Source organism: Equus przewalskii, chromosome 26, assembly GCF_037783145.1.
Source record: "Equus przewalskii isolate Varuska chromosome 26, EquPr2, whole genome shotgun sequence".
In the NCBI taxonomy this organism is placed as follows: domain Eukaryota; kingdom Metazoa; phylum Chordata; class Mammalia; order Perissodactyla; family Equidae; genus Equus; species Equus przewalskii.
In genome coordinates, this window is record NC_091856.1 from 15,446,833 (window position 1) to 15,704,972 (window position 258,140).

Genomic DNA, 258,140 nt, shown 5'->3' on the forward strand with positions numbered 1-258,140 from the left:
CAGAAAGGGCTTTCTTAGCTTTTAGAGAATAGAAAACAAACAGCAATTCAATGTACTCCTTTCTAGGCTGGCAGAACTCTAAAAAGGAAAAGAAGCATAGATTGTACCCTAGTGTGCACAAGCCTTAGATGGCACACTGTGTTGGCCATACCATAGTGTTGGTCAACATTTATAAACTGAAATATTTTAGGAATAAACAAAGCCGCATACTCATCTTGAGAAAAGTCAGATCTGGCAGCCCTGGGCCTATCATCCTGTGTCGCACGATAACTGTCAGATGGAGAGTAGTGGCTGCCCCTCTGGAGGGGCATGCTCTTTCTAGTTGACCTGTCTTCACCATCTTCTGTTGCTTCCAGAACTTGAGGTGGAGTGGCAAGATGCCATTTTTGTTGTGGGTGTGCAACTATTTTGCTTCTACTACAATAATAGGTATTTGAAGTATTTCTAATGTGTTTGTCCATTGTCTGTTGTATTCTTTTTCCTTTGTCCCGAGGGCATTTTAATTATTTATGTTACTTTCCTGGCTTCTATTGGCATTTGAGTTTGAGACCTCTGATTTTGATGCTTCCACTGTCACAGCCAGGAATGTTATTCACGGTTATGTATTGCAGATCTTATCATCTCCTTCTCCTCCTCCTTCTCTCCTTTTCATACAAGAAGGAAAGATGGATGTTGAAACATATTGAACATCTCCCAAGCCCCTAGTTGAAAACTACTGCTTCAAAGTGTGGTTTAGGTTCTAGGCATCGTTTTCATTTAAGTTATCTTACAAGTACCCAGTTAGTTAAGGTGATTGTGTCCACCCTACAGATAAGATGAATGGGATGCAGCAAGTTTAAATAACTTATCCTAGTCAGAAGTAATTTAGAATTCGAGTCTGGGTCACATGTCACATAGGGAGGAACACGGGTCAGCTAAAATACGCGGGTCTGTTAGAAAGCCATTTAGCAATGGATGAACTGAACATAGAGTGAATTCTTTTTTTCGCTGCACCAAGAAGACATCTACCATTTCCATCATCCTTTTCCTTATATAATCAGCTCTTCTTGAACTCCTCTCCACTGCATTTGGAAAGAAGATAGTACAGAATTAACTCTCAGAAACAGCTACTAAACCAACACACTCCTGCTACGTGCTTGGGTTCCCAGAAGTCTAGAAAGACCGGGCCAGTACTTCTGCCCTTCAGAGGAGGGCTTGTAGAATTTTCCACAGAATTTGCTGCTAAGCAGCTTGCCCAGCCCAAGGGCAGGGAGGGTACAAGCTGATGGCTCACAGAAGTCTGTTTATTCCCAACTAGAATTAAGCTCTATTAAAATCCAGAAAATGGCCAAGTTCACAAGAAATAGACATCATTTTTGTTTTGCAGAGAGAGTGCTGTCGGTAAGCAGGGCAAGATTCTAGTCCTGGAAAAAAGCTCCTGGTCAAGTATTTTCTAGAAAAGAGCAATCCAGGCTTTCCCTTTGCCCTTGACTGGCTTCTTTGTTTCCCTGACATGTACTCACATGTATTTTCCTAGACTCATGTCTGACCTCATTGTTGGAATCATGAAGCTCCAAAACTGTCTGGGTGGAGTCTCTCAGAAGTCAGGGTTGTGATTTTTTTTTTTTTTAATGTATCCAGGGGTGGAATCCTGAGAGTGGGTGAGGAATTTAAAATCTTGAAAAATCAGCAGGAAAAAAAGAGTGGGGAAGAAAGAAGTAAAGAGGGAAAGGAAGAAAAGAAAGCTGGTGAGAGGAAAAGGGAGAGGGGAAAAGCAAAAGAGGGCAAAGTGAAAAAAAATTTAAAAAGATAAATGGAAGAAGGAGGATGAGAAGGGAATTGTATGCAGAGAGGATAAAGGACTTACAAGTAGGACTGTTATTATGCAGAGAGGAGTGAATTCTCTTTAGTGCTCTAAGAGCTTGCTCTTTAAGGTCTTACAGACATTGGCATCCCCTGGGAGCTTGGTTGACATGCAGAACTTCAGGCTCCATCCCAGATTCACTGAATAAGCATCTGTATGCCAAGATCCCCCCGGGGATTCATATGCATATTGATGTTTGAGAGGCCCTGCTCTAGATAGGCTTCTATCAGAGAGCTGTCTGTGGAACAGTGGACCAGGAGCGTGGGCATCAGCTTGGCCTGGGAATTAGGAGAAATGCACATTCTCAGACCCAACCCCAGATCTACCAAGAATCTCTGAGGGTGGGGCCCAGATGTATACATTTTCACAAGCCCTCCAGGCGATTCTGATGCATGCTCAAGTTTGAGAAGCACTGGGCTAGAAAGTTTTTTAACAACCGGATTATGTTGGTCTGGTGTATCATGTCTTCAACACCATGATGATGCAGGAGTATTTTTCAAAATGTTTAACACCCTGAGTGACTTGGATGCTGATCAATCAGAATGGACAACAGCTGTGCATCTGCTCAGCTGGGTTCTCGGCTAGGTATTAACCCTTTCAGTTGCTGGATTTGGGGGAAATCCAGGGTGTTCTGGGGAAGGATTGGGTCAGCCTCAATGAGGTTGGACATGGGAGTCACGCTGGGGGCAGAGGCTACTTATCAGCCATTATATATTCCAATAATTTCACAATTGGTTAAACTGGCCATTTCTGCATGGAACAGCTAAAGATTAGTCTTGTGATATTGATGAAAAATGCAACAACTGCTCTTCCAGACATCAAGTGGACAGCGGCAACATTCAGAAGTGAGTTATTTACCAGAAAAACATGTTTATTCAAAATAAACAGGCATGGGGCTGGCCTCGTGGCTGAGTGGTTGGGTTAGCGCACTCCGCTGCAGGCGGCCGGCCCAGTGTTTCCTTGGTTCGAATCCTGGGTGAGGACATGGTACTGCTCATCAAGCCATGCTGAGGCAGCGTCCCACATGCCACAACTAGAAGGACCCACAACGAAGAATATACAACTATGTACCGGGGGGGCTTTGGGGAGAAAAAGGAAAAAAATTTAAAAAATAAAAAAATAAATAAACAGGCATATTTGCTTGGAGTTTCAGTGCTGAGATGGGAGTTGATAACCTTCAGTGATCTCTTTACCACTAGGAAGCCAAACTCTTCTAGGTCCCTGGGCCAATGGCTAGCCTCAGGGACAGAGCAGGAGGGAGCTCTGTTAGTTGAAAGGCACTCGGCCCTGGCTCAAGGTTATGCGGCAGGAGTCATGATGGCGGCTAGTGTGACTAGTGCATATCTTGGATAGTGTGGAGAAAAAGACAGGCCAGTGGTCAAGGACTCAGAGAATGATTAAGACAGACAGGACCGTTCTCACTCTTCACCTAACGCCTGCAACTTCAGGGAAGTGAAAGAAATTATATTCGCCTAAAACTGTGTCAAGGGCAAAGTGTCCACAAAAGTGAGTTATTTAGTATTACAGGAATTACTACCATCACAGGGTGATTTCTGCCAGCATGGGGCAAACTCATGCCTCCGGCTTTTGTGGACCTTTTCTCCAGTGCCCTGCTGTGAGATATGTGGAAATGGTGGTAACGGTGGGGAGAGACGTGTACATCATTATCCCAAACTTCTTAGATCTGATCCTAAAAGTCCTTGGATTTTCCTTCAGGCCTGGAAAGAAATCGAAGTCAGGGAAATGCCTGTCCCTCTGTAGAAAGGCACTTGGAATGAGGGAGATGTTACATGTGAGTCCATTTAGAAACTGAGCTGCTTGAGCCAGCAAACTTGTTCGGTGAAAACAGAAATGGACCTCAGTGTGCCCTTGGATAAACTGAGGCACAGGGAATCACTAAAAGAGAATACCTAGGAAAAGAATTTACTAAAACCCTGTCATTGCTTCTTTCCTATTGCAAGATGCCTTTGCTTTCTTTACATCAGAGAACACTAGAGTCTGTTTCCTTTCCATGTCACCCTCTCTGAGTCCCACAGGAGGCTACAGTCTCTCTTAATAATAGCCTCCAATGCTTCTTGTAAAAATCTATAGTTAATTACGTATTTCTGATTACTTTCACTACAAAAACATTTGAAAATACTAAAAACTAGAAAGTAGAAAAATAACTGAGATACTATTATCCCCAGATTGTATTCCACCACTGTTTGTATTTTGATGTTACACACACACACATACACACACACACATTCATATGCGTATAGGTTCTGGCACCAATTCCAATGTGGTGGTGATGGGCGGTCCCCCCTACACCAACAAGCAATTCTCAGGACACCAGCTGGGTGTCTGACAGTTCAACTCAATTCTGACACTATCCACCTGGAGATAGCATCAGATTCCACAGGTTAAGGGCTCAGTCCTAAAAATCTCCCCCCACCCCCCTTCAGACACCCGTCACAAGCAGCTTATCTGTACTTCTGATCAACTGATGATCCCAAGACCCCTCCTCAGGTTCGATTAATGTGCTAGAGTGGCTCACAAAACTCAGAGAAACATTTTACTTACTAGGTTACCAGTTTATTACAAAAGGATATAACTCAGGAACACCCAGATGGAAGAGATTCATGGGGAAAGGATGCAGAGCTCCCACGCCTTCTCCAGACACGCCACTATCTCCCAGCACCTCCACATGTTCACTAACCCGGAAGCTCTCCGAACCCTGTCCTTTCTGGGTTGCTATGGAGGCTTCATTACTTAGTTATGATTGATTAAACCACTGGCCATTGGCAACGAATTCAACCTCCAGCCCCTCTCTCCTCCCTGGAGGTTGGGGGTGGGACTGAAAGCTCCAACCTTCCAATCACATGTTTGGTTTCCCAGGCAACAAGCCCCCATCCTTAAGTTACCTAAGGGCTCTCCAAAAGTCACTGTTAACATAACAAAAGACTCCTTGATCACTCTTATCACAGAAAATTCCAACGGTTTTAAGAGTCGAAGACCAAATATGTATTTCTTACTATAAATCGCAATATCACAGTATGTGTAATTTAGTTTAACTGAATTGCCATTAATTACTATATGGTTTGGGATTCTTCTCTCCCCCTTAATGTTGTCAGGGGCATTTTCCTGTTATCTAATATACTCGGACTGCATGATTTTTAATTGTTGCATTCCATTTCATCATTTGGGTCACTGTGTGTTTTTTTTTGAAGAAGAAGATTAGCCCTGAGCTAACTACTGCCAATCCTCCTCTCTTGCTGAGGAAGACTGGCCGTGAGCTAACATCCATGCCCATCTTCCTCTAGTTTACAGGTGGGACGCCCACCACAGCATGGCTTGCCAAGTGGTGACATGTCTGCGCCCAGGATCCTCACCGGCAAACCCCCGGCGGCGAGAAGCGGAAAGTGCGAACTTAACTGCTGCGCCACTGGGCAGGCCCCTGGGTCACTGTGTTTTAATTAACTTTTTTCTTATTTATGTTTTTTACAACCTTACAATCATAAAACTACACTGTGATGAGCATCTTTCTAATAAATCATTGTGGAAACTCTTATTTAGAGTAATTTTCTAGGAATATAACTATTTCTAGTAATTTTTGATATGTGATGCCAAACTTCCTTCTTGAGTGCTACGCCAATTTACATACACCAGCAGTCCATGAGCTTGCTCATCTCACCATACAATCACTAGTATCATTATTGATGACAACACAAATGATCCATAATCAATCTATAAATCAAAATTGAGGTGAGTTCATTATGAGCCAGGTCTGAAGACTATAGCCCCGAGCCCTTCCTGGGGAAGAAAGGGCACCAAAGAAGTGGGGTGTACAGAGTGGTTATATACCATCTTAGAACAAAGAGCAGACATCACATATGACAGGAATATCTCTTTTACTAGTGTCACAAGATGCTTAGCTGACACAGCAGATCAGCAGGTCAGTGGTCACAAGGTGAGCACAGCAGGTCCTTAATTAATCCTTAGTTTCCAGGAAGAGATGCCCATCCTTAAAGAAACGTTGATATGGGGGGAAGTTATATCCCTTCCTTTATGGGCATCATTCTTGTCCTTGGGACATAGTAAATATTTAAAGCAGATGTACAATGCACGCTCAACAGGCCACGTGAGGCCCTTTTGGAAAAACAAGGTCAGGCCAAATTAGTTTTAAACCAAATGGTTTCCTCATATACTCTAAAATATCCTATTGCTTTTCATTTATTTCTCATTAATTTTTATAACTTTAATTATTTTTTGTTAAATTGATAGGAAAGATGGTATATTATTTTAATTCTAAGTGTATTTCCTTGATTGCTAATGTGGTTGGACATATTTCTATTTTTTTATATAAAGGTATTTAGTATTTAGTGATTTTTTTTAATAGGAGGTCCGTTTGATTTCTGATTTATAAGAAGCTCTTTATATTTTAATTTTTTTAGTATTAATGATTTTTTTAGGTATAAAAATTAATTCTTTTTAGTCAAGTCTATTGGTCTTTTGTCATTTTTTCTTCTTTTTTTAATTTTTAAATTTTTTTTAAAGATTGGCACCTGAGCTAACAACTGTTGCCAATCTTTATTTTTCTGCTTTTTCTCCCTAAATCCCCCCAGTACATAGTTGTATATTTTTAGTTGTGGGTCCTTCTAGTTGTGGCATGTGGGATGCCACCTCAGCATGGCCTGATGAGCGGTGCCATGTCTGCGCCCAGGATCCAAACCAGCGAAACCCCGGGCCGCCGAAGCAGAGCATGTGAACTTAACTATTTGGTCACGGGGCCAGCCCCTTTTGTCATTTTTTTCATTAGTTATATGCTTGAAAAGATACTCTCTTTTTGTGGTTATTTATGTACTCATATTTTTCCTAATAACAAAAAGTAATTTTAGTTTTTACATTAAACTTTTTTTGTAATGATTAAAATACTTATTGTAACAACCTAGGACAATCAAAATACATAAGGGATAAAGGACGTACCCACACCCTCAACAAATAAAATATTATATGTACTCCTCCCTTGTTGTATCTATGTACATTTTACTCTTTAATACTTTCGCTATTTATTTTGTTGTTGAGGGACGAGATGAGAATATATGTACATTTTCCCCAAGTCAATTTACCAAATGTCAATCTCTCTCCATTGCTTTGTGATGTTTCCTATATAACCTATTGAGATCATATCTAATAGGGCATGTTTAAGCATTTCTATTTTTCCCCAGAGATTTGTGTATTTATTCTTGCATCGGACCCACATTTTTTATTACACATTTAATTAATATATAAAAGCCCATATTACTTGTCACTGCAAACTTTTCTTAGCTCTGAAAAAAATCAGTGCTGGTAAAGTTATATAAAAAATAATTTTTGCATGTGAAAGACAATAGAGTATTCATATCTGACATACGGAAATGTAAATTGTGTGAAAGCTGAATGTTTGAACATTGGATCCCCCTATGTAGGGCAGGTTTGAGATGAGGTGTAAGAAAACTAAGACTGGATAAGTAGAGTCGGGTCAGATTATGGAAGGACTTTAAAGAAAGGAGTTTAAGGTTAATAAGCAATGAAGAAGGAGCATTAAGGGTTCTTGAGCAGTAACAGTGATGAAGGAAAGCCATGCTTTAGGAGGGATTAGTATGATAATGCCATGCAGACTAGGGGTGGAGACACTGCTTCAAAGAAGCATTTTGGGAATTATAGAAATTCATCTGTGATGGAATGAGGAATTTTATAAGAGCACCACTGGAGCAGAAGGCAATGCGTCCTCTATGTGTAAAATAGAAATGATGGCGTTGACTCAACAACTATTTGTCAAGTTTCTATATACTCTAGGTTTATAAGGGACAGGAAAGGCTCAGAGAATGCCACCGTTATGAGCCTTACACCCTGAAGAAACAATAATACCACTGATCAAAATGGGAACATTTTCTTCTGCCGCGTGGACTGCTGGATACCTCGTTTCCACTCAACTCACCATAACTAACCTCCAAGAGACTCTGTCCTCGTCACTTTCTCTACACTAACTCCCACAGGGAATTCAAACATTCCTATGGTTTTTTTGTCCATCAGTCTTCAGGTGGGGATTCTAGTTGTGAATATTCTACACGTGCTCTGACTTACAGATGGTCTTAGCTTTGCTCTACTCTCTCCAAGTCCCAGGAAGGACGAGCTAACGTGGGCCCTTCACACTGGCGGTCCCTAGCATCAGTTTATGTAGAACGACGAAAAGGGTCAAACTTCTTTCATCCTTCATCTAGGTCTTGGAGAGAGTCCTTGAGGATGGTTCAGCACATCTCATCAGGGTATAAAGTGGTCAGCATTTCGGTTCCAAATTTTTGGCTAATTACAGGGTGACCTCCATCAAGCTCAAAACATGGTTACAGGTCTCAGTTGTCTCATCTGTAAAATGATAGGCATAGATTAATGTTAAAAGTTCTTTACAGTTTTAATGTTTTGGCAAGAAAAAAGTCACTGTGATAAATTTAGGAAAGTTGCTTCATTGGAGCAGACTACCATCGGAAGGGATAGGAGGAGGTAGGATGGCATTGTTAAGGGGATCTACAAGTGTATATTGCTTGTAGAGAGAATTTATGATGTGTTCCCTATAGGAACCATTCATTTAAAAATGTTATATGAGGCTGGCCCTGTGGCCAAGTGGTTAAGTTTGTGTGCTCCGCTTCCGTGGCCCAGGGTTTCGCTGGTTTGAATCCTGGGCGTGGACATGGCACCGCTCATCAAGCCATGCTGAGGTGGCGTCCCACATGCCACAACTAGAAGGACCCACAACTAAGAATACATAGCTATGTGCCGGGGGGCTTTGGGGAGAAAAAGGAAATAAATAAAATCTTTAAAAAAGTGTATATATGTACCATAGTTATTAACAAAATAAATAATTGAAAAGTGTTTTCTCAATTGACATAAAAATATAATAATACTTGTGGGGGAAAGTGTTTGAAGCTGGAATATATAGCCTCATACTTCTAAAGTTTCCAAATTACTGTGCTAGAGTATTTGAGGTGGAAATCACAAGTTAAATTGTTAAAATTAGGTGTGTGATTAGAGACAGGAAGCATGGGGTAGACCCAATATTCCTAGGGCGTAAGGAAGCGAAGAGATTGCTTGTTATTATGAGGAGATGTGTTGGGGAGACCATTTCCTCTATTATAAATAATTTGAGATAAAAATCGATTGATCAGTCGGTATGCGTGAAAACTAGTTGTTCTAACTAGTCGAAGAAATGAGAAGCAACAAGAAATTGTGGCTTACAAATAAAAAGGGGAATAACTCAGATTGCGCATGCAATCACACACAGCCAATTCTGTAGCTAGTAACTGTCTTGTGTCACAATGGTGTGGTTTGGTGATGTTATGCCATCTTTTGGGAAAAAACTTAACAATAGCAGAAAAGGCAGATTTTCTCAGTGTGACATAATTTTAAGGTGTTTGTTTATTTTTTCTTCAGGTATTTCAAAAATGGTTTGAAAAATAACATGTGTCATATCATTTTAATTAAAAGAGTAATAAATATTCTGAAGAGAATTTGGAGGCATAGGAAAGTACAAATAAGAGAAAGTAACTCATAATCCAAACAGAGAAAAACTATTGTTCGACTCTCAATGTATTGACTTTTAGCTTTTCCTGCACACACACAGATATTTACTAAATTGGCAGTATGCTGTAAACAGATTACTTAAATATGCTTTAAAAACATTTTTAAACCAAGAAACAACATCTTTTAATAACTCATTTATTTTCTCCGTCCTGAGTGCTGGTGGTAGAGCTCTAAGAACTTTGCCCTCCTGGAGCTGGGAGGAATTTAGAGAGCCCTTGGTCATCTCTGGTCATTTTTCAATGAGAAACTCAAAACTAAGTGAAATTAGGAGACTAATCCGAGGGACACCTGATCCAGTGCCTTTTCCTCTTCCCAAGGCCACTCCTCTGCATACCAATGAGAAGACTTTACTGTAAAAAGCTTATTCTCTCGTGAACTATAACTCCCCAAGAGCAGTCTTCTGGGAGGACCTTTTAGCTTCGATAAAACCACTTGCCAGGGATGGAGCCGCACTTATTACAACTGGTCTGGGTGTGAGCTGCCCATTTCTGCAAATTATTCTTTACTAGTCTTTAGAGCAGAACTGCTTGTGTCTCCTAGATGATGGATCAGTAAACTTTTTCTTTAAAGGGACAAATAGTCACACAAAAGCAGCCATAGACAATAAGTAGACAAATGAATGTGGCTGCATTTCGATAAAACTTTATAGTCAAAAACAGGTACTGGGTGGATCTGGCCCACAGGCCTTAGTTTGATGGCCTACATCCTAGATTCAAATACAGTTACTCAAGGAGAACAAAAATACCTAAACAGATATGAATAAATAAATATATGAATCACTATGTATCTAGTTGGACACATGGGTTCATCAAAAGATGATGTAATCATTTCTGGGTACCTTTGAACCACTTTAATTGAGGTGAGTTCCATGTGATCCTGTGAATAAGAGGGAGACACATGAGACGGCTCTGCCATTTTAGAACCATTTGAATTGCAACCACTTTTATTTTATGTCTCCTTGCTTATTAACCAGTCTTTAAAATTTTCATGTTAAGTAAATTTGATTTAAGGGGCTACATGGTTTCATGGAAAAAACTGAACTCTGACTATGTTACTGAATACCTGTGTGACAGTGAGAAAGCCACTAAATCTCTCTATGAATAAGTATTTTCATGTAAAGGTGTGTGTCTCGAGCCATGCTTCTTTGGTACACTGGTGTTCCTGAGTTGAACTGAGCTGTTCTACTGCTAAAGTGCAGCAATTGTGGTCTTTTCCTCCATTTCAGAGGATGCCAATAAACTGAAGAGAATTTCAGTTCTCTTTCATAATTTTTTCTTTACTCTTTGGCCCGCATAATCTGCTTGCTGATCCTGTACTTTTTAACACTGATGTCCACTGCTACTTGACCATCACAAAATTAGCAGGAATCCATGGACCTCAGCCCGGTCCATGGCCCAGATATTCAGCCTTCTCACCCCTCTCTCTGCGCTTTCACACCTGTTATTCTGAGCCCCCTGCTTTGCCTTGTTTAGGCTCCTTGTCTTGCTCCTTGAGTTTGATCCCTAAAAAAAAAACATTCGAATTGCCTCTCTAGAAAAGTCTCTGCTTTTGCCTTCAGGCTCCACTTTACTTCTACCCCCACCTAATCCAGCCCCAGCTCTCATCACCTACTCCACCAATAGCCCCCATGGCGTCAGCCTGATCTGTAGCGGGACATGGCCTGCCCCAGAATCTACAATTAGTTGCTATGTAGTTTAAAATGTCAGTAGTTCACATTGTTCATCAGAGGGCACCTTGACCTCTGATTGCTCCAAACCTAAACACGTTTGAGAACTGCCGATCTTTGAAATGGGGCTAAGACGACTTGGCTTGCCTACCGCACTGAGTTGTTGTGAGAATCAAATGAGATTATATATGGAAACTGGCTTTGAAAGCTTTGAAGTGCTCCACAAATCCATGAGATTGTTATTGTCATTCACTTAACACAGAGCAAATAGTCTCTGGGCATCTATGTGAAGGCATAAAGATGAATGACATAGTTAGGACATTTAGAAGTTAAATAGAACCTAGGTCTTAAATTTACTGAAATAGAGTTTCTCCTTGGCATGTTTGGGCAAAATCCTCTTTTGGGTTTTGATAATGCGATTTCACTATAGAAGCAAACAACTCAAGGAGAGGATTCAGAGTGTATTGCTCTTTAATAGACGTATCTTCTTTCTCCCTCTCCATCCCATCCTTGCTTCCTGTCTTTTTTTTGTCTCGAACTATGCTTTTGTACATGCAATATAGCAAACAAAAGGAGTGTTTTGGGGCATAGAAGAGGTAGATTTCAGTGTGCGTGAGTCCGTTTGTCTAGAAGCTGCTGGATGGTCAGGTATATAGTTCAATCACTTGTGACTCCCTAGACCTTTCCCACTGTCATTCTTTTCAATGACACTCATTGGGACGTGTGATCTAATCTGAGAACTCTGCCACAAGTGCTGCATGTACTGCAGGATGAAGGAAAGGCACACAGTCTACAATTCCCACTTTGCCCAATATGAACAATTCTGGGATAAGGACACCTTGTAAGAGCCTTTCCTTGGCACTGGAGTTGGTAGGTAATCAGCCAGCCTTGTCACTTTAAAACAGTTTGGTGCTGGATCAAAATATTTTGCACCCCTTTCCCTCTATCCCTTCCCCAGATGCCTTCCTTCCTCTCCGCCACCCTCCTCTCCCAAGAGATAAGGCAAAACATGGAGAAAAGTCAATGCAGGCAGGCCTAGGAGATTATATTACCACTTTCAAAAATGTAAAACAACATGAATTGAAGATTTCAAAATAGAACACAAGTCTTTATTTAATTAGGCTATTTAGGGAGGGCATGGGAGCAGGTTAGGAGTAACTGGGAGTAGAGAAAGATGAGAATTTGGAGAGCAGAGTCTCAGAGAAGGGTCTTCTGACCCACCCTGGGGAATTTTCTCTCGAAAAGGACAGGATTTCACACACAATGTTTATAAGATGTTGGGAATATGAACAGTGCTGTGTGGCAAGCACTATGCTAGATTGTCGCAACAATGGATGTGTGGGAAAAGGGATTTTTGACCCTTAGTAGAGCATATAAGTCAGTGTGATGGGCACAGGTCAACTTCAGGGGCATAGATACCTTGTGGTAGGAAAGGAAATGGTAGCAAGTTCTCAAAGGATCTTCACAATGTTTATTCCAGAGATGTCTCATTTTAAGGAACCAGTGCCAAAGAGAAAAAGAATGGCAGATATTACTTGTTTGGGAAAACTGTAAGACAATCTCAGGACCTCCAGATGGCTGAGAACACATCAGGGAGGGGTGAGCTGGAGCTTCTGCAACAGCAATGGATGCTCAGTAGGAAAAACATCTACAATATACAGGTGCCACGGTCAGGTCCAAATTTCATGTGCTTCCAAAAATAGAGAAGGTGGACCCAGCACATCTTCAGAGGTGGCTTTGTTGCTTAATGACACCAGGTTAAATTCCTTCTCTTATGTTGGCTGGATAGAGTGAGACCAGATTTATCATCTTCCTTCTGAGTCAGTGCTATTGGCAGGGAGTTAACCCTTGCAGATAGTCAGGGGAAATCCAAAGAGGAAGAAAAAGCAAAGGAAATTGTGCCCTTGGTCCACATGTCCTCCCTCCCTACTTGGGAAGTAAAAGCTTCCCCTTCTGCTTTATCCAGCAGTTTGAAAAGCTGGTGGAGAAAACAGCTAAGCTGGAGACTGTGGAAATTCACAATATGTACGAAGAGTCTTGGGACTTGCCAGCTTCTGAGGGAGAGGTGGTATCTGGCAATGGGGACAGGGAAGTGGGACTTCTGGAGAAAAGAAGTATTAAAAGGAGAGTATAGAGAAGGGAAGGTTTAGACTGGGTCTCTCTACTCTATTAGGAACAGCTATGAGGGGATATCATGAAGGTCTGGGTATGGCAGCCTTACACTTTATTGTGGAGAGTGAAGGGACCAGAGAGCTACATGAAGAGGCATTCTCACCTCTTACCACTAAATCTGTTAGGTTTTGATTTTATCACCTTTGAGAAAAAATTGCTGACTCTTTTTTGGATCATGTGTATGTGTTCCTGTATGTTTTTCCTCAAGAGGGGGTGTAGTCAAGATCTTCAATAGCAATGGGAGGAGAATATTTCCCCAAGTCAATGTCATATAGTTTTACTGTAAAGAGTGCATGATAAGTGAATCTAACCAGCAAAGATCCCTAAATAGAGAAGACATTTAAAGGGTTGAAGATGAGGAACCTATCGCCTGGTTGAGTGAAGATGCCAAGGATCTAGCTTAGGGCATGCCTTGGCCATTTCCACATGCCCTCCACTCTTTGACGTGGACAACTGATTCTTTCTTGCTCTTAAATAAAGTCATATGCAAGTGTACCTTCAAGCTCCATTTTTCAATCACGTTACTGCACCTAGAAAGCCACCACTCTCTGGGATATAATAGTGATGTCCAGTACATTCTCGTACCCTTTTATTATACTGCAGAGAGAGTATGAAGAGGATGATTGTTGTCCAGTGTTGCAATTTATCTGCTCTTCTTGAGAATGCAGTTAGAGAGAATCTAAACAGGGAAGAGGTACATACTCCCTGGAGGAAGTGCTAGTCGCAGTGGCCAAGATTCTGTTCTTCACTCTCTTCCTAATGGTGTCACTCTGGGTAAGTCCCTCACTCCTGAGCTTCATTTTTAAAATCTGAAAATCAAGAGAGTTGCTGGCCTCTAAGGACCTTAACTTTACTAACGCCCTTTCCCCTTCCAGTTACAACAATGCTGCAGAGTTGTGCTCTCAAGGAGACTGACTAGTTGTGATGGTGCCCACACAAGCTGATTTGGGAAAGGCGCATTTCCTGGGAGAGAGGTATAGCAAGTTGAAGATCAGCACAAAAGGAGAAAAGGAAAAAATGATCATATCATCAATCCAAAGACAAAGTCAGAGTGTAAGGGTGTAGTCCAGAGACTGCTGCCAAAAAGACAGGCCCTCCAGTGCATGTTTATGTGAATCACCAGGGAATCTGATGACAAGGCTGATAGTGGGTGGAGAAGGCAGTTTGAGTGTGCGAAAGGGAATGACTATTATAAGAGGTATCTTAGGGGGAAGGAATCTGGACGTAGCCAACTCCTTTTTCCCATTGTCTCCACTCAGCTATTAGGAAAACCAACAGAATTAAGGGGAGAGTCAGGATCTATGAGCATTCCACAAGGAATCACACAAACAAAAACAATGATGCTTAGGAAAGAGCCTTTCTCAAATCAAAGTTCAGGGTTTCAAAGAACTCATATGTTTTTTCCTTTATCTTGATGTTTATTTTTTATTAGAAATAGCAGAGTTTAGAGAACACAGAGACTCAATAAGGCTTTTCATAGATCTAGAAATTACCTCTAGAGACTTGGGCCAGTAATTCACCTAAGCCTGTAAGTTTTCATATGCCAAATACTGTATGGTACAATGCCAGGAACTGAAGATTTCATCTGATCATTTCTTATTGAATCCAACATACTACAACAGTAAGATATACCATTACGATGCCAATTAGAACATGCCATGACATTGTAAGATGCATGCCCATTTCAGAGATGTTAAAATATGAAAAATATATATATTTTGGGTGACTGAAACATGTTAAATATCTTAACTCTGTTGAATATTGTGGTTTCCATGCAAGTCTAACTTTAACTTCTAGCTAGACAGTGTTCTATCTGGGGATGTGGTCAGGTGACTCTGGACAAGGTTTTATTAATGCTCAAGACCTTATTCCAGTACCTGGGCCAGAATGCTGAACACCAAGTGTCTAGAATTGAGTGGGGAGAGTCACTGGTGTGTTGGTAGCAGGGGTGCTGAGTGGTAGGGTACAGACAAATGGACTGTCTTAGTAAATTGACAGCATGGTACAAAAATGAGTGCTCTTCAACTCCAGTTCCAAGCGCTTGACAGTACAGTTATCTCAATATTGTCCCTTCATTAGTGGCAGAGGTTTGGGGACATCAAGGCATCAAACCCATAAGACCCACAGAATGTCTCATTCACCTGTCTAGAGCATCAGAACGTTGCGTTGGGGCTAATGTTGCCTGTACTTTCCTCTGAAGGGTTCGGTTTTCAATATTGGCGTTAAGTTCCTCCAGTCTAGCTTGGTTGAATGGACAGAAATATGGAGTTAGGAAATGGGAGAGTAGGGGTTACAATCTCATAGACTGTTAGTCTGGCAGCGGAACTCACAAACAAATGTACTTAACTGAGAAAAATGGACTGATTCAGTAATTGTGTGAGTACCTGCTTATTTGGAGGCTCTTTAATCCTCACAAGTAGGAGTAGGTCCTATTATTGCTTCTATTATGCAGATGAAGAAAGTGAGGCATTTGGACAAGTGAGGGGAGGGCCAGGATTTGAATATGGGTGGTTGAATTGCAGAGCTTGTGTTTTTAATCACTGCACCCATAAATAAGAAATAAATCTTACCATTAAGGAGATTCAAACACATAAATTAGCCATGATATAAAGAGAAAAGTGCTTTAATAGAGGTGTGCACAAAGTGCTATCGAGCCCAGAGGATGAAGTAATTACGTTCAGAGATGTTACATTTTAATAAGAAAACTGAGCATGAGAGTGAGTCAGCTACATTGTCTTTTTAAGGAGGGACACATCTTATCATTCTATAATTTCAGACCATGGGTTTCCTGGGTACCATGTATTTGCCTATTTGTGGGTTGAAGAGCAATGCATTCACTCCAAATCTTATGGATATCAAAAAAAAAATTAAAATAAAAGGTTCATTGCTAATAGCCAATAAACGTGATGTAAACACTTTTACTTGAAGAAAATCTCAAACACACACAAAAGTAGAGAGGATAGTACAACGAACTAAGCGTCCCTCACACAGCTTTAGCTATTATCAACATTGTGCTCTGCTTGATTCAGCTATATCTGCCTCCCCCTACATCCAACAATTTTTTTTCCTCTGGAACATTTGAAAGCAAATCCAAGCATCTATATAATTTCACTACTAAATACTTCAGTGTGACTATCTAACACACCAAACCTTAAAAAAATAATCAAAATACCATGATCTCAATCAACAAAATCAACACTAATTCCAAACATTCATCAAATACCCAGTCTGGGGCTAATTTTCCTGATTAATAAACATGATTTTGATGGAAGAACTTTTATATTTTTGTGTGTAGAATAGAGGTAGACAGTTTCCCCTCTCAGTTCTATTCTGAGCTATTTGCGAAGACACAAACCTTTCTGAGGGGCAATTTAGGTCGTTAGGAAATAAAAACAAAATGAACAGTTTTTATAGATCACACATAGAGCAAAACTTTATTTGTAAGGTTAAAGCCACAAAGTAGATTGAAAAACAAACCCTTGGCAATGATGGAAATGAAACAGGATGTGCCAAGGTCAGTACCACTGAGGAGGTGGGCTGCCCAAACTCCACCCACATCGAGGAGCCTGACAGTCATTTTGCACAGGAAAGCCGAGCAGGTAACTCCTGAGTGTGGTTTCACTCTTTTTCTTGGACCAAAGTAATCTGTCAATATCAAGTCTTCCAAAACCTCATCAGTACATCAATAGGTAGTTATGCGCTAAACTCTTCTCAGCATCCTCTGAATCTATCCAGACTTCAAGGTAACTATCATCATTTTTATCCTTCAGATTTCTTCTGTCTTTGATTTTGGGAAGGGAAATTATGAAAACAGAATTGAAAAATTCTGTTGTTTTCCTCTGAGAAAGAAATTATACGTATATATAGATAAGCCATATATGTATATATGTTGTCACGCATTGCTTAATGATGGGGATACATTTTGAGAAATGCACCATTAGGCAATTTTGTTGTGCAAACATCATAGAGTGTACTTACACAAACCTAGATGGCAGCCTACTACACACCTAGGCTCTATGGTAGTAATCTCATGGGACCACCATTGAATATGTGGTCCATTGTTGACTGCAATGTTATGCAGTGCATGATTGTATATATGTACACACAAACATTATCTCAAATATCTTATTTTTATGATACAATATTCCTGGGGACACCCCTAGATGTTTTTTTGTTATATTGTATGAAAGCTTTTTTCCCCCACCAGTCTATTATTTCATTCATTCCTTAGTTTTTGTTTTGTTTTGTTTTTTTTTGGTGAGGAAGATTGGCCCTGAGCTAACATCTGTTGCCAATCTTCTTCTTTTTGCTTGAGGAAGATTGTCCCTGAGCTAATATCTGTGCCAATCTCCCCCTGTTTTGTATGTGGGACACTGCCACAGCATGGCTTGATGAGCAGTAGGTCTGTGCCCGGGATCTGAACCCATGAACCCTGGGGCACCGAAGCAAAGTGCACAAACTTAACCACTACACCACCGGGCCGGCCCCTGTTCTTAGTTTTTATAAAGTTTAGCAATATACATAAAAGGAGTCAAGTTAGTAAATTAAAGTGTGCTATATATCGGAAGGTAAATTAAAAGAAAACCAGGTAGAACTGTTCGGAACGGTTTACAAGTTTTTAACTACCAGAGTCGGGGACAAGCACATCAGTAGGAATCGGTCGAGTTTAATGTCCCATTCTTGTTTGCCCTGTGTGCACTTCACTGCTGGTTGTCTGGGTACTAGATCCTCAAAGTACAGGAAGGGTATTAAAACTGTGTTAAAATCTAAAGCACATTAAGTAAACATAGTGTGAAGCAAAACTTCCAGGTAGCTTCCCTTTGGGGGAAGCTCCTGGGTGTGGTTTGGAAGGAGTTTATGATAGCAGACCAGAGGTTCAACTAGACCAGTTCAGCTAGATGGGAAGTTCAGCTAGACCAGACCACAAAGACTGACCCTGCTCTACGAGGAGGAGAAAGATGACTGTAACTTGGGTAGATGTGCTTTTCCTTCAGTTTACTACAGAACTAGCAAAATATTAGTATAATGATACACATGAGATCAAGAATACAAACGAGTGGAAGTGCCTTCCTGCTGCCTCTCTCGTCCCAGTTGGTGCAGTTATCAAAGTGCGATTATCTCGACAGCCCGTGCAGTGAGGAATCAACCAGAGCTGCTGCCTATTCTACTCTTTACTTTGGTGGGAGACACCTTAGCACTCAAGAGTCTACCCTAGTAAAGTATAAGCATATTCTTACATGCTGCGCCATGGTGACAGGCTTCTGGGTTCCATTTCTGTATTTTTGGGTCTACTCAGGTTTCAAGTGTAGCAAACAGTGGCTTAAGACCGAGATCATGAACTATTTTGATAGGGATACAAAGTTTGTGGGGTGTGTGTGTGTGTGTGTGCACGCGCGTTTAGGAGAGCTGGATATATCTCACTTGTTGCTTCTCCTTCTGAATCTTAATACATCTCTCTCACACACACACAAATACACTCGCTCGCGGAGTATATTTATTCTGGAGTTGGATATCCCCATTGGTTTGTCTGTTCTAATCACTGGCATTGTTGACTAGAAGGAATCTCAGAATGAGGGAGGGCAGAGCTCACTCTCCCTGTGTCCTATATAAATTGACCTTTGGGTGGTGGCAGGGGGGGTTAGAACAAAGTCAACACCATCTGAAAACTCAAGAACAAACAGTAGAAAGAACAGTGTGGAGTAGTGATTAAAATGGTGGGGTTAGGCCAGAATTGGGAGCAGGGGAAAGTAGTCACAGGTAGAGGAAATAACTTGTGTGAAGGCCTCAGGATGAGAACACAGATATTCAGAGAACTGAGAGCCAGTCATCATGAGGTCTTCTCAAAGTTGCAATTATGACTTACGGAACATTTTGGGCTGTCCTTTAACATAGCCTGGAGTTATTTGGTGGGACTCTTACAAAAACCAAGGCTACTTTGTGATTAGTAACACTTTCTTTTGCAAACATCAGAAACATAGACTGTAATAATAGATGACCATAGTTATAAAGCTTACTTGGGGTTGAAAATGCAGCCATATTCTAGCTAAGGTTCATTCTCTAGAAAGTGGGCTGTGGCTGACTACTCTGAACCCCAGCCTTGAACTTTTGGTGTTGGGCAGTAATTTCTAGATCTTGTAGGCATTGCTTCTCTGTACCTCAGTTTTCTGAAGTGTGAAGAGGAAGCTTTGCAGAATTAGCTGAGATGGGTTGAGGAGGGGCTGAGAAGACAGAGGGACACCAACATTTATTTAGCCATGCTAAATGTTAGGCATCCACATAATCTTCAATTCTCATAACTTTATGAGACAATGTAGGAGAAAATACAATGTAAATTACAAAGCAGAATACAAACGATAAGGTGTGCACAAAAGAGTTTGGGAATATTTCCCCTTTGACTCTATGTTTCACAGATTCTCAATATAGCTCTTCTGAAGAATGTGGTATAATTGAGAAGAGCACGCAGGCAGTTTTGGCTGCTTTTTTTGCAGTCTTCACCTTCATCCATTCTTTCAGGTTTTTCTAGTTGGCAGGTTCGCACTCTTTACAACCCTTGCTGTTCGGATACCCGCTGACTTACAGAAGCATAAACTTGCTTGAGCACTCTGCTGGGAAAGTAAAAGAAGAAGTGGACGTAATGAAAAGAGGAATCAATGATTCAGAAGGGCGAGGATCAGATGTGTAATTAGACAGGTTGGGACTTACCAGGGTGGAGCGAACCCACTAGAAAATGGTTTCTATTGAGGTGTGGGTGTGACCAGCACTTCCTCTGAAGAGAAGGGGCAGCGTCTGCACTGTATCTCTTAGAGACACCCAAACAGATCGACGTGTGCCTCTTTAAAGTAGCTTGGCTTCGTTCACAAAACTTCACAGCTGAAATATTCAGCTGAGGATCATCTACTATATTAAGTGGCTTTGCCTCCTGGTCACTGCAGCTCAGAACATGTAGCTGCAGTGCCAGTGGAGGACCTGAGGCCCTTACAACATCCTTGCCGCTTTTCATTATTTTCAAAACAGTCCTTTTCTTTCAGTTTCCATCCAAGTCTACATTTTGGGCCCAGGTTACTTTGAATGGCTGGTTTGTAAGATAATTAGGGGAAAAAGTGAATGTTGAATTGCTGTCACTGCCTTCGGGTCAGAGTTAGGAGGAAATCATGAGTAATTAGGTATAATCCCTTCACAAATATGAATATTGCTGCTACTCTGTTGGTTGTTAAGGAAGCAAAGAGAGTAATTCTGATGCAACTTGGCTGGCAAATTTGAGACATTGTGTCACCTGGAACACACAGCGCAAGGATACACTGTAAAGACACACTGATAGTTTCAATAGTTAATTTGTTAAGTTCTTTAATCTGATCATCAGCAAATATTTTCCTCCTGTGTATACAAGTGGCTCAAAATTTCTTGATATTTCCTCTTGGTGACAGTTTCCATGTTTATATTAATCATCTTGATCTGAACTCTTCTCTAAAGATTCCTGAAGAAGTGTTTAAACAAAACTATACGAAGGCAAGATCTTTACATGTATACAATACATGCCAATGCATATGCCAATTACTTAGGGGAAACAGAAGGATGACGTATGCATTAATGTGGGCCTTTTGCTTCATTTTCATCAATTTAAAATTACTTTTTATGAATATGAAAGTATATTTATGAACATAAAAGTAATATATTTTCATTGAAAGTAAGTCAGAAATAAAGGGAAAATTTGGATAAGAGATAAAAATCACCCATAGATCCACATCTTAGGGAAAATCATTATTAACAGTTTGGCAAAGCTCTCTCTATGCGTGTGCATATTCTAGGTAATTGAGAAGACACTATAGACACATTTTACATACTGTTTCCCACTGAACATTATGCCATAATCATTTTTTCATGTTATTAAAACTCTTTGTAAATGTAACATTTAATGGCTTCATAATATTTAATTCTATAAATATATCATGAATTTCATAACCAATTCCAGGATTTTTAGTCATGGAAGTTGTTGATTTTTTAACATTAAAAATGCTGTGATTGGACTATAATTAGTTTTTGGGTGGTGAACATGACGTAATCTACACAGAATTCGAATTATATTATGATGTACATCCAAAAGCTATATAATGTTATAACCCAGTGTTACTGCAATTAAAAAAAATTAAATTAAAAAAATAAAATAAAAAAAAGCCACCATTATCACACTTTAAAAAAGTCCTGTGATAATTATCTTTCTGCATAAATATTTGCCTCTAAGTCAGAGTTCTTTTTATGGGGTTGCTTCTCAGGCAAGGAATTACTGAAGTAAAAGGTATGAATGCATATTTTTAAAGTTTTTGATACATGTTGCCAAATGTTTTGAAGAAAGGTTGTACTAGTTTACATTCTCTACAGAGGTTCATGAAAATTATTTTATCTAATAGCCAACTGCACGTTTTCACTAAAACAAACATGGCCACCACCATCACCAAAAACTGCCAATTTGGAAGGCAAAAATTCACCTCATTTAAATTTGCATTTCTTTTATGCTTAGTGAGACTGCTCATTTTCTGTCTGTATTTCTGTAGTGAATTGATTTTCAATCTCTGCCGAAACAAAGTCTTTTCTTATGGCTTTCTATTAAATCATAGCATTTTAGAATATTCTTCTTCTGTCATGTATGTTTTTGCTTGTTTTAAAATTCAGTTTATGTTAATTTTTGACTTGTGAGAGAAGTTTCCACAATTTTGTAATCAAATGTATTTATTTCTTTTGTAGGTTCTCTATAATTTCATTTTTAACATTGTTTTAAAATAATTTTACAGTTATTTAAATTGTATAATTCAGTGGTTTTTCGTATATTCACAAAGCTGTGCAGCTATCACCACTACTTAATTGCAGACCTACTTAATTTCATCATCCCAAAAAACCATCCCGCCCCATCAGCATTACTCCTCCTTCTTTCCCCACCCACTTGCAGTCCCTAGAGATCTGCCTGTTCTGAGCATTTCACTTAAATGGAATCATAGAATATATGGCTTTTTGCATCTGGCTTCTTTCACTTAGCACAATGTTTTCAAGGTTCCCAGGATTAATGCCAGTCTTTTTTTTTTTTTATCTCGTGCTATGTTTGGTTTTTGCCACATCTTTTGTCTTTTCTGAGAAGCCACAGGAACTCAAAATTTATTTGGCCATAATACACTCTAACTCACTGGCTTCATTTGTTCCTCAGCTTCCACGGCTTCTTTCTTTTTACAAAGATTTTTAAAATTTTTTTCCTTTTTCTCCCCAAAGCCCCCCAGTACATAGTTGTATACTCTTCGTGTGGGTCCTTCTAGTTGTGGCATGTGGGATGCTGCCTCAGCATGGTTTGATGAGCAGTGCCATGTCCGCGCCCAGGATTCGAACCAACGAAACACTGGGCCGCCTGCAGCGGAGCGCGCGAACTTAACCACTCAGCCACAGGGCCAGCCGCAGCTTCCACTGCTTCTTACATCAGAGCATTAAGCATAATGGGTATTAGTTCGAAAAAGAAAAGCTTTACTATAGTAGAGAAGTATCTTTCTAGTTTGTGTTTTAGAGATTATATTAAGAATAGATTTTAAACGTTGCCGAAACGTTTTCTTACATCTATTGAAATGATCACATGGTTTTTAGTACTTGACATTCCTGTGATATAGGGTAGGAATAACTTTACTATGGTTGGACAATTTTTTCATTCTTGTGGCGAAAACCATATTCCACTGGACCGTCATGTACTGTTGAATTTGTTTTTATCTATTGCTGTTAATTATTTTATGTTTGCTACATGGATATTCCAAAGTGAAGTAGTGTTCGAATACAGTGAAAAAAAGCACATTTAGAGGCAGACATATCTGAGTTTTAATTCAAATGCCAATACTTATAAATCTGTGACCACAGGCATTTTCCCTTCTCATTTGTATTACGTATTATTTTTGTAGATTTTTAACCATGTGAGTATGGAAAATTTCATATCTTGATATTTTCCTCACTTTTGATTTTTATGCTTTTTTTGGTGAGGAAGAATGATCCTGAGCTAACATTTGTTGCCAATCATCCTCTTTTTTTTTTTTCTCCCCAAAGCCCCAGTACATAGTTGTATATCCTAGTTGTAAGTCCTTCTAGTTCTTCGATGTGGGATGCTGCCACAACATGACTTGATGAGTGGTGTGTAGGTCTATGCCCTGGATCCGAACTGGGGAACCCCAGACACCGAAGCAGAGCAGGTGAACTTAACCACTCGGCCACCAGGCCAGCCCTGATGTTTTCCTCATTAAACTTACACCGCATGCATTTTCCATGTTATTGCATTATCTTTGAGGGTTGTACAACATGTGATTCAGAAATGTGCTCAAGGTAGCATAGTTTAGACTTCCTTATTGTTGGGCCTTTCATTCATGTCCACATTTTCACAGATAACAATAATGCTATGATGAACTTTATTATGCCTAAAACTTGCTTTATATTAACTCAAAGCATACAAAACTACTTTTAAAGATACATATTGTTGAAGTGCTTTCTAAAATTATTACACCAATTAACATTTTCACTGACAATGTATCAGATTTCCTATTTCATCCCACATTTGCCAGCATTGTTTATTAACGTTAAGAATAAGTCACTGCTAGGGGCCAGCCTGATGGCTCAGTGGTTAAGTTCACACGCTCTGCTTTGGCGGCCCGGGGTTCACTGGTTTGGATCCCAGGTGCAGACCTACACACTGTTTATCAAGTCAGGCTGTGGCAGGCATCCCACATATGAAAAAATAGAGGAAGATGGGCACAGATGTTAGCTCAGGGCCAGTCTTCCTCAGCAAAAAGAGGAGATGCAAATGTTAGCTCAGAGCTAAGCTTCCTCAAAAAAAAAAAAAAGTCACTGCTAATCTGATAAATAAAATGGTTTCTCACTTTTGTTTGAATTTGCATACTGTATTTGGGAGGTTGAACACTTTCTCACACACATAAGAATTTGTTGCATTTCTTTGGTGAGTTGTCTGTGTTCTTGAATTCCATAATTTATTTTCAATTTATATAATAAAGACATTATAATAAAAACATTATTCCTTGGTCTGACATAAAAATGTGTCTTTATACTTTGATTATGATTTTTTTTTTTTTTTTTTTTGGTGAGGAAGATTGGCCCTGAGCTAATATCTGTTGCCAATCTTCCTCTTTTTGCTTGAGGAAGATTGTCACTGAGCTATCATCTGTGCCCGTCTTCCTCTATTTTGTATGTGGCACACTGCCACAGCATGGCCTGATTAGTGGTGTGTAGGTCCATGCCTGGGCTCCAAACCCGCAAACCCCGGGCTGCCTAAGCAAAGCATGCAAACTTAACTACTACACCACCGGGCTGGCCCCTGATTACGATTTTTTGAATGACACCCAGAACTTTCTATTTACTTATGCTACCAAATCTGCCCATCATTTCCACTATGATTTTTCTATAACTTGTAGGTTTAAAAGGTTTCTTTAAGCCTTCAAATTCTTGAAAAAAATTAAGTCTAAAAACCATTTTCACGCTTTTAATATGGATTTTTAACTTCTCAATCCACCTAGAATTCATTTTCATGCAATGAGAATACAAATCAAAAGAATTTCAAACTTTTACAAATTGTCTAATTCCAGTCACTGAATACTTCTGTCTCTCACTTTCTAACATTTTTTAACAAAAATTCCACTGATTATTGATCACTTATGAGTTTTTAACTAGAATATTTGAATTTCTATGTATAGAGTAGCATACTGATGCTTTTGTGATTCTTGATTCAGCATTTAATTATTCTAGCTTTTTACTATGATTTTTTAGTAAAGATGGTGCTTTTCATTATTTTTCTTTAAAATATTTTAATTTTTAATTTTTTCCCCCCATTGGGACATATTATATAATAGATTTTCTTTTTCTTCTTCTTCTTTTTTTTTTTGGTGAGAAAGATTGGCCCTGAGCTAACATCTTTTGTCAATCTTCCTCTTTTTTTTCCCCCCCAAAGCTCCAATGTTGTTGTATATCCTAGTTGTAAGTCATTCCAGTTCTTCTCTGTGGGATGCTGCTGCAGCATTGCCTAATGAGAGGTGTGTGGGTCCACACCCAGGATCTGAACCTGCGAGCCCCGGGCCACTGAAGCAGAGTGTATGAACTTAATCACTCAGCCACGGGGCTGGACCCTCCATTTTTTTTTTCTTAATGAACATTAGAACAAATAACTTGGTCATGCTCCAAAAAAAAAAATCCAATATGGCAAGTATGATTGAAATTACATTACACCTACAGTTTTATTTGGGAAAAATCAACATCTTTAAGACATGTTGTTCTCTCATCCAGGAAATGGCATGATTCTTATTATTTGAGCATTTATAAATGTTTATAGATATAATTTTATAGTGTTCTTGCTTGAGATCCTGCACATTTCTTATTTATATAATAGATACATACATGTACATAAATACATATATATGTATAAGTATATATATATACGTATATATACTGATATTGTGAATACGATATATATATTACTGATATTGTGACTAAGTTATTGTATATTATATTATCTTGGTATATTATAAAGTAGTTAAATATATAATACAAATATAGTAATTATTATATATATTACTGATATTGTGAATAGGATCTTTTCCACTGTGTGTTCTGTTTATAAATGACATCCAGGAAAGCTCTTTATTTTTGATATTTATCCTGTAACCATCCAGTTTACTGGACTCAGTGTTTCTAATGGATTTTCCCACCTTTGGGTTTTCATCTTACAAGGGATATCATCGAATCTTCTGCCAAAACGAAAACTGTGACTCTTAATTTTCTCATATTTCTATCTTTTATTTATTTTACAAATTTCTGTATTATTGCTTTGTCTAGAACTCACAGAATAACGTTCAAGATCAATGGGGGTAGTCTTTTTACTTTGTTTTTAATTTTAAAAGGAAGCATTTAATGGTTCACTGTAGGACTAGTTATGGTTTGTTTGAAACAGATATACTTTAGTATACTGATAAAAACATTTACTTCTTTTTTTAGAAATTTAAGATTTCACTGTGAATATATCTAGTACTGAAATTTTAAAAATAACACTTTCAACTACATGTAGTATTATTACTCTGTGACTCATATTTGTAGATAAGTAGGCTCTCATATCATTTGCAAATCTCACTCATACGGAGCTTTACTCCCTTGTACTGTCTGTATAACACAACGAATGTGACTTAGTCTGGAATATAGGTCTTTTAGTCTATTCAAAGTAACCCAACACAAATTCTACTTAGTAGGTACACTCAGAACTGAATTTTGTTTTCAATTGCAGTAGCTTTCCATAGCTTAAACTTTCTGGTACCATCTTTCCTTTTATTACTCGGATTTCGAGATTCACTTTGTAGTTTTATGATTACAAATGACAAAGACCAACATAGTTTGGAAGTTGATGGGCTATAAATAAACTAAATAAAAGGCGTACTCATAAGCATGTAAGGTTGGTCCAAAAGGGTGAATATCAGAGGAAGAGGAATCAATGGCTGTGGAAAGGGCAGGACAGTGAAGAGAACCATAGGACAATCAAGATCTTTTTCATTGTCCCTGCATTTCTTCATAGTGTTACAAGGCACCCTATGCCCTATGTGGGAGTAGTTCTCCTAGAGGAGAAAGATGAGTTGATTGTGATTTTCCCATTTTAAACAAAATCTAGTGTTTGGCTTTATTTTCCAGAAGTCTGGGGAAGTTTTTATCCTGGGAGAAGTATAGTGACGGAGTTAGGTGATGCAGTGGGGACTGAAGGGCAGCTTAGCTCCGGCTTGGGCAGCCTCAATTCTTTTTCGCAGCTGGGCCCAGAAGCACAGTTCTGGGGAACTTTTCCCATTTGTCTTTTTCCTTCCCTTTCCTTGTCCTCCTATTCATATCTCTCTCCCAAACCAGTGAGTTGTAGACCCAGAAATGGGCTCTCTGTTAATCTTCCCATTCTCGCATTTCTTATTCCAGCTGTGAGAAGGAAGGGGCACACTTTATTCTGTGAACCATAGTCATTATGCTTTCCCCCCCATCCACTTGAGCTGATGCCTAAGGCTTTCCAAATATTGGGAAAGGAATTAGCCAGGCTGCCCTCAGCACCAGGATAGCATTCTGTGTGGAGGGTGGTAGGTCCAATAGTTACTCTCTGATTAAATAAAAGGAAACCTTTATTGTTACACATACTGCAAAGAAGATGGAACTAGAATGAAGGGGTCTTCTTCACTGTAACTTCTTGGTGTACTCCATGTGATCCTGTATTGCTCCAGTAGCATAGATGAAAGATCATTAATCCTCTTCATTACTCCCTGGTCACGTCGCAAAACGGCACTGTCCAGCAAAATATTATTTAGTAGCAAAATATATTTTAATTGAAAAATCATTTTAAGTAACTGAATAAAAATGGGTACAGGGAACTTTCCCAACAGACAGCAGAGTATGTACATTTTGTGAGAGTGGAGCAGCATCTATTTAATATATTTTTATATAGAAAATACAGGCATATTTAAAAATGGAAACATGTAAGAAAGTATGTCCCAAGGAATAACAAAATATAACACAAAATCGAAAGGTAAACCCAAAATAACAAGTTTACTAAAGAAAACAAGACCCAGCACCGTGTTGGAATTTCTTTGCGTAAGTTCCAGGATGCCCAGGACTACCAGGAAGAGATGATCCTGTTTTTGGGAGAGCTGGTTGGTTGTGCAGTGCTTAAAACCCAGTCCTCCTTTTCCTGGAACAAAAAAACAAAGAGATTCAACAGAAAAGACTGAATTGAAGAGTTAACAGCTCTTTGGGGCTGATTCAAACAGGATTGAAAGTCCCACACATCTGGGAATTATCTGTGACTTATTTGCACAAATGGGAGTCATTCTTGAGAGAACTAAGAGGCATGGTGAACAGGTACTAACTTAGGAAAAGATCTGAGAATCAGCAGACCTGAGTTGCAGTCCTGGCTCTGTCTTTAGTTTCCTGTCTGACAATCCTCTCATCTGTAAAATGAGGAGTCTGGACTTCTTGAACCTGAAGGTCTCTTAACAGCGTTAACAGTCTCTGTTTTTCACTTATGGCATTTGTTGAAGATCAGTTTTCTGAAGATGCTCATAGATGAGAGGAAACACCATCTCTTTCTTAAGGACTGAACTGTCAGGAATACTACCAGGTCAGTCTTATTCATCGGTAGAGAAGGTTACAGGTAGAGGGATTTACTGCATGCCACAAGGTATTTCTCCACCAGTTATCACTGATGCCTGAAAATTGCTCTATCAACAAGTATTTATTGAGTATCAACTTTCGTGCCTGTACTAAGTACGGGGGATAACAATCTTTAAAGCACTCAATCTCGTGGGAGTGAAGGAAATAAAAAATTATTCGTAAACACTTCTTGTTTCGATTTCTCAGACAAGCCCACCCCCACTTCAGGGAATTATCCTCCACTTTTCCTTCTTCTGGGAATTACCAGCCTCCTCTCCCCTGTGCCCAAAGGTAACGTAAAGGTTTTGACAAAATGACCCTTCATGTTGGTACAACATAACCCAACCTAGGACCACACTTGACTGATCCATGGTGGGCCCTTGAATCAATCTAGGCTAGTCAGTTCCTCTCCTGGAGTGGATCAGCACACTCTTGGTGGATACTGTAGTGCGACCTGTAAAAGGTGGGAGCTGTAAGGAGTTCTGTTCTATGTGAGCTGAACAGCAGAGAAAACCACTCTGCAGCAAGAGAGAGGATGGAGCACATGCTGGAGAGAGGAGGTGAGATGGGAGGGGGAGAGGCTTCAGGTGGCTTTCAAGTCCTCAGTTTGGCCCTCCTGATGCTCAGTTACGCCATATCTTTGGGTTCCATGCAAGGTCGCTCTATTGTGATAAGAAACTCCTTTCTTTGCTTAAGGTAGTTAGAGATGCAATAAGAGAGTCCTAATTAATACAAGTCTCCTGGAAAAATTGATCACAGTATAAGGAGTAGGGGGCCGGCCCAGTCCTCTGGGTTGAAAGTGACCTTTCCTTGAATGTGGGATATGCCTCTCAGCTTAACTTGCCGTAATTTTTTTGATTCCTTTATCAAAATTTTGCATAAAAACATTGACATTCTGTTTTCTTTATTAATAGACAGTATTTTCACATAAGCTAATAACTACCCTTCCCCTGGTGAAGAAAGAGCTCCTACCGTATATTAGGGAACCACACAAGCTTTGGGTCTCCTTTTCTTATCTCTAAGATGAAGGAATTGAAATACAAAGACTAAAATTATAAGAATGTTATAAATACTTCCCGTGCCTTTTTGAGTCATTGTCATTCTTATTCCCTTATCTTTTCTTTCTCACTCTCTCTCTTTTCTTTTCCTTTTTCTCTTTTTTCCCAGAAATCCATTCCAGTCTGAATCTCATTTTCTTAAATACTTTCAACTCTGCTCTTAGGTAAAACTATCATCTTTACCTTAAATGCTTCCAAATATACTTGCATAATCCAAATTTGCTCCTTGGTGTTCAGTTTATTTTTTTAATCTCTGCAGAGATGGCAAATACTTGAGGTGACAAGAGGACATTCACTGGCACAAGACAGATTTTTTTGTTAATTGAGTTTGCATTTAAATAGATTGTTTGTCTTTGAAAGTTGACTTTGACATTCTAATCAAAATGAATGAAAGGAAATGGAAAAATAAGAGTTGTTTTCTGTTAACTGAATTTCCTACTTTTTAACGTGAATATGGAAGTATCCATTTGTTTTTAGTGATTCCTATAAGATGGAAGTAAATGTACATAATCAAATCTAAGTGATGTAATACACTGATGTATATTGAAAATCTTAAAATGGAGCTGGTAATATTCCAACATTGCAATATTTGTGAGGATAATGTTTTAATATTCGAAATATTTTATCATGGTACAATGCAATACGCCTGACATTTCCTGAGGTTTAAAGAAGTTTAAATCTTGAGAAAGAAGAACAAAGCTGGAGGCACCACACTCCCTGATTTCAAACGATATTACAAAGCTATGGTAATCAAAACAGTATGGTATTGGCATAAAAACAAACACAAAGATCAATGAAACAGAATAGAGAGCCCAGAAATAAGCCCATACATATATGGTCAATTAATTTATGACAAAGGACTCCAGAATATACATTAGGGAAAGGATAGTATCTTCAATACATGGTGCTGGGAAAACTGGACAGCCATGAACAAAAAAATGAAACTGGACCACTATCTTACACTATACACAAAAATTAACTCAAAAGAGAGTAAAGACTTGAATATAAGACCTGAAACCACAAAACTCTTGGAAGAAAACAAACGCGATAAGGTCCTTGACATCAGTCTTGACGATGATTTTTTGGATTTGACACCAAAAGCAAAGGAAATAAAAGCAAAAATCAACAAGGGGGCCAGGTCAAACTAAAAACCTCCTGCACAGCAAATGAAACCATCAACAAAATGAAAAGATAACCTATGAAATGGGAGAAAATATTTGCAAGTCATATAACTGATAAGGGGTTAATATCGAGAACATACAAAGAACTCATACAACTTAATAGCAAAAAACAATCTGATTAAAAAATGAGCAGAGGGGCGCCGGCCTGGTGGTGCAACGATTAAGTGCAAATGTTCTGCTTCGGCAGCCCGGGGTTCGCCGGTTCGGATCCTGGGTGCGGACACGGCACCACTTGGCATGCCATGCTGTGGCAGGCATCCCACATATAAAGTAGAGGAAGATGGGCACAGATGTTAGCTCAGGGCCAGTCTTCCTCAGCAAAAAGAGGAGGATTGGCAGCAGTTAGCTCAGGGCTAATCTTCCTCAAAAAAAAAAAAAATGAGCAGAGGATCTGAATAGACATTTTTCCAAAGAAGACATAGAGATGGCCAACAGACACAAGAAAAGATGCTCAACATCACCAATCATCAGAGAAATGCAAATCAAAACCTCAGTTAGATATCACCTCACACCTGTTAGAATGGCTATTTTTCAAAATGACAAGAAGTGACAAGAAGTAACAAGAGTTGGTGAGGATGTGGGAAAAAAGGAACCCTTGTGCACCGTTGGTGGGAATGTAAATTGGTGTAGGCACTAAGGAATACAGTATGGAGGTTCCTCAAACAATTAAAAATAGAACTACCATATAATATAGCAATTCTACTTCTGAGTATTTACCCAAAGAAAATGAAGATACTAACTCAAAAAGATATATGCATCCCATGATCATTGCAGCATTGTTTGCAATAGTCAAGTTGGAAACAACCTATGTATCCATCCACGAATGAATGAATAAAGAAAATATGGTATATATATAATGGAATATTATTCAGTCATGAAAAGGAATGAAATCTTGCCATTTGTGACAATATGGATGGACCTTGAGGGCATTATGCCAAGTAAAATAAGCCAGATAGAGAAAGACAAATACCGTATAATCTCACTTATATGTGAGAAAATCTAAAAAAAAAACCCCCCAAACCCCCAAAAACCAAACCCATAGATACAGAGGACAGATTGGTGGTTGCCAGAGGTGTTGAGTAGGGGGTGGGCGAAATGGGTGAAAGGAATCAAAAGGTACAAACTTCCTTTTATAAAATACATAAGTCATGGGAATGTAATGTACAGCATGGTGACTATAGTTAATAAGACTGTATTACATATTTCAAAGTTGCTAAGAGAGTAAATCTGAAAAATTCTCATGACAAGGAAAACAAATTTTGTGACGATGTATGATGATGGATGTTAACTAGACTTATTGTGGTGATCATTTTGCAACACATATATACAAATATTGAATCATTATGTTGTACACCTGAAGCTAATATAATTTTGTGCGTTGATTATACCTTGATTTAAAAAAAAATTTAAATTATTTCAAAAATATTTTCCTCTTGACTTATTTTTGTGATAATCTTTTCTCAACTATGATATTTGTCTGGTTAGAAATTAGAAACTAATTGACAAAGATATTTCTACATAAATTTTCTTGAAGTCAATGAAATAATGAATGTATAGACATTAAAAGATGTGAAACAAAATTTTTTACTTTAAGTATTTCTTATCAATTTCAATATTATTTTTTATGGTAATAAGGAATGCAAATGAACATCAATAAAATGTATTGACTTTATTATTTATTTTACATCCTTGCATATGAAGGATGCAATCTTCCATTCAAGAAGGCAGTTAACTTGTTTAATAAACCTTTTTTCTTTTTTCTTTTTGTGGCAATATATGGAAGGCTTCGTGACTTTGCGTGTCATCCTTGCTAATCTTTCCTATATTGTTCTAATTTTAGTGTATGTGCTGCTGAAGTAAGCACAAGATTATGTATTTTTGAGATATCATTGTTTTATTTGTCAATCCTTAACTAATATTTCTTTGTGTTGGCTTGAGTTCAGATTTAGAGAGTATATCTCAAAATGGATATTTATGGATACAAAATGCTTACACTCAAACTAGAGATACCATCTCACTCTTGGGACAACTGAGCTAGAATTTCAATTTCTGTATGCTATAAATGAACATCAGTTTTTGGTTGACTTACCTGGAACAGTCATGTCCTGTCCAAGATGAGAGACAATGGCATCGGTTTGGTCTTACACATTTTCCACCATTTAAGCAGGGAGACTGGCAAACAGCTAGGATGGAAAATTCATACATTTACTTAATTAATATTTAGCAATTCTGAAGATGTCCACGAAGGCATGTAGAATAAGATTTGACTCCGCTTTCTGCTCCAGCCACCACCATTTCTCATAGACTGTTTGCATTATGCATTTCTGCCACTTGGCTTGACCTCTTGTTGCTATGTAGCACGACCTTCCTTTTCCCATCCAAGCTAGTCAAATTTCAGATTTAAGTCCCCAGATTAAGTGCTACCTACATATTGAAATCTTTGCTGATAACTCCAAGTCCACTGATTTTTCTCTTCTTTAATCTTTTTGTTTGTGCAACTAATTTGACACATTCTGTTTTGAACTGTAAATTTTTAATATGCTCAATTAGATTGTAAATCTCTTGAGGGAAATAGCACTGAACTCTATGAATGATTGAGCCATTACATCAGACATCAGCTCTTACAATAATAAGTCAGGCACACAGATTGTCTAAAATAACAGATGATCCAAAAGGCTTTGTGTTTGCTGGGAAACACATTTCATGGCTTTTACCAGCTTTAACTGGGATTACAGAACCTAGAGTAGAGTTAAAAATTAACCACAGATGAAACCCTGAGGGAACACCCAAAGATTTACTATATAGACATCTTTCTCACAATCCAGTCTCACGACCAAATTCTTCACGTACAAGAATCTACTTATTAAAAAACCTAAGGATGCTGGAAACAGATGAATTTCTAACACCAGCAAGTTCAACATATCAAAGAGAAAGAAGAACTCCCTGTAGGAAGAAAATAAAATGTCTGTTGAGAGGAAGCTGAAAATGAGAAACATTGCAGTCTCATTATTTCAGCCTCATTATAGCTCAGAAAGGTAGGCTTCCCCAGATGAAAAGCTCATCTTTGGTGAGTTATAAATAAATGTCACTTCTTTAATCACTCATTCATAAAATATGCGGAAAGTGCCAGCAAGTACCAGGCACTTGATAAGCACTGGGTGGGAAGATAGGAGACAAGAAGTAAAACGCCAGTTTCTGCCCTTGTGGAGCTCGCTTGGAGAGTTAAGATTAAGTAAGTAAGCCACAGAATGCATGTATTTACACTATGACAAAAAGAAAATTATGAAACAAGCCAGGATTAAAAATAGCCAAAATAAATCCCAATAATCTAAAATCAACTCTCCATAGATTCTCCTTGCTAATATAAAAAAACATGATTCTTTTTCAGGAGCATGATGATGATCTTTTCAGGTGCCTGACCATACTAACAACCTAATCATTATTTTTGCTTCCCTGTCTAAAAGCTTAACAGCCTCCTCCTTTCCTATAATATGGGTGCCCCCATGAGTCCCATTCTGGGTCACCTTCTCATACTATGTGTCTTCTTCACAGCCTTATTGTTTTCCCATGAATGTTTTCCGCTGATGATTTACATATCTTCACCTTCAATCTGGATGTATCTTCCGAGAACTTAAAGCATCAATCAACTGCCTATCCGACCTCTCCCTTGTAGGTTCCACAAGCCCCTCAGTCTCAGCATGTCCATACTTAACTCCTTACCCATACCTTCAAACCTGCTCCTCTTGGGTTCTCTATCTCAGTAAATGCAGTACTTTCTACCCAGGGGCCCAAACTGGAAATACCAGTCTTGACTCTTCTCAGACCTTTACTCCCACAATACATCTATAACCGAGTAGTGTTGATTCACCTCCTGAACTTCTCTCAAATCCATCTTGTTTGGTTATCGTTTCTCCAGACTTCATTGCCTCTTGCCATTTCTGCTTCAATAACTTCCTAACTAATCTCCCTATCGTAAATCTTGCTTTCTGCCATCTTCCATGCTGCTGCCAAAATCATGTTTCTCAAAGAAAATTTGATCACATGATTTTCCTGCTTAAAACTCTTCAATGGCTTCTGTTGCTCACGAGACATAATCCAGCATCTTGAACTTGGTTTGTGATGCAGTTCCTAATCTGGCTCTGCTCATCTTTACAGCTTCATTTCCAGTCACCGCCCTACATTTTCTCTATGGATGTCCTCAGCTATACTTTGCTGAACACATTTGTGTTATACTTTCATGCTGTTGGCTAGAATGATCTCAGAGTGACTCTTCTTGCTATTCCTCTGATTCTGTGCTTGTGAAGCCTTTTCTGAATGTCTACACTTGACTAGTTTATCCATATGGCTCTAAATAATTGTGTGATGTCTATAGAAATGGAATGTTAGAAAACAGATTATTGTGGTATAGAGCAAGTTTGGAGATAAAAGGAAACTTACGCTGGGTCTTGGAGGTTGGGTGAGGTTTGAATAGGCAGAGGAAAGAGGAAGACCATGAGAAAAGGCTGAGAGGTGGGAGGGAGAGGGGCTGCAATGAGGAAGCCATCACTGCAGGGGACAGTGTGCGACTGGTAGGATGGGAAGTAAGGTTTATCAGGTGTGCCGAAGCCAGTCTATGCAGCACCTTGGAAGTCAGAAGAATTTGGGCTAGACATGGAGACAACAGGCAACCATTTTAGGTTCTTAAGGCAAAGACATACCAAAAGTAGTATGTAATGATGTTATTTTGGAAATGGAGATGGGAAGGTCAAGTAGTAGATGCTGGCAATGACTCAAAGAAGAGATCTTTGACGAACTAGTGACACTGAGATAGAGGAGGATGCAAGAGATACTGTGCAGGAAGGAACAAAAAGAGTGCTGATCTGACAATCTCAGGCGAAGGAGAGGGAGAGTCAAGGATGTCTGCATCTAGAAGAATGTTGCCACCACCTGCAAAAATAAGATGCCTGGAAAAGGGCAAGGCTGGTTTGCAGGTGAGTGCAATTTGGCATGCGTGAGAAATGTAGGTAAATATCAAAGTTAATTTGTTATAAAGAAATACTATATAGATTGCTTTAAGAGTTTCATATAAAAGCTTCAAATTTAGGCTCTGGTACATTTACCTTTTCTACATTCATGGATGGCCCACTTTTGGTTTTAGGTAGGGTGACTGCATGTCGGATTTTGCCTGTGACAGGACCTTTCACTCCCATTTCCCTGGTTTACTTACGAATAGTGTCCCTTTCACTCTCAAAAAGGTCCTAGTTTGGAAGCTAAATTATATGGTCACCCCAGCCTTAGAGCTCATGACAAGCTCTGGTGTCCGCAATTCTGTTCTATTTTAAATTTTACCACACTGGAAAGGTGGTATAAATATTGTTTATAGGAACGATGGTGGAGTGTTGGAGTTCATACTAAATAAATATAGCAAGTTCTATTCTTTTAAGAGTTGCCTAAAAATTAGGGCATTACAAAGGTAAAAATCTGTCATTTTTTAACTGATCAATTTATTAGACGTTTACTGAAAAACCTATCATACGCAGGCACTATGTTAGCTACTGGGGATAAAAATATCACAAAGAAACATCCTTGCCCTCAAGTGGCACATAATCTGGTGAGGGTGGGGATAGATTGATAATCAAGCAATTAAACAGATATCAAAGTATAGTGGGATAAATGCTACATTTGATATCTCAAAGGGTCGCTATCAGCAAGGGTTGCTAATGGGACATGTTTGTCACCAATCAATCAACAACAGTTTGTTACTGTTGTCCAAGATAAGGAACCATCTCTTTGAAGAGTTTTCTCACTTTAACCTAAATTGTATTTATTTAGAGCCTTGTTCTTTCTAAATAGTCACCACGAATTTTATAATTTAGCTTCGTAGAGTTTAAAATGAATATTCTTCTGAACCTCTGCATGATGTTTTCTCTACATTCTGCAAAATAGAACAGAAGACATGCAGAAGGCTGACAACTGCATCAACTTTGATGCTCTTCTTTGGCACATGACCCTGAAAGGTGCCTTTGAGGCAGCCATACAGGTCAGTGTTGAGATGACCATTCAAGGGACCACCTGGAGAAATTCTTGAGACACTTTGGTAACATTTTGTTTCACTGCCACCTCTGAATCTGAGTTACACTCATCAATGTCCTCTAGGGCTTCATTGAGCCAAGTCACTAAGAAAACAAACCATGAGAGGAGGCCTACCTGTGTGACAGCGAGACCCCGTCCAACCAGGTGGGCAGTCACACTGATAAGGGGCCACACAGCGACCGCCATTCAGACAGGGAAGAATGCATATTGCTAGAAAGGAGATTGAAAAGGATTCGATCAAAATACATACACACTCAGTTCACGTGTTCTAAGAACATTTTTCAAGAGGAGTAAAACCTTGTGTGACCCACTAGATAACCTTCCTGCATGTGTTCTGTTTATTAATGAGCATCACTGGAAAAACACAATCAGGAAAGTAAGCCTGGACCCTCAGGCTGATGTAATGGTCCTAATGCCAAATGCACTCTTCCGGGAAGGACACACCGTAATCAATGTCTGTTAAGTGCTTTGCTTTCTCTTCACAAAATAAGCAGAATGTCCCCCATTTATTATTGTTTCAAATCTCCATTACAAATTACATAAAATGCTCTAAGAGGGTTTGGCTGCCTCAAGGCTCTCTTCTTGCCTTGAATTAAATGTGAGAATGGGAGTCGGATGGGCTATCCTGTAGGCTCGTGTTGGCAACGCATTAGTATTAATGGGACAACTTACCCTTCATTTCCTTGGAGCTGAGGCCTGATGGTGTCTGAATCAGGCCTCCCCTATGACCTTGATGGCAATCATTCCTCCTACTAGAATCTCTGAGATCTTTAAAGAAGCATAGTGTGTTTAAAAGGAGTGAGATTGTCTTTTGGCTTGCTACTCAAAGTGCAGTTCTCGACCCAAAAGCATTGTCGTCATCTAGGAGTTGGCTAGAAATATAGACTCTCAGGTCCCAACCCAGATCTACTGAATCAACATTTGCATTTAGCAACATCTCCCAGATGGTCTGTACGCACACGAAAGCTTGGGAAGCCTTGGTCTAACACAGGAGGGCAGGCATATGCTCAGCCAGCTAAGCCAGGCCTGTTGTCGGGGTCCCCGAGTCTTCACACTCTCAGCATTAGAGCAGGACGAAAATGGGAGCCCAAGTGGGAAGGAATAATTAGGGAGAAGAGGAAGGAAAAATGCAATTTTTCTTCTTTCTTAATCACTGTGAGAATGCTTGCTTTGGTAATAGCAGCCTAAATTTATTTCCATCTTATATTTTCCTTTCTAGATTAGTTGAAGCAGAGTCATGAGCCACATAACAACATTTTGGTCAATGAGGACCTGCATATACGATGGTATATGCCCATATACTGTCCCATAAGTCCCATAAGATTAGTACCATATAGCCTAGGTGTGTAATAGGCTATATCGTCTAGGTTTGTGTAAGTACACTCTATGATGTTTGCACAACAAAGAAATCACCAAATGATGCATTTCTCAGAATGCATTCCTGTCGTTAAGTGATGCATGACTGTAGTTAGACTTTAAAAAGTTTGAGAATCTCTTATAAAATGTCTGGCCTTAGAAAAAACTGATATAGACCAATGGCCATCACATTAATGATTCGATGTGGTTTACATACACCACTCCCAACGAAACATGAAATCATTCTATTCTCATAAATATTTTTTAAGATATTGAAACAAAGTGTAGCTGAGACATTTAAAAAGAATTTAAAACATTTATTTATTTAGTTACTTTCTCCTGAAGTTCAAATTCAAACGTACTTTTGTGAGAATCAAAATTCTATATTAATTTACCAAGCGTTGTGTCGATATAGGAGGGACAACTTTCCTTATTTTCCTAATTGGAAGAACTACACTTAATGAAAAAGAGTGAATGGTGGGCTATAAATATTACCTGTAAAGTACAATGTTATGTAATGCCATGAATTTATACCAACTGCAGCAGTGAGTGGCGTAGTACATAAATGGACTGGAGATAAGGGAAGATGAAGGCTGGGAAATCCTCTATTACAAGCTCCTTCCTAAGAAAAGTCTTGGAAATTTTTGCCAGGAGGTATGTGAAGATGGCTTTGGATGGATCTTGATAACTGTATTTTCAAGGTCACTGATATTCTAGATCTTCTGCAACTAATTGACATATTCAGATGGGCCCTAGGTGCTCTGTCTGGTCTGCTACAGTAGCTAAGCAAATGAATTCCTGCCGCCAGTAAAGCCAGTTCCTAGTAACTCCCCTGAGTTGGCAGCTTCCAGGCAAATGATAGGACTCAAAGTAAGATTTAGGACAGACTCACGTTCTTCACAGAGGCGCCCCATCCAGCCGTCTGGACAAGAACAAGCATTTGGGCGTTGGCAGACACCTCCATTCTGACACGGGAATCGACAGACAGCTGGAAAAGAAGCAGGAGGGGTCGTAAATCTAGGGAATTTGCGAAGGGTGGCTGTCAGAAAATAGGGTTGCTCATTTACATTTCATAATATTTCCTTGTGTCAAGCTTTAAGGAGGGGAAACAAAACTGAATCTCAAGATTCAGTTGGGGATGAACCTGAGGGGCTCAGGAGAGGCATAAACAAGCTTGGGTAGTTCTAAGAACGTGGCTATGGAAGTTTTAGTAATTTGGGGATTCAGGGCAGGAGGGGACAAGACAGTTGATATAAAGATGGTCTCTTTTGATCTACACCAGGGGAAATGTCCCTTCCAGAAGATTTGAAAATGCCCTTCCAAAGGTGGCCTTTGATGGCTGGTAGCTCTTGGGTGCTGCCACTGCGCCTCAGTATGTTCAAACAAACAAGTGTAGAAACAAGCAAACACACAGCCCTCAATGGACTTCTGACTTGGAGTGAAACCTGGGCTATTCCTTAAGGATGCCGCCTCCTCAGCAGCCCTCTCAAGATGGGGTTGCACATTCTCTAACATCCCATGTTTGGCGATCTCATTTCTCCTAGTTGCTTCTAGACAATTAATCTCCTTTCTCCTGCAATCACCCTTGCCTCTTTTGAGGCTCATGCGGCTCATTCATTGATTTCCTCAATTCTCTCTGCTCCACAAGTCATTAAAGACTTTGGCCTTTCCACCCCAAATCCAAATCTGACCGTTAGCCACATGGCCATGTGGACAACCCATCCAACAACTTGATTATTCGTTTAGTTCCTTGGTTACGTCTGTCTTGTTCACTAACATAGTTCGTGACTTTCAGTAAATATTTGTAGAATGAATGGAATAATTATTATGATTGGTAAAAAAAAAATCCTATATTTTTAGAAAAGTTTAAGTTTTAGAAGGACATACCAGGAAGCCTCATTATCTACCTCTTTCTAATTTGTAGAATTTTAAGCCCAGAACTGTTTTCTCCCCCCAAGATTTTATTGAACGCACACACACACAAAATTCATCCTAGGGTTTGCGAGTTCAATCTAGCAAGTGAAGAGACAGCTGTGCTCATGTGAAAATGGAGTTCTTGTCACCAGCCCTGAGTATGGCCAGGGAGACCATGGGGTGGGCTCCTGTTCCCTGAGGCCGCCCAGTACCTCTTATCTCATACGCAGTCCACTGGCTGGGCTGCCCTGTCTATGATGGGGCTCAGGGGTCTGCCCAAGATGGGTGAGTGGAACTGGAATCTGTGATGAAACACTTGAGTGTCCAGGAGGTGTCCTCATGGCCCAGACATGACATAGCTCTCCTTAGCAGCCGGAGAACACTCCCCAGATTTGGAGAGGACACTTGCCCAAGGAGCCATGATTGACTCAGGAAGGGGTTGAGTACTCGCCAGAGTTCTGTGTGCAAGCTTTCAAAACTCAAACGCATAAAGTTTATGAAAATGACACAGATGTTAAAAGAAAATTTAAGGCTAAGGAAAAATAAAATAGCATGCATACAGTTGTTGACTTCCATATATATTTCCCTACAGCTTCACTAAGAAAGAACCGTTCAAATATTTCCTTACCTCTGCAAATAGGAGGTGATGTCCAGGTTCCATTCTCTAGGCAAACACTCCTTAGGGAACCCTCCAACATGTATCCACTGTAACACGAGTAAGTGATCATGTCCCCATACTGATAATGCACACCTCGAGCAATCGCATTTTCTACGTGAGTTGGTGGACCACATGAGATTTCTACAGGAAAACAAAAGAATAATTTAGCCTATGCTACCAACCCAGCCAGTGGATGTCTCATCTCTAAGACTGAATTAGTTTAAAGAGCAAGATAAATACATAAAGATAACCTTTTCACCTATATAATATCTAAATGATACTGGCAACTAAAAGCATAATCTGCTGCTGTCTAGAAAAATTAGACGTGCAAGATCAAAGGTTTTGTCTCCTGATTCAAATGTTGAAGGTGAGCTATTTTATACTCAAGGCAAGAAGTCTGTAGGAGATCAAGAATGAGCTCTGGTACCTTGCCAGAGAGGTGGCTGTAAGGGAAGTTCAATGCAGCATGCTTATCAAATGAGGAGAAGCATGGGGGTTATTTGCAGTTTATGTTTCTAGAGTAGAGATCATTAACTGCAGTCCTGCATATTCCATCACGGCTGTTTTATCAGTGCCTAGAACAGTGCCTGGCATGCAATGGGCTCTTGATACATATTTGAAAAACGAGTAAATGAATGAATATTGTTTCTAGCCTATAGATACTCAATTTACACACCTAGATGAGGTTTAGGGAATTCAGGGTTTCACATTAATTTCCCTCTTTTCAAGGCTGTAAAGCAGTGACTTTCTACTTTGGAATGTGTGAGACTGACTGATAATCATCTCTTTTGAAAGTGACATATACTGTATATTTTAACAAAATTTTTATAACTAATTTGCTTCCAGAACTTTAGGAGAAGCCTTGAGATAACTAGAGTTATTCTGAGGCTCACAACACAAGGACTGGATTGGAGTCAGGACTCAGCAGTATCCAGTTTGTACAAGCCTAACTTTTGGATGAATCTTCATGAACTGACTTCTAAAAGGTCACTTAGTGGTCATAATACTATTTAAAATTTTTCACAGGGGATGATCAATTTGTATCATCTTTTCAAATTTTCTTCAAAGGTGGATAAAATATTAATTCAATTAATCAATATTAATAAATTAAAACATCAATTCAAGTTGGATATCAAAGACGCATTGATTGTCTTGTGTTATCAGAAACTGGGAAGAAATAAATGAGAAAATACTATCCCTTTGCTCAGGCAAAAAGGGAAAGATAGACAAAGAATATTGTAAAACAACTTAAAAAGAGCTGTATTAGAGCCCTGGATACCATCCTGTAGAAAAATTAAGTAACTTGAATTAGTTAAATTGAACATAAATTACTAATGTAATGTATTACTATTACTAAATTGAATGTAACTAATTATGGTTAGGACTGTCAGGGTATGAATTGCAGTGAAAGTGGCATTTGGACCAGGCTATAAAGCTTGAATGGATCAGAGGGGAAGAGTTTCTAGGTTGGGGGAACAGAACGTAGAAAGACCACGGAGAGCTGATGGTTGGTTTGTAGAAGTGGTTATCAAAGCATGGACTTCAAACCACTGATGTGGGAATCACCTTATTAAAAATGCAGATTTCTGGGGTTTCTAGCTTATAAGTCTGCATCTAACATACTCTCCCTGCGTCATTCTCAGGCACACTAAATTTTAATCATTGATTTGCAGGCAAACATATCAGGATGAGGTGAAAAGAATGAGGGAAGTGGCTGCTCTGGTTCCTCAGGCAAGATATTTGTTCTAAGCCAAAGACTTCCTGTCTAATAGAAAATACAAAAGAGGCATTGAGGAAAACAAACAATAGTGGGAACTGCTTCTCTCCTCTCCAAGGCAACTGCTGATCCTCTTAAGAATATCGAGGAATAATTAAGCACGCACTGAAGGAGCGTTTGTAGTAAGAGCATGTCTGTCTCTCCTTGCTCTTTCTTCAGCGCCCTGAGTAGCGTCTCAAGGAACCAAGGCCAATGTGAAGAATCAGGCCACTTGGGCTGCTTGAGTTCAGGCTGGCGGCTTTAAACCAGCCTAGAGGCTCAAAGCTGATACATTCTTAGTTCTCGCCATTTCCCTAGAGGTAGATTTCATAAGGATCGGGGACCCAAATCCCAGCTAAAATTACAGAACACTCTTTCCTGGAGTAAAATAAAAATCCTAATGCTACAGTAGGCTGCTAGTTGAAAATTCAGGGACTTGGTGTATCTCTTCTTGTAAGGAGATATTGCTATTATACATCAATTCATTTATTCTTCAAAACAAACTGACAATATAGATATTATTGGCGCTACTAACACATGAGAGCTCTAAGGTTCAGAGAAGTTAGGGCACTAGCATATGTTCAGAGTTAGAAAGTTTTGAAGATAGAATTCAAATCCAGGTCTGCTCTGATTCCAGAATCCCCGTGGTCTTCATATGCACATTTCTTATCTCACTAATTGGAAAGCAAGTGGAGGCCATTGTAGGCAGACTTGATTCTTATACTATGTAGCTCTGTGCCTTGCATCTGGCTAGACTCAATGAATATTTGTTCACTGATTGCTGTAGAGGGATTATCTTGGATTACAAGGAAGCCTGGAGGGCAGGATGTTGGGCAGGGGAGATGTTTTAAGTGTAGAAAGTGTGCATTACGAGATGTCAAGTGGGTGAGCCCTGTGGCCCAGTGGTTAAGTTCCCATGCTCCTCTTCGGCTGCCCGGGGTCCGCAGGTTCGCATACTGGATGCGCGCACCTAGCACCGCTCATCAAGCCATGCTGAGGCGGGGTCCCGTACAGCAGAACCAGAAGGACCTACAACTAGAATATACAACTATGTACTTGGTGGCTTTGGGGAGAAGGAAGAAGAAGGAGGAGAAAGAGAAGGAGGAGAAGAAAAAAAAGAGATGTCAAGAGTTATCACAAGGCAGCAAGAGATGCTGTCAGATCACATGTTGTGTATCAACAGGGTGCTAGCCCAGAGCTTCTCAAATTGTGGTTCCAGGACCAGCAGTATCGCCATCAGCAACACCTAGGAACTTGTTAGAAACGCTAATTCTCAGGCCTTACCTGAGCCCTCCAGTCTGACGGAATCAGAAACTCTGGGGATGGGGCTCAGTATGTGTTTTTAACAAGCCCTCTAGGTAGTTCTGATGCAGGCTCAAGTTTAAGAACCACTGTGAACAATTTTTTATTGCCTCCATAGCCTATTAAAGGATAGTTTATGGACTCTGACAACGTGGAGAAAAAATACGTATTTTAGGTTTAATGTCTTGCTTGCTCTTAGAAGAGCACATTTTGAAAATCTGTTCAGTGAATCTTGGTCAGGTAGGTTTCAGCCTAGTTCTGGAAGACTTTTTTCTTTTTATGTTTGGAATTCAAGGGTTTTTTTTGAATTTTTACAATTATCAACGCACAAGCTGATACGCATGATAAGGCAGAGATGTAAACATCTATAACTAAGTTCCATTAAAAATAATCTCACAAGGATGAGAAAACATTCTGCACCAATGAAATTAACTCGATTCCACCGGCTGACTTACTTTCACATTTGGCACTTGTCTGAGTCCACGTCTCATCAGGGTTGCAGGTAATGACGCCTTGGCCCTGGAGTAGAAAGCCTTCCCTACACTTGATCGACACGTTCTGATCAACATAAAACTCCTTTTCAGAAAGCAGAGCGTTCTCGGGGATCACAAAAGGGACAGGGCATGGATTTGCTGTTAAAAAGAAAAGAAAATGCTTACCGATATTTTCCCTCTTTTCTTAATTTCTTTCTTTGAAGGCAGAGTATGAGCCCTGTAGGAGCTGGGTTCTCAGGGACGGTAATATGAGGCTTAAAAATATAGACCTTCAGACATTAAACGCAGACTTGCTTTGCATTCACATGAAATTATTTGTAAGGATAAAATTAGACAAGATCTGAAAACACGAATGCATGGTCCTTAACCTCCTGGGTGGCAAATTAAATTGTTGTCTGAAGTTATGGCCCACAACATTATTTTAGATTGTTTTTGATCAGCACTGGGGAAACAAAAGGTACGCTAGAAATCAAGGAGTTTGTCAAATATTCCCTTAATATTTGAAAATATTAAGAACATAGAGAAAGTGCTTCTTACTGTCGCTTCACTTTCTTTTACTGAAATCCTTCAGCAGGATGACCCAGAAGGTCATCAGACATTTCTAAGTGAGTTGAATACGACTTCAGACCCACGTTCCTATAAATAGGCTATTAGAACTTAAATTGTTGAGTTTGCCAGGCTTATTGATAAAAATTGATTCATTTCTGAAGGAAAAACAGGAAATGATGATAGTGCAAGGATTTCTTGCTGCAAGTGTGTGACACACATATCAACACCTATTTCTAGCAGTTTCAAGTTTTCTGATTTTCAATGGGCGCTAATCAATCTGTGAGTGAGGTAGGCGTCTGATGAATTCTAAAGGCTCAGTTACTGCCTTATGACACGTACGTTGCACAGTAACCAGAGCTCTCTCAATTTATACTTTGTGAATGTTTTCAGTCCAGTGGTTATAACTAATTATCTTTATTTACTATACTTATATATACTTTATTAATATCACACATTAAACATATTTTCTTTCTTCACCCCTTTCATATCCCCAATCAAATCCATTATACATTTACACCAAAAGGTTTTCATTAAGTCACATTTCCTCTTAGTACCTTGGACTTGCAATCATCCAAGGAATCTGATAAAAGCCGATTCTCAGACAGGATATTTTAGATAACACAAGTAGATTTTTAAAACACCCCATAGTATTTGGTCTGGATATGCACAGATCGCTTCCTCAGGGCCAAGCACACTGATCAGTGGAGTTTTCTCTATGTTTTAGACATTTGGGAAACAAATCATGGAACGGAGTCTGATTAAAACCTCTCCTAAAGTCAACACACACGTTTGCAGAGAGGAACTGGCTGGCTCCAAGTTCCATTTTCAGTGCAGTACGCCTCAGGAGCGCCTTCAAGGCTGTAGCCTCGGCTGCAGGAATACACCACGCTGGGTCCTGCGGTAGTGTTTTCGATTTCCGCTTTCCCGTTCAGAAACCCAAGTGGAGATTCACACTTGCTCTCTAAAAAGAAAAATAAAAGCCTCATATTAAATGCTTCTCCCAATCCTCTTTCCTTCTTCTGCTACAATTGCTAAAGGTACTCAAGGCATCATAGAAAATATTACATCCTACTCATGTGTGAGGCACAATGATACCCATTGAAGGAGAAAAAAAATCCCAGCATGCCGAGTTTTGGATTAAGACAAGCAGACAATTAAACATTAGTATTTTGCCTTATTGACTCTAGCTGTCTTTATGTATGTTGCCACCTTTCGTTGTTAATAATGCTGGGGGTATGGATGAGCAAGTGGGTAAAATAAAGGAATTTTCATTTGTTAAGTTGCTACCATGGCCAAGAACTTTCCAGACATTATCAAATTTATTTCTTACAACTAGAGTTGGCCAGATAAAATACAGAATGTCCAGTTAAACTACAGTAGCAGATAAACAACAAATAAACTTTCAGAATAAATATGGCCCAGATATTGCATGGGGCACATTTATATTAAAAATTATTTTTAATCTGAAATTTAAATTTAACTGGGTATTCTTTTTTTGGTTTGTCTTTTGGTTAAATCTAGTCACCTTACAACAATTCTGAGATTATCTCATTTCACAGTTGAAGGAAAGTGAGGCTAAGAGAGGTTAAATAATTTGGTCAAGGTCATATTGCTTGTAAGGAGAGATTAAAGATAAAATTATTGGATGGTAAAATATAATAGGAAAATATAAAGGACAGGAAACCACGAACCTGGGGGCAAATTCAGATAAAGGACACATTATATGGTCTAGGGGTATACAGACCCCATAAACTGATGGGTAATTTTAGTGTAATTATAAAGAATGATTTTGCACCAGTGAGAAATGTTATTCATAGGAATGTGCTAGGAGGAAAGCAGGATCACCCTTTCAAAAATCATAAAAGAGTGAGTATGTCTTAATTTTATGATGTTTGTGTGGGTAGAGAAGGCAGTTCAGACCACTGATCCTCAACTTTGGCTGCACATTAGAGTCCCTGGGAAGCTCTTACGCTTAGGGCCCTATCGCAGACCAAATGTATCAGAATCTCTGTGGTGTGGACTTAGCTTTTGGCGTTTTCTTAAAAGCTCCCCAAATGATTCTAATGCTCACTCAGAGTTGAGAGCCACTGGATTAGATGCTAACTGACTTCTTTGGGCTTCTTTCAGTCTGGTGAGTATCACATGTCTTAGGACCATGGTTCTTAACCTTGGCTGTAACTTGCAATCACCTGAAAGTTTGAAAAATGAATTGATGTGGGGTCCCCACCTTCAGAGATTCTGACTTAACCGATATAGGGTTCAGATTGGGCAAGAGATTTTTCAGAGTTCCCCAGGATATTCCAATGTGTGGAAGACTGAAAACCATAGGGTTGAGGCAGTGCTTCTTAAACTGTAATGGGCATAGGAATCATCTAGTGATCTTGTTAAAATGCAAATTTGATTCAGTAGGATTGGGGTGTGGCCTGAGACTCTGCATTCCTAACAAGATCCCAGGTACTACTGATGCTGCTGGTCTACGGGCCACTTTGAGAAGCACAGGTCTAGGGAATCCTCCTGACTTGAACAGGCTTCCTTGAAACCTGATTGATACAGATATTGATATATTTAATAATTTAGTAAATTATATAAGGATTGTATAAATCAGGCTGCTCAGTATGAGCACTTTTTCCCCCCAGGAATATCTGTCTTATTTTATGCCTAGGAAAAAAAGCACATAATAAAAAATATCAAAATATCAACAGTTTTTATCCCTGAGTGGTGGGATTAAGACTATTATTTTCTTTCTTGCCTATTGGTGTTTTCTAATTTTCTGCAAAGAACTTGTATTACACATTTAATAATTTAGAAAGAAAAGAAAAGCACAGAGAATAGCAGAATTCATATAGAGCTTTTTATTTCTATTTTGCATTGCAGAGATAGGAATATACAAACCATTGTCATTGGAGTTTGAATTAAATCTGCCACAAAGCTGAAACAATCCAGACACGTTTCCTCTTCATTCCCCACTCCCCTCTCCTGCACACACATTCACACACTTTTTGTTCATGAACAGCTGAGATAAAAAATGCTATTATCAGGAAACCTCAGTGATGCCTTTCTGTGACTCAAGAGATTACTCAATATGTTTTTCTATATAATATTTATATAGGTTTTTGAGAACTAAAAACACCCACATTCTCCATTGGAGTTTCAGCCATATAACATTCCTTAAAAGACATAAGATTCCTGTGCACACAAAAGCTGCTCGTTAATCTACCCCAGAAGATATGGTTGAAACAACAGTGAACGAAGCTTCAAGTACATCAAGTCTCAGGGCCAGCTCGCCCGTGAACTTAATTTATGATATTGGGCAAGTCACTCACTTCACCTCTCCTGGTCCCTATTTACTCATTTGTCAATCAAAGGGGCTGGACTATATCATCTAAGGGGCCTCTTCCAGTTTGAAAATTTAATGGCTCCCCCAGGAATATTAAGAGAATAAGAAAATTTAAAAGCTTGCCACTTTGATTGGTTTGTAACTATTCTAACTAAATACATTGTCTTTTGACAGAGGAATCACATGGACCATATGTTGGGAATAAAGTCATGTGTGTTAATCTACATCTTGCTAAACCAACTTGGCTGTTATAAAATGAGTTAATGCAAAACTCCACAAAAAATGTGAGCATTCATTTATTTGACAGATGTGCCAATATCACTTTAAGATGATGTCAGTATTAGCCAGTACTGTCACCAAAAAGCAACAGCTCTAAGCCTTCTAATTTATAATTATTTGAGGGAAAAGGAACCCCACGAAAAAGAAGGCAAATAAACTCAATAATTAACCAGCTTCTAAACAAAATGCTTGCAATTCCCGGGTCAGTAATCTTATGCTCTACTCCAATTTAATCATTAATCTCTACTACAGTTTTTGACCCTTTTATTGGTTTGGTGCCCTTGAGCAAAAACCCATTAAAGGGTCTCATGCAGTTTATGGAGTCAATTTTTTTTTTTTAATTACAAACCGGATTTCTAAAGAAAATGGACTTATACTGTTATTTTGTGTCCTCAGCATCATTTTCGGGACTGCTAAGTGCCATTTAACTTACTTTTGCACGTGGCTACCCCTCCACTCCACTGGCTGTTCTCCTGGCAGGTGCGTTCTCCGTTTCCCTGTGAATCAACGAAGAAAGGTCATTGACAGGATCTTAACTATAATGAAAAGATAATAAGGGAATGCAAAGTCATTTCAGCTATGAACTTGAATCTCTCAGCATTAGAATGCTACATAAATTCACTAAATAAATATAGTTTAAGGGGTAGCTTTACACTTTCAAAAATGTTTCATCAAATTACTTCAAAATTTACACTCTGGCTAATTAGTGTAATGAAGGTACAAATTTTGTTTCACTTTCTATTTAAATGACAACTAATTATAACCAATAGCAAAGAATGATGAAGAACATGTTTGAAACGTCAGAAGTATATTTGCTTGGCATATTTTGAATTGAATTTATTTTTCAATACCTGAGGGGTACAGCGAAGAATATGAATTGTTTTTTCTACACTCGCGAACAAGAAACATGTCAAGATAGCTCATTGGTATGAAGATGGAATGTTTTGACAATGCAACATATCCGTTAAAAATAAACTTCCCTAATAAGAGCCAGAGCATGTAAAATTTTAAATATTTTGGGTAAAAATCTTTCTAAAATTTACTTCCCTGTCTTCTGAAATAGAGTAAAATGCATATAACTTACTTGAAAAATTATTTATAATTATTATTTTGAATATACTTTTTGTATATTTTTAACTATCCCACAGCTCTTGGCAGCTCTATACATAGGCTGTTTGCCCCCTACAGTTATCACAGGCTTACATAGACTAAGACTACTGTTCTTGGATTTTTGGACATGATTTTTTACGCGTCCTTGCTTCCTCCTTCTTTGTTGTTCATCTTTTACCATAATCATCAGTGTTCCTAAGGATACCCCTTTTCCATGCTTTAAATTCCTAATCTACTATGGAATAATAAGTTAAATTTTATAATATTATGTGTTAAAAAAAGACTAGGTTCTTAGTACTGTTTTAAGAGGCTTGACTCTAAGGCAAGTATATGAACTCCAGCACGTGGATTTTGTCACATGTTTTTTCATTGCTCAGAGCCCTTTGGCTATCTTACTGTCTTGAAGCTGTGTTCTAAATTAGAAAGAAGTCTGAAAAGGAGCTATCATGTCTACTTTGTTTTGCTTTGTTTTGTTTTGTTTCTTTTTGAGGAAAATTAGCCCTGAGCTAACATCTGCTGCCAATCGTCCTATTTTTGCTGAGGGAGATTGGCTCTTAGTGAACATCCGTGTCCATCTTCCTCTACTTTATATGTGCGATGCCTGCTACAGTGTGGCTTGATAAGTGGTGCATAGGTGGGTACCCGGGATCTGAACTGGCGAACCCCGGGCCGCCAAATCGGAATGTGTGAACAACTGCCGTGCCACCGGGCTGGCCCTTACTTTGGTTTTTATCTGATTTACTGATGTCATCCTTATTGTTCTATTCAAAGGTATTTCTATTCAAAGATCTTCTATTCAAAGGTCTTTAAATGATCAGATTAATTACTGACAAATCTTTACCTGCAAGAATTTCATTGACTTTGATGAAAGGATACCGTCCTGACTTTCAAAAAAATATTCATTCTATAAAATTAAATGTTTCTTAAAAATATGTACTCATTACTTTCTTCTTATTGAAAAAGCAATAAGTGTTCATTATAGAGAGGTTGGAAAATGTAAAAGAAAAACAAAGTTTTCCAGGATTCTTCCTCCAGAGATAAACGCTGTTAACATTTGTTGTACTTTCTACGCTTATATACTTATGTATGCACAGGAAAATATACTATTCTAGTTTGTGAATTTTTTTTTATTAATTTCGAGGAAGGATATGGCAAACCATAAAAGCCAGCTCTCTAACTATTCGGGTTTTCCCAGAGTGGACTATACTCCTATAGTTAATTTTAGTAAATAGTTTAGTACTTTTTCTGTTACTATTTTTTCTTGTTGCCTTTCCTCTCATGTTTTGAAAGATAAATATTCTGTTTTGACTATGCGAATTTTTATTCCAATAAAAACTCAGATAAATCTATTTTCTATAACTGTTGATGTGAAAAAATCAAATATCATCTCATGGCTCTCTCCTCAGTAAGTTGCAAATTTCATCATGCATTTCCATCTTTCTTTTTCTCTCTCTGTCCCTTTACACATCTTGGGTTTTTCTCTCTCTCTTTTTTTGGGGGGGGGGAAGATTAGCCATGAGCTAACATCCGTGCCCATCTTCCTCCACTTTACATGTGGGATGCCTGCCACAGCCTGATAAGCAGTGTGTAGGTCGTACCTGGGGTCTCAACAAGTGAACCCCAGGCTGCCAAACTGGAACGTGCCAACTTAACTGCTGCACCCCCAGGCCAGCCCCTACACATCTTGTTTTTGGTGAGTTAAACTGGAGTTTTAGGTCCAGATTAGCTTTAGGTTACTATGTTTGACATAATGTATCTGCTTAATCAACAATTCGGTTAGACAGTTATATTAAGTTCTAGAATAATAGCAACCACTCTATTTCTCATTAGCAGTGATTTCGTAACATGCCTATCTCATTTTTGAGTTCTTTATTTTGATTTATTCCTCAGTTGCCTGTAGGAATTTTTATTTCAAGATTGCATGTGTTGTAAAGTTTTTGATATTTAGATGACTCAAAAATGTTGTGTACCTTACATATAAATGAAAACTTATTCATATAGTACAAGAATTTAACATGATTTACATTAGTTGTTCTAATTGCTTTGTCTGATTTTGGTAATAAAACGAACATTGGAAGTGATGCTAATAACTCCCCTATATTGAACTCAGACAATGGATAAAGGACCAAGCTCACCACTGTTTTTCTCTTATCTCCAGCCCTTGCAGTAACTTCACAAATGTGGTTACTGCATTTCTACTATAGACAGGATGAAACAGGCTCAGAAAGGTTTGGCAGGTTCCCCAACATCTTCCATTCAGCAAGAGGACAGAGCCTGTGACAGAGGTCTGACAGGACCAAGTGCCTGCTCTTAACCACTTTCCCAGCCATTGACCTTTTGCATCTGAGGTACTTGTTAAAAATGCAGATTCTTGGCCTAGGAACATACACTCCTTTTTACAACTTCTCAGATGATTCTCAAGCAAGTGGTTCATAAACCACTCTTTGAGAAACACTGGGAAACATCTCAGAGCAGTGGTTCCCAGTCCTGGCTGAACATGAGAATCACCTGGGAGCTTTTAAAAAGCTACTGCTGCCCTAGACTCAACCAACAGAGATACTGAATTAATTAGTCTTGGGTGAGAAACAGGCATTTGCATTTTTTAAAACACTGTCTTGCAGAAAAATTCAAAGACATGAAAACTACAACAGTAGAAAGGACAGTATAACGACTCCCATGCAGCCAACACTCAGATTACACAATTAACTTAAGGCCAACCTTGTTTCGCCTAAGGCCCACTCCTTTCCCATGAACCTGCGTTATTGTGAAGCAAATCCTAGAAATCAAATTACTTAATAGTAAGTATTTCAATAGGAATGTCTAAAAGATAGGGGTTCTTAAAAATTATAACCACAATAACATTATCACACCTTAATGATTCCTGAATATTAATGAAATGTTGAGTTAGTGTTCAAATTTCCAATTGTTGCATAAATGTTATATTTTATCTTGTTACAGTTTACTTGAATCTGGAACAAAGTAAGGTCCACAGGGTTTATTTATCTCTTATGTACCTCTTTAAATCTACAGATTCCTTCTCAGTTTCCTTCCCTCTTACCCTGTCAATTTATTTGTTTCAGAAACCAGAAAACTGGGTCATTTGTTTTGTAGATATTTCCACACACGGAATTTTGCCGATTACCTCACTATGGTGTCACTTAGAGTGTTCCTTTGCCTCTGATACTGGTTGTTGGCTTTAGAGGCTTGACTAGATTCAAATTCAGTTTTTCTTGTTTTTGGCAAGACTTTTTCATAATGGTGTGTTTTCCCACCAGGAGACATATAACGTCTGGTTGCCTCTATTTTTTCTGACACCAGTAGCCATGATGACAACTTAAATCCATTAATTCTTAAGAGTTGCAAATTCTGAGATTTAAATTCTATCGTTTATTGACTGGAATACTTCTATAAAGGGAAACTTCCTTTCATCTACTATTCGGTTATCCAATCATCCAGTTTCTTCCTCTTTCGTTGTCTGTTTTCAAAATAATGAATTTGTTCTTGAGTATCCTCTAATAGTTACCAACTAATTTTCTTTTAATATCATGATGAGTCTACTGTCACTCATGACATATTTGATGTGTTTCAGTTATTACTCTTATTGATGCTAAAACGGTCTCATCTTGGCCCTTGGGGGCCTCATCCAGTTGGCCCCTGAGTCTTTTTAACACGTAGCCTTTGCTAGGTTGCCTGCTATCTCATTTGACAAGCTTTTCAAGGCTAATCTTTTACATTTCTTGTCCCAGACCTGGCATCCCTTATTTCTACAAGTAACTGGACATCAATATATTTTTTAAGTTTCTCTGGTAATTCTAAAATGTAGCTTGGAGCGAGAACAGTTGCTATGGCACCTCTCTCAATTTTGTAGTTAGTTAACATTAATTTAAAAAAATTGTAAGGTAAATTATCTACTTCCTCAAACTTAATGACCCATCAGTTTGCTATACGTTTACATTTTATACCACTTTTCTTCTTAATAAATTGCAACACTAGTACTTTCACATGAAGAGCAACTGGGTTTCCAAAACAGAAAAACTCTCCAGTTGCAATCAACCATTACATTATTATCCTTCCTTTTCTTTTTTTTTTTTTAACTCTTTTAAGCAGTTAAAACAACATCCATATAAGCCCAGTTCCAGCTTTCATGGACCTCTTTATGACAATTCTTTGACTGCATGGTCAGAAAATAACAGAAGGCACTATACAAATTTAACAGATCACTGGCAATGAATAATTCTGCAAAACGTACATTTAAATACCACTACACCAACAAAAACAGCAGAGAAGGGTTTCCTGAAAAACCAGATGACAACGTTATACAATGTAAAACAGGCCTCTTAAATTTCAAGTTTGATGATATGATCATGCTTTCAGCAAAACTGACTGCAGCCTTCCCACCAAAGTAATAGGGGGACCTAGGCGCTGCTGATGGAGTTTTAATATTACAAAGCAGGAGTGGTCATGAGACCTAACTTAGTATTTGGTTAGAACTGCGATGAGGAATTTTCAGGCCAGATCTGCCATGTGGGAACCTGGCATCTCAATCAGGAACTTGTCAAGGTATTTGAGCCCATTGCTGGAGGCAATCCTAGCTTTGCATACCTAAATCCTTACGGTCACCTCCATACGGTGACAGATGGGCTGCCTTGTTGCAGAGTATGATTAACAGGAGGCAGAAACACAGGTTTAAATGGGCAATTGAAGTCACAGTACCAGTCTTGTGGTTGGTATACTAATTTCCTCCTCCTTTACCATGGCTTTAATTTTTTTAATTCAAGACTTATTTTGCCTTTTAAAATTATAAATCACCTTAAATATTTATTGTAAAGTGTTAGGATAAGATAATAAAGTATAAAAAAATCTTTTAGAACCAAAATCAGTGAAAGAAATCAGTGCTAATAATGAAAATGTTCCCAAGTAGATCAGAAAAACAAATTAATTCTGGTTAAAAGTTTGTTCACTTACTTCTAATTCATAGCCAGGTTCACACTGATAAATAACTGTGCTTTCAAAAGTGTATTCACTGCCAACCACAAATCCATGCTCTGGACTTTCAGGTTCCCCACAAGAAACTGGACTGCAGGATTCATCAGAAAATGGTGGCTCCCAGGTGCCATCAGGCTAAATAACAAATAACAAATTATGTTACATTTAGGAGTTAATACGTATGAATGAAGAAGTTTGCAAATACTGACTGTATGGCAGAATAATCTCCAAAATAATAATCAAGAAGATCTAGAATTTGGTCTTTCTGCTACTTTTTATCTGCAGCCTTAAAAAACACGTTATTTATTAGACGGCCTTAATGGTCATCTCTAAACAATTTTAGACACTTTTTAAACACAAAAGCCAAGCTTTTTGTTCCTAATAGAATCCATTAAAAAAATCAAGGACTCCAAGAAACATGTTTTCATTATGATGGATGAGGACTGGATGGTTGGTACAAATATTCCATGACATAACAACGCACCCATATATTTCACATAATTCTACAGTTTAATTTAATGTTTATGAGAAATAGCAACTTATAGGCATACCACTCAAAGTTTAAAAACTTGCCTTCCTTTTCTCCATTCCAACACGAATACTTGAAAACATTCTAGTATGTATTTTGGAACCGCTCAAGTACTTAAAAAAAAAAAAATATATATATATATATATATATACTTATATATATATACACACATACACTCTTTTGAGCATCTATGGGTGGACCATATGACTTATGACTAATTTGTCATGAATATCTTGTTATAGATATGTCAACATTTTATCTAATGAATATCCTGTTATAGATATTTTAACATTTTATCTAATGAATATCTTGTTATAGATATTTTAACATTTTATCTAAATGTTTTTTCACCTACACTTGGCACTTTCTTAGTTTAAAAATGAGAATATTGGAAAGAAAGATATATTTGATTATATTTCTACCAAAAAACTTCTCAAATCCTTTGATATGATTGGAAACTTGGGGCATTTTTTCTTTTCAGGACAGCAAGATACTGCTTGTGTGGGGACATATACATTTATATATACAATACATATAAATGAATTACACTTACACATTCTAATTAAGATAGGGAGTCTTACCTGACATGTTGATGTGTTAACCCCCTCATTGGTATACCCTTCTGCACATGACACAGAAACTTGCTTATTCACACTGAAATCATCCCCGTGAATGAGTAGATGTGTTATGTTTGCTGGCAGAGGACATTTTCTGGGACTGCAGGAGATTGTCTCAGGGAACCAAAGACCATCTTTCTGACAGGTGAATGTATCTATATCTGTATCCATCATATAACCCTCCAGACACCTGCAATGGAAAAGCCAAAATGAGCGCCTTAAAGTGAGTACAATATAATTGATGCTCTGTTCTTGGATTTAAGAAGCTGTTAAAACGCTCAGTAGACACTTTATGTGATACATAAAATGGATTCAAACATCAGGTAGATGGCATTGCCATGCCAAAACACCAACACAGCAATGATAACCAGATCGATCTTTAGTTATCCACATTAAAGATTAGCCAAGACAAGTTGCTTTAAATGTTGTTATTATTTGCCTTCATTGTGGATAATATCACTATTGAATTCATTTATTCTAAAAACAGATGACAGTTCAAGAAATTCTAGACAAAGTCATAAAAAGACTTAGATACCAGTAAGAATATAACACAATTAATATTTATTGGGTATCTACTTTGTGCCAAACACTGTTCTAGGCCTTTTAAATAGGGTATTTCTTTTAATCCTAATTATTAGCTATTATCATGTAACAGTAGCATGGGTGTTCAAACTCAAGTTCAATCTGGCTCTAAAACTCTCTGTGATTTTTAAAATTTGCATTTATTTGCTCAGCAAATATTTACATAGCACTTATTAAATTCCAGTCACTGTTCTAAGTGCTCTACAAATGTTAACTCATTAAATTCTCATGTGAACCCTATGCATAGGTACTATTATTACCTTTATTCCCATTTGCAGATAATGAAACCGACATCAAAGAGATTAAATAATTTCCCCAAGAAGTGACAGCTGAGATTCCTACCTAGGGAATATGGCTCTAGAATCCAGCTTTTGCCACCATACTACACTGCCTTTTTAATTAAGCCACTTAATTAACTAACATTTATTAGGTGGACATATTTTTTAATTTCACAAATTATAGACTAGGTAGAAGTCCCAGGTTTTGCAAGCTTGGAATGATCTGTTTATCTGCTATTAAGTGAAGATCTGAAAGAAGAAGTAATCAACAGACAATAAGGAATAACAAACAGAGAAGTCTTGAGAAGCAGGCGATATGTGACTTCTCAGGATATCTGACACACCAACATCCACATAAAAACTTGAAAATGCATATCAAAAGCAAGGAATCATTTTTGTTTTTCTTCTCAGCGCATGAGCCACTACTCTTTAGCTTTCTTATTGACAATCTTCCCCTGGGTCTACTTCTTATTGAAATTAAGAGAAAATGAAAGTAGGATTAAAATGTCCACAACAGACATGCTTAAGAAGAGTTGTTGAATTATTAATAAACTCTAAGAAGCCAACCTGTGAAGGATAACCCATAATTCCTTTGCAGATGTTAATAAAATCTAAATTGACTTAGAGAGTTGAGATATCTTTGAACATTTCAGGGATTTATTCCAACAAAAACTTAATTTAAAAATTAATTCCATTATTTTCTCATCCTTTTAAATAATGCATTTTAGCTAGAAAACTTTTCCAGCAAAAATCACCTTTGTGCATTAAATGCTTAATTTGTTCAGATAGCACAGGTTGGAAGTCCCCTTAAGACTATCACCCTATTTTTATTGATTAATGAAAGTGGTCTTTTGACCTGAATTCTTCAGCTTTTCCCTTATTTCCTCAACATCTGCACGTATGAATATAACCATAAAGTGATATCACAAAGAAATTTACCAGCATGACCTTTGAAAAACAGCCTTGTGATTTAAGAGATGTTAAAGCTAGCTAGAGGATCTTGCTGGTTCATGAAGCTCAATGGAATATGACAATCATGATACTTATATTAAGAATTACAACCTGAAAATGTAGAATTTTATCTTTATAGTCAATGGGTTTCTATATAAGTATGGGTAGAATAAAGCCAAGTGTTAAAAGCTTTAGGTTTTGGAGAGCAGTCTTGAGGTGGTATTTTCTTCCTAATGAGCTAAATTTTTGATCTATGACTTTTCATTTTACAACCCTCCTGCCTGCACCTCTTGGAGACTGAAGAGCCATGGTCTTACCTGAGTTTCACTTTACTTTCATAGGTGTATGCCTCTCCAGTTGCCACTGCATTGGCAACAGACGGTGGGGGTCCACAGGACACTGGCTCACAGACGGGATGAGGCTGGCTCCACATCCCTTTCTCCATACAAATCAGATCTGAACTGCCTTGTATGACATACCCAGGTCTGCAGTTGTAAGTGATCACATTTTCCTCTAAAGAGCCGCTCTCAGTGATGAATGCATTTGGTATCACTGGGAGAGAACCACAAGAAGCGTGTTCACAGCGTGGGAAGCCAGAGCTCCACTGGCCATTGGCTTCACAGGTGATTTCAGAAAGTCCCAGGAGCTTGAAACCCTTGAAGCACTGAATCTGGGCTGCTGTTCCACAACCAAAATCTGTCCCATTGACAGCTCCATTTTGAATTACTGGTGTGGAACACCTGCAAGGCAGGCAGGACGGTGGGCTGCCACTCCAGGAGCCATTGGAGAGACACTTTCTTGAAGGACTTCCATGGAGCTTATAACCAGAAAAGCATTGATACTGTATCTGGCCCCCATGAGAAAAGGAAAAGCCATTAGGGAAGCCATGAGCAAGATCTTCAGGGGGTCCACAGTTGACTGGTTTACAGAGAGGAACCTCCGCATCCCATGTCCCATCCGACTGACAGGTGAGTTTTGGAGCACCATACAAGACATAGCCCTCCTGACAGTGGAACACTACTTCCTTCCCCAAACCATAGTCTAGGCCATCCATCACTCCATTTGCCACCTGTGGTGGGCTGGCACATCTGACAGGCACGCAGATGGGAGTGGTTCCACTCCAAGTTCCATTGGCAAGACAAACACGACTCCTGGCTCCCTCAAGTAAGAACCCTACCTTGCAAGTGTACTCAATCTCTTTTTGGAATGTATACTCATCTCCTTTCACCTGGCCATTGGCTGAGATTGGGGGTGAACCACAGTCCACAGGAATGCAAATTGGCTCATCCCCATCCCAATTTTTATTTCCTTGGCATGTTCTCCTCTCAGTGCCATTCAACACATACCCAGGATTACACTCATAGTACAGCACGCTCAGGTATGTGTAGTTACTTCCTTTGATGGAGCCATTCATAACCGGATTTGGTTTTTTGCATGAAATGGCCTCACAGCGTGGAGAAGTACCACTCCACTCTCTGTTTTGGAGACAAAGTCTTATGTCAGAGCCCACCAGAATGTGTCCCGGTTTGCAGCTATATTGTGCAGCGCTGCCCATGGTAGTCTCTGTAAAATGCAAAAAGCCATTTTCAGGAGCAACAGGCAAGTCACATTCGATTGAAATGCAAGATGGTGCACTGCCATTCCATGTTCCATCTTCCTGGCAGATCAGTACAGGGTTTCCCAAAAGTTCATATCCTGGATTACAGGTGTATGAAACCATGGTGCCATATAGAAAGTTTGCTGAATGTGTAGCAGGAGATCCCTTTGTGTTTTTCCAAGTTTTAGCCACTGCTCCCAGATGACGAGGAGGGTGAGGAGTCACATATGGAACTTCCATCACATCTTCTTCCTGGTCAAAATATCCCTGACCGTCTTTGACCTTAGTACAGTCTCCAAAATCAATGTGAGGAGGGAGCCCACAGTCTATGGGTACACAAGTTGGGATGGAGCTGGACCATCCTGACTCTTCACAGGTCTGCATGGCATGACCAGCTACCTGGAATCCAGGGATGCAGCTGTAGATGATCATGGCACCATAGCTGTAATCTGCACCTTCTACAAAACCATTTTCAATGGGTTGTGGAGGATTACAATGGATGGCGTTGCAAGATGGGACATCCACATCCCAATTACCTGTCTCCAAACAAGTCAAGGCTTTGGGACCTTCAAGCCTAAAGCCTCGGTCACAAGAGTATGTAATGGTTTGCCCATAGTGTAGGTTTGTGTAAGTGAATTTGCCATTCAAAATCTTCTTGGGCTTTGGGCACTCAATGGGTTTACATGTTGGTTTTCCTCCAAGCCAGTGACCATTTTCTCCACAAAGGGTGGTAGTATTTCCCACCAACTCAAAGCCTGGCTTGCAGGTATAGAGAGCTGTGCTGAGATAAGCAAGACCTTGCACATCAATGATGCCATTGAGGATTTCTTCAGGTTGGGGGCATTCTACTGGAACACATTCTGGCAGTGGAGAGCTCCAGGTACCATCAGCTTGGCAGAAAGTGGTAGGATCTCCTCTTAGGAAAAACCCATCCACACAAGAATACTTGACAGTACTTCCAAAATGAAGAGCAGAAGAAGGAGCAGGAACACCAAAGGAAATCAGGGGAGGTGGGAGACACAGAACCATCTTACAAATAGGAAATGAATCATTCCATTGCTGGGATGGCAAACATTTCAGGACAGAGGGGCCCTGTAGAGCATGCCCTTCTTTACAGGAAAACATCACCACTCCTACCTCAGTAGTCAACTCCTTCAACACGAGCTGGTTTTCCAGGAGGGGTGGCTCTGGGCACTTGGTGGGCACACACTTTTGGTTTGGCTTCTTATTCCATTTGCCAGATTTCTGGCATGTCCAAGAATTGTCGCCAACAAGCTCATAACCCTCATTACAGAAAAACTGAACCTTGGACCCTACTTCAAAATTTTCTCCTTTCATGTTGCCATTCTGGATTGGAGGAGGTTTTCCACAGTTGAGAGGGATGCATGACAGAGGAGATTCACTGTGCCAGTGGCGATTGGCTTGGCAGACAAATACAGGACTTCCAACTGACTTATAGCCTGGATTACACTGATACCTCACTTCACTCTCAAAGATCCTGCCAGTTGCGTGCTGCATAATAGGGAGAAAACAATTAAGTACAATTTATGTAACAGATAATATGATTAACTAAATACATTAAATAGTAAAAAAGAGACTAAAATGTCTACATTAAAATGAATCAACTTAGACATAAGCAAATGAGGACTTACGTTTTTTCCAGTAAGTCCACTCTATGTTTTTCAATAAGTGAACAAAACAAGAGGTCAATTAAGTAATCTTACTGCAGAAATGTTGACCACAGTGCTGAGGCCATAATACGTAAAAGATCAAAAGTCTCTAAATTGATTGATGAATTGATAGAGTGATACAGAAAATTAGAAATTACTTGGTAAATTCAAAAAAATCTTGCTGACCAAAGTCATGCCATAGTTTGTTGTTTTAATAACATAAAGGGAAACACACACGAACATACATTTATTTGTTAATGTTGTTTTATAGTACAAAAAGCACACAAAATATTTTTCATGGATATGGTCCTAGGAGTTTTATCAGAGTTTTGTGTTCATTCTTAACATACTTGAAAAAAATTATGCTATAAAATAAGGATGGGAAATAAAAAGCAGTATTTTATCTTTAAACAAAAGTTTAATCTTCATGATCTCAAAATTCAAATAAATAAGTGATTCATATAATAAAAGGTCACTTTTAGGCGGTACAAAAAGTGAATTAGTTATGAAAACTAAAAAGATTACTATGGTTCTTTGTTAGTGATAATGGTAAAGTCTAGCTTCTGTGTTGTAGTGACTTCTCAGTAATTTGAACATAATTATTTGTTTTGTTTACTTATTTATTGCTTGGGGACCCCACATGCATGTAAGCATGATGTCATCACAGACTTGATCTGTATTATTAATTACTAGATCTCCAATGCTTATCTGGCGCCTAATAAGAGCTTCAGAAATATCCGTTAAATTAATGAATGAAGAAAGCCTCCTTACATAAACCATATACCATCTTCCGATAGAAAGCTAACATATCTGAGCAAAAGTCTTAAATAAAAGGCGTTTACTATTATTTTGTTGTTGTTAAATAGAAAAGAGAAAAGGTACTATATATGTGTGGGTTTTTATAAAGTGTTTAATTAGAATATTATTTATTTAAAATGGCCCTTGATTTGGAGGAATAGATCCTCATTCTCGTTTTCTTGATGCTTTTAATGAGAAGACGCGTGTTAGCGTGAAAGCAGGGCATGAGGGTCTGACGTAACACTTTGTCCATCAGGGCGACATTGCCTTTAAGCTCACTCAAAGAAGCTCACAAAAACTGCATCATAGTGAGTGGATGGTTTACCTCATCTTTTCTCTAAAAAGTAGAAACAGTCATATTTCTCTAGGTTTCATTGAGACCTTGATTTCTATAAAATAAAACATACATCTATCTTGGAATAACTTTTTTGATAATGCAAAGTGGTATTTTATTAAAATTGGCTTATTCCAACTTCATGGTTAGGGCTAAGATATTGCTACAAAGGGCTTCGAGTGTCTATATGCTAGCAGAAAGTAGAAAGCTAATATATTAAAAGGATTCATAATGTCTATCAAATTTTCTCCAATGTTCACTACCTATAGATTTAGCTACTTCTGTTTTTCAACAACTAATCTGTTTACTGCCTCTGCTTCTGAATCCCCCGTTAGCCACAATGGGCTGGCCCTGTAATGAAAGCCATGGATCACTTGCTAATTAGTCTCTTACCTCCAGAAAGGCATTCTCTACCTTAGGTGGTTCATTGCAAGATACAGGGTGGCATGTGGGTGTGGGGCTACTCCACTGTCCTGTGGCTTCGCAGGTACTCTTCTTCTCTCCTTTGACGTAGAACCCTTTGTTGCAGCTATAAGCTACCATGGCCCCAAAACTGTAGTTTGATCCACTTGCATAGCCATTCATGATGCTTGGTGGCTCTCCACAGCGCACGGGGATGCACTGGATGGACAAGGGGGAAGGGTTCCATTGCCCACCTCTCATACATTCTATCTTGGCTGAGGTGTTCAGTACAAAACCTTCCATGCATTTGAAGCTTACAACTGAGCCTGCTGCAAATTTGGCTTTGCTCACAGATTCTAAGATGCTGTAGGAAACAGATGGAGGTTTTTCACAGAAATGAGCTATACAACGGGGCACGGCCTGACCTTCTGGGGGAACCCACTTGCCCTGGGCATTGCAGATGAGCTGGGAATTGTCTGCCAGGCTGTAACCATCTGAGCAGTAGTAGAATGCAATGTCTCCAAATAACCGATGGGCGGTCTCTGGAGAGGCATGTTCCACGTTGGGGGGCTCATCACAGGAGACGGCCAGACACTGCTGGTTACTTCCACTCCACTCGCCACTGGCCAGGCATTCAATGGTGTCAGGACCAGCAAGGGTGTAGCTACGAGATTGGAAGGAAAGAAACAATAACTAAGGATAATATCTGAGAAAAGGTGTTTGCATCTTCACATTCTGTTTTTATTATTTTATCTGTCCAATAACGATTTTACTTTTACTCTTTAAAACAATACTTACTGTTTGAATATTGCACTTATTGATCAAATGACTTTCATTTGAGATATAGAAATACATCTTGATATTAATATTAATGCTTGTTCAGAAAGGGAAGTGGCCCTAAGATTTTTGCTATTTAAGGAACTCTAAAAATTGTTACACATTTCCTTAAGAAGAAAAAGTGAGGAGCAAGTTATAATTTTGTTTGACTCAATTCAAAATTGGAACTTCAACTGTCTTTAGATGGTTTTAGTTGGTTGATTTTATCCCTAGTCTTTGAAACAATCTCTGATGAGCCACATGTAGCCTACGTATAGTTCATAGTTATGCACTTACATATATTCAATGAACTTTAAAGCAGTGATTATAATTTTGTCTCTGATGTTTCCTAAACCCTTAACCATGTGGTTAGCGTTAAAAGCTGTGTTCTGCACATGGGTCTTCTCTTCAACCAGTATGAATAAATTCTGCTTAATAACTCTTAGTCTTTCTTTATGCACAAGGTGTTTTCCAATATATGATAGACTGAGGACGTAAAAAAATCTTAAATTACTCTCAAATGCTCTTTCAATGAAGCAGAACAAAATACTAGGATATGCAGTATTAGCATAATGACATTTTAGTCATTCTTATTTTCATTCTCACTTTCCTGCTGAAGAGAGATGACAGAGTTTTAAAGGAATGTCTAACAACTAATGAGTTCGTCATTTTGATATTAAGGAACCGTAAGGGGACTAAAATAATTTGGCACCTAACTTAATCCTTATTAGACATATTAATTTATTCATTTCACAGATGAGTGAACGATGGTTCAGACAGGCTAAGAAACTTGCCTAGAGTCACACAGCTGCAAGCAGCAGAATTAGGATCTGAATTTGGTTTATGGGATTCCAACACTTATACTTTTTCCATGACATTGCTCTGTCTTTCTTCCTCTCTCTTTTTACAATGAGGTAGGTTAAACCACAATTTGTGGGTGTCCTGTGGGAACAGTATTGCAGTGTCACGAGTACAAATTATTTGACCCACACTTAAGCAATGATTCTTCAGTCATTAGTTAGTAAACATTTCTCCTGAGGTCCCTTTTAGTTTTTTATAAGAATTAGCTATTTTGGAGGGGTTGGAATTCCTTCACCCTCACTGGCAAGACTTATGAAATCTATAGGAGACAGAGAGGTCAAGGAAAAAAATGATAGAGCATCAGCAGAAATGTGTGCATTCACCCTACCTGTGGTCATATATGATGCTACGGACAGAAGTGGTCTCAGAACGAATATGCCGAGATATTTCTACAGCTGAGCACAGTCTCCAGTTAGGGTCTGCTGCAGTTCAGTGTTGGGGATAAATTCAGTTCTTTGTATAAGAACCTGAACTTGATAAATTTTTAGACAACTTCTGTCTTGGAGAATCCAGGAAGGTATACAAAGATAATGATAAAAGCATAATTTTATTATTAAAAAACTCATTATCCCAGGTCTGAGTGCCCAGATTCTACTACTCATGTGTCACGTGTGCTCTGGATGGAAGTTCCATTTGGAGAGGCTCCTGATGTTTAAATTTTTATGGCACACTTCAGATGCTTTTATAGCACACATTGAACCACGCATCATTATCGTCATGAGTCCCTTGATGTTGCCAGCATATTTCACTGGTTGAACTTCACAGACATCACCTGAGACATCCCTGATTTATTAGGATCCATTGTACCATCTATAAAATACTTCCTTTATTTCATGGGACCATCTGCTTAGAGGCAGAAGCATCTGTCTCCAGAACCTTCCTTTTTCCTCAAAGTCTCTTGAAGACACAAAAATGGTGTTTTGTAATTTGGCAGCACTTTGTTAGGCCTCTGACCCATGATCTTCTGGAAAATCTCCACCACTGCTCCTCCCTAATGGAAAAATCATGGCAAAGCTCTTCTGGAGTGTAATGGAAGATTACCATCAAATACATATATTTTGAACAAATGAATTTAAAGAGTGTATTTTGGATACTATCCATATTTCTTAGAACCTACACTATCCCTTTCTCTTACCTAAAATCTTGACTTTTCTTTAAGTGTATCAATCAACATTTAGTCCTTCACTAAATAATTCTTAAGGGCCATACTCTGTGCTAGAGTCACTTCCTTAGGGCAGGATGCAATGCCAATGTATTTAGCTGTTTACATGTCTGTGTCCACCCCCGACCCCACCCACCCCCACTACCTGGTGCAGTATAGGCCCCTTCACACAGTGGTTGCTTACAGTAGAAATGATTGATCCTAACCAAAGAATGAGAAGAGGAGGAAAGGCTTCCCAGATAAAATGGCTTTTGAGGGGAGTCTTGAGAGTGGAAAAGGAATCATTCAAGGCAGAAAAGTAACATGAGCAAAGGAGTATGGGGCGTTCTGGGAACTTGCGAACAGTTAGGAATGGCCTATGAACACCTGGCAAAGGAAGTGATGATCACCAGGATCTTGTGTACTTTTGACAGGTGGTGACAGTTGATGGGTGAAGATGTGACGGGCACAGATTACCTGGAAATGGTTTCCGAAAGTTCCTTTGACAAAGACTCTCATAAGATTTTAGCAGACAAAATGTCGCTAGGACAGAAACTATTTAAGCGGTTTATTAACTGGATGACCCAAAGAGTATTGATTAATAGAAATAAGCTAGTTGGGAGTTTCACATCTTGTAAATGCCACAAAACTCTGTCCTTAGTCCAAATGTCCATCAGTTTGTAGGCAATACATAACTGTAGGGTAGGGAATAAGGTTTTTCACAGGCCAGTTCACTGTTTACAATCTTACAAGGTAATAGTTAACAAAGATAAAATGGAAGGTCCTGCACATAGATAATTTAAAAAATTGTGTAAATTAAAAAAAATGGCTTAGTGGCAGCCAGTGTGAAGGAGTTTCACTGAATGTAAGTGGAATGAGTCAATGGTGACATCCTTAGAAGAATTATTGCGTTTCTAGAAACTCATTTGTCTAGGAAAAGAAGAGGAGAAATGAAATAAATACTTATCTTTTAAATACGACGTGGCAGTTCCTAGATTTGGCGTTTTTATTCTGTGGTAATTACATTCTAATTTGATGTGCCAGTGTGTGTTCAGTTCTGGGTACCACAATTCCAACTGGGCTATAGACCTATTGGAATAGGCTCACAGGAGAGTGACTGGGATTGAACAGACTTGGGATCGTGTCCACTTATGAGAAAGAGAAGTGCAGACTTGAGGTTGAGCTGGCTAGAACGTCTGTCTCTACATCTTCACTTCCAAAGCTGCAAGCTTGACGTCCTAGCCAGAGGGAGGATCATTTCTCAGTCATAGAAACATGTGAAAGGGGTGAGATCCCTTGCTGAAGCCTCTCAATTATCTCTAATGATCCATTTTTAGGAGAATCTTGGGACCAGGCAATCAGTACTTGAATGGCTGGCATTTTGGAGGTGCCAAGAAATTTACACTGAGTGGCTTCAAGAAACGGAACTAAATCTGTGTCTTAGATTAGATAACATATCCAATGTGGATGGGGATAAAGGTTTATTAAAAATAACTATCTTCTAGGGGCTGGCCCCGTGGCCGAGTGGTTAAGTTCGCGCGCTCTGCTGCAGGCGGCCCAGTGTTTCGTCGGTTCGAATCCTGGGCGCGGACATGGCACTGCTCGTCAGACCACGCTGAGGCAGCGTCCCACATGCCACAACTAGAGGAACCCACAACGAAGAATACACAACTATGTACCGGGGGGCTTTGGGGAGAAAAAAGGAAAAAATAAAATCTTTAAAAAAAAAAATAAATAAATAACTATCTTCTAAAATATATCAGTTAGTCTTCTAAGATACTAAAGAAGGATATATTTTCTGAATGACAAAAAAAGAGGAATTAATTGCTAGCTATTGCCTACATAGAACTGTAACTGGTCTCTGATCAAATTGTTGCACCACTTCATTATGTTAGAAGTCTGAATGTGTGTTAAAATTTCTGGGAGACATATTTCGCCTGCTTACTTTTTAAAAGAATTATTTTTAAAAAGATAAAGTTTTGTACATGTGATGACGTATGTCTTATAAATGTTGGCTACCAAAGCAGGAAAAATTGGAACTGGCACATATCTAAAACGCTGGAATATTTAATTTTATTCTGTGCGACATTTTTTATTCTCATTCAAGAAACGTTGGGGACACTCTTGCAGACTGTCGTTTAAAATCAGGCTATACAAATTATAAAACAAATCGTTTTACTCCATAATTTCAAGGAAAAATGATCCATCGATATTACAGTGATGCCATAGAAGGCCACCTTTTAGGAGAAATTGGCTGTAATACAGTAGCATATTTTTGGAATAATAATGACAAACGCTTTGAAAATGGGCAGAGGAATCTTCAGATGCTATTTCCAGTGATTTGATTCACACACTGAGGGGAAGCCTGTTAATGAGCATGTGCCTGGGAAGTTTTATGAGAGGCTCCCAAGTGGGTTATTAGCTCTTCTCTTTTTAGAAGAAGAACCTTACAAGAGCCTTAAAAGAGCAACATATTTAACGAGCTGCAATCTAATAAGAGCAATGGAAAGCATAAATCTGCATCAGTAATTATTTCTGTTTTCAATTAAAAACGATGATCAACAATTTTATCTTAGTAAATTCAGCAATGCATTTAAAAGTCTATATTTGAGAGGAATCAAAAGGGAAACATTCTAATAGGATTTTAGGATGCCAATGACCCTTCTCTCTCTGAGCTTCTCACCAAGAGTCTACACACAGGGATGAAAAGAAAAATGGGAAACAAGTGACCACTTTGTTAATTTGGGTAAACGGCTGATGTTTACCCCAGGGCAATGTTTTGATAAAAGGTGAATTTGGAAAGCCAAGTTTAGGGCAGGAGGCAGAAATGAGGCTCCTTGCTTCTTTCCTTCTCTGCCATTCATCTTACTACTCCAGTCTCCTAAAGTATCTGTTCTTTCATCCTAAACTTGAGACTGGATCTTTCCCCCTTAATTCAAGGAAAGGCTGGTACAAAGCACAACATCAGTAAAGGAAGAAAAAACAATGAGACCGAAGCAAGACTGCACGTATGTGCATGTAATTAGCAGGCCTGGGTGGCCTAAACAGTGTGCAGAACAGTGACCGGTGTCAGGCAGTCTCAAGGGAGAAGAGAGAGTTGAGAGGGTTAGAGAGGGAAATAGGCCCTAACCCTCTTATCAGGCCAACAGCATCTTAGGAAGTGGAAGAAGAGAGCAGGACAGGCCCCATTACACAAAAGCCATGACTTGAACACAGTGCTGCCATCCTTGCATAGAACAACACAGTGCATGCTGACCTACGCCCATCAATCACCTAGGGGAAGAGATCGAAAAGGACGAAAAGAGAGAGAGAAGGGGGCCAATTGACTTCCAGTTCTGGCTACAAGAAAGTCTGAAAACCCTCCCTATATAAAACTTGATGAAATATAACAAAAATGATTTTAAATGCGTAGCTGAGCTGACAAGAAAAGAAATCTCCACGTGCTAGAAATGAAGAGGAAATTAAAAAGTGAAAAGTAAGCCTGTAAACGAATGCTGTGGTTGTCCCTGGATTGGACAGGGAAGGGAAGAAGAGAGGATGGGACATACTGCCTTGGAGTTCGAATAGAGAGCAACAGCAGAGTTTCTGGCACGACCCTAGTCCTAGCAGGTCATTCACAGGATATTCGCTAGAAACATTCCACCTAGAGGCTCGGTGGGATGACAAGTGAGATCTATTTGCTGGGCAATTTCTTTGCCTGTTTGTTTTTTTGTTGTAGGAATATTGGCACTGACCTAACATCTGCACCAATCTTCCTCTGTTATATGTGGGATGCTGCCACAGCATGGCTAGATGAGTGGTGCCAGGTCTGCACCTGGGATCTGGGCCTGTGAACCCCTGGCCACCAAAGTGGAGAGCGCGAACTTAACCACTACGCCACCGGGCTGGCCCCAGGAAGAAATTTTTAAATGAGTCACTCCACAGGCGAGAGATGGGGCCATCAAAAGCTAATTCTTGCACTGACATTTTATTATTAAAGATTTCTTTTTCACTTAAGAAGGTGTTAAGATTTGGGATTTCTGTCAGCTGTTTATACAAGTGTTTGACGCTCAAGAGCTATTTGCAAGGAAATATTGTCGCCACCTGCTGGCAGTCCTGTATTAGTAGGACGGTCTTCCATGAGGCGAAACGAATTTCAACTTCCGTGCTATTATAGAAAGTGTGTCCTCTTATCTGTGCTGGAATCATCATAATAATGGCAAAGTCTGCCGATTTATTGAGTCGTTTTCCAGCTAGTCTATCATTACGTCATTTTATTCCTCACAATATCCATATGAAGCATGAACCTTTAATGAACTCATTTTATGTAGGAAGACAATCAAAGCACTGAGAGGTTATACCATTTTCCCAAGGCCACACAGTTAATGATGGACAGAGCTGAGACACAAATCCAGAAAATGGTAACCCCTCTGCTGTTGCTGCTTCCAATTGTGTGAAGAGCAACTCGGGTAAATCTGTAGCATGAAAGCACTATTACTGGTGAGGATATTTATTGAGGAAGCATGGGGAAAAAAGCAATGACATGCCAGTCAGATGACCTGGGATTAAATCACCCCTCAATTCTTTATTGCCTGCCGGAGACCCTAAGCAGATCACCATCCCAGAGTGAGCTCTCCTTTCTCCGTAACTCACAGGGTTTCCATGAGAAGCAAATGAGATAACGAGTGTGAAAGCAATTTGCAATCTGCTCCCTGGTTCTACAAATTTTATCTCTGAATTAAAAGAGATTATTAAAAATGTAGAAATCTGAACTTTATTATCCTTTTTCCTGCAGATGTGTCATCTTTCGTTGTGACTTAAGTCTTGCCTTTGGTTTTGAAGAGGATAAATCTACAAATGCTTATTTTGATGTGTTTTTTTGCATCTTTAATTAAAGTATAAAGATATTTTCCATTGAACTGCCCAATGTCCATTATGCAAGGCTTAATTTGATAAGCTACTCTAATTCCAGGAAAACATTGCTCCCCTAGGAGAATATGCTCCCTTTCTGCCATCAGAAAGCAAGAGCATAAAGCTCTCTTTGGCTCTGGCTGCTGGGAAATTTAATTGAGTGTTCAGAGAAGCCCATGTCTGCAGTCAGGGAACATCCACTCCCAATGTTTCTTCCCTTCCTAGGCTCTACTCACCCTTCTTTGCAAGTGTAAGTAACAGTGTTCCCAAAAGTGAAGTTACTCCCGGTGATGACAGCATCTTTGATGGCTGGCGGCTCTCCACAGAAGACAAGATGACAGGTAGGTGGCGCTCTGTCCCAGCTGCCTGACGCCGAGCATTCAATGACGGAAGGGCCCTGTAAGCTACAGGAAGAAAGATGCCACCTCTTTCATTGGCTATTTATTTACTGCTATGGAGATGAGATAGGAAAGACTCAGAAGCGCCTAGGGGACACGAGGAATTCTAATACGTAAAAGTAAAGTTTCTTCCTATTTTCTTGCTTTATATAAAAACAAGGGAAATCTGAGCAGGCTATAGACCATTTAAAACCATGAATATGATAAAAAAACATAACAACTCGGTGCAAAACACAATGCTTAATGTGCTCATTGGTGGTGTTGTAGGGCACTTCAAACCTTGCAAATAGCAGATTACTTGGAGGAGAAGGAATTACGAGACTGGTTAGGACCCAGTGACAAAGGAGACAGATACCCAAGAAGTCAGGATAACTGAGGTCCAAGGGTGTCCGTCGTCCTTGCCACGAGCTTGGGATCTGAAGTGTGTGGCTCATGACTCTGACCTTTGGTCTTCTTTTGATTTCACAACCTCAAATCCTACATCATGGCTTATCCACCTTCACTTGCCAACCTGATTCTGATTGTCTGTATTACTCACTCTGCTTCTGTTCACTTCATCTGTTTCACTTCAGATCCTGTTGGCCAAGTTTCTGATCACAGCCTGACTCTCTCTGCTGTCCTTTCTGTTTGAACACACACACACACCTTTCATCAAATTAATCTTGTACGGTATTAAGGACCCAGGCCCTTACCTTGGTAAATTTTTTATAACATCTCATGTAATGCTGAGTGTAAGCTTGGTAAGTTGTTTACCAAAAAATCCAGGCATTGTGTTATGCCTCACAAACACTTTTGCTTTCATGCTTAATGTCTGAATGTTTATAGCAATTGAACTAGGACTCTCAGAGTCAAAGTTAGATGGAATAGTTCCCTGGGCATTTACTATGAGCTAGGCTTCAGGAAGCATACAAATTTGAGAATATCTTTTACATTTAGAAACTTGTATTTAAAGTCAGTCAGTCACATGCAAATGAAACCTACTGAGTAAAAAAATGAGTAACAGTATTGTAACAAGCGTGGCTGGTGTCTGTGAACTTTACCTGTATCCACTCTCACACGAATACGATGCAGTAGAAAGGTATGTAAGCCCACTCAAAATATATTTCCCATTATTTATGTTTTCGGGGCTAGAACACTTGACTAGTTCACACACAGGAGGAGAGTGGCTCCAAGAACCACTGGCAAGACAGGATGACTCTTTATCACCATCCAGAGTATATCCTTTATCACACCTAGAGAAGATAAAGGAAAATTAGAGAATATAATTTGCTTTATTTTGCATAATTTCATCTGTGCCAAAACCTCCAAAAATATTGTGAATATACTCATATAGGAAGAGTTCTTTTTTTCCTACTGAAATAATGCTTTATAATTATTCTTCTTCAGGGTTGAATACTGTACTTCTCTCCCATAAGGCCCTTGCTGAGCGAGAAGTAGAAGGATAGGCTTAAGGATTTGGCTTGCCCCTGGTGTGTGTCATGGATTAGTAGCTGCAAACAAAATTCTTGGTTGGAGAGTGGTCTGGTCTAGTATAAGTCCCTGAAATATTGGGTTTGGAGTTAAAGCTCCAACTTATAAGCAAGACTATTTATTAGCTTGCAGGGCCGTCCTGCATGACATCCATTCTTAGAGCATCTCAAGGAGGTGCTGGTGGCAATAGTTGGGTTCTGGTCAGGGGATTTAAGGATTCTAGATATGATGACCATTAGATTATTGGATTAGAATTCTTTACACTACACATGATTCAATTAATTTCACAGCAATTTAAAAACATCCTCTGGGATTATTCTTCACCCTTTCTTCCAGTATTATATCACCACCAGTGTGTCGTCAAAAACTTCTACAAACTAGTTCTGGTCTTAGATACTTACCTATATACTACTTTACTGCCATAGGTAAATGTTGATCCATCAATGCCACCATTTTCTGGAAAAGCTGGTGCACCACAGGAAACAGCTTAAAGGAGGAAAAACAAAAAGCATTGCTTTTCTTAGCTAATGAGTGCAAAAATTTCTAAAACCCTAGGGGGCAGTTCTCGGTTTTCCTGTCATGTTTAAATATGAGCCTAATAGTTGGGCTTTAAATACAAAGAATATTGATACAACACTCGACATTTCTATACCTTAAATTCTAGGATGGCCAAACCCCACGAACATGGGGAATTTACTAAACACACCTTCACAATATGGCATCAGATGACTCCATTCTCCAGACTCTAAACATGTGATTTTGGTTTCTCCCATCAGCTGGTGTCCTTCTTCACATGAAAATGTGACTTCAGCACCCACTGTATAAATCTCACCAGAAGAGTGGCCGTTTTCTGGATTTCCTGGAGGCTTACATTTTACAGGTTCTTGAAAGAGAGAAATAGTTTTTGTGAGACAATAAATAGCTTTCACACAACCATGCAAGGTCTCACTACACTTAAGATACCAAGTTAAACCCTGAGGAAGAATCCTCTGAAGGGAGATGCATGAAGCGCAGCGACATGTTGGACAATTAGACAGGAACATATATATGTACCTTTCTTTCTTTATTATTATTTTTTTGTGTGTGAGGAAGATCGGCCCTGTGCTAACATCTGTTGCCAATCTCCCTCTTTTTTCTTTTGTTTTGTCCCCAAAGCCCCAGTACATAGTTGTATATTCTAGTCGTGGGTCCTTCTTAGTTGTCTGTGTGGGACGCCACCACAGCAGGGCCTGATGAGTGGTGCTAGGTTGGTGCTCAGGATCCGAACCGGTGAACCCTGGGACACTGAAGTGAAGCGTGCAAACTTAACCACTATACCACTGGGCCAGGCCCCAAGAAAATATATTTAATAGAGATTTAAACAACAATATTTTGAAACAGCAATGAGTAACAAAAATATACAAAATTTATCTGGCCAAAAAGGGAGTTGTTTATTGGGGAAGCAGTGGTGGTGCCAAGGCCTGGCTGAGAAGGGGTTCAGCCCCTTTTATTCCTCTGGACTTCACACCCACTTTTTAAGAGCAAATGACTTTCTTTCAACCTAATGTAAAGGCTGTACTAAAACACATTTAGGAGAAGTTCTTGGCCACTCGTTCCAAAAAGACTACAGATTAGAAGCCCTTCCTATGTGCACACTTGGGGTTGGCCACCCCTTCTAGAAAGGGAAATAAGTTCAAGGGAGATTTCCGGGTTAGAGTTGAACAAGAGGAGTCAATAAATACTTGAATTCTTAAAAAGGGAAGATACATTGATTCAATCTTTCTGAAGATCATTTTGGCTGCATAAGTCAAGGACTTTAAATGAAATACTCTCAAAAAGTAAATGCAATTATGACTTAATTTTGAGAATTCCTCTTTACTTTCTGTCTTATTGTTTTCTGATAGTTGCTTTCTCACAATAAATGTAGAAAGACGTTGATGGGTTGAGAGATGAGCCAGTATTATCAAAATTATCACAAAATACAGAGAGGTGGTAAGGCAAGATCTCAATTTTTTTTCAATGATATAATTCTGTGTGGCCGAGGCAGGGCAAAGATACTGACAGCAAAGATGTGATGAAGCATCTTCTTTGCTCTGACTGAGGCGCTAGAGGTCATTGATTATATTTCTAAATCCATGCTACTATTCTCGTACTGTGTAGACGTTTCTTCAGCATTCTTGTGATATAGTTGGCTCTCAGTTTTGCTTTTCCAGAAACTGGGAAGTTGGGTGAGGCATGATGCTAATTTAAAGCACCTTTAGCTGTTACTTACATGTCTTTTTAGAGAGAGTTTATCTTTTCCATCTCCCCTTTGAAGTTGAAAATATTGTATTATTTTTAAGTAACACATATTTGAAATATACACTTGAATAAAAATATTGAAATAGACTTCCCAGTTATACATATACAGGTTACCTGCACAGTTTTTCCCATCTCCTGTGTAGGGTGGGATACATGAGCAAACATAGGATCCATTTGTATTCAAGCAGGAAGCATGCTCGCTACAATCTGACCCAACAGCACATTCGTCAACATCTGAAAAGAAGGCAGTTTACACACAGTAAAGTTGATTGAGTTTTCCTATGTATCAAACATTTGTTTTTACTTTTAAATCATTACATATCATCTAATGTATAACTTATATATAGTTATATACATTTTTATATATAACCATATAAATTGTTTTATAATATAGAGTTATATATATTTTATAGTTATATTTATTTTACATATATATTTATATATAACAATATATATTTTTATAAACCTAATATTATATATAAATATATTTTTATAAAATTTATATATATTTTTATAAAATTTAAATATAACAGTCATAATCACATTGCAGATATACAATAAAATCTATTATTTCCACAGTTTATAGGTGGGTAAGTAGAAGAACTGAGATAGAGAAAGATACTCTTACTACTGAGTCTGATAAAAATTTAAAACATTTTTGGCACTTCTGTGGACAGCTGCTTTCTCACTATGGCTTGCCCAGAGCTCACTTGGATGAGATGAAGTTAACAAAGGAATGTCACAAGAGAGCCTCAGGAATTTGGGACGACTGTCTCCCATGGAGCTAGAATAAACACACACAGTATTTGCCAAGATTGATCTCACCAAGGCACGATGGTGAAATGCCATTCCAGCTCCCATTATCTGTACAGAACATCCTTGAATCACCCAACAAATAGTAGCCATTGTTGCACTGGTAGGTCACTGTGCTGCCAGCATGGAAGTCCTCAGCTGAATAAAAGCCATTCTCCAAAGGGGGTGGCACCCCACAGCTAATGCCTGTAATGTGACCAAGAAGAACACAACTGCATTAGGAGCAAAATGCTCAAAAGATATTTTGTTGAAACTAGCAGTTGAGTTAAGCATGAACTTTTCGCTGCACGCAAACATTAGATTGAAAGTGCTCTAGGGGTGGCAGCAGGCTATAGCCATATCTGTGCCCTGGGCATCTAGCATATTGTCTGGCTCATAGTAGGTATGCAATTCATTCATTTACAAAAAGTATTTATGGAGGTCCTGCTACCTGCCAGACACTCTCCTAGGTGCTGAGGTTACAGTAATGAACCAAACAGACAAAATTCCTGCCTTATGAAGCCTACTATCTAGTGGAAGTAGAGAGACAAGAAACAGATAAATGTATACAACATGTCAGGTGGGAACACATGCTATGGAGAAACTCCCCTCATCACCCTATCTACAATAGCAGTCTTGCTTCCACCCAGCCCTCTCACTTTGTTTTTCCCTACTCTGCTTTATTTTTCTTTATAGGCCTTACTTCTGGCCCTTGCTGTTAATATTTACTGTAAATAAATAATATTATATTTTCTTGTTATTTCCTGCCTTTCCTTCTACAGTGTAAACTCCATAAAAAGACAGACTATTTTTCCCATCTGCTGCATCTCCAGAACTTAGATCAGTGTTGAGCACATACTAGGTACTTTAAAAAATGTTGAATAAATGAATGAACGGATGCACCCAAGTCAAAAGATCTCTTCCTGTTTTTTCACACCAAGCAATGACCCATCTCCCTTTGGGCTTCAGCCCCTATGTCTGTTTTTCCTTCCCATCCTGTTCCTTGTGCCACCTGGCATACAATCACAGGTGAGGGTCTCTTTGGATCTTCATTGCCCACCTCTTTCGTGGTGCCCAACATAGTTCATTGCACAAAGGAAGTATTCAATGAATATTTACTACTATTAAGTATCTAGCTTTTATCTAGCATTCCTGAAAAGTGTTCTTATGATGCCAACGTTTTTCAAGAGCTACTGAAATGCCTTCAACAACAGCAGCTCACGTTCACAGTGAGGGAGTGGTTGTGTCCACTGTCCTTGATTCAGACAGTACTGCACAGGGTTCCCGACCATCTGGAAGCCTGGATCACAGAATAGACTGATTTTGGAGCCTGGTTTTAAGTTTGCTGATGCAGTTCGGAGATGAGGTACCGATCCTTCTAAAGGTGGGCAATCTGAGGGCAAAGAACACAGGTACAGAGCTTGTCAGCAACATAGTGGTGGCTTCACCAGGTCAAGAGTTTCAACTCGTATGTTGTAGCAGCATGTGAGAGACACTGTACTGATCTTAAAACAGGGCAACACGTAACCAGATCACTTGCAAGAAACCTTACTAGAAAAAACTATTTGAGTCAACAACCTTCTCTCTTTCAGCAGAAATCTGCTGAGTATTTTTTAAGGCAAAAAATAGTATTTTATGAATATTAATGAAATATTCTTGTAAGTTATCAAAAACCGTGAATTCTAGGACAGCTTTAGAGACTTGTTGAAATATATTGGATTTTATGAGGCAGTCTTGATCACTCAGGGTTGGATTATTCAGTGTGCGGGTTGTAATGTCCACTGTTGTTCTCCTTGTGCCACTTGCCCCTAGGTGGCTGCTAGAAAGTCCAGAGCTCAGAGAGTATCCCATCACAAAAAGGAGGCTAGGACTTTGGTGGACATTTAAAACCTTAACCATATCCCTCCTCTAATCTTATTTTCCTTATTTTACCTTTTTCCTAGTTTCCTCCACAATTAATTTGTACCCCATTATACAGAACGTACTTCAGTATTAAAAAAAAAAAAACAAATCCTTTGGTTGAAGGCAGGGTCAAAATGAATTACTAGTTAAACATCACACTGATAGACACACACTATTTGGCCAATAGAGAATTTCAAATTGTGTCCTTTTGCCAGAAAACCCCAGAGTAGCTAAGAGATAGCAGAAGCTATGGAAGACGGAAACTCTAACCAGAACAGAATATGCTCTTGGAATCGATCTTCACTTTCCCCACAATTCCCGACAGGAAATCAGGCCAGGCTAACACATTTCCTTTATTAAGTTCCTCTGGGCATGAGGTAGCCAGCGATTTCACCTGAAATTTTAAAAACACATCTTTAGATAAACCTTACTTGTTTAGGGAAGACAGAGTTATTATATCTTAATTTAGTCCTATTGAAAACATTTGCAGATGGAGTGGGGCGTGGAGGGAAGTAGGGTTTTGCATGATATGATTTCAGGGGCAGCAGGAAAGTTGTCTTTCCTCTCTCCTCCACCTCCACCATTTACTTTCCCAAATATTTCATTCTTGCCAGAAATTCTGAAATTCTACGCGTACAATTTGTCTAAAGCTTTGCAGGTTGCTAAGGTATTGTACAGGTTCCCCTTCTCCACTCTCCTGTCTTCTATCTCTGATCTAGAGTTGAGGAAACTGAGGTTTGGACAAGTTCTGCCACTATAATAGTAAGAGAAGACATTTACCAAGACTTTACTATGTGCCAAAAAAATGCCATGATCGTACATGCAGTATTTTGTTCAATCCTGCCAAAACTCCTCTATGCAGTTCTGTTTGTTTATTCTTCATAGAAAAGAAAACTGAAGCTTAGAGAGATGGAGTAATATGCTCAAAATCATCACCATGAATTCATGGTAGAACTGAGATCTTAACTGAGGCTGTGGGACTCCAGACTGTCTACCTACGAGCTCATCTGTTACTCTCTGTACGATCTCGTGCCAGCCTAAATTTCTGCATCTTTAGTCAGAGGGATTTGCAGTATTATTCTCTGATTCTTTCCGGCTCCAAAATGACAAAATTTTATAAATTAGTCATGTCCAGTAAAATTTAAAAACAGCAGTAGGAAACTGAAAAGGAGATTCATTGAAAATTACTATAGATAACCTCTGCCTGATTTAGCCTATGACCATAACATCAAATGATATTGGTGGTAAATTCTGAAAACCCAGAGGTTGCAATAAGATAGAGCGTCATTAGGCTGTTCACATTTTCACTAGGTTTGTACCTTTGTATCTCATTACTGTCATACACTGAAAATGGAATTGACCTGCTGTGGAGACAGGACATAGTCCCAGAGGTTGAGCTGGCTTATGGAGCCCACAAAAGACTCAGCTGGGTTGAATCCCTCTCCTTTTTTGTCTTGTTCTTGCCCAAGAACTAATGCTCCACCACCTAAAGAGAGAAGGAGAGAAACAAGGAGGAAAACTGGCCTGATTGTCTGTTATTCCTAAAATGCTAACTAGATGAAAAAGCATAGCCAATATAAATGCATCAGGGAAAATTATGGAAAAGCTAAATTATCTATAGTTACTGTATGTTTTATCAATAAGGACAAACTCAATGTTTCATATCGCAACTTAAAAAATGGTTGGAGAGGATTTAAAATATTATTGGATTTATAAATATTTAACTATAAAACTACATATATATATATATATAAATATATATATATATATATATATATACTATTTTATATGAAAAAATAGCTAAGTCCTATTTTGCCTACTTTCTTCCAGGAAATTACCCTCTATGACAGATCCCATATAGCTGCTCTTCATTTTTTTATTCTTAAGCCTACAATGCTCAAATTTCTATCACCAATTCTAAGGAAGCTTCCAAAGTTGCCAGTGGCCACCTAATTGCCAAATCCAATGGAAACTCTTCAATATTCACCTCTGGTGACTTCTCTGTGTCATATGTTTCCATCGATCATTTCATTCTATTAAGCTGTCCTTCCTTGTGTACTGGATGGTCTGTGCTTGCCCCTCAGAGCTCCTCCCACCCTTCTCCAACTGTACTTTGTACCCCCAAAGTTTGACACCTATGGACTGTACCGCCTGGATGCCTTGTTCCTTTGGTTTCTGTTTGTGCCTGGCTAACAGAAAGACCATCAGGAGGTAAGAAAGTAGGATAAGAGGGAAGTTTAATTTCCTAGATACCTTCCTGACAGGCAACAGACTTTCAGTGGTTGCTTTCTTCTATTTAATATCATTGCTCCTGCTGAGTGATTTCTCTCCATCATTATAGGTTTGCCTGAATTCTGGCAACAACTCCCATCCCTTGTCACTTCAGGCCCATCCCTGGTGGCTTTCCACTGTTGCTAGTCATGAGGTGTTTTACTATCATACTGTGGTTCTCTTAACCCTGCCCACACCTTTGAAAATACTTCCTTCATTAAACTCTCTTTAGTTACCCCCTTGTGTGCCACCTGTTTCCTGCCAGGAGGCTGATGGATTCCACTTGGTTTCCATGACAGCATCCTCTCCTGGTTCTCCTTGAGCCTTTCTGCTCAGTCAGTCTCTCCTCTGCCTGCCTCTTAGATGCTGTTGTGCCTAGGATTCCACCCTGGCCTCTTCTCTTTTTCCTTCAACTAGTCTCCCCATCTGATCTCATTCACCTGCCAATCCACGTCTGTAGCATGATTTTCCAAACTACATCTTCTTCTTATAAAATTAATAATTAAAGATTAATACATGCACATGGAAGGAAATTTGAAAAAAAATAAAGTATAAAGAATTCCTTTCACCCAGAAATAATCACTGAACAGTTTTGTGTACTTCCTTGTAGGTTTCGTTTTAATTTTTATTATTTTTTTAGTATATGTGTATGTGTGTGTGAGAGAGATTTTAAAACACACAACTCAGGATCATACTATATATGATGTTTGGATCTTACTTTTCTTCTTGAATATGTTGTCATTTCATGAGTTTGAACAGCTATTTTATTTTATCATGAATGTACAACAATCCATAATTTATTTAATTAACTAACTAAACCACCACTTCTTATTGGATATTGGAGTTGTTTCCAAGTTTGGTACCAAAATAACACTGAGATAAATATACTGATGCATAACTATTTGTTCAGATCATTGGTTATTTCCTTTAGATTGATTCCTGGTAGTTGAATTGTCAGTTACATGCAAAGGGTTCCTCTAAGGCCCTTGATGAAAGTTTCTAAATTGTATCCCAGAAAGGCTGTATCAATTTTAGCACCTGCCAGCACTCTTCAAGAGTGTTCATTATGCTGAATCCTTGCCAAATCCTACCTTATCAATAAAAACAAATTTGTCAATTTAATATAAAGTGATATCCATCTTTGTTCTTAGCTGCATGTATTCCTGTAATTAGAATTCCAACAGAGACTTCAAACTCAATATGTCTAAAACCAAATACAGCATCTTTCCCCACTTCTAACCCCTACTCTGATAATTGTGCTTTCCCTAGAATTCCTATCTCAGCCAACAGACTCTTTAACAAATCTGATCGCCCAAACTAAAGCCAGTCATTCACTAAGATCTGTTGATTGGAGCTCTGCAAGATTTATGGACTCTAATTCATTCCTACTGCTGTGGGAAGACAACCATCGCCTTGGTGGCTGCTATTACATCTTCCTTGTTCTATTTTCCTATTCTTTTAACCTACTTTTCACTCCTCCATCAGAGTTTACTTTTTTTTTAAAAGATAGAAATGCTCTTTTTCTTACCGTAAACAAAATATATGTTCACTATGAAAATACCAGAAAGGAATAAAGAAGAAAATAAAAGCCACCTGCAATCCCAACGCCCAGAGAAGAGACAGCTGAAAACAAGAATACTCTAAATTAAACACAAAAAGGAACCACCACCCCATGTCACCTGAAAATGCCACTTCCTGCTGAAACACATCTAATGTTTCCTTATTTACTACAGGGAACTGGCAACCTTTCCTCCTCATATGACATATATCATAGAAGAGTCTAGATAGAGCAAGGTTATTGCCAGGCATAATGCTGAGAACCTGGGTTGCCTAATACTTTTGCATTCCTTGTAACTAAAACTCTCTGAATACTTTTTAAAAAGTATTTTTAGAAGGGAGTTTGAGTTCTACTGGGAAAAGCGCATAAAAAACGGATAGCCATACATAGTGCTCCAGCTTGTATACTGGATATACTTGTAAACTGTGTACACTAATCAGAAAACAAAACCTACAGCCTAAAACAAAACACATGAGTGATTAATCTCCTTGGAAGGCCGTTTAGTAACCACGCATTGTTAGTTCAACATGCTTCTTAGTATTCTCAGTACAGATCCCCAAAGGCATTTCTTGTACAGAGAGTCACACAGCTCACCTAGGAAAAAGTTTCTAGTAATTCACAGTCCAGATAATCAGGAGGTAGTAAAGAGAGAGATAACTATTGATCTCTATCTAAAACTGAAGACAACAAAGCTAGCAGGCTTGATTTTCATCTAAGCACCATGACCTCTAGCATCTAATAGAATTATATTTCTTTTGCTAAAGCATACCAGGTATGGCCGAACCAACAGAAAGGCCCACACCGCCGTCAGATAATTTCCCATCGATATAGACTTTCCAGGCTCCATCAGCACTTGTCCAAGTGATTGCAATATGATGCCAGCTTCCATCATTCACGGCTGGACAGTCTGTTATCTTTTCCTTGCCATTCACGTAAAGAACCCAGCTGTGGAAAGATTCAAGGGGATATAGTCATCAGTCACATGTTGTAATCCCATCTGTGGGGCATATTACTATTTGTCTTCTTTTCCTGTTTTTGTGGGAAAATCACTTTGTGTAAACACATTACTTTTTTTCTCCATTTGGTCATATTTCATAGAAGCATATTTAATTTTCTAATGAAACTTTATTGTAGCTCATTGAAAATTGGTCTGTGTTTCTTAAACACTGGGGGGGGGGGGGTAGGAAAAAGTCTTAGGATGAGCCTAGAGAAGACAGTCCAATTTGAGATAATTCACTAACTGCTTACTTTGGAAAGAGTGAGTCAAGAATGGAAGGAATGAGAGTTGTGCAAATGTCAGACTGGTTTTCTTCCTCTAGAATGCATGTTCCTAAGACCAGGAACAATCTCCAGAAGTCTCACAGAAAGTAAGTCTGTCTCTCGGTTGCCAAAGCTGTCACAAGACAGAGGAAGCATGTCAATCCAAAGAAAAGAATAATTGGAACTAAACAAAGGTGGCCAACCACAAGAGGGTTCCAACAACCATATCACTTAGGGAAATGTCAAAGATAATAAACAGTTTAAAGGGAACTATCTTCAGAAGCAAATGGAGAAAAAGAATAGGGAAAATTGATAAGGAAGATAAGAATTCATTGAATTCCTTTCCCAGCATCTTCTCAGCCTCTATTTGAAGATATTTATGAAAAAAAATTCTTTTTTTATAATATTGTTTCCCCTCTGCATTTCCCTATTTTCCTCCCCCTATTCAAGCAGGCAACAGGTTCTCTCTTTATATATATTTTGCCTCAGTATAGGTTTTCGCAAATGTCTTGGATTTTGTATCTGAAAGTTTGAGGCCACTAGGAAGATGGTTTGAGGATGGGGAGATCTCCACCAGAATAGTGAGAGTCCCAGGGACTGAGGAGAGGGAAGAGAGCAAAATGGGTCTCTGAGGCCTGTAACCCGCTCAGTAGCAGATTTGGGCAAATTTGAGAGGAAAAGGCCATGTGGTGCACCACAGAATCTATCTAGATTGAAGGCATAAACCCTCAGGCTTGCCAAGGATTCCGCAGGCGGCAAAGAGCAGTGGTTCCGAAGGGACCACAGAGGCTGAGCAGCGGACAGCTCAGGGATAAGCAATGGGACAGATGACCAACGATGGAAGTCCTGTCTAAGTCTGTGGATCTTTAGCAAAACTCTGTGGTTTGTAGGTAATTTGAGAGAATCTAAGGCAGGAAAAGCACTCAGTAGTGAAAGAAAACAGAGAAACAACTGAGATTGACTCCTCTGACAGCCCAGAGGGATGGGGCCCTGTAGTTGGAATTAATTGAGCCAAAAAGAAATAAAGAAATGTCATCCTGCACACCTAGGTTTGTAGACTGATTCTTATTCAATACATGTGTCTCCCACGTGTCAATGAAATCCTTTGACCCTGGAGGCCCTGAGATGCAAAAGAAGGAGCACCAGTCTTCAGAGTCAGAGTTTGAGACTTAGTTCTGCCACTCCTAGAGTGTGAGATTTTGGGCAAATCATTTAGTTTTCTTTTTTAGAAACTTTGTTTTACTATATGTAAAATGGGCACTAGTTCCTCAGGTGATTGTGAAAATCAAATGAAGTACTTAGAAAATACTAGTACTTAGTAAAATACCAAGAAAATTACTTAATAAACAGCAAAACACAATACATGCATAAGGTATTATCACTAAAACTAGGCCTTCTCAGAAAACATGTCATGATGCCCTATTTGATTATTGTCACCCTGCTGTCCTGCTGGAGCACCTGATTCCCCTGCTCTCCCACCCCCACCCCCAATGTCAACTCTAATGTGGTGCCTGACACTTCTGCTTACCCATTATAATCAGTCAGGAGGAAGGTATTGTCGCTGCCCTTCTCAAGTGCATAGGAGATTGGTGTTCCATAGTTGGTGGTGTCAGAGGATTTCATCCAGAATGTGCAGGTCACAGCACAGAGAGATGGAAGCACACCATCTAGCATGACGTAACCATAGATACCAGAAACTTCAAAATCCAGGTTAAAACCCGTAGACTGTTCTGCAACGAATAAGAAAAGTGTGCAGACCATGGCACTTGTGAGGCATTTTTCAACGGTCTAAGGTAAGCAGCAGGTAAGCAGTACTATTCTCAAAGAAGCTCATTTCAGGAAATATGAGGATCTGAGGACCAGTCTAAAAATTAAATACATATTATGTACAAAGTATATAATACATTCTTCTAAATAAAATAATCAATGAGTATCTAAGATAGGAAAAGTACTTGGTAGTGAAACAAAGCAGAGAAACATGGAGTAGCTGGAGGGAGAGGTGGGACTGGGAAGTTATTAAGGATGGGAGACTCTAAAGAAAATCTGTTTGCTGATGGAATGACTCAGCAGAGCAGAGAAACTGATGTTGCAGGAGAGAAGGAGGAGTAACTGCAAGGGCAACATTCCATCCCTACTCAGGCCTCTGGCTCTTCCCTATTTCAGGAGCAATTCAGCTCTGCCCCAATTCTGCATACCCCACTGAATAAAAAAAAACCTCTACAGCTTAACTAAGACTCCAGCACCCTGAGAAAGCAGGTTAACAATGATTCTCACACATGCCCATGAACTCTGACCTTCTAAACCAAGTGGCTTTTCAAGGGTCCTTTCTAAACATGGAGAAGCCAGCCCTGCTGGTTTAGAGGTTAAGATTCAGCACTCTCGCTGCTGTGGCATGAGTTTGTTTCCCGGTCAGGCAACCACACCACCCGTCTGTTGGCTGTCATACAGTGGTGGCTGCAAGTTGCTGTGATGCTGAAAGCTATGCCACTGGCATTTCAAATGTCAACAGGGTCATCCACAGTAGACAGGTTTCAGTGGAGCTTCCAGACTAAGACAGACTAGGAAGAAGGATCTGGCCACTTACTTCCAAAAAAAAAAAAAAACTGGCCACAAAAACCCTACAAATAGCAGCAGAGCATTGTCTGATAGAGCGCTGAAAAGTGAAAGGATGGTGCAAAAGGACCAGGTGGGGTTCCGCTCTGCTGTCCACAGGGTCCCTAGGAGTTCTGCTAAATTCAATTTTCTCCATTTCCCCCTTATATCTCTAAGCTTCAATTTCCTTACTTGCGCTCTTGGGGATATTAAAAATATCACCTAATCTATTGAATGGCTGTCAAGATTAAATAAGCAAAAAAGCTTGGCACAGTTTCTGGTATGTGGGTAGTCTTTGGGGCAGGTAAAAATGGACATTGCTATTATCACACTAGTTTAAATATGGTTATTAATACCATTGAGATCATATATACCTGTTTCACATCTGCTGCCTGAAAATCCTGGCCGACATTTACAACTGTATGAGTTTAACTCATCCACACAGGTGGCCTGATTTCTACACGGGTTAGACTGACATTCGTTGATGTTCAGTTCACAGCGTGGCCCTGTGAAGCCTGCTGCACACTGGCACCTGGAAGAATGCAGAATGTTGTAACAATTAGAACGGTTGAAGAAAGGCATCAGAAGAAGTTGCCCATTTATGAAAACGTTGTCTCAAAAGACTTTGAAAATGGAAATGCTGAAACATATTTTCCACAAGGAAACAGTGCTTTAGCTGTTAGTTACTTATTTTAGTTCATCTAATATTAAACTTATTTAAGACAACATATATTAGAAATGCTGTAGTAGCAAAAATAGAGTAGAAAGTAGTTCTGGTCAAGGTAAAGTATTATTCACACATTGGGAATGTCTCTCCCCAGAGAAGTCCTGGGAAAAAATATAAAAAGTTCACATGTTGTTTTAAAGGCTTTATATATATTAATCCAATCTTTATAACAATGAAGTAATACTATTATTCTTCCCATTTTACAGATGAGTAAACTGTGACTAAGAGAGGTTAAGTAATTTGCTTAAGACCTCTTGTTACTAAGTGGTGGGGTAGGATTTTGAACCCAACCTCGCACTTTGTTCTTAATCAGTATGCCATACAGTCTCTGTGGTATGCAACAAACAATTTATACCCATAAGGATGGAAAATATATCTGATAATGTCAAATGTGACAAGGGTGTTGCAAATAGGAAATCTTATATAGTGAGTAGAGCTACAATTTGGCCATGTCAAGGGACGTTGAGGATTTTGCATTCCCAGACCCTGTATATCCATTTCTTGTTATGTACTCTAGGAGATCACTGCACAGGTGCACAAGGACAATGTAGCAAATCTTCACAACAGCAACATTCTACATGTTTATGGAGAGGAGAATGGGAAAATAAACCACGGTATAATCAAGCAATGGAATACTAATCAGCAGTTGAAATGAATAAACTAGAGCCAAATGTATCAACCTTGGTAACACATAATGTTGAGTGGGAAAAAAGCAAATTGCAAAGGATATATATAGTATGATACTCCTTATGCAACATGTAAAACTATACTATATACTGTTTATGGAATCATGCATGCAGTAAAACATAAATCCGGAATGAGAAAACTATGTGCCAACTTCAGGATAGTGGTTGCCACTGAGGAAGAATGTGTGTGTGTGTGTGTGCACGCGCGCGTGTGTGAGGGAATCCAAATCTATCTTTAGAACTTATTTCTTTGAAACAAATGATGTGAATCAAATATGGCAAAATGCTAAGTTTGATAATAACAGCGATGAGTACATGACTTTTATTAGTCTTTTCAATTTTCTGCATGTCTGAAATATCTTTTTAGTTAAAAACGACCTGTCCAATAAATGGCAGCTAATATAGTTACCAGCACGTTTATATGAGAACCTCTTTGATGCTGGCCTAAAAGTGACTAATAGGAATAAATGGTGCTTTGGTTTAAAAGAAAATCTCATTTGGAATTGGAGGGGATCTTTACTGAGTTCTCTGAGTTTGATGGTAAATCTCTTTTGGCTAGAATTTCGATCATCTTTATCCTCCCATGTTCATTATAGCACTCCAATATCTTTGTCTACGAAACAGTTCACTTTGGTGACAACTTACATTCCTTTTGAATAAGGGGAGTTTACCTTCATCTTTCTACGAGTTAGGATTTAGAGAAATTTGGTATTCATCAATTATTTTGGGAACTCTTGTTATTCATCTGGACACTTCTCATTGCCCATGGTTGGGTGCTATATGCTAGAATATGTAAAGAGCCTATGACACAATGATGCTATACTGATAAGACCTCATTTCCTATATTGAGGGTGAAAGTCTTGTTGGAGAACGGTCATGGAAGGGGGCTGAACCAGAAGGAGGCTGGGAAGTATTGCAACTGGGGTAGACTTTTTTTCTTTTAACTTTTGTAGATTTATTGAGCCAATAGCATATTGAGGATAATAAAGTTTGCTAAGATGTTTCAGGCAAGACCAGTCTGTCTTCTCCAATGCAGGAGCCACAGATCCTACAGGGAGAAGGGGATGGGATAGGGCAGGCTTGACACTGATGACAGAGACTGTTGGTTTTCAAATCATATCCTACTGGCACGCTAAGAGCTGCCTTCTGAAAGCAAAGTCTTTCTCCCACCAAACACTACTGTTTTCAACCACAAAAACTTAGCTTTTATTATTTTGTTTACACTCATGTTAGATTTCTTTTGACGCAAACCAAACTAAACTAAAAAAAAAAAAAAAAAGTTTGAAAATTGGGGCTGGCCCCGTGGCCGAGTGGTTAAGTCTTGTGCGCTCCGCTGCAGGCGGCCCAGTGTTTCGTTGGTTCGAATCCTGGGCGCGGACATGGCACTGCTCATCAAGCCACGCTGAGGCAGCGTCCCACATGCTACAACTAGGGGGACCCACAACGAAGAATATGCAACTGTGTACTGGGGGGCTTTGGGGAGAAAAAGGAAAAAATTAAATCTTTAAAAAAAAAAAAAGTTTGAAAATTATGAACCCAGAATGTAGATTGGTACTATGAAAGTACGACTGCACAATTCCTTTTGATTTTAGCTAGTGAGAAAACTTCAGCTAGAATATAAGACATTTAAAAATATGAGTTTTGTCTAGTGCTTCTGCGTAATTGTATTTCCTATCATCTTTCATGACTTCCCAAAGACACAACAGTGGTTCCCAAACTTGGCTGTGCTTCAGAATCATTGGGGAACTTGAAATATACAGCTTGCCTATTTCAAAATTACAGACTCTACCCCAGACTTAGCGAATCAGAATCCCAGGTGGTGGGGAGATTCTACTGTAGCCTATCCTTGGGACAGCATTTGGGAATGACTGACTTGGGACTCAAAATAATATACCACAAAGACTGCAGGATGACTAAATAGTTAAGAAAATAAAAATAGCATAAAGAACCAGGCTTAGTCTTTTACCTGAAGCTATTGGCACCATCTTTACAGGTAGCTCCATTTCTACATGGTTGACTGAGACACTCATCCACGTTTTTTTCACACCGGGTACCCAAAAATCCAGGTGGGCATTTGCACAAGAATCCCCCAACCTGGTCTTCACAGACTGCATTATTTAAGCATGGACTTGACTGGCATTCATTGACTTCTGTTTCACAGTGCAGGCCTGCGGATGGTGAGGAAGAGCAAGAGTCCAAATGTTAACCCCTTGGGAAAACTGTGATCAAAGTGCTGACTTCTTGGAGGATGCTGCTTCTAAAGGACTGGAGTGGAGGCTGCAGAGCCACTGGCCTATCAAACTGGTTTAAGATCCATCCTGTAACGAGTGCTGGCTTTTGCAAGTCATTTTAGGACTCTGCATTTTTGATAATCTGCTCTTTTTATCTCACCTCTTGGTAACGGACATCTAGTTGAGATAATGTTAAAAAATAAAACTAGTAAATTTAGCTCAAAGTTTTCCAGTTTCTTCAACCTTGCCTCTTTTCTTCACTGGCCATTTTCTTTCTTGGATTTCCTCCTTATCAATTAAGTACACTTTTTTTTAAGCCATATTATTTTGCATCCACTTGCAATAAGATCTTACATGATTTATATCCCAGGCCATTCTTGAATGTTTGTCTTATCATATAAGCTCTTGTTTTCTCTCTCTTTCTTTTTCTGTCTGTCTCTCTCTCTCCACACACACACACAAACATATTATTTTTTTGAACTGTTTGAGAGTACACTGCAGACCTAATGCCCTTTCACTCCTAAATACTTCAGTGTGAATTTCTTTAAAAATAAGGACTTTCTCTTATTTAATTGTGGCATAGTTATAGAATCAGAAATTAGTGTTAACATACATAATGTTAGTAAATGTAATGATTTGTAGTGCTTTACAAAACTTTAAGAAAATGTAGGAAGAATGGAAACCTCTTACCTGCATATCCTTTCACACAGGTGCAGCGATAGCCCGCCAGGCCATCGATGCAGGTTCCTTTATTTAAACAAGGACTGGAGCTACACTCATTTATATTTTCTTCACATAGTTGACCTACAAAGAATCACAGACTATTTGAGCTGGAGAAAACCTGAAAGGAATCTCAGACTAATAGTTTTCAGGCAAGTTGTTCAGTGTAAGAGCAGAACAACTGGAAACCATGGCTAAGGTGTTTGTGAAAAATTTTTTTTTGCCAAATATATTGAAATAAAATGTTTTCTTCCATTCTTCGAACTGCAAAAATTGTCTAGCAAGCAATCTGACATTTTCAGCATGCAGTTGAAAGTGACAACCACGAATATTTAACCATTTTTTTAATTAAGAAAAGTGCGATTTTGTCTAAAAAATTTTATCATATTGTCTGCGAGCTTGTTCTCCCTTTTGTTTAATTTATTCTTTAAGTCTTTAAATATGACTTATTTATCTACTAGTTGAAGATCTGTACCCTTAAACAACATATTCCCACTACCCCTACCCTCCAGCCTCTGGTATCCACCATTCTACTCCCTGTTTCTATGAGTTTGGAGTTTTTAGGTTTCACATATAAATGAGATCGTACAGTAGATGTCTTTCTGTGTCTGACTTACCTCTCACTTACCATAACCCCTCAAGTTTCATACATGTTGTTGCGAATGGTAGGATTTCCTTCTTTGTTATGGCAGAATAATATTGCATTATATGTATGTATGTGTATACATATCATATTTTATTTATCTATTAACTCTTTGATGTACACTTAGGTTGTTTATTTTGACTAATGTAAATAATGCTGCAATGAACAAGAGGGGTGCACACGTCCTTTCTAGTCCGTGTTTTCATTTGCTTTGGATAAATACCCAGCAGTGGAATTGCTGGATAATATGGTAGTTCTATTTTTAATTTTTTAAGGAACCTCCATACTATTTTCCATACTGGCTGTGTCAATTTACATTCCCACCAACAGTGCACAAGGTTTCCCTTTTCTCCATGCCCTTGCCAACACTGTTTTCTCTTGTCTTTTTGAGAATAGCCATTTTAATAGGTGTGAGGTGATATCTCATGGTGTTTTTGATTTTCAGTAATGAAATATGAATGATCCCAAGGTTTCTATTATACGAACAAGAAACTCCCCTTACCTGTGTAACCCGATGGGCATTCACAAACGAATTCCCCAACTCCATCTTTACAAATTCCACTGTTCAGGCACGGCAGTGAGCTGCATTCATCAATGTCTATCTCACACTTTAAGCCTAAAAGGCAAACCAAACACTGAGGAACAACCAAAGAGAAGGATTCACAGCAACAGAACAGTAATCATTTACAGGTAATTATCCCAATAATCTGAATTTACAGGGAGTGGTGGTGGTGAAGGAAAGGGCAATATTTGTTAAGCGCCACCATCCAGTTAAATATTTAAAGAATGTACTGCCTCTTTCTAAACAGATTTAAGATTTCCTTACAAGGATACATAAAAGATAGCAAAGGATCCCAAGTTAGAAGCAGGGGGAGAAAGGGAAACCCAGAAGCATAAAATGGAGCCAGAAATTAGTTTAATTTCAAAGTGATAAATATAAAGTCATATATATTTGCTCCCAGGGCCATTTGGCTGAGGGGTGGGGTGGGGCTAAAGCGTGCCAGAGCTCAGCTCATACACCAGGTGTCCTAGAATGGGGCTGCGTCTTCCCACAGGGTGCACACAGACTATCTAGGGGCCAGCTCCGCCGGAAACCCACATTCTTCGTCTATACCGCGGGGTCTCAAATGCGGCCTCTGGGCCAACAGCATCAGCCATCGCCTGGGAACGCGAGAGAAACGCAAATTCTCAGACCTTCCCTAGAGCTCCTACTGAATCAGAAATTCTGGGGTTGTGGTCCAGCAATCTCTGTTTTAAGAAGCCCTCCAGGTGATCTTCATGCATATCAAAATTTGAGAACCATTATCCTTTATTAAGCTCTTTCTCGACCACCACTCGTTTATAAAATTTTAGGACAACATCCATTATTTCTTATGAAATGTCAGGACAAAAATTTTTATAAAAATTGAAACACATAGACACACACATGAGCAAGCTGAAATAAGTAGAATGCTAGTATTCTTGAGAGTCCTGGCTATGTTTTGTTTTCCAACTGTCCTTTTGCTTATTTTGTGATGAATTCTTTTATTCAAATACCATTTTTTCTCATTAAAAACATTTTCTGTTGGTTGCACAAAATTCGAAAAAAATGCAGAAGCAGCCTTTCTAGAAGAAAACAGGGAATTATTTTTAATAAATTGCAATTTTAAGATAGAGTTCACTTCTCAGAAATTATATCTCTGGACTGAACTGGAATGTAAACCGAATTGCAAGAAAACATAAATTCTTACATAATTCCTACATAATCAAGTCCAAAGCCATATTGTTTTTCTAAGCAAAGCTTCCAGAAAACAAAGCAACAAATCATAGCTATTCACATAGCCATTCCACTAAGTGCGAAGCAAATGAGAGACACTGGTGTTTGTTCAAAAATGTTTATGCTGGACAATCTGTTCTATGTTAAGTGTCATGCATTTAATTTGTGTTAGAACGAAACCCCAGACACGGCCTCCGGAAGTGTATTCCAATTTAAACTGTGAATTACGATGTGACTTTTTCATAGAGAAAATGATCATTTTTCTTTCAAAATATGCAAAGAGAATTGTCATTTGTAAGATATGTATACTTTTTTCACCTATTGGTTTATCTTGTTCAACCAATTTTGTGTGCCTTGATACAGTCTAATGTCTCTTACAGGGTTTATTCCAAAACTTGATAGTGCAAGTCACAATGATTTCTTATGAAAAATACATTAAAATTTGCCTTCCTCCTCGTTACCTGTATATCCACGTGGACAGAGACAAACGTAACCACGCCCCAGTTGTTGGCAGGTTCCACTATTGTGGCAGGGGTTTAAGAAACATTCATGGAAAACCTACCAGTGGCAGAAAAGAAATTGATCAGAGACAAAACACTCTATTCATTTCAAAGCAATCCTGACTAGGGAGTTCGGAGATCTGCAATAGTAGACAGCTGGTTCCTGTTTCCTTGAGTTGGCTGGACTGCTGCCTGCATGACGTTGGTGTCTGCCATATATGGGCACAAATGATATATATTATTCTTGAGTGGTGTTCTGGTAAACCCAAGCAGTGTTTCTAATGCTGACTGCATGGCAGACTCCATTTGAGATATTTTTAAAGTATACTAAGGACAGGGCCCCAACTCAGACCAACTGGGGAGTTGGATCTGTGCATCATTTCTAAAAGTTGGCCAGCGGATTCTAATCATTCTTCAGGGTTGATAGTCACTGCTATAGAGGTTCTTACAAATTTCTGTGTCCACTAGGCTCAGTTTCAAATATGCCTTACGAAGCTCTTACAAGTTAGTATCTTTGGACGAGGCTGTAGGAAGTTGAAATAAGACATATAACCTCATTATCCTTCTTAAAAATACTTAAAGCCAAGGAATTTATCATGATATTGCACAAGGTGAATTCAGAGTAATGACTGAATCTACCAAAATAATTGGTCTTTACTAGTCTTTAAAAAAAAGGAAAACAATTATTTGAGCTATGTTCATGAGTTATGTCTCTTAATTTTTTTAAACTCACACCTTATTCCAATAAATGATTTTTTTCCTGGCAAAAAAATTTAAATAAGGGCCTGGTCCCATGGCCAAGTGGTTAAAGTTCTGCATGTTCTGCTTCAGTGGCCTGGGTTCATGGGCTCCAATCCTGGGTTCTGATCCCAGGTGCAGACCTACTCCACTCACCAGCCATGCTGTGGCGATGTCCCATATACAAAAAGTAGAGGAAGATTGGCACAGACGTTAGCTCAGGGCTAATCTTCTTCAAGCAAAAAAAGAGGAAGATTAGCAATGGATGTTAGCTCAAGGGGAATCTTCCTCAGCAAAAAGTAAAAATAAAAATAAATTAAATACTTTTCATGAAAGTTGAGTAACTCTTCCTGCCAATCAGGAAAGGCATTTGGCTAAACCAAATGCCCTTATTCAAATAATGGGTATGCTTATTATTATTATTAGTGAATCAAAAGGCTCCCCACATCTACACATTTTCTATGCCAGACATTCCTGGGAAAAACTCCCATTTTTGGTACTTTGAACTCCTAATGCTACATTTTTTGAAAGTTCTTATCACAAGTAAATACAATTATTCATTGATAATATTCATGAGTCTTGATTACTTAACTGCTCTGGTAGTTTTCCTCTGTGTGACATGCATAATGACAAATTGTCTTCCAAATATTCCACTAGATAAAATTTTATACTTAGAAAATGGACTTGCCTGACTGCTGACTTCATACTTCTTTTTGATATTCCCAGTAGAAGCAAGTGGCACTATACTTTCCTCTGCTGCTGAGAAAGTTGAACTAAAACCTAATAAAATTAATAGGGAAACATTAGAAAAATATATTAGTGTGGTAGATATTGCCAATAGCAGACCCTATCTAAATACTATGGTCAAGATTCTGGTTCACAGAGTGGGTAAAGCCACATATATTTTGTTTTAGTAATACTAAAAAAAGAAAGCATAGAGATGGATGGGAAATGTCTTTAAATCCTAGACTCTTAGAAAGAAAATTGGAAGTTATCAAGTTCAGCATTCCCAAAACAAAAATCTTTGAGACATTGTCATCAAAAAAGGCGTCAAAAGGACAATTTAACAAGTCTAGACACTCAAATCCACTGAAAACAGTAATATTCAGAATTGAAGCTACCACAGAGATAAGCAAAAGTCTCCAACTTGGGATTATGTAAGAAATGAAGTGTAACATCTTACTGGAACAATCTGTGATGGATCTGGCACCAGTGATGGTTGTAGTTCCATAAAAGGGACATGATAAGCAGAAGGATTTCCCTGGATTGGGTTGGTAGTAGTCTTGAGGACAAGGATAACAGGGCATTAACCCAGAACGAGAAAATTCTCCCACTGGACAAGGTACTGCAAAGGTAAACACAAATCATTTGTGCATATGAAGCAACATACTCTACATTTACAAGAAAAGCATTAACCTTTGGTTGTAAGAAAGCTACTGAATTGCTAATATATTCTCTTGCACATATTTAATACCTATACCATTTTATCACCCAGACAAAAATGGTGTTATTTCCTTCCTGTCTTTAACAACATACATTAACTCAATAAAAATGAGAATTGCCCATATAACATTGTATTCTTCTTTTTCCACTTAACATTGTATCATAAGGATTTCCCAAATTACTCTCCAAATTGTTAAATAATATTGTTTTTAATAAATAAAATATATATTAACTTCCCACTGACAGAACATAATCGATCTTACATTTCCTCCACTATTGGACATTTAGGTCATTTCCATTTGTTTGTTATTATAAATTATGCTGACATGAAATTTTCTACATAAACCTGTGTAAATTAGCACTTATTATTTCCTTGGGATAACAGCTGAATTTTAGTAGTTGAATAGTTAGATCTAAAGACAGGAAAAATTTGAGGCCATTAATACATAATGCCAAATCATTAAAAGAAATAAAAGTTCTGATTTACAGTCCTATCAGCAGTATATGAAATTGCTCTTCTTACTGCATACTCATCAGCATTGATAATGATTATTTAAATGTTTTTCAATTTGAAGGTGAAAATAGAATTGCACTAGTTTTTAAATTTGCATTTTAATGATAAACAAAGTTGCTTTTTTTTCATGTCTATCAGAAATTTTTATTTCTCCTGTATTTGTCTATTACTTATTGGGCAGGTTCTTTCTTTTTACTTTTAAACCATTTAATGTCATTTTGTGTGAGACATGCTTTTTGTAAACAACACCCAGTTGAACATTGTCATTTAACCTAATCTGAAGGTGTCTTGCCAATAATTGATGGAATATTAACCAAATAAGAAAATAGCTTCAAACTTAACATAAGCCAGGATCTTCTTCAACGAATTTTGGTTGTATTTGGTAGAGGGACATTGGGGTAGACAACCTATGACTAACTCCTTGGGCTGGGGTTTTAGATTGTGACCTAAAGATGAATTCAGGTGGAGTGTACTCTTTCCTTGTGTGAACTGGTGTCATCTGTGTGAGCCCTGAAGCTATTATAAATTGAGAAAACTAATAAAACTATGAAGACAGAACATAAGGATGTAGTTACTCAGGATATCAGCATACTTATCATTTAGGTTTTGGATTCTTGATAATAAAAATTAGTAAAGCAGAAATAATTACCAACATGGTTGAAAAATTTAGAGATGCACTTGAGGCTCCAGGGAGCAGATACTCCAAGTAGTGCATCTTTTTTTTATTGGTATGACAACAAACATTAAATAAACAATAAAGCATCTGTGGTCATCTCAAAATGTTTAGATCAAAGTTCTTATGCAGAAACAGCCAGCCAAATCTTTTGCGAAAGAGTTCTTTTACAACCCGAACTGACAAAAAGTCAGGAGTTGAATCAAGAGATGGTAGAAGATATCATAGCTACTAACGCTTATTTAGAAAAAAATATTTCTTGTAGCTACATTTGTTATATTCATGAAAAGTTTTAAACTATAAGTATCTTTGTTTCACCAAGCATATATTAATCTGCTCTTTGTCACTAGATCTCAGAGTTATAGACAGGTCTTTGCACAAACATATTTATAAACTTGTTGCTTTCAAAATGAGTTTTCTGAATCTCGAGTTTCCAAAAAAAATGATTGCTCATTTGGAAAAGATACCGTCTAAACAGCTAATAAAAGTAGTTAATTGAAAGCATGAATCTTCCACTGGTAAAGGTATAAATCTTCTGTCTGAGAGAATATCTATGAGTGTGTATGATATGGCAAAGATATAAATTCTGTCATGGAAACCGAAGATGCTATAATGAATTAAACTGTTTTTTACATATAAGCTTTTTCAGCACAATCTTACCCTCAAAAAGAAAAAAATGACTACGCCCCTAAAAACTGACAGAATGTCAAAAATTACGCTAAGATATAATAGCAAAAACTTAAGATTAAAAATCATTAAGCTGGTTGGCTTCTCAAAACAGCCAACACGTTGTTGTGATGTGTATACTTCACTTTTTGGCATAGAAAGTGTAAAATAACTTTTCACGTGAAAATTAGTTTAAATTACAATCCAAGGGCAGACAATCGTCATCAGAAATATGCTTTCCAGGAATGGGCAATCAGCATTTAATGCATTATTTATACATGCACTAAATATATATATGGAATAAATATATATATAGCATGTGAATGCATAAACAGACACACATAATAATAGCACTATCTAGTACATAATAAGTATTACACACGCACACATGCATACATATTCAATCCTAATGGACTCATTTCATAAGAAAATAGAGGAGAAAGTTTCATTTTGAATCTTGGCCAAAGAAAATTGGTTTCTGAGTCAAGAAAAATGGGACAAAATCCTTATAACTTCTTCTATTGTAGAGCGAGAGGGAGAAAGAAAGAAATCTAAGTATGTCAAAAGTGATATTAAAATAGAATTAAAAATGGTGCATAGAAATGACCAGGGAAAAATGTAATCCCACATATCTGTTCCTTGATGGTGTTAACACATACAGCCCTGGAGCCAAGTGGATTTCGCCCTTCAAATGGGTTTCCCAAGACAAAGTCAGGGATCACAGTCTTTCATCCTGAGTCTCCTTTTAACTTGATCCTTGAGGGTCAGGGTAAGAAATGTTGTCATCCTCGTCCAAAAATAATCTTTCCTAATCCTATGGGACCACATGTGAAGAACACCATCACCAAAAAATCATTGTGAGATTTATTCTTCAGATACAAATAATTTTAAAAAAATGAAAAATTTCACACTCTTGAGTTTTTAACCATACACCCAAGAATGTTCAATATCCTAAGTAGTGATAAAAAATGAAATGTATAAAGCATATAATATTACTTTAATACAGTATTCTACTTAAATATAATTGCTGTGCCAATTAATGATATTTTAAGTTCAACATGTTAAAGAATGCAAAAAATAACAAACTGTACATGCTCATAAAAATAAATCAATACAAAAAAAAGAAAACAAGAAAGAGAGAAAGGAAAAGAAAGAAGTTTAAAACTAAGAAAAGAATATATAAGGGACTGTTTTAGAACTCAAACACACTTAAGTTTAAAGTGAAATGGTATTTATCCAGCACCACAGGAAAGAGTGTTGAGTTCTGTTATTCCCAACTCTCACTCGTGGCAAGCAGAATGTGGTTAAACTTGTGCTAGGAATATCAGGACAAATGGGGCAGTTACCAGAAATTTAGAGACTTTCTGGGAAGCATAATTGCTTAATTGCAATAATTTCATATTAGACAAGCCTCAAGGCTTATTTGGAAAGCTAAAGGAAAAAAAATTGTCAAATATGAATTTGTCTCCCCGTAAAAATTCTAGCTGCTTTTTGTGGTTGGAGGGAGAAAGAGAAAAAAGCAGAGAGAGACAGAATCTTTTACTGCAGACTTTCTCCCAAAATTAGTTTGTGTATTGACAAAAATAAGAGTCTTTCGTAGACCTATTTCAACCATAATGTCAAGCCGTGTTGGATTTTTACTTTAAAAAATCCAAAGCTGGTATTACACAACAGACATAGTTTATGAGTTTCAATTAGGTTCCAGTTAAATTCTCTTCTCGGCTCTTTAGTGAAACATGAGGTCTATGAATGCTACTTGCCCAATTCCTTAGGTCCAAAAGACTTTCATCTACTGTGATCCTACTAGACTGAGATAATTTAAACAGACAGAGTATATAAAAGCCTGTAATTCACAGTATGTTTTCCCTGTTTTCTCCCTGCAGCCCTTAACTTATGAAGACTACATCTCCCAAGATACAGTGCTGCACACTCCCCTCCCATACCACACAAAAGTATCTTACGAAGCTGTTTTCTAAGAATGCGTCTCTACCTGGATGTGGATGTATATATGATTGGAGTGTAGTGAGGGTGGGAGGGGTGTGTGTGTGTGTGTGTGTGTGTGTGTGTGCGCGCGCGTGCACTTATAGCTTGAGAGAAATGGGGAACCAGCAGATTGGTTTCTTAAAAACAACACTCTTTCAATAAGGAAACAGCTTTTAAAATTTCAGATTGCCATGGATCTTAGGTTTTTAAATAAAGGTATAGAGAATGGAGAGGATACATAATTTTTTGAAAAGTTATCTTTCAGCGAGGCATGCTTGTTCTGTTCCCAGCAATGTAGCACGGGTAGGCCAACTACTTTTTATTTTTAATCCAGTTCTGTTGACTTTGCAAAAGGGTTGCAGTTTTTTGGAGTTTTGGGCAGCAGGCTGACCTTGACTGTTCGTCCTAGTTTCACTGTCATTCTAAGATTTTATGTCTTATTTTTGTTTACATCTTCCGGTTTTTACAGTGCTGCAAAACTGTACTTGGTAGGGATGTTGGAAACATTTGAAAATTGTAACTCAAATCTTTTTATTTCTATGTAAACCAGTGGTTCTCAACATGTGGTCCCTGGAGCAGTAGAATCAGCATCACGTGAGAGATACTTAGTTAGAAATGCAAATTCTCAGGTCCCACACCAGAACCACTGAATTAAAAACTCTGTGTTTTAACAAGCCCTCCACGCTGACATCTGAGAACCCAAACTAGTGGCTCTCCACTCTTCCTGTCACTTTAGAATCACCTGGAGGAACTAAAGAAGAAAACCAAGGCCCAGACAAGTTAAATCAGAATGTCTATGGGTGGAGATTGGGCTTCCGGTTTTTACAAAATACTGACGCAAATGTGAAGATGATTCTAATGTGTAGCGAGAGTGGATAACCACTGATCCAAATCTTCAAACTGTAGGGAATGAAACGTCGTAATTCACAGAAGGTGTTTTTAGAGTTTCAAGGAACCTTAGACAGGATTTCATTTTATAAATGAGGAAACTAAGTTCCTGGTTGAGATGGATTTCTACCATATCACGAAGTTTATTAATGTTGGGACCTGGGACCAAGTCTTGTACTTTTGTGTTCCAAATAACACATGCACAGTGTTTATATCGCTAGTGTTTATACTTCAGTATTGACTGGCTGAATAAAAGGCAGCTCTCCATAAAGAGACAGTTATTTACATTCTTTGCATACAGTAGACATATGGTTTTACTGAAAATATTTCACTGCTCCATGCACAGAACCTAGTAGGTTTGGAGAAATATCAGTGTCTAAGGGTTTGATAACCTCCACAAGCAGCAATGTCCACGGCTCCTCTTTTCACAGTTGAAGTGTTTTCTGGGCAGAAGAGGCAGCTCCGGGAACCAAATGCTGGCTGATAACTACCCAGCGGACACGATTCACAGGTTTCAAGACCATTTGATGAGTAGGTGCCTTGTTTACACTGAGCTGAAAAGAAAAACGTAATATAGTTAATAATGATGACATTAGCTGTACAAAATGAGCACCGTGTAGGATAGGCGCTCATTTTAGGGTATTCCAATTTATTTAGGACAGAATGAAGGACATGAAGAACTCAAAGAATACACATTATATTTTAAATTTCCCCACGCTTCTATACATGAATAAGTTTTAGACTCATTTCTAGTAATGTCTGTTATCACTTAGCACTTAGTGTTTGACACATAGAAAGTATCAATAAATCGTTCTTGAGTGAAGTTAGAAATAGGCATTTCAGAAAGGCTGTACACAGGGAGCTTGTTCTTGTTCTAGTTCTCGTCTTGTACACTGTTCTCTTGAGTGACCAAAACAAAACCCCAAATAGGGCTCAAGCCTCATATCTACGCTGTCACTCTTGTTGCTCTAAATAAGAACGGGCCCTCCTGTCTGCCCCTACCTACAGACACCATTTCATTTGAGGGCTGGTGGAGTAGAAAGTAAAAGTAGTCTTAGCATCAGACCCAGAGAGGTTAAGCAACTTCCTAAAATTCACAGCAACGGTTTTGCAGCAGAGCCCACAAAGGACGAGGGCCAAATTCTCAGACTCCCAGCGCACCATCCTTTCCTTCTGCCCTTGTCCTCCAAATGACTCTCATGTTCAGCATTGCTAACAATTTTTAATGCACTTCCAATCACCTAGAACTGCTCTCGGGTTTGTTTTTTTGCCATTAAGCATCTACACCTGCATTTGCAACAACAGCAGGAAGTCACAATTTTGAAATTCCTTCTTTTAGGTATGTCTTACTCTAAGCTTAATTATGAAAGAAAATGTTTCCATCAGGAACGCTCATTGAGAACAACAGTAAAAATATTTTGAAACCATTGAATATTTTAGTAGCAAGAATAAGTGCCTATGCGCCTGTAGTTATTCATTCCAAGTAAATGGAGTTTGATTTCATCACACCAAATATTATTCTAAGAAAAACAATCTAATGATTGCTAAGAGTCATGAAAGTCCTTTCCACCGACTGATGTGAGATTCAACCAAAAATCCAGGCTAATTGATGACTGTGGAGTGGAGTTACTGACAGTGGGGTTTGACTTAGGGCAGTGCAATGTTTCCAAAAGGGAAGATAAATGGACTTCTTATAGTGGGGAAACATTCAGGTAATATTTTATAGTTAAAAGAAGGAAAAAATAAATTAATGAAATAACTTTCAGTAATGGTCTTACTTCATCCTATCTGCCACTTAGATTTCACAACTGGAAACATAATTGAGGCTTCTTCGGGGCAAAATGTGCAAGAAGTGTCTACCTTTACACTCAGAGCTGCTTCTTGAATGGAGATACTCCGTGTAAGTCCCAGGCGGACAGAGTTTGCACTCGAGTTGCCCTTCTTCATCTTGATAGGATCCCATCAAGCAGCTTTCACAGACAGAATGCTCCAGGGAATAAGAGGTTCCCAAAGGGCAATTGACTGAAGAGAAAGCAAACAGGAAACACTGAATGCAGGAAACTTTCAAGGGAAGCAACGGAACACACTCAGTTCTCTTTTTCTAAGGCGTGAAAGCAATAAAGCATGCTTCCAGGCCCTATTGTTTATGGGTTAGAATCTGCTGCCAGAAATTTACTCACAAGCCAAACCTTCCAGAAATGCATTCCTAGAAACTAACAATAGTGGAAATTTTTTTTTTTTTTGAGAAAATGCAAATTCTCGTTGACCAAGCTTAGGGCTTATATGACGGGGGCTTTAAAGTGTGAGTTAAACCTATGATAAATCAGATTACCCTGGGAAACACACAGCTAACCAAGAAAAGGCTGCTGGAAGAAAAGGATAAAACAATGAACATTTAGGTTAATTTGAGGCTTTAACATATTAAAAATGGTGGGGGCTAGCCTCGTGGCCAAATGGTTAGGTTTGTACCCTCCGCTTCGGCGGCCCAGGGTTTTGCTGGTTCAGATCCTGGGCGCTGACGTGGCACCGCTCGTCAGGCCATGCTGAGGTGGTATCCCACGTGCCACAACTAGAGGGACCCACAACTAAAACATACGACTATGTACTGGGGGGATTTGGGGAGAAAAAGCAAAAAGAAAAAGATTGGCAACAATTGTTAGTTTAGGTGCAAATCTTAAAAAAAAAAAAAAGTTTTCTTAGGGACTGGCCCTCTGGCTGAGCGGTTAAGTTCCTGCACTCCACTTTGGCAGCCCACAGTTTCACTGGTTCAGATCCTGGGCGCGGACATGGCGCCGCTCATCAGGACATGCTGAGGTGGTGTCCCACATGCCACAACCAGAAGCACTCCCAACTAGAATACACAACTATGTACCGGGCGGCTTTAGGGAGAAGAAGAAGGAAAAAAAAAAAAAAAAAGATTGGCAACAGTTGTTAGCTCAGGAGCCAACCTTTTAAAACAAAAAACGTTTTCTTAGCTCTTCCTCTGAATGGTTCCCCTTATGAAACTGACCGCTTTGTCTACTCCAGCATCATTTCTAGAAACCAAAACAGGCAAAGGTGATGAGCCTAAAACAGGTGAGTTAAGTAGACCCCTGTCTCTGCTTGCAGGAATTACTGCCCACAGGCATCTTCAGAACTACGGGTGTTGGGGAAACAGGCCAATTTTAGGACCCTCCTTCCTTGGAGGTTTGGTCCACTATTTGGCAGGCTTGGAGTGGCTCAGAAATTCTGAGACCAAAGTGGGACGTTAAACCCACTGAAAAGGCTGCTAGCAAAGATAGTATCCTTATAGAGGGGATGCTTGAAATTAGCACCTACGTGAGTCTGAGATGTTAAAGAGTGGAAGGATTACCTGGGAACTTACTAAAAGTGCAGATTTCAAGCCCCCGCCCCCAAAATGTCAGATGCATTAGTTCTGGGATGGGGCCTGAGTCAAGATGCATTTTAACAAATACTTCAGGTGATGCTGACAAAGGTAGTCTGAAGACCACACTGAGAAATGCAGAATGTCTATCAAGGTGACTCCTGATTTTTACTCACAAAGCCGGGAGGAAACAAGAGCAGGCTTGGAATGACAATTTTAATGTGCTTTTGCTGGCTGAGTTCATCACACTATGAAAAACCCAACTGAGCTCTGGAAATAGCAATAAGAACAGTTGAGGAAGGTTTTCTGACCAGGACGCAAGATCTTATGCCTACAGACAGACTAACACAAGACTCATGCCATTTGGTTCAGTTGAGTGTAGAGAGTCTGGCTAGAGGAGATTCCACTATCTATAAACGATGACTTATTTGGAAACAGGCTGGAACTGACCCAGTTTGTGGCAGTCTAAAATAGGAGTTAAAAGTTAAGGGGCTAGGGGGAAGGAGAAAGGGGAGTGATTGCTTGATGGGTATGGGGTCTCCTTCGGGGGTGATGAAAATGTTTTGGAACTATGATAAAGGCGATGGTTGAACAACACTTTGAACGTGCTAAATGCCACTGAACTGTACCCTTTAAAATGCTTAATTTTATGCCATGTGAATATGGCATTGGCTTCCTGAGTGGGAATCTTAGTGACATCACCTAACTGTCTTAATGGGTTAGATTCACTGGATAAATTTTTAGTCTCTCTGGCCCCAGTTTTCTCATCTATAAAAAGTGCTTAATGATAGTGGTGCCTCACCGAGTTGCCAAACAGGATTAAAAACAAGAAGTGCTCAGCCAGCATACAGAAATGGTCAAAAAGTATTAGCTATTATTGGAGATGCTGCTGAAAGCTGTGAGGTCTAAAGATGTATAAATAAAACTAAGATTTGAGTCCTTCACCTAAAATAGTTTTCTTGTCCTGACCAAAAGTGGCTACTTAGATTCTTGAGACAAAGTAGTAATAATAATAACCACATAACAGTAGCAAAATGTCTGTTTCTCTTTAATACTCCTTTATAGTTGTAAAACGGCTCTACCCATCTCATTTGACACAATAGGCCCCAAATATTTTTGATTTCACGGAAAACTCTTACCACACATACGCCCTCTCAGCACTGAGCCTGGTCTGCAAAAGAGGAAAGCCTTTTCTGTTTCTAAGGAATTGCTGTCGGCTACAAGCATTTCAGATGCAAGCTGAAAGGAATACATGGGCTCCTTATTGAGGGTCCTTTTTAGTCGATTTGTGATAGTTTCCAGTGTCTTAATGAGTCGTTGCTGATTTTCCAATTCAAGGGTATCATTTCTTTCCTCGGGTAATGGCACACTAGCTGAGATAAAAACAAGACAAAAAAAAAAAAAACCATAACACACACACACGGTGTTTCAGGAAGCCATTTGTAGTTAGTTTTTACCAAAAAGAAATAGCATATTAAAAATTTTTACAGAAAAATAAGCTCAAACTTAACTACTACTTACTGAGCAACCAGCACATGGATAATATTAAGAACGATGCAATTTGCTTTAATCCCTCTCTTGTATGCTGGATCTACACCATCTTTTTGCAGAGTTCTTCACTATAGCATATTAAATTCCTGTAAATTCTTGCTTTTTAAAAACATGCCTTAGTTCATCATGCCGAGATGAGAACAAAGCAGGGTGCTTATTGCTATGAGAACCATAAAATACATCTATGATATTAAATTGTAAAAAATGACAAGACAGGTAATGGTGTGCCCCCTAATTTTCACTTCCAGGGTCATTTCCCGATTATCACAACCAATGGAAGATTTGAAACATAGGTTTCCGACCAAGAATTTCACATCATATTGTTTTTACAAATAGAAAGTCTATCCTTACCTGTGATGTTAAAAATTAACTTGATTTTGTGGTCAGATAACGGGGCATTTCTTTTGCTCCGTGAAGATCTGGCTTTGCCAGCGCCCGTGGGTGTTTCTCGCACAGCATCCAAGAAGTCATCGTAAGAGTAATCCAGTCTGTTAGCTGTGCCCCAACCACCCGGTCCTGAACAGTCGGGGCAGAGAAACAAATGACTCTACAGGTGTATTTTTATCAGCTTTTAGGTTCCATTGTTAAGCCACAAGTCAAATTGCCTTGATCACTGCTTAATTGCCCATAATGTACCTCGTACACGGTTTCATCTATAATCTTCTATTGTAATTTTTAGGCAGTTCATATTACATGTAGATTACCAATGAATTACATTAAAAGTAGAAAGACCCAATTAAATGAAATGTCATTTCCCTCCCCCAAAAAAGAACTCCATTCTTCTCATTAGTAGTCCTCTACTACAAAAAACTGTGTTCAATAATTATTACTATATTTTGAATTCCATCAATAAAAATTTTGTGTAAAAAAAAGTAGAAAAGTCTCTGTGGAGCTACATAGGCAGTTAAATTATTCAATCTTTGATTTAATAGTTAATTATCTTTGCTTCAGAGATAAAGAGAACTCTATTAATCAACTCCTATTTCCCTTCAGGGTTTGCTCCTTTTTTTTTTTAATATCATCTTTATAAAAATGCACACAAGCAGATTTTCTTTTGTGAAGATTATTCAAGATATCTGCCTATCTATATCATATTTTACAGGTGGGGTAATTTCTGAACGAAGCATATAAGTTAAATTTTTACATATGTATATATAAAGCAAGCATGCTGGAGGCAACATGGATGTGTGCGATTCTTTAGATGACCTTGATATCATTGTGATCAACTGCCTGGTTTCAGATTGTGGCTTCTCAATGTACACGGTATGGCTGTACGATCTTAGTTAAGTTACTTTCATCCCTCTAAACCTCAGTTTCTTCATTTATAAATTGAGATAATTATTCTAAACTCATAGGTTTGTTTGTGGAATAACAGAAACAAGTTTTGCAAACCATCTAGCTCAGTATTTGACTCATCCTGAACATCAGGAAATGATACTAATATTGGTCAGAACACACTTGTTGCATATTTATATGCTTTAAACATCAAATTCTATTTATACGGGCCTGTCCACCTAAGTAAGTTGTTTTTTGAGAGGTTTTTTTTGCTTAATTTATGTTTCTGGCCATTACAATTTGCTGGGATCAATATTTTTATCACTTGAATGTTTTTCCCACATGCATTATGTAGCTATTATAGAAAAAAACCCCAGATGAGTAAAAAGAAAGATATAAAAAATTATCTACAATTTCACCACATGGAAATAACTATCATAACATTTTAGGCAAGTTTTTTTTCTATGAATTTATAAACATACACACACATATATATATACATTTATGCATACATACATATATGTATAACTGGAATAAAAGTAAACATACAACACTTTTAACAAAACAAGATTATACTATGCATATATTATTTGGTAATCTTTTTCCAAATTTTCTCAACAATATATTATGGTATTTCTACGTCAAACAGTTTAATAATATTCTTTTCTACGGCTATACCACAAACTAATCAGGTTTCTATTTTTAGACTTTTAGGTTATTTCAAAGTTTTAGAACATCCTTGTATATACAATATTTCATAAAATGTAAGACACCATCAATGAGAAGACACATCCCAATTTCAGAGATGTCCAAATGAAAAACGTGCATCTTAGAATTTATGAAATGTAGTATATCTTTGCACATTGGCATGATTTTTATCTCAAGAAATATTCTTAGAAGTGGAACTTCTTGGTCTGAGCATTTTTAATCTTTTCGATACGCATCACCAAATGCCCTCCAATTTTTCCTCTGCAAACAATACATGAGTATGATTTTTTTCCCTACCCCCTTGCCAACTTTGGGTAGTATGATTGTTATTGGAATTTGTTAATCTGACAGGTCAAAAATAGCATCTCATTTGAGTTTTAATTTGAATTACATGATTATTATGAGGTCAAACCATCTTAATATATTTATTGGCCTTTTGTTTTTCATACATTATGACTTGCCAAGGTGTTGTAAATATTACACTGATCTTGTTACTCCCTATTGTAAAGACATTCAAGGAGGAAGGCTTGTTTCTTAGGATCACTTGTACCATACGCCCATGTCTGAATCTAGAAAACGGCCATGATCAGATGACAAATACCTCCCATCTCAAAGCTTTATAATGACAACTGACTCCCTCTATGTGAAGCTTTGTATCTGCGTGACCTCCTTCAACAATCTGGGAGGGGAAACCTGGGTCATGTGTGATAGAGAGGGATAGTTATTCCAGATGTGCCACTGCCAACTCCACTTTATATTATTCTATCTACAACTCTACTGTCCATTATCGCCACTGAGAAGTTGTACATAATAGTTAAAAATGGAAAAAAACTCGAATTCTACCAAAAGGAAATTGTTTACATAAATTATGGCAAATTGATTGATGAAATAATATGTGGCCATTAAAATTGTACTGCAGTACAATATTTAATGACATAAAAATGTCATTAAATAGTACGAGCATATATATACACACACTCATCCAGTTATATCTATATTAATATATTAACAGAAATTATTTCTGGGATTGTAGGTTATCTTGATTTCATTCTTTGTTTTTAGCATTTTTCAAATTTTTGCAATAAACATATATGCACAAATAATGTTTTTAAAATTTAAAAAGTCTAAAGCAACAGTCAGGATCACTCAATGCTGAATCACTAAATATATTACAAATATGATTAGCGTCTGAAATGAAAAGGATGTCTGCTGTTGTGTGAATTAATACTATCTCAAATAACCTTCTAAGCACTTTACTTATACTTGTACTTACTCATTTAGTCCTTACAATAGCCCTAGGAGTTCAGCACTCTTTTATACCCATTTTATAGGAAGAAACTGAGGCACAGAGTAGTTTAATAACTTGTTCAAGACCACACAGCTAGTAGGTGGTGAAGCCAAGATTTGGACCTAAGTAGTTGGACATAGAGTCCATGTGCTGCTTAGCCATGACACTATTTCATTATCACTATTATTTTTTTAAACATTATTCTGGAAGTTCTGGACAGTTCTATAAGAATGAAATAAAAATAAGTATAATTACTAGAAAGGACGATGATTTTGCTCATCAAGAGACACAATTGAACTCTCCCAGAAATATTAAGGCAGTAAGCTAAATGGCCAGATAAACCAGCAAAAAAAATCACATACCATACTTTAGAATAACTGTATTAAAAGTTATATGTTAATTATATCTCAATGAAGAAAACATCAAAATTCCACTTGACGGTGTGTTAGACTTGAATAGATTGAGTCTTAATGTACTCTGGGTGAGGAATCTGAATATTTAACATGTGAAACTGTTTTAAATTAATTGCAATCTAAATTGAATGCCATATAAAAATTACTGTTAGTACTTTATAGCTACTACCATTCTCTAAGATATCATATCAATATTTGAATTTTAGAATCATAATTAGTTTTGATGTAGTTTTAGTGACTTAGTTTTCTTAGTTTTATCATCCTGAAGAGTTTTGGATAATATTTTGAAATAATTTATTTGATACCCCAAATTTAATATATCCATAACGATTATTAGGCACAGAATTGAATTATCCAGTCATCCTCTAAGATGATGCATAAAATAATAAAAGTTCATTTTTCTAGTTTGCCCCGCTCTTCTGGAATTAGTTTCTTATTTTTCAGATCAGTCTTGCAAACTACTGACACTAAAGAATTTAATTACCAATTGCAAAGCCATTTTCATATTCATAATTATATTCGAGGCAATATTTTTTGGTCAGGTCCTCCAGTCTGCAGTCAATGTCATCAGCATCACTACAAAATGATGGGACCTGCATATGAAAAATGAAGAGGACAAAATGTAATTCACATCTGTATGCTTTGGATAAGCCCTTGGCCACCCTGGCCTTCACATCTCCATCAGCAGGAGGTAGGGGAGGGTCCCAGAGCTCTGCCTGTTCTTGAAAAGGCTCCTGACCCTCCTCCACCCCTCCCCTACTACCTCTCACTGCCTGTGGACCTCCAAGATCAGTCTCATGCTTTTTCTCTCTGTTTATGTCACTTACCACGAGAAGCCCAGGACTCCTGGGATATCTCTTGTCTCTGAACTTTCACTCCATGGGGCTCTTTGGATTCCTTTTCTCTATCTCCTACCCCTCTCCAACTCCCCAAAACCTTCCTCTAGGCCCTTGAAGCTCAGTCAGTAATCAGCAAATATCCCATTATGTTTTTTTTTTTACCTCCTCTCTATATGTTCCCTTCACCTTTGCTCTCAATGAAACCTGACTTTCCAGTTTTCTCAAGTGTGGGCGTGGAGGCGAAGAAGTGTCCTCCTCACTCTTCATTGCTGTTTCCAGATCATGCTTCCTTGCACCTCCTTAAACCCTCACAGTTTTGAAGCTCCTGCCATCAACTATACCACTCATTGCCTCTCCTTGTGGCCATCATCTGCAGCCTTTTCCCACTCTGAGACACCCCTCATTCCAAGAACATTTAGTAACTATCCCTGTTATAATTCTTGGTGATTTCTATATCCACCCAGCTCATCCTTCCATCACCTTGGCTTCTCACTTCCTTTTCCTCTTCTCCTGTCTTCCAGCCTTACTTTGTCACTTACTCTCATGGTCATACCCTTAGACCTCATCATTACCAGTAACCACACCCTCTCTTACTTCCAGGAATCCAACAATGCTAGATTTCCTCAGAATTTATAATCCATTGACCCTCCCACCTCTTCACTGCCCCTCCGCTGTCTTCACTTTCTTATTCACCCATCTTAGACTCTATGGTTCATCACCACGAATTACTCCCTTGCATGTGCCCTCCCCAGTTTGTTTGTCTGGAGAACCCTTATCCTCAGTTAAATTAATCGCTCTGCTTTCTCCACACTTGCATCCACATGGTCAATTACAGCTGGAGAGCCAACACAACCTTGCTTACTGCCAATCCTACTACATTCCTCTAGTATATCAATTTATGCTCTCCCAGAAAATTATTTTACAGCATCTTTTCTTTCTCAAACCTCCAACAACTCCTCCCTGTCCTTACTCTAGGCTGATCATTCTGCATCTTTTTCACTGATAAAGCAGTCAGGAAAGATTCTTTTTTCACATACGTCCACACCATGTGTACCCACTTTTGTATATGTGTTCCTGTATACTCTGCCTCCTCGACTCCTCTTTCTCGCACATCCTACATCAAATCTACTACTACTAAATCTACTTCTAGAATCTATCCAAAATCTAAGCTACCCACTCTGTTAGGGATATAAATATGTATATGACATATATCCTGCCTTCAAGATGCTCAACACAGTTAAATACATTGCTTTGCCTTCCTGTAATCACTGAAAGAGTCCTAAAGAAAAATGCATGAAAAGGAAAATTCTTTAAATGTTCGATTATCTCATCATAAAAGAAATACAGCCCACAGTGGCATTTTTATCATACTTTAAATAAGAAACCAAACATTCTCAAACCACATGGACCCTAAGCTTCTCTGACTTTCTGGCTTAGAGTGTTTTTAAAAATTCAAAACATTTTAATACAGATTTACTTATAATTCACTCCAGAAGTCCAAAACTGAAGAGTAATGCTAAATATTAGGAGCAAGTTTGGATCACAAAGAAGAGAGAAATCATCAGGACAAGGAATTTCTGTTGCAGGTGACCCAGGGAGGCTATGAAAAGTTCAATAGCATCCTTTAAAATATGACTAACAATGAAGGAATACTATTGACATACCATTTTCCCCAGGGTAGTCTCAAATGCTTCAGAAAACTTCTTCAACAGATCTGTGTCATCACAACGAGTTGCTTTGTACAACATCTCAAAGGACTTGAAACCATGATTTGCAAAACGTTTTACTGGAAAATGTGGGAAAAACAATTTCAATTGGCTAGTGTTTTCAAAACAAAGACTTAACTTTCAATGGAATAACTAAAACTTAGTATTTTAATTCTAACATGATTTGTGGGATTGTTATAAAAACAAGAGATGACGGTTAAGAAAGGTTTCTAGGCATTAACTGACCATCATAAATCATGAGCCAAGCAGCCCTGTACCCAGTTACCCAGTGATGAATTCTTTACCTTCCAATAGTATGAGAAAGTGAGCATTTAAGAGAAAAGGAGAGATGATAATTGTTTTCATTATAGTCGTGGGAATTTTTGAAAAATCCTGGCTGGGTCAAAGATATTATATTTTGTATTCATATAAATTTATAACATTTTCATTTATATTATATTTTCAACCAAGAGACACTGAAAAATTTCTGAATATTGTGTGAAATTATATTTCTTGAAAGCGTAATTTCACAGAGACAAATTTCTCCTTGGATCAGAAGCTGGTACAGTAGGCTCAGCAAGATGTCCCAAAATATTCAGAGATAATGCCTCCTAATGGCATGACCATTAAAATCCCACCATCTAAATCTGTGAGGTGAGTTACTCTATTTACTTTCCAAATTTGAAAAAAAATAGCTGTAGTAACTGGGCTTTACTCTTTTTTCAAGACATTGGCATTTAAACTCTACCTTAGGTACTGGATCAAAGATTCACTCCAGAGAGTATTTATTAACACTAGACTCGGCTATATAAAATATTGGCTTATTTTTATAACAATATGTATTTAAGATTAAAGGGTAGCTCTAAGTCTAAATCACATCTAAAGAGAATGTGACTGATCGCTTTCATTCCATCAGATATGTTGGCTCTTTAAATATAAGCTCTTATGCAGACTATGAGACTATACTTGCAGTTCAAGTTTACAGATTAAGAACAACATGCTGACAAGTCTCTTCATATATTTCTAGTAAATAACAATGAAAGGGCCCCGATAGTTTTGCCTTAAATTGAATCTTGTCCTATAGCAATTTAATCAATAACAAGACTCTGCTGGGCTGATATTTTAAATTGAGGGATGAAGATTTCTCTTAACCCAAAAACATTTCAAATGCATGGCACCATTTTCCACTCACCAAAACCAATCCCTATAGTAAGCCAATTTTCCTCTTCAATGCTTAGAAATGTGCACACATAGGCAGACGCATATTCACACATACTAAAGGAGTCCAGAAATAAAGTAAAACCTACTAGCACAGTCTGGCCATTCAGTGGAATATGGTGGTTTCCAGATGCCATCTTCATAAGCACAATAATACTTCTCAGTAGACCCTTCTGTGAAATCATAGCCCTCCAAGCAACTTAATGTGCAGTTAACTCCAGCACTATCCTGAGTGCATACAAAATCCCCATTTACAGGTGTGAATGGAACTTCACAGGGAGAACCTGTGCAAAAAAATTACGTTATTCATATAAAGTGGTATAAGAAACATAAATTAAATTCCAGGAGTTGAAAGCTGAACTTTGAAACGGATTCCTCCTGTCCACCACTATTCCTAGAAAAATTTTCACCCTAAATCCCAGTGTGGGATTGTAGCAATGTCTGCTGTTTGATTCCTAGGTGGGCATAGTGGAAAAGCTATAACTATGCGTAATTAGAGGTTGCGCATATTTTATGAAAATCTAAAAGTATTTCTGATTTTGAGTTGTTATTTTGGGCATTCCTTTAATAAAAATGAAAACTAGGCAACATCCAGCAAATACATTTTCAGAATGTGTCTCCTCAAGCATTCAAAATAGGATCATGACGATACACCTTGTAACTCTGGAGAAAATGTTAACAAATTGTTCATTAAAGACTAGACTGGAAGAAAATATTTCTGTCTATCATGAAGTGAAGTAATAATTGGAAACTTAAATAAAATCTGTTAGTACTCTAACTTTAAAAATCTACTCCTCAGGTGTTGGCCCGGCAGCATAGTGGTTAAGTTCACATGCTCTGCTTTGGCAGCCCGAGGTTTGCAGGTTCGGATCCCAGGCACGGACATAGCACCACTTATCAAGCCATGCTGTGGCAGGCGTCTCACACATAAAATAGAGGAAGATGGGCACGGATGTTAGCTCAGGGCTAATCTTCCTCAGCAGAAAGAGGAGGATTGGTGGCGTACGTTAGCTCAGGGCTAATCTTTCTCAAAAATATAAATGTACAAATAAATTTTTTAAAAAATTTAAAAAATATCTACTCCTCATAGCCTATTTTCGTTCACAAAATAGGGTGCAATAGCAATTACATATATAAATATCAACTAGATTTTGGAGGCTTGTGAAGTGAATACCTTTTATGACAATGTGGATGTCACATGTTCTGTAATTGCCTGAGGGGTCAGTGGCTGTATAGCGCACTACAGTCTCCCCGTGAGGGAAAAGGTCTCCTGGTGTATGACTTCTGGTGATGACCAATACAGCCCCTAGAAAGGAAAGAAGGAATCCAATTTGGGGTCATTGGTCTGCAGTCACTTTATTTGATCTGAATTTTCATTTTCTATTTATACAAACCAGCTGGACACTCTATTTATGTCGATTTGGCCATTCATAGAAAATAAAAGATGTAATATTTATATTATAACATAGAAACAGTAGACTCAAAAACCTCTTTCAATTAAGGCATTTAATTAAATTAACTAATTTTAATTTATTAAATGATTTTACTTGAATAGATAAGCCTATTGGAACATTGGAAATTTAATTAAGAAATCTATTTAACTTGCATTTTTATTTTTGTTTACTGGGTTTTAGTAAAACCTTTAAAATGAACTTCAATTGTATTTGCACTTTTTTTCTGCTTTCCTATGAACTTTTATAATTTGGGGGGAAAATGTTTAAGAAATGAGCATGAATACATGAAGTGCACTAGAGATAGCAATAAAACGCATAGTTTATGCATTCAGAACAGTGTAAGCTTAGAGACTCAACAAATTTATTAGAACATCTTCAAGTACAAGACCTAGCACAGGTTTAATAAATGTCCACTGAAAACTGAGTGAAGGGGCCAGCCCGGTGGTGTAGCGGTTAAGTGTGCACTTTCCACTTTGGTGGCCCTGGGTTCACCGGTTCGGATCCCGGGTGTGGACATGGCACCACTTGGCAAAAGCCATGCTGTGGTAGGCATCCCACATATAAAGTAGAGGAAGATGGGCATGGATGTGAGCTCAGGGCCAGTCTTCCTCAGCAAAAATAGGAGGATTGGCAGCAGATGTTAGCTCAGGGCTAATCTTCCTCAAAAAAAGAAAAGAAAAGAAAAGAAAACTGAGTGAAGAGAAACTCCATGGATAGGTAAGATTAATAATGTTACATTATATATAATTATCCTAGTATTAAAACATATTAACTTATATAATGATCCGTTCTACTTAGATAGATGTGATTTACTTTTCATTTCTCTTTTATCCCTTTTAAAAGCTCTTTCAAATAAAACATAATTCAGTGTTACCATGCTGACAACAAAATTTCTGCATCCCCACCTGAGTTGTCTGAGAACTGAGGCTCATCCCAGGTTACAGCATGCTCCTTCTCTGAGACCTGGATTGGAGGCGGGGATCTGCACCAGTCTATGCTGGGTGGTTCCACATCTAAAGAACATGAAATCAGAGAAAGAAGTCACCACTGATATTCCAAATTGAGGCAGTTTGCAAGAGAGAATTGAAGTCTACTTGTCCGGCAGGCAAGCTTGACTTTGTTAAACACAAGGCTGGCCCCGGGGCCCCTTTGAGGGTGAGGTATGTTTTATCCCTGATCTCAACATCAAAAGAAAAAGCGAATTCTTTCTATACTCTCTTCTGCCTGTTGAAGAAGAAATATGAGGTTACTAAAATCACCATGAGCACAGCAGTGTGAAAGGCAACTCTGGATGCAGTGGGCATTTAATTTGTGATTTCTGCCTCCAATAGTTGAGCTGATCTACCTGGAAGTGAAGAGAATCTTTCCAGACAAGCAGAAGGCGTGAAATGACCAAACCAGTCACTCCCATGATCCTCCTCTTATCTGAAGGGTCCAGCTAGGGCTGATAGATGGTTAAATGGAAGGACCAATGGACAGAGATTTGAGTCATGTGGCAGAATATGCAAGACGTAAGTGAGGATGTGCTCTTACTGGAAGGCCAGGAGGTTACGTCCAAAGGTGGAACACTGGAGTCAAAGGTTTCTAAGGTTGATAGATTCCAGGTATAGACAAAGAATAGGGTGTGGACATGGGGATAGAGGGCTCCAGTAGAGAGGGGGTGAAAGCCACAGTAGAAATTAAAGAACTGTGAGTCTGCGTTGCTGAGCGTTGTAATCCACATCGAAGGAGGGATTTGAGGTGGCCTAGGTGAGCCAGGTTTCAAGCTCTGACTGAATGTGGTGGAATTTTTAGGATGTCAGTAAAGGACAATAAAGAAAGTGTATAGGAGGTAGTTTTCATATAATTATTGATTTTACACCTTTGAAATATTCTCATATCCATAATCACATGCCTTTGAGGGAGACTAGACAAACATTATTTTTCTAGTCTTATAGGTGAGGAATCTCAGACGAGGCAAACTTAGGGGACTTGACCGAGGTCATTAGGCTAGTAAACTATAGCCACAGGCATTAAAAAAGCTGCACCTATGAGCATATATTTAGAGTCCTATTTTAAGCTATGTCTTATGAATAAATGTTCAACTTTTCTCTTTTCCTCATGCTTGTCATTTCATTAGTACAGTACCTTTAATTGACCATTTTTCTGGACTGTAAACTCTGTTCATCAGTGATGGAGCCTCCTTTGCTCACAGTTAGGTCTCCACTCATTGCACAAGACCTGGCCCATAAGAGGTGCTCAGAAAAAGTTGTTGAATAAACAAAAGAACAGAGGAATGCTCATAGGAGGTCAGTGCACTTTGCTAAATCAAGTCAATTCACTGTTAAATTGACAAACTGGCAGTATTTACTATTTTTGCAAGAGAAATTGCAAATGGGTATTTCCTAAATTTTCTAAACTTACCTGATTTTAGCCAAACATTTTATTTTTCCTTTTTCTCCCAAAGCTCCCTGGCACATAGTTGTGTATTTTCAGTTGTGGTCCTTCTAATTGTGGCATGTGGGACGCCACCTCAGCATGGCCTGATGAGCGGTGCCATGTCTGCACCCAGGATTCGAACCAGCAAAACCCTGGGCCGCTGAAGCAGAGTGGCAAAATTAACCACTGGGCCAGGGGGGGCCAGCCCCTTAGCCAAACATTTTAAAGTTGAATTGCAGGTACAAGAGAGCAGTAAGACTAGGTAAAATATTGTCAAAAGAATTGGAGGTACCAGCAGATGCTTTGTCTCCAAAAGAGAGGAAAAGTCCGTTTCAAAGTGAGCGAGGCAGCATTCTCTGGAATGCTAAGCAAAAGCATTCTTGCTTCCTCTCATTTATCAGTAAGACACCAACACCCTGTCATCTGAGGAAAACAAGAAAATGTAGGCTTTGGAAAATCTTCCGTCTCTGTCTCTCGCTCCCCTCCTATTCTCCCCCTCTCCCTTTCTCGCTCCTTCTCCAGCTCATTCTTCTTCCCCATTCCCTCTGTCTCTTTCATAATTTGAAAACTCAGCTAGACACTTGAGTACACATTTTACATTTCACCATGCTGACTCTTCATTGTGAAAAATTAAAACTTGGCAAACTCTTGAACCACATTTCCGTGTTTAAAATCACCATAGAAAACAAATCCAACATATGTTTCATGTGACTGGGGAAGTCATATTTAAAACAACACTGAGAAAGCAATTAAGAAAACTAAGCACTGCGAGATGAATGAGAGTGATTTTCACTTGAGTTTTTTTATCTACTTTTACCAAAACTTATAATTTCTAGGGTCAGGAGCCAGTTTGATATACATAAGTTATTTCAAGGAGTCACGGAAAATTCTTAAAATAAAATAAATTTAATGTGTTGAATTTTAAAATAAATATATTAAAATATAGCTGAGACAAATATAGCAAAATGTCAATATGTTTACATAGAGCTTAATGTGTGTCAGACTCTAGATCAAGTGGTTTATATATCTGAGCTAATTAAAACCCTCACAACAACTCTATGAGGTAATACATTTATTCATTCTATTTTTGGATGAAGAATCTGAGGCACAGAGAGGTGACTCATCACATTGCCTTTAAGTGGTAGGGCTAGATATGGACTCAAGCAGATTGGGTTCAGAGACTGTGTTCCTGACCACTACAGACAGCTAAATATTCTATTTCTCCACATATTACACTTGATGGTGGGTATTTGTTATCTGTTGACTACCTACTGAATTGACTGAAAGCACAAAGACCAATTGGGAGATGCAGTGAACCAGGCCAAAAAAAAAAGACTGATCTACAGCAGTGGTTGTGAAGATGGAGAGATTGGGACAGATTCCAGAGATACTATGTAGATGAAACCAGTAGAACCTGATAACTTAGTGGATGTTGGTGATAGAAGGAAAGCAGTCGAGGATGACTTCCAGATTTTTGCTTGGTAGCTAGGGGGTTGGTTGTGCCATTTTCTGAGCTAAGAAATATATTAGGTTTAAGTGAGTTTGAAATGCCCATAGGACATTTGCATGGTCCAGTAGGCAGTTTTATACATTAGTTTGAATTTCAGAAAAGAGATCTAAGCTGGAGATAGAAAATCTGATAGTTGTCAGTTAATAAAATCACCAGGAAAACTATAGAGAGAGAAAGAGAAGAGAGACAGTGCTGGAACCCTGGGGATGATTCACATTTGACAGTTGGTCTGAGGAAGAGAAGCCTAAGAGATAAAGAAGGATAAATGAGAAAAATGGGGGGAAACCAAGAAAGACTGGTATTGGAGAAGCTAGGGAAGGAGATGGTTTTGATAAAGAGAATGTGGTTAATAATGTAAAATCTAAGGAAAGATTATGTAAAATGAGGACTAGAAAGTACAGTAGGAGTGTCTCTAGAGAACATCAGCGACCTCGATGAAAGCAGTTTATAGTCATGCATCGCTTAACAAGGGGGCTGAGAAATGCATCATTATTAGGTGATTTTGTTGTTGTGTGAACACCACAGAGTGTACCTACACAAACCTAGATGGTATAGCTGATCACACACCTAGGCTAATGGTACTAATCTTATGGGACCACTGTTGCATATGCGGTCTGTCACTGACCGAAACGTTGTTATGCGGGGCTTGACTGTATATGAGTGAAGGAGACAGAAGCCAGGCTTGAGCGACTTCGAAAATAAATGGCAGTTAAGTCAAAAGAGATGGCAATCATTGTGAGCTTTTCAAAAGGCTCATGTGGGAAGAAATCAAAGAGATACAATGATAGTTAAAGAGTATGTAAGTTTCAAAGGAGGGGCTTGAGTAGTTTTCAATGCCAGTAGGAAGAACCAGTGGGAAGAGCTGTTGAAGAAAGGAGAAACAAAGCCTTTGGAGCACTGGATTACTTTCACAAACCAACCCAAGTAATTTGAAGACTTACCAATAACTTTGATATGGAAAGTGCAGCTGGCTTGGTTACTGGACAGGTCAGTTGCTGTGTATGTGATAGCAACATCTCCAATGGGGAAAAGGTAAGGTGGAGTGAAAGCTGGATGAACGTGGATTGACACCTTTTGAAGACAAATATTTTGAAAGTTAAAGTTAAAATCAATAGCACATTTATTCTTTTTTGATTTACATATTATCAGTAAAGTGAAGTTAAAAATGACAAAATATTTCGTAGATAGCAAAAAGGAAAAAAAATTAGGCACAGACTTCTGGTGTATTTCTTTCCAGACTATTCTATTTACATAGTTTATAGCATTGGCATACATATGAAATGTTCTTTGTTTTTTAAAAGTAATATTTTAAAACATTTTTTATGTATTACATAGTCTTTAGAACTTAAGATGACTTTTAAATGTCTCCATAACGTTCTGTAGAATAAATACATGGTCATTTCTTTAAAAAAAAATCTATTGAAGGACAGTTAAATTGGTCCCAAATTTTACTATTGTAAACAGCACTGGGATAAAGTTTTGCACAGAGAATTTAAAAATATTTTTATTATGTCTTCATCATAAATTTCAATGAACAGAATTATTGATCTCAAAGTCATTAACATTTTATTGATATATAATACAAAATTGCTTTCCCCAAGCATGGTAATAATTCGCATTCCCATTGTCAGTATTTGATAGTGTCAATGTCAAAGTTCTCAAAGTTCTCTGATCTGTATTAAATATCAGTACTTTTTGGTAAGTCAAAAATATGGCACCAGGTCATTGTTTTAATTTGTAGTTTCCTGATATCTTATGCTAAGATATATTTTCTTTTTTGAACTGTATGTTTGCCTTCTTAGTTCATTTGAAAATTATGATGTGATAAGAATAAATTTATATTAATATATTATGTAATAAACATTTTAACCTTTGACTAGTTTGAAGCATTTTTCTCTAGTTTGCTATTTGTCTTTTAATTTAGGAATTTAAAAAAATACAAATTAAAAAATACTTTTGTTCTCAAATACATTCGTCTTTTCCATTGTATTTAAAAAGATATTTCAACACACAGGTGCTACATTTAGTGTGAATTCTCATTAGATCCTGAAATACATCCTGTACTTTTCTTAGCGTTTGATGATGATGATCATGATGACAATGACAATGCACGCTGTCATGGACTTTTTCATGGAAAGTGGAAATCGTACATGAGGGACCACCCAACACGGACATCATCTATAGTATGTTTAGCCCAAAAAGTCACATTTGCACTTTTAAAATCTGATTTAAAAGTTACCTTGTTTTTAGTTATCTAAAGACAAATATCATGATCTCACTTATGCATGGAATCTAAAAATAAAAAAATAGAAAAACAAAAAACCCAAACTCATGGATATAGAGAACAGACTGGTGATTGCCAGAGGTGGGAGCAGGGTGTTCATAATGGGCAAAGGTGGTCAAAAGGTACAAAGCTCCAGTTACACAATAAATAAGACCTAGGGATATAACATACAGCATGGTGACTATTGTTAAGAACATATTTTTTAAAAAGTTACATTGATTGTAAGTATGTTCAACACAATTATCAAAACAGTGATATATTTTTGGTGTTGTGTGCCCCATATATCCCTCCGCATATTCTGGCTGGCACAACTTATACATATTTACATGCAGGTGTGCAAACAATATACCACTTAAGGGCATCTTTATGTATATTAATGCTAACGGTATAAATTTAAGAGGAAGTTAAATTCCTAAATTAATTCCTTTTCCAGTATCTGATGGATAATTATCTCAAGCTATTGTATATGTAATATTAATATACTATGTTCTGAGTAATTCTGGTTGTAGAAAAGTTGAATAAGAAACACTGAAGTTATCTCCTTCAGATTGGCCAATAAGCAATCATTTGGGGCTCACTCATATTTTAAAAGATATGTTCATAAATAGGAATTAAGATTGCTTGCACATCTTTCTTTCTTAAAAGATCTTCAGAACCTAATAAAGCAAAGAATTATTAGTCAAGCAATCTTGGTGGAGACAAAATACAACAAATCCATGGAATGAAAAGTTTCCATCTTAGAAATTTTCATCTGGGATTTATAATTAAAAACTCAAGGCTGATCATTCTTTTATCAAGTGAGGAATTAATATCTATGAGTAGGGTATATAGAGAGAGTACTATCATTAGAGTACAGCCATGCACCGCCTAACAACGTTTTGGTCAACAACGGACCACATATATGAAAGTGGTCCCATAAAATTAGTACCATATAGCCTAGGTGTATAGTACTATACTGTCTAGGCTTGTGTAAATACACTCTATGATGTTTGCACAAAGATGAAATTGCCTAATGATGCATTTCCCAGAATGTATCCCCATTAAGTGATGCATGACTGTGTTAGTAAATCTTCAATATCACACATATTCAGAATCCATCTGAAAAAGTATGCAAATATTTGCACAAACCTTACCTTTTCCCCAGAGTTGTCTTTAGCTGTTGGAATTTGCCAGGTGATATTAGCAGAGTCTTGCTGTTCCTGAGTCTTAGCCTCTATGTCCTTAGGACAGCTGATTTGAGGAGCCTCCACATCTGACTCAGAAAATAAGCAAATCAATTGATATCTTGATACATAATTCTAAAGCATTTAAGAAGGAGGTAAAAACATATGAATACTGTGTCTCACTTTTTACATCCCAAATCTTGATTGATTTGGAATGTGCAACTGCCTTCAGGATAATTTATCTCAGCATGGTTTACAAGGTCCTTCCTGAACTGATACCTGCTGGCCTCTCAGCCTCATCTCTTACATTATCCCCTACGGGAATTCACTCTTCACATTGAGTACTCTCAGTCCTCTGAAAGCTCCATGGTCTTTCTTGAACCTGGATCTTTGTTCATGTTCCTTTATTTGCCTGAATCAATGCCCTCTTCCCCCTTTATCTAGACAACTCATATTTGTCCTTTAACTCTCAGCTTAGACACAAGCTCCTCAGGAATCTTTCTCTGATCCCCGTGGTCCATTTTAGGTGCTCATTCCACAAGTTCCCACAGCCCTCTGCCCTTCCTAACCATAAAACTCAACACATCATTTTGAAATTGAAATTTCTCCTTGAATAGAATTTAAGTTCTTTGAACACCAGGGCATCTCTTGTCCCATTGTATTATATAGTTCCTGGCATATAATAGGAGCTTGATAAATATTTTTTGAATAAAATAAAGAAATAAACAGAAAAAAAGAATGTTGACTGTGGCAAGAAGGAATTACACTTGAAAACAAGGCAGTCAAGTAGAATTAATTAGTAGTGCTAAAATGTACTGTCAAAACAAACAACAAATTAAAGCCAATGATATCTTTTGCAGTGTGAAACTTTGTAGCACAGATACTGAATTAGATGTGGCAACGTTACACATATCCACATCAGTCATTGTAGAACTAATTTTTTAAGATATAATAAATCCCATTGAGAACATATTAGGTCTGTAACTTGTAGCTGAATATACCCAAACTGATACCATTTGTGTCTCATATCTTCTTGTTTCTTTAAAATTTTATTCAATTTATATATTTTTTTTCTTGGAGGGGCTTACACTTGGACAATTTTTCCTCGCAAAGATGCATTAGCATATTGACTGAGAATCTAAAAAAAATTTGATTTTCTGTTCACACTTGAATAATAGCTTGACTGGATTTGGAATTTAAAATTTATATCTATTTTCTCTCTGTATTCTCAACATTGCAACATTTCCTTCTGGCATTTAGAGTTGTAAATAATAAGTGTAATGAGTCTGATTCTTGTTTCTTTTGTGCAATTTCCCTTTCCTCACTAGAAACTTTAGGTTTTTTCATTAACCTTGGACCTCATAAATTTCACCAGGAGTAGTGAAAGTATGCCTGTCCAATACTGTCTATTTTTTATCTAAAAGTGCAAGCCTTTCTGTGGCTCATGGAAACTTTGCTCTACTGGCAGGAAAATTCTTGTCCTCCATCCTTTTCCTCTCTCCTTCTGGAACTCCTTATTAAATGGACATTGGAGTGTCTCTACCTATTGTTGGTATCTCTTAACTTCCATTTTTCAGTTTTTTTGGTTGGGATGTTCAAACTCCTTGCTTATCAGTTCTCTATTCTGAGGGAACTCTCAATTTGGTTCTTCAAATCACTAATATTGTTTTCAGTAACATCCATTCCACTTTTTTGCCCTTCTTTGAGTGATATTTATGATATTTTTACTTTTAAGAACTCTTTCCTGTTTTCAACACCTCCTTTTTCATGGCAGTCTGCTCTTGCTGCAAGGAAGATGGCGACATTCTCCTGTGAATATCAATGGAAGGAAGGTTTCAAGGTGCTGATAACTTATTTTCAGTCGATTTAGTGTCACCTGCTTTATATGGCCCAGAAATTCCTCAAGGATTTTTATCTCCTAATGGAAAACTTTCCTGATTTCCAGCTCTAACATATATATATTTTTAAATGTATGCTTTTTTTGGTGAGGAAGATTGTCCCTGAGCTAACATCTGTTGCCAACCTTCCTCTTTTGTTTTTTTCTCCCCAAAGCCCCAGTAGATAGTTGTATATCCAGTTATAAGTCCTTCTAGTTCTTCTATGTGGGATGCCACCACAGCATGGCTTGATGAGTGGTATGTAGGTCTACACCCAGCATCCAAACTGGTGAACTCCGGGCTGCTGAAGCGGAATGTGTGAACTTAACTACTGTGCCACCAGGCTGGCCCCTAGCTCTAATATTATCTCCATTTTTCTATTTCTTCTATCATTGTCTAGCACATTGTGATTGGATTTTGTAAACTCACCACTTTGAAACAGAAATCTTCACAGCATATTTTCGGGTAACATCTACCATTTTATCATGCATTTGCAGCAAAAGTTGCAAAAAGGGACAGCCCCATGCTGCACCAATACGTCAAAAGATAAGAATTTCATTTTTAACCTGATCAACGTAGAGGACCTACCTTTACAAACAGCTGTCTGAACTCTGGCACTCCATTTTCCAGAGGTGGTACATCTCACTTCGTCTCTGACTCCAGACAAAATGAATCCTTGGCGGCAACTTAGCTGACAAACCATCCCAGGTTTGGCTGGCTGCTTGCCACAGTTGGGGGGGGATATGATGACACCTTTGGGCTTCTGAAAGGTGGAACAGTGGCGCTCTATCATAGGGAAACGAGAGAAGGTTATTTGCGTTCCCACAAACTGCAAATGCCACAGATTTTCTTTACCCAAGAAGAATACAATTGTGCTGCCTTGGCATTGATATGTCACTAAACGATATCTTTATATGACACCAAACATATGACATATTGTAAATAATGCTAAACCATATCCCTTTAGTTACCTCATGTTATTTTGCCAGTGTATCAAAACCTTGAAATACGTCTAACTGATATTTTAATTAATGACAACTGTGACTTTTATCTTTTGCTTGGAGCACCTTCCTTCAGTTTCCAGAATATTCCTTTATGACTCTGAAGTAAAATAGTAAATTGGATTCCATCTTTCACGGATTAAGCAACATATTCAGCAATCCGTCTCCATTTTATGAATTTTTTGGTACCATCTTTAAACAAGTATATTATGTGAAAAGTTTTTATACCTTCCCTAAGATCGCTGTGTTATAATTAGAGTCTTGAACCTTAATGTTTGTTATCTTCAGCATAAATGAAGAATAGCATATGAATTAGGCAGAATGCAGATAGAATGGAAAATCAAGATTAGGATTTAATGCAGAGTGTGTGCGCACGCATGCGCATGAACCCATATAAACGTTTGTTTGTTGTAGTAGCGACTGTGCTGGCAGCACTGGTAGCATCATTAGTCTGTAGTCCTCGTGTAATAATCGCTAACACTTATTCAGTACCTAGTACGTGCAAGGCATTATTCTGAGTGCTTTCCATGTATTGACTCTCTTAATCCTACGCATTAAGGAGTCATGTTGTTATACCCATTACAAACAAGAGTGCTGAGGCATAACTATGGCAAAGTTACCCATAGTTAACTTTCTTGAGGTCACCCAGCAGGTAGGTGGCAGAGTCCATGGGCTCCTAAACACTCCACCTTCATGCTTCCTCCCTGAAATGATTTCCTTCAAACCTCTGTGCCAGTGAAAGCAATTTTTCTTGAGAAATTGGTGTTTCTTTATTTTTGCACAGTATGTACCACGTGACTGCCTAGACTTCCTGTTCTGCTTTATCAAGAGGAAAATCAGAGCCAAATTTGTGGTTCGAATATAATGAGTATGTGGACTCAGTATCTTTTATTTAGGGATGATTCTTTATAAATTAAGAAAATTATCCTTTTGGCTGTCATAATTGTTGAAGATTTTATTTCCTGCTAATATTCTCTTTTTTATTGTTTGCTTATGGTATTTTGGGTGAACATGTCTTTAATTTTTATATAGTCTAATCTACTGATCTTATTTCCATTGCTTTTATACTAAAGTTCTGAGACTGGTTAACATTCACTTACATATTTTAATTATAATTTTATCTAATTTTTAATGGATTTAAAATTTAAAATCTATGAAGACTTTATGTTAGTGTCTGGTGTGAATTAAAGACATACAAAAATTTCATTTGTTTCATTTTGTTTTTCCCAAGGAGCTAGCCAATTTTCCTATATTATGAGCTGAATAAATCTTTTCTTCTCAACTGATCTGTAATGCTTTCTTAACAATACATGAAACTAAAAGTTTCAAGATCTATTCAGTCCCCTTGATGTGTCTGGCAATCTTTGCAAACTCTTCATTTTTGCAGCTTTCGTATATATTTTAAAACCCAGTAGAGTTACTTTCTCCTTACTATTACTACTCCTCCCTTTCGATCTTATTTTAGTGATTTTGCCTGCCTGTTCTTCCAGATGAACCCTGGAATCACTCACTAATTCCAAAAACGGGGCAAAAAAGAAAATCTCTTTTAGGCTATTGAATGAGGCTGCTTTTTACCTATCCATATATTGGGAGAGAACTTACATTTTGATTGTTTCATAAAAATATCGAAGTGTTCTTTTTGTCTCTCAGTAACATTTTGTAGTTTGTGTAATACAGGTCCCAAACATTTCTGTTTAAGGTTATTCTTGCATATTTTATATTTTCTATAGATCTTTTGAATGTGATTTTCACTATATATTCTGTTTATAATTGTATGTAGAAAAGTTGTCTATTTGCTATTTTTATGACTTGAATGAGCTCTCATTCTTTTAGTAGATTCATTCAATTTTGGGGATAGACACATAGTTTACAAATGATGATGATTTTGAATCCCAATAGCTCTAATCTTGTGATTTACTATAAGAGCTAAAGTTTAAAGAACAATAGGAAACAATATGGATGATTGTGAGCATCCCTTTCTTTTTCCAGATTTAATAAGATTGTCTATATTCTTTGCATAAGTGACTGTAGGTTTAAGGTGAACATTTTTTGATTATGTCAGTAATCAATATGAGTTTCTTAGAATTTTACTGAAAATGCTTTAAATGATAATAAATGCATTTTTATCTTATATGTAGTAATCATATGAATTTTTCCTGTTTATTATAATAAAATAATTTATTATGTTGATAGAGTACCTAATTTTAAACCCTTGTCACATTCCTAGAATGAACTCATTCTTGTGGATGTGGATTGCTAGTATATTTGCTGTCATAGTTTTCTATCTGTTTTTGATAATAGCTGTCAGGTGAGCAACAAAATAATAATAGTTTGATAATATGAACTGATTAGCTTTCCATTTTCAGAGCCAAATTATATGGTATGAAAATTTCTTTTCTTAAAAGTTTGAAAGAATTTTCCCTCATAGATCCTTCAGTTATTTTTGGAGAAGTAATTAATACTCTCATAACATTTTCCATTTCTTTATAAGTAATTATACATTTGCATTTCTACTTTTTTCTTGATTCATTTAAGAATTCCCATTTTCTTAGAAAATCATACATAATATCAGGAATTTTAAATTTGTTTGTTTGTGGGGTTTTTTTTTCCCTGAGGAAGATTTGCCCTGAGCTAACATCTGTGCCAGTCTTCCGCTGTTCTGTATGTGAGTGGCTGCCAATGAGTGGTATAGGTCTGTGTCTGGGAACTGAACCCACGTCTCTGAAGCAGAGTATGCCGAACTTAAGCTTTAGGCCATGGGGCCAGCTCCTCAAGAGTTTTAAATTTATGCGCACAAATTTATGTACAGTGTTTTATTATTCTTTTAACAACCTCAGACCTCTATATACTTTGGTATAGCTCCTTATAAAAATTCCATTTTTACATTTTTCTTACTTATATTTTAAAATCTATTTTATTACTTTATTCAAAGATTTCCCTCTTATCCATTCTACTGCATCTCATCTCCCTTTATAGTTCATTTTCCTTTACTTAATTATTATTAAGCACTTCTTTCAACTCTCCTTGGAATTACTTTTTTCCTAACTTTTGAACTTAATCTTTAGTTACTTTCATTCTTTCTGTTTAATAATGAAAAGAATTACCACTATGAAATTATATCAGTGAATAATTTAGCCCACATCACTTAACTTTGGTTCTAGGAGTTTCTCGATTTCATTGTTTAAAAATTGCATTTTTTAATTTCTCATCTGTCCATTTAATTAATTTCCTTTACCTCTCTTTGTATTGGAGTCTTTACATTTTGGGGTTTTTGTCTAGTTCCATATTTCAGAAAATGTTAAAAACAATGTTAATAACATTGGTGCTGTTATATGTATTTTAAATAACCTTTCTTTTTTGCTGTTGGCTTTTTAATAGCACAGACAATTCATTTGAAGTACAGAAACTTAAACCTTTATATATTCAAATCTATTGTTCTTTTCATTCTTAGGAAGTTCTTCTCCATTAAAAATTTGGATTGCCTTTTTATTTTTAGAAAGTTCTCCTCCACTAAAAATTCTTATTTTCCCATATAGTTCATTCTTTAATTTGCCTAATTTAATTAATTTAACTTAATTTAGTGATTTTTTTGTGTGTATGTGAGGTGAGAGTCAAAACTGACTAATTTTTAGATAAACTTTTCCCTCATTGGTTTCTGAAATTTCCTTTATTGAATATTACATTCTTCTATAAACCAATGTTTGTTTAGCCAGTTTGCAGTTATATGCAGTTCTATTGTTCTGTGCATCCCTGTACCATTAATGTGCTATTTTAATTACTATCAGTTCACGATCTGTCTTATGATAGTGAGAATAAGTTCTCCCTCATTGTACCTCATGTTCAAAATTTTTCAGTTTTGCACTTTATCCTTTTAAACACTTTCTATTCATTTCTGTCAATATATATATATATTTTTTTTTGCTGAGGTAGATTCACCGTAAGTGAACATCCATGCCAATCTTCCTCTATTTTTTAGTATGTTGGCCACCAGCACAGCATGGCCTCTAACAGAGTGGTGTAGGTCCAAGCTGGGGAACCAAACCAAGGCCACTGAAGTGCAGTGCACTGAACTTAAGCACTAGGCCACTGGGGCTGGCCCCTCCATCAATTTTTTAAAATGGGAATTTTCATAGTAATTATGGTTATTGTCATAATTTGGAAGCTACAAATTCTGTAGCTCCTCAGAATCCTCAGAATTGAGTAGTTCCTCAATAAATTGTAAATAAGGATGCAATTCCCTTTGATGGTTATAATTCAAATCCCCCAAGATTTGCATCCATTTAAGTCAGTACAGAGACGTGCACAATAATTTTAAAGAAAATTTAGGACAGAATAACACCACAGTAACTTTATTAAATGTATTACCACTTTTAACGAAAGACTGGGTCCCTCACAAGAGGAATTGGTCCATATAGAACTAGGGAAAGAAATGATTCTCAGGAGTAAACACTAGTTTTTACATAGAAATTCTAGCCTGAGAAGACAGCTGTCCCAGCTAAAGAGACTTATTATTCCATTGTTAAAGCACCTTTTTTATGGTGACAGATCCATCACCTTCATGTCATTTAACTCCCTGAAATATCTGAAGAAGCTAACTCCCTTTCTTCTTGTTTTATGCTAAGTGTGTTTATGGTTTGGGTGCCCTTCTAGCTTCTGCCTACAGGGAAATACAACGCTTGTCAGGCCTATGTCTTTCAGTACTCATAATAGTAGGTATCTCATTGTTAATGAACTGAATCTTTGTTTACTAATAAATTTCATTTCTCCTGTCCAAGAGAGATTTAATCTCTTCTCAGTATGATAATATCAGTTTTTCTGAGCCTATACAGTGAGGGTCAACTCTTGGACTGTTAACGAATCCCCCAGGAAGTCCAACATCCTTCCTGGCAACACCCTCCCTTATTACCAGCCATGGATCCAATACTAGATTATACTAGAGTAAACCTGTAAGTCAATTTGGAAGGAGTTGACATACATATAGTATCTAGTTTTCCCAACTTGTGTCCTGGCACATCTCAATTTATTGCCTACACATAGTTCTTCTTCCTTTGGGAGTTGGTTATTTAATTGCATACCTGCTAGTGCTCCCAGGTATACTGTATCCAACACACAGTAAGGATCCACTAAATGGTAGTTCTCATAATCTCATCATCATCATTATTACTACCATTATTTGTAGCTACAGTGTATAAGAAGCAGCAAACTGGAAAAACTACTGAGTTTATTCATTCTGGACCGAATTTCAGTAGTAAGATGTCATAACTGTCAGTGGAGGACAAGGCAGAAAATCCTCTGATGAAATAGAATTTTAGGGTCCATCTTAAGACTCGTTGGTTCATAATTTTGTCCTTTCATCAACAAGGCAAAAGTAAATTGTGTTTCAATGGAATACTACTCAGCCATAAAAAAAGACAAAATTGGCCCATTCGCAGCAACGTGGATGGACCTCGAGGGTATTATGTTAAGTGAAATAAGCCAGTCAGAGAAAGACGAACTCTATATGACTCCACTCATAGGTGGAAGTTAATATATTGACAAGGAGATCTGATCGGTGGTTACTAGGGAAAAGGGGGATGGGGGAAGGGCACAAAGGGGGAAGTGGTGTACCCACAGCATAACTAACAATAATGTACAACTGAAATCTCACAAGGTTGTAATCTATCATAACATTAATAAAAAAAAAAAGTAAATTGTGTTTAACAAAGCAGGGGAATTACATAGCATTTGCTTTTTAAGAAATCCATGCAAATTGGCCCCAGTTAAAAAAATCATTACCATTTGAAGCTATAAACTTCAGTGACTTGGAAAATTGGCTTCTGGCATAAAAGTCTTTTTCCCAGTTGAAAGGAATAAAACAACATATTTGTTTCTGTATCTATATCTCTGTGCATCTGAATATGTGGATATGTATTTATATTAATTATGAATCAAGTTTTAGTTCTAGATCTTCACAGAAAAGAGAATAAATCAGAGAGCAAGAGAAATGAATCACCGAAGGCACCATGCCTTCCAGAACTTACCCACACACCGGGGTTCTAGACCATCCCACTGGGCATTTCCTTGACAAGTAAGCTTAGCACTTCCTTCTAGTCTGTACCCTTCATCACAGGTAACCAAACATGTGGTCTTGTAGGACATTTCCCCTGCAGAACAGCTTATGCGACCATGTTTGGGTTGGCGGAGACGAGGGCATGTTCTTACTATATAAAACGAAAACAGATCACATTTTACTAAATAAGGACAAAAAATGATAAGTTTAATAAGACCTACACATAACAAGCAAGAAGAGGTCCTTTTCTTAAAATGGCAAATAGCAAATAACACACCATTATTTTTTGAGTTAGTATGGGACAATCCAAAGACTGTGTTTTATCAAATGCATTGCCCAAGCAGTATCACTGTGTTCAGCCGTCTGCCCATAGGTGGGAAGCTGAAACTGTCTAAGGAGTCTGGCCATAAATGGATGATGATGCTTGTAGAGGGGGTGCTTGACAAAGGGAGGTATCTGCAGTCCTCAGCTGGGCCTTTGCTGTCATTTTCCAGGCTACATTCCAAGAAAAGGAAGGGATCTTTTCCAGAATAGAGATTTCAGGTTCATGATCAACTCAGTTCTCAGATTCCATGGGCATATCCTGGGCCTTTTAATGATCCCAACCTTTGCCAAGCTGCCCCACATCTGCCATCTTAAATTCCAATATCCTACTTTCTGACCATCACTCTGGTTCTTTTAGCTTTACACTCCTTTGTTCCCAGACACTTCCTGTAAATCCTAGCTCATAATGCTCATCTTGACTTATGCATTAACATCGTTTTGTTTGTTTTTTGCTGCTGTGGCAGACTGATGGTTGCACACCCATTAACACCCTTCCCAGTTTTGGTCAGCCTAGTAATATGAACAACTAGAAGAAAACAACTCCCCATCTCCATTGCAATGAATGACAGTCAAGGAGATATAAGCTGCAGCTGTTTGGGACTCCTAGAAAGATTTTTAATGGGGACTATTTCAACTGAGAGAGTACTTTTTGCCTTCCCCTCTTCCTCCTTTGTTTGTCCTAAAATACAAACATGAGGGATGGCACCCCAGTATATTATAGTATAAGTATAGGATACCATAGGATAAATATCATGCAATAAGATGGTAGAGCAAAAAAACAAAAAAGTTTGAGTCTCTGATGACAATGGAGCTATCACACCAGCTTTGGGTTACCAACTTCTGTCCTTTTAGATGGGAGAAAAAGAAGATAAGCACTTAATTATAAGTGCTTAAGACACTGCTAGTATTTGGGCCTTTGATACCACTTGCTATACGCAATTCTTAACTCTCTGTCCAGCCTCTATTCACTTTTCCTTTGCTAATTTTCTAGAGAAAGATCTTTTCCCTCTTTTGGCTCATGGCATTTGTGTATGCTCCAACCCTGCTCAGGGGCAGAGCATTTAACTTAGGATCACATTCCCCTAGTCTGACAAGTGACTGAGAAGTCATCAGGTACAACTGATGACACAGTTCCTTTCTCTATCAGCTCTGAAATCACCATGAGAGCATCCAGGGGGATATTTACTAAGCTTTGGATGCTAGAAATGCCCCTGCACCTCAGCTAGCCTCAACATCACCAGCAGTGGAAGTGCCATGGGTGCCCAGAGAGTCCTGCATTTCCCCAGTGCTTCCACTTCTGATTTTCCAGGCTCAACACTATATCAGAGAGCTACAAGAGGCATTCAGACTTCTCCTGCTTCTGTAGGTTCCTAAACAATGTCTGTGCTCTGAGTTCTCCTAGGAGGAGTCTCTCACCACCCAGCCCACCAAAATCCCGTAATGTGTCTTAGAGTTCATCTCAATCAATCCCATAATGCCCTATATTCCTGTTCGTGACAATCTCTTGGAAAGCCCAATGCTCCAAAGTCATCCATCGCCTACCAGGGTCATCCCCATAGAGCTCTGATCCAAATTTAACTCAAACTCTTGCACCTGCCCTCTGGAATACATGATCAGTATTAAATAAATCCCCTCATATCCTAAACTTCCCTTTGGAACTTTGCCTTTGCTTTCTTATCCTAATCAAAATCTTATTGTCTCTCAAAGACATGGCCTGGAAGTGAAAGGGGTATCTTCTTTGCTCCTTATTGCCTTCCCAGATGTCATTCTCTTTCCCTTCTTCCTAAAAACCCCCTCAAAATATCATATTATACACCCAACATCCTTTTTCCCCTTAATTGTCGGCTGACCTCCGGGCCACTGCTCATTCTCTGAAGATTTTATTCTCTCTCTCTCAAACACACACACACACACACACACACACGTCGGTGATTTCATTATCAGTGAAGATGATCATTTCAATTTCCTGGCGTCATATTCTTCACCTCCTCTTCTCCAATGACCATTCCTTCAGGCTACCTCAGCCTCCCCTCCATTGCTTTATCTTCTAGACCTCGCCATCACCAATCCAAACATTCCACTGTCTGACAACAACCTCTTATCTTCCCGAATCACTCCCTCAAGTGCCTCAAACTCCATCAAAGTCTTTACCTTACTGGGGCCTCCAATCTGTTGTGTGTCCTTCTTTAGGGAAAATCATCTCTAAAGAGATTATACAACACTTCTTTTCTTCCAGTTCTAGTTTAGATCTGCTCCAATTAGGATTTCTAATTGGAGGAGAGTAAAGGAGAAAGGAAAGAGAAAGAACAAGGAGAGGGGAGAAGAAAGGGAGAGGAAGGGAGGGGGAAGAGAGGTAGAAGAGAAGAAGAGGAGGGGAGAGAAACGGGAAACTCAAAGGGCAGGGGAGGGGAAGGGCAAGGCAGAGGCAGTTGTGGGGGCTGCACAGATGAACGGAAGTGCACCCTTTCAGTCAGATGGTACATATATCCCTGTTGGAAACAGAGATACAGAGAGGAAAAGAGAGTGGATTCCTGTTGAATATGCCAAAGGATGGACATATATACTCATTTTAGTAGCTTACAGATATAATCCTACAAGCATAAAGCATTGTACAAAAAACCAAAAACAACTCTACAAAAAAACAAAGTTCAGTTTGCTCTCAGAAAGCACTTCTACAATCCTAAAGACCAGAAGACAACACGGCAATCTCTAAAGAGTTTTGAACAAAATCATTTGGGACTCAAGAATTTTCTTGGGACTCTGGGTAAGATGTATTTTTCTTTCCTCTACTTTTCTGCATTTGCCAAGGTTTCCCATCAAGCTTTTATTTATGATAAAAGCTTAACTTTAAAATAATAGGAAAGGAAATTGGGGCAAAATATTCAGCACATATTCTACTGAAGTCACTGTTTGATAGAATCTATTCTGAGGAACACATTTAAATTATATTAGTTGGCAAAGCATAAATATTGGGTGCTTTAAATATATGTTTAGGATTGATTACTCCTTAAAGAAAATTCAAGAATTAGATGAGAGATTAAACCACAAGCCCTAGCATTTCAATTCCTGGGATGTTTTGGATCAAAGTCCAATATAAATGATAAATGAGTGGGAATACTTTGCTTTCCACATTTTTATTTTTATTGAGTGTGTCCATCATGTAAACAGAATTTTTATTGAGTGTGTCCATCATGCATAACACAATGCCAAGTGCCAGGAGGGATTAAAAGGTGAATAAGATAAATTCCTATGATCAAGATGTATGAGGTCTGGAAAACCATATTAAACAACTGCTTTTAGATTCAATAAACTGCTGAAATCATTCCAGCTTTCCAACCCAAGACGAAATAGATTTGCAACATCTCTCAAGAGTACTGATAGCAAATTAGAGTTGATGTTTCATACACATGCAAATTATTCTGCTTCTCAAATGTTGGTCTTAATAAACTTTCATTGCTCCTCTGGGAAAACAAAGCAAATGCAATAATTCCTATTTAGTCCTTAAACATTTTACACTCCTTTTCAATCAGGAATGACCATTTATTATCATTTTTAATAGGAAGGTGCTTATCTATTAGTTTCACCTTAAAATTTCTTTTTTATCTCAACAAGATGAAAAATTCTGCAGGAAAAGCTTCTTGACTTACATTCACGTTAAAGCAATCCCTAAATATTTATCTAGTCTTTTTAGAAAACAGCAACGTAGTCTTTTAAGAGAGCAGTCTACTGTGTAGAAGACAATGTGGTAAGATACTCTGGTTCTCATTTTAAAGACTAATTAGATTTTCCCCTAGATGCACACTTCTTGTCAATCTCCAAATTGTGATAGCATCTATACTGAAAATAAAATAAATTTAATGTTTTCTCTCCAGGGTAATTTTTCCAAAAATAGTCATAATCTGGTTGTATTTGTGGGGGGAGATGAGTTCAGAGTCTGCTTATGCCGCCATCTTGATGAGATCTCCCCAAAATAAATCTGATGTTAAATGTAGGGTTCTTGTTGTTTGAACCATTTTCTCAGGAAAAATACTATCGTAAAATTTAACTTACTCTGATGCTGGAGTTTAGCTAGTTATCATTGAGAAACCACAAAAGAATCCTTACTAGTTTAGAAAGAAATGCAAAATTCAGATAAAATTGAAAATAAGTATAAGTGCTTTATGAAAAGTACAATATGACGACTAAGAATCAAGACTACTAATTATTCAACATTACAAAACATTAGTGATAACATGAAATTTGTAAAAGGCTTTATTTACATTTTACACTGATCTTTCATTTCTCTCTCAACTTTAGAAAGATTTTCCAGACAAAAATAACTAAAATTATTCTCTGCCCCTATAATTAGATTTAAATTAGATCTGTTAAATACTACTTTCTTCATACTACCCCACCGAAAACAGAAGCGAATCCTTATGAAATTGCCATATTCCATTGAATCCCAGAATGCCCAATTGTAAGGCACATCATTATTTCATGTGCCACTAATAAAGAAACAATAGTATCTATGGAAAGGTTTAATGCCACTGATTTTAAGGTGCACCTCAGTTTTAGAGATTTTAACATGTGGGGAAAAAGTGTTTTAGAATTAATGAAATACAGTATACGTTTCACGGCCAGCCCTTGTGGTCTAGTGGTTAAGATTTGGTGCTCTTACCACTACAGCCGGAGTTCATTTCCCGGTCAGGGAACCACATCACCCATCTGTCAGTTGTCATACTGTGGTGTCTGCATGTTGCTGTGATGTTGAAAGCTATGCCACTGGTATTTCAAACACTGGCAGGGTCATCCATGGTGGACAGGTTTCAGCAGAGCTTCTAGAATAAGACTTCCTAGGAAGAAGGACCTGGCTACCCACTTCTGAAAACAATTGGCCATGAAAACCCTATGAATGGCAGCAGAGCACTGTGGGATATAGCGCTGGAAGGTGAGAGGATGGCGCAAAAAGACCAGGCAGGGTTCCGCTCTGCTGTCCACAGGGTCACTAGGAGTCAGAATCGACTCCATAGCACTAACAAAAATATGTTTCACAGAACAATATCTCAACTAACTAAATCCATTAATGATAAGCTAGAGGACGGGGCCTGAGAAAGTGTCTTCATTTAGGACAAGTTTGCACGCTAGTAAATTAGGTAGTAGCTTTGGGGATGAAATTGAAGGAATCTTAGGAAGATCCACAGTCCTGTAACATCTCTTACTTTGATTAAAATTATTTTATTTATATTGGACTATCAACTGAAAGTACATAAAAGAGAACAAGCCTGCTTTTTAAAAATGTGAATGCATAATGGGAAGTGACACAAGCAGACTATCGATATACCTATTTATTAATGCACTTATCAATATATGTATTTGTTAAATTCAAGTTCTCAATCACTCATGAGAGCTATAACCAAGGATTGAGGGGGAAAATACATTATGTGCTCATAATGAACTCACAGGCTAGCAGAGGTGACAGAAAAGACAACTTTAAAAAGTGAGTGTGGTGGTTTATATTGTAACAAGTTCATTAAGTTGGGAAGCATGTTGACAGAATCTCTTTTTATGGGCGAGGTTACAGTTGGTCAAAAGAAGAACTTGCATTAGATTTTGGAAGGCGGAAGTGAAGCAGTGATCATTGTAGTCAGACTCAGCAATGGACAAATACAGACATGCCCAGTGGGTTCCAGCTTGTCTTTGCTCGCCTTCCTTGCACATACCCACTGCTGACCCTGTTGACAACAGGTGGCTTCAAGCTCACTGCCAGGTTTTTGGCTGTAGAGCCATGGGGTGTGGTTACACAGAGGGGATGCTCCTCTTAGACCTATCAACATGTTTCTCCTTTGTGGTTCCACTTCAGTGGCTGAGTGGGCTTGGTTTCTCAGATGGAGTCTGTAGTAACTCTTCTGATGTTCCATCTTCTTTCTGGACTTTCCATTCGCAGCTCATTCCAAGATTGTGTAAAGTCCAATTCCAAAGTCTCTTATCCCATAACACGCATGGTAACCATGCTTCCCCGACTGACCCTGACCCTGACACAGCGTAGGATGCGAAGGTTGGGATGTAGATTATGAAATTGGGGAGAGGCTGGGGCCGGACCTTATCCTAAAGGGGCTGTCCACCTGCTTTTCTCACTATTCTTTGGAAGGCCAATAAGTCGAAGGGTACAATGGAATGTTTTCTACCCTCTGCCATGAGGTGGAAGAAGGGGCAGAAAGTTTACACAGAGTTTATAACTATTGACTTTACAGGAATAGATCTAAGAAGTTTTCTATGAGTAACTTCTTTAGTAATAGGCTTTTTACCACTGAGATTACATTACTGCAAATGTCTGTCCTTTGTCTTCCCACGTAAACAGTAGCTTATCTGAGTTTAGAAATCCAGAGTCTAAGTCTTTTTTTTCGGAATCCTGGAAACAATTCTTATCTTCTAATAGTTAGAATGGCTAACAAAGGGCTCAAGGCTAGACTGATTCTCTTTCCTTTGTAGGTAATGTTATTTATTTCTAACCGTGAAACAGGCACAATTTCCTACTTTTCCAGGGCATTTAGAAATTTCACTAAGATTATTTCCAGACACAGATGTGTTTTTAATATTTTTTTCTGGCACTCAGTAAGTGATTTCAAACTGAATATCAAAGATTTTAGTTGTGTATATTTTCAGGATTTCAGCTTGGGGATATATTCTTTGATCTTCTATTAGTGCTTGTCCTCCACTCCATTCTCTCTTGGGATTCCTAATATTGAAAAAAGACTATTTCCTATGACTATTCTCATGTCACTTTATTCTCTCATAATTTGTTTTAATCTTTGAAAGTTTGCTCTATTTTCAGAAAAAATTTCTTGAGTTTTCTAATCTATTAATTTGGCTTTTAACCATGTCTAGTCATTGTGTCAGCAATCGTTCTTTTCCCTAAGAAATCTTTTTGCGCTCAGATTTCTCTCATTTCTTGGATCCTGGTCTTATTTTAGCAATGTAATTGCCCTTGAATCTCAGTGATTTTGTTTTTTTCCGTTTTCTTTCTGATCTCCTTTGTTCAATTTACTTATTCTTTCTCTTTTTGTAAATATAGATAAGAGTCTGGAATGGGACCTGATGTAAGCAAATTCATATTTATAGACAGGTTCAGTATTGGTAGCTGATAAATACAAACAGTGGATGTCACTTGGGGTTCACCATGGACCTTGGAGTGGTGAGTAGGTGGGCTTCCCTAGGGGTGTGGGAGCCAAGAGAATTCTAAAAGACTGAGCTGAGTGACTTGGGGTCTTGAGGAAGTCAAATCCTCAGCAAAGCATATTGCCAAAGGATGCCTAGGGGACGTGGTCAGGGCAAGGTTGCCAGATTTAGCAAAAAAAAAAAAAAAAAGAAAAAAGCAAATTAGGATAGCTAGTTAAATTTGAATTTCAGAAAATCAACAAATAATTTTTATTATAAGTAGGTCCCAAATCTTATATGGGACTTATACTAAAAAATTATTTGTTGCTTATCTAAACTTCCTATTTAACTGGGCATCCTGTATTTCATCTGGCTGCCCTAGGTAGGCAGTAAACACTGTATTCAGAAGCTTCGTGGGCAGGCATTCTCAAGTCCTTTTCCTTGTTCCCTTCTTCCTTTTTCTTAGTAATCTTCCCTTCCAACCCTACTTGTGAAACCTTAGGAAGTTGCTGTGCAACAGTTGTAAGCAGGAGGAAAGTAAGTCTTAGAGATGGCAAGAGAGGAGGTAAACTGAGGTATCATTCTGTTTGTTGTTTCTCTGTATTTGATGGGGGTGCCTGAGGTTCTACCTGAGGTACTGTCTCCTTTTTTATTGGCCTGACCAGGCTCCTTGAGATCTCACTTTAGCACACTGCCACTTTCTATAGCACGTTGTCTCTTCCAAGTGAAGGCTGAAGACGTACCAGTTGGTTAACTGCTCTTATAGCAGAATACTGGTGTGGTTCCCTAAGTTCTGCAGTCCCAGTCAGCATCAAAGCCCCCACTCTGACCATTCTCACACTCTCCCTGGCACCCTGCCTCTGGCTGCTGGAAATCTGAGGATTGGGGTCACCTGTCCACTCATTTCCCAGGCAGGCCCTTCCTTTGCTTGGTCATAAAAGGCGCATAAAGGGCATCGTTTATGATGATGTGGTCAATTGAACTTAGTAGTTCTGACTTCAAACTTCCTATAATTTTTTCTCTTTCTGTGGTCTGTGGTCTATGAAATGAAAAGAAACTAAGAATTTACTGCTCCATTAGAATTTAAATCAAGGAAATCAAGCAAGACAATCAATAAACAACGTGAACTGGCAGTTTGCATACCTCTGCAGGAGCTCTCTGAACCAGACCACAAACCATTGGGTAGACACAAGAGGATGCTGCTTCCCACGAGGTCAAATCCAGGGTGACATCGGACTCCACAGGCTGCATTAAAGTGGTTGTTGCAAGTGTTTTGGATAAAATAACCGTTTTCAGGAGGCTTCAGGGCAGGGCAGTGAACAACTAACATTTACAGAAATAAGATAAAAAAGTAAAGTTAGCCTTTGTCTATAAAGCATCTTCCATTTTTCTCTTTTTTAAGAGGACATTTTATACATAGAGCTAAATTACTCACAGTATCCCTATTTACTGCATTTGAAATTCTAAGAGCATATCTGGAAGAAGAAGCCTTACATCTCACTCCTATTAGGTATTTATTCCCAATTAAATTTTAAATACAGACTAAATATCATTTTTTAAGCCCTAAATTCTTCTAATTTTGATATCTTTGTGGATACATTTTCTAGCTCTTGACCTCCACATGTTATTAGCTATTTTCATTCTTAATTAAGGTGGCATGAGATAAAGAACCATTAAGGCCAGCATATTGTGCTACAAATCCCAGCAGCCACAGCTTTTTATACACGTTATGGGCTAATTAAACATTTTTAGTTTTGTGGTGGGGAAGATTGGCCCTGAGCTAACATCTGTGGCAATCTTCCTCTATTTTGTATGTGGGATGCCACCACAGCATGGCTTGGTGAGTCTTTTGTGGGTCTGTGCTGGGGATCTCAACCAGCAAACCCTAGGCCACTAAAGCAGAGCATGAGAACTTAACCACTACATCACTGGGCTGGCCCATAAACATTTTCAGTTTTTGATATGAATAATATTGAGACACTTTACTCATAAACAATTTTCTTTAAATGGATTTAACTATCACCAGGGCCCAAACTAGCTTATTTGTTATTCAAATTTGTTGTTAAATTTGTGCCTTTTTTTCTTTTAGATTCTTTTCAGATCTTTTCCAAGTACTAAATCTTTCTGGTTTCATAGTTAAACTACTCCTGGGGTCTCAGATCTTCTTTCTCCAGAGCAAGATATGAAGAAATGTTATGTAATAAAAGCAAAGGATTCCCCCCAAAGATGATTAGGGAAAGGAATCTTAAAGATCATTCTAAATGAACTGGATGAAAACACTGGCGTTATTTCCCTAACAGAGATCAGCTTTTATATTTCCTATCTGCCAGCGGTGGGAGACTTACCTTCACACGTCTGGCCGGATGCTCGATATCCCTCCTTGCAGACACAGTCTTCAGGGGACGTACTTCCAGGTCGAGAGGTGTGATTTTCATCAGGACATGGAAGACAAGTGCTGATTCCTCCTGGCGAACCTTCTGATTTGTATGTCCCTGATGGGCAAGCTGTGGGCAGAGAGTGACTCAGGGAAGTCCATCTTATGTGGTACATCAATTGAGAGTTAACATTTTTGAAACTAATTAGGGGGAAAATCCAAACAACAGCTTTTTAAAGAAATAATAGTAAAATTCAAGCAAAGAGAGAAACCAAGATTTTTTTCTTCAAAAGAGTGATGCAGTTTGTTATTTGCAGGTTGTACAATGGCCTATTATGTCCCACAATTAGTTACAATCACAACACAATGCAGCATGATATGTCTGGGCTTATTTGTGGCAAAATTCAAAGTAGCAATGTATGCTATGGGACTAAAAGGAATCAATGATACTTGACACAAAAAAAATCTTGATAAACATGCTATACGCCATACTCCACCGCCCCCCACCTGGCCAGCTCCCCTCCCCCACGGCACCCCCAGCACCCTCTCCCAGCAGAAGAGAGGAACTGTAGATACTCAAAAAGCACTTAGCCCATTGTTTCTGTTCAAAGCACTCGACAAAGGGTAGGAAAAGTGAAGGGCTTAAGGGAAATAATCCAACTGATGGGAAATAGGCCCTTTGAAGAAAAAAGAATTAAAGACCCTGCTTTTCTCAGGCTCAAGAAAAAAAAGATTAAAAGCAGGATTTAATTGACCTTGCTTCCTATCTTCCCTCTGCACTGACAGTGTGGCTTTGAGTTTGTACTTACTGTCTCTGCAGTTACACATCTGTAAAGTAACCCCAAATTAAAAATTCAATATTAGAGAAATTGTGGCAGAAAGGGATTTGCAGTCTGAGTTAAGCCAATTAAATGTCGTAGAGTCCCAGCCTGCATGTAGAAACCAAATAATGTACACTTATGTGATGATATTTTATACAAATTATCTCCTTTAATCCTCATAGTATTAATAAGTACTAATAAGTATTATCAATAAATGCATTAATTATACTCATATTATTATATCCATTGTAAAATGAGAAAATGGAGACAGATTCAACTACTTGACTAAAATTACTAAGCTAGCAGGTGACAGAACTAGAATTTTTTTAGTACTTAACATTGGTTTATTACCTCTTTATGTCGAAAATTCAAATTACAATTATCTTGTTGTAAGTTAGTAAGTCAAATATTTTTAAATGGTAGCACATTCCTTTCTTCTTCCTGTTGTCATTGTCTATACCTATTTCTGGGTAGATAAGCTCTGGCTTATTCATTTATTTTTCAAAAAGACTTCATTCTTTTTTTTAGATCAGTTTGAGGTTTGCAACAAAGTTGAGAGGGAGGTTAGAGCTAGAATTTTAAAGCAAATTTATATATATAGCATTCACTATGCCCCAGGGACTGTTCTGTGTATTTTATAAATATTAGCTTTTCAATTTCCTTAAAAACCTATGAAGTAAATAATTTTATTAATCCTATTTTATAGGTGAGAAAACTAAGGCACTAAGAGGTTAAATAACTTGGTAAAGTTACACAGTGAGTAAGTGGCAGAGCTGGGAGTCGAACCAAGATAATTTGGATCCAGAAGCCAAGTTCTTTACCACCACATGTGCTGTGTCTCAAATCCAGGTCTCTTGGATGCTAAAGTCCTTGTTTTCATCATTATAATATGCTAAAAATGTAAACAATCATTATTAAGAGACAAGATGCATAATATAATGTAATTGTTAGAAAAAACAACATCTTCTAAAATTCTTGATTATATTTAAAAACATTTTCCCATGCTATGTGGTAGAAAGTTCTAGATCTGGATAGATCTGTGACAATTTAAGAATGAGAGAAACATTTTAAAAATAGTTATAATGATATGTGACTTATAAAAAATACTTCAGGATAAAGAAAGGGAACATTGCTTCAAAGCATCGTATTACTAAATAGTGAATCATTATTGAATTATTCATATTACTGAATATTTCTGTCTACAAAAATTTCAGTAAATATTTGCACAGATCCTCAAGAACATGCAAAACAACATGATGTCCTTTAAACAGAAGTCAGCAGCTGGGTAAGGGAAAATGATTAAGATAAACAGAGATGGAAAAGAAAATATAAATTATAACGGTAAAATTAAAATTGTTACTGGAGGCAGTAAAAAGAAAACTCCAGAACAGAACTGAGTAGACACAGGAGAAGTAATAGTTGTGCTATTCATGCAAGAATATATTCTTTACTTAAAGCTTTAGCACAAAAAACTCATCAAGTTTCAGGCAAAATTAATAAAAATTGATTCACATCCAGGATGAAGGAAAAGCATTACAAGCATCTGGGAAAGAAAAACAAGATACTTATAAATGGGAAAATTGAACTGATATTTCATTTCTCTTGTGCAAAATCAAATGCCAGGAGAAAGAATGGAGTAAGATATACAGCTATATGGAAAAAATATTATGAACCCAAAATTCTATATCTCAGCAAGCTATGGGTAAATATGAGGGAAGAGAAAGACCTTCAAGGATGTGTGTGGCTTCCGGAAATAAAGATATATTTCATTGACTGAGGAAGAAATCTAAATAAAGAACTCAAGAATGGGAAAAAATTGCATCCAATAAATTGCTTGGGATTAGGAAAGAGGTGGAACATATAGTATGCTGCTAAATATCTTGCTAAAATAATTGTGAAAATGAAAACAAATATCAACTAAAGTCCCTTCTTATAAAGAAAAAATATATGCTCTATGGAAGAAAATAATCATCTTTGCACAATATGAAGAAGAAAAGTTTAAAATATGAGAGAAACCAGGAGATGGGTGGAAAGAGGAAGAAGGTGCATTTCTCATTTCTTTTCATTTACCCCAATATGATAAAACTAAAAGAAAAATACAGGTTCAAATTTGCATATAAAAAATACACCTAACTATACACAGAAAAAAATGTATAACCTCCAAATCAGTAGATTGGGAAAAAAAGATAGAAAAATATAGGAAATAAAAGAAACAGCAAGAAAGAATTTAAAACAGAACAGCACAAACTAAAGTTATGGAAGTAAAACCAAACATATCAGCCATTATAAATAGTAATAATGGGTTAATTTAACCCTGTTGATAAGATATAAACCACAAATAAGTTAGATATACAGGTTAAAATAACTGGATGTACAAAATATGTTAAATATTTCAAAAATCTTCACAAAGCAAACAAATTCCTATCTTAAGGAGAAACAGAAGTTTAATATGTAAAGAGCTTTTTCTAATACATGAAAAGATATGAATACTCCAGTAGAAAAGCTGACAAAGAACAAGAACTACAAATTTACTGAAGAAGAAATGTAAACGACCAAAAATCAAAGGATAAACTGTTTAGCCTCATTCATAATAAAGAAATGCGAATTAGTGGCTACCTTTTAACTTGGCAAATTTTTAAAAGGATGTTAATACCCATTGCCAGCAGGCACGTGGGGAAACAGGTTCTCTCCTACTCTGCAGGGCAATCTGAGGGTAGACATCAAAAGCCCCAAAGGGAGTTTTCCCTTTGATAGAGCGTTTCATTTCTAAGAATTTGTCCCAAATAAAAGCAAGCAAAAATGTATGTATAATTGTTATGCATCATTACACAGCATTGGAGACAACACAATCATCTAGAGATGGGGAGTTAGTTAAATTCTTATGATACATCCATCCAATGGAATATTAACCATAAAAATATAATTTTTGATATGGAAAGTCACTCAAATTATGTAGCTGGCGTACAAAAAGCATGTTTCAAAGACTATACGTGTTGTCTGATCCTCTTTGGCTAATAAATACATATATGAGACAAAGGAAATGATCTTTAAGGATATGCATACATGGTACACATTCATGGCAGAATTACGAGGTTTGAAGGTTTATTTTTGCTGATCTACATTTTCTAGTTTTGCTACACTGAATAGGTATTACTTGTGTAAAAACAATTAAAAGTATATAAAAATTACATATAAAAGAGTCATCGTCTCAAATCCTCTATTTCATCTCACTCTTATTGGTTCTCTACTCTCAGACATCATTTTGATTCCTACTTCTCTCTCTATCTCCTTCAATATCCAAATGAAAATCATGTTGTTTGGATTTTAAACAACTCCTTAAAAATCCTCTGCATTTCCTCCCCTCCCCTCCATCAGCTCCTATCTTAGATATGAACGTGACATCTCTCATCCAGGTTTTTAGCAAAGTCCTCTTTCTACTCCCTCAACCTTCATCTCTACCCTTCAGTCCATTTTAGATGTTGCTGCCTGAACATTTTCCTAAAATATAAATTTGATCAAATCGCTTTCTACCTAAAAACTGCACCAACAGGATGAGGCTCTCTCTCTTCACTCTGACATAGAAAGACATCTTTGATCTGTCTGTAACCTTCCCGCCTGTCAGCTAATGAACCTGTGAATTTCACTTCCTTGTTAGAACCTGCTTCAGAATCAAGTAGAGCCTGGTTTTGCACTGCACCTCCCTATCTCAATCTACTGGATTTAGGAGTTTGAGAAATTTACTTAATTTCTCTGAGACTTGGTTTCTTTGTGTGTAATATTAGTGGTACATCCCTTATAAATTTGTTATGATTAATTGAAATAATGTAAATAGAGCGACAATGACTGGCATGTAGTTGGCGTTCAGTAAATGTTAGAATAATGTCCCCAACTCTTAATTTTCTTGCCAATCAAAGAGAGAATTTCTTTTATAAGTTTGTTGTGCCCAGTAGATGCTCTGGTGCTTGGTAAATATTACTTCCCTTTCTTTCCCTTTCCAACTTCCACTCAGCTTCTGCCTTTGCATAGCCTTTCCTTTCTCTGAGTGAACCTCCAGCATCCTTCAAGACTAGCTCGTTTTTCAAAGCTTCTCCAACTTTTTCAGACAGTTTTCATCGCCTTCATTTCTGTGCCTCCAGACTACATTACCCTTCCCTCTGCTCTGGCACATATTACACTGTGTGTGATATATGCACTTGTCTCTTTCTCTCAGTGGGTAACATGTTTTTGTGAATTCAGTCTCCCAGTTATCTGACTCTGCCACTGCCCATCCCATTGCCTGACCCAGCAGTCACTCAACCAAAGAAAGGCAAGAAAAAACAAGCTCTGCTGGAAAGTAGAGGGTGTGTTTAGTGTGGAGGGAAGACTCAAGGGAGAGAGACTAACAGTAGGATGAAGTGAAAGGACATCAGACTTGGAGTCAAGACAACTGAGTTGCAATCTTGGCTCTTCCACTAATAAGTGATGGGGTCACCGGCAAGTGACTTTCTTTTCCTACAAAATACAGAAGTTACAATTAATCATGTCTATGACCTTTCCAGTGCTAACATCTGATGATTCTATAAATAGAAGAGTACTGAAAAGTAAGTTAAAGAAATCTTCCATATGACCAGTCAGATTCTGTCTACGGATTTTATAATTTATTTTAAAAATAATATAGTATAAAAAGGAACCAACCTTGCACTATACCCTCCAAAACATTTTGAGTAATCAAGAGTTTATAACACTGGAAAACAGTGTTTTGGATAAAAATATCCAAAAGCGCATTTGGAAATGTATTGTGAAATTCAAATGATAATGGAAAACAGACTTCAGGAGAACTATTTAAAGGCATTGCACAATTCTAGTGGGAGAGGTGTAATCAACTTCTTTGATTCCCAAGGGGGAAAATTCCTCATCTAAAACCAAGAAAAAGTTGAAAAGATGAAATAAACTTTGGTTTGAACAAGTTTCACAAGTGATGGTAAGGGCTGGGGTATTTTTTTTCTTTTTAATACGAAATATCTCCCCCCTGGAAATGTACCAAATATTATTTCCTAATTGCTCTTTTTGTTGTTGATAAAATAAGCACTTTCTCTTTTCAGAAACATCTTGGCGGTTATCAGCTACTATTACTGGAAGTGTGACTCTTGAAGTTATCATGTTGTGCTAACATTAGATTCTTCTTTAGCTGATAATGCAATTCTTTGAAATAAAATAAAACATCAACCAGTTTGGAATTTGTAAAATACAAAGAAGTCTCCATTCTCTCTAATCTATCTTATCCCCTAAGCATCAATTCCTTAGATAAGTACTTTAGTTAATATTGATAATATATATTATACAGTAACTTAACATTTTATAAAACTCCTCCTTATACATAATCTGATTAATTTTTTGAAAATCTCTATAAATATGAAGAGCCTCTGTCCCTTGAACAATTCCTCTTTAAAAGTTAATGAGTCTCTTTAAAGAATATAGTTTTAGGGCATTGCATCAGCTAGATTCAGGCTGTGCACTACACAACTCCAAGGGTGCCAATTCATGTGAATTACAATGTTGCCAGGAATTGCGCAACTCAAAGTCCCAGTTTCTGTTATACGTAGGTAGAGAACCCCGCAAGAATCTGGGCCCCCAGAGAAAGGCTCGCTATTATTACAATATTATGCTTCTTCTCAACTTTATGCATTTGTTTTGAATAAGGAATCTGTTCCTACAAATAGTGGTGCTAGGATTTTGAGCACAGGATCCCTTGCACTAGAAGAGAACCAGTTTTCCCCATGCGCAGCCAACATTTACACAAATACAACACAAGGACCAATGCATGCATACAAGGGATTTTCTTTCTATCAGACAGCCCAGATTCTTTTTTGATCAATGAATTAGGTGAGGAGACTTTTAACTGCCCTGGATTCTGCACATCTGAATCTGTGTGAAATGAATTAGCATCCTGCCAATCTCCCTGGTATTGATTAGCTCATTTGGCTGGAAGACAGACTACTTGGACAAAATTGTGAATTTGAGCAAGTCTGTGGTGCCATAGCAGCAAATGGCACCCAAGCTGCAGGATGCCATGTTGCAAATTTAAGCATCTGCTCAGACTAGAAAGGCAATTACTGATGGATTAGGACAAGTCTATCAAAAACCAAAGCCAAAACCCTCAAAATTGTCATATGTTAAGAATTAATATATGTGTACACACATGTATATGCACATAGAATCACACATAAATACAACCTGGCTGAGTAAAGAATATTAAGGCAAAGTCTTTTTTCATTGAAAACTCTATATTCTTAAGGTGTCCACTGTCTGGATAAGAAATGTGAGATCATCCTGAGTTTTGTAATTAAACCTTTGCACATGTGGACTGTGACAGATGGAAATTACATTTTGTGTGGTGAATATGGTGTAATCTATACATAAATCGAAATATAACGATGTACCCCTGAAATTTATCTAATGTTATAAAACAATGTTACCTCAATAAAAATAAATAAATAAAATAAATGAAAAAGAATCCCTTCCTCCCAAAAAATAAAATAAAAATAAAGATCATTAAAAAAAGGCCCAAAAGCTTTGTGGGCATGCACTTTTAGGAAAGGCCTCTGGAGATTTTAGGATTATCTTTAACCTTATTTATTCTTTCCAAAATTGCTAACAACTCAGAATTGTATAAAGACAAAAATAAAATTTATCATAAGCTAAACCACTCTGGCTTAACTATTTTTTTAATGTTTGATATTCAGATTGATCCCAATTTTTTACAATGATAAACAAGTTTTCTATAATCATCTCATTCCCTTATATCTTTCTTCCACTTAAAAAATTTTTCTTAGGCAAAATAACATTAACTTTTCAAACTCATTAGCCTATTGTCTATTACTTTATATTCCCATTTTCAGGAATAAAAGTACATATCTTATTGTACTCTCCTTAGGACTCGGTATTAACTGTTTTTAAAATTATCAATTAACCATTATTTAGATGTGAAATCCTGTGAACTTCAGTGCAACAGAGTTTCAACTTGAACCTAGCATGGATCTATCCCTGAGATTCAGACATGTGTAGGCCTAACAGAAGTCTATTTGCTTGAAGAACTTGAGAACCTTCCAGGAGAAAACTTCATCCTAGCCATAACATTCAAAATATTACAACCCAGGATGGCATATCATTGATCGATGAGAAGAGACATTAGCTATAGCATCAAGCAGATTTCTGCATGCCCACTTATGTGCCTGATGCTACCTCTCTAGGTGCTGGATTGTGGGATAAGCCAGTGAGCCTGGAAAATGGGTCAGATCATTAAAAGGGCAATCAAGGGACTTGGGGCAGCAGATTTTTACCAACCAGTACATAAGTATTTCAATATTTTAACAACTTTTACAACTGTACTGCATATCTGCTGAATATTAGGCAGTCTTAAGCAATGAGAGAATGGCACACATTGGACCTAATAACACTTGACCTTAGCAGTCAGAAAGGAAGAAAGATTCTGAGTATAGTTTGGTGTTTGTGATCAAATCTGTTTCCCTTTGGGTCCTATAAAGAGTGGTAAGTTATGACTAAAGTCTCAGGCCATAGTTGCCTTTGATCCTTTTCTTTCCCCATCTTTTCTACCTCACTTCAATAAGACTTGAAGGCCTTTGGGGGTTTGGAAATGTGGATTATATCAGTTGCTGTTGTCCATGCTCATTATTGCTACACTAATTTAGGACCTTATTATTTTATGACCTGATTGATTCTGTAATCTCTAACCATACATCTCTTCTTCTAGGTTACTTCAGATTCAGTGATTTCTGGCCACAGATGCCAAATTAATATTCCTATAACACAGCTTTGATCATACCATTTTCCTGCGCAAAACTCTTTAATGGCTTGTAGTTGCCAATTAACCCAAGGCTATCTCTGTAGATTGGAATTCAAGTCCCAGTATAATTCTGTCCCTACTCTTTACCTTCCTTGCCCTGAATCCCACTAGTTCTACAGATTTAGCCTACTTTCCCATCCATACAAGCTACCTCCAGTCCCCATCACAAGTCTGTACTTTCCATTCTCCACAACAGTATCCTCATTTCTAACTGTCCTAATCCTTTAAAACCCAGTTCAATTCCTATTACCTCCACAACTAAAAGTAAATACTTTTTGAACAGCTATGGTATTTTGTATATCATATATGTCACTTCATTTTTATTTTCATTCAATCTCAGTTGATTAGAACTAGATTAATCATAATTCTTGGTTCATGACACACATTCTGACTTCTTTATAGTAATTATAGCTCTATTTCATAACAAGCTAGTTTAAGACAAGTACTGTGCAAGAACCATATCTTCCAAAGGACGTAAAAGATTTTAGACAAATAGTTCAAAAGGTCAAGGGACAGATTTAAATGATTTCCTTCTGCAGTTTCCATAAAACCTGATTCAGAATGATCCATTCTGCCTGGCGCCCATTCTGATGATCTGTGTGGTCTAATCTACTGCACCTTGAAGTATGCCACTCAACTAGCAATTTCTTTTGCTTATTCCCATATTAAAATGTTTGGATTATTTTCTGAATAATCTGTGTGTAAATAAAATTGCAAACATTTTACTTTGGCAATTGCAATGCTTTCAACACATTAAATTTCACCATGTCACCACCTTTCTCCCACTTCATCCATTAAAGTAGGGTGTGGTGCAGAGGATCAAGTGAGAATCCCCAGATGAGAATTCTGCTAATTCTTACTGGCTCTGACACTGTCTGACTTTCTCTATATTATGTAACCAACTGGAGAACTGGTTATTCCACAACAACAGCATGGGTAATCATGTTTGTAGCCAAGTAGTTGTAAAATTAAAAATTTTTGACCCTCTGTACGGATGTAGTCAACCACCTGTGGTCAACCAACAAACTGTGGAATGCAAAACCACAGATAAGGGGGGACTACTGTACATATATGACAACACATAAGAGGGATGTTATCCAGACTTGGGGCAGGGGTGAGGAGGTCAGGTAAATTTTGTTGGTCAAACTGATTTCAGAGGTGAGACCAGAATCATGCAGAGAAGTGAGGGAAGGTGTAGGGAGCAGGGTGATGGCATTCCAGACAGAGGGATCAACAGATGCAGACCCAGAGGCAAGAGAGGGTTTTCTTGAAGACTGAGGGGTTCCCTCTGGCTGGAGTACAGGGAAGTGAGCCTAGAAAAGTGAGTGCCAGAACCATCAAGGCTGGATACGCCACATTCAAAAGCTAGTACTTTATCCTTAAAACAATGAGAACAATGACAATGTTCTAAGTTAGTGTATGTGACAAGATCACTTTGTGGAGAACAATTCTGAAGGACAACAACATTTAATTCTCGAACACATGGTATGATTCACTCACTCCCATATATCCCTATACATAAAGATGATTTAAGAAGTTTGAGTTACGATTAATTAATGCTTTGGGGTTTTTTTGCTTAATTGCTTTTATGTTTTTCTCCATAACTCTTTCTAAAATTGTTATCCTTGATTTATTGGCCATTAACTATTTTTTTCCATTTTACTTTTGGTTTCCGTGGAAATAAAAGTCATCATCAGGCATAAGACATGGGAAAAACTGACAGCACCACGTGTCCACACAGAGTGTCCCTAAATAAGTTAACACACAAAGAGCAATATCACTGTTGGATACAACAAACATGGAAAAACCTGTCAACAGAGAAGAAATGATGCACACACAAAAAAGAGGATTCTGTTTCCGGAAGTAGACAGAAGATGGAGTAGACCATCTGGGACCTTGAGACCCAAAGACTGGCTTAGTGCTAAGTTTGGGGTTTCCTTTTTCCTCACATATCTCAGACTTAGAGCTGAAGAAGCTGACAACCCAGAAACACCAATAGGAATGGACAAAAAAAACCCCAAACAACAAAATATTGCTCTCTCTAGCCAAAGGATGAAGAAAAGGGCAGCCTAGTAAGATAGATCACTTTTAGACAATAACTACTCAACAACTCTACTCCATCCAAACACTGCAGAAAAACTGTGGCCCAGCCCCAGCCATACCAGGCAGAGGCCAAGTGGGGAGCCCAGATTTCCACTTTTGCAAAGCTCTAGTGAGGCACTCCAACACCTCTGCCAGAGTGGTATCAGAGGAGGCTAAGTAGAGAGATGGGTCTTTCAAGCTTATGGAGACCACAGGGGTGAAGGTTGTGTCTCACTTCCACACTCATCCAGAAGTAACAAGGGGTCCCTCCCCTGTCCCATTGGAGTATGTCAGAGTAGGCCCAGTGGAGAGTCAGGATTTTCACTACCATCAAGCAGTAAAGGGGTCCCCTCCTTGTAGTGTCAGTGGAGACCATGTGGGGAGCAATAAGAGGCACTCCTACTCCTCCCAGCCAGCCTGGTATCAGTGGAGGCTTAGAAAATAGCCAGAACTTCCACCCACAGCAGTAATGAGCATCTCCCTCACACACACATCAGTGTCAATGGGGGCAATGTGAGGAACCTGGATTTCTATGTTCACCTGGCAAGAACAAGGCAATGCTCCTCGTCTCCCTCCTTCTGCTAGAGGAATGTTTACATAACATTCTTGAAATGACAAAATTATAGCAATGGAGAAGAGATTACCAGTTGCAAAAGGTTAAAGTAGGGGTAGGCAGGGGTAGGAGGGAAGTGTTTGGGGTTCTAAAAGAGCACATTATGGATCCTTGTGGTGGTGGAATTGTTCTGTATCTTGACTGTATCCATGTCAATATCCTGGTTGTGATATTATAATATACTACATTATACTATACTATATTATACTACAGTTCTGAAAGATGTTACCATTGGGAGATACTAGAAAAATAATATACAGGATCTCTCTGAATTATTTCTTAAAACTGCATATGGCACTAGAATTATCTCAAAAGAAAAAGTGTGATGAAGAATAAAGGAGCAAAAGGCAGAGAAGCAAAATTTCAGAGTGCATCCGGAAATATCCAAGATAGAGAAACTGCATCTTGGAGACTAGGGTATCCAGGTCACTACAGTGGTGTGGTTGGTTGGAGGTCAAGGATATTTCTTCACGCCTTTACAATTGCTTTGTAGACACCTGGATACATGGAACAGGATATGATGAAGAGTATACAGGAGCATTAGAATGACTAAAGAGGAGTATTCCTCCTGTATAAATTCACAAATTGAACTTATTCATATATCAGTTTCAATAAAATTTTATAGTTCTTCTTGAAGGTCACATAATTTTCTTTCAACTTATTCTCAGGAAATATATTATTTTTCTTATTATTGTAAATGAGATTTCATCACATTTTTTGAACTGAATGTTTCTTCACAAAAATTTGTTGATTTTGAAATATTTATCTTGCTATCTTACAAATCTGTTCTATTTATTCTTATGGTTTTCAGTTGATTTCCTTGGATTTTCTAGGTAGACAATAATATTACATGCAAATAAACATGCAAATTACATGCAAATAATAAACTCTTGTTTAAAATATTAAATATCAATAGTGAAATAGAACAATTTTGCTTTATTAATTTTTATGGTTAAATCTTCAATATTTCATGTATCTGTGTATTTGATTTTTTCTCATAACTTGTTTTATAGTTCATGACTTATTTTCATATAATTGCTTCCAGATTTTGACACAATTTATAAATCTCAAGTTTTAATGGAAAATTTCCCAACCACTAACATGCTATGTATAGTAATAATGCTTTGCAAATAATACATTCGTTAAATGATTGTTCAAATGGTAAAAATCCACAGTACCCCGGAATGCTGTCTCGTAGTGTTTTATGAATTAAAACACCACCTTAAACCATCAATCACCAAGACATGCAAATAGCTTTACACACACAGGCACACAATACCATGGTTTTAGAACTACATTTGGATAATAATCTCAGGAACTAGATAACATGAAAGAGATAAATGTGTGATTGGCCACTTCCTACTGTTGAACTTGGCCTTCCAGATGGCTTACTTTGACTCCAAGCCAGTGCTTCTCAGGGTCAGTAGACTAGTTCACCTTCACTTCTCCAAACAAGGAGTGGAAAATTCCCAGGAAGTTGGGAACCAAGCAGAGTTTCCATATGCTGTGTTCTAGTATCTAAACATGTATTTGCTTTATTTATTTACTCATTCATTCACTCACTCAAAATGCATTAATGTTTACTCCAAGTCCATGGGCTGTGTAGCAGAGGCCATAAAAAAAAAAAAGGAGACGTAGACATAATCCTGCCCCAAAGGATTTCTCAGAATATCCGAGAAGAAAGACTTACCCCAAATGATAATACCATGTGGGAAGCATTAACAGAAAAATGACATTTAAGAGAATCAAAAAATCTAGATCTAAGTGTGCCAGGGCGAGAAGGAATAGAGGGAAAGTTTCCTAGGAGAAGTGAGCTTGTTGCAAATTCTGAAGGACTGGTAAGAATTGAACAGACACGCAAGACATGGGATATTCTAGGCAAAGGGGACAAAAATTCACAGGCGTGGAGCCATGAAAAGGCTTGAAGTGTCTAAGCCACCACAGGCAGTACAGGGTGGTTGGAGCATAAGGTGCTGCAAAGTTCACACCCAAGAGATAACTTCACCCGAGTAGAATCACGTGGCTTTATTATTTCTTCCAAAACTTTAAAAAGAGATATAGTAATGTTTTTTGAATCTTGTGTTAAAGCATTAATTCAGTTTGTCAATATGGAACAGGGTTTCTGAAGCTCAGTCGAGATTGACATCTGGAACTTGTCAGCGGGTATTTGGTGTACTGTAGAATGTTTAGCAGCATCCCTGGCTGCTAGCCACTAGATGACAGTAGCTCCTTCCAGCTGTGACAACCAATATTGTTTCCAGACATTGCCAAATGTCTCCTGGGAGGCAAAATCACTCCCTATTGAGAACCATCACTGGTTGGGCATAATAATTTAAATTAATAAGCACTTATATATGCCAAGCACTGTACCAAACTTTTTACACACATTATCTCATTTAATTTTTATAACAATCCTGCTACTATTAACCCTATTTTATAGACAAGGATACTGAGGTCCAAAGAAGTCAAAGAACTTGCCAAGAAAAACACAGTCAGTGACAGAAGTAGGATTCATGCCACTCATTGCCATCAATAACTATTTACGAACGCAAATTGTATAACACCTGAATCTTGTCTATCTTGGCACCACTAGCATGTAGCATACTACAGAACACATCATGATTTCACTGAGCCTGATTTCCTCTAGCTTGGGCTATCATTTTCAAATTGCTAACACTGGCTATTATTTTGGCTAATCATCTAACATTTAGAAAGCATCAACCCTGTGCTGCAGACCCCTAAACATTTGGGATGTTAAGCCGCAACGTAGAAGCAACTGTTTATTTTAAATGTAACCTTGAAAGAGCAGCAAAATATTTCTGGATCGTTTCCTTGATAGATAATGACTGTGCACTGAGTGCTATGGATGGATTGTAGGCAACATAATGGCACAGAGACAGCATGATTTTTGGGATCACAGAGAGCTGGGTCTGCAGGCTAACTTCTTTGTAGTTGAATGACACTAGGAAAACTTCCTACATTCTTTAACACAGTTTCCTCTTCTGAAAATGAGGAACATAAGTAGCAAAGATTTTGCAAGAGACGTGTGAATGTGGCATGAATCATTTTAAGAACCAATTTCCAGAACCTCAGCATTCATATGTAGTCTTACCTAAATGGACGTGCCAGAGAAAGTGTCTATGGCACCTTTTCACAATTGCCCTTCATTTTTCAAAAGAAATGCATACATTTCACCCCTTCTAAATCTTACTCGGGTGAATTGCCCCAAGGTGATAAACCTCCGGCATAATTCAAAAATCTAGATATCTGGAAACCTTCCTTTAATTAAGGCACAATAAACAAGTCCTCTAAGAAGCTTTCCCTGTCTTTCACATATTTCAATTTAATATCTTTCAATTTTTCCTGACATTGGAAATGGAGTATTTTGGTCCATTTCTGGGATGTTTTGAATGCAGATACATTGTAGGGTGCAGAGCTGGGAATGAAGGCATTGTTCATTTACCACTTTTCCTTTTCAATCCCTGACTACTGTCAAAAAATATATCACTTCTTTAGAGGAGTCCTATGAGGGCAAAGCGAGGAAGAAAATGTCCATAAGAAATATTGAACGTGACAGCAACTTATTTCACCCAGCTGACAAACTCAGGGCAGGCACTCTGCTTCATTTATCAACTGTAGATTTCTAAAGTAATATGCTTCCCACTGGAATGTGTATTAGCTTATTTAGCCTTTTTCTTTCCTAAAGTAAGTCTGATCTGGAGGACAGGTTTGACTGTAAAAAATATTTTCACAAATATGTTGCATGGTAGATATTTGTCCATAAATTAGACTAAATCTATGGCTCTAAGATTTTGATAAGAATATATTAATGCGCATTGTAAAGCAAAATAATTTTATCAAAAACTATTGAATTGCTGAAGGTTTATTAAAATTTGTGCTATTTTGGTTTTCCCAAACACAATTGGGTGCTCCCAAGTGAAAGAGGAACAGGTAGTCTTTAATAAGTCCTAGTAAAGTCTCTTTGGGGGACTTCCCAGAAATTTGAGAAAGTGAATGATGATAACGATTGGGTAACAACTCCTTTCGCAAGTCAAAAGTTTTTCCAATTCTTCAATTTCAATAAAATTGAAAAAGGACTTAAGGGAATTATCAGCTAATAAATCATTTACAATACTTTTTTGATGATGGATAACTCAGTTAACTTTTGGCATGTAATTCTGGAGGAACTCAAAGAATTGAGTAACGTCATTTTAACACAACTTTTTCAAGTCCTTCTACATATTTGTACAGAGAAGGTTTTCAGCACTAAAACCTATAAAAATGAAAAATAAAAATGGAATTGATGCTGTATGTTCTCATATTCTAATAGTGAATAACAGAAATCCATGGATACATGAATTAATTAATGATCCATCTCGTTAAGAGATGAATCTCCAATAGTATCTTATTTTTATGTGTAATAAGTATCAAAAATGTATAATACGTTTGACAAATTATAGACAAATAATCATAATAATAACTCAATCGAAAAGCAATTTTGGTCAGAGAAAATTTAAAAGTTAATTTCGAATTATATCTACAAATTTTATAGCAGAAAAGTAGAATTCTGTGCTCAATAAAAGGCTTAAAGATATAAAAATTGATTGCACTAGAAAAGAATTATGTGGTAGAAGCAGAATGGAAGAGATCTAAGAAACCAAGAAATCATGTAAAGTTTCTGCCTTAAGAAAAGGTTCTTGTTCGCAGATGGACACTACTAGAAGCAATCAAATTTGCTATAGTATTTAGATTTCAGTGACTACATTTAAAAATGATATAACAGTTTTATTTTAAAATGTCAATACAGTACTATGGAAACACCATCTTTTAAAATCTTGCCAAAAACTTTTAAATGTCTACTTAAAAATCAATAAGGGGTATGTGGGATTTCAATATTTTTTCATGGGTTCCCTGAGCAAAAATATTTGAAGACTACTGATTTAGCAGATGTTAAATGTTTTCCTTTTGTCTCCTTTTCATAGTTTTTGGAAAGAGTTACTTATAATGGGGCTGGGGAAAAGAAGAATGGAAAAAGGAAGATTTTACAATGATAAGCAGGAACAGGTCATAAACCTTATTTTGACAAATTTAGAATATTGGGTATACTTTTACAAGTATTTCTAAAGTACACAATATACTGATTTTGAGGGGCTCCGGTTCAAGATGGCGACATAGGAGGACCTGGGCTCACCTCCTCCCACAGACACACTGATTCTGCAGCTACATATGGAACAACTTACTCTGCAAAAACCCTAAAAACTGTCTGAGCACCCTATGCCTCAGGCAAATGAGAGAAGGCCCACATCGAAGCAGGTCGGAGAGACTAAGACACAACCTCACCTTAAACCCTATCCCCTCAGCACAACCCACAATCAGGAGGGACCTCAAAACCCAGAGCTTCTCCCTGAGGAGTGAAGGGTTTGAACCTCACATCAGGCACCCCAACTTTTAAGACCTGAACTTGTGAGATGAGCCCCCAAAACACTGAGCTTTGCAACCCAATGGGGCTCGTGTCCACAAGACCCATAAGACTATAACGAACTGAGAAACTCCTCTGAAAGAGCTCAAGAACACCCCAGGGCTCAGTGCAGAAGCAACTGATCCAGAGGTGCCCACACAAGTGGATGAGGCTCATTTGCTAATCTTAACGTATCCGCCAGAGGGGCAGGCATCTAATTTAGCACACCTCTAAGAACCTGCAGGCTGGCACACACCATCTTCTCCTTCTCCTTGCTCTAGCCATTTTTTTTTTTAACACTAGGCTTCCCCTCAACTCCCCAGCAGGGGCCATCTATACCCTCTCTCTCTGCCATACTCTGGAGTCCCACAGGACTATAACCAATGGAGAAAGAGTTTTAAAAGGCTACGGCTCCAGGGCACAGCAAGAGGCAACAGATCCAGGAGCTCAGTCTTTCTGTGAAGGAGGCCTATTAGCTTATCATCATAGCTGCAGCCTGAGGGGAGGCTTCTAATTAAACACACATCTAAGTGCTGACTGTCATCCTTTCCGAGACCTTCAAGGGCAGGCACTATCTTCGTGCTCTCTCCCCACCATGCTCCAGAGCGACAAGATCTCCCGGAGGGAAGCTTTCACATGCACCTGGTGCCCCAGTTTTTGTGGTAGCTGCCCAGGGGAAGCCACTTGATCGCCTGGCTCTAGGGGCCAGGGGGGCTAGTGTTCTTGGGTCCCATGGGACTGTAACAATTGGCAGGCAACCACACCCAAGGCATTGCACAGACAGCCAACTGAAACACATCCCCATCTTTCTGTGAAAGAGGCCTATTTGCTTGTCTTGGAGCTTCAGCCTCAGTGGCAGAATTCAGGTTTGGCACACAATAGGGGTCTATGGAGGTGCTGTCAGGGAATGGAGGCAGGTAGATGCCATCTTTGCACTCTTTCTGCTTTGCTACAGCTCGCCAACATCTCCCAGAAAGGAGCTTATACACTTATGTGGAGCCTCGATTTTTGCACCTGCCACCCAGGGAACCTTCCAGATTGCCTGGCTCTGGTGGCCAGTGGGGCTTACACTTGGGGTCCCACAGGACTGTATAAATTTGCATACTTTAAAAGCTGCTGCCTGAGGGTCTGGCTTCCTTCCAATAAGCTTGAATCTAGGTGCTGACTGAGATTCTCCCCTTTGGGACACTGACAAGTCTCAGCACACCCTTAATTCCTGGGAGCCATTAAAATAAAATGGGCTGCTTGGACAATCTCAAAGTTTTGAGAGACAACCAAGAGCTAGGGCAGGGTTGAACCATAAAAGTCATCTCCTACAGGAGGCCACTCCTTCAAGACTGGGAGAGGTGGCCGTTCAATGTATAGAAACCAACACAGAGTCAAGCAACATGAAGAAACCAAGGAATATGCTCCAAACAAAAAAAATGACAAAAACCTTAGAAAGAAACCTTATTGAAATGGAGATAAGTAATTTACCTGATAAAGAGTTCAATGCAATGGTCACAAAGATGCTCATCAAACTCGGGAGAAGAATAGAAGAACATAGAGAGAACTTCAACAGAAATAGAAATTTAAGAAAGTACCAAATAAAAGTCACAGAGCTAAAGAATACAACGACTGAACTGAAAAATACAATGTAGTGACTTAGAAGTTTGGTCATATTCCACACCTAATTCTATGCATTTTCGAAAACCGTTATAAAATCATGACAGACTGGAAGATGCACTCTCAGGACGGAATACCTACCCCATTCCATACAAAACTGAGCACATTAGCCTACTCTAGGCAGCCATGATGCATCCTCCTCCTTAGGTTGATGGGAACCAGTGTCAACATGCTAGCAATATTCCCTCATAAAAAGCAAATAGGAATACATTGTCTGAATTCCTTACACCTTACCAGGCACCACTGGGGATGTTTTTGGGGGAAAAAATCAGCTAAGCTCTGCTCAGAGAACAAGATTTCCAAATGTTTTGGTTTCCATTCAAGAATTTCTAGAGCTCTCTGTCCTTTCTCTTTCCAAAAGAATGATATAATATTTAGGCAAGAAAATGTGTGTGAGTGTAGGGTGGGGGTAGGGATTTGCGTGCATGTATTTACATGCATAATAAAATATTCCCACATAAGGATTCTAGTGTTTCTATTTCTATAGCGTATACTCCTTTTATGAAAAATAATATAATTGGGGCTTTGGCTCATTATCCAGCCCTCAGCCTTGGCCCCCATTGAGTTATAATTTTCAATCTGCTAATCATTCCAAACTCACTGAAATGGACTCAATCTCTGCAAAGGAGCAGTGTCCTCAAGATGCCTATTGTCTCCATACTCGGCATCTCTCAAATCCCTTCAGGGGAAATTCAGAACAGCTGCACTGCTTGGATTTACAACAGGAGTTCACTGGCTATTCACAACTCATTTGATGATCTAGCCATCTAACAATGACTAATCTCGTAAACCAACTGTACACTGTGTTGGCTTTATTGTGGACAAAGTTTAACCAAATGTAAATATTTTGCATTCAAATAAATTAAATACATTCTTTAAAACATCTTACCATGTGCCTTTGTTCTAGAGACCCTGTGGTGCCCAAGGCAGACATGGAAAACAGGCAATTGCCAAGATTTCAGTGAGGAGTTCTTGTCCACTTAAGATTCTGGTGTTCAAGTTGACCTCTTACCTACATCCTTTTCCTTGAGCACTTACTATAGGCTCTGAAGGCAGGCATTGAGGATACAGAATGAATTAGAAAGTCACTGCCTGTTAGAAGCACTAGTCTGATGAAGTAGGAACAAAGACAATAGTTGGGTGTGGTGGGAAAGGAAGCCAGAAGAATGAAAAAAGGTCTGAGGAATGAAATAGCGTGGTATTTGGGGGAAACTCTAACTAGTTCCAGCTTTTAGCTCAAAGGGTAAATAGAGGTCAAATCATGCAAAGCCTTTATACCATGCTAAGGAGCTTGAAGTTTATTCTATGAATGAGTTAATTTAAAAACATAAAGTAGCTTTGTAATTTATATAACTTATTTTCTTCTTTCCCTTCCTAGTACGAGGTTGAACCATATGAAGCTGCTATTTTGTGGGTAGAAAATGATCAAATATTGATGACCTCATAAGGGTCAACCAATACTTAACAAAATTTGAAATTATATGTTTAATTGTGTGTTTATTTGCTAACTGACTATCTCTATGGCTCGACTGTAGACTCTGGAGCCTAACAACTCGGGTTCATATCCCAGCTCTCCTAGCTGTGTGACCCAGGACAAGATACTTCACCTCTCAGACTTTTAGTTTCCTTGTCTCTAAAATGGAACAATACTCCAGAGAGTTATTATAAACATTAAATGAGTTAATATATATCAATGTTTGGAAAAATGCCTGGAATATAGTTAGTGCTATTTAAATATTAGCTATTACTATCATTATCAGTTATTATTGGTATCATCACCATCTGCAGCAGCATTGTCCAAATGCCCTATGTTAAAGATGAAGGGTGAAGAAAATAATATTAGACCTGAAAATGGAAACAACATCTTCTTTTCATTAGACTCCACAGTTTGGCAGTATGGTTCCCTCAGCCAAAATTCAATAATCCTAAAAGAACATTTTCTCCATCCTTTAAGCCTGATCTTACAGTGTTAAAATCCCCAACCTGAATTTCTGAGCCATACAAAATATTTACAGTAAATAAAACTGAGTTAGGTAGGTTTTTAAAAAGAAATACATCATAGGCCTTTTATAAAGCATTGATTTACGAAAAAAAAGAGATTGATATGCAAGCGTTCCTAGCCTTTCATCATTTCTGGTTCCCCAAAGAGTAATGTAGAATGAAGGGGAGAGAGCAAGAAGGACAAAGGTCTGAGCTAGGGCTTGGAAGGTACATGAGCGTGCGTGTGTGTAAGTGTGTGTAGGGAAGAATTTGAAAAGATAAGTGCAGAAGAGTTATGATTTCTAAGGTAAAGGAAGATGAGAAAAGGGAGATTTTAAGAACTGCTGTGGTCTACATATCGCCATTTTGGAATTAGAGAAAATCAAGCAGAAGACTGGTACTATTGTGAAATTTATTTTGGTTTCTGAACTGGATTTCTTTGACTGCAATGCCTCTCTTAGACAGGACCACTTGGAGGATGGCTTTATAAGGATTACAATTGTGTCTAAAATTCTCTTTTTCTCACAGACTTTTTAGCCTTAAACTTCTGTAAAATATGATTTCTGTGTCCACTGCCATTATACAAGTGAAAGAGATATGCATGAACAAAGCATCATCCTACTTTGGATTATCTGTTTATTATCTGGTCCTCACATCTGTAAAACCTATTAGCACACACTCTCCAGGATCATCAGCTAAAAGCACTGATTATTTTGAAACCAACTCAGAGAAATTTTGAGCCAAGGGAAATTAAAAACTGGTTCAAACTTATTAAATTATGTCTTCTAAAACTGAACTCTTTGACAAAGTATTACTTGTTAGTAATCTCTAATGAATCCTCAGGCTTGCATTCAAGTTAAGCTGTAAATGATATGGAACAGATCCACAATTATTAAAAATGTTTTTATTCGTCAGGGTCTTGTCCATGAAGCAGCTGCTTAACGTGACAGTGGTGCTCAGGCCATTTTGAGCAAAGCCACTGCTGTGGACATGGCTTCGAGAGGTCACTGTTTCAAGACCCTAGCAACCCAGACTGTCAATCACCCCGAACAATGAGGGAAAAAGAGAAGGAGATCACAGTAACATCGTAGCCATCAGCTTTCTCTGAAGTCTCATGGGCACCCTTCGAGACAGTCTAGTAAAAAGAAAGAACCCTGGACGCAACGTTGGGAGACCTTAATTCTTCCTCAGCTCTGCCACAAATTTCCTAGTTGACCATGGGATGGAGTTTCCTCATCTCCCAAGCGAACGATGAGAAAATCCCTCACAGCTAGCTCTAGTATTCTACTTTTCTATGAACTTAATTAACAAATATAATCTGCTTCAGCACGTAACTTTTCCCTCATCAAGGCAAATAACCTCTCCTTTGTTCAACATTCAATGGCACCTTATCCCACTCACTCAGTATTCTTGAGTTTCACTGGATGTTGACCAGGTCAAACCTGTACTCCTCTTTTAGTGGGTGCAAGGTTCTTGACGGTATTCACCTGCATGCACAGCTCTCTCTTCCTTATCCTCTCCATAGCACAGTTTCTCAGGTTAGGGCCACTAGTCTAGCCCAGAACAGTGGAGTTTATAAAATATATGGTGTCACTTGTGTTCACGTATCTAATACTTGACGTAATTATTTTGACATTCATTCATTAACTTTCTTATAACAATATTTATATTATCTCACAATAATGATTAACAATAAAAGCTACCACTGATTGAGAATTGATGTGCCAGACACTATCCTAAACACTCTAAGTATATTCTCTCAATTAAACCAACCATATATACATATACATAAAATACATAGGTATATATAAATGTAATATATATTATATGATACATATGCATATATACACACATCTATATACTTCTATATACATAGATATATATATACATACATGTGAGTATATATACATATATATATATAACTCTACCACTATTAAGCCCATTTTACAGAAAAAAACTGAGAATCAGAAGAAATTAATTGTCCAAAGACACACAGTTTGTAATTGGCAGAGGTTGAATTTGAGCCAGATCTTTCTGCATTTTTAAACACTTTGGGCACAGTTCAGTGTCTGTGGTTTCCAAAAAGCAACTTACACAAGAAGCTATTTTCAAAAATGCAAAATAAGTGATGTGGTATCTTAGAAATAAAACAGGACTCAGAGAAAAGTGTCCTGGGTCCCTTCTCAGGTCGTGCTGATGGCTGGATATGCCATCTTGAGCAAAATACTCATCTCTCCCAAGACCTCAATTTCCTCTTGTAGAATGAGGGGTTTTGAGCAGATAATCTCTCAGCTTTCTTTTGGCTCTAAAGAGGAATGATTTGCCTCTGAAAGGTATTGTTTCTACAATGAGGATAAATACTTAGAATTCCAACTCTTCACAGGAAGAGGTAACATCCTCTCCAGAGCAATAAAATGACTATCAGGTTATCATCCTTCAGATCTTAGTTTAGAGAGGACAGTCTTAGTCTGGCCTTCCTTGGAGTCCCTTCTTCAGACCACAGGCCTTTTTATTTAATAACACACATCACAGTTAGCAATTACAAATTGATGTTTGTGATTACAGTGTAAGTTCCAAGAAGGTAGGTACCATGTCTGTCTGCTCACTATTGACGCCTGCCTGGCGCTAGGCTTGGCACGGAGAAGGCGCTCAATACCATTTGTCAACTAAATGGATTTTAAAAGGGGCTCACGACTTCCAGGTTTTCACTACTGGAGGATTTACAGATAATAATTCCTTCTGCCTTTCTGAAAGATAAGAGTCTGGTAATGAGTCTTTCATGCCATAGGAAGGATATAATTTATTTATTTTTTCTTAGCTCTAGCATGCAAGAGAAGCCAGTGATGAGCACTGCCTCCTGCAACTATACAAAGTCCATTTTAGAGTTCCAATATCACTTTTCCTAATCCCTGGGAGACACATCCTGAAGATGATGATATCAACATTTATAGCGATGAATTCTATTTAATTTACATCTTGCATGTAAAAGGTATTAAGTTGAAGCTTACTAATTTAAGAGAAGAGATGGATCAGCAAACCCTGTGCTTGGTATTCTTGGCTAAAATCAGCAATGCAAGTGCTCCTGTCCCTTCACCTGAAGCTCTAGCGATGGGCTCACCCAATCTCATACATTCTACTGACTGCTGTACCTTTCAGCCTGGAACGTACGACTGTAGCTGCCACAGCCACTTGGGTAACTGGAGGCAGTGGGTTTGTGAATTGCCTCCCTTTCTTCCTTCAGTGTGTCCCCAGGGATGGTGAGGGCTGTGGCACAGTGTAGTTGAGGATGTTGGGTGGCCACACGGCAGTGGCTTGTTGGCAGGGAGCAGCTCAGTCTAGGACCACACGGAAAGCAGACATGCTGACTACAGCATGGAGCAAAGAAAATGAGAGCCTCTGCCTGTGTTTGGTGGGCTAGGATGGGAGGAGGGAAGGAGAGGGTTTTGGGGAGAGTGCCAAGCTGGGCTGTTGATTAAAGTGTGGGAAGATTCAAGGGGAGGCATTTTGCCAACCCAGAGGCAGTTAGGCTGATTACCCGCCCCCCCCCCCCCCCCCGCCCCCCCAGCTTTCTTCTGCTTAAATGAGAAATCCTGCTGGGTGGAATGGGAGCAGGGCCAAGAAAGGAGTGATTCTGCTGGGTGAGCATGGATGTCGGACCCAGGAAGGATGTGTCTGCCAGCTGGGATCAGGGCCAGGGGAGAAGAGAAATTAAGCAAGGCGAGATGAGGGACAACAAGAATAAAAGAAAGGAAATATCCTCCAAGAAGAAGGAGAGAAAAAGGAAGGAGAGAAATCAGGTCAGGTAGATGAGGAGAGCCCCGTTCCTGTGTTGCAGAGCAGGCCAACCAACCTTCCAAATGTCAGAATAAAATAATGTTCACATGAAACAAGCGATGAAAGATCACATGGGACAGTATAAAGTAAGCCTACTGCTCCTACATTTTCCTGGTGGGTGTTAATTTCCACGGGTATACATTTTTCCCAAACAGCAAATCATGAAAAAGCTGAAAGTTATAAAAACCATGTTGCTTTTTCAGGTAAAACAGAACAAACAAAATCCTTCACAGGAAAACCACGTACTACTTCCAAATATTAGATATTTCCTAAAATACAATGTAGAACACAAGAATCCTAAATGGCTCTTCTTGCCTTTCTAACAAAATACTAAAAATATAAAGATCCTCTTGTAAGGAAGCCTAGGGCAGGAAGAATTACAAATGTTAATGAAGAGAATTTCATTTTGAAATGATGTCACTTTTAGAGTTTTCTGATGTCTGTTTGTGGAGACTTGTGAGGAGCTAAAATACCATCAAGGAAATGTTGCATTTTTTGGTGACAAATCCACAATTTACATGTGGCCTGAGGACCAGAATTATACTGACTTCCATCTGAAACAGAGAGTGAGGCATATTTTGGCTTAAACGCCTAGAACACAGAAGTGGCTATTGGTTGACTGCAAATAAGAGGCCCCAAATCTTCCTCCTCCTAGTTCTGAACTTAGGCTTCAAGAGGACTCGCAAGCTTCCATTCTTCCTCTTGGAACTCTGCCACTACCATGTGAACAAGCCTTGGCTAGCCTGATGGCGTATGAGAGGCCACATAAAGGACAGCCCTGGTAGTCCCAGACAAAGCCATTTTAGACCAGACTCCAGCCAGCTGATCCACAAACAGATAAGAGAACCCAGCTAAATCAGCGGGGCAGCCTACCCAAGTTATAGCTAATAACAAATGCATAAGTTGACAGAGTTGAGACCAAAATTGCTGCCCAGCTGACTCATGAGCAATTAAGTACTTACTGTTTGAAGCCATTGAGGTTTGGGATCATTTATTACACAGTAACAGATAACTGACACAGTTACACACAAACTGGAGACTTACCTGTGCATTCATACTGTAGACCTTTCCCATAATACCCCTTTTCACAGATGCACTCAAATTGACCCGTGTGTGTCCCACATTTGCAGCTTGCCATTCGGTCACAGCAGTCTTTGCCGGCTTCACACAGATATGAGCAATGGGACATATCCTCTTGAATAAAACTCCCAGAAGGCAGATCTACCAAGAACATTTGACAGAGGGTAATAATAAATGAATTAATAGTTGAATGTTACAATCTCTAGTTACAAAAACTGAAGTGCAAGCTGGAGCAAATATCTTTTCATATCCGTCTAATTCCCAGCTGCTCCCCACTCCCACCCAAACATGAATGTCTGTTATTTGCACTACCACAGACTGGGAATTTGCTTCAGCCAGTTATCTCAGTCTGGGACCTCCTCACAAGTTCTTGAGGCCATGCAGGGTGAGGAAGAAATGAAGCATTTCAGCAAGGAATCTCCAGATGCAGCAGGAAGTAACACAGTCGGCTCTACAGGTCATTCCCTGGCTTCCACACCAGCAGTATTCCACTGCCTCAGAATGAGGTCAGGCTGTAGTAACCAGACTTCCAAAATCCTTGTTCAAATGAAAAAATAAAACTAGAATCCTGAATGCTGTGTAAGGGTGTTGATGTGTGAGCTACTAATTAAAGAATAAATACCAGCACTTCCATAGTTATTTGATTAAAGACTTAAATAACAGCACCACACAAGTTCAATAATAGAAACAGAATGTGGTTTATCTCTCAATTCTAGGTAAATTATCATATTTTATGTAAGTGGAGATCATACTGATTACTTGAGCCATGCTCTGAAGTGAGGCATGCTGGGAATTCAACTACTTAGGCAAAAGGTGTTCAGAAAGTGACTTCACAGGGCAGGGTAAGGTTGAATATGACTATCAGAATGGATGGCCTAGAATCAGGCAGACAATAAGTTCCATTTACCCTGCTGAAGAAGTTCAAAGGTCTTAGCCCAAATTCCAGTGCTATGTAGGTCCATGGTGCTGGGCCCAGATACAGTGATGGGCCCCTAGTAGGAACTCAGATGGGTGAGTTTCACCAAGACACACGGACTGCAACTGAATACCTGGAAAGGAGATTGGTGAGGGCCTCAATTATGGAATATCTGTCTCTATGCCTTAAGACTCTGAACAATAAATAGGGGCAAAGTAAAGGGAAGACTCCTGCCCCAAGGGAAAGAGACCAGTAAGACCAGGTACCCTGTTAAAGCTTCATCTGATAGATTGTGGTGTGGGTAAAAGGGCTGTAACGTGGGCACTTAACTCTGAGACATTGGGCCACAGGTTTATTTGGCAGTAGAGTAACTTTGGGAGTAAGAAAAATCTAGCTATGAAGACTGGTGCACTGGCATTCAGGTCCGGGAGAGAGATAAGTGAGTGAGTTACATATGGAGAAAGCTATTATTCCATAACCTATATCTATTGAGAATGACCTGAAACAAGGACAGTCTTGAGACCAAGAGTGGCTTCATCCAAATTGAAAGTAGCTTCAGAGAATACAGAGGCAGAGGAAATGAGGCTCATTTCCTTTCACCCGATCATCTCTTTTCAGTGAAAACACCATCTTTCCTCACCAAATCTGGAAACTCAGTCACAGTATTAAAACACTCTAGATAGTAGTTTATTGTAATAAAAATCACATCTCCCAAATTCCTGTTGCATTATAGTAACCAAAATCCTTTCCTTGAAGGCTCTGTCCCCTCGCAGTTTTTGGGTCAACTCAAATTAGGGCAGAGGCCCCAATCCTACAAGACAGAGGAAGGATAGGACTGGAAATAAGCCGTCTACAACATAGTTAATAACACCCACAATTTCATAATCCCATCTAGTAGCACAGCCACCCTGTCTTCTTGCTTAACAGATCAGTTTCCTCTGAGAAAAGGAGACAGGAAGGAAGCTCCAATTACTGAACTTCTGCCATGTGCCAAACACGATACTTGGGGAAATTTAAATATTTTATTTAATCCTCCTGACAAAACTATATGGTACATGTTACAATATCTCCATTTTGAAAATAGAGGAAACTGAAGTTCATAGATGTTAGATAAACTGCCTAAGATAATAACAGTAGTGGACAGTTGTTGAGTGCTTAGTATAAGCCCTCAGTAACTTTTCTAATCACTTTATACGTATTAACCCATTTAACCCTTGTAACAATCCTATGAAGTAGGTACTATTCTTGTACCCTATTCTGTTAACAAGAAAGCTAAAGAGTGCAAAAGTTAATTTGCCAAAAGCCATTCAGGTAGTAGGTGACTAACAGGGATTTTTTGCTATATCTGTAGCTGGCCTGAGATCCTGCTCTAAACTCTTCACTTGGAACTACAGTAGGGCTGACCCACTTATTATAAACAATCACTAATTTCTAGGAAATCTTGTGTTGCCATAATTTGCCCATCAAACTGAATCTTTCATATGGATACCTATAAAGATCAAGCCTAATTCGCTGTGCAGCTTTGGTTGAGGCCAGATCTCCTGTCATATTCTCCCAATCTATACTTTCTTTCCTGGCTCACCAAGACACGAGCCCATATTATGCCTGGAAGTTCATCTCACTAAAATCACACAACTAAACATCCGTATAAATGGGGTACAAAGAACTCTAATGATGGATTTACTGATTTTATTCCCTCTTGGGGTCAGTGCTCTGCAGCTTATACATAAGCATATCTATCTTCAAATTATCAGGTCAGGAAGTAGCTGTTAAGTATTTAGTGTCACTATATCTTCACGTGTATTTCTGGAAACATTCTGGTGAGATTCACTCTACATGTCTCTGAATGTTTACTTCATCTTTCCAGATAACTGTAAATGAGATCTAAGTCAAGGCTTCCCACTCTGTGTGTGGCTTCAAAACACACCTAAATCCATTCCATTGATTTTAACTATTCTAGGTGGGAGCGTACGGATATGTTAGTGAAAATATATCACAGCTGTTAAAAAACAAAACAAAGCAAATAGTCTTGTTGCAAGGTCAGAATGTCAGCTCTATTGATGAAGTTCAACACATCTCATAGTACACAAAGGACATATGGGCATCCTGCTCAGTGAAAACCTCGAGTTTGGTATTACCTTCTGGTGGGTTTCAAGCAGTAAGCAAGAAGGAAATCCCATTTAAAGGCACAATGCTATGCCATTAGGTTTCCATTACCTTCATGTAATGCCCGGCGAGCTAAAGCCTCAAATTCTTCAAAACTGTGGAGCAGGTAGCAGTGTTCCTCCTTTGGGGTGGAAGCCATGTCATTCAGTTCTCGAATGTTTCCTTGCCATATGCCAAAAGTGAAGATCTCCACTCCAAAATCTCGCAGCGAGGCGGCAACTGGTCTAGGATCTCCCCCATTGGAATATCCATCAGTAATGAGAAATATAACTTTTGTTGAGTTTTCTCTAGAATGGCGAAGAATTTGCTGTAATGAAATAGGGAAAGTTAGGATGAGTTTGTACTGTGTTGGCCTATGTGCTTCCCTTCTTATGTAAGGTAGTATTTGTGAAGATTATTAGCATTTCACAAGAGTGAGGGATGGAACTCTGATTGGTGAGAGTAAAAATAGGCAGACTAGAGCCTACAGTGGTCTTCTCATGGAACCACAATAAACCTCAAAAGCATTTAAAATATATCATCATCGTCATCGTCATCATTGCCATGGGGTTTGCTAATGAAGAGCAACAAATTTTTATGGAATAAATTTTTATTGATATTATCAATTACTGTTAAACTATTTTTTATTGACTTTCAGGCTCAAAATATGAACCAAATCTGAGTCTCATGTGTCTACTTCCAAGCATATTTACCTAGTGAGAGAGCTAGTTATCTACTCACCTACCTACCTAACTGAACCACCTTAGCATCATCCACTAAAAGCCTAACTAGAAGAAAACTTAACAGAATATGTCTTTTCCAGAGTTAATAATGGCTCATTTGCTTCCTATATTTGTTTTTCCACTGCTCCTCCAAAATTGTAGAATTGACTCAATACTTCATTTTTTTGGACCACCCAGTATCAGCTGTTTTTGGTGGTGTCCTATCTTCATGAGAAAATACTGATTCACTAAATCTGACACTGGAGCTTTATTATTTTAGGACAAGTGAGTTCTGGTTTATAATGTTATATGCTCTTCCTTCTTTATAGATAGAAGGACAAAGTGAAACCTTTTTTTAAAAAGGCATCTATTTATTGCCATTGATGCTTTGTAACATCAAACTGTAAAAGGTACAAGAAATCCAGTGGTGACTCTGGCTTGTAATTAAATTTGCTGTTGTTGCTTTTCATTAGAAATGGGTAGAAAAGGTAAAGAAACACCAGCGTATAGTTTCTGGCAAGTTTTTAGGCAGAATTCAATGTTTATTAAGCAACAATTCAAGAAACACTACATTTAGAAGGTAGGAAGAGCAACAATTGTATCCTATGTTCTGTTAAAGTTAAAAGGAGATATTATGATTTAAAAAATAACTTTGCCTGAATTCACTTTACGGGGAAGACTCAGCTATAAAATCCAGATTCTTTCAGATTGTAAGATTCATGTCTGTTGAAAGCATTTTCCATCAGTATAAAATGAATAGGTATTTATTCGAATAATTCTTACCAAATTTTTTTAGCGTTGGTGAGCTAAAGATAAAGCTGTTAAACCTGAATTTAAAGGCAATGAAACTGAAAATGACTCTAGAGAACATCTGGAAAGCCGGCAATTTGAGAAGAGATATTCAAATACTTGACCGCACTCCTCAAAAACTCAAGCGAAATAAAGGAAAATAAATAGTGCGGATGGGATCATATCGAAGACAGGCACAGAGGGCAGGTGTGTGTGGTAGAACAGTATGTGAGATATTAACAGAGTCATTCCCCCAAATACACAGACTGAGGGGCCCAATCAATAATATCAAAATTCTTGGCACTTTTTTCCCCATATTTTCAAACTTATTGGCATAAGCCAGTGATAATAAGATCTGTTTATTGTCTGCATCAAAATTCTTGGCTGTTAAAATCTAAAAAGCTGCCCCCTTAATGAATGACAGGAAGATCTGGACAAATACTTGGTAAGTATGAGATATTTCCTTACTCCAGACAAGGAAAGAAACTCTGAGGAAAGGAAGAGAAAGAGTTAGAGGGGAATAAGAGATTTTAGATGCTGCTGTGAGGCTGTGTCCTCCACGCCAATCCCTCCACACCGCAACTCAGTCACAGAAGAGATGACTGACATCCCTTTAGGTATAGGGATCTATAGGTCTTCTTTCCATTTGGATATTTGAGATAGTGGCCCACAGAAGTGCCCTTGGTCACAATGACATGGGACAATAGAATAAAACTATGCGGGATGTTAAAGGAGAGAGGACCTGATGAGTCTTCTGTACTCCTGGAAACACTTAGGAGAGAGAGAGTTGATACAAGATTGACTCCTGAAGGAGTCTGGCAATATTGAGGATGTGGCAGTGGAGGACATCATGGACCGTATGAGCCAAAGGCCAGATACAGATGTGTCTCTCTCAGGCAATAACTGGAATGGACTAAAATACACACACACACACACACACACACACACACACACAGATACACACACATTATTTTAGTTCGGTACCACCTCTGGGGAAAAATCCAATTTTCTGTTATGGATGGCATGAAGTGAGATATTATTTTGTCTTTAAAATTATTCATCAGTATTCAAAGGGTAGCTGCTCATTCTAGTACTCCCAGATGTGGCAGACTGTGTTCACGTTATCCTTGCTCTTTACTAAGTGATAAACTCTTCCTTCCTGAGTTGATCCCTAACCTCCACGGACACTCCCCTAGTTTTTGCTCATTTGATTACACTCTCTTCTACAAGACCACGGCAGCTAACTGTAAGCAAGACACTAAGAAAGTGAGAATTGTGATGGAAAGGAGGAGAAGACAGAAAAAAAGTAAATTGTCCTTTTCAATATGGTACTCTTGATAGCGCCTGACACAGAGTATGTGCTCATAAATATTTACTCAATGAATGAATCAATGAATGAGTGGTGTGGATAAACTCTAGGATACTTTAAAGAGAATTACTTGAGTGAGTCAGTCAAATGAGCAATGGGAATGTACAGAATATCTGTGTGTGTGCTTATTTTGTACAGTTTTGTACAAAAAAGATAGAGATTTCTTTTTGTGCCCTTATTGTCCTTCTGACATGAACAAATACTCTCCTGTAATACTAATCTCAGTTCATGTCAATAACATTCCCTAACAACAAGATTAGAATTTGAGACCTTGTTGTACTATTCTTTACATACAGAACACTTTAAGCTGTGACTCTATCACAGCTGAAAAAGCTTCTTTAAGCTTTTTCTTCTCTTCTTGCAGAGAACCGATGAGTATTTACAGGAACCATTATATCTGTTGGCAAGACAATATATTAAGTTTAAAATAGCAAGAAGAATAGCAGTATTAGTAGTCCAAGCAAAGAATTACACAAGATCTGGGTTTGGAATGCACTTTAAAGATAGAGGAGGAATGGATGATTTACTGAAAATAATTTAGCCCCCTCCCCCAATCTTTGTGCTTCTTCATACTTAAAAAAACCATAATTCAATAAAAACATTTTTCATTCCACAGATCTAAGAAGTAAATAGAGCTGTGGTAATGTTTGTGGAATGTGGTAGAGGTCCAGCACTCAATTCTCTTTTTAGTGTTCCTGAAATAGTTTACATCATACACAATCCTTTGTAAGGCATTTAAGAAATCGAATTTTTTGGTCCAGAATATTGAATGAGGCAAACCCTTTGCTGCCAAAGAAAGACTCAACATGGACTTTGTATGGCAAAAAGGTTATCACCATCTGTATTATATCAAGCGTCTGATTAGTTTGTATAAATATCTGGCAGGAAAGTAAGCTCCCCTTGTCCAGCAATAGTCATTAGAATGATAAAAATGCAGGGTTGTGCAACATTGTTCTAACACCCGAGATCCATCACCATTACACAAGACTGCCACCCACCCTGCCCCCCAAGTCAGGCCCTAAGGGAACTCTTTTGAAAAATGGTCTTGAAAGAAAAAGAGAGGTCAAAATGAATCTGACATGGGGACAATATTTGCCCTTGAGCTCCATTAATTAAACTATGTGTAGATGTAACACCAACCACAGCACAACCTTAGCTGCAATTACCCACTGCAGCCAACCTTCCCTGAGGATAGTAAGCAGAGCAGCTCATAAGCCCTCTTTTAAAAAGTTCGATTTCGTGCACGGATAACTATTGTGACCGTATCAGAGCCACTCTCCTTCAGGAAGTAGAAAACTAGTAAATTACGTCAGTGCTTCAACTTGTTTTCCACATGTGTTTTTTACCTTGTTAGGAAACATTAAGTACAAACAAAACACTGTAAACTACTTACAATACTTTCCTCACCCTTCAAATTCTAAAATTTCACCAAGCTTCACCTGTTAGTTAATATTTTTAATTTGAATACCCAAATATTCTTCAGTTCAAGGAATGTTTTTGTTTTATATTTTTGAACAGGATTTCTGGGAAAAGAAGTCACTCATCTTTTGGTTCATCATTTTCCGGACTTCACATATTCTATTCATTTTTCATTTCTATCTCATCCTGCTTTCTTCTGAATTTGGTGGAACTGTCTCAAGCTTTTCTTCCATATCACTGCTTGGGTTTTATGCAGTGCTGTTTCACTTCTCTTCTAATTAGGAATTAATCCTGGCATTGCATTTATTTTTCCCTCTTACAATATTTCTTTATTTTACACAGTTTTCTCTTTATTCCCTTCAGCTTCTCAGCCAGTTTTGTTTTCATTTCTGTCCTTTATCCATCCTCATTTCTCATCTCCATTTCAAGGTTTTATTTACTTACATTGAGTGCATGGAACAAATGCTTTCTAGGATTTAGTTCTGCTTTTCATAGTGAATTCTTGCATTTTATCTGTATCTCACATTCTAGCTTTATTTCATTTAGCAAAATATTTTCAAAGAAGACATATAGAAGGTTTTTTTTTTTCTCTAGGGCTGGCCCCATGTCCAAGCACTTAGGTTCACATGCTCCACTTCAGTGGCCCAGGGTTCTCCAGTTCAGATCCTGGGCATGGACCTACATGCCACTCATCAAGCCACGCTGTGGTGGTGTCCCATATAGAAAAACTAGAATGATTTACAATTAGGATATACAAGTACATACTGGGGCTTTGGGGAACAAAAAGAAAAGGAAGATTTGCAACAGATGTTAGCTCAGGGCCAATCTTTCTCACCAAAAAGTAAAAAACAACAAAAAAAGTTTTTTCCCCTCATCCATGAATGAAGAAGTATATCCAGCTACTATTATTACTATTAAAACAAACTGATAACCTATCCAAGTAACCGACAAAGAGGGTTAAGAAAAAGCCATACACTGCATCTGTTTAAAAACAGAGAGTCTAGGTCAGCACTGTCCAGTAGAATTTTCTATAACGACTGACATGTTATCTGCTCTGTTCAACACAATAGCCACAAGTTACATGTTGCTACTGAGCACTTGAAATGAGGCTATTATTCCTGAGGAACTGAATTTATAATTTTATCTAATTTTAATTAATTTAAATTTAAATAGCCACATCTGGCTAGAGGCTACAATATTGGACAGTGCAGGTCAAGACAGATATATCCCATTCCAGGAGGGAAAAACACAGAACGTCTAGAGCAGGCCTATGAAATATTCTGTAAACTCAAGAACTGCAAAATGAACTTGAAGACTTAGAAGAATACATCATTTAATACGGAAATAAGAAGAAAATAAGCACAAAGGAGTGGTGCTCAGGATGTAGAAAGTCAAAATCTCCATGGAAACAGGAACTGAGAGTCACAGAAAGAGAACAGGCTAAGAGGAAAACAGAGACGTGTCACAGGAGAGGGATTTGGTAAGGAAATAATGCAAGAAACCCAAACACAATGGAAGACGCAGAAATCCACATGGGCAGTAGTGAAATAAACTGTCAGAAATTCAAACTGATGGAGTTTGGTAGAAATTTTAGTGTAGAAAAGCTGCCAACTAACCCCATTTATAAACATAGACGCACAATTCTGAATAAATACCTCCAAACTGAATTCAACTAATATTCAAAGGATCTTTCCGCTTTACTCAATAAGCCTGACTCCTCAAATGCAAAAATAGGTTAAAATTAGTAAACCTTTTGCCATAATACAACACAGTAATTGTCCCAATTAAAAGAAAAAATAATCTAAGATACTAAGAACACATTCAATAAAATTAAGTTCTGCTTTATTTTAATAAATAAATATTTCAGAATAAAAAGATACTTCAGTAATATGATAGATTATCTATCTCAAGGCAACAACATAAGTTACACTTAACTGTGAAAACCCAGCCTATTTCCCAATTAGATAAGGAGCAATCAGCAATTCTAAGTATTTTCACTATTATTTAAAATCATTCTGAAATTTCTAGCCAAGACAATAAGAGACAAAACCACGATAAGCACTACACTTCTTAAAGCTTCTGCTCCTTCTCAAAACATCAAAATTAAAAAGGAACAAACTGGAAAACATATTAACTAAGCTTATCAAATAAAGTATTAAGGTCCTTAACATACAAAGAACTTTGACATACCTCTAAAGGAACAGAAAGAGGAAAATAACAGAAACCTAGGTGAATGTTTTGACCAAACAAAATGAAGACTAAAAAAAAAAGATGCTATTTGTCAGAAAACCAGAAAATCATTTAACTTCACTCATAACCAAAATAATGTAAGTTAAATAATAGCAATACTATTTTTTCACTTCTCGAATGGCCAAAGATTTTTTTAATTTAAAAATTATAAAATAAGTGGGGAGACATTCTTCTATCCGAAATGCCACCTGGATTGATAATATTTGGAGTGCTGTGTGACACAGCAACCAAAGCCTTATAAATCTCACACAATTTGAACTACAATTCTACATCTAAGACTATCTTAAGGAAATAACCATGGATACCCATAAAAAATGATCAAAAGGATGTGTATCCCAGAATAACTTGCAATAGTAAAAAAATGGAAACAATAAAAAAGTCCAACAATAGGTTACTGGTTAAATAAATTACAGGGAAATCATGAAATATCATTATAAGCCCTTTTTGAATAATATTCAATTTAAAAAGTAGATAATCAAATACAATGATTTTATTACATTAGTGTGCATGTACTGCGTGTACGTGCATGTATGTAAAAGTATGACTGACAGTACATACATCAAAATGATGGCTATCTCTTGGTAGTATATTTAGGGGGTTTTATTTGCTTCTTTATTATAGTTTTATATCATTTCCAAATTTTCTCTTTCTCTTGTTCTCTATTCCTCCTCTGGGGAATGTCATGCGATCTCAGAACTTTGAGTCTCACCTATAGACTAATGACTCCTAAATCTATGCCAAATTAAACTCAAACTCCCAATGTAAAGTTCCCATGGCCCAGTAGACACCTCTGCCTGAACATGCCATAGGCCTCTCAAACTCAACACATCCTCTCCAAGCACAAATAAGGGTTCCCACCTCTTGTGTTGAAGATACATCAATATCTTATATAATTAACGTATAGTGGCACCATAATCTATCCCATTTTACAAGTCTGCAATCTAGGAGTAATCTATGATGCCTTCTTTCTGTCACCTTTAGCAATGCATCCAGACCTGTATACTTCACCTCGGAATTATCTACCTACCTCACAATCCGATTGCCCAGCCTCGGTTCAGGTACGGCATATTGGTTCTGCATGGATTATTGTAAAACAAGAGTTGTTTTAAGCATTTCTGTCTGAAACTGCTCTTCTTTCATGTCCATTGTCTGACCTGCCATCAAAGTTATCTTTCTGAAATACTGACTTAATCATATTTTGAAACTTCCATTATTTTTCCTGTCTACAAAATAAAGTCTAAATTTCTTTACATGTCCTTTTACTATCCAGTCCCAAATAATACTTCCAGAGACATGCCTTACCACACCCCTTTCTCCTGTCTACTTCCCCAACCTACCTCTTCTACTATATTCTCGCTACACTAGTCTTTTTGGAGGTTTCAGAACATACCAAGCTTTCCTTATGTTCAGACTCCCTAGAAATTCTTAACAGCTCTTTCTCACCTGCCACTATGTCTACTTCCACTCTTGCTAGTTCTTCAAAATCCAGATCAAAGTTCATCTCTTTGAAACTTTCTCAAATTCTTCTGCTGTGCAGAAAATATTAAATCCACCTCAGTGCTCCCACTTCATTCCATTATTCTAACCCCATCACAATTATAGGTAGTGCTTATCTATCTGGCTATACCCCTAGCTAGATAGCAAGATACTCTATGGCAAGGATTGACTCATGTTTTTACTCTACTGAAGATCAAAAACCCATTAACAGATGAATGGATAAAGAAAATATGGTGTATATATATATATACAATGGAATAGTACTCAGTCATAAAACTAGATGACATCTGACCACTTGCAACAACACAGATGGACCTTGAGGGTATAATGCTAAGTAAAATAAGTCAGACGGAGAAAGACAAATATCTTTCAGACAAACATGATTTCACTCATATGTGGAAGATTTAAAACAACAACAAACAAACAAACAAACAAACAAACAAACACATAGAGACAGAGAACAGACTGGTGGTTACCAGAGGGGAAACAGGATGCAGGAGGGGTGAAATGGGTAAACGGGGTCATTTGTATGGTGATAGACAGAAACCAGAGTTTTGGTGGCCAACAGGTTGTAACCTATACAGAAGTCCAATTATGATGTATGCCTGAAATTTACATAATGTTATAAACCAATGTTAAATCAAGTAAAGAAAATAAAAATTAAAAATAACTATGAAATAAGTGGAGGAAAGAATAAACAAGCAAATGCCTGAATTCTCACTAGCTATAGGGCAAACATGCAGAATAAACTAATAAATTCTAGGCCAAACATTGTTACAGTAAATCTTGTTCTGCAATTGTGAAATGAAAACTCTTATAAATATATATTTAAACTTATTTCACCAAATCCATATGGAGCTTATGTTATATACCAGGCACCGTGCTAGGGATTTTTAATTATGCTATTTGATGATACAACAGAACCATTCCCTAACAACAAACAAGCAAAAAGTAAAACAATGACAAAAGTATAACAGGAAAGAGTATTCTGTAGTAACTGAGCTTTCCTATATATACTGTAATATCAAATAAATCATATTTAGTGTGTCTCATTTATTTTAAGTATTAACTCAGGTTTCATAGACTGAAATTCTAGAACGAAAAAAGAATGCTGGCTTGGGTAACATTTAGGCTATTTATTACAGTCTAGCCAAATCACAGAAAAACCAGAGGGACAAAAGAGAACATAATCTCAGATTTATGATCACAGAGTTTTTCCACCCACATACATGCTTTAGTTATTCAACAGGGTCACAAATCATTTTGAAATGGACCCATAGGGACAGTACATCAAATTGGGAAATGATGTGTACAGGAGTTGATGAGTAGCAGACTTAATCTAGACTGTGAAAAACAGAATAAGCACGCAAAAGACCAAGCAAATTTCCAGTGATGCCAGATTCCACCATCCATTCTATAAACACACAGGGAATAAAGCAAATCTGAATAGCCAAAAGTAAAGTCATCAGAACTGAAATGAAAATGAAAGAGAGCTAAATGACATGTCACTTAAACAAACCGCTAATTTATTACAAGATTAAAAAAATCAAATTTAAATGTATTAATATTGTTATGAATAAATTTACAAAATGATTTCAGTTGACATGTTAAATGCTTATAACAATATGACTGAGTAGCAGTTAGTCCATAAAGTCAAAGATATTAGAGAATTTATTCATGTGCCTCATATCAAGAGGCCAAAGGAGAAAGTAAGATAATTTCAAATGATACCTGGGCATCAATTTATGGTTTTACAAATGACTTAGGCAAAGAATCCACAGACTCTTTACTTAATACGACAAAGAGAATTATCATAAACCAATGGGCACAATCACTCTTGAAGCACTCTCATTAAATTCAGGGACAAGGTAAGAATGTTCCATCATGTCTATTTGGGAAGTCTAGCCAAATAATGAGGCAAGAAATAGAAATAAGTGTCATAAAAAAAGTACTCATATTTCAAATGGAAGAATCAAGTTGAAAGGAACTATTGAGAGGTGCTGAGAAAGAGTTATGCACATGAATAGCTACTTTATCTGCAAAATTTACCAGTAACAACTGACTAGTAATAGGAGATTTGAAAATTCAGTTGCGGTATATCTACATGATAAAATATACTTGAAAGGTAATTTTAGGAGAATTTTATTGTGTGGGAAAAATTTTGTTATGCAGCTTTAAAAATAAAAATTAGAGAACACGCTTTTGATACATATTTACATATAATTATATAGGCACTCACACACATAAAAAAAGGAAGAGACAAAAACTGTAATAGTTACTATATTATCCTGTGTTATCTAAAACTATCAGTGGACATATAATTTCCACAATTAGGTAAAGAAGCAAAAATTATTTTTAGAGAAACACCTGCAGACTTTTAATGGTTACCATTGAATTAAAGGTATTTGGACAGTTTTAAGATAAAAATTTATGAAGGATGGTCTTAACCACATTTTGTTGTCAATAAGCATTGGATATCCACTTAATTAGCTTAAACAAAGGGTATTTATTGGAAGCATATAGAAATATCTCTCCATACCCAAGAAGAGAGAGAAGAACTGGGCCTCAAGAGAGACTGGAACAGGAACAAGCCGCAGGAACCACGGCTGCTGCTCCTTCTAACCTTCCATCTGCTTCCTTCTCATGGGGGCCACGCTGTATCTTTTCTCAGTTTCTGTCTGCACACCTTCATCATTCACTTCTCCTTACAGCGATGGGATTCCTCTGGTTCACTGTGTAGTCTTAACTCTATATTCCCTACATACTGGTAAAAAAAATCTACTGTGTCAGAGCTCTTTGTGCCCTGGTCTAAATTTCCAGGAGAAAGAAAGAATGTAAACAATTCATCTCAATCTCTGACTTGCCACCCTCAATCCACACAGAAAGGGACACCCTCCATAGGTGGGCAAAGGACTGAGGAGGCGGCTGTGTGTGGTTCTCAGTGAAAATGGTTGTTGATGGACACGGACTACAGAAGAAATGAGCTACAAGGAAAAGGAAGTTAATGCTATGCCTAGATTTACCTAGGAGAAAAATTGCTTTGGAAATTTATCAGATCAAACTATCCTTCCAAAAAAGCACCAAATGCCAGGAAACGTGGTGTAGAGATTGGGCTAATCCAAGTGTAAAACTATTATTGAGAAAGTAGAAAAATGTTATTTATGATTCAAAACTGTCAGGAAAGAAATCATGCTGTTTTACCAGGAATTTTAATAGTAACTATGAAGGAAAAGTTTAGCGGGAGTCTAGAATAGACGAAAGACACAAAGAATCTAACCATCATATTGCAAATATTTGGGCTTCAGGAATAACCCAATTCTAAAACTCTACAAAAAGCCAGATATATTTCAAATCAAATATACTGACCCATGGGGAATTCAAAGGAATGGGGTTGAGGGGAGATTTTAAGTTCATGAACTTACAGTGTATTTTATTTGTTATGGTTATCCTAAATTTATCAAAAACACATTTAATTGTGACATTTATTAGTATTCCAAATAAATGACATTTGGAAGTGTTTTTGTTTTTCTTTTCTTTTTTTGTTTTGTATTTTAGTTTGTATGAATGATCACATGAACTACCATTAAAGAGCAAAAGATCCTGTGTTTCATATTTCAAAAAAAACCACCACTGAAATTAAACCCCAAATGATTTACGGTTGAGTTTGCATAGATTACGAGATTTATTATATGTATATACTTAAATAATCAATGACTGTAGTAATATTTACATATGTCATCATTCAAAGGAATTGAGTTTTAAAATTACCTTGAGTATAATATAGTCTCTGGTGGGTTAACCAATTCTTACAATTTAATTACACACTGGCACTTGGAACAGTGACAGTGTTCCTTAAATATGCATTGGATATGTAAATTAATCTAGTTTATTGTCTAAGGTACTTGAAGAAAGCTTTTTCCAAGCTTTGATGATCATAAGCTGACTATTAAAGCAAGGTTTTTTTACCCAAAGAAACTACTAAAATAGTCATAAGGGAAGTTTTTTTACTTTTGTGAAATGGAGCAGCATGTAAAAAAACAGGAATATTAAAATGCAGGGGAACACTGAGTAGCTCAGAGTAGGATAAACTGAATTTAGTTGGAAGACCAAGTTTTGTACTGAGGTTTGGCATACAAGTTTATAAACTTAAGTTTACACTGTATGATATTTTGAGACGGGGACTAGATGTACCTAGGACTAGAAAAATGGATTTTGCTTGAGTCACATTTTTATTTTAATGAAGGGTGTGAGCTTGAGTACAGGCCTTGGATCAGAGAAACCTAAGAATTCAGAAAACTAGATAAATGAAGAGGACAGAGGCAGATACGTTGCAAATAGAAGCTATGACCTCACACTGCCTCAGTGTCTTGGTCTCCGCAATGATTGGCAGAGACATCCGCCAAGGTACATGAGGTGGGGGATGCTAGCCAATGCAATTCTTTGTATAAAAATGACATTGGAGAGGCAATTTCCTGGACTGAACGGGGTGAAGGGCGTGGGTGATGACGGTGATCACTTGGGATTATCAGGCACTTTAGAGAGTGTCCATTCAAATGACAGTTCACTCCTCTTAGTCCTGCGTCTGCTCCATTTGGCCTTTTGCTTGGCCATCCACATACCCAAGGCCCCCTCATGGCTGTCCTCTCTGCCTCATGTCTTTGCAATGAACTTCATTGATGAGTATGTATCAGATTCGCACCTACTAGATCTGACAATATAGCATAGAGGCACTATTACATGGTGGTTAAGAATTTAGACTTTTGGCCCAGACTGCCTGGATTTGAATTCCAGCACCTTGACTTACCAGCAGTGTAATTTTGGTCAAGTTACTTATACTCTCTGTGCCTCAGTTTCCTCATCTGTACTTGGAGATAATAATAATAACCTAACTGAGGAGGTTTTTCTGTTGCAAGGATTTAATGAATTCATACAGGGAAAGGGCTTAGAGTGGTACCTGAAAAATAGTCATTACTCATTATCATTATTATGATTAGCAAAAGGAACTTTTAACATGTAGCTAAAATATGTCTGTCAAGTAGATAAGCCAAATACAATGAAACCAATATTTCACTCAAAGCTGTGAATGAAAACAAGTAGGCACATTTGTGGAGGCTGACAAGATAGGATTAGGAAAAATTATGACTCTATAACCAATAACCATACAACTCCACCTGAGCCAAGAAGAGGTGATAATGTCTTGGGCTGAGGAACAGAAAAATAACTACTTGAACCTGTGCTGTTATGAGGATGACATTATGGGAGTGGTTAAAGGGCAGTGCTGACAGTGACATGGAGAAGGGACAGGAATCCAAAACTTCAGATGCCTGTAGATTCTGAACTCACTGGAAGGAGTTCTCTCTGAGGTGCTGGGGGGTTTGCCTCCTTCACCAGATTTATGGGAAAAAAGAATCTCAGACACCTGTCTGAGATTCTACTCAATACTCACATTGCTCCCTTGGGAAAGTGGTCTGAAGAGTAAATTTGCTGAAAGTACTATAATCTATCATTTAAAAAGTCAAGCATTCACTGAATATTCCTTCGAGAAGATGTCATAACTATCCTTGTTTTAGTTAGAAAAAAAATCAGAGATGCACAATACTATCCTTGATATATTAAAATTAAAACCATTAAGTATACTAAGATATCTCTTTTCAAGAATTCTAAGGTTATAATGAATGCCATTTTCTAGGTCCCATAGCAGACAGAAAATCAAATAAGATGTGATCTCTGTCCTCAACAAGCAGAGGAGTGACAGACATCACCTAGATAACAAGTGCTATGAAAGAGTTATATACATTTCCCTATAATTTCCTTATCTAATTAGATACGTCCATACAGTATTTCTCCACAATTTGGGAAAACGTCAAACAGGTGAATATAGATCACCCTGAAAAATTCCTGCAAAGAACTATACTGCTGAGACTTAAACTACCTCTGCCTACTAAATTCTGATATTAGGTCTTATGCCTTGAAACTATAGAAGAAACTATAGAAGGAAGGGAAAATTTTGAAAGAGCAGAAAGTGAAAGAAAATAAAGAAAAAGTCATTGGTGCTTTCTGTGTTTGTGGACTCCTAAACGCTGGCCAGTGTTTGTGTTCTTTGGAGAACTCTCCATCTTTCCTCAGTTTCCACTTCCAGTGGTACACCCAATAACTTCTTACTACTGGAGTTGCCTTGCTTAATGGGCAATAAAGGGAGTCATGTCCAGCTATTGTCCATGGTCCTCCTTCACCCCTGGAAAAGTCACCCATCCTTGCTTTGCCAAATGTTGATAGTGCAGGCTGTTCCTCTGAGGTCCCCTTTCTGCCTGCAACAGTAGACACTGTCAATGCCCCCCAGCCTCCCCCTCCGTCATCCCCATATTCTAGTGTCTGGATCTCTTTGCCTGAGGGCTTCCTTTGGTACCTGGAGACCCCTCTGTCCACTTGCACGGGAGGTGAGAGTGACAGAGAATTAACGCCCTCCAGGGAGCAACTCTCAACAGTGATTGACAGGAGACGGTCTACGGATAGCCCAAATTCCACTCACTTGTAATAATTCTAAGGCTTGACTTCTACACTTGCTCCCAGTGTTCCCCAGTGGGATTAAGCACCAGTTACCTTTCTGTTGTTGGTTCCCTTCCTTGTCTCACGTCTCCACTCTGCTATCAATGTTTACTAGCTTCACTTCCCAAACTGCTTCTGGCAGAACCCAAACTGAAACATCGGCCTTGCCTCTGGTTTGCTTTGTCTCCATTAAATAGGCACAGGGGTAAACCAAGACTTCTACTCAAGTAAATTGCCAACCAGTATATACAACGCTGGTCTCCCCTTCACTTAACTGCTGGAAGGGGAAAGCACTCCATGAGGGGCAGGAGAGATTGGCCTTTCAATATGAACACTGATCTTCCCCAAAGCCAAGATCCCATGCCTGCTCTGTTCCTCTGTCTCTGGTTTTCTCTTCTCCTCAGTTCTCTGATGGTATAAACTTGATTAGGGTGCTGGGTGGGAGTGGTGGTGGCGATAGTTGATTTTGTAGGGCGTGTTCTGCACAGTAGCCATGAACTCTGGGGAAATGTATCCTTCTCAATTGCTGGAGGCCTTCTTTAAAATGTGGAATATCCAGTGCTCATTATTTTAAGCCATGGGTCCTGGTGCCAAATCTGGGACAATAAAGAAAGTCCGACATAACATCCCATTGCAGACGAGTATTTAAAATACAGATTTTTACTACCGATTAGATACATACAGCCTAAACTTTGTATCTTTATCGCTAGAAAATTCCAAAAATAACAGCCTGAAATCACCACTTTGGGAGCAACATTTAAAAGCCAAGAATGCATATTTTGAAGCAAATTGTGACTAAAAAGTGAGAAATCTTGGCTAGAAATTACTGTGAAAAACACAAACAAAAATTGCTTAATTTCTTTCAAAGTCAATTGCAGATTCATCTGGAAAGGTAAAGCCTATAAAATAGGGTTAAAATGATGGGGCCTTATTTGCAGATATGACTCCATTGGTCGAGGTGAAAATGAGTGAGCCAAGTTGAAAGAGGTGCCCTTATCAAAATACCCTATCAAACAACACATTTGAATGTGCCTGAACTCTCGCCATCATCAACAGCAGGCAAAGAGATTGCCTTTTACTGCACAGAACAAAAATCACAATAAAAAATGAAGCTGGAGAGCTAGAGAAGGAGAATTAATTGTGGAAAATGGGTCCTTTGAGGCAACTATTTCACTTACATGTGATAACACTGGCGGATTAGAGAATATCCTTCTTCTCTGAGAATGTTCTTTGATGAGTATTATTAGTCAGAGTAAGAGAGACTGACAAAGCAGTGGGTCAGCATCCCTCTCCCCGTGTGACAAGCCAAAGGAGGGCCACATTCTCCTGATCTCTCAGGAAGGCGATGGAGTCAATTACTCCCACCATCTGCAGCCTCAACACCCTGCTCTGTGTCACATCCTGGCCAGCCATGCAGGCTCCTCTTCTCAGTGAACACCTGCTGGGAGCTTGTCAAGCAGGGAAACAACTACTATAATGTGTGTGCAGATTTTTATGTGAATCTGGATTCTCAAGATCCAATGTGACACTAGGAGAGAGGAGAGGCACAGCTGGGTGAGTAACAGGGTCCAGTAGGGTCAGGGCTTTCAATCCAGCTCAGTTATCCCATCCTGACAGACTCAATGCTATAGGACTTGGCAATTGACAAGAAAAGATTTGAAATGCTTCATTTCAACTTCCTGATAATAAGCTAATGCGTCATTTTCTTTCTTAACGCAGAGCTGTATTATGGAATAGAATACAAAGTTCTCATGAATATTTAAGACCAAAACTGAGATGTAAAAGGATTTTTACATTTGAGACCAATCACTTCAGGCTATGCCTCCAGATGCCCCAAAGGTATGTCTTCAATCAGCTGTGCCTAGGTAGACATTGATATTTCATTTCCTAGTAAGTAATACATGGTCATTATAAGTAATTTTTCAAATGCAGAAGAATCAGATGTATTTAAGTAGGTAAATATACTATCTGTGGGTATATAGTATTAACATTTTGAAAATTTTCTTCCCAGTTTTTTTCTGAAGGTTATTTTATGAAATTGGACTTACATGTACAGTTTTATATACTGATGATAAACACACAGAGTTTCAGCTCATTTAACATGAGATTTGGCCAATTTACCTTGTCATTAAATAGTCTTTAAAAATATGATTTTATTGACTATAATACATTTCAGTGTGGCTATGTTATTTTATTAAATCTCCTTCAGTTGTTAGAACTGGGCAGTTGCTGCTTCTACTTTGCGTATGGAGTGTCAGCCATCAGTTACCCTCTGGCCCCCCCCAAACTCCCATTTCTCACTCTTCCCCTGGGGAGGAGGGCTTCCTCAGCCCCACCCTCTCCCCTTCTCTTTGGCTTTTGCCTGCCAGGAAGGAGCCGCCTAAGTTTTACAGAGGTAGGCTCCATGTGCCCGGCACTGCCTGCTCCTGGGGAGGCAAGTCAGTCTCATTTAGAGATTCAGTATTAGGAAGCTGTGCACCTCAGTCACATTCTCCATTACCAATATCATCTTTGAAATTAAAAATAAAAAAAGAAAAGAGTATATGAGCCAGCCCTGATGGCCTAGTGGTTAAAGTTCACACTCTTACCACTTCAGTGGCCAGGGTTCAGTTCCTGGTCTCAGAACCACACCACTCATCTGTCAGTACCATGCTGTGGCGGCAGCTCACACGGAAGAACTAGAAGGACTTACAACTATGATATACAACTATGCACTGGGGCTTTGGGAGAAAAAAAAGAAAAAGAAGAAAAAAGAGTATATTTTGCTATTAGGAGCATTTTAGCAGGAATTAAGAAAATAGTGCATCACCTCATGTCCCTCAAAATATATTTTATACACTCTAGCAATAACTTACAACTTGAAAAATATTCAACTTGGACTTTACTCAGTAAATGACTAAGTAAATTAGTCAAATGACTCAACCACGTAGTAAGTCCTGCTAAAAACTTTCTTTAAAATATTTCTTTCTATTAATCTTGTAAGAAGTCATTTTTTCATTAATTTTGAATTACATCCATTCACATTAAACCAAGTAGCTATCACTAATTCCACATACGTAGTAATTAGAATCTAGCCTTAAGTTTATAACTTTCACATGTACTGCAGCTACGAAAGAAAGGCTCTGAATTTGAGAAATCTTTATTGTTTAACTCTTTATACAAATAGAATAGCAACTGCTTGAATGACCTCAGAAGAAAGATGGATAGCAAAAACGACGAATTCTTTAAAAATCTTTTCATGAAGATTGATAAGAAACTGTACCTAATAATGGGCTGCAGATTTCATTTTTCAACACTGTCATCCATTTCAAGCCAAGTGCTGTACTAATATCCATGAGCTACAAGAATAGCTCTCACAGAGTTTACCTATCCACCCATGGCCTCCAAACCAGAGCAGGTTATTGTACGCAAGCAGATTCTATGCCAGAAACCCATTCTTCGTATGGCCTGGGGAGCTTTAGAGAACAGTCTTAAATATCTATGGGAAACACACAATACAGAACCGGAAAATCCTCTTAACTTAGAAGCCTCTTAACCTACCAGCTTACTCTAGAAAAGCCAAAGAAGCACTATGTTTTCCTGAGAAATGTTAACTTAGGTTTACTAAATTAACAATAAAATATTGATTTTATTTTGTAATACGCTTTTTCCCCCCATCACTCTCAATATAATCTTTTATTTGGGAGTGAATGCCATATTATTTAGAAGCTTCCGGTTTCTGGGAAACTAACATAGGAGGTTTCTTTTGCCCAGATTTAAATGGACTGCTCTGGAACTTAGATAGCTTTTACTCAAGAAAGTATAATCTAGCACAAAGACTAAGGTATTTTTTAGTTAGCCAAGGTCTGAGTCTTCCATTTTGACCTGGGTCAGGCCAGTGCCACTTGAGGGAGAAATGAAGTGGGATTTCCAAACATTTTGCTGGTTAGACACATGCTCATCCTGACACACTGGTATGGCTAAGACTGCTCATTACTTCCTCAGCATCCATCTCTCCTTCCTCTTCAAGGGTGAGCATGAGACCAAGTTTTCCCCAATGAGATCTACATGGACGTATTGTGTGGATTGCCACAGAGTCTCCTTAAAGAGTGATGTGACTGTCTTTGCCCTTTCCTCCTTCCTGAGTTTTGGAATAAGCCCCTGATGATAGGAGCTCCAACAGTCATCTTAGGCCATTAGGTGACCTGATGATAGTGGAGCAGAGAGCTGAAAGGAGAGACTCTGGATCCCTGAAGACACTATAGAGCTGCCATATTAGAGTTTTCTACTCAAGACAATTTGAGAGAGAAATAAATGTTTATCGTGTTTAAGCCAGTGGCACTTTAGATTTTTCTATTATATCCAGCTAAACTTACTCCAAGCTAATTCCCTGGGTTAAAAAGGAAGCTCAGGAGGCAAACTAGAAGGGATTATACCATCTCAGATTCTGTCAATGATTGGTCCATGTTAGACCATGGAATAGCAATCAAGGACCACAACATGAAATTCCAAGGGCCAGGTGGAAACTCTGACGAATTGAGAGAAATCATACCCAGAACTGCTACATAGTCTAATTTGCCAAGAGTAAGCCAAAAAGTCAGATTTTAAAAAAATGCTATCTCTTGACTTTAAAATGTCTGCTAAAATTAAAATATATATATTGTGTGTGTGTATATATCCGGATATTTCAAAATACACACAAATGTGTGTGTGTATCTCTGATTGAAATGCACCCATGGGATGAATATGGCCTGAAAGCCACGGTTTATGTCCTCTGGGTTAGAATTTTTGGCTTTATATCTATGTAACACTTTTACAGCTCTGGAAATGGAATCTCCCACTTCTTACTAAGTTTTGATGCAACTCAAGACACAAAGGGAATTAGCAAAACATGGGTGAGGATAGGGGGTAGAGTGGAGGGGAGGAGACAGACCAGATGAGAAGTCAGAAGACTAGATTGACTCTATTTTTGACATTCACTTAGCTTTGTGATTAGCATTTAGTCACTTAACTTCTCCCAGAATCTGATAACTTTCCTGTAAAACTGAATCTGTAAAACTGATTCTGTAAAGTCACAATATGAAAGAACTTTGTAAATTACAAATCACTTTACAAATTAAAGGTATATCTGGTCAAGAATGAATACATTTAGTAATTCTACTTCATGTCCACTATTAAGAGAAATTCTCTCTTAGAACATGTATCATAAGGACATTGGGGGGGACTTTTCTATCCTTTGACCATAGAAGCAAGGTAGGACAGAGCAGTCTATCCTCTCTCTGTGTCTAAGAATTTGCAGTCTTTGATCAAGAGTTCTCATGATGCATTTCAACCAAACATAATTTAGTACTGGCAGCTAATAAGGATAAATATCTTTAACAGCAACTGTAGATGTACATTCTTATTACATACCACAGTGTCCTATTTGCTGGGAAAAACAAAACTAACAAACAAAATATATGCAAATGCTAGATTAAGAAGAAATTTGAATTCAATATTTTGGAATTATTTGCTCTCTCTCTCTTCAAATCAAGAATTTTAGTACCATTTTTTGACTAGGAAATACACATGAGTCTGGGTCTATATTATGCATTGAAGATTAATTCATTCATTCACACTTCTAAAGTTCTGATGGGATTACAAAAGAAGTTCCCATATAAGACCAAGGCAATATGAGAATTGTTTAAAAGTTTAAGAAGCACAAAAGAGAGAATGCTTCCAGAGGTACATTTAGAAATATATCTTTTCAGATGTGGAGAAAAGGGAACCCTCATACACTGCTGGTGGGAATGCAAACTGGTGCAGCCACCATGGAAAACAGTATGGAGATTTCTCAAAAAATTAAAAATAGAAATACCATATGACCCTGTTACTCCACTTCTCAGTACTTATCTAAAGAACATGAAAACACTATTTCAAAAAGATATATGCACTCATATGTTCATTGCAGCATTATTCACAATAGCTAAGACCTGGATGGTACCTAAGTGCCATCAACAAAGGGATAAACAAGATGTGGTGTTATATATATATACATATATATATATACACACACACACAGTGGAATACTACCCAACCATAAAAAAGAACAAAACTGTGCCATTTGCAATACTATTGATGGATCTTGGGGGTATTAGGCTAAGCGAAGTAAGTCAGACAGACAAAGACAACTACCATATGACTTCACTCATATGTGGAAGATAAACAAACACATACATATGGAGAACAGGCTGCTGGTTACCAGAGCGGAAGAGGGTAGGGGGAGGGTGAAAGGGCTAAAGGGGCACATATGTATGGTGATGGACGGAAACTGGACTTTTGGTGGTGAACATGATGCAGCCTACACAGAAGCCAAAATATAATGATGTGCACCTGAAACTACACAATGTTATAAACCAACGTGATCTCAATCTAAAAAAAGAAATATATATTTTCAGTATTGAAAAAGAACTTAGCTTCTGCAACAGTAATTCATTCTTGACATCTAAATCATGCTCTGAGTTTGGAACACCTGAATCCACTGCAGATTGTACGACTCCCCCGCCCCTTTCAATGGGAAAGGAGAACCCAAACTTTCCTTATTCTTTTAGCATCTGGGCCATCAGAAAGACTGCTGCAAAGGCTATTATACTTTTATCGTATGAAAACAAAATGGTCCTACTTTCACTCACCAGCGTTTTAATCTAGTGGCATCTCACACATCTCCAGGTTTTATTGGAAAACTTAAAAGCAAATACTTTCTTCCCATGAGGCTGAGAGAGCAGATTACTCTCCAGGTAAAGGCGTGAATGTGTACCAGTGTGCACATGTAACGATGATGCTCTTCCCTTGAAGCTAAGAAGAGCTTCTGCCTATCTATTCCCAGTCTTCTGGCCATCTGAAGCTCAGATTTTTGGCAAGACAGCACATTCCCCACCAGAGGATCATATTTCTAGAACTCTGGAACAACGAAGAAAGCAGAAATTTTTTTTTCAAAGGAAGCTTCATGCTATGTTTATTTAACAGATATTTAGCTCAAGTGAAGTGGGAATGAGGGGCTCTGATTTTACTTTGATGTGAAAGGCTTAGGAGATGGAGAGTCCTGCACGCATAGTGGGGTCAATCCAAAATATGCAGTTTAGGAAAGGCAATACATAAATACATGGTGAGAAGAAAAACCAAGAGGAAGGTTCGTTATGAAACAATCATTCCCAGGAAAGGAAAAGCTGACGAGCTTTCTGTTAATTTCATAAAAGGTTTTCATGTAATTAACCTCAAGGTGCTAACTCCCCATTCTATTGGTTGTGTCTCTGGAAGGATCTGTGCTAACTACAGATTTCACTCCTTTAGTCTTCGCACTCTTTGATGAGCGCTAGGCGGTGGTGTTTAAAAAGAAACACTCGACACTGCGGTTTATCCATTCAAATAAAGTGTGATAACAGTGTCCACACATAGACTGCCCATTAAGTTGTACAATTCCGACACCAAATAAAACAATGAAGCAACAGTTAGACTTTTTGTTTAGTTAATCACATGTGCTGAGAGATGACAGCAAATTTCACACTGGTAAAGGAAATTCTACATCCTGAGATTTTACATAAGAGGCGTAAGGTGTTCGAATTGTGTGGGGTAGCTGTGTACTCACAAACACGCATCTACATGTATGTCTGTATCTGTGTCTGTGTATAGTTGTGTGGGCATTCAGTTTTCAAGGGAAAATGTTTGAAAAGCTAACTTTTCTGGGGAAAGTAATTAATTACCTCAAAAATGTACCTATGATTTTCAATTTCACAGATCACAGGCCCTTCCGATATTACCATTCCGTACACACACTGGAACTGACGAACTGTCTAATTTCCACGGTGAAATGTGAAAGTTTCATAGCCAAGCCCAAGCCACACAGCTTACCATTTTCAAACTCATTCGGAGACGAAAAATGCTTACCTGCCCTCTATGTGAAAATTCACATTCAAACCTCACCGATGCCATTTCTAAACACTAGTCATCTTCTATCAACTTTCTCCGAATATCATATTTTAATTATACCTAAGAATGCTCACCAGAGGTTTGGGAAAGTTACAATAAAGACATGTAGGTTTCCAGGTTAGACAGAGACTGAGTCCAGCCAACCCTCTCCTGCACCTTCTCGTAACCAAACCAAAATGAGAAAGAAAAATACAGTCAAGGAGAAGTTCAGTGGACACAAATTTTGAGAACTTTCTGTTTGTTGATTACAAATGGATCCAGACTGAAGAAAGGCACTGGGAACCTCGTTGGCAATTCTACTTTCCAAGACAGGATGTAGCATTTGGAAGGAGAAAGCTGAAGACAGAGCAGGTCTTGAGGCGAGCAGTGCATACTCAACTCATTACCCATTTAACTATTTTGGATCAAAGGTACTCAGAGGCCCCAGGCAAACCTGGCCAAACCAAACAGAGGAGCTGGGATATGGCAAGTTTCTCCCTGATGCAGTAGGGATCTTCTCTGATGGAGTAGGCAGGGACATCAGGAACAAGGCCAGACACCGGGACCTCATGAGTATTTGGACTGGAGGCCAATAGAGTACTGGGTCTGCAAAACTGAACCCTGCCCACTGCAACTGCTTCAATAAACAGAGAGCATCTTTAAGGCATTATTTCATCTCTTAAGGCAAAAGTCTTTCAAACTTCACAGGAAATGCATAAAAGCACAAATGAAAAGAAAAAAGATTCAATGGAGTGATAAAGTGATAGATGCTATCACCAGAAACAAAATTAAAAGGCAAGTGAAACACCAAGAAAAAAAAATACTTGTCTTGTACTTAGAAGCAGAAGAGTTAATATCATTAAGATTTAAGGAGCATTTGCAAATCAATAAGGAAAAGAACCATCCTCATACGAAAAATGGATAATAGTCCCAAAATATTTTAATGGATAGTCAAAAAAGAAGAGCTGGATATGGCCAATAATATACAAAAAAAAGTGTTCAGCCTCACTAATAAAGAAATGCAATTGAAAATGGGACTCCATTTTTCACATATAAAGTCGAGGTGGCACATTCAAATGATACTAACCCGTTTGGCTGCATCCTAGATACTGATCCAGGCACTGCATATGGGAGGGCAATTTGGTACCAATTTTCTGCATGTATCAAAGGCCTTAAAAAAAAGGGGCCTAGTCTTTGTTGCAACAATACCTACCACTTCAGAAATATGCGTTAAGGAAATTATTAGCGATATGGGCAAAGATTTAGTTATCCAGTGTCATTTGTAACAGCCTAAATATATAATATTGGCAATTACATGATAAAAAAGGTATGTTCTACAACGGAATACAGTGTGGCCATGAAAAATGATAAAGTAGAAGGGTATTTCTTATTATGGAAAGAAGACAGAAAATACGGTGTAATAGAAAGTCAAGTTACAAGAAAGAACGTACGATATGATCTTTTTTTGAGTAAACATTAAGCAGGATATACATACATGTATGAAAACATACCTATTACCTAGACAACTGCAAAAAGTCAAGAAGGGTATGTACCAAAATATTACAGTATATTTATAGGAAATTTTCCTGATTATTTCACCAAGAATCCAGATACAGAAGACATGCTAAAACAAATCAACAATGTTTCTATACATCAAGAATAATTGCTTAAAATATAATTTGAAAAGATGTCATTCATGATAGAATGAATATATTTAGGTCTAAATAGAATACAGTTAGGTCTAAATTTGGAAAATATATGCAAGATTTAATTACTAGAGATCTACAACTTTACTGAAGTATATAAAAAGAACTGGTTATAAATGGGCAAACCATACTTTTTCTTGGAAGGACTATTACTATAAAATGTAAATAATCCCCAACTTAATTCAATATTTTCTATATTGAAATTAAAATCCTGGCTGGTTTCAATTGGAATATGTGAAAATGAATTAAAAATTCATCCTAAGTAATAAATACATAAGAAGTGATGTAAAAAGAATAGATAAAAGGAGAGAGAATTTGCACTACCAGATATTTGAATATATTGTAAAGTTATAATAATTAAATCATTTTTGCAAAGTTTAAAAACAATAGATAAGAGGATGGAATATCTTATTATCCAGGATAACAAAAAATTAATAGAAAGCCATGGGGAGATCAAATACCCATAAGCATTCAGTATATGATAAAAATGGCATTTGCTAAATTGGAAAAGGATAGATGGCCATTAAGCCAATGATACCGGGACAATTGGTTAATTATTTATTAAAACATAAAATTAGACATCTTTGTCATACCACACACTAAAGTAAGTTCCGTATGGATTAAATTGTTAAATGGAAAATTATTTCTCCAATTCGGGAAATGAGAAGGCCATTCTAAGAATATAGGAAAATATAAGATCTAAAGGACAAAGTTTGATGGATTTGAATATATAAAAACTTAAATCATCCATCTAACAACACTGCAATAAATAAAAGCAAAATGTTTTGACTTACATGTGAACTGGAAAAATATTTGCAGCATAAACAAAATACAGTTACTGGCCTTACTATATAAAGAGTTTTTACAAATCATTAAGAAAACAACTCCAAACATGTGCCATAATTGCAAAATGGACAAAACATACAACCAAGTGATTATCAAAGGAAAAATACAAATACCCAGTAAGTGTACTGGAAAATGTTCATCCTCAATAAAAAATATGAGTTTGTTAAAGTGATACCTCTATTCACCTACCAAATTAGCAAAGATCTTAAAAACAGTAGTCTATGATATTGGTGACCACGTGGCAAACTTACTGCTGTGATATTCTGCTGGTGGGAATGTAAATCTATACAACCCTTCAAAGGAGAATTGGACAATATGTACAAGAAATTTACAGACGTTTATTTCCTTTAATTCGGGAACTTTATAGAAATTCTTCGTAAAGAAGTAATTAAAGGGCTCCACAAATATTTATGTTTACCATAACTTGCTTAATAAAAAATCTAAGTGTCTGACCATAGGTGACGGGTAAATTATGATGTATGTATTCAACAGAATAGCATGCAACTAAGGGAGATATACGATATCTACATTATATTAGATATATCATATAATAATGTAATCATTTCATGATATGACAAATGAAAAATGTAGGCTGCAAAACAGCAAGACACCAATTTGGTTAAAAGTATGCACAGATGTGCATACTGGGCGAATGTAAACAGCATGTAAACAGTGGCTTTTTAAGAGTGATGGGATTGTGCTTTCTTTTCCTTTTCCTCCTTTTCACTTCATTCATTCCACAAACATTGCTACTACGTGTCAGACAGTTCTACATGTTCCAAATTTTCTTCAATTGAAGATATATTCCTTTGTAATCAGAAAAAGTTAAATTTTGTAAAAGTCCATCATCTAATACTGGCTTCTCTTCCAGAAGCTAAAAGTCTTGTAAAGGACTCAGAGCAAAAATAAGAAGGGCATGGAACGAAATGCATACTGAAAGCATAAAATTATGTAAAAGAGAACTGGGGAAATACTGAGCTTTCTCCACGTCTTACCTTTAGAGACTCTTCCTAAAATGTACTTACCTGTTCTGGCTTGGAACGGTCTGTCCCTACAAGCGTGAAGGTGAACAGCATCTTAAGGACCTCTTCCTAAAAGGGTCCTTAAAGACGCCCACTTAAAGAGCCTGTCACCCAGATAAGCGATTAAAATCCATTATCTCATGGGACCCCCACAACAATAGGAGGGTAGGTGTGACTCTGATTTTGTGGATGGGGACGCTTGACTTGGGAAGGTTGTGGCTTGCCGAAGATTGAGAGAGGGGTAGGCAGTAGTGAGTGGGAAGGGCCGGGGATCGGGGGCCGGGGTCGTGGAGGGGCGGGCGCCTTACCGCGGCTTGCTGGAAGGCGCCCTTGGTGTAGGTGCCGCCGCCGCGGTAGGTGATGGCCGGGATCTCTTGGCTGAGCAGCGCGCACTTGTGCTGGTGGGCGCGGCGGGAGGAGATGTAATCGACGCGCGGCACCACGTTGTTCTTGGACGAGAAGGTCACGATGGCCACGCGTGTGGCCGTGGGCACCACGGGGAAGTCGGACAGCAGCTTGCGGACGAACTTGAGCTCGCTGAGGAAGTTGGCTTGGCCCACGCTGGACGACTCGTCCACCAGGAAGACGAGCTCCAGGCGCTCGCTGAGCTCCCGCAGCCGCCGCACGCGTCGCCGGAACGCCTGGCCCAGTCGCTCCACTTTGCTCTCCGCCGCGTCCTCGCCGGGCGCGGGCGGCGAGGGCAGCCTCCCCGGAGCCCCGGGCGCGGCCTCGGGGAAGAGGCGGAAGCTGAAATTGCGCGACGGGGACATCTGCTGAAAGGTCGCCCAGCCCGAAACGAGCGCCAGACCCCAGCAACAAAAGGCCAGGCGCGGCCACATTGCGCTGGAGACGGAGCGGCCGGCCCGCAGCGCTGGCTTCGGCCCCGGCGCGGAGAGATGCTCGGCGGCCGGGCTCGCAGAGGGGCGTGCGCAACGCGGGGCGCGGGACGGCGGCCGCGAGCCTCAGCGCCCTTTCATCTGACACTGGGGACACAATCCAGACTCCTCCGGCAGCTCGGGGACTCGGGAGGGAACGCGCGCGCTCTCTATCCCTCTCGCGCTCGTCTTTTCTCTTCCCTCTCTCCTCCTCCTCTCTCTCCCTGAAGCCTATAAAATGTTTGAAGGAAAGGGGGCAGTCAAGGAAAATCTCCCGCTTCCCTCCTTCTCTCCCTCTCTTCCTCCTCTCTCTGTCTCTCCCTCTCCCCTCTCCTCTATCTCTGCCTCTATCTCTCTCCTCCCCCTCTCATTCTCCTCCCGGGATCTAGCCAAAGACTCGGAGATTCCATGACACCAGAACCCCGCGTCTGTCAGGCTGTCAACATTCCCGCAGCAAGCGCACCAGCGCTGGAGCCCTGATTGATCCCATATGTCTGGCAGGAGCTGCAGAGGAATTCACTGGAGATGGATCCAGATACCGAGAGTGCCACAGTAATTGGAAACACTTTGTAGAGGAAAACACACACGGACTGGCCAGAGTTGAAAGCATCATTTGAAAACTGCTTGCTCACCTTTCGTATCTCTTTTTCCCTCTTCGGTGCCCCAAAGCCCTCAAATAGATGTTTGACTTTCCTGTGGGGGATTTCTGGTTAGTGGGGTGTGTGAGTGTGCAGACTTTTGAGAGCCCCCACAGATCACACCACGTAGGGATTACGTCTACCCCTGTGCAACCCAGAGGGATGATTTGTCATTGTGCATCATTCATGCATTTGTTTATTCATCCATTTGTTCATTCCTTCATTAATTCAAAAAATATTTTTGAGTGCCTATTACGTGTCAGGACACCAACAATTTAGGGAGGAACAAAAATTAACATGGATCTTGTCCCCAAGGAACTCATAGGGTAACAAGTGAGGTGACCATTAGCCAGATATTCCACAAATAATATATATAGTTACAGCTATTGGTGCTAAGTGCTATGAAGGAAATCTTAGGTAGACAGACTTGACCTTGGAGAGGCCAGGGAAGCCTTCTCTGAGGATGTGGAGTTTGTGCTGAGATCTGAAGAATGAGTAGGGGGTCCATTTTCCCAAGTCCTCTTTCATGTGCTTGTGGACTGTTTCAACAGGTGAGACCCATAGAGGTCTATTTCCTTGGCTTTGAATGGTACCTGGCACATAGCTACTTTGAAACACAAGTTGTCTTGGGAGGGGAGGATGGTTTCCAAAGCAAGATGCCAAAGGGAGTGGTACAAGTGCAAAGAGGAGCACACTTTGCATAAGAGGTGGGGTCCTTGGTTAAAAGATTCCAACTAGGAGTCTGGAGTCCTGTGCAGATATGCATCTGCAGTCATATAAACCACCTGAACCAGGTCACTTCCAATCCTTAGCTTCAGTTTGCGCATATATTTCATGATGGAATTCAATAATTTCAAAGTTTCCTCTGTCTCCAATATCAAATGATTTAATTCCATCTATATTTAATGAAATACCTTCAGTGAGAGATATCATAGTGTATTGGTTGAAATGCTAGGACCCTAGAGTCAGTTTGCCTGGGATGAAATCTTGGCTCTGTCATTCACTGGTTGTATGACCTTGACATCAGTTTGCTTATCTATAAAATGGAGTAGTAGTAACAGCGTATTAAGGGTTATTAAAAATATAAAGTTCTTAGGACAGTGCTTAGAATACAACATGTAATCTATAAATGCTGGTTGCTGTTATTGCCACCTTTAATCGTAAATAGTCTTCAAATGTTTATTTTTCTAACAATATTTATTGACCCCCTACTGTGCCAGAATGGTAGATACTGAGGATTTAAAGGTAAATAAGACTCAGTTCCAGTCCTCCAAAAGTTCAAAGGATATCAGAAGAGAACATAGATTTGCAGTTACAAAGCAGTAGGACAATTGTAAGAATGGAGAAGGGGGAGCAAGAAGAAAGGTCTAAATCTTCCGGGGCATGAGCAAGACCTCATCTGAGCTGAGGTTTAAAAAAAAAAGAGAAAGTTTGTCCAAATTTCATCTACTCTGTGTTATTTCAAACACATCATCAGGAGCCAATATTTTAGGACTTTTACGTGCCAAGTACCATGGAAACTACTATGTGTACCAGCACATGTGTTCCCCACAAAAACCCAGGGAGGCAGACAACTGCTTTAGGACTTTGATTGCAAGCAATAGGCACCCAACTTCTTCTCATATAGACAGAAAGGGATTTCTTGGCCTATGTAACTAAACCAGAGAAAGGGCAGGGGTAGACCGGTCTCAAATAGGCTTGGAAAAGGAAATCCTACCTAGGTCTTCAATTTTTCTCTCACTTCTGTTGCTCTCTGCATGTTAGATTTAGTCTCTGTCTTCAGATTTATGACCTGAGAAGGAAAGACTTCTCCAAGAGCTCCAGTTAAAAAAATTAACAAAAACCACCACCACCATCACCTTAAAGAACGACTCCACTGGAGTGGGCATGGATTGTATGGCCATCACTTAACCCCACAGTGTGGATGAAGAGATGGGCCATTCTAGTTGTTCTAATTTAAGTCATATGCTCAGAGTGGCAGAGACTCCTAGTCACCCACTCACCACATCTGGTCTCCCCTTCTTGAACAGTGGTGGAGCTCCTGAATTTTGGCTTGGCACAATGGTGCCTGAAATAAAGACTATGTATCCAATCCAGGCTGGCAGATGGATGTGGCCATGTAGCTAGGTCCTGGGCAGTGATCTGTAAGTCCTGGTTTTGTGTGGCAGCTTCCAGAAAACCTTTTTAAAAGACAGCCATTGTCTTTTATCTGTTGTCTCTTCTTTTCCTTCCTTATTCCATCTTTCTGCCTGGAACATAAATAGGTGGCAGAACTGTAGCAGCCATTTTGGACCCTGAGAATGATGTTCATATTCTAACAATGGGTGAGTAATAAGCAGGAAAGAGCCTGGGTTCCTGCAGACCTCCCAGAGCAGAACCACCATATTCACCTCAGATTGCCTATCTACCCCTTTTACATTGAATTTTTCTGTTATATCCACATGAACTTGATCCTATAAACCCAAACCTGTAGCCATAAAGGTTATCCTCTCAATATATGCTTTCATGAATGTTCTGAAAAAAAGAAGACACAGTGAATTGCTCATTGGCTCTTGAAGTTGCCCCGAAAGGTGATACACATCCACTTCTGCTCCATTTCATTGGCCAAAGAAAGTTGCATGGCCATGTCTAACTCCAAAAGGACTAGGGAAGTACAATCCTACCATATTCCCAGGAAGCAGAAAGCTAGAAATATTTGTTGAACAGTTACCATATTGAGTCACATGACAATGGGAATACAACTGAGTTCAAAAAGCAAGGTAGAGACAAAACCCTGAGAAGCTTAGCCTGCCCTAAAATTTAGGAGGTTCCTATAGGAAAGAATTATTAATCAGTTCTGCAAGGGCTTTCTGATCTTTAGTTTGGGACAGTAAGTTTGCTTGATGCCTGCTATATTTACATCTAACTGTGCTGAATTATGTAGCAGTGCCCAATTCTAGCAGGAGTTTGTAATTGAACACCTATGGGAATTAGAATAAATTTTTCTTTTCCACATCTTGCTTCTCAGCCCTTCTTGGAATCTTTGCCTTTCTTGGCACAAAAGAAAATCCAATTATACTAAAATACAGTTGTCAAAATATTTTTAAAAACTAAATTTGTCATATAGTAATACATGTACTTCTTTATGATCACATTAAATAACATCGTCTATCAACTCTTCTAGTAAATGCCTTATTTTCAAAGTATTGATGGACGTAACAATATTTTGAGTTATTACCATGGGTTTAGGCACATTTAAAGATCCCTGGACAATTCTGACACATGCCCTAGGGGTGAGAGTATAAGGCTAACGTATTCTGGCATTGTGTACTTCCAATGGACTGAAGAGTCAGGCCTATGTTAATTTCCTCATGGTAAGAGAGTGGGACATAGAGAAGTCTTGCCTGAACATTATTAACACGGCTACTTCAATCTTGGCACGGCATCCCAGAGCTCTCTAGTGTGTTATATTCTCTAGTCTAGCAGTGGTTCTCAACAGGGGGTGACTTTGTACCCCCTGCACCAGGGAACATTGGGCAATGTTTGGAGACACTTATTGGAGAAATGGTGTTACTAGCATCCAGTGTAGGGGCCAGGAATCCAACTAAACACCCTACAATGCACTGGACAGCCCCCACAACAAAGAATCATCCAGTCCAACATCTTAATAGTGCCTAGATTCAAAATCTCTGGCCTATACCACACAGAAAATGATAAACTTTCACTAAACCAAAAACTGGGTTGGAGAAGCAACCTAAAGGTACGGTAATGACAACATGGAGCTGATTTGAGAAAAACTGCCCTGGCTTCATCCCATGAAATAAAGACTTCTGTGAAAAAAAAGTGTGCTGGGGGGTAAAGGATGGGTGATGCATTATATTTTTCTCACCGCCTGCACCCTGATTCAGATTCTCATGGTTTGATCAACCAGAAACTGAACTCAGTCCCTGTCTTTCCACTGGGACCTGCATAAAGGACACTCACCTTCACCCCCCTCTTCACTGCAACCCTCTTTCTACATTAAAGCGTGTGCTATAAAAAGATAGGACAAACTTGTGTTTGGGGAAAGATGGAAGGGGGCTGAGGAAGAGAACAGAGTGGGGCTGGCAGAGATCCTTCTGAGATGTCAAGAATCAAGATCAGTAAAGGGAATCAGAGGCAGGAAAATTTCCAGTTTCCCTGAGTGATGGGAATAATGTCTTGTTTTGTTTTAAAATCTATGACATCGTGTTAGTGAATCAAAGCAACAGGCAGTAGTGACAGGAGGAATATGCCACCTTGTGACCATATTTTATAAGATTATCTTTCTGTTGTGAATTTAACAAAGACATTCTCTCACATACAGAGGTGGGGAAAATATGCCATCCTGTATGTTTCTTTAAGGAGAATTACCCAAAGATGGAGTTTATGATGGAAAAGCCCTAACAATGGACATTGCAAACAACTAAAAAGCAATAAATATAAATAAACGTTGTAAATCTGGTTATAACACTAGACGCAGATAAAAAATTAAAAAATACACATCACTTTATGTGCTTTATATAATTTAATCCTGTCATAAATCCTGAAATAAATATAATGGTTACTCCATTTTTATAGGAGAAGAAATAGAGCTATATGAGGTGGCCATAAATTCTGGAAATATAAACGGTTTATTGCTATTACATTTCAATGCATGGCATGTTTAATGTGTTGTCCCTTGCTGGCAGTGCAAGCTTGCAGTTAAGGTGGTATATTAATCCATCTTTTGTGTCAATCCCTGCATTTGTATGGATGATGTACTGCCTCAGATAGTTTGGTCTCTGATTCCTATGGAAAAAAACCTGAGCTTTTAATAAACCCCAGAGGAAGTAATCAAGGGAGTTCAGATCTGGCATTTTTCTCCACACAACCATGTCAGCCAATCCAGCTTTGGAAATTATCCAACCAGTCCTTCACCTTCTGACTTAATGGGATGGTGTACCAGACTGTTGGAACCACTCCTGGCACCGTTCCCTAGTCTGTCATATTCCGGCATTAATTGGTCACTTTACATAATGAAATGCATCTCTTCAGACATGTTGCTTCAAAGAAAAATGGTCCCAAGACACGTGCTTTCCACAGGTCACACCACATCACCACCTTTGCCTTGTGTTTGGGTGGCTGAAGTCCAGTGTGGGTTGTCTTGATTATCTCCTGACCCAACATCACATCTACCAATTTGTTTGCCTTCTTTTTCACATAAAAAGTAGCTTAGCCTCAAAACAGTCTTTGGGAAAGCAGGTGTTCTTTTCCAAGAGGTCTGAGCACTATGAGCACGTGTCCAAAACACAGTTGGGATTATCCTTAGCTAAACTTCACAGAACTTGCATCTCAAACTGATAAAAGGCACAAGTATTGAGAATCTTTCATGTGGTGCTGAAAGGCACCCTCAATTTCTGGAATGCTTGGTAAGCTGACTTTTTTTGAGCTGGCTATTATGTAAAAGGACCACTTCTTTTACCTCTCCAGAAAGAGTCATCCACAAAGAAGTGTGCCCAGAACATTGCCTGCATCCTTGAATTTGTGAACCAGCTTTTGAAAGGTGCTATGGGAGACGAGTTCTCTTACACAAGGACATGCATTGAAGGGCTCTTTAGATTCACTGACAGGACCAATTCTTTTATCCACCTAGAAGTAGCAGCTCAATGTATTCATCTTTTATCATCTTCAACCTGTGAAAAATATAATAGTATCGTATATCTCTCCAGACATTACCTCCAAGGTCAAGGCTTGAACCAAACTCCACTTGTGATCGTAACCACTATTTTACAGGGTGCTCTGCTAAAAAGAAATAATAATAATAAAAGCTTTTAAAAAGGCACATCCTTTTTATTTGTATCTCTTTTCCTTCTCCCACCAGTGTGTGAAATGTGAAAGGATCAGTAAAGATAATTAATTTCCCATTGACAAACTATACTACTGCCACACCCAATTGGAGGAAGCTATAGCTATAGTTACTTTATACATTATATTTTTTAAATTATCATACAGTAAAATCGACTTTTTGTGTGTGTACAGTTCCATGGATTCAAACACATCTATAGATTCATGTAACCACAACCACAATCAGGATGCAGAACAGTTCCATCACTCCAAAAAGCTCCCTTTATAGTTACATCCCCCTGTCATCCCTTACCCCTGGCAACCCACTGATCTGTTCTCCAACACTATAGTTTTGTCTTTTTGAGAATGTCATATAAATGGAATTATACGGTATGTAATTTTGGGGGACTGACTTTTTTCACTCAACATAAAAACTTGAGATTCATCTAAGTTTATGTACAGGTTTTTGTGTGAACTTAAGTTTTCATTTACTTAGGATAAATACCCAGGGATGGGATTACTAAACCATATGGTAAAGTATGTTTAACATTATAGGAAACTGCCAATATGTTTTCCAGAGTGGTGCATGTACTATTGCTTATTCACAAAAGAAACATTTGAGAGTTCTAGAGGCTCTGCATCCCACCCAGCACTTGATAATGTATGTGTGTGTGTACATATAATATTATATATAATTCTAGATTGATAGTACTCCTCTTTCTCTGCCATCTCAGGTATACTATTGAGCCCATTCAGTAAGTTTTAAATTTCAGTTATTGTATTTTTCAGTTCTAAAATTTTCATTTGATTCTTCCATCTGTTGGAAGAATTTTTCTATTTTTTCATTTGTTTCGAGAGTGTTTCTAATTGCTCATTGAAGCATTTGTATGATAGTTGCTTTAAAGTCTTTGTGATATGATTCCAATATCTGTCATCTGGCATTGTCTTTTCCCATGCAAGTTGTGATTTTTTTCTTTTTGGATGGTGAGTAATTTTGAATTTTATCCTGAATATTTTGAGTATTATGAGATTCTGTGTCTTGATTAGGTCCTATAGAAAGTGTTGGCTTTTTTGTTTTAGCTGGCAGTTAACCTGAGGAGCTTCAGATCACAAGATTCAATCAGCCTTATGTGGGAGTTGATTCCAATGTTAGTTCAGAATTCAAAGTTTTTCAATGCTGTTAGGATATTTCCTGTGTGTGAGCTCCCCATGGTCAGTCTGGGACCTGAGTGGTGTTCTCCCTGATGGTCCATTTACTTATTAAGATCAAATCCGTGCATGAGCAGCTCAGAATTCCCAAGCCCTTTGCTCCCCATGATCTCTCCCTTACGTCTCAGTTTTCTGTGGCTCCCCTTTTCTGTCCTCTGCCCCCAAAGTTGAGACTTTAGTTACCCCATTCTCCTGCACACTTCTGCAACTATGTTCACATTTGGGCCAAATGGCAAGACGACAGGGAAGCTTGGCCCCATCCTCCTGGATTTACAACCCCACCAATAAGAGAAAGTTCTTCCTCTAAGTTTTGGTCCTGCAGATTTCTGTTGCATTGCAGCCTCTGCCATCACTACTGCCGCCAAGAGTCTGCCGGAGGTTTGAAGCATGAAAACAGAGAGAAAAAAGCAAACACTCTCTCTCTCCCACTCTCTAAGCCTGAACTTCAATGCCTCCTCTAGAGCTCTCTGTCCATATCTATGCCTACTTTTGGCTTCCAGACTTGCATTGAGCCCAGGGGATCCTGGAGGGGAAGAAAATGGTAAACTCGCAGCTGGTTCAGTGGTATTTTGAATTCTAGTCTTCTTCCCCAAGCCACCTGCTACTGTTAACTGTTCCAAGTCCCCATATAGTGGCTCCATGCAACCTTTACAGAGTTTATAGTTGTCACCAATGGGAGAGACAGTGTGGAGTGTACTTATTCCATCTTACTCAGAACTAGAATCATTAATCTACATTTCGAATAACAATTTTATTTTTCTCCATTACCTTTCCAAGGTTGTCTGTTCATTTAAAGTTCTATACTTCTTAAGAAAATTTTAGTAATTTGCATTTCCTTAGGAAATTGTCTTTAATTTACATGCAGATTTTAAAATTTATTAACATAAAGATTTAAGTAGCATGCATTTTCAATTATTATTCTCTTCCATCTGTGTGGTGTTATTTAGTTTCTTTCCAATGTTATATACTGGTAATTTTACTTTTTTTCTCTTGATTACCCTCATGAGTATTTTATCTATTTTGTTGTACCTTTTAGAGAGCCAGCACTTGGACTCATTATTTTTGATGTATTAATTTATGCTTTTATCCTGAACAATTTCTTTTGAAGTTCCTTGACTTGAGTCTTCCGTTCATTTGTTTTCATTTATTCTGTTTATTTATTTATTTATTTTTTCTTCTTCTCCCCAAAGCCCTCTGGTACATAGATGCATATTCTAGTTATAGGTCCTTCTAGTTCTGCTATCTGAAACGCAGCCTCAGCATGGCTTGATGAATGTTGCTACGTCCAAACCCAGGATCCGAACCTGCAAAATCCTGGGCCACTAAAGCGGAGTGCATAGACTTAACCACTTGGCCACAGGGCCAGCCCCTATTCTGTTTTTTTAAATAGAGCTTTTATAGATGTGATTTTCCACTGAGTATAGCTTTAGCTAAATCGTATGTATAGCATTGTTATTATTTTCTAAACAAATCTATCATTGGACTTTTATTTCCTCTTTTGCCTAGAAATTATTGAAGTGGCTTACATTTTATTTTATTTTTATATTATTATTTTAACTCTAAGTATTTGTTTGTATATTTTTTCAACTTATTTTTGAATCAATTCCCAAGTTTATTTCATTGAGGTCAGAGAACAGGACTGTACATCTTCTGTTCTTATTGAAATTTCTTATGACCTAATATATAACACACAGTAAAACATGCCATTAGATTTTGAGAAACACTAGCATTTTTGGTTGTAAGATATAAATCTTCTATCTTATAAATCAACTTTATTGTATACATTATCCAAATGCTCTATATCCTTATTCACTTTAATCTATTCCATCTGTTCAAGACTGAAAATGTGTTAAAATCTGGTACAGTCATTTTTTGACAACTTATACTTGTATTTTTAGGGTTTGCTTTATATTTTACGTGATATATTAAATTTTATGTACAAATGTTCATAATAGTTACAGTATATTCTCTGTGAATAAAGATCCACTCATTAGCAATGCAACTTCATAACTTCAACAACATAAATAAAATTAGCGTGTATTCATTTAATATATTTACCTTGAATTTTACCATATCTGGATGGCACCTCAGCTTTATTGTAGTTAATACTACTATTATTGTCATCATCGTCAGCATCACTATTTGCAATTTCCTTCTTATTTTCTTACTCAGTCTTTTTTTATCCCCTTTTTAAGTCTGTCTCTCTCTCTGAGATGCCTTAGGAGGATGTTAGATTTTGGATGGATTTAAGAGGTAATATAAATTAAATCATAAATAAACCGGAAGAACATATAGGTGAACAGTTACAAGACTGTAGGGTGGGGAAGAATGTTTCAAGCATGCAAACAAGGGAATAAACCATGAAGAGAAACATTAATTTATTTGACCATATAGCAATTAACACTTTTATTCATCATAAAATATCATAAACAAATTAAAAGGAAAATAACAAATTGGAAAATGGCAAAAAAATCTTATTATCCTTATCTGTAAAGCACCCTGGTAAGTCTGCATTATCAAGACAACTGAAAATATAGACAAAGGATAGTGGAAAAGCAATTCAAAAAAGAATAAATTCAGATGGACATTGAGCATATGAAAAACCATTCAACTACATTTATAATTATGGAAATATGCAATATGACAAAAACAAGAACCCTTTTTTTTGCATTTCATGTTGGCAAAAATTAATGAAATTATATTCAGCCCCAGAAATGACTAAGGCTGATTTGGCAGAATCAAAGCACATATGCTTCCATTCTTCCATTCCTCATGACGTTAAACATCACTAATTTATCTTAGCATTCTTTGCTGCTGGACCCAGATGTGGTCTTGCAGTCCTTCTCATCAGGGAGTACCAGGTCACCACCATTAATTAATCGATTCTGGTACTCCAGATGGAATCTACTTGCCACCCCTAACATTTGATGAAAGTGGAGCTACACAGTTCTACAAGGTTAGCGCTTGGCAACCTGATTCAATAATATAACGTTTTTAAAAAGGTTTGATAATGATCATATCCTTTAGCTAGGAGTCCTTTCTAAGAAGATCATCAGAGGTGAATATACATATTTGTGTACGAGCCTGGAATTTACAGCACTAGTTATAAAAATGAAACGTTGGGAATATTGGAAACAATGTTAACATATAATAATAAGAGAATGGTTAGATAAAGCATATTAAACGCATACAAAGAAAATTTACATACTCATCATGCTTACATTTTCAAAAAAATTTAATATTATAAAAATGCTCGATACATACTGTTAAGTTGGGAGGAGGGAAGCAAGAAATACTTTTGTGTAATGTGAATTTAAAAAAAAATATGCGCAAAGAAAAAATAATGAAAGGAAACATACAAATATGTAATAATGTTTATCATAGGGTAGAGCAATAGCTATTGATGGTTATTTTATGCATTATATTTTAAGCTACAAAAAAAAAACAAAGCTACAGAATATGCTTTGTATCTATGTCCAGATATATGGATAGATATTATGAAATATATCAGTGGTATCCTATGGTTAAATAATATAATATCGTAAACCTGCTTTATGTAAACAGTGGTTTTCGATGATTTGTTGTTGTGTGCAAACCACCCTAAAACTGAATGACTTAACACAATAATTTATTTTTGTCTTTCATGATTCTGTGGGTTAACTGGGACCAGTTGTCTCTCACTCGGTTCTCACACGATTGCAATTAGACAGAGGCTGTGGCTGGAGTCACCTAAAGGCTCAACTGAGCAGGACATCTAAGATGCCTTCTTTACTCACATGTTTGAAACTCAGTGCATCTCCCTGTGGTGCTCTCTGCAAGACAATAGCCCAGAATTTTTATGTGGTGACTCACAGCTCTAAGAGGCAAGAAACAGAAACTGCTGGATCTGTTAAGAGTGATGACTGGAGATGGCATGGCATCACTTCTGCCATAGTCTAATGGTCAAAGCAGATATAAAGCCTATCTACATTCAAGGGGGTGTAGAAATAGACTCTACGTCTTAACAAGGGAGTAGCAAGATCACATTGCAGAAGATCATGTGGGATGAAAAATTTTGTTGTGGACCTCTTTGGAAAATATACTTTGCCACTCAATATTAGAAGCAAATCTGACAATCGCCTACATGCTCTTCAACTTGCCAGCCTGATACCCAAGGATTTTAATTCTTCAAAGAGCTTTAATATAGTCAGTGCATCTTAAGCTGGTGTAAAGTCTAAAAAATAGGAACTTCTCTCTTATTTCACTACTTGATAAACGACCAATTTGCAGTAGCTTAATTTATCCCTTATGGAATGTGATTTGATTTCAGACTTACAATGTTTGCAAACTTGAACAGTTTAAAATGAAGTAACATATTCCACAAACTTCTGTTCATCCTGTTAATTTTTGCCTTGTTTGCCTCCAGCCAGATGTTTCTTATACTTAATTTGCCTAACAATATTCAGGCTAGGAAACCAGTCTGGCATTAAAATAATGCACCAAACATACCCACATTTATTTTCCATATCCTTGGCTCTTTCTAGATGTGCTTGCATTTTTCAACATCCCTAACTTCTATTGAACCCAGATGGAATCTATGTTTGCCAGGAAAGAAAGAAAACAAAACATGTAACAGTATTTTATATCCGTACATGTTATACGGAAATAAAGGTATAATACGCTCTTAAAAATCATGCACACCAGGCATTTGGTTTAAGAAAGTGTGGTAGGCAACTTCTGAAAATGATTCCTAATGACTCCTGCCTCCCGATATTCACGCCCTTTTATAATTCTTTCTCTGTGAATGTGGGCTAGACTTACTGACTCACTTCCAACAAATAAAATATGGCAAAAATGTCAGGATGTCACTTACAAGATTAGGTTACAAAAAAGACTCTGTTTTCCATTTTGCTCACTCTCTTTCAATCTCTCCCTCTCTTGCTCTGGGGAATGCCAGTTGCTATATCATGAGATGCCCTGTGAAGAGGCCTACAGGGCAAGGAACCCATGTCTCTGGCCAATAGCCTACAAGGACCTGCAGCCTGTCAACAGCCATGGAGTGAGCTTTGAAGTGAAACTTCTGAAGCCTGTCAACAGCCTTATGAGTGAGTCTGGAAGCAGACCCTCCCACTGTCACCCCTTAAGATGACTGATGCTCTGGGCAACCTCATGACTGCAATGTTGTGAAATATTCTGAGCCAGAAAACTCTGCTTAGCAACACCTGGAATCCTGAACTGTAGAAAATGTCAGATACTAAATGTTTGCTGTGTTAAGCCACTAAGTTTTAGAGTAATTCACCATGGCAGTTGCAATGTGGGCATCTCAAGCCCATAGAGAAAGCTCATGTCTTTGTCTAGAAGAAGAAAGAAATGGCCCTCTGTGATCCAAAGCATATGGAGGGAATCACCATTATTTCTTCTTTGTCTCTCTTTTCTCTTGCTACTTCATCCTGAAGGCTATCAGTAGCATAGACTGCACACAGAGTTGAGGGCTACAACTTGAGAGAAACTCTGGCTTTCCAGTCAGAGGGTCAGAAAAAGGAACCATAAGAGACAGAGAGTGTAGGGGAAATTCCAGGGAGGAGAGACCTGGAGAAAGAGATCCCGTAATTCCGTGTATGAACTGACACGAGTCCTCACTCATGAGCTGCAAATGCATGGAACAGACACAAACAAGCATAACTTTGAGAACTGAACTACAATATAAATGACTACCCATATCCCAGACTAACCCGTGAGGTGCATGCATGGAGCTGACCCAAACAGTGCAGGCAGGACACTGAAAACTGAACTTCTGTTAGAATTGCCACCCACAGAAGGAGAAACAGAACTTGTAGTCTAAATCTAACTGGGTTGGTTGACTGCTAAAACAAAACAAAACAATTGACACCTCTAGAGGATTTTAACAGGACTTAGAATATCACAATATAATATTCAAAATGTCCAGGATACAACCTATAAATACTTTAAAGAAAAAGAAAAACCTGATCACTTTTCACTGAGAAGACAATCAACAGATGCAAACCCCAAAATGGCCTAGATATTTGAATTATCAGACAAAGATATTAAAAGATATTACAAACATATTCCATAAGGTAGAGATGAACACTCTTACACTATTCAGAAAAGTAGAAGTTTGGAGCTGAGAAACTGTAAAAATGAACCAAATGGATATTTAAAAACTGAAAAATGCACTATCTGAAATTTTAAAGAGTTACTGGATAGAATCAATGCAGAAGAGGATGACAAAGGAAATATTCAGTGAACTTGAAAATAGATAGATAGAAATTATCCATTCTGAAGAACAAAGAGTCAAAAACAGATTGGAAAGAAAAAAAAAAGAACAAAGTCTCTGGCACTTGTGGGACAATATCAAAGTTTTAACTTTGTGTCATTGGAGTCCCAGAAGAGAGGAGAAATAGATTGGTGTGAAAAATATGTATATAGTTGAAGAAATAATAGGTGAACACTTCTTGAATTTAGTGAAAGACATAAATTTACAGATTCAAGAAATTCTGCACCGGCCCAGGGGTGCAGCGGTTAAGTTCGTATGTTCTGCTTCAGCAGCCCCGGGTTCACCGGCTTGGATCCCTGGTGTGGACATGACACCACTTGGCATGCCATGCTGTGGCAGGCGTCCCACATATAAAGTGAAGGAAGATGGGCACAGATGTTAGCTCAGGGACAGTCTTCCTCAGCAAAAAGAGGAGGATTGGCAGCAGATGTTAGCTCACGGCTAATCTCCCTCCACTCCCCCCCGCCCCCAAAAAAGTTCTGAGGACCCTACACAAGATAAACTCAAAGAAAATCATGCCCAGACACCTCATAATCAAACTATATATACATGACTTTATATACATAATCAAACTTTACATATATATAAATGACAAATGACACAGTATATACAGGGAACAACAATTTCAGTGACTATAGATTTCTCATCAAAAACCGTGAAGGTCAAAGACAGCGAAATAACAACTTTCAAATGCCGAAAAAAAGGAATTGTCAACCCCAAAATCAATATCCAATGAAATGTCCTTCAAGAATGATGGCAAAATAAAGACATTTTCAGCTGCCGGAAAACTAGAGAATAAAGAACCAGCAGACCTGGTCTAAAAGAAATGCTAATGGAAGTTCTTAAAGGTGAAGAAAAGTGATAACCAGAGGGAAACATGGAACTGCAGAAATAAAGGAAAAGCAACAGAAATGGTAAATATCAAGGTAAATATAATAGAGTATTTTTCTCCTTTCAAGTTCTTTAACTATAACTATGAAATGCAAAACTTATAACATTGTCTGGTGGGGTTTTCAATGTGAGTAAATGAATATATATTATAACTATATATAAAGAAGGGGGTATAAAGGGACCTATGTGGATATAAGTCTTCTACATTTCTATAAGTTCCAATTAAAAAACAGAGACCAACAGATTAGATTTTTTAAAGAGTCAACTATACGTTGACTACAGGAAACCCACTTTAAATGTAAATATATAGATTGATAAAAGTAAAATGATAGTGAAACATATACCATGAAAACACCAATCAAAAGAATACTGCAGTGGCTATATTATCAGACAGAACAGACTTTAGAACAAGGAAATATTCTCAGGGATACCAAGAGATATTTAATTTGGATAAAGGGATGAATTCTTCAAGATGACATAATAATACTAAATGTGTATGCTCCTAATAACAGGCATCAAACTATATGAAGCGAAAACTGATAGAAATGAAAGAAGAAACAGATAAATTAACAAATATAGCTGGAGATAACTATAGTCAATAATCAATAGGATTAGCAAGGATATAGATGATTTAAATAACACTGCCATTTATAGAAGACTCTGTCCAACAATAGCAGAATACACATTCTTTTTAAGTGTTCATAGAACAATCACCAAGATAGACCAGATCCTGGGTTATAAAACAAGCCTTAATCAATTTACAAAAATGGAATTCATACAAAGTATGTGGTCATTATAATGGAATTAAACTAGAAATCAACAGAAAGACATTTGTAAAATCACAAAACATTTAGAAATTAAACAACTCATGGGCCAAAGAAAATATCTCAAGGGAAATTAGAAAATATTTTTAACTGAATGCAAATGAAAATACAACATATCATACTTTATGGAATGTGGCTAAAGCAGCACTTAGAATTTATAGCACTAAATACTTATATTAAAAAAGAAGAAAGGTCTAAAGTTGACTATGTAACCTCACATTAAGAAAATAGTGAAGAAGAACAAATTAAACCCAAAATAAGCAGAAAGAAGAAAATAATATACATAAGAACAGAAATAAATGAAGTGGAAAACAGAAAAACAAGAAAGAAAATCAATGAAGCCAAAGAGTGGTTCTCTGATTAAAACTCTAGCCAGGCAGAACATGGGCAAAAAAAGAAAGAAGATGCAAATTACCAACATTAGGACTGAAAGAGGGGCTATCACCACAGACATTACAAAGACAATAAAGAAATATGACAAACAACTCTATGCACATGAATTTAACAACTTAAATGAGATGGATCAATTCCTTAAAACTATCAACAACCAAAAGTCACCCCAAACCAAATTTTTGGTGACTGAAGGGCACTTATCTTCAGGCTTTATTTAGGACCATTGCCTGCTCCCATGTGCTGTTTCTTCAGCCTCAGGCTGATTTCTCATCTCCCCAGCTCCAGTTACCATCAAAACTTAGTCCTGAATCTTGATCATTGACTCCTTGGTCTACCCTTTTTCCTATGAACCTCTTATTCCATTTCTCCCTACTTCCCAGACTATCCTTATTTGCAGGAGAATTGATATGATCTTCAAGAACCTTGGACAGCTTAGGTTTCTGCAGAAACATTTTGAAGAGTGTCTGATTAGGCTCTCTTTCTAGGAGTCCCTCTCCCCATTGCTCTCCACCCAAATTTTCTCAGCATCAGTGTGCATATTGTGTATTAGTGTACTTCGGGTAGGTCCAAAGCACTTGCTTGCTACTCTCTACATGGTCAAGTGCTCAATCAAGGGCCTTTCTGCTTCCAGCATCGTCATAGATGCGTTTGAGGATTTGGACTACCTCCAATTGAGCCTCTCTCCCTCAAGATCTTCTGTGACTTTCTGACTCAGAACTTAACCATTCTGGCAAACTTTTCTGTGGTGTGGCCAGTAGTCACATGACAGCAATCTCCTCCTGTGGGTCTTGCAACACAACTCCCCTAACCAACCACTTTTCAGTAGCATGTGACTTGTCTCACGAGCTTTATTTCCTGCTTTAAAGGACCAACAGAGTCCTCAAAGAAACTAAGTTTCTTGCCCAAATAACTGTGGTCAGGTTAGGACATTAAACAGACATCTGCTATAGCTCTTCCTTCTAATTGGAGGGAGAACTCAACGTGTTTTATACAGCTAAGGTCTACAGATTCTGGTTTATGGCTTAACATCTAAGATCCCTCCTCTCTTGTCAGCTTGCCAGTTAGTTTGTAAGCTGGAAAATACGTATACCAAAAGCATAGTTCTCATCTCTATCTGAAAGTGATTAAGCAGTTTTTACCAATTTCTTATTGTTTTGGAGTGGTATCCCCAAACTAATACTGCCAGTGAGGGACAAATACATACTGCCAGGCAGCATTTTGCCAACAGCTTTGTAGGCATGACAAGGGTGATTTCCTGGCAATATTTTGAGAGAATACAAGAGCAATGGAGTGTGCAATAGATTCGCTGGTTAAGCCAAAAAGTTACAATGTTTGAACTTTCCAACAGCCACCCCCATAATTAATATGGATTTCTTTAAACCACCAGAGCTGGGCCTCGTTCCTCTCCCACACTCCCTGGGATTTCTGACTCCAAGACCTCCCTATGATTTAAGACTGGGAGGACATGGTCTTTATCGTGTCTCCCAAATTGAATTCTCCTCTTTATTACATGTCAACTACTAGTTTCTCATTGAAATGATCCCCAACTTTGCAGAGACACCTGAATACTGGCATCTGCCCCTCCCTGAGCTGGGCCCTTGGCCCCGTCTTTTTTTTTTTTTTTTTTCCATAACCAGGATCTGTGACACATCCTTACCTTGCTACTCCAAGAAAATATAACTCCTACTCCCCTTTTTCCTTCCCTTCAGCAGCTAGCAGGCACCACCTTCCATCCCCTCTTCTACATAATTACTTCTTTATGCTCTACTCTTTCTGTAAACAGGAATTTCCCTTTTTGTCCTCTTGTTTCCCTTTCTAAATCTCTAGAATTATAAAACTTAGGGCTTGATTTTCACTTTGAAATGTTTCCCGTTTCTGGCACCAATGTCACCAGAGGATTTATAGCAGACTAAGTGAAACAAAACAAAACAAAACAAAGTGTGAGGTGAATGAAGAATAAAAAACGCCTGTTACAGATAAATCAAAATGCCAGTCAGTGATTATTTTCTGATAATACACGTCTTCCAACAATTTATAGTAATTCTGAGAATGATAGCCACTTTGAGCATGCAATTAAATGAATTTGCATAGTCTTTCTCCTTTAGAACACTGATTTTCAAATTTGAATGCTCATTAGAATCACCTGAGAAATTTATAAAACACTGATACCTGGGGTCCAACCACAAAGACTTTGATTTTATCTGTACGAGTTGTAACCTGGGCATCAAGATTTTTTAAAGTTCCCCAGGTGACTCAATTGTGTGACAAAGTAACTCTGTGCAGCAAACTTTAGCATGGTCAGAATCACCAAGAGAGACTGATAAAACATAGATTGACATGGGTTTGGATAGGACCTGAGAATTTCCGTTTCTAACAAATTCTCAGCTGAAGCTGTTGTTCTGGAGGCCATACTTTGAGAACCACTGCTTTAGAGCACTTCCATGTGCATGTGATTCTGCTAAAAGGCAGGCCTGCTGCAGCAGATGAGAGATTGGACCTGAGATTCTGCATTTCTAATAAGCTCTCAGGTGATGTCAGTGCTGCTTCTCTGTGGACCGCACTTTATACAGCAAAAGATCAGAGCGCAGGAAGTCAACTATTAAGAGTAGGACACCAACGGGGCTGGCCCGGTGGCTGAGTGGTTAAGTTCCTGCGCTCTGCTTCCGTGGCCCAGGGTTCGGATCCTGGGCGCGGACATGGCACCACTCATTAGGCCATGTTGAGGTGACATCCCACATACCACAACTGGAAAGACCTACAGCTAAAATACACAACTATGTACTAGGGGGATTTGGGGAGAAAGAAAAAAAAAAGAAGATTGGCAACAGTTGTTAGCTCAGGTGCCAATCTTTAAAAAAATCCAGTAGGGTACTAATTAAATAAATATGAGTTTGTGAAAATAATTAGTACCAAAGGAAAATTTGGAGGAAGTTTTCAACTGTAATTTCAAGATCATTACACATGTAGAACCAATCAAAATGGAGTCACTTATGTCAAGGACAAAATGGAGACAGTCAACACAGGCACATAAAGAAAACTTAGCCTAACCTTACAGGAATTTATAGCTCTTCTCAGAAATCAGCAGAGGACACCAGCCAATCCCCAAGCGCCAAGTCTTCTCATGCTACCTCTGGACTTCCTCGTTCCCCTGACTCAGCTACCCTGATCCAAATAAGAGAGACCGATAGGCAACCAATCAGCTGTAACTTCCACATTTACCCCATTAAAATCCCTTAGTCTGTGGGCAACTCAGAGTTTATTACTCCCATACCCTCGAGATTCCCAGCTTGCAGGTCAAAAATCGTGCAATAAACTCATCTTTCTGCTTTGTTTATTTATTGTGCAGAGTTTGGTTTCTGACACACGGATACGTGATAAAAATTTCATAATTTTTGAGGAATTACGAAAAACTTTGGATAATGTCATATAATGAGAAAATCAAAATTACTCTGTCTTTTTAAGATAAAAGTTTCCAAAGTTCAAGTCCCAAAAAACATTGAATGATAATATATTTTAACAGCTTTATTGAGATGTAATCCACTTACCATAAAGCTCATCCATTTAAAGTGTACAATTCAGTGGTCTTTAGTATATTTACAGAGTTGTGCAATCATCATCATAATCTACTTTTAGAATATTTTCATCATTCCAAAAGAAACTCCATATTCAAAAATTAATCTTCAGTGTTTACATCTGTTCGGCTTTTTTTAAGTGTACATAATCAGTCCTAACCAAGAATGTAAAAGTAAAGTACTAAGCCACATTTCTGCTTTTAAGTGTATAATAAACAGTATCAGATTTGACTCTGACCATTCTGCAAAGTAGGAGGAACACATGAAGATTCTGTTGGTAATGCAATTGGTTTGCTAACATGCTGGTGGATCTTTCTAATTCTCTTATCTAGAGTGACAAGGTTATATGACTTTAAGTGCATTTTGTTAAACTTGAACACATACAACTAGCACCGTACTAAAATATACCACAATCCCTGTTAAGCCCTGATAGTTATCTGATGATCCACTAGCAAATAAGTTCATTTGGAAAGAAAAAGCAAATGCCAAGAACCTTGAAAGAAAAATATAGCTTTTGTGGCAGTTTTTAAAAATCAGTGTCTGAGAAGTGCCTATTAGAGTAAGAATTGGAACCACTAGGTTCATGAATAATTATTTTGGGCCATTTTCACAAAAGAGTTCTAATATCACAATTTTGTTTCTACTACCCACTTAATATTTTTTTTATTTTCTGGGCTTAAACTTATGCTTAATAATTTTTATACTCCTACTACTTCTCTGCAAGTGCTTATTCCTTTCTATAAAAATCACAAATCAATTTCTGAAGTTTGTTTAGAACTTTCTATACCTTGGGCAAAGAGGGTCTTGCAATAGGATTGAGAGAGAACATTTGGCTCTCTTTGTGTTCTTCTCATACCTATTTGAAAGCAATGGCTTCAGTTTCAGGAAATTCTGAATTTTCTGAAACATCTGAATGTGAGATTTCCAAATTCCAAGACAACATGCAAATAAACAAATAAAATGGCACTTCAGTATTGATAGCTAAACCTTAGACTTAGGATTCTAGGTTTTAGAGGAAGTGACAGATATAAAAATGGCAAGAAAGAGAAATATCAAAAAATGTTAAAGAATTTGATAAGGCCATCTTTCAAAATTAGGAATAAGATATTTAGCAGATTTTAGTAAAAATAAAAACAGCAATATGTGTATTTATCTCTTTCAAATTATGATTCTTCTCACCAGCTTGAGAGCTCAAGTCTGAAGGTATAGATGCCATGGGTGACCAATGCCAGTGACCACGACATGAGGAGGTGACGGTGCGTCTGGGCTTTCTGTAAAATGAGAATGTCCTACTAGACACCACTTTTTAGTCTACTTTCTTTTAGGGGAGCACGAAATGCTTTGAGAAGCTTATGAAATCTATGGATCCTCTCTCAAGAAAAATTCAGAATTTTGCATAGAATTTCCATAGATTGCGGATGCCCTGAGGACCACTGATGGATGAGGATCCCCAGAGCCCAGATTAATCGTAGAGTTCGCACAGTACTTGTCATGTCATAAGCTGTAAATACTGCTGCTGCTGGTAATAAACAGCTTTGTTTCATGAGGTGAAGAATGAGGCAAAACCCACTTGTTTTATAAATGGAGTTTCATTCAGGTTAGTGATTAGTGAAAATTCCTCCCACATTCTTTTAACAGGCTGTCTGTCAACATTCATTATCAGTGTTTATTATTTTGAATGTTGATTCTTTTTTGATTTTAATCAGTATTTTTTGGCAACTTGGGAAAGGATCTATTTGGGAACTACTATTTATTAATTACTTTGTACCAAGCACTGTGATAAGCAATTAGTCTGCATTAGCTCATTTAATCTAAACAAATCCCAGTAAGTAGGTTTTCCTAATGAAGAAGTTGAGACAGAGTAACTCCCAATGGTCCCACAGACTATTTTGTGGCAGGAATAACTTTGTTTCATTTAGTGAAGAATGTGTAGAACACAAATCCCTTTTTTTTTTTTTTTTATAAATTCACCTTCATTGGCTCAATAATTACTGAAAATTTCTTCCAGATTTAGCAACAGTCTGTTAATAATCATTTTCACTGTTTATCGTTTGGGATTTTCATTATTGTCTGGTTTTCATCGATATTTTAATGGGAGCTCTGGACAGGGTAATAAATTAAGGGCCACTAGCCAGAGGCCATTTTAACCCTTCTATCCACCGTTCACACCCACTTTGTCATTTCCGTGGCATAGCTCCAACACTGCCATTTGGCTTCCTTATTGTCCTTGGCTTTTTCCAACAACCGGCTACCTGGATAATAAACTGAAATTTATTTTATGTTCTACATCTGTATGCCTTGTTTTCTTTTCCATTTATTCTGGTTTCATGCTAAATAGGAAACTAGTTAGAAAATTATCACTTTAACGTGTTCATTGTAAGGTTATGAAGAAAAGAACATGATTTTTGTAAAGACTATCATGCCCAAATTTATTTGGTAAATATTTGTCGTTAATGTCGATTAGAAATGGAAACTACTCACACTGTGATCATTGGCATTCCCTTTTTAGTCTTCTAGGCTCTTCTGCCTTCTGCTTCCACCGTTTAAAAGCTTTAGTATGCATATTCCTGTTTTAGGCTTCACATTTTCATACTCGACACATTCTCCTTGGGTGACCTCATCCACTCTTAAGTATTCATGACATGCAAACCACCATTTCCAACCCAGACCTCCCTCCATATTCTAGACTTGTTTAATCATTTACAACTTGGATCAACCATCCAGTTTTCCATGGACATCTCAAACACAACACGTCCAAAAGGAAGTTATCATCATTGACAATCCTTCAATCTCCTGCCTCATCCATTTCTCTCTGACAATTCACCCGTAAAGAATTAACTTCTGATGTTTCTCACTACCCCACAACAATCAACAGCATTAATCTATTCATGTGAAATTCAGAATCACCTACATTCATTGGTCCATGTGGTATTTTTACTCATTAATCACCATCTTCTGCATACATGAGTAGGAAGAATAGCATCCACTTATTCCAGCAGGAGTTTTACAATTATACTAAGGACTTTTCAAATATATTTTTGTGTGATTAAAATGATGGAATATCTTTGTGTGAATTTAAGTATAAAACGCAAAATATTCCATCTCCATAAGTTTTTTACTTTGTGCTCAGAAAATATTGGCATTAATATCTTTGCTCAAGCCATCTGGGTCCTGGATAGATCATGTGTTTTTGATAATTACATGTGAAAACTATTTTTTGCATCTTTAAAAATTACTTTAGGAGTGCTATTTACTAAATTTGTTGTCTCTTCTGTTTTTCTGACAACATATTACAATTAACTTGCAATTCAAAAGAAAAATTGGAAAAGGCTTGTGTTTAAGCAGTTCCAAGTGAACATCACAGATATCAAATGATCAAACTAAAATATTAAAAGCTGTAGATGACTAAAATGTTTCTTTGACTTACTGTCTTTTGTTTTGATGTAATTTTCCTTCATATTTAAAAAATCCTTTAGCACCATCTGCTCATATAAAACTTTGGCGTGCTTAAAATATTTCATTTCCAGACTCTGCAGTTTTGAAATACCTCCATGAAAGTTTCTTAAAGAAAATAAATTGGAAAAAGAGTTTCCATTTCTCCTAGCTTGTTTCTTAACAAACAGCAGATGAATTACTCAAGAAACACAGAGCTGCATAAATATTTTATTATAATCGGACATTTCTCTTCTGATTTTCCCTCTCACCCTATGGCTATATTGTGCCTGAGGAAACAATATTTTATGTGCTATGTGCACAGTCTGAGCAATAATTTCCTTTAAAATATGTAGATCTAGTTTTATAATCTGAACTGTAAAACGTGATGAATTTCCATGTAGTGTCACTTGTTTTATGGATAAACATTTAACAAATGACTAGATTACCAAAATAAATTCTTCAAGGGAAGTTGATAGACTGAAGCAATAACACCAGGAAAAGAAATCCAATAAAGTAAACAGATTCTTCCTGTATGAAATCGAAGCATACGCTTAGATAAAAATCAGATTTTCCCAATTTTGACAGCAGTAATGGAGGATTAAGTGCCTCGCTTTTTTTAATGTGTACAACTCCAAGTCATTGATATTGATTTAGAAATATAAATAAGTGATATTAAGATATTGATATTGAAATTGTGGTAGAAGGAATAGCAATAAGCCAACAGTTTTCTCAGAGAAGACCAAATATGGGTGTTAAAAATACTTTACAAGTATATTCATCCTTTCAGTCATTATTCAATATTCACCAAATACCTGCAATGTCTAGATTCTATATTAGTTTCTGTAATGAATAAATAAGTTTCCTGGAATTTTTAAGAAAATTTATTCATCCTCTTGCAGATGCAACTGGACTCCTTCCAGTATTTTCTACTCTAACCCACTTTCCACATACTGGCCAGAATTAACTTTGTAAAGTTAAAATTATATTATAAGATGAAGTTCAGACTCCCTAATATGGTTTACAAAGCAGTTTATGGTTTCACTCTTGCTTACCTGTCTGGCCTTGCCGCTCTACCTCGCTCTCCAGCCATACTGAATTACCTAGCGTTCACCAAAGAAGTCACGCCTTTGCATGCTGTTTCCATTGCCCAAATGATTTTCCTTTTCTCCTTATCTGCTTCCTTTTTCCTGCCTTTAGTTTCTGGTCTAAACATCTCTTCAGCTAAAACTTGTCTAAGGAATAAAGCCTGGTCAAGAGAGCCTCTTATGCTGTCAAATGCTCTACCCCCTAGCTATCACCCCCGGGTGAGCCCCTTATGCACCACATAGCACTCGGTGCTTCCCACTTTGTAGCATCTAACACAGCAAGCTAGTTACTTGTCTGCCTCCTCTTCTAGACTGTATACTCCTCAAGAATAGGTCTGGAAATCTCATTACATGAAATAATGCCTTGGCACATCTTGGTGATAATTTGTTGAATGAGTAAGTGGAAAATTGAACCATACATTCTTCCCATTTATTTTAGTGAGGTCATTTTATAGTGGTGAATGTGTGAGGTAAGGAAAATTATCCCTGGCTTCACTACTTGACTATATCGATTAAAATATTTGATGATAAATACTCACATATTTTCTTCTTTACACATTTTAATTCTAATTTATTATTAAAATGTTTTGTACTGAAATCAGTGATGCCCAAATCTTTCCCATAGAGAAAAATAAGTGGTTTATTCTTGCTTTGATGTATTATGATGTATAAAATCCAAGGCAACGCCAAAATCAACTTAAATCTTTTTTTTTTTTAAGTAGGAAGTAAGAATTAACTAACCTAGAGAAATAAATATGCTCTTAGTAGAAAGATGATGACTGTGTCTGGATAAATTGTTTTGGTCTGAATAGTATAACGCATAAAAATACTGAACTTCCAAAGAACTCCTTTTATTTCATTGGTATTTTTTCTTTAAATATTTTTAAATATGGATATGGCATTCTAGTGTTACAGCACAATTTTAAACAAGATCAAATCTGTAAACTAAATAAATTTGCACCTATGCATATTTGACTGGAAGGAATTGCAACAAAATGCTAACAATGGTTATCTCTGGTTGCGTTTTATTTTCATTTTTTACTTTTCTGTATTTTCCTAAACTTTGACAATGAGTAATCAAAAAGAAAACCAATAAACATTTTTACATACAGGAAAGAGCAGAAAAGATAATGATATTGTTTGAGAGGTCGGTAGATATGGGCATTCTGTAAGTTTCTTGCCAGCTTTAAAATTCTATAATTTTATGAATTCTCAATTGGACTACACAAAAATGTGATTTCAATCCATACTGGATACAGTAGAGATTCAAATAAAAATGCCAAATGTTTATTCACAATAGAAATAATTAGTGAAAAAGTTTACATATGACTTTGGTCATAATAAAAGGTGAATGCCTTGATATGGTAGGTACTTATTATGTGTTAAATGAATAAATCCATCAATTGGTCCGTGAATGTTAAATGATGTTTGTGTCTTAAAATCCTGTCTCTGCTGCCCTCCAGTGGCTCACAGGCTTAACTCTGAAAGACTTCAAATGAGAAAATCAAGCGCTTCCCATTCACAGATCCCTATTTTATGGGAGTATCAATGTTCAGGCTTGGTATCTTTCTTGGATAAATATTACCTTGATAGATCAAGACCAAATCCCTGAGATCAAAGTCCATCTCCTCTCATCTGCAGAAGGTGAAACTGGAGCAATGGTAATAGATGGTGTCAATAAACACTAACATTTGTACATTCATACGTTATAGAGATTTTTCAGTTATGTTATCACATAAAACTCCTAATAACAAATAGTGGTGATAATCATTGCAATTCTTTTATTTGAAACAGCTCTGGCCCCTTGTTGACGTACAAAGTGGGTGATGGTGTTGGTGTTATCATGTGCTATTAGGCATGAAAGTTCACATAAATGATACACTCTAAGTGCAGCCTGGTACTCTAAACTTACATATAATCTAGATGTAGTGCTACAGAAACATGTTAACTTAGCAGCAAATACCATTAACAAATATCAGTTCTGCAATCTGGTGAACATTAGAACTATATTTTTGTATTGCCCTGGTCTGTAAGCGTCACATCTTGAATTCAGTTGGTCACTAGAGTGGGCGCACGAGGAAACCTTTTGGAAAATGGGACTTTGGCTTTGGCTATGATTTGCTCTCAGATTTCCTGTACTTCAGACTTCATCTGGGATTTTAGATAACGATCTCCAACTGAGTTCTTTTCTAGGTGACTTCTTAAAATGTTTACCTTCCCCTGTTATTGTAATTCTTCTAGAATATTCTTTTAGTTTTAGCCAAGGAAGTCTCTTGGTTCCTTCCTAGTCTGCCACCATACCTCTAAGTGGTGTGATTATTTCCATCTTTTTGCTCATCTGTGACTATATTTTTGAATTATAGTCTCTTACTTAAACAGTCTTTCTTTTCTGTAATGTGTCGTTCTTTTCTGTTTTCCTATTTTAAAGTGCCTACATCAAACTAAAAAGTTTCTGCACAACAAAGGAAACCATCAACAAAACGAAAAGACAACCTAACAATTGGGAGAAGATATTTGCAGACCACATATCAGATAAGGGGTTAATATCAAAAATATACAAAGAACTCATACAGCTCAATAACAAAAAAACCAAGAATCCAGTTAGAAAATGGGCAAAATATCTGAACAGAGATTTCTCCAAAGAAGATATACAGATGGCCAACAGGCATATGAAAAGATGCTCAACATCATTAGCTATCAGGGAAATGCAAATCAAAACTACAATGAGGTATCACCTCACTCCGGTCAGAATGGCTATAATTGATAAGACAGGAAACAGCAAATGTTGGAGAGGGTGCAGAGAGAAGGGAACCCTCGTTCACTGCTGGTGGCAGTGCAAACTGGTGCAGCCTCTATGGAAAGCAGTTTGGAGTATCCTCAGAAAATTAAGGATAGATCTACCATATGATCCAGCTATTCCACTACTGGGTATTTATCCAAAGAACTTGAAAACACAAAGGCATAAAGACGCTTGCACCCCTATGTTCATTGCGGCATTATACACAATAGCCAAGACTTGGAAGCAACCTAGGTGCCCATCAAGGGACGAATGGATAAAGAAGATGTGGTATTTATACACAATGGACTACTACTCAGCCATAAGAAATGACGAAATCTGGCCATTTGTGACAACATGGATGGACCTTGAGGGTATTATGCTGAGTGAAATAAGTCAGAGGGAGAAAATCAAATACCATATGATCTCACTCATAAGTAGAAGATAAAAACGACAAAAAAAAAAACAAACCACATAGCATTGGAGATTGTACTGGTGGTTACCATTGGAGAAGGGGGAGGGGGGAGGGCAAAAGGGGTGATTAGGGTCACATGTGAGGGGATGCACTATAATTAGTGTTCGGGTGGAGAACATGATGTAATAAATACAGAATTCGAAATATGATGTACGTCCAAAAAAAATAAAAATTAAAAAAATAAAATAAAATGCTAATATTTCCTATCTTTAATGTTTCCCCAGTTATTGTTGCATTCTTACGTTGGCATATGAACTTCAACATCAACTTATCTAGCTTCATTTAAAAGCTTGTTGCTATTTACTGAGATTGCACTAAATTTATAAATTAGCTTAGGGAAAGCTGATATCTTTATGACGTTAAATCATTCTATCTAAGAACAGAACTATTTTTCCAATTGTTCAAGTCTGCTTTTGTGTCTTCCAGGAGTGTTTTAAAGTGTTCCTCATAAAAATTTTATGCATATCTCATTAAATTCATTCATAAATATTTTACTTTTTATTGCTATTGTAAATGGGGTTTTGTTTGTTTTTTGTGATTACATACTCCAATTGCTTTTGGTTTGTATATGTGAAGGCTATTGATTATAGCATCGAACATTTTTATCATGCTACTTTTCTGCATTTTTAAAGTAATTTTATCATTGATTTTCTAGGGTTTTCTTTGTATATGATCATATCAACTGTAAATAGTGACGGGTTTTTCCAAATTCTTGTCTCTAATTGCTTTTTCTTGTCCAATACAATGTTGAATATTAATGGAGATAGTGGATATCCTTGCCGTGTTCCTGATTTTAGTGAAAATGCTTATAGTACTTATATTTCTCTAGTAAGTAAGACTCTGGCTTTAGAATATATTAATATATATATTCTTTAGACTATATGTATATAATTTTTAGAACATATTCTAATACATATGTCTAAATATACATATTTAGAATACATATAGAATATAGATAGAGTATACATCGATTCTTATTTTCTTGTGTTTTCGTTACAGATATAAAATTTTGTCTAAGGCTTTTTTCACTATCTATGGTATACTTAGACCTATGATCACAAGGTATTATTTTAATAAATTTCTTAATAGTGAACCAATCTTGCATTCTTGGAAAAAATCCCACTTGTCATGGTGTATTGTTTGCTTAATATGGTGTTGAATTCTGTTTGCTAATATTTTATATGGAAATTTTGCATCAATATTCATAAATGATATTAGTCACTTCAATTAGTTTTTTTCTGGGAAAGATTCTCCCTGACCTAACATCTGTTGCCAATCTTCCTCTTTTTTTTCCCTCCTTAAAGCCCCAGCGCATGGTTGTATATCCTAGTTGTAAGTCCTTCTAGTTCTTCCATGTGCGCCACTGCCACAGCATGGCTACCGACAGATGGGTGGTGTGATTTCACTACTGGGAAATGAACCCGGGCTGTGAAAGTGGTGAGAGCGCCGAACTTTAACCACTAGGCAATCAGGGCTGGCTCAGTCATTTTAATTTTATACTCTCCTTATCGGATTTAGGTATCAGGTTTAGACACTGGAAAATGTATGGAATGTAGAGGCTATCTGCTCTATGAATATCTGACAGAACTTTCTGGTAATTTTTTATTGGTTAGTGCCTTGATCACTTTTTTCATTTCTTTATGGCAATTAGTCTGTTTAAGCTTTCTATGTCTAGTCGGTAATTTTGGAAACCTGTATTTCTGTTGTGGGTAGAATTGTGTCCCTCCTCTCCACCACCGAAAGATAGGTTCAAGTCCTAACGCCTAGTACCTGTGAATGTGACCTTATTTGGAAATAAGGTCTTTGCAGATGCAATTAGTTAAGTAAGGTCATACTGGAGAAGGGTGGACCCTACTCCAACATGACTGGCGTCCTAAGAAGAAGAAAAGAGACACAGAGATACACAGGTGAGAAGGCCATGTGAAGAAAGAGGCAGAGGTTGGAGTGATGTACCTATAAACCAAGGACTGCTGGCAACTACTAGAATCTAGGAAGAGGCAAGAAAGGATCCTCCTCAAGAGCCTTCAGAGAGAGCATGGTACCTTGGGAACATGTTGATTTTGGACTTCTTTCCTCTATAACTATGAGAGAATAAATTTCTGTTATTTCAAGCCACCAAGTTTCTGGTTCTTTGTTATGGCAGCCCTAGGAAGCTATTACAATTTCCTTAGGAAATTATCTATTTTATCAAGGTTTTAAAATTGTATTTGTATAGAGATCTATAAAGCAGTCTCTTTTCATTGCTTCTGCTTCAATGTTATTTTCACTCAATTCCTCAAGCATTGATCACTGTGGGTCATTTTTCCCCACTACTTGGTGGGTCCTTTCAATAACTTTATTTCAAAGAAAATAGATCTACTTTATGTCCAGAAAGTTTGTAATTTCAAATATTAGTTCTGATTGATTGTTTAATTTTTCTTCTTCTGAAAGTCCAGTTATACATAAATTGGTTCTTCTTTCCCTGAATACCATCTCAACCACTTTTCTTTGATCTTTTAAAACTCTTTTCTATTTTATTTTTTCATTCTCTTGGTTGTTTTCTTACTTTTATTCATTGCAGTTTATTAAGTTTTCATTTATATCTTTTCTTCCTTGAGTTCCCTATAATTTAGTCTTTATTTCTTACATGATTCCCTCCCCTCCCCAAATTCAACCAACTCCCATTTCATTTCTTCCTATTCTGGACTTCCAAATTTTTAATACAAGGTGGTTTTTTTTCATTTAATACTCAAATGCTTTTTTGAAAATATTTAATTCAGTTTGGAACATTGTGTTATAGTTTCCTTCTGCTTTACTTTTCTTCTGTTTAGAGAAAAGTTCATCAGATAAACTTTTGATTTTCGTTTGTCCTTTCTTTTAGTAGTAATTTTTACAGGCAAAGACTGTTTGTTTCTCTGCTATGGGTAGTTTATGAGATTCTTAGTTCAAAAGCACATTTTTCTGTCAGTGTCACAAAGGATAACTTCTTTCTAGATAGCTTTTGTTTTTCTGTAGGGGGTAGGGGGAATGATTGTATCCTCTTTGATATTTTTATTTCTGTTTGTCTTCTAGGATCTTAAATTTCCCTCTTTTGCTTCTTTTTCTCATTCACTCTGTATTTTCCAAGAAGTGTCTCTCTCATCTTTTTAACCCTTATCCCCCCCCACCAAATTTATTCTTTTCCAGTTACCTCCTTGCATCCTCCATGCATTTCTAAGTCCCTCATGAGGTCAGTACTCTTTTTCAGTATAGTCAGGTGTTGCTTAGCAATTGGGATACATTCAGAGAAATGCATCGTTTGGTGATTTCATTATTGTGCAAACATCACAGAGTGTACTGAAGGGGAACAAAATTTGCCACCCTAAAATGGATCTGTTTAACATAAGGATTATGTTAGGCTGATTATATTTAAGAAACAAAAGACTCAGAAAGTTTTTCTTATTACCTCCCCATTAACTACCTAAAAGAATTCAGATAGAAAAACCTGTCTCAGGAAGCGAGCTATCATCTTAGCATACGTTGATGCAAATAACCAATAATTAACCTATAGACTAAAAGTGAGGTGAATTTATTATATGAGCCAGTCTGAGAAGTGAAGCCCAGAAGTGCAATCTCCACCAGGGAAGAAAGATAGCACTCTGGAGAAACAAGATGTACAGAATGGTTATTTACCATTTTGAAACAAAGAACATACATCAAACATGACTGGAATACTTTTTTTTCTTTTACTACAGTTACAATATGTCTTGCCATGTACATAGCAGGTCAATGTGACCCTGATTTCTGGAAAGGAATGCTTATCTCCAAAGAATTGCTGATGTGATTTCATGCATATGTGGAAGATAAACAAACACATGGACAAAGATAACAGATTGGTGTTTACCAGAGGGGAAAGGGGTTGGGGGAAAGTGAAAGGGATAAAGAGACCCATATATATGGTGATGGATAAAAGCTAGACTATTGGTGGTGAGCATCATGCAGTCTATACAGAAACTGGTAAACAATAATGTACACCTGAAATTATACAATGTTATAAACTATTATGACCTCAAAAAAATAATTGAAAAAAAGAATATTTGGAAATACTTGAAGTATATCTCCCAAGTATGAGAATAAATGTGTTTGATAAAAAAAAAAAAAAAGAAAAAGAAAAAGAAATGCTGATATGGGAGGGAGGCATTCACTTCTATCTTTAAAGGCAAGGTTCTTTGCTTTGGGATACTGTTTAATGTCCAAAGCAGGTGTACAATTCATGCTTCACAGGCCATAAGTCAGGCCATTCTGGAACAGCAAGTTCCAGCCAAATCAGTTTTAAACCCAAAGGGCTTTTTCATATGCCTCAATATATTAATTTTCTTACTAGTTTTATTGCTTGTAATTTATTCATCACATAACATGAACTAGGTGATAGGGGAGAAACTCAGAAAAGCCTGTTTGTTGGGCTCCCCTCTGTGTTCTTCTGTTTCTGTGTGGCCAAACAAACATTTGTTTTCCAACATTTCCTCCTTTTCACCTATCTATGAATTGACTTTCCTCTCTTTGAAGTCCCTGACTCTCCCCACCCCCAACATCTTCTTTTGTCTCTAGCTGAGGATGGTATTTAAAGAGAGGGCTTCAGCCATTTTGGTGAGTTACTCAGTTTTCCTGAGTTTCTCTCATGTATACATGTTATTAACTTTCATTTGTTTTTCTCCTGTTAGTCTGTCTCATGTCAACTTAGTTCTTAAACCAGCCTGAAGAACCTGGAAGGGTAGTGGAGAGTTTCTTCTACCCCCACAGTACTTACGCAAACCTAGATGGTATCACCTACTACACATCTAAGCTATATGGTAATAATCTAATGGGACCATCCTCGTATATGCTATCTATTATTGATTGAAACATTGTTTTGTGGTACATGATTGTATTTTTACACTTAGGGCTGATTTTCTTTCCCTGGAAGTGATTTTTAGCTCAATCGTAAGCCTACTGCCAGTTATTCTTCTCTTTTCCATGCAGTTTTTAATGAACTGCAGTTGCTCTCAGTGGACACTTCTGTCAGGAGTGTGATATACAGTTCATGATCTTTTGTTTTTATTTTTATAATTTTACACATTATTGGAAGTTTGGACATTCTCTACAATGGGAGTTTTGCATAGATTTACTTGTTCTTCTTGTTATGACTTTTTTTTTAGAGGATATGTTGGGAGAATTGAATCTACACCATTGCCATTGCTTTGGCTTCCCCAATCTCCCACATTTTGGTTTTAGGTGGTAGATTTTGCTATATTATCATCAACTTAACTAAAAGTAACTTCAAAAATAATGCATATTATTTTTTATTTTTGGTGAGGAAGATTGGCTCTGAGCTAACATCTTTTGCCAATCTTCCTCTTTTTGCTTGAGAAGATTATTGCTGAGCTAACATCTGTGCCAATCTTCCTCTATTTCAGGTGAGATGCTGCCACAGGGTGGCTTGACAAGCAATGCTAAGTTCATGCCTGGGATCCGAACCCACAAACCCAGACCACCAAAGCAGAGTGCACAAACTTAACCACTATGCCACCGGGCCAGTCCCAATGTGTATTTTTTTAAAGCCAAAAAAAAATCTACAAAGTCGCATAAGGTGCTTTGCAGCAAAAGACATGTTAAGTCTTCAGGCCTGTGCTCCAAGAGAAATTGCTATCAAGTTACCAGAATCACTACTAACGGTCTTTGGGATATCAAAGGGACATGGGATAGTTTCAAAGATATTGCAAGTGGGTAAATATTGTTGAAACTTTCACAAAGTGAAAAATGGATTATGTAAGATAATTATAGCAATTCTGATTTTGAGCCTCAATAGGGTTATAGAATGGTTATTAAAAAGGTAGTTTGGAGTTACTCAGATGAAGCATTGGTTGAACATGAGTTCATTGTGAAGAAGTACTATCAAGTCAGCTAGACTACTTTCTTTGACAGGATAAAGAGATTTGGGGATTATTGTAAATATTATGTATCTGGAATTGAGAAGACATTTGACAAATCGTTTATTACATCCTTTTGGACAAAATGGAAAAATATAGGTTATATTATAATATTATCTGTTTCTTACTGTTTCCTCTAAGCTGTTAGACCTCTCTTTGCATCAGATACTCATTCCACCATAAAGAGGTCCAACCGCACATCTTTTTTCATCACCATCTTCTAAACAATTTTCCCTTATTTGTTTCATGTTTATTTCTACCCCAACTTCTGACCCGATTTATTTTTCTGTTTATGACTTTATCTTGAGCTTTGGAACTATTGCTCATTACCATTTGCTGGCTAGCAGCTACATTTGGCTAGAATTTATATTCTCTCTTTGATTACTTTCATGAAAAGTGATGACTGTAAATTAAAGATATCAAACTATAACGCAAAATGAAGGGATAAAAGAATGATAGAATCCATGTTCAGATTTTGATAACCATTTTAATGGCACCATATAAGTCAGACTAAGTAAATTGCACAATTGGCTTCTAATATAGTCTTCTTTTTTCTTAAATATTTTATAATGTTTAATTTTGATAACTACTGACTTCCCTAAGTTCTGAACTCTTTTTGTTGTGCTGAAGAAACACTCCCGACATGATCAGCAGATGGCACTGCTAACTTGAAGAACCAATTCCTAGATGCATTAAAAATTGGAGACATGATTTTTTGAAAGAATTAGCTGTCATTAATTTTTAATTCCACATGTGTATTGTAGAATAATGAGAAAATAAAGTTAAGCAAATGGAAGAAATGTAAAATCATCTGTAACTTTAGATAAAATCACTATGAACGTTTTAGTGCATAGTCAAATTTGTGTTAACGTGTTTAACAAAATGGACTATATCCTACAAGAGCTTAGTAGCCAGTTTTTAAAATGGACAATGTATTACAAACAAATTTCCATGTCATCTTTTTAAGTAACATGATTTTTTATGGCTATAAAACTATACCGTAATTTAGTTAACCAATAGCATGTTGTATGAAATTTAGGTTATTTCTAATTTCTTATTCTCATAAATAACACTGTTATGAACATCCTTGTGCCTAATTCCTTAACTATAAGGATCACATACTTAATTGTCTCTGCAGGATAAATCCTAAAAATAGAACTTCTGTTTTAAAATATATCGATATTTTTAAAGTATTATTTTCAAATTGGTGCCAAGAAAGGACATACTAATTTGCACTCTTCTTTTTCCTTTGACTTATATACCCTGAATATTATATTAAAAATAATTTCCTTCAAAACAGGTACAAAATGTAACTTTTAAAAAAATTGTCTGTCTTTGATTAAATATTTTCAAACTTTTTCTAGGTTTATGATCTACTTGACTTTTGTGAATTTCATATTCATGTCTTTTACCGCTTTTTAAAAGCAGAAGCAGAATAATTCATGATTTCTCTACTTTTTTGGTAAGCACTCTTTATAGATTAAGGTTATCATTGCCAATAAGGTTATTCTAAATATCCCAATGCCATTAACCCAAGAGTCATCTAGGAGAGCATTATTTTACTTTAGAAAGTATGTATTTCTTCTTTTTAAAGTTTATTGAACTTTTCTTTAATTGTTATATTATGATTGATTTTAATAAATGTCCACAGGGGTTACGAAAAGAGTCTGTATTCGTATACTATAGAATTCAAATTTTACAGTCTTGTTATATTTCTCAAATTCTCTATATAGCGTTATTTATTTTTTTGATCACTTGACTTCTCATGGAAAAGAGATGCTACAATTTCCAACAATTGTGTTTCTTTCCACTTGTCTTTGTTTTTTCTTTATATATTTTTGTCATTATATTATTCGATGCATAAAAGCTTTTAACTCATTTTCAGTGTAGATTTTGCATTTTGGTTTTTAAAAAAGTTCTTTGCCTTATTTCAGTTCAGTTGTTTCTCTTTTTTTGGTGGGGAAGATTGGCTCTGAGCTAGCATCAGTTGCTGATCTTCTTCTTTTTGCTTGAGAAAGATAGTCACTGAGCTAACACCCGTATGAATCTTCCTCTACTTTGCATGTGAGATGCCATCACAGCACGGTTCAATGAGCAGTGTGTATGTCCACTCCTGGGATTCAAACCCATGAACCCCAGGCCACTGAAGTGGAGCACACAAACTTAACTACTAGACCACTGGGCCAGCCTCTGTTTCTTCTTTTTTTCAAACTCAAATTACACTTAATATTCTCCCTAATTAATGTATCAACTAGTATATTATTACTATATCAATTAATGGATGCTTCTAAAGTGGTTGAAAAGTTTGATCTTTCAGTAGCTTTAAACATTTTACTCATCGTGTGTCTGATGTTTTTTTCAATGGCTTCCTTCAAACTGGAACCCTGCCACAGGTCCATGTCATCACATATTGTGGATTAGTAGGGTTTGATTTCCATAATATAAATGCTATAAAAGAGGATGTGAATGTCTCTTATGTGCTTAATGTTTACGGGGCTGCCTAGTTGAGATTGAATATTTCCCGTTAAAATTAAGGGATTTTTTAAAATAATGGCCACTCACTTAATGACAGGTTTTTCAGGAATAATTTAAAATCTTTAAGGAAAGGATAGGTGTATTTACTCATCAAAGTATCCACAAGAAGTAGGTATTATTATAATTATTAATTATTAATATTGCAACATTTTAGAAATGAGGAAACAGAGATTGTTACTTGTCCAAAGTAAGACAGCTGGGATCCAAACCCACACACAAAAAAATATCTGTTTGTGGTTTTATTTCTATAACCATGCCAGAAAGAGAGAGGCTGCAAATAAAAACTGAAAGTGCTGATTTTATTTAAAGCTCTGTAAAATGATGGTATGTGACACAGTATTGTTTAGTGCCCTGTGGTCGGCATGCCCAGTGGCAGGACCTAGGTGACCGCAGTGTTGTTTTGACAGCTTAGGGAGTATTAGAAGACTGTCTCTTTGGCAGGCCTGGTGACATTATTATGGCCAGCAAGAGACGCAGTGACAGTGATGAGCGGCTCTCACAAGTGAGGTTTGGCAAGACACCTCATTGAAGGGGCTGGTGCAAGAGAGGAAGATGACAGCAGATATGGGGGTCATCGAAGAGACTCAAATCGTGAATTCAATGCAACCCCTCCCCACCCGCCTTGGGGATTCCAATAAATATGATAGACTCTGAAAAGGACCTGATGTCACATGAGGGGGTGGACTCAAAAGAAGAAAGTTTTCCTTGTTTCTTGAGAAATAGCCCGACTTTAACCTGTCTGCTAGTATGGTCTAGAAAATACAGGATTTTTCTACTACAGAGGGGATGCTGTATTGAGAAGGTAAAGGCAAGATAACCTACTCGGCAGGAGTCACATTTGCAAAAATCGAAGGATTGGTTCGCACAGCCCTAGTTCATAGCTGGCTTTCAATGCTTTATGATGGCTTAGATCCAGTTATGCTGATCCTGAGTCTATCAGTCTTTTCACTAAAGCATCTGCAAATGATAAAACCAGGGCTCAGAGGACAGCTAATGTAGGACTTAAAAAGAATCCCTCATATGTTACACGCCATAGTTTTTTATGGATGATTACTAAACTAGTCAGAGTGACTATCTATAAATTCACCTGCAGGATTGAAGCCAACTGCCCTGAGCTTGGTGCTCTTAGGGAAGACATACATCTGATCGCCTTGGTGCAGCCACCAAGGATGACCATTCAACTTCCCATATTCCAGGTGACACTGACCTTCAAATTGAAGCAAGTCATTGTCTTATGGGTAAAATTAGTGACAAATGGACCCGAAGGTTTTTGAGTTTAATGATAATGAAATTCTGTTAGAGAAGGCAAAAACAAAATGAAACAAAACATGATTTTCAATGGCACGAAAATTAGATTGGCTTCAAACTTCTGTGCAATACTGAATGTTAGACGACAATGAAGAAGAATCTGTAGTCAATCCATTGCCTTTTACACGTAGAGTCTTCAGTAGGTATTCTTTGGTTATACAAAGTCTCAGAAAACATACCTACTATGTGCCCTTCTTGAAAAGATATTTTGCTCAATAGAAAAATGAATCAAAATTCACAAGATGATTTTGATCGTAAGAACTAATGAGTACATGAATAATGTATGGAGTTGTTTAATGAATGTTGTAAAAGTAGCTACAAAATTGGACATAATGTTAAAGTTATATATAAATGCTTATTTATAAGTGTATACATGTGTATGTATATTTAAAAGTAGTGCAAAATCATGGTGGATAATTTAGGGAGCAAAAAAGGTATAAAGAAAAAATCATTTGCAATTCTATCTATGAAAAAAAGTTCTTTACATTTCAGTGTAATTTCTCCTGCTGCCAAATGCATGTTACAAGCCATATTATATAAGCAAATTTCATTCTCATATTTTAACTACTTAATAATGGGTAAAATCTAATAGTCTTAATTTCTAAAAACATTATTTTTAATATATTTGCATAAAATATATTCTATAGATATCCTATCATTTCAAAACATTTCCTTTTGAGGGTCTTTAGATCATTTCTACTTTTTGGCTATTATACTTAACATGGATGTAAATATCTTTTATATCTCTGCATTGGATAGAGTCCTGACTGTGAGATTAGTGACTCAAAAGTTGTTGTCTTTATGAATCTCTTGATAAAAATTTCTAATTAATTTATACAACCACCATCTGTGTATGAGTGTTGGTCTCACTATGTCATCGATAGCCATACTCATCTTCTAATTTTAAAGGAAATGACGGCATCATATTTTATTCCATTCAGATTCTATGTCATCTACAGAAATTCAAATTGGGGCCTTCTTCCGGGATAAATGTGGCTGGTAAAGGAGACAAGGTATCAGGTTCTATCTCAATACCTTATCTAAATAAACTGTCTACATCCTCACTACACACACTCCTCCACCACACCAGCCCCACTTTCTACCATTCCATCCACCACTCTCTCATGACATTGTCTGTCTTTCTATTGAGATGTATCATATTCTCACACCATCCACTATACAGACTGGAGCAAAGCAAGTTAGGAGCATGGTACAGTAAATGCTGCTTACTGATTAACATTCTCCTACAATTTGCTAATTAGAAACAGGATACCAATTCTTACTGGCACATTTGATTAACTCCTTGATGAGATAAATCTTAATAACATCAGAAATTAAGGCAATCTTGTAGTCACCAGTGGCTGATTGGTACAAGGTCATTGCTTGTACTTTATCATGATGCCAGCTTCACAAAGCTGATGGACCCTGCTTTTCTCTTCTCATCGCCCAAGATGGGTTGATAACTCTCAGAAACTTCATATTTACGTTAATGTTTATTACTTGTATTTTTGAATACTGATGATTTTAAGAATTTTCATATTATTTTATTAGGAATTTGTAATTCAGTGAATTTTTCATGTCCTTTTTGAATTTTCTGTTGGAATTCTTTTCCTTATTCATTCATATAAGCTCTTTGCACACTATAGTTAGTAATCAATTACCATCTCTGTAAAAAATATTTCCCCTTAATTTCTGTCTACCTCATTCCTGATGTTTATGTGTGAGTTCTATTTGCATAAGATTGCTGGACATTTTCTGACCTTATTACCACTTCTTTCAGAGGAAGAAGAAGCATCATGATCCAACGGATGAGTCTAGGGGGAGAATCAGGGCATAGCTAGCCCAGCACTCTTTCAAGTTTTTTCTCATTTGGGAGCAAACATCCCCCAAGGTGAGACAAGAAGGGACAAGTTCCATTCTGCTCTTTCATGCTCTAAATTTGGCAGGGGCAGGAACCATATGGGTTTATGGGGGAATATCTGCTTAAATCAGCAGCAATATCTTAGTAAACTCAATGTCTACCACTGTCCAACAAGATTCTCCAACTTTAGCTTGATACTAATAAAGATGATATTTTGACCTCCATTTATTGACTCATCTCCTTCATTTTTCAATTGGTTCAGAAGTTGGACAGCGGAGAGGGGTACTATTTACTGAAACTTTGAATTCCTTTTATTTGAGTTTCACTTCTTAATGATGTGGTTTTTATAATACAAAATATTTTGATTCTTGCGAAGTCAAATTTATTGCTGCTTTTCTCTATTCCTTACATTGATTTTATCCTTAGAAAATCCTTTCCCATGCTAAGATTATTCAGATTTATCTGTATTTTCATCCAGCTATTACATAGTTTGGCTTTCTATGTTATTTAAATCCATTTGAAATTAGCTTATGTACATAATGTGAAGATTTCTTTTCCAAATAATTAAGAAAATACTGTGACACAACTTTTTCAAATAATCCTTTTTATTCACAAAATTATAACTTTATCCTATACCAAATATGTATATGTGTGTATATATATATATACATATATTTATGTTATGTATATATGCATATATATGCATGTGTATGTTTACATACATATTCATATATGTCAGATCTCTGGACTATCAAATATATCAATCTTTTGCCAAAGTTCTATTTTTCAATGACCATAGTTACATATATTTTTTAATCAGGTAAGGAAAGTTCTACTTTGCATGATCTGATTATGTGAATACATCTTATAATAAAATATCAATTTTCAACTATCAAGTTTGCAAGCAAGTGTTTAAATGAATTTCCTGGAGTAAACTTTCATTTTATAAGTATGATATTTAAACATTGTCCATGTGTACGAGGAGTGAGAAACCTACCACCTGTGAGTCAGGCCATGGACTATACTGGGGATTGTGCTACCAGCTGGCCTGTTGCATGATGGAGAATGGTCATCACCAGTTAAAAATTACATCTGTTTATGCCTCTATTTGTTAGACAATCTGGCACCAGGAACAGCTGAGAAGAAATATTTGAAAACAGCTTGCTTGATTGATGTGTCTAGAGTTGTCTCTAAATCCAAATAAAATGTTAAGTGCTATCAAGAAATCGTAAATCAGGCATGACTCTCTTTGAGCCATGAGAAGGTCTTGCTAAAGCTTTTATGACACCCATATGTGAGAGACACAACTGGCTTGTATTCAAAAGAGAATTTCGACCTGCTTGCTCGACACAATTAATTAGGTCACATTTTTAATCTGATTGAGCTGTGAGGAATATCACAGGGTCTCGCGTTTAAGTCACGATGATGAAAACTGTTGTAACTAGAGTTTTCAATCAGGTAAGAGGAATATATCATCAACTATGAATGAAGAAGGGGATTGATAACGAGGAGTATGTTGGGAAAACACCTATGATCTAGGAGATCTGATTTTGGGTGGCAAGACACTAATCAGGACCAGCATGAAGAATATAGGATCGCTAAATACCAGTCAGTAGGACAACCTTGGAGGAGATCCCAGCACTGAAGCTTCATGAGTTATAACAAGAAGTTTTCACATTTTTATGTCTGTGAAAACTCTAAATGCCCACGAGAGAATGGAAATGTACCACTTCATCAGGCAAAGATTATAAAAAAAATGTCCTGATCTGTTGTATTAGATGGCACCAATTAATACCAGCTCAGCCTAATATAGGCTGAAAAGTAATTACTGGAAGAATATTGTAAAGCTCACAGAATCAGCAGGAAGACTAGAGAATCAAACTTGAAAAATGGGTAAAAACCAAGCAAAGTTAGGCAGGAGGCACTATGTCAAAGTCAGGCCCCAGGAGCAGCTGGGATCTGGTGACATCTTGGCACCAGCACTTCTGCCCCGGACTCTACCACTGCCCTGCTCTATGATAGTGAATGAATTCTAAAGTGCCTTTGACTTTTGCTTCAAGAAAAAGACTCAAGACCCAAAGTCCTGATCAGGCTGATCCTGGTCATGTGCCCACCTGGGTTTTAAGGCAAGGAGGGAGAATCCGGAACCTTGGTCTTCCCTATTGGAAGGCAAGGCCTTCACTCCTTAGCAAGGGTCTGAGAGTGGGAGGGGAGAGACTCTGGGTATTGGACAGCAGTGAAAAAAAAGAAGAAGAAAGAAAAGAGAAAAAGAAAGAAATATACACACAAATAATATATTAACAATGGATTTCTATACCTGAAATTTGAACATTTTGAATATTTGTTACTTATGTAATAAAAAGCTAGGTTCTGCAATAATTTGTTTTGAAAAGGATATTTCTTAAGGTCTTTTTTCTTATACTTTTGGTGAAAGAAATATCTTCTGTTGCTCATCCTTTTGATAAGGGCCTGCTAATTTCCTAGAAATAAGGTGCTTGGATTCTCACGGATCTCCCCAGGGATGACTGATATCCAACTCTTTGATCCAGTAGCCCAAACTGAGTGCAGAGGGCTCTGGGGCAATGGGCAGTCCTTGCAGGTAAATTCCATTTATGGAGAGTTCTCATTTGTGTCTCTTAAAACTTACATACTAGATGCCACATCTTGTATGTGTGGACCCCATTCCTGGTGCAGCAGAAGCCATGGAAACGATGTAAATGTGCCACCTACAGGAGACCATTCCCCACCTCCACTCACCCCCATTTTAGCACCCTGAATACTTAGCAGTCTGAGCTTTGACAAAAGTTTTCCAATGTCACCACGCCAGTAGCCAGTGACTTGATAAAGCCCTCCGTGGCTCAGACCTCTTGGGATAGCTACTCTCAAATATTCTTGGATTCCCCCAAGGCACCTACACCATCAAAGTCTGCTGAGCAGCAGCTGCCAAAGGTCCTCCAGGAGGGTGTTCTTATGACCTGATGGTCCATTTCCAACTCAAGCCCTAAACCATATAAACTAATGTATGTTTACAGCATTTGGAATTTCTTGTTAATTTTTGAAAGGCTCTAATTTCTAAGGCAAACGATTTGCAAGTCAATCCTGATTAACCTTAAACAGGTCCCATGTGCCCTGTAATGAACAGAAATTCTAGCATTTGGATGTTACCCTTCTCTAGTTTTCTATATGAATGTCGTTGTTTCTCCATTTCTTGGCTGATTTCACTAGTTACTGGGAACAGAAATGCTAGACATCTGTTGTCAAGTAGCCACCTTCCCACAGATGGCAACGTGGGCTGCATTTGTACTTTTTATATTTTATTTCACCTCTTCCTTTGAATTCTTGTCTCATTACCTTCTCTTGGCATTGCCAGTAAGGTATGAAGCAAAATGAATTAGATGAGAAAAGAAATAGCACATTTCTCTCATATCCCCACATATTGAAGAGGTTATTTGTTGTGAGCTCTACTCCTCTCCCTACTCTCACATCTACTTAATTAACAACTGCGCAGTTCAAATGCTCTCCTCTTTGCTGAGTCATCTCATACTGCCCTCCCCATTGCCTGACCCCTAGAAGTGCCCATACTCTGTGCCCCAGCATGCTCTAAACATGACTTTCTAACACTTACTGTGCTCTATACTCATTGTTGATGTATTCACCCATCTCCCTAGCCAGACTATGAGTTACCTGATGGAAAGTTTCCCATCACTGTATCCCAGGGTCAGGTTCAGTAAATTAAATGAATGAACAGTTTTGGAAAAGAGATAGAGAAGATAAGAAGAAAAATTTCCTTAGAACCTCTAGATTGTTCCTAAATTGGTATCATTTAAGATCTCTCATGCTGTGTTTAGCCAATATGGGAGGGCAAATGTGAAGAATAAAGAAAGAGCTGGATTCTTGAGCTGATAATCATTTTTGTTTATGCTCTGTTAAAAGCACAGTGCAACGTGTTGGAGGTTAACTTACTGATTGTAAATAATTACTAACAGCAGATAATTTTATAAACACAGCTTTCGATAAGAGTTTCTATATAATTCTCATTTCTTTATAATAAATGCACTATTCTGCCGTGGTAGAAGAACTAATTGTTCACTGTGAAACCGCTCCCCATTAGCATTGCTGCTCCTAAACAATATACAATCTTGTCTTTTACGGCTCTCAGCTGCACACTGCCTGGAACATACTTTAGACACGAGCCAACTTTTTACATCTAACAAATGCCCAGTAAAAGACACTTAGAATTCCAGTTGGACTGAACTTGCCCCTTCTCCAGAGGGCACGTAAACGAATAAATACGAGGAAATCCCCTCCCATCGTGCACACACATACGCACGCACGCAATCCTCAGAGCAGCTGTGTTATATTATAAGTTGGAGGCCTTTTGTTAGTTCAGATGTTTCAGGTCAGCAAAGGCACTCTGGAGAAGAAATAAATATTATGAGTAAGTCTCGTTTCCATGCTTGTAGTGGGGAAACACTTACTAGCAGAGTTTACTACAGTCTTATATTAAAACAATCTCGTAAAAGAATACCAGCATTACTCATTCAGCACATGATTGTGAAGACAAGATGGTGTCTGTTTTGTTCTCTAAATATTCAAAACATGATTTCATTCAGACTCCCAGATGGACCTTCTCTTCAGTAAAACTAATCAAAATAATCCTGGATCATGTGCATTCTAAATCTATTCTTCACTTTTTTCTTAAAACACTCATCTTTCTTTCACTGTAGCAAATATTGCATATAAATAAAACTTCACAAAGGAGAAAGATCAGATATAAGCGTGTGAATTGTCAAAGGACAGGCAGGTTGGAGGTGGACGGGAACTCAACTTGGAATCCAGGTTGTTCCATTTGAGGATTCAGTCTTCTGCTTTGAAGGCTCGGAGTCTGAGATTGATGAGTTTGGTTAACAAGAAAAGAATGCACTGGAGATTGATATAAATGTGAATTTATTAATTTATGATAAGAAAGGACTCTCGTAATAACCAAAATACTACAGGCCTGCACAATCAGTGCATTCTCTTATTGTTGAACTACACGTGAAGCCAAATTATAATAAGATTGGTTAGTGAACATAAAGTCAGAACAAGGGGACACAGAGAAATTTATTTTTAATGGTACTGAGAGCCTGAAACGTCCGCCTCCCTATGAGGTCTTGTCAAAGGATTAGAAACACTTTGCCGTGCTCTTCCCAAAGCCTGGTACATTCTTTCCCCATTCTTCACCAACTTTTACTAATCCATCTAATCTTAGCTTAATTATCACTTTCTTAGAGAGACCTTTTCTGGTCATCTTATCTAAGAAAGGGCCCCCACTGTACACTCCAGAGCACTCTCTGTCATTTCCCTTTATAGCACTTACCTCAATTTGTATTTATATACTTATTTGTTGCTTTAAGTTCTCTCTACACTGCAAACTCAAGGAAAGCAGGCACCATGTTTTGTTTTGTTTTGTTTTGTTTTGTTTGAGTCCCACTAGGTTTCACTACCAAGCACAGTGGCTGACACATCTGCAAGCATTCAGTACATATTTGTTAAATGAATAAATGGAAGGAGCTGCATGGGGTAGTGGCTAAGAGCACAGGTGCTGGATTCAGGCTTCCTCGATTGAAATCCTGGCTCTGCCTCTTCATAACTACATGAGCTCAAACAAATTACAAAATAAGATCCGTTATCTGTAAAATGAGGACAGCGAGAGTGCCTGTCTCGCAGCATTCTAATGAGGATTAAGTAAGTTAATAGATGTAAAATAATTGGAAGAGGGACTGGCACAGAGTAAGTACTCAAGCAGAGTTGGCTCTTAATATTTTCTTGCAAAGGCTAATTCTAAGAAAAATTGAAAGTCTGATTGCTAAAACTCAATTTCCCTGGGACATGACTGGGATGGGTGCAATCAATACTAACCTCTGAAGATTTTTTTTAGGTTTCTATGGTTTAGCAGACCTATCTTTTTGGTAAGAAAAAAAATATATAACTAAATATTTGATTATATTAAAGCAGGTTACACCCAAGCCCTTCCAGCGGGGAATGCACTCTATTTTCTTTTCGTGATGTTTTGTATCTATGTACTGATTCATTATGCATGGATGTCAGAGCTTATCTATGATGGCAGCTGTATTATTCCTATTTCTGAGTTCTTGGGAGGGCCATCTCAGGAATAAAGATTCAGGGTGGAAATTTTATAAAATTTAGAAAGGAAAGAAGAAGAACATAATAAATATACATAATTCTGTAACAACGGAGGTAATCATTGTATTTGTTTTATTTTGTTTTAAAGGCTTTACTGATAAATACTATGGGACAAAATGCCATATTTAACAATTGTATATTATTATAATGTTGTGAGCAAAACTTGCATGGTTGTTAGAGTCTTAGGATCCGATTCATTCTCTTAATGTGAATTTATTGAGTGTCAAATATGTGCCAGCCATTATACTAGGGATGGTCTATGACACTTTGGGCTTGAACTGAAGAATGATACAAATAGGATTTTGGTATTTGATTAATTGATATTTTGATTATCAAAGATTAAAAAAAATCTTTTATATATTGCTGTATGTTACTTCCAGTGATAAAATACTGACAATGATAATGTGTGAGAACACATTGCTAAAACAGCTGAACTGGGAGCAGCTACTTTCTTTTTTGCTTACCATATGTACACATGAAGTGTGTCCTGTGATCTTCAGCTGCAGGTGCTGTTCAAAGTGCCTATTTCCATGCACAAGTGAGTATATTTTCCTTGAAATTAAAATACATTTATGTCAAGATCCACTCCTTCCTTACCTTTAAGGCCGTTATGGTATTAAACCCTAAGTCTGGCCTTAATGATGTGCCTTCCTGTATTTGAGCCTTAATTTGTTCATCTTCTCCTTATTTGGAATCTCCATCTTCTTATTCTCTCATAGGAGCTCTGCTGTTTTCAGTCCATAAGACAAGATTTTAGCCTATATCCACACAAATATCCCACAGGCTAAACCAGTGCACTGAATCTCAGAATTTGACCAAACTCAAAGATCTTGTATAATTATTCATCTGCTGCTGAATTCCTCCTTATTAAAAAAAACTACAGAGGCTGGCCCAGTGGCACAGTGGGTAAGTTCGCACATTCCGCTTCCTTAGCTGGGGGTTCGCTGGTTCGGATCCCCGGTGCGGACATGGCACCGCTTGTAAAGCCATGCTGCGGTAGGCGTCCCACAGTTAAAGTAGAGGAAGATGGACACGGATGTTAGCTCAGGGCCGGTCTTCCTTAGCAAAAAGAGGAGGATTGACAGCAGATGTTAGCTCAGGGCTAATCTTCCTCAAAAAAAAAAAAAAAACTACAATACAATGTTGAAAGAAATTGAGGAAGATACAAAGAAATGGAAAGATAATCCCAGGTTCATGGATAAGAAAAATTTGTATTGTTAAAATGACTATGCTACCCCAAGTGAGCTACAGATTCAATGCAACCCCTATGAAAATTCCAATGGCACTTTTCACAGAAATAGAAAAAATAATCCTAAATTCATCTGGAACCATAAAAGACTTTGAATAGCTAAAGAAATCTTGAGCAAGAAGAACAAAGCTGGAAGTATCACATTTTCTGATTTCAAACTATATTACAAAGCTATAGTATGATACTGACATAAAAATAGAGATATAGATCAATGAAAGAGACTAGAGAGCCCAGAAATAAACTCATGCATCTACAAGCAACTAATTTTCAACAATGGCGCCGAGAATACACAATGAGGAAAAGATAGTTTCTTCAATAAATGGTGTTGGGAAAATTGGATATCCACATACAGAAGAATGAAATTGGACTCCTATCTTACACTATACACAAAAATCAACTCAAAATGGATTAAAGAGTTAATGTAAGACTTGAAGCTGCAAAACTAGAAGAAAACATAGGGGGAAAAGCTCCTGGACATTGGTCTTGGCAATGGTTTTTTTGAATTTGACACTAAAAGCAAAGGCAACAAAAGCAAAAATAAACAAATTGGACTACATCAAACTAAAACGTTTCTGCACAGCAAAGGAAACAATCAACAAAACGAAAATGCAACCCATGGAATATGAGAAAATATTTACAAACCGTATATCTGATAAGGGGTTAATATCCAAAATATACAAGTAACATTTAAAACTCAATAGCATAAAAACAAATAACCCATTTAAACATGGGCAAAAGATCTGAATAGATATTTTCCAAAGAAGACATACAAATGGCCAAGAGGTGTATGAAAAGATGCTCATTATCACTAATTATCACGGAAATGCAAATAAAAACCACAATGAGATATCACCTCACACCTATTAGGATGTCTATTATCAGAAAAACAAGCGATAACAAATCTTGGTGAGGATGTGGAGAAAAGGGAACCCTTGTCCACTTTTGGTCAGAATATAAATTGGTACAGCCATTATGGAAAGCAATATGGAGATTTCTCAGAAAAATTAAAAATAAACTACCATATGATCCAGCAATCCCATTTCTGGGTATATATCCAAAGGAAATGAAATCACTATCTCAAAGAGATATCTGTACTCTCATGTTCATTGCAGCATTATTCATAATAGCCAAGTTATAGAAACAATCTAAGTGTCTCTTGATGGATGAATGGACAAAGAAAATGTGGTATATACATACAATGGAATATTATTCAGCCTTAAAAAAGAATGAAATCCTGCCATTTGTGACAACATGGATGAACCTGGAAGATATTATGGTGAGTGAAATAAGTCAAACAGAGAAAGATAAACACTGTATGATATCACTTATATGTGGAATCTTAAAAAAAGAAAAAAGTTGAACTCATAGAAATAGAGAGTGGAATGGTGGTTGCCAGAGCCTGGGTGTTGGGAGAAATGGGTAAAGGGTGGTCAAAGGGTACAAGCTTTCAGTTAGAAGAAAAGTACGTACATGAGGATCTAATGCACAGCATGGTGACTACAGTTAATATTGGATTGTATACTCGAAATTTGGTAAGACGGTAGATCTTAAGTGTTCTCACCAAAAACAAAGTAACTATGTGAGGTGATGGGTGTGTTAATTAACTTGATTGTTAGAATCATTTCATAATGTGTACATATATCAAATCATCGCATTGTAAACTTTAAATATATTTCAATTTTATTTGTCAATCACCCCTCAATGAAGCTAGAAAAAAACTATTATTTTTCCACTTGAATTTTCAGTTACAGAGATGTGTTAAAACTTTCCACAATGGTTGTGGATTTGCCAATTTCTTATGGTAATTCTATAAATTTTTGCTTTATATACATATTACAGCTATATTATTAGATACATAAAGCCACCATATAAGATAATGGGTCAGGAATAGACAGACATTAATAAAGCACAAAGTACAAATATTAAAGCATCTTTACTTTTACCCTCCCACTTATGTGCCCATAGGAGACATCAGTAATCAATCATGGCACTCTGTTCTGCTCTGATCCTAAATTTGCTCCAGAATATGTTTTAACAGGATGCTCTGTGCAATTATCTTAGTTATCATTCAAGGTAACCCCTTTTGACTTTCCCTGCCCACTGTCTTATTGTCCTAAAGAATAGAATATACTAAAAAGGTGGGATTTCAGATCAATGAGTTGAATGAAAGATTATTCAATAAATAGTCCTGACAAATTGAAACTTTTAAAAATGATGTCATATTTCTACTTTCCATCACATGCTAAAAATAATTCTGGATTGTTTAAAAAATGCACTGTAAAAATAATGAACTCCTACATGATCTAGAAGAGAATATAGGTGATTACTATCTTTGCTTGGGACCCAGAAAACTTTTATGAACATAAAAGTAGAGGCTGGGAAGAGGACATAAGGAAAAAGACTGATCAATTAGGTTTTAAAAATATTAAAATCTTTTTTTCAGTCATAAAAGGCAAACTGAACAAATGAGGAAAAGGTTGACAATGTGCATAATACTTAAAGTTCTTAATATATAAAGATCTTATAAATTAAATAAGAAAAAGCAAATATTCTAGAGGAAAACTAGACTAAGAAAAAACATAATTTAGAAGAGAAGAAGTATTAATGGCAAATACACATATTGCAAAAGGCTGCATTTCACACTAACAACAAAATAACAGAGAATACCTTTTTTTAGCCCATCAAATTATCAGAGATACTTCACAAATGGTAATGTCATGATAGAGTGCATGTTGGTGAAAATATCTGGAAAGAAATTTGAGGCCATTTATCAAGGGCCTCATAAATATTCACATACTTTGACTCAGTAATTCCATTTCTATATTTATCTGAAGGCCATAATTAGAGGATCACAAGAAAAGGAATGGATGAGATGCTGACATTTTATTCCTATGGTTAGAAATCGGAAATAACTAAAATGAGTGAATAATTACACAGATATTTAATGCATATCTGTACATTAAAATAAAATTTGTAATAACATTTGATGGAATAAATGTACACAAAACCATGTGCCATATGCTTCAAATTTTATTTAACATATATTTTCCATATACGTAATATGAAAGAAGTTGAGAAATAAATGGACAAACACGGTAATAATGTTTGTTTCTAAGTCTAGGTGCTACTGTTAAAATGATTGACTATGGTTTTTATTGTTTTCAATGTTTTATGGTTGTTTTCTTATTATTATTTTTTACACTGAATAGCAAAAGTCATAAGAAGATTTTTTTAAAAAAAAGTTCAGAGAACAAAAAGTACCTAAAAATCATATCAGATTATTGCAGTCCCCAAATATTTCCTAATCCAGGAGATACAATCAACAAATGTTTTAGCAGATTGCAGCCAAAGAAACATCTCAAAAATCTTACTTCACTCACAAAGATAGAAAACCACAGAAAATGTCTCCTTGAGTACATATTGTAATAATACATATAAGCCTGTATAAATCACACCTCAAAAATCTCCAGGACTTTCCCTAGTCAGCACAGTCCATTCCAGCCCCTGCCCTGGGTTAACCTAAAGCAACCTTTCATCTGGTCCATGGGCCACACACCCAGGCTTTGAGAAAGGGCCAGAAGCACCGTTGGTTTGCCTACCGTAATCCTGGCGATTACCAGGACATTACAAAAATAAGACTTATTTGTGGGTTGATATTTTTATTAAATTAAATCTCCCCGAGAGTGTCAGAGTTATGCATAAACCACATTTATTAATCCTTGCGTCAGCTCAAAGAGATCACTACAAAAATAGACTATGAATAAATTGACTACGTCATACTGATTCAGTGTGCGGTGTAATTTTCCTAGTGTTATTTTGTGCTGCCGAGCTGCTGAGGGGCTAAATAAATGATTCTCTTTCCCTGCAGTGGTATATTTTCAAAACTGGAAAATTCCTTTCCAGGTAGCCTTGACATTAGTACAAACTTCCTGAGCCTTTATTTACCCAGCATCGTCACTATAAGTGTACTATGTTATTTATAGAAGATACACTTAACATCTTCTAGAATTAATTCAAGATGAGTGAATTCAATCCTATAAACAAGCATTTTCATAATCTATGTGTGCACCTAGCAATTACTGCTAGGTAAAGAGAAGGGAGAGCTGACTGTATTTGTCTTTCATCTTTCAGTCATCTGGCAAAAAAAAGAGGGCTAGTAAATTTGGGAGCAAATTACAAAGCTACTTTAAACATGGTGTTAACAGTTCAAACATATTATTTTTTAGTTTTCTGAAATGAGGATTCCATAAATCAAATTAAATCCAACTGAAACTTAATAGATGCCGAGATCACCTAAGGATTCATCATGTGAAATATGTGCAATCTTGTATTTTTGTGCTCATGTTAGCCCTTAAATCTGCAAGTTTGAACTATTCCTGTCAAGGTCATCAGCAACCACCATGTGGCCAAATCAGAGGGATGCTTCCCATTGCTAAACTCCCTCACTCTCCCAGCAGCATTTGACCAAGTTAAACTCTCCATCCTTCTCCGCTAACTTCCTTCTCCTTCCCATAAGAGTGCACATGCCTGAATTTCCTCCAGCTTCCCTGGCAATTGTTTCTATTTCTCTTCCACCTTATTAACTTGCTCTTCTTCCTCAATACAGCCTCCAAAAGTTGGTGTTAGTAAGAGCTCAATCCTGGACCCTCTTTTTTGCTTCACCTATGCTCAGCCATGACAACCTCTGCTGTCTCATAATTAAATATCAACATGCTGAAACTCCCAGGTTTATACTCAAGCCTAAACTTCTCTTCTGAGCTTCAGACCTAAATCCAATATTTTTGTTTTGACGTCACATCTCAAACTTCACATCCAAATCCAAAATTAAGAAATCATGATTTTCCTTTATGAATTTTTTAAAATCCAATCTTTAGCATCTTAGTAAATGACACCACATGCATCCAGTTATTCATTCCAGAACCCATGCATCATTTTTGTTCCTCCTTCTGCTTCACCAAGTCCTGTTGTTTGACTACCCCAGATGGACGCAACAGTCTTTTCATAACCTAATCTTGGAAGTGACTTGCCATCACTTCTGCTGTGATGTATTCGTTAGAAGTCTAGATTCATTACATCCAAACCACACTTGAGGAAAGGGGTTTCCACAGGGGCATCCCACATTTGGGGCCATCTTAGAGGCTGCCTAATGACTCCACCACTGTTAGGGCAGGCTGGGTGAGGATGGCTCTGATCCTTCTGCAGTGCTCCAAGCCCTGCCAAGAGCTTCTCTCCTTACATTACCACATGGCCTAGTGGAAGCAGTTGTCAATGTTTCTTTTGGATTCCAGTGCTTGGCATAGGGCCTAGCAATGAACTGAATTGTACATCTCTCAGCCGTGGTCAGAATATGTCAACAGTCCTGATGGGTGGGACTAAACTGAGAAATAAAGCTCACAAGACTGGATGCTTCCTTTGAAGATGATCTGGTTCAGTGTTTTCCTATCTTTTCCACAGTGTCCTAAAAACATATCTAATGTTTTTGAGGAATATGTGGTAGAAGTCTGGAACACTCCAGTTATTATAATGAAGAAGGAGGAAGGAGATAGCAGGGAGAAATAGGGATGTATTTGTCATCGTGGAAGGGGCTTAGATGATCGCTTTCTGATTTCTATATTTCTCTTCACAATACCTCAGGCAACTTTGGATGAAGTTTACAAGTTAGGGAAGCAGAAGAGATAAGGATGCAGAAGTGGGGCTTGCAGGGCACTCAAGTACCAGTTTTATTATAAGAGGAACCAGAGAGGTACATCTGCTTACCACCTCCCTCAAGTTCCCAAATGAGAAAGGTCAGGGAAGCCTCAAATCAAATTCACTCTTTTCCAGAACATAGAATATGTTCAGAATTCTTGCCTGCCATTTTCCCCCAGTGATCTGAGTAATAACATAGATAATCTTTCTTCTCTACCTAAAGCATAGACTTCAAATATCCAGCACTTTGCAACCTAGTGCTGCTTTCTCTCCAGCATTGAGTGTGCCTTCAAACACTCATTTCCCCAAGGTGCAAAATGCAATTCTGCATTACCCAAGAGTCAAAAGGTTTTACTCTAGAGGAAAGGAAGAAATAAGACGTAAGAGAGTAAGCCGAAGAAATCTCTTTCAATGTTTCACTCCCCTAGCAAAAGAATCTACCACAAAGGCCTAAAAGTCATAGGGAGAAAGGCGGATATGGTTTCATGTATTCACTCATTTACTCACTCATTTATTCATTTCATTACAAAATAGGTACCAGATGGTACAGTACATCAGGAACTCTGATAGATGCAGGAATCACAGAGATAAAAGACAAAAATCAACCTTCAATAAGCTCACATTCTTGGGGAGAGAGAAACTCACGAGCAGGTAAGAATTCTATTGTACAGTGTGTTGTGAGTTAAGAGGAAGGTGGGCACAGAGTAGGAGCTCCTGATGAGATCAGAGGAGAAGATGTCCTGCTTGGATTGGGACATCGAATAAGACTTCTCAGGGAAGAAAGAGGCAAGTGGAATTTTGAAGGACAAGCTGTGTTTGGCCAAAAATAAGCAGGCCAAAACAAACACACCGCAGCAGAAAGGAAATCATGTTAAAAGGCATGGAGGTCAGAAAGAGCTTGGTGATCCCAAGGTATTATAGTTATGTCTCGGACAAAGAGTGTGAGGAAGGGAAGACAAGAGTAGAGGCAGGAGAGGTAAACAGAGTTTTGCCATGCTAGGGAGTGTGGAGTTCATCCAAATAATGAGAAGCCATTAAACATTCCAAGCAGGAGACTGATGTGGCCAAATTTATCTACTAGAAGGAGCTCTCTGACATCAGTGTAGAGAAATGATTGGCAGGGAGACGCACTAGGGAGCTGGAGTGATAAACAGACGATAAATTAAAGAGGGCTTAAAGCAAGGTGGTGAGGGCAGTGAGGAAGGGACAAATTAGAATGGCCTTCAGAATGTAAACCTGATAAGACTCAGATTAAATGTAGGGTTAAGGAAAAAGAAGGGTGTCAGGGATGATTCACAGCTTAATGGCTTGGGAAGAGGATGGTGATATTCACTAAAACAAGAGAGAAATCCCCAGGTTTCAGGGAAGATGATGAGTTTAGTGTTGGACATATTGATGCTACAGGGACTTAGGATCCATTTCGCCTACTACTAGGATCTTGGAGTCATTCAAATTAAGACAGACTCTTTGATCAGTAGAAATTTAGACCCCAGGTCTTGAGAGCCTTGGGAAAAAGTTTTGAATCAGATTTGATCAGCTCTGAAATCATAATACCTTCCTAAGCTGTCACTCACAACTCCCCATAATAACTTCCCACTACCGTAAAGGGATTGGGGTAAATAAGGGAACAAATGATGGAGACTACCTTATATAAATATAGAGCTAGCTGTGTAAGATTAGCTCTTTGATACTAACTTATCCCTTAGGGCACTTTTTTTTTTTTTTAAAGATTTTATTTTTTCCTTTTTCTCCCCAAAGCCCCCCCCGGTACATAGTTGTATATTCTTCGTTGTGGGTCCTTCTACTTGTGGTATGTGGGACGCTGCCTCAGCATGGTTTGATGAGCAGTGTCATGTCCGCGCCCAGGATTCGAACCAACGAAACACTGGGCCGCCTGCAGCGGAGCGCGCAAGACTTAACCACTCGGCCACGGGGCCAACCCCCCTTAGGGCACTTTAACACTGAAAATCATGTTTTATGGGTCAACTTAGAGCCATGACAACTTGAAAAAATTCTGAATTTATATTTGACTCTTATGTATTAAACACATTCCATGTGCCAGTCATTATTCTAAAGTACTTGCTTTCATAGAATTCACCAATAAGAGGAAACACATATTCTCCAACTTTCCCGCCAATACCTTCATTTATAGGAGTTTGGAACTGGGTATGTCCCACACATGTCTGGAGGTGTGTTGGTTTCCAGAAATATTTTAGCCCAGTGAGAACAGTGGAAAGCCATTATGGAGATATGGCCTGTAAATGGCATTTTGTCTTAAAAAGCCCCTGGTAGTGGGGAGAGAAAGCAAAGTTTGAAGGTTTTCTATCCTCTCTGATCTCATTTGTTAATTCTAGTTGAATATTGAACATTTTTAAGATTAACAATATTATATCTCAACTGTTGCATTTCAGCTGCACATGGGACAGCATGTAGGTGACCAGATATACAGGTGTTTCCAAGAGAGATTTAATTCAGACACAGGTATAGGAGTCAAACATATATAGATGTTGCCTGATGCTGTAAAATGGTTAAAACCACTTACTCTTAGGGTATGTGTACAGTTAAAAGACAAGCCAAGTACTTAACTTTGGGAAAAATCAACGTTTAAATTCTACATGGGGGAATAAAAGGGTTTTATGAAGCAGACAACAAAAAATAACAACAACAACAACAAAAAAACGAGGAAAGAGCACTATCCAAAAAGCCAAGTGAAAAAGAACTTCAAATAAAAAGAATTGGCCAATATTGTCACATGTTGAGGAAAATTCAAGAAGGATACATGCTGAGATATCTATTAAGTTAGCAAGTATTTTTCTTTTTCATTTTGATATTTGACTTTTGGAAATGTGTTCCCAGGCAGATTTTAAAACTCTATGTAGTCAAATGTATTCATCCTTATATGACTCATAGGTTTTGTGTCATATGAAAGGTTTTTCCCACAAGAATATACATACATATGCATTTTTTTCATGTTTTCTTCTACTACTTTTGATTGATCTGGAATTTTACTTTGGTGTAATATATGAAGTACAGATAAAATTAATTTTTTTAGCTGGCTGTGCAGTCGACCTAATAAGTCATCTTTTCCCAGTGATTTAAAATGTCATCTTTATCATTTATTCAATTTCCATTGATTTATCTATTTATAGTCTAGTACCACAGTATTTTAATTATTACAGCCTTACAACATGTTTTAACATTTGGTAGACAAATTAACCTTTGTTACTCTATTTTTTCAACAATTTTCCATGATTATTTTTGCTCATTTAGTTTCTATATATTCATTCTAAAATCAGTTATTCTAGTTCCAAATATACTATTGGAATTTTACTGGGTTTACCTCAAGTGTATAGACTACACCATCTCTGGGAGTAATAGTTCTGCTAAAAATGTAGCTTGCCATTTTTCTTCTTCACAAACGGCACTAGGATTCTGGTTGGAGAAACTGAAGTATAAATGAAACCCTACTGCAAGTAACTCTCCTTTAGTGTCTAGATCTCTAGCTCCAAGAAAGATTACATGAACTAAGGCCACATGCATAGGATTGATATAAAAGTGAGGTCCCAGTGGAGGGGAAATATGTTCTTCTTTCTGTTAAGAAGAAAACAAACCCCAAAATCTCTCCGTCACTTGTACACTTGTCCAACATCTTGGGTACTGATACACCAAGATAGGTAGGTGCCCAAGAAGTTCATAATCAATATTGATGACAGTAGGCTAAGTAGATAAAATCTAGTAATCAAATCTCCCATTCATAGTCCTGTGAGTTGCAAAAACAATGGGTGAACACATATGACAGCAATTCGGTGGAGAAACTCTCAGGTTTCTGGGGTCAATAATTCCTGAGGATATCAGCTCCTATTCTTGCAGGGACGACATTACTTCCCACATCACCATAGACAACTGGAATACTTTTGGGAATGAGGTCAAGTTTGAAGGCAGGACGGGGGTCAGTGACTTGGGTGAAAGTCCTGCACGAATTGTCTAGTCTCCTAGAAGTTCAGGAATACCTAAGCTGTGCCTGCCAAGGAAGTTGCTTTTGGTGCCAGAGAGGAGGCATACACCTATTTGCCTTCCCAAGTTAATTAGGCTAAGTCCCACCAGAACCCTGACTGATCTCATCAGTAGACACGTAAAGATATTGAGTCACCATCTAAGTCAGGCTGTTGGCCACGACTGTTCACACCAATTTGTAAAGCAGGCTGGATGACTCATCCACCTATGGTAGGCCATGTCCAGTGTGATCTTGGGATAGCATTTGCCATCCCTGTTCTTCTTCCAGAGTCACTGGATAATCATGTTTGCTGTTTCCCTGACTTCTCAATTTGTACTCATCAGAGAAGAAGATAAAACCACCACTTACCTTGACTAGTTTAACCTCTAAGCTTGGTTGGACATTAAAACTCCCACCTATAATAAGAAGTGTACATCTGCAATGTGGACGCAGTGGCTTGGGGGGAAAATTCATACTCCGAAGTTAGCATTAGAATTCTGCCTCCATCATTTACTAATTACAAAACTTCGAACATGTTTCTTAACCTTTCAGAGCTTTAATTTTCTTACCTGCAAAATACACATTTACTGTTGCAATCAACAGAGAATGACTCTGGTTAACCTAGGAGAAATGGAATTTGGGTAAGGATGTTGGGTATCTGTGGAATCCCTGGGAATGCTGGAGAGCCAGGAAGGAACCAAAGGAAGTGAGGTGACGATAACTATGACAAAGATCTCACCAGAGGAACAGCCTGGTCAGGGTGACACAGCTCTGCTGCTGGACGCTGGGCACAGCCACTGGCACTGCCATCATCGGACACTGGATACTGCTGAGGCACTGCCATGACTGAATGCTGCTCTTGGCACTGCTGCCACCAAACACTTGATGCCACCACCACTGGAATGAATTCCAAGTACCTCCTTTTTTGTGCGACTAGTTCCAAATTCACAGTCCCAGGAAGGCGTCTGATTGTCTGAGCTTAGGTCACTTATTCATACTTAGCTCTCAGTGTTCACAAGAGTAAGTATTCACTTTTCTTGGCTTTTGTAGGGAGACCAGGGACCTGCCTCCTACTGAAACTCACACAAACATAGAAAGAGTTTCAAATACTGAGTTTTTTTCAAATACAAACACTTCACCATAGAGGATACTGTCTTCCTTGAAAAGATGTTTTTATGATTAGGATTTGCTCATAAAATCACCTCTGTAGTTGTCATAATGTTTGAATATATATATGAAAACTGTAAACAAAACATGAATAATGTCATTGTACTTGAGTCTTTGCATAAATTCTTTTAAGACTTATTTTTTTTTAGAGCAGTTTTAGGTTTACAACAAAACTGAGAAGTAGGTACAGAGATTTCCCATACACCCTCTGCGCCCACAGCTGTGTATCTCCCTCATTGTAAACATCACTCACCAGAATAGTACATTTTTTAACAAGGATGAACCTACATTGACACATCATAATCACGCAAAATCCATAGTTTACTTTAGGGTTCACTCTTGGTGTTGCACATTCTATACGTTTGGATAGATATATAATGACGTATCCATTCATCATTATATCATACAAAGTCTTTTTACTGTCCTAAAAATCCTCTGTGTTCTGCCTATTCATCTCTTCACCTTTTCCTCCAACTCCCGGCAATCACTTTGTACTGTCTTTTTACTGTCACCATAGTTCTGCCTTTTCTAGAATGTCATAGAGTTGGAATCACACAGTATGTAGCTTTTTCAGATTGACTTCTTTCTCTTACTAATATGCATTTAAGGTTCCTCCATGTCTTTTCATAGCTTGATAGCTCATTTCTTTTTAGCACTGAATAATATTTCATAGTCTCGATGTACCACAGTTTATTTATCCATTCACCTACTGAAGATTTCTTGGGGTAAATACCAAGGAGCATGATTGCTGGATCATATGGTGAGAGTGTGTTTAGTTTTGTAAGACAACTCAAAATGTCTTCCAAAGTGGCATTCCCACTAGCAGTGTATGAGAGTCCCTGTTGCTCCACATCCTCACCAGCATTTGGTGTCAATGTTCCAGATTTTGGTCATCCTAATAGGAGTATAGTAGATAATTTTTTAATTACTTGAAAATACCTCTGGCAACAGCATTAAGGGTCTAAACAGCCTGTGGCAGCAGAGAGAAGCAAGGTAGACGAAGCCCACAAGAATAACAAGAGCTCTGTAGGTTTCTCCAGCAGGTGGCTGATGACATTGGCATCCCCAGTAGGCAGGGTGGATGGCTTCTTCCCTCAGTATTATTTAAGCCATATATGAGAACTTCAAGTTCTTTGAACTGTAGCCATATCAGAATTTTCAATAGCATTTTCAGACCGATATCTCCATGCTGCCACGGGGACTAGGATGAACCAGGAAGAAGTGCTGAATCCAGGGATATAATGAACTGGTTAGAGGTCTTAGAGAGCAGTTTTGTTCCATAGTCTGGAAAAGCCAGAGAAGTAGATCCATAGTCCGGAAAGGCCCTTGTAACACATTGGAGTATCAAAGTTGTACTTCAAAGGGGCAAGGGCTGGTATGACAAAAAAGCAGTGAAGTCAGTCTTTGGGAGCAAGTAGAGAGATGGATGAAAGTGTGACATGCTGATTGATTCAAAGAGTAATTGTTGGGGCTGGCCCCGTGGCAGAGTGGTTAAGTTCACGCTCTCCGCTGCAGGCGGCCCAGTGTTTTGTTGGTTCAAACCCTGGGCGCGGACACAGCACTGCTCATCAAACCACACTGAGGCAGCGTCCTGCAAGCCATAACTAGAAGGACCCGCAATGAAGAATATACAGCTATGTACCTGGGGGCTTTGGGGAGAAAAAGGAAAAAAATAAAATCTTTTAAAAAAAAGCAATTGTTGCAATGAATGGGAGTAAACGAATGCCTCTATTATGTGGTGTCTCATTTGTGCTCCGGGAAAAACTGGGACTCCTTAAAAAGGTCAGCAGGAGTGTTCTTCCATTTGTCCTCCAGGTTCCCTTCCCCCCTCCTCTGTGCCTGTGGAAACTGACTTCTGTGAACTTTATCAATGGGCTTTCCTGCCTTCTAGTTTCTTCTTGGGTTTGGCCAATGGTGAGAATCTGCCAGAGGTCAAAGGCATCCTCAGGAACTGGCTGAATCCCTCAACCAAAAGTCTTAGTTCCTATTAGGAAGCTCTCTGTCAATACAGTCATCTCTGCCTCTAGGTTCCAGTAACTGTGTTTCTGCCTCTTTGAGGTTTCTGGACCCTCAGGCCTAGAGATGGGAAAGGGGGACTGTTAGCGGTTCAGTTTCCGCACTGATTGTTGTGGTTTCCCAACACCAGATGCCTTTGTATCTCTCCTTTTATTGTTTTTGGGTGGACCATCTATTTTGTTTAGGGAGCCAGACAATAGCCCAAGACATATAAGATATAAATTGACCGTTTAAGTAGACAACTTTTCTCTTTGGAAGTTTCTGCTAGCATATAATTAAATACTCCACTTTCTACATTTACTCAATTTTTCAAGTTGGAAATCAGCAATTCATCTAGACTTTATGACCAATCCTCATTCCCCTTTCCATATTTATTTCAAATCTATCCTTCCCTCTCCATGCACACTGTTACAACCTCACTGTCCTTCATGCACAATAACAATGGCCTCAGTGCTGGTCTCCACTCTGAGAAATGAGCCCAACATAAGCAAAATGGCCCCAGGTCATGGGCTGTGTCCCCGCTCTGAACTCCTAAACTGGCTTGAACATACCCACATGGCTGAATCACTCCCTTTATAGTCCTTGCTTCCATTGTCCATTTTCCTACCTTCTTTGTCCTGCCAGTATCATCACCTGTTTACTGACTATCTCTGTTCTCAATGCATCCACTTTGCTTCCTAGCATCACATTTCATTCTCTCTTCTGGAATGCTGCTTCCTTGGGTTAATATATCACTAACAAATACCCTTTCCTCCCCCCACCCCCAAAATAAACCTAACCATTCAACATCTGTCATCTGGGAAGCTGAGAAGTGCTAGAGAAAAAAAATCACACCAGGGCATAAGAGTATCAGTACAACCCTATAGTAAAGAACCTCAACTGTATGCTCTCTCATTCTCCAGAATAACTGTTTTAAATCTTCAATCTCACCTTATACTTTATAGCGATGATAGAAGTCATCAGATGAGGGTTTGGTAAACTGTTTGCCATGCTGCCTGCAAATTTCACTACTCGTCTCTCGCTCATCATCTTCTAAGATCCTGTGCTCGAGTCCAGCTCCTTCTGCCTTCCCCAAGACCTTGAACTATTATCTTTTTTCTCTCCTCTGTCTTTAACCTCTTCCTCTCTACAGGATCTCTCATAGTATACCTTCAAAATAAATGAAAAATAAATAAATTCTGTCTCCATCCAATCTCTCCTTCCAGCCACTGCTTAACTTTCTCCTCTCCTTCATAGTCACTCTTTTTGAGAGAATCACATGCATGTACTGTCTCCATTTTCTCACCTCCTATTCACTCTTCAATCTGTCTATACTACTCTGGTTTCATCTCATTCCCCACTATTCCCTGAGACTACCCTTTACCATGGTCATAAATTACTTCTATGTTGCTAAATTCAGTGGAAATCTTTCAGTTCCTCCTTACTTGACTTCTCGGTAGCATTCAACATACTCCTGGAAAGCGTGCTCTCCTTTTGGAAATGCTCCCTTCCCTTCCCTTCACCTTTGTGTCACTCTACTTTATCAATATTTTTTTCTGTCTCACTAGCTGCTACTTGTCAATCTCTTTTTCTAACTTTTTGTTGTTCACTGACTTTTCAAGGCTGGGGTGTTTCATGGCTCAGTTCTAGAGTTTCCTTTCCTTCTATGCTCTATACTTAGCATATCTGATTCACTTTTATAGCTTTAATTGAAATCTGCATTCCCATGGCTTTTCACTGCTCTTAGAATGAAGTTCTTACTGAGACATACGAGATCCCGAATGATCTTCCCTACCTTCCTCTGTAGGTTTTACCCTCAGTTTCCATACTCCAACATGCTAATCTTCTTCATTTCCATCTCATCACCACGTTCCTTGATGTCCTGGGTCATTCCCACATCCTTCTCCCACTACCTGTTATAGTCCACTCCCAGACCTACCTAATTTGGCTGTCTGACTTTTATTTATGCTGCAGGGCTCTGCCTCAGGGGCATTTTCTCAGAGAAGCATTTCTTGAGCCCTCTGACTAGGCCAAGTTCATGTTTTATATAATTTCACAATACAATATATCTCTCCAGATTACAATTTAGTTGATTATTTATTTAATTGTTTAATATTCATTCCCTCACCAGACATTAAGCTACTTTGTTTATTGCTGAATGCCCAGAATACAGTAGGTATTCAATATAATTCATTCATTCATTGAACAAACATTTTCTTTGAAGAGTCTCTCTCAATTTTATAAGGTGTATGCCCCCTGCAAAATATTGATGCACCTTTAATTGCTATCCTAATATTTAATGGGAGAATTCATCCATTTTTTAAAAATATAACTCCAGAATATTTTTTTGACTCCCCAAGAGTTTTTCTAGAAAGAGCAATCCATTTCTGACCAACTGTCTGCTGACCATTGAGGCATAAAATTAAGTCATTGGCCTTTGTGATAATTAGAAGGGGCTCTTTGCCAAGTTTCACCAGATGTATGAGAGCATGGTGCAGTGCAGGAGCACTTAGTTGGTGATGTGCTGACTCCAGCAAGAATGGGGCTGCTCTTATCAGCTGCTGTGTGGCTGAATTCTGGTGTCTAGTTCAAGATGTGACTCAGAATGGTGCTACTTGCTTTCTGAGCCTGCTTCCCAGGAGTCTTGGCCAGCTTGAGATGAAGAAGCAGAGAGACTACAGGTGGCAAAGCAGGCTTAATTGGTGGCTGGGTGTATTTTATTAAAGGGAAGAATGGCCATCAGCCCCATGGACTCTCCTCATGCCCAGAAGGAAGCCGAATAACTGGCTGGCATCCAGTTTCCACTCTCCGCGGCTGAATGAGCCTGCTATTGTAAGGAATAAATTTGCTTGTGTTATAGGATGGAAGGCCATGTCGTATCCAGGTTCCAAGAAACTGCTGCAAGGAGCATAATTGGCTGACAGCCTCCAGCTGCCACACTTTGGGATCTGCTGCAGTGTTTATGCCTAAGCCACACTCTCCACACGCTTCTCTCAGCCAATGATTGATTCATTTTGAACCAGCGCTCTGTCTCAAATTCTGGCTTGATTTTTCCCTCAGTTGAGTTTCGTCTCCTCTTAGCTTTACACAGTACTGTTGTCACCTTCAGACTCAGGTCAAGATGGAATTTGAAGTAGGGGATAACTTCCTGGGGTGACTGCTCTAGAGAGTGCCGTTCCTGTTGGATTCCAAATGGGCACCATCAATACTTGTTCTATATTTTGGGGGAAATGGAAATGAGGATGGAGAGTGCTCCCTCACAAATCCTCCTCTTGGACGTTTGAATGAAGAGGCCCCCTGACTGGCACACCTTGGACTTCTTCACTGATGGTACTGATCCTGAGCTGAATTTGGCTCACAAATATGTAGTCACCAGATTTCCATAACTCTGTGCTTTACCTAGTGCTGCTTATGGGAATGGTAGGTAACCACACTGTTCATCCTGCTGATTCCTAAATTTCACGTTAAAAATGTGCTCATTCTGCTAATGTCTAAATTTCCCATGAAATATGTGGCATTCGCAGGATACTCTCAGAGCAGAAACCTGATCGAATCTATATCTCTTCTATTAAAATTAGAGTTATTTTGATTGCAATTTAAGGAATCAAACTCATATTAGCCAAGCCACCCAAAAAGGAATTTATTAATTTAAATAACAAGGAAGTCCACTGGATAGATCTGGCTTTGCACATTATTTCTTGTTAATGGCGCATGGCAACCTCCAACAGTTCTGGCTTACCTGGTCCTCACAGGTGGTGATCTGAGAAGGAAGAATTTATTTTGCATCAGGCCTAGTTATGCACCAGGGAGAACTTGGACTGGCCAGCTTGAGCCATAAGCCCATTTCCAACTCAATCACTATGGCTACATAGTGGAGGTATTCTATGTAGGAATTATTTGCAAAATACGTAAGAGATAAATGATAGATTATTTGCATCTAGAATATTTTTAAAAATCCTATAAATTAATAAGAAAAGAAAAAATGACCTAAAAGGAAAATAGACAAAAGCCAAAGAAAAGGAAAATAATTAACGAGTATATGAAAAATTCTCATTACCAATAGTATTCAGTGAAATAAGTGTAAATTAAAACAATGAAATGCTGTTTTTATTCTATTTAAATGTATTCAAAGGTAAGTGTTGATGCGAGTGTAGGAAAATGGGTTCTCTCATCATTACTGGGGATTAGTTAAATATACCATCATATATCCAGGATTTAGAAGACCATGTAGCCAACAGAAATAAGGAAGCAGTTCTGTATATATTAACTTAGAAAAGTGTCCAGGACATATTGCTCAGTGGGAAAAGGTGATTTGCGTAGTTTTGGGAGCCACGGAGGTGCACTTTCAGGAGAACCCGCTGCAAGGAGTATAACTGGCTGACGGCCCACAGTTGCTGACTCAGTGGACTCATGAGGCCATGAGATCACCACCAACACAACAGGAAAAAAATCTTCAAACAAGGCAGTAAATGCAATGATAGAGATGTGCACAATATATTACAGAAGTTCAGAGGAGGCAAGCCTAATGCAACCTTGGGAAGATATGGGATTTTTGGTCTGGGATGGCTCCCAGGAGGAGAAGATGATCAAGCTGAGATAGGTATTAATTGGGTGGAGAGGAGGGAAAAAGCATTCCAAGACAGCAGGACAGTATGAGCAATTCATGAGGTCGAGAAAACTGTAGACAGGAAACCTATAACAAGTTGTTAAATATTAAAATAAGAAGCAAATATTATAAAAGACAAGGCTAACGAGGTAGGCAGAGTCCAGCAAGGCCTCCTGTGTCATATCAGGGAGGTATGAATATGTTTTGATGTG

The 258,140-nt window shown here is 37.9% G+C and overlaps 1 protein-coding gene and 1 pseudogene across 2 annotated transcripts; both read right to left on the reverse strand.

The window, feature by feature from the left end:
* Positions 1-27,418: 27,418 nt before the first annotated feature.
* Positions 27,419-194,906, reverse strand: SVEP1 (sushi, von Willebrand factor type A, EGF and pentraxin domain containing 1). Of its 2 annotated transcripts, none has more exons than XM_008513569.2 (48): positions 193,454-194,906; positions 167,129-167,384; positions 163,960-164,136; positions 138,591-138,749; positions 137,389-137,568; positions 128,759-128,938; positions 122,326-122,523; positions 119,831-119,949; positions 117,355-117,484; positions 113,391-113,498; positions 112,206-112,337; positions 111,121-111,315; positions 109,772-109,893; positions 107,753-107,861; positions 103,936-104,100; positions 103,173-103,406; positions 100,530-100,691; positions 99,062-99,223; positions 93,686-93,847; positions 93,191-93,282; positions 91,726-91,822; positions 90,011-90,124; positions 88,836-88,949; positions 87,881-88,082; positions 84,876-85,033; positions 83,438-83,639; positions 81,419-81,594; positions 78,182-78,306; positions 77,091-77,214; positions 76,141-76,311; positions 74,952-75,125; positions 74,241-74,360; positions 72,553-72,729; positions 72,248-72,332; positions 71,417-71,608; positions 70,215-70,382; positions 62,262-62,934; positions 57,787-60,578; positions 55,623-55,848; positions 54,492-54,647; positions 48,850-48,913; positions 45,588-45,761; positions 44,213-44,389; positions 40,670-40,840; positions 39,020-39,115; positions 36,886-36,981; positions 32,789-32,882; positions 27,419-27,999 (listed from the first exon to the last, which is right to left on the reverse strand). In XM_008513569.2, exons 1-48 carry the CDS (start codon positions 193,982-193,984, stop codon positions 27,978-27,980), a joined length of 10,713 nt encoding a protein of 3,570 aa, XP_008511791.2. In that variant the 5' UTR covers positions 193,985-194,906; the 3' UTR covers positions 27,419-27,977. The 2 variants fall into 2 exon arrangements, with proteins under 2 accessions (XP_008511791.2, XP_070452445.1); XM_070596344.1 differs by lacking the exon at positions 27,419-27,999 and adding an exon at positions 29,585-29,813.
* On the reverse strand, positions 32,470-32,563 carry LOC139079771 (U6 spliceosomal RNA; annotated as a pseudogene).
* Positions 194,907-258,140: the final 63,234 nt, after the last annotated feature.

Coding starts and splice junctions, on each gene's coding strand:
- SVEP1 (XM_070596344.1), bottom strand. CDS start 193,984: ATGTGGCCGCGCCTGGCCTTTTGTTGCTGGGGTCTGGCGCTCGTTTCG. Junction 167,385..193,453: donor GCGCCTTCCAGCAAGCCGCG/GTAAGGCGCCCG, acceptor ATTTCATTACAG/CAAATTCTTCGCCATTCTAG. Junction 100,692..103,172: donor GCTGAGAGGGCGTATGTGTG/GTAAGAGTTTTC, acceptor CTTTCTCTTCAG/TCAATTGCCCTTTGGGAACC.